Source organism: Andrena cerasifolii, chromosome 4 (genome assembly GCF_050908995.1).
Source record: "Andrena cerasifolii isolate SP2316 chromosome 4, iyAndCera1_principal, whole genome shotgun sequence".
Classification (NCBI taxonomy): Eukaryota; Metazoa; Arthropoda; class Insecta; order Hymenoptera; family Andrenidae; genus Andrena; species Andrena cerasifolii.
Window position 1 is genome coordinate 4,047,259 of NC_135121.1, and position 275,233 is coordinate 4,322,491.

The window sequence follows — 275,233 nt, forward strand, 5'->3', positions numbered from 1 at the left end:
TTAAGTAGTTAGGTGAGGGCATATCATCAACATCAATATTATTAAGTAAGGAAGGTGCTTTTGTTGTAAAATTGTCATTTTTATCGTAAAAGACTAATCTGAAATGAAATAAACCATGTAAAGTTACCATGTAAAAAAATTTGAAACTAATATATCATAATTCATTTCATGTTTGGATTTTGTAAAATAAAAACTGCTTACCTGTCAATGATATCCTTTTTCTTGCCTTTAAGCGAAGCCCCACGTTTACGTAATAAATCTTTTAGTTGAACAACATTTAAATTACCATAATACTCATCTTTTGGGTTCATTTTAATAAATAAAGCTTTTAATTTGTAGAAGAAATACACGTATGTATATTTATTATATCTAACAAAATAATTGCATTACAATGTGTCGATACAAAACCTTAGTTGCATATTTCATACATTCCACAAATTGAAAATTTGCGGGCAAACCATTCACACATGCGCACTCATGCAAAACCGCAGTACATGCGCTAGTGGCGTCCTCTGCGCCGCGCTTGCGTCATCAGAGTTGCCAGATTGGGCGGAATTCCGCCATTTGGGCTAGTTTTCAAAACCAACTGGCGCTCAAAAATTGAAATTGGCGATTGCAGCCTGAAATCAGCTACAACACCGACCAAGCTTTGGACGAAATTTCGATATTTGGGCTGCCCAAGACCAAATGGCATTACAAAATTATATAAAACAGATTATCATTGTTGTGTTAAAACGTTAATTTTTATCTTCACATCAGTTTTATTTAAATTCGTTTTTGTTGAAATAAAGTTTATTCGTTGTATCTAAAAGAAATAAAGAAAACAGTTCCAGAAAATATTAAGAAAATATTTAAACATCCTTTTCATTGAAGATATTTGAATTTTGGCGCTTTTGGGCTACTTTTCCTACGCGATCTAGCGGCTCGGCATTAAAACCATCTGGCAACCCTGTGCGTCATCTTCCCCAATCATGGACGCTAACGCTCAGCGGTGTGAAGTAGTTCGTTGTTTTTCATCGAGCATTGCATACATCCGGTGTGCGACATTTGTAAACAATCCTCCAAAATGGAAGCAGAGCTTAACATGGAGATATTTATTTGCGAAGTAAAGAACCATGCGGATGTGTGGAATACATTAATAGAAGAATACCATGATAAATTAAAGAAGCAAAGTGCGTGGATAAAAATTTGACGAAAATTGAATCCATTGTTTGAAGAATTACAAGCAAAGGAGAGAAAGACTACGGTAACTGTGAATGTAATTTTTTAATATAGCAATAATGATTAGATACAATACATACAATATATACAATAAAACTACAAAAACTTCCTTATAATTTTATACAAAATTATCTTGCCATACCAACTTCCCTATATCACTTAAAAAGTATTTTGCAAACTCCTCTCTTTTTCGATTTAATAATCGGCCTCCTTGCATAGGCGGTACCTCATTGATTGCATCACGTAAACCGATAACTGAGTAGGTACCTTCTTCTATGTATCTACCGCGGTCTCCAACGAAATTGTGAAGTACACAGCAACATTTTACTATGTCAATCGCAAATTACACATTTATATTAATCGCTTTATCAAAAACTCTCCACTTATTTAAAAGAATACCGAACGTAGATTCCACGTATCTACGAGCTCGACTCAGTCGGTAATTAAATATTCTTTTATTATGGGGCAAAAATTGTCCATCATAAGGTCTTAATACATGCTGAGAGAGCGAGAAAGCTTCATCTCCAACGAAAACATAGGTCCTTCTGTTTCAGTAAGTGCTGTTCCAGAAGGTATACCTAAGGTAGGTATCAGATATATTGGCCGGTGAGTTTCGCGAGGGGTATTCTCCCACCATACCACTTGCCCGCCTCGGTGCTCCTTTTCTAACCGTTTTCTGACTCGCTCTCGTCTTCGTAGAACTAGAGCGAGCCAGAAGTGGCGGGGATAGCGCCAAGCTCTTAACGTGAAGGGCAGATCCATGGGCATAGGAATGTAGGGACGAACTAATAGTTGCGACTTTAGGCGAGGGTAGTGAAGCAGCTTCTGGGGAGCGAAGAACACGGTCACGTGGTACTCTGGTGCCGCATTGGTTCCTTATAGCAAATAGACATGGAGGTCTCATTGAGAGCTCGAAACTGTCGCCAACATCACGCGAGAGAGAAAGACATGTGCGAGCGAGAGAAGTATAGAGTCCTAATCGACCGTAATGCGCATGCGCCGATATCGTGAAATTGCTGCAAGTGGTATGGTATGAAGTGATACGTGGTGCATGTTTTCACCATTTATTTGTTTTCACAAACGAGGCCAGAAAATGGTAGAAAATATGGAAACCGTAAGTATTACATTGTAAATAAACTATTATACAGTGTGATTGTTTCGCTATAGTCTTCAAAGGCGATGCCGCTAATAAGCCGCGCATTGCTGAGTTACGTGGATTTCGACGCTCGAGACCAGAGAGACCTTAGAATGTTTCGAAACAAGCCGGGCGAAGATGAAACTGGCAGCAGAATCTGAGGTCAGAGCTGCAGCAGTCTGTGTCCGCATTTGGCTGCGTTCTGATGTGCAGAGCCTGAGGTGCAGTGCCTGATGTCAGATGGACAGCAGATCGACAGCAGATTTCGCCGTCTGCTAGGCACAGCAACAGCGCCATCTGAACTCCAGAATTACCAAGCAATTGCCTACAGACGGCGCTGTTGCTGTGCCTAGCAGACGGCGAAATCTGCTGTCGATCTGCTGTCGATCTGCTGTCCATCTGACATCAGGCACTGCACCTCAGGCTCTGCACATCAGAACGCAGCCAAATGCGGACACAGACTGCTGCAGCTCTGACCTCAGATTCTGCTGCCAGATCTGGCTATCAGGGTATATATGTACGGGTAGAAATAGAAAATAATGAAATTTCACTCTCGGCCGCTGGGGTGGCTACCAATCAACGCCAAGATGGGAAATTATGGGAAACGAAACGATGCCAGCGCCAAGCCAAGCGAACTAGCCAAGTCAAGTGAAGCCGCGGCCAACCAGCGTGGACAACAGCTTCCCCGGCGAATTCCACTTACATCCAGATCGCCCGCCGCGGTCGCGACATATAATGGAAAATTAGGGGTTGCGGGCGATTTGGATGTAAGTGGAATTCGCCCCTTATAACCTTACATTATGGTATAAATATAACACAAAAAATATTTCCACAAAATGACGTCAAATAGTTGTTTTTTAATCGTGCCCGCCAATTTGAGAAACGGTGTTTCGAGAAAAACGCGTTTAACGTATTGTATTTTCCCTGAATAACGAGCGTAGATCGCATGATATGGTTTGCTTCTCAGCGATATAACTTCGAAAATATTTCGAATTTCTTTATGAAATTTTAACTGAACATTCTTCAGATGTTATACTGTCGATTTATATATACGTATACCTATATAAAAAATGATTTTTTGAAGCCGCAAACCCGCAAATACCCGTTAAACTCTTTGAGACCCCTGCATTTCCCAGTGCGGCAAAACTGAGAGGTGGAGGACTTGGGTACCGCGACAACCACTTAAACACCTTAACAATTGTAAAGACAAAGCATATAGAATATACTTAGCTATTTCCTACTTACAGTTCTTTCATTAAAATCCAATCATCATCTGAATTTCCACTGTGAGATAAACCCACATACATAGATACATCTTTACCGCTCGAGGTGTATCTCATTATAAAGTTACGAGGCTAAACTAACATTCCTAGTGGCTGCCGAGAATACCAGACCTCGGTTCGTCCACGGCAACGACCTCCTTATAACGGCTCTCGCGAATACCATATCCCGGTTCGTCCGCTACTAACAAACTCCAGCAAACAATTTCAAATTCTCGGCTTCGCAGCCGCCAATCTTATTGTCCTCAGCCTGGGCCCGTAACAGTCACAACTAATTTTATCGTTTAAGTCTCTTAGAACAATACTTAATGTGTCACAAAAAGATCCAGAAAGAATTTTAAAAGAAAATGGAAGTGAAATTGTTGCTGCACAGCATATCTGATCTATCCAAAATAAGGCGCATAGGGTACCCGAGTGTACTCCGCTCATTGAGCAACGGTGCAATCTTGGTCATTGACATAAGGGTTGAAAACGTTATGTCTTTTTATCTACTAGTTATTTTACAATTTAAACACTCGTGTGTCGACTTCTGCGCGCCAGTGTAAAATAATTGTTATTGTAATGTAAAGAAATCGCCGGTAACTCGGTATTCTCGTCTCCGCTACTTACCCCGCCAAGCTTAGTCCACGCGTTCAGAGATCTTTTCAAACTTGACAAGCTACGTGTAAAGTGGACAAACTAGCGTCAGGTGTCCCTCGTATGGGCATCAGTGGCTGAAAGGGTAGGTGAAATTAGCATTGTTTGTTAGTGTAAAATCTAAAAATATCTCGTTTGGTTCAAACTCATTTATTAATCGGAGCCAAGATACAGTCTGTCCTCGAGGCAGTACTTTTACAATAACATGATATTATATCTCTTGAAAAATAAGAACTGTACTAGATTAGTAATAGTATAAATCCAGAGTATTAGATATTTCGCTGCATCTAAGGACAAAATTTCATTTACAATAGTAGATTTACATATTCAGGCCACAGCGTTGAAATACAGTTAGACACAATAAACAATAAACATTTCATACAAAGGGCATAGCAAATGGGAGAGGTAGCTACCGTTCGTTTGAACATACAGAAAGCAATATGTTGTTTACGAAACGATTCTGTACGTTCACGCGAAAATAAAACTCTTTGAATACACATAACATCACATCAGTTTTAAAAATAAGTATAGAAACTTGCAAAATATCATTTCTTATTTGTCGAATGAAGTAACAACCTTTATATCGCGGCAAGGGTTTCCAAGCTAATCACTTGATAGTCGGAAAAAAAACTAATCTTGTAGGAAATCTATATTGTGTATGAAAATAATTTAACAAAAAATTTACGAAGTATTATTTTCCATTTGTCAAGTCACAGAACCAAATGCATGTAGATAAAGGTTAAATAGAAATTCCGATTAATAATTATATGTATTCATTTGTTGTATTATTCTTTTCTCGTTCCAAGTACTTCTTTTTATTACAATAAATTATTTTCAAACACATCTCAACCTGTTTGATATGATAAATAATCCGGAATCACCTAAACAGTAGTTTTTATACAAGTGTTAGAATATGTTATATTATCAAACACTTAGATAGTAATGTATTTCTTTGTTTTCTGTCTGCAACTATCGTACATTTAACTACTATCCTATTGTTAGAGCAGTAAACAACGTTTCACTTTCACAAAAGATCCGAGAAAAACATCTTTATCTCTGTTATGTATTGGCTTTCTTACTTCGCTTAGTGTTATTGACACACTTCTACGCTTATCTTAATATAATCATCGTTTAATAGTTTTTTTCACTTTTTTCATTATCTTGTCAAATTCCGCAATATTTTCATCTCCAGCGTGCAACTAAAATTTCTGGATTTTGTGGGTAAATCAGTGAGGCGATAAGACCTATCGCCCGAAACGATGCCGCTTAAGTTAAAGGAATCAAAGTAGGACCAATTCTCGGCTCTCTTGTGCAATTGTATCACGATCCCGGAATTGAATTAATCTTTCGGGCACATGCGTCCAGTTTCTCGTGGATCGCTGTGCCAACAATTAATAGTAAGTAGACAAAAAGGATACGGTGGTGGTTGAAAGTTTACGAACGAATTCTCTACCTGCGTATATTGTCCGAGGAAAATTATATCCGGAAGTCGACTCAACTCGAAGAAATTGCAATCTAATTAATTCTCTGCGAGACGCATTATAATATAGTTTTATGCAGTTGTTTAGTACCATTAACATCAACTATACAGTTATTGCTATGGAAGCAGTACGACGATTCAGAGCCTCAATAAATTCAAATGAACTTATTATACATATATATGTACATGTATGTGTTGTATGGTTAAGCATACGCTGCATTCGCATATGCACGCGCAATACACATATACATGTATATATATTATATTGTCTTTACGTAATCTAATCTACATATAATCCTTACAATTACAGTAGTTTCTCTTTATTCCCGTCGATACATATTATAAATTCAATTGAATTCATCACCGACGCTGAAATAGCGTAACTCACAACACGTTATTATACAAACAACTCTTTTTTTTCTTTTCTCGACGTAATACTTCCTACTGCTTTTATTATTTTATATACATAGCATATCTAGCGATAACTACAATTGATAACAACTAATATATGTTTTATCAACGACGTGACGCCATATTAGGATTATATGTCGAAATACAACCCCGATGGTCCTGCATCGTGGATAAATTATATATTTCACTGCGTTCAACGTTTATCCAATGCACTATTATCTCAATCAATTAATTACAATTATTGTCAATACATTCGGAATAACGTCGCTGCGCCTTCACCTCGATCAGTTTGCGTTATTTAATTTGGGTCTTCGTCGCTCGAACAGTGTTATCTGTATATATGTACGTGCACGGATCATTGTATTCCTATTTACCTTTTGTCGAAGAACAAACGAAGACAGAGCGCCGTTCCACGTGAATGTCGCTAGTCTCGCTGTTACAGGACGTCCGAATGGATTAACGAGTGCCGTCGATTAAAAGGCGAATTGTTACATAATTGTATGTATTGACTCGCGCGTAATAGAATCATTTTCTTATTCTAGCCTAAATACTTAGTTCCTTTAATCTTACACAACTATATCCGCTAATAATTTCTTTAATGTTTAATCGCAGCCGTTCCATGTTTCTTCTGTTTTAACTGCCCGATCGGTTTATACGTTTAGTGTATACCATTTACCTTAGCGGTCTATAATGTTATATATGTATATAGAGATTATTACACATTCTGAGAGATCGCGCATATATATACTTAATATTACTTGTGTTTAACGACTTGTGTAAATACGACTTTTTCTATATTCTTCGCTGAAAGATGTGCGTGTGTATTACCTGCTTGTAAAAGTATCGCATGAATATGTTTCCTTTGTGTCTGTTCCTCTCCCCTACTGTTCTCACTTTCACGTACACATTGCACGCACACGTACGCGTGCGCGCAAGTGAGTGCATACATACCCTTCTTTTTTTTTTTTTTGTTAACTCTTTTATTCCATGTAACATGTTTCCTGTGTGTGCGTGCAAGGTCCGCAATATGTCCAATTTTTTCGAGTTTTATTCTCCTTCTGCTTAATACGACAGAACTCATATGTCAAATGTGAACGCTAAATTACAATAGAATGGTGCGCCATTCCAAATTCGGATAGAAATCGAATGATATTCTCATAGTTGGTACCATTTCTTGTCCTTGTACTTAACCATCAACCCGTGTGCAGACTGTGAGAAGCCTTCCGCCTCTGACATCATGCGCGCCGTTCGGTCCTCGAGTTGCGACAGCTTGTCACCCCGCTCCAGAACCATCTGATGGGCCATGTTTACTTCCCCACAGGCGGTCGTCACGCGTTCGCGGATTGGCTCTGTGGTAGCGGTCGGGCCTGGTATGTGTTTCGCAACCGTACGAGACGCTCGTCCACTAGACTCACCAACTGTAATAATATATAATATTAAATAATATAGTACTAACGAAATAACAATATTGTTTTACGTTGCCATTGCAACGCAAAACAATTTTACGTGTAATGGTTACGACTATTGTTTAGTGATATGGTTTGTGTAAATGAATTACTAGTATGGCGCGAAACTTTGAACTCAAATTTCTCGAAAACCGAGGCCCATTTTGACAAAACCCTTTAGGGTCTTATAACACTAGGTGTGTACTACATTTTCCACCTAGTGCCACTGCAAATGCAATGGCGGAGGCTGTGCCTTCCCCTTGTAAGGGCTACCTAAAAAATGTATCAGGACCGAAAACATGAAACAAAATTTTGTATACTCTAAAGAATGTATTATCCCTTTGTTGACACACCTCTTTTTCGATCAACTTTAACATACCTAGGTGGCACACCCAGAACAATTCTTGAACGACAGCGATTCTCATCTAAAGAATCCCATCGTTATGAAAAAAGTCATGGGTCATTTTCAAGGTCTCTAGAATACCTTCCAACAGTTTTTTTATTGAAATTTTAACACAGTTTTGTGGACAAATTCTAGATTACCATATGTCGAGAAGAAACGAAGAAAATCTTCAAAAAATTGTAACTTTACTAACACAAAATATAACACATAAATAAATATACATTTAATGTCATGAACGAGAAGTATTTCATTTCGTTCGAAACCTGCTTAAATACATCGAAACGTTGTTGCTTAAATATATTTTCCACGGAATGAATATTTGCACAGGTATTGTACTAATAAATCTTGAATGCGGTCCTATCGTTACTTTCACGTTTGGTTTAAATAAGTACTTTAAGCAGAAATATTTTAAATGTAAATAAAACAGTATTTCAGTGGGACTGATTTAAACTTACATAGTTCTTCTCTGTCGAGACTTCGGGATCCTCCGCCAAAAAGGCCTTTAAAGAAACTTTCCTTAGGTGGTTCGGGCATATCGTGGCCAATAAATAAATCCCCCATCATTTCCGTTAGTTCCCCACTGAAAATATATTAAACACAAAAATCTGGTTAATATTATTTAATGTTGAAATATATGAGAGTTTCACGGTCCGTGTTGCTGTTAGTGAGGGCTTACATTTGGAAACTCTGTCCTTCAGAAATATTGTAACACTTTGAGTGGCTTTTCACGCCGAGGGATTTGCATCCTCTGTTCGGTGAGCATCGAAAGCATCGAAAGTATTGTCCGAAAGTTCCCGAATGTTTACTTTGGAAACAAAGCAAGCAAGGAGTTTACTTTCTACGTTGTATAGAAAATTTTCCCAGCAGTGATGATCGGTCGATAAGGCTTGACCAACTTAAAAGGGCATTTTTCAAAACCTTGCGCCTCTCAAAGTGTTAATTTATGAATACGTCAGCAGACCTTGATGAGGATAGCTGCAATGCTGGTGAAGTAGCATAACAATATTCCAGAAGGATATGGCTTACACACATAAAATCGACTACGTAGAACTAGTTAATATTTCTGGATAAATTGTACATTTAAAGTTATGCATTTATATACAATTCGAACGGGGGGAAAGGGAATAGAAGGGTTGTATGATGACTGCCTCCAAGTTTAGAACATTGCACTATCCAGGATGATCTAAAAAGAACCTCATACATGTGGTACTCATTAAATTAAGCAGAAAATGTCCAGTTAACATATGTAGGTCTCCAAATTAATTCTGAAAAAGATATTCCATTTTATCTGCTAAAATCGTTTTGGGATAGTTTCTTTTGATTTTTCCTTTTCCCCTATTTAATAATTGTTATCCCCATAATTCTTATTGATTGTACAGAATAGTGTTAAATAGTGTTAATATATGTATATTGATTGATAATCATTTGCGTCTGCATTTGGCTGCGTTCTGATGTGCAGAGCCTGAGGTGCAGTGCCTGATGTCAGATGGACAGCAGATCGACAGCAGATTTTGCCGTCTGCTAGGCACAGCAACAGCGCCATCTGAACTCCAGAATTACCAAGCAATTGCCTACAGATGGCGCTGTTGCTGTGCCTAGCAGACGGCAAAATCTGCTGTCGATCTGCTGTCCATCTGACATCAGGCACTGCACCTCAGGCTCTGCACATCAGAACGCAGCCAAATGCGGACACAGACTGCTGCAGTTCTGACGTCAGATTCTGCTGCCAGATCTGGCTATCAGGGTAACCTACATGCCGGAAAAGTCCAACATGGAGGAAGGTATTCCAAACGTAGCGGTACGTAACCGGTTCCAAGTCTTCGTTGATAACTACCACACCGAAAAACGACCATCATCCCCCCGCGGGCGACACAGTGCACGCTACAAAACAAATTAAGGACCAAGCCATCGATGCTTCTCAGTCGAGCGACACAGTAAACGCAGTCCAGAAACCAACCTCAAAAACAACAAGGAAATCTCCCCCAATATGCATAGTTTCATGAGGCCATAGGCAGCAAGTTTGAGGTCAAACACTTAGGTCCCCAATATAAAATCCAGCTTCAACATGTGGAAACATATCAAGATTTTCTAACATTCTCAAAAAACAACAACGTACAATATCATACCTTCTCCCTACATGAAAGCAAGTCAACAACCGCCGTCCTAAAAGGCCTCGACAAAATGAAAACGGAAGACATTTTAGCCGAGCTTCCACGATGTGGACTAAAACCATCGAATGCTCTGAGACACAGAAAAAGAGCCATTCCTTCTAACCCATCTACAAAGTCAGTTTTGAACCCGGTACGACCCTTCAAACAACCAGGAAAACGAACCACCTCTTCTACACCAAAATATACTAGAAGAAATACGAATCCAAGAGACCGTACATACCAGTGCTATAGGTGCCTGGCATTTGGACACACGTCAACCAATTGCAACAAGTCCCCTAACTGTGTAAAGTGTAGCCAAAATCACATCACAAAAGAATGCACCAAATCCCTATAGACCCCGGGCAAATGTTTTAACTGCGGCGAACCACATCCTGCAAACTACAGTCAATGCTCTTGACTATTAACATACCTGAAGAAAAGGGAGAGAGCACTCCCACAACAAGCCTTCCCAGCTCCTATCACCAAACCCATCCTGAATCCACCAAGCCATCACACATCAAGTCCCCCCCCCCCGAAAACCGACGGAGCAGTACAACACCTTTGCACAAGCCACACAAACAAACCCCCAAATTACGAAACACCCAGGTACTGACACACCTGCCACCTCACTTTAGTTTTCTAAGAGATTAACTCGATGTATAACCTTAAATTCACCCTGCACAATGCACATCGCCACGCAAATCTAAGATCAGCTTAAATTATGTAAAACCCTCCCAGAACAAATTCTGGCCATCCATAAGATAATGTCAAACCTCAATGGCTAACTTCCCCCACAACATCATCACATGGAACGTCTCTAGTATTAAACCTAAGGCGACAGAGCTTCTAATCTCTCTAGAGAGCCCTCCTGGTGGGCAAGCCAGATAATAAGCTCCCGATAAACCTGAAGCTATCCTTATACAAAAGCTGCGCCAGATCAATACTCATGTACGGGGCACCAATCTGGTCAACCCTAACAGAAACACACAAAACAAGTTCGTCAAGACTAATACTGGGAAAACCCAGGGATTATCCCATGTTTCTACTACACCAGGACGCCGGTATCTGCACCATTGCCGCACTCATTTTCCAGGCTATCCAAACACCTCTATCAACGAGACCACCTAAACCCCCTCTTTAGAGGCCCGGGGAATTACGATTTAAACAACTATCCACTCAAAATAAAATTTAAAATTCCCGAACTTGTACTAGACGCAGCAGAAGAACACACAGGACCTTGAACACATACTACAAGATACATTTCCATGCAGTAGGGTTTTTTTTAACTTTTCCCTAGATTTACTACATGCTTAAAGTATTATTTTCACCCTTCGGGCCATCAACTACAACTCAAGAAACGAGCGGGTAATAGAGATTACCACCCAGGGCAACGCAACTACTCAGAACAACCTTCTTAAAAAAAGAAAGAAAAAGAAGTTTCAACGCTCGTGTGCCCCCAGCCTAATGTGACGAAGAAGCGGCGCGAAAGTGAGGGGAACGCTTCTCGAGATAACGGCCAACCATTGATGACAAAATTGTTTATGTGTGGTCTGGATATCATAAGCAGGGATACATGATACCGAACGTTACTTTCGCTTATCATAACGCAGTCACAATTTGTATTCAACAACCAGGACGACAATTCTAATAGTTGTTTAATTAATATGTAAGTAGATTAAATATTAAAATTGTTAAAATGCCTTATCAGTAGGTACCTATCCTAACGTTAAATGTTATTGTATATTGTAACAAATTAAAAGTTAAATTTAATTTGTTAAGCATCCGCGTACCCAACAAATTTTCAAATTCGATTTCCATTGCATCTGCATTTGTCAGAACTGATAAAATCAATAATGGAAAAAATCAGAAACTAATATCCACTCAGTCTCTCACTATCTTCTCGGTTACGCATTCTCGTAATGACCGCCAAAGTGCACATACTATTTTATCTACATAATTCCTATACAAAATTTAGACAAACAAAGTTAAAAACAAAAGTGAATGGTGAGCCACTAATACACAACCATATTTCAATTATAAATAAAGAAAAAAACTTTAGAAAACAAGGAAAGTATGTTGATGATGTTCAACATGATAGTAGTAGATACATTCTGTTGTCGCGATTAGTTATAGAAATAGACGACAGAACTTTAACGAACGAACTCAAATACGTTTGTAAACTCGTGGATTTTTCGTAACTATTTTAATGTTAAAAAACAAAGAATTTCTTAAATGGTTGCCTTAAAGAAAAGATAAATAAATGCCGATGCATTGAAAACGGTGTTCCTACTGGGAAATTTCTATAGGATTAATGAATTATGCGTAATTATAATGACTATAATCTTAAATGTAATAGGATTTCAGTATTATGATTTATTTAATTTTGTAGCAAATGAGAATTCATACCAAAATTGACTGGATACGGAAAACTTCTGGATCTCAGTGGGCGATGAGAGGTACAGACCATGGCCTCGGTAGCTGAAGCAAAGTGTCTTTGCAATTCTGTAAAAAATATGTGAAAATGTTAATGCAACGTATTTGTTCAATCCGTAAAATGCGTATGAAAATATGGAGGTATCCGGATATAATATGGAAAGTTAAAGAAATGTACTTTCATGTACACATTTAATAAGCTTTATTGAATAGTAAAGATAATAATAACAGATGAAGCAAATGCTTGTATGACGTTTAAAGAACTATCATGAATAATAAAGGAGCGTACGCATGAAAATTATGTATTAGAAAGAAATTAATTGTATACAGCACCCAAGGCATTGTATATTGTATAAGATACATTTTGTGAAAGGTGTATTTTATAGATCACTTACTGATCGGTATCGCCATTAACAAAGAGTTGATGACCCCATATGGACAACATGGGGTCTACAATGCCATGTTTTGTAGTCTGAAAACTGTTAGAGATTACAGAGACAGGAGAAAAGTGAGCGTTAAGCCATACACGAGTAAAAAGAGATTTTTAGCTTGCACAGTTAGCATTAACCCTTAAAACATCGAAATTTCTTTAATTCTTATATTTTCAACAATTTTATTCGAATGAAATACATCATCTCAGTATTTTCGAGTATGTGACAGAATGTAAGTATGTGATGTAAAAAGGAAGAATAATAATGTAAAAATGTTCCCTGTAAATATAGTGAATTACAGTAAATCACGGAAATATTCATATTCTGGTTAGCAATTATCATGAATTTCAATTTCACATAATAACGTAATAAGCTACAGATTAGGAACATACATCAATTAACTTTTCAGAAAGTCTGTAATCCTGAATCTAGGTACTAGCAATTTGTAAATAATAGCAATAACAAAAAGAAAATGTAAACATGTAGCAGGAGTTAAATTTTCAATAGTGCCTATTGCATGCCTCTCTAACTAATGCTGAAGTATACCACCAAGTATAACAGTATAATGTAGTAATGTATACATTTATGATATGAAATACAGTAATATATTACAACAATATAATGTTACATATGCATGGTGTTAAAAAAAGGGTCTAGGGGTTCAGGAGGAGCTTACAGTAGAAATCATCGAGAGAAGTAGAAAATGCTTAATCAACATACTTATTACTCGGATGAGGTATTCGACTAAAGAGAATTCATTTTGACAATTAGTTCAGATAAATACTTTCTTTAAACAAATCGGACAATGCTCAACTCTGTAGAGTAGAGGTGCACAAAGAGCTGCTCGGAGCAGGATACCTCTTTGTGATTCTGGGCGCCAGGTCAGAGCTGAGCGTGGAGCTGTTACGTTGCTTAGCACAACATGGCTAGGAGAACTACAGTAGTGTGCGTGGTACGAGTCTGCACGCACATACAATCTTACAGTTACCTAACCCAGACCTAATCCAGACCCTTTGCTGTGGTTAGCAATGTAACAGCTCCACGCTCAGCTCTCACCGCAGGGAACGCCGGCTCAGAATCACAAAGAGGTGTCCGGCTCCAAGTGACTCTTTACGCACCTCTGCTGTAGAAGGAATCCATGTAGCATACAGAGGTATAGGCTGTAAGCAGGAAGTTATACATGTGAAAAAGAGCCTGGAACAGTGACACAGATGCGTTAAGACAGCTCCACACGTTCTTCGTTTGCCGAATCCCGAATAACAAACATGTGCCATTCAGCAAGTACTTAGCGATGCGGATGAATAATTCTCGGCAAATCTTCGGTATTTCTCGAACTTTAAATACTTTCCATTCATTGACAATAAACGACTGCGCATCAAAGCATAGCGCATTTGAGGAACAACGAATAAACCTTCAACGCTAGCATTTTAAGTGGCGCAAGTTTTTTAGAAATATCCGAAGCCTCGGATCTCAAAGAGGTAAAGCACTTTTCGACTTCTTCTCGAATCAGGATATTAATTGTCCCTCAATTCTGGGACACCTTGAGTATGTACTCGGTATTCGACAAACAATTTGACAAATGATTCCGAAAAAGGCGAAAACTCGTCATTTGGCGAATACCCAATGTTTGAAGCCGCCTTTAGAGACATTGTCCATCGAGACACGGTAACAGTAAGAAGCAAGTGACACGAAATGATTTATTTGTTCAAAGAAATTTGACAATTTGATTAAAAGTGGATTTCCCTCGCATATAATGGAGACTTGGCCAACGAAGTCACAATCAAAACGCGGAACAATATTCGGCATGTTGAAAGGGTGCGAGGCAAGTACTAATGGTTGATGCCATTACGGAACACAATTCGAGAATTTGATCAAGAACCCTCTTTTTAATACCTATTTACGTCTGAACAACCGAATGCGGCAAACATTGTATCGCATGAGCTCCGAGGAAAAGAACTCGGGACAACGAGCAGAAAACTAAATCTACAGGAAGATGACTGCTGAAAGAATACGATACAGTGGAGAACATGCTTTCGGAAGCTGATGCATGTTTTCAAATCTGTGGTGAACAACCTCCACTTGAAAGAATGAATAACAGAAATGGCAGAGTATGGCGACCTCTAGTTGAGGTGAGCTGTCCACCCAACACTATGCTCTAAAAGTTAGAGTCTAACCAAATTGTTCAGAATAGCATGTAAGTAGCGAAATGGTTTGCTGAAGGTAAATCGTATTTGGCGGGAACGAAAGAACCTCTTGACTACTGTATTAGGGAGGAATTCACTACTATATTAGAAAAGTGAGCAAGTAATTTCGGTAAAATTCGAAAATTTTTACAAATAAGTATAGTAAGTTCTTAGATTTCATGTTATATTGTCTCAATAATGTTTGCCAATACTCAGTAAAAGTAATTAAATGTTTATAACATCTCTGTTAGAAATGTATTTAGTCACCGATAGCTGGATGGTCCAATCGCCAAATGCGACAGCTAAGTTTAATTTTTCTTTTGTTTCTTCTGTTTCCGTTCTGTTACTTCGCTTGCAATCATAGTATGAGAAGCATCGCCTCGTGTGCACTAAGAGTTTTCTTTTCATCTCATTTATATGTACAATCAATATACTACATTCAATAGTAAGTACACTGTATATACAGAATAAACCCAACAATCTCTTGAATGAGAGAAATAAACGTTTGATTTATTTGTAAATGCAGAATGGCGAAGTGTGTTATTCTAACAAAGAAATACTGCTACAAAAGAAACTACAGGTATTTAGAAGATTTATGCTGAAGTTGTTTTATCTAAACGAGAGTGCTAAAATTTGCCTAGGACTCAGCCAGTGAACGCCGAGAAACTAAATTTGCCTGCAGCATTGAGTTACAGCGCTCTCCTCTTTCCTTACATTCTTAAGTTCAGAATAGAAGGGCTATGTTTCCCCATCAGAAACATATAATATGTGTGGTTTTTAAAGCCGGATACAGGCAGGTATAATGCAACATGAACTTACTGAATGCTGAACAAATGTTTCAAGCACCTAATTAATAAATGAAATCTATGATATGCAGTGAGTTATAACAAACATGTCGAACGAACACGCCTTTGCTATTCGAACAAGTCACACCGAATGGGTTCAAGACGTTGAACGCTATATGAATACACACAGAGATTAGGTAATTGAATAAAGTGACGGACAAGTGTTTATGTACAGAATGCATCTCAATATAAAAGTTAGAGAATGCAAATTTGTTGAAGAAGAGAACTATAGGGTGTTAAACTACAGGTGGGTATCCTTTTAGGGGGTGATTCTACAGGCCAAAATAAGGGGGAAATTAAGAATGACGAGGAATTGCAACCTGAGGCTTCGTTCCTGAGTTATTAATTGTTGAAAATACGCGTAAAAAGCGTGTGGCTTAACTGCCAGCGCGTGTTAAGGCGGGATTAAAGTAGATTGACCCCTCTTTAAAGTAGATTGACACTATCCGTCTAGCCCAGCGCCATTCAGGAGTTGCCCGACAGGGCAACTGGTCAGACAGCCCGGGGCAAATACTTGCTGGCAGCGGGCAAGACACGCGTCCCCGGGCAACACGGTACAGATGCCAGGATGAACAAGGACCGTGCCTGCCTACGTATCTACGAGCCTGTACTCCCGCCACAACCATTCCTCCCCATTCCGCTGTAACGATAGCTGACATCACTGCACGGAGCTTTGCCCACAGCGTTTGCCCTGGGCAATGGCGGCTGCCCTTGCCCTGAAAACGGTAGTCTGACCGGCGCTGGCCTAGCCGGTAGCAGTCTACCGTCCGTTGAAACATTCTCCAATGGGTTTCACATGGTGACATTCATATTGTTCCACCCGGAGACCCTCTAACGTCACCATGTAAAACCAATTGAAGAATGTTTCGACGGAGCTGGCGCCGGCTAGGCGAATAGAATGATTCTACATTTAGTCAGGCCAGGCACGGCGAGAGCAGTGTCGTAGCCACCTAGAAAGACCATTACCTCGTAGTCGAATTGATGGCATACAACGCCACGCGTCAAGTGGGTCTTTCTAGGTGGCTACAGCACTGCCCTCACCGTGCCTGACCTGGCTAAATGTCTGCGCACACATATCCGTTCCGGCGTATCAGTGGTAAGAAGATGAAGAGCGTAGAGGGTCTCTTCTTCTTACCTCTGGCACGACGGAACGGTACTGACACGGAACGGATATGTGTTCGCAGAACTTAACGCGTGTCGGCTGTAGTCTAATTGTATGTCCCCGCGTCAAACACTTCCTGCACGTATGTTCAATAATTAATAACTCGCAAACGAAGCCCCCAACGCAATTTCGTCACTCTTGATTTTCGTCTTATTTTGTCATATAGAATCACGCCTTAAAATATTCACTTTGCCACTTGTGTATTGACACTTGTTGCCGAGCACCCAGTATAACGTAAATGATAGTAATACTGTCCTTAATATAAATGAAACATTTCGCAAAATATGCCTGTAGTTGGTACCTATTGATTATGTTACTAATCAGGATATGAATATTCTTATTATTTACTATATGTATATAACACAGTAGAAATGCTACGTAGAAAAGAATAGAACTTGCAGATGCAAATTTGCTGTAATTTCAAAAAGAAGATCTGTCAATTTAATGTACAATACTGTTAACTAATATAGCTAACTATGTAAGAGTTAGAAATGGTGCAATAGAAGTGTTAAAAGTATAGAGTTCTACATAATGCATGCTATTAGTGTGTTAAGGGTTATGAAATCTGTCAATTTTAATAAATATAAGATCACATGCTGCAGAGATCAAGATTGCTTTTTATTCCTAAATATATCACTTAATTACTATTAATTATCTGGTACAGAGTATGAAAAAAGAGTTTAAAATTTTAGAAGCATATAGTACCCGTTAAAAGGAGTCTAACTTTATATTACGTAATAAATATAAATGTGCAAATCATCTATGCCATTCAGTTCAGGCCCGTGCGTAGTATTAGAATCTTATGAAGTTTGTGTAAAGTATTTATTATTGGTATCACTATTCGTGCTGCGATTATATTTATATCTAGTGCCATATGTATCTAGGAATATTAGTCGATTCTATCACTATAATCCTGAATGTTCAGTGTCAGCCAAGGAGTTGAGTGGGGGGCAGACTTCCCCTAACGAAGCAACTGGAGGAAATACTTCCAAGTTGCTTCGTTCTTCGACTCAAGAGTAGTAATACAACTTATGAAACTATATTTCGTTAAACGTTTATTCGTGCAGCCTCTTCAACATTTTATTATACAGGGTATCAGTTATTTGGCGATACAGCAGGGGTAAAAGTGATTCTTCATGGAAAAGTAAATCGAAAATGTAGAGTAAAATTTTGCAAATAAGCTTTGGTATTTGAAAAAAGCTACTACGAAAATGCAATAAGTACAAATTAGTGCAGTAAATTTAGTTACAGATTGTAACTCATGTATTTATGCTGGGTATTCCAACGCAAAGGGACGAGTCGAAAAATAAGAATTCATCATACCAAAAGAAATGGAAAAGTCCTTAGTTATTTTATAATTTGAAGCTTCGTTTATAAAATTTAAACCATTAAAAGTTAGGGGTTCAATTTCCGATACGCGCTGTATATACGCGCACTCACACACGAGACCCACGCGCATCTGTATGTTCACATACAATCAGCTAAAGCATATTACCAATAAGTGAACCAATTTCATATGCGCAGTTTCGCGCCAGTTACCCAAGTCCTACTTGATAGCAACTATATCACCAATAACGGGCTAGATACACTGTATAAAAGTTCTCCGGTATTCGAAGGTTCATAAGAATAGGGACTCTACCATAAATGACATTCCCTCGCAATTTTTTTACTGTATAAAAGGAAATGCATTTTTACCAATTATTTTTCTCACTATAATATGTGAAGAATTTTATAACCCCATTTTTGGGCCCCAATGACACTAAAGCATGTTACAAAAATTTGACATCACCATGGCAAGCACCAGAAATTGGCCTTATTGGATTACTGTACAGCAGGCCCGGCCAACTCGTGGCTCCAGGAGCCGCTCTTTTGGGAGCTCAGAGCCACGTAACTATCGGGAGCCAGAAGCCACGCCTCCGAGCCGCGGTCAGTGGTGGGGCAATCCGTAAGTGCAGAGCCAGCATTGCCCGGAGAATTCCCTATCGTGCGAACAAGTGTCGCCGCGTCGCTAAAGATACTAATAGACCGGTCAACAATCGCCGGGTACATGTATCCAGCGAGTTCTCAACATCTCTGTGGGATGCAACAATTCTCGCCTTGCACCAAACGGTCTTCTAGAAATCGTTTCATTTGGGCACGAACACCGTGCATAGCACGATTCCCACCTGGTCATTATCAGGTTGGTATTATTACCAAATTAATATGCATGTTGATTTTTCCAAAGTCGCCAAGAAACACATAGTCTGCTTCCACAGACTTAGCGATGTTTCCCATATTTCCCAACTGAAACGGGAAACCTGGATACAAACAACATCCTTTCATGTCATGCTGCTAGACACTCAGGCAATGTTGCTGTTACCGTCAACTTGTAAACAGTTCTTCGGGTACAAGAGGGCAACTTGTATCTGAGCGATTGTTGTCCAGTCTGTAAGAGGTTATAATCTGTTCCCCCTCTACTACTCCCTACTATGTCACTGAGTTCCCTATGCGGCCATTTTTTCCCTACTCCTGGGACCCCCAAAAGTGCCAGTTATTTAAGCCTACAAGTACGCGCCTGCACGCACATTACTACAGTTTTCCCCACCTGTTGTCTGCCTGCGATATCGTCGGCTCTGTGCAGAGTTGCCAGGAATTTCCCTACCGTAAAGGAGGAAGAACATGCGCGTAGTGGAGAGGGAAACCTACAGCAGTGGCGGCATATGTGTGTGTGATGACGCCGTGATACACACATACCACTACGGCTGTAGGTATTCCCCCCTCCATTACGCTAGGGAAATTCCTGGCAACCCTGATTCCGAACACGGCTGCAAGGAGCACCTCCGGCTCCCAAATCGACCAGCCAGTCGGGCCTGCTGTAAAGTAATGTACTAGAAAGGTTAATAAATTGAATCCAAATAGAAGATGTAAACTATAGTAGAATCTATAAACAAGTATTAGCTAATAAAGTACACAATGTTGTTGAAAGAATGTTTTTTACTTCCCATAATATTAATTGGAACTATAAAATATTTCCTTTTCTTATAATTTATTTTGATATAATATAAAGAAAAATAACTCGTTTCTCGCATGCTTATCGAATTCTACGGTATTATAAAATGACAAATCATTATTGTCAAATCATAAATGTGAATTTTTAGATTGGGCATTAACGCAAGAATCAACTACTATCTGTTTCTCAGATAAGATGGAAAAGATTGTATGTTTTTATGTACCTTTCGACATTGAATTTGAACGGTGTAAAAATCATTTTAGAATCAAAATTGTCCATTAGTTTAAAAACAAATGTTTAGAAAAAATGGTCGAATTACAAAATCCATAATTTCAAGTGAAAGAAATTTTAGCCCAATAATTTAATTCTTGTTGACGTTTTTAAGCCTTTTAAAAAATGATTTTTTTTCAAGATACGACAACACTTCCCAACAGCTCCTCTACTATGCTTTTGTACACAATTCATTTATGTTCACCGCAACGTAGTCATAACTTTTGACTAAAAATAGATAAACAGTAGTTAGTATTTATTAATAAGTTGCAGTATGTTCACCATGGTAACAGCTTCAAAGACGCCAGACTTATCTTTTTTGGACTTTTAAAAACGTGACCTTCGGGTAATATTTGAAAAACAAGAATTTGTATATAACTGTCATGTTGCAAAAATGATTTTTGGGCCGAAAGTAAATTTTTTCGAGAAGGGCAATCCTTTCTGTTTAAAGTGAAAAAAGAATCAACATAGTGGGACTTATAGTTTCAAAGACAACAATTAATTTACAGATCCCCGTTTGGTGAAAATTGACAGAAATTACAAACTTTGACAACCTGTATTTTTTAAAAAAATCAAGACCTGCAAAAGATGACTTGTTTTGCGGCGACAATTTCTATTATTTGTTACTTAACAACAGCAGCATCTATACTGCCATTAAACATCTTTTTTGTGTAAAGTGTAAATCCTGTTCTCTCAGAAACTGCATGTACAGTTTGTATTATTTCTCTAGCTCGTTCATATTTCACTGACTGTCTTCGCTTTGCTTTTGTCATATCGTCAATGATTTTGTATTTGTCATTTTAATTTACAATGCATATAACAAAGGACACACGGAAGTAATTATGAAATCATTCCAAGACACTAAAATGATAAGTTCGAAATTAGTCACAGTGGGACGAAAGTGAACCCAAAAAATGACAAAGTAATTTTCACAAATGATTTTTTCTCATTTTCCTTGAAATTTTTTATACCAGCCATCCCAATTTAATAGCGAATTCGGTATCCTTACACTGACTCTGTGCTGGTGCCAGAAATTATCTGATAGAGACGAAGATAGTTCTATAAGAATCAACCAATTAGAATCATATACGATAATTTCTGGCACCAGGCACAGAGTCAGTGCAAGGATGCCGAATTCGCTATAAGTAACAAGATACATACAGAAGTACAGAGAAGTATATCTTTTTTTGAGTATGTATCTTGAAAAAAAAACAAATTTATTTTGCGATAAAGCTTAATAACTCCCACCAAGATGATGCTTCCGGGCCAAACATATTTTTATTTACTGTTTGGAAGTATCGAACAAGTAAAGGTACTGATTTTACCACCGATAGTTTTCCGTGCGCTTGGTTTATCTTATAGTTTATTAGAAATCAGAACTTTAACGTTTTACTCAATTACTTAGAAAATGTCTCAACCTTCTCAAATTAAACTGAATATGCGTTGATAAGCATATTCAGTTTAATTTACAAATGGTGAATTAAATTGTATAATTTCTAACTACTGATATTCTAATTTTGACTCAAAATCAATTAGATTTATTATACACCACATTCTAACAAAAAATGTCCTACAATACGTATTCAATATTGAAATTACAACAGTCATGAAAATCAAATAGGTATTTTGTTCCTCGCATTTACCATAAAATTTTCTTCACTATATCAATATACCATAACACTTGCTAATATGCATTAAAAAACAAGTTCAAAAGGGAACATCACGAAGTGACAATCAGTGTTTTTGATGCGACTTTACTAGAAAGTAGTTCTTACAGAAATATTTGACACTGTGGCGGCACGGTCCACCGCACCTAGCACCTACACCTCGGACGGGCCACCCCCAACCAATCTCTCGGCCGTTACCCCTCCCGGGAACCCGCTGGCGACCAAAATAAATCGGCAGCAATAATAATTGTACAACAGTCCACAACTTGAATAAAGTATTTTAATAAAACTCTCGTCATATTATTGGTCACCCATCAAAACGCGTTTTTTTTTAGGCTCCAATCATCCATGTTAAAGGTGTGAAAACAACCCTCTAAGTTGGGTATGAGAACACTATTTGGTCGAATACCTTGAAAACTATTAGAGGCCAATTTGGATGCCAACGTTCTGCATTTTTCTATAAGCAATCACTTGCGCAACCAGATTTCAGAAAAATCGATTTGTTTAAATAATATATGTAAAATAACAATTTTTTTGGTCAAATGTTAATCCGTTTTCCTGTAAATTTATGCCCGAAAACTATGTACCTAAATATAAAACATGGATAAACTGGAGTTTTGATTTTCGTATTCTAAAAAAAGTGATTATATTTGAAATTTGATATTTTGATTGAATTTTATATTTGACATTTCACAAAATACGAGTAAATTTCAAATATAATCACTTTTTTGATATGCAAAAATCAAAATTACAAATTATCCGTATTTTGTATTTAAGTCTATAGTTTTCACGGTTACAGGAAAATGGATTAAGATTTGACCAGAAAAATTAAAAAAAAAAGTGCTATTTATTATAACAAATCAATTTTCGGAAATCTGGTTACGTGCGTGGATACCTTATAAAAAATACACAACTTTGCCATTCAAAACATTTTTCTAACTCCAAGAGTCGAGGTATTCGACTACATAATTTTCTCACCCTTAACTTCGAGGGCTGTTTGCACCCTTTTCACGTGGATGATGGCAGCTAAAAGAAATACGTGTCAAATATTTCTGGAAGAAACCATTTTCTACCAAAGTCGCATCAAAATCGGCGATTGTCACTTCGGAATGTTCCTGTATGTCCATATTAGAAGAAAACTGTGCATTTAGTGCAAACAGTACGATGTTTGAAACATTACTACATAATTATGCTTGTATGAAATGTCAAATGAGTATTGGTTCATAAAAAACAATAAATTTAGTTAGTTTTAAACATACACATCCGGTAACATCGAATAGTCTCTTTGCACGAAAACATTAGTGATATGTACTTTATGTTTGTTTTGTTATAAAGAAAATGTAGTTAATAAATAATGGCTCCAAAATATTTTACAATTTTCCAGATGGCGCTATTACAAATCATTTTCTATTTTCTAAAATTATTTATTTCTTTAATAAAATATTAGTAAATGCAAAGCTTGTTTGTGTTGAAACATCAACTATTTCAACTATCAACATCGTTGAAATATTTCCTTTAACAAAGCTAAATCTTCGAAGGCTTTAAGAATTCTCGCTTAAATGGCTTTAAGAAAATCATCACTTCTTTTTATATTATATTTGTAATATATTCAATTGAAAACTACCAGTCAAAGAAGTAATCATGTAAATATGAAATGACTTGTTGGCTACTTTTAGCAATATATAAAATGTTGCAGTGTTACAACGTCGCAATAGCATATAGTGCATTATTATACTGTGTGCAAGTATAATTATTATTTAGCCTCGGTAACTGCCATAAAGCTTGCTTGATAAAATAATTATTCCTCTTACCTTAAATCTATAAGGGGCAGAAAATCGACATCTATTAGTGGTCTCAGGCTTGGTAGACTATACGTAGCTATGTGCCCATTTGAAACGTAGCATACGAGACATACATTATCTAAAGAAAAATAACAATATTGCTTAACTTTTATATTAATTCCAATAATTCGTTTGCAAAACATATTGTTTCGTATTATTTTTGTCTCTAAAATACGAAATTGCATGTGAGATAAACTAACTCTTTGACTGGCACTGGCATGTTTACACGTCCTAGCGATTCCCGTACGACTGTTTAAGTACTGGAAAAGAACATGTTGAGCTTGATTCGGTTCGAATATCCAAACCGGGTAAAGTGCTTAAACCTCTTCGAGTTTTACTCCCCTCAAATTTCAAGCCGTTCGAATGTTTCGAAGAGTCCTACATATTATCCACTGTCTGCCATTGGCATGTTTTCACACTGAAATGCTGCCACAGAGGCAGACAAAGAATTGACTTGTATAACATTGAATATTTTTTTGCTGGCGATGAGTGACTTCAGGTGCCATTTGAGATCACTACTAAAATTATTGTTTAATTTCTGGAAAGCATCGATAGTATTGTGCGAGTGCCCCCAAGTGCTTGTTCAGGGCATGTTAAACAAAACTTTTTGGAGAAAAGCGATTGCTCGAAAAGACCTGACCGAGTTGAAGGGGCATTCCCCAAAACCTTGCGCCACACATAAAGAGTTAAGCTTGAAATATCATTTCCATCGTTTTGTTGCCAGTCAAAGACTTAATAACTTTTTTGGAAATTATTAACGAAAATCTATTAATGCAATTGACATTTAATTAACTTTTTGTAGACAGAATACAATTATGGTAAAAGTTATGTTGTAAGAAAAAATATGAGCATAAACAAGAAGTAAAAGTATAATGTACCTTTTATGGTCGTAATCTCTGCCTTAATTACAATATGAGTTTCAGCCAATTGTTGTCTATATAAACAGTTTTGTGATGGTAACGCTAAAACTCTTGCTTGTTTCTCAGATGCTAATACAACAAATTGACGATCCTCGAAGCCGTCACCAGTACTTGTTTGCGTGTTCATCGACGGAGATGTTCGACTATTTGTACATTTACCCTGGCTCCCTTTAAAAAGAAACAATAAACATTGTGAGTTCATCATATAAAAAAATAGTGATAAATCATGCTAATACGAAATATATTTTTTAACGATATCCTCTTAAAGGGTCTCCCCACCTTGATGGCTTGAAAAGAATGCAATACTTGGGATTTTTTTAAAGAGAAACCACTGTTTGGAGAGAGTCGGCTCCAATGATGGAGGGGGAAACACCTACAGGAGTGGCGCCTCCTGCGTCAGTCACGCAAACATAACCACCACTCCAATAATGGAGGGGGAAACACCTACAGGAGTGGCACCTCCTGCGTCAGTCACGCAAACATAACCACCACTCCAACAATGGAGGGGGAAACACCTACAGGAGTGGTGGTTATGTTGCGTGACTGACGCAGGAGGCGCCACTCCTGTAGGTGTTTCCCCTCCATCATTGGAGCCGACTCTCTCCGACCACTGAGAGAAACCCTCATATGTAGTTCAGACGGACGATAGCCACACTCAGACACACTGAACAAAGTTTTAAATTTTCTATTTGAGACAATTTAACAACTACAACAGCTGATTTTATGCTAACAATCCGCATATGATTTTTGTAAGGCGCTTGATTGGAGTAATATAACTCTGGATATAACCACTATTTCTGCATACACTTTTTTTCATATTCTCTAGAGATTAACAAATGAAGCCAAAAAACTGGAAGTGAACATATTTAATGGTTTTGTTTTACACTGCACGAATAAATTGAATTTGTTAATAAGTTCAAGAACATGGTGATAAAAACTATAGATACATTTTTAAAAAATGAAGATTATCGCTAAGTCTACCTTAACCCTCGAGCGGGCGCGCTTTGTGAACTCCGTTCACCGATCTGCGTATTTTCTTCATTAGGTCTCGGTAAGACAAACATTCTCTCCACGCGATCATGGTGTGTTTCAAGAACCCTATGATGCTTGTGCTAGTTGATTTTCATTTTTGATGTTAAAAATGTTTTACATATACTATTTTTGTGTTTTTAAATACATTTACTGCATTTTTGGATACATTGCTAATATTTTCCCATCACATTTAATTTAAGTTACCACTGTCAACAGAGAAACCGTTTCTGAAGTGTAATATATAAGGGGGCTAAAATAATTATTTTCAACTGATTAACTGAGTTCACAACGCGCCTGCTCGTGTATCTCTCGTTGGCGCGCCCGCCCGAGGGTTAAAAACCCAATCAGCAGACATTTCATTTTTCATCCTGTCAGCTCTTTGAAATTAAATGCCATAATATTCATTTTTTAATGAAGTAAATATTCGCAGGAATATTTTAAGTGATCAGGATAAAGGGGAACACCCTACATACAAGTGTGTATTATACGTATATATGCGTGCGAACATTATAACTATAATAATGACACAGATATCGAAACATACTGTTACGTTCTTTGCCATCCACACTGTCATCCCTCCAGGATTCGTAAGAGTAGGGAATGAGGGCACCGTTGCAATCTAAGAAGGACATTGATAGAATGCATCCCTTCAACTTAAAAGTAGATCCATCTGTGGAAGACAAAATACCTGTTGTTGCACATAAATTACACTCTTCTTCTATATCCGTGTATTTTATTAAGAAGAGTTAGTACTTACTGCAGGAAGACACAACAACTGCCTGAGCGTGTCGTTCTCCACGAGCAGGCGTATTAAATGTCACCGTTTGTATAGATCCCAAAGATGTACCGATCCACAGTGTTGGCACAGGAATGGTATCTTAGAGAATTAAAGAACAGTTCTTATAACAGTAGCTACTTTCGGTGAAATGCCACTTCTTGCTGATGCAAAAGTTTCATTAAATACGAGACAGCAATTGATAACGTACCACTCTTTTTCGTGTAGGAATCTGCGAATGTAAGGCAGCTGATGGTTTCCGTAGTGATATTCTCAAGCGACGACATGCTCGAGCTCCTTGACCGTTGAAACGAACTGTCGTACTTGTCTACCCGACCAGCAATCCCAACAATAAGTGGAAAATTAAATATTGAACAGACAACATTCTCCTTATAAATTAGGGCGAGCATGCAAAGTCTATCACAGTACACATCTCTGACATGTTAGCGTTCTTAGTAGAAATTAACGAGGATCGATGACAGTCGGTCAGAGTGTGAAAGAAAAAATTGATAAGGTTCCAAGTAATGACACCAATGGAAAGAACAGCAATAATCACAACAACAATAATAATAATAACAGCGACAGCAGCAACAACAACAACTATCACGACTAGTCTCTTTCTTGACAGGACATATCACAGTATAACATCTTTCATTCACTTCAACATTCAACAAGTCCATCGAATATATTCATAATGTTGTAGAATCAATTAAAACTTCTAGTAAAAGAATAAGGCTGCGGTTATACTGAAGAAGTTAAAACTATATTAAGCAAATACATGACGGGGTAGTAAGTCCCATTCTTATTCGTTTATGATGCCAAGCAGAATTTATTGTTGCATCCACACATCATCAGTCATATTAGTCTCAATACTGGTCCGAAAATATAATCAGATATATAAAGACGTATAGTATTAGTCAATAACATTTAATACGTTATAAAGAGTATAGTGTTCGAGTTTCTATATGAATGTAAAAATTTTAAATTACATTTCCTTAAAAACTTCGTAAATCGAAGAATGAATTTTTTTTCTCAAATGGTCACTGTTATCTATTCAAAATGTTGTTCAGTGATTACAATCAAAGTACTGGAAACTGAGTATCACATCTCGTAATTTTTCTTCACTCAAGTAAATCACTTTCTTTTACGTACTGCTGCATCTAATTCGTAACAAAATTACACAGAACAATCTTTCATATAATTTACATAATATTACAATACACAGTTTAGGCAGTTTAATTTCATTTTAATAACAATATTGTATTTAATCATGGATTACTTATGTAATTATTGCACGTTCAACACAATCCACACTCTCAAAGACAATTGAAAGCTCAAACGCAAAGGATGACCTGGTCTTAAAAATCAAAATGTATAGATTTAAAATGAACACAGACAACTCACACTCTATGAGAAGAAAGGAAATTTCAGTAGCAATAATATGATTATACAGTCTCCACTAAAAAAGGCATTCTTTAACACCCTTGAAATCGCTAAAAAATTTCCTACGTATTCAGTATACATACACGCACGTGCGCGCGCGCACACACAAGATTTTAATAAAAATCTAAACACATTTTCCCAAAATCGATTCTTTACACCAAAATAGTAAGCAATTTAAATTTGCTCAGTCCTTCAACATAAAACACGGCTTAAATGTACCGCTGCCAATGGATGGCTTATGCTTTACAATGTAAAACAATTAAAGGCTCCATAACGTAATTTACTCATTTAAAAAAAAGCAACACGCGATAACGCAGTGTGAGTTACATAATTACGATAGTATTACAGTAATATGAAAAATGATTGCAATCATTTATAATATAATGTTATACTATTTTCTTCGCACATATATGTAGTTGTACAATTTTAATGTATTTTTTGGTACAGAATCGAGCTTGAGAGAAATACAAGTGATCTTTATTAATACCCTATGTATTAAATGTTTCATACATTATACATTGAGCCAAGAAGTTAATTTAAGTATATCGTTAGGCCACATCTATTATAGAAAAAGCCAACTGAAAAATGAGGCAGATAGATAGGGAAATCGGAGAGAACGCGGAAGAACATCTTCTCGTCAAAGGTGCAGAGTGAGAACTAGAAGTCACGCAAGTTAGATGGTGTGCCGTTTCGTGTTCTTGGAGAAAGTGGTTTGATCAAGAGCAAGTGAAACAGATCATTGAGAAACAAAGATGCAATGCAGAGTACTAAAGTCTGCCGAAGTTATGTATCCACATTCATGTCAGCAAAGACCAGACAGTATTTATTGATCAGACACAGCGGGGAGGATACAATGACGAAGACCAATCTTGAAAACAATGACTTTTGTAAATAGAACTCCTACTGGCATCTCCAATGAATATGTATTTCAATTTTGTACAGACATATTAATAAATACGAAGCTGGAGATGAAGACAAAAGTAAAGGTACAGTATTTCTTCCGCGAAGCTTTTTGCAGTTACCATTTTCCAAAGATAATGCAGCAGTTTCTTTCTTCGACAGACAAATATGAGAAATTAAAGCTATGCAGTCGATAATTCGAAATGGATGGATAAAGATATAAGTTTAGACGTTACGATGTCCACTTTTGTAAACAAATATTCTTCGTGCAAAAATAGAGTTAATTGAAACGGAAAATTTTCGAATGTAGTTTATTTAGCACGACAATTATTCTTAGTTAAATATACACATTAGCCTTCCTTTCTTAACCCTTGGACGGCTGTACCTGGGTCTTTTTGAACCCAAGCGTAATATCACCGACTGCAATAGTAAATAGTAGTGGAGAAGATTTTAGAAATTGAAAAAATGAATTGCTGTAACGAGAAAGAAACATCGTCTAAAAAGCGTATGGTAGGGCAGTTAGTAGTTACTATGGGTCCGAACAGACCCAGGCAGCGACACCTGTGCGGTCAGCCGAACTGCCCGCCGTTCCAGGGTTAATTGTCCTTACGGTTACGGTACACGAGCTTCTCGAAAATATCCAAGATACATGCGTAAAGCATGTTCTCTGTTTAGTGTACTGTCTTTTTCAATGGCTGATTCTATACGAACGTATCCAAACACAATAACGTTGTTCAAGATATTCTGGTCTCCATCAATCGCACCGAACCTATCATAGAAGAATCGCTCTATTCACAATGAAATCAAACCAACAACGAAACGAAGAAAAAAGCAATCAGAGAAGAATAGAGTTGTCTCATTCAGTAACACAGAAAAAAAAAATCGATGGTCTACATAATTCGTATAGTAATTGCATAAAAATTATAATTCGTTTAATGATACTACCGAAGCTGTTATACTGTCTGGTGTTGGAGAGAATATTCTGGTAGTTCAAAGTTTGTGGACCAATCGGCGTATAGCTTCGCATCTCGGTGCTACGGTGGCTAGAGAATAGGGAAGCCGTTGGAAAGTTGTTCAACGACGAAGGATCCACCTCATAATGGTTGGTAGTGGTACTCAGACACTTCTGGAGTTTTCTCATACTCTGAGCACGAGACTGACGTGGCTCTACAGTTAGGGTTTTGCGTGGATTCGCATTGGACCCACTGATATCGTCATCGGCGCTATTTATATTATTGCGAAAACCCGACCGAGAGGTGCAGACACCGCTAGCACTTTCGTTATTGCAACCACCGTCACCAGTGGCGCCACAGGAGCTACAGCTATTATTATCGGCGTTGTCACCTTTCTCACCACAACCACTACCGCCAACGACCATCGTACCTCTTCGCGTAACTGGCAACATGCACATCCCGTTCATCTACAAAGTAGCGACAGATCAAATGTGGGGAGAGTAATTTATAATCTGGCTCAAATTCTGTTATACAGGCTGTCCCGCAACGATTGGCACAACTGAGAAAGTGATGATTCTACGCGTAAAAGCAAGTCAAAAATGTGGAACGAAATTGTTTTCTAGGAACCTTCGTTTCCGAGGAAATGGAGTTTCTTAAGTTGTCTGATACCTTCGCACCTAATTGTAAAATTAGCACAATGTACCAGTAAATATAATACAAATGCGGATGAAATGAATCCTTGAGTAAAACTAACAAGGGGAGGACACCATGAGGTAGATACCGATTTTGATAAGCTTTGGGGCTTCCTGGATCTATGTGGAAAATAAGTAAATAGGTGTCCGAGCGTTTCTGCCAATGGGCCTTAATAATAAAGATATTTACATGGAAATTATTTAAAATTTCATAGTGGCCGTGGGGTTCTAGTGGGTAAAAATCCCACACTACCTTGGCGTCCGCGGGAGATTCCCTTCTGGAGGCGTTGGGGTGCCTTTTGAAGATGTCTCCACGTTAAAAAAACTATACATTTTTTTTAACTTGGGGAAATCTTCAAAAGGCATCCCGACTTCTTCAGAGGGAAATCCCCGGGGGCGCCAGGGTAGTGTGGAATTTTTACCAATTAAAACCTCATGGCCACTATGAAATTTTTAATAATTTACGTGTAAATATCTTTATTCTTAAGGCCCATTGGCAGAAACGCTCTGGCACCTATTTACTTATTTTCAACATAGATCCAGCGTGCCAAGGCTCATCAAAATCGGTGTCTACCTCATGGTGTCCCCTTGTAAGTTGAAATTGTAGGTTATCTTTTTCTCGAGCAGTCCTTTATTTCTTGAGATAATACAATTTCGAATTATTTTTCATAAGGATTCATTTCATTCGTAACTGTGGCACATTTGCTACTGCATTCTGAAATTTTTTTATTTTCGAATTTGATTCTGTCGAAAATAAAGGCTCATTGAAAAATAATTATTTTATACTTTCGAGTTGCTTTTATATGTAGAATCAACTCGTTTATAGGTATGCCACTCTTTGTGGAACACACTATATAACCAAAATACGGTCAGAAGACGTTTAATTTTGTCTTCAAATTTAAGTACCTGTCAATTTTTCGGTATTCATTCTAGTAACGAATTAATTGTATAGAAAAGTCTTTCTTTTAAATTACAAGATTAAACAATAGCGTTTAAGGAAGAATACTGGAAGCGAGCCTGCTCGTATAATCCACCATGTGTTGCTGATCGTTTCAGGTAAACAAGATTTAAGTACATTCGAAAAAACAAAACAGTTACTAGTTTACTGTAAAACAACAAGGTTGAATAAGCTTGTAATCTTTGATTTGAATATTGTATAAGAAATCTGTTAATTAAAAGAATTCATTGATATGGTAACACTTTCTTAAAACATTATTCTAAGGAAATGTATTTGCATGTTGTGTGATATGATTAAAAATTTGTTAAGTTTTCCCAGGCCTTCTGACAACTTCTTGACAATATACGCAATAAAATGCCATTCAATTTTGCTAGAATGTATTTTAGTATATCGCTCATTTGCTGCAACAATGGCACAACTTCAAACATGCCGTACCAACAGTGTCATAACTTAAAATAAGGGTTGTTCTAAGGGTAAACGAAAATTTGCTGCACTGAATATGACGATATTATAATACTTCTGTCGCAATTCAATATCTTATTATACCAATTTGACATTTCAATATGATGTTCTTACACAATTATAATGATTCGAAACAGTCAAACTCATTTCCCAGAAAATCATGATTTTTTTTAGTCGTGTAACTGCTGCAGCAAATAAGCGATATGTCGAAAAGAGTTCTTCTCGTTTAAAAAAATAATTGAAAAATTAGATTTACATTGTATTAAATAATTAATATTATAACATTTGGCGAGTGTAACTGAAATGTTATACATAATTTATTACTTAATACTATAAATTCGTATATATAAAAATTTGTTGCATTAATTTCACACTCATTTGTAATCATGGTCTAGCGGTATATTATGTACTTCTAATTAAATTTGTACGAAATTTACCCCAATTTTTCAAATTAATGTATTACCTCCTACAAACATATATAATTCCAGCAAAATTATTATAGATTAGATCAAATGCAGGCAAGAAGAAACAATAATACAGTAAATCCTCGTTATAGCCCCGATTTACCACGCGTGGTACGCCCGGTGACTATATCCCCACCATTTCTTGGAATCCTTCGGTCGAGAGTGAGGGAACCCGAGAACGAGCGAGAGGGAACGAAAGAGTCGACGGCAACTTCGTGTCAACCAGTGATGCCCCAGAATCGTGGGACGCGGGACCAAATGCTTACCCCCACTATGACCTACCGTCGCCCCCCACTTTCTTCCCATCGCACTGCACATAAGCATATCCCTACCCCTGTACGTGTGCGTTGCCTGTGGGCTGTCGAGTACACGCACAGGAGTAAGGATATGCTTGTGTGCAGTGCGAAGAAAGTGGGGGACGACAGTAGGGCATAGTGGGGGTAAGCATTTGGTCCCACGTCCCACGATTCTGGGCATCACTGGTATCAACTGTTTCGTTCCCTCTCGCTCGCTCTCGTACGCCCCCCAGCATCCCCGTTCGTCGGGTTTAATACGAATGTTTACTGTATTAGAATACTGAGATGAAAAAGAGGGTCATAAAATAGATCCATTCAATTCAATCGCGGATCTGTTTGAACTGTCCTTGTTGTTTCTTGATAATTATACTATCTATGTAACTCGTAGGGTTCTTCTCACAACATAATGCTTGTACGGTTGTTACTTAAAATGCATGTACATTTGTATACGTAGAAAATAAAATTACATTTTTAAACGTAACTTTATCATTATTCTTATATGTATGATCATACTTATATTAAATGTTCTTATGTACTGTTAAGTTTTATGGAAAAATTAAATCCTATACTAGTGAGTAGTGACGATGCATTTTGAAGGGTGTAGAATTAATATAGATATATATAGCTGACAAAAAGTGACGAACGAATTATCTTAAGATAGTACTTGTGGGTGTTTATTTAAATTATTTATATTTATATGCTGAACATTTAATTATGTTTCTATTAGAATAGTCTCTTTCACTTTCTTTGAACCTATCTTTCTTAGAGATACGAAAATGTAAGAAGAGGGAGCACTGCCAAAATTTTCAACGAGATTGAAAATGCATATTGAATATTTTAATCGTACTTGTTATTCGATGAAAAATACTATGATGCAGAAACGGATTATGTACTATTGTTGTACTAGCAATTTACCTTTCGGGACTAAGATTTAAGCTTCAACAACTTAAATAAAAGTAATGTGGAAATTTGATTTAGAGCAACGACTCTTTTAGAATAGATAGACAATATATTTTATGCGCTAATAAATACAGAGTGTCACCAAACTGGTTGTACAGCCCAAAAGGGGGTGATTCTATACGAAAATATAAGTCGAAAATATAGGAAAACATTTTTTGATTTGGGGCTTCGTTTCCAAGAAAAGTGACTGAATATTTGTCAAGACAGAATGCAACGACAAATATGGTACAACTGCGAATGAAATTAATAATTGTGGAAAAATAAGTCGAAATTGTGAAATAGCTTCTTTTTCAATCGAGGTACCTATTGTTTTTGAGAAAAACGATTTTAATTCTGTTGTTAACCAAGTTCAAACTTGATTTCCTGGGAAATAAATCCTCGTTTGAAAAAAGTTACTTTACAATTTCGACTTATTTTCGCACAGGACTTCATTTCATCTTTGCATTTGCTCAATATTCACTGTTGCAGTCTAATTTTCTAGTCAGACGGAGTTTGCAGAATCGATTCTCTGGTAAACGAAGTCTCCTAAGAAAAAATGTTATTCTATATTTTCTACTTATTGTTTTCAGACAGAATCAGCCTCCTTCGCATTGCATCATCAGTTCGGTGAGGGCCTGTATTTCTTATACAGTAATCCTTTTCAAGAACCGATGATGGTGTCCGCTGCCGAGTCTAGGGGAGGTTTGGTACTCTATTTACTGACTTAATCAAACGCACTAAAAGTAAACGAGCTAGAGCATCAGCGAAAAATGTTCGATCGACGCCCGACTGCCGAAAGAAATAAATCGACGTTCGGGATATATCATCCATTAACGAAAAATGATACTTTTATAGTTTTCATTAAATCTCCGTGGAAGTATGGTCAATGCATTGGTGATACTTATCCAATGAAAATGAGTCCAAACACGATGTACTTCACTCTTCCTAATGTGTGGATTACATATTACATATAGGTAATTAGTCCGCGCCGAACGAAGCTGGGGTCTCTTTTAACCCAGACGCCTTCGTCTGTGCGGTACCGGAACCATCAGTAATTGGAATGGCAAAAACAGAGTGCAGTACGTCATGTTTGGTCCTCTTTTTCATTGGAAAAACTTCAGCAATGATTGTGCCATGAAAATTTAGTAAAAGATATAAAAATATGAATTTTACCCTTTCATTAATGAATGATTCGTCTTGTGCGTGGGAGCCAGCAGCTTGTGTAGCGTACAATACTCGCCCAGCGTGAGCACGAAAAAGTGGTAGGGGATGATTGTCGGGTACACAACGGGGGTGAAAATTGGGTTTATAGGGTATACTGTACCATTTGAAAGTAATTTGACATACATATCACACGCTGATATGTCCTTCAGAGATATACATGGGCATCCACTTAACTTGGCACCCGCGAGTGCGCGAGAACATATGAGAATGGGAACAGCGATGTGAGTATTTTCCCTACCGCACTCATACATACGTCAACGGCGAGTGGCTGGGCGACTACGGCTAAAGCCAATCGCTCCTAGAAAAGTCCTAGAAAGAAGCTGAATTTGTACACAATACTTCAAGGAATATGATCTTATTTTTTCAAAATAAGAATTTGTTTAAAATTTTCAATATTACAAACATGATCTTTCGATTTGAATAAGTATAATATTATTTATAGGCCGTTATAAATATTATTCAAATAGGCCAAACCTTCTAGATTAAAATAAAAAAAGAATGAAATCAATATAATAAATAGTTTCCGAGATAAAAATGCAAAAGTACAGCTCGGTTTCACCAACCGGGAAACTAGCAAAATGATAACTTAACCCCCCCCCCCACACACACACACTAATTTGATGTGGAGTACGTAATATTTCAATTTAGTCGAAATCCCTATTGAGTGAAAAAAGTGATCGATTTGGAGTGGAATGTTACCGTTATTTTACGATGAGGTTCGTCGCGGAAAAGTGAAGGTGGGTATCCACTTGTTAAGGTGGGTATCCACTTGTTAAGGTGGGTATCCACTTGTTAAGGTGGGTATACACTTGTTAAGGTGGCTATCCACTTGTTAAGGTGGGTATCCACTTGTTAAGATGGCTATCCACTTGTTAAGGTGGGTATCCACTTGTTAAGGTGGGTATCCACTTGTTAAGGTGGGTATCCACTTGTTAAGGTGGGTATCCACTTGTTAAGGTGGGTATCCACTTGTTAAGGTGGATATCCACTTGTTAAGGTGGATATCCACTTGTTACGTATCTTCGTATCGTATGGCTGTTGCGTGTCATCCAGTAATACGACATGGTTCAACGGTGTGTAACTTTTTCCCGTATCATCACTGATGCTGTTGCGTATCATTGCATCAAATTTTGACACGCGACGGTGCAATGCTACTCGCCCCCACTGATACGCAACGGCGATACGATACGAGGATACGTAACAAGTGGATGCTCACTAGATTGCGCCGGACGATTCTCACTGTCTTTTGTTAACTCACTCTACATAATTTCTCGACATCAAATGCGAGTCCGCAACGAGCGATTGGGCCTCACAAGGAGACCCCCTTCAGATTTTGATGAAATTTTAAGGCATGAATCTAGACGTCATATAGTGACATTCTGTAGAATATTTTATGCCAATGCGCATTTTTATAAAGAATTAATATGTACCCCTTAAATCAGCTTGTAGTTCATAAGTGGAAGGTCTTGAGTTTGAGTCCGCACAAGGCAATGAATTTGTTTAAACTTTTATTTCAAGCAATTTTAATTATTTTACTTCTATTTTGCAAATATTAAAGTTATTTTCAAGTGTTGTTTATACATATAACTAATACATTTATCTATTAAAAAATGTATCGCAATTTTTAAATTCAATACCAAACCTTTTATACAGTATAACTACACGCATAACTGTACAACTGCAAACATACTGGGTTTCCTAGAATTGAGGAAAAATCTGGAACATGCAATATCCTGATGGAAGATGTCATCGAAAAGTCCTTTACCGTTTTGGGATCCGAGGCTTCGTTCTCGAGATATTAATAGTTGAATATTAGCAGTGCAACTTCTGGGCCGCGCAGTTTAAAGCTGAGTCAGTTCAGCGCGCGGTAGCGTACGCTCGCACGGACACGCAGAAGGCGCGCATAGGTGCAGACCTACACACACAGTAGAGCCGACCGTACTGGTTCAAACCGTGAAAACGAATCTCATTGTCAGCGCGGTGGGCTCTACTGTGTGTAGATCTATATCTACGCGCGCCTCCTTCGAGTGCGTGCGAGCGTACGCTACCGCGCGCTAAGCTGACTCAGCTTTAAACCGCGCGGCCCAGAAGTACCGCTAATATTCAACTATTAATATCTCAAGAACGAAGCCTCGGATCCCAAAACGGTAAAGGACTTTTCGATGTCTTCTTCCATCAGGATATTGCATGTTCCAGGAAGTTTCTAAATTCTAGAACACCCTGTATATATTACATTAACTTTTGCAACTGATAGGATGACACATCATGTAAACGCAGGAAAAAAATAAAAATACTTTAGAATTTGCACGTCAAATAACAATTGAAAATATCTTTAATATTTGCAAAATAGAAGTGAAACAATTAAAATTGTTAAAAGTAAAAGTTGAAACAAATACTTTGCCCTGAGCAGATACGAAACTCAAAACCTCCCACTTATGAACTACACGCTCTTCGCATTCACCTACCATGTACCTCCATGATAAACTTTTAAACTTAAGATGCTTCAGGGTATAAATCAATTGGCATTGGCACAAAATATTATACAGAATGTCATCATATGACCTCTAGTTTCATCCCTTGAAACATCAAAATCTGAGGGGGATCGACTGTAGGGTCTCCTTGTCAGCTGTAGTCACCTTGTCGACATATGTATGATTGTGGTAATGAAAACACTTGTAGCACTGTTGGCATCCTCATCTGCCTCGCACGCGCGGATTCCGGATAAGTGGATGCACCGCAAGCAATTCTCAAACACCAATCGTACTCACACAGTGAAACAGCCTACCAAAGTGAACTGTGTAAATTCGCCTGTAAGCACTCCCCTAACTTGGTTGGCCCTATCGCTGTGCGAGGGCGGCTGATGTTTGAGAATTGCTTGCACTCTGTGTACACCGGGCGAAGATGAATCTCAAACAGTGAAAGAGGCACGAAGCGTGGCATTGCCATCTATGATTCGCTGTACTGTGGCGCAGATCATAGCGCCAAGCGCATGTGGCCGTTCGGACAGTATTCGACTCGTTTCAATTTCTGACTTCTGTTGTAACAAACTTTCTTCGACTTTTGCGCTGATAATAATCCTAATACAAAAATGATTCGAATGGGAATATAATACTACGAACAATATTCGTAAACTATAAATAAATAGCGCTATAGAATGCCTTTTTTCAGCACGCATTCGTTTCTTTATTGCAATAATGAAAATAGTTTTTCTAAATATCAAATACTTACAGTCATAATTTCACAAGATATGACTTCCTTATACATGTTCAATAGCGGACGTATACAAAAGCAATTTCTGTAGAATAAAATAACGAAAAAATCGTGGAAAACAATTAGTTCATTTTTAATGTATTTTCCACACTATTTTGTAAACACTTATATCGTAAAAACGATATAAGTATATATATATATATTTATATACAAATATTAATATATTTTACATTACACACTATAATAGAGACAATGCAACATATGCTGCATGCCGAAAATGGCATTCCGTAGCGCTATTTATTTGCAGTATATGAATATTGTTCGTAATATCATATTCGTCTTAGCATTATTATCGGTGTAAAAGTTTAAGAAATTTTGTTACAATAGAAGTCACAAATTCAAACAAGTCGATTATGTACTCACATCATAGCCGCCTGGCGCTCAGTGGCGATGTGGTCCGCGCCACGGGCCCTCGTGTTATACAGGGTCAGCGTTGTATCCCGCAACCCGCGCCCGCGCGAACTTATGAAATGGCAACAGCGCCTCACGGACGCATTCTACTGCAACCATGCACCGGCCCAGCGGAGAGCTGCCAGCGACCGCTGGGCAGCAGTGATGCCCGAGCTTAAGAGGGAATAATTTTTTCACATTTTTCGGCGCAAATTGCATTCCAATATCTTTTATAATTCAAAAGTTATACCTAAAAGCCCACAAATTTTTCAACCCGGGCCGGGAAATTCTGAATAGCTCTTTGCGACGTTAATTTGAAAGAGACCATCCCAAAATTCTCGAAGCTTGGGCATCACTGCTGTCCAGCGGTCGCTGGCAGCTCTCCGAACGCCGGGACGGTGCATGGTTGCAGTGGAATGCGTCCATGAGGCGCTGTTGCCATTTTACCTGTTCGCGCGAGCGCGGGTTGCAGGATAAAACGCTGACCCTGTAGATGGGAATGCCGCGCTTCGTGCCTCTTTCAATGTGTGAGTGCGAGCTGTTCGAGATTCATCAACGGCCGGTATACACGTGTATGTACGCCTAGTGTGTTAACTGAGACGGTTAAATATTTCGTAAGCGAATGAAGATACAAAAAAGTTGTTCCTACAAACATTTTTTTAGTAGAAACGGATACATTAAATGGTGTATATAATTTTTTGTAGGTACAATGGTGAGGGAGCTATCAAGGTCAGATTATATTTTTTAAATGGAATGCCATACCTTTTTATTTATAATACGATAGAGTTTTTTTAGGCGAATTCAACGAAGTGTAACATGAGGTACTTCCACTTCATAGGAGGTCGTAAATTAGCATCGCCCCATGATCTCAGCTGGACTGGCTGAACTCTCCTTGAAAGTGCAATTGACGCAAAACAGACCACACCATATTCGGTCCAATAATCGCGTTGTGAAGAAACCGACACCAACGTTTGGAAATTTAGTTACAATAGCTTGAGGACACTTGCAGTGAACGTAAAGATGGTCTTTGTAACAGTGCAGAGATAGCATTAACGGAACACAAGGATGCAGTTTTTTAATTCTTCCACAACCCCCGAGCAGACAGTATATCATTGTTGGAAAATGTTACAAGAGAATTTGTAAAAAGAATGGTGCAAAGAATACTTGGTATTCCAAATAAAATAAAATAGAAACTAGAAAGAAATCTGATTAATTTACTGAGATCCATGATTTTTCAATGGCATTTAGCTATTAAGCAATTCCTACAATTGTGTTAATTTTGCCACAGCAGGAATATTAGACCAAAAACGACTGAGCACGTCTGTTCTACGGGGTACATACCTCATATTGCACTTCGTTAAACTAATCGTAAAAGATGATATCTTAATATATAAAGCAGAAAGTTTATATGTTTGTGTGTTTGTCTTGTCGCCTAAAAACTTTTGAACGGTAAACTCTGGGATCCAGAAATGTGTTTCAGCTCATTATGCCTGGTTAATCCACAAGTATATGACTATTTTCACCAAAAAAAAAATTTTTTTTGTAAAATCAAAATCTAAATTTCGGGAGAAGCCGGATAGTAGATCTATGTAGTAGGGCGGGAGCGATACTGTATAGGCGAAAATTTAAATTTGAATTTTCAGTTGGCCTGGGTGGGGGATAGTTGTCTTTTGATTAACCAAACACAACTGTAAAAAAAATTTGGAAAAATATTCATGTCTGCAGGTTCCTTTTTCTCCTAAAAATGATTATATGATTATACAGGGTGTCCCACTAAGGAGTGGACAGCGCGATATCTCTTAAAGTATTGTCGATAAAAATATAAAAAAAATAGGGAATTGCATGGTTCGAGGGGGCCCATTTATTAGCGCGAACGAATTTTGTTTTCGATTATTATTTTAAAAGATACGATGGTCAAGTTCGGTTTTTCAAATGGAACTATTTTTTTTTGAAGACCTGAGTTGATAGTGCGTTCCAAGACAAATTCAATAAGCTTTAATGTATACACTTTATTTACACTGGTTTTTAAGATATTGCGCTTGCAAAATTACTGATTTTCACTGGAAGAAAACCCTCTGGAATGGCAAAAACCGGGGGCGGTCTTACTGGCGCCACGGGTGGCACTGCCTGTTGAAATGGATACTTACCTGCCAAAGGTCTACGCCAGAAATGGCAGGCCCAAAGGCTGGACAATTCTTTTCTTTTGACACAATCTGCTCCCTATGGTTGAAATTTAGTCTAGCAACTTTCACTCCTCCTAAGCTAACCAATCCAACTTGCATCCCTCCCAAAAGAACCGGCCATCCGAGCGTAGAAGCAAGTGCGAAATAAAAGTAACGATGCGCTTCTCGATACCGCAGATGTACCTACCTAAGTAGCATTTCTGACGGAAAAGAATTGTCCAGCTTTTGGACCTGCGAACCCTGTCGTAGACCTTTGGCAGGTAGGTATCAGTTTCAACAGGCAATGCCACCCGTAGCGCCAGTAAGACCGACCCCGGTCCTTCCTATTCCAGAGGGTTTTCTTCCAGTGAAAATCAGTAATTTTGCAAGCGCAATATCTTAAAAACCAGTGGAAATAAAGTGTATACATAAAAGCTTATTGAATTTGTCTTGGAACGCACTATGAACTCAGGTCTTCAAAAAAAATAGTTCCATTTGAAAAACCGAACTTGACCATCGTATCTTTTAAAATAATAATCGGAAACAAAATTCGTTCGCGCTAATAAATGGGCCCCCTCGAACCATGCAATTCCCTATTTTTTTTATATTTTTATCGACAATACTTTAAGAGATATCGCGCTGTCCACTCCTTAGTGGGACACCCTGTATAGTCACTTTTAGGAGAAAAAGGAACCTGCGAACATGAATATTTTTCCAAAATTTTTTTACAGTTGTGTTTGCTTAATCAAAAGACAACTATCCCGCACCCAGGCCAACTGAAAAATCAAATTTAAATTTTCCGCTCCGCCCTACTATGTAGTCATATTATAAGTACAAAAACTGTAGTATTCCTTTTACAAAAATTAAGTTGACCTTGAAATTTCCCCCACCATTGTAGCTAGAGAAAAATGATATACACCCCGCAATATCTCCCTCTGTACCAAAAAAACTTTTGTAGGAAGAATTTTTTCACATCTATACTCACTTACAAAATATTGAACTGTTCTGAGTTAACTAAAACACGCTGCATGTAGGATGTCTCTGAACACTAAAAATGAAAAGTTATTTTATCTGTCATAATTGCTCGATTTCACTGTATGAATGATGTTGCAATTATTTTAAAACTGCAGTAATAAAGAACTCCTTGATTAAGCAGATGATTAAATGTGTAATCATTCTTGTTTAGATTAACACCAAGTTAAGATTTTGTGCGATAGGAAAGAAAATCGACTTGTCAATGGCCAGAAATGTTTTTGTGCAAAAGGTGCCTATTTCCAGAATTCGCTATGTGGAATATTAACACATACTATGCAGAGTCCTTTATAGCAGTCAGTCAATATATTCTATCGACAAAGAAATTGGAGAAACGTAACTCATAAAGCGCTCTGTCAGCCATCGAAACAACGTAACCGTTTAACTGGAACAATTCCAAAAATATATGAACATCATATGTGGTTGTTTACATTGAAGAAAATAAAAGAATATACACAGAGAAGTTATTTCACGTCCTGTTGTCATTGATGATGCCGTGACCATCCGTGTTATTATTATTACTATCGCTATTGCGTGCAAATCATGAAACAAATGTCCAAAAGCTTTGTAAGCGATGTTGTACCGAGAGAAAGGTGTCAAAATAACGAATCCTATAATGCATTATCGTATTTTAAACACATATCAGACTAAAATGTAACGAGTATATATATATATATACATATACGGGAATGGGACGGCTTGTATGTTAACACTGTTTAGTATCATCTGTACTGGATCTATTGTGATTAATGAGCCACTAACACATACTTAAACGAATAGGTATGAATACGTAACGTTACCTAGGAAAGTGTGTAAAGTGTCGCAACACATATACATATATACTTTTCTCTCGGTGATAAAACAACTGTCAAAATATGAAAAACCTTGTTTTTACCTGAATCAACCTTGCTGTCGGGGAAGACCGCAAAACTGATTTGAACCTGAAAAAGCGTTAAAGTAGAATCTCTTCACATTCAATTAACAGATTGATTATGCTCAAGGATAACTTATCGGTTTATAGTCTCGTTTTTTTTTTTTTTTTTTTTTCTCGAAATTGAAGAGTGCATCGAATTTAGAATCTCTTGCTGTAGATTCGAAGGAATACTGCGACATCTCGCAAACAAGGGTGGATTAACATCACAAAGAATGGGTGGAGTTTATAAACGTTCCAATGGAATCCACACGAATGGGGGTCAAGAACAATTGTGGGTATATAGTCTTAACGTACATACACTACGCATTCCAAATATTCGTAGGTGTACCTAATATGAATATACAGATGCTGTTATAAATACATCTTCTAGTAACGTACAAGGCATGTGGGATACAAGCTGTAGATGCACCGATGAAATATCGCAATACAAGGGGACATCGCTGTGGAATACAGTACAAACAAATACATTTCAATAACACTTCCCTTGACTTTGGGCTAAAAGAGTGTGTCTTCTTTCCCATCAACTGGTTGTTGAATCTTGTATATAAAATACGTCGCTACTGAATCTCAATGAGCACAAAAATACGGGTACACGTAAATGTTGTATTATAGTTCTGCACCTTACACCAATGCTCCTTTAATGTCTAACATCGTCAAACTTCAGAAAACTCTAGTCGCTAAATTTCAGACTTTAACATTGTACAAAATGTTGGTACCCCCTGAGTACAACATGGAAGCCTATTTTTTTAAATCAGTTACTTAAAAAATGCGAGTTTGCACTCTTTCACAAACTCGAGATTTAGTTGGAGATTTTCCAATTTCCTAAATTTTCGAGCATCTTTAAACGTAATTCCATGCCGAAAATCAATAGGATAACATCCACAAAAACTGATTGACTGACTCTTATATAGGCTCTACATCATTGATTGTGAGAAAAATTCAGTGATTTATTCCACATAACATCCTATATTTACACAATAATGTCATTGTGTTATTATGAAAGTAAGTATTCTTTCCGTGGATCGTTTCATGCTTTTTATGTAACGGTTGTTGGACTGTGTAAAATAATTTAAAACATTAAGTTAAGTAACAACAGTTAGTTTAAAAAATAAAACATTTCTACAAGTCGCTAAATTAACAAATGGTTAACGAAAGTTTATATTAGAAATACTAGATATGAGGCCTCGTCAACTTTCGCAATGACATGTATTTAAAATTTTGTACGTGGTATTTAAAAAAAAATTCACCGGTTCTTTCCAATATACAGGGTGTCCCAAAATTATGGAACAATCCAAAACAATACAGTGTCCTGATGCAAAAAGGCATCGAAAAGTCCTTTACCGTTTTGAGATCCGAGGCATCGTTCTCGAGATATTAACAGTTGAATATTAGTGAAACCGTGAATATGCACCAGCGTGGTTGGCTATACTGTGTGTGGGGGTCTGTATCTACGCGTGCTTCCTGCGTGTGCGTGCGAGCGGTAACTGCTCCGCGCTCAGCTGTCTCGGCTTTAAACTGCGCGGCCCGGACGTTGGAGAACTAATAATCAACTGTTAATATCTCGCGAACGAAGCCTCGGATCCCAAAACGGTAAAGGACTTTTCGATTTCTTTTTGCATCAGGATATTGCATGTTCCCGATTGACCCACAATTTTGGGACACCTTGTATATGCCAATCCTATTTTTTTAATATCATATATTCTACCTTAATGTGTTTAAAACGATGGTGCGATCAAACACAAGTTTTTTTTTATTATTATCCATATAACCGATATTTAAAATTACAGATTCATTTCGAGGATTTACATGAATAAGAACTTTAATATATTAGTCTGTTTCAGTTTATGTTATGTACAAGATTCTGCTTAATGGGTATTATTTTAAATCAATTTTAAACCGAATGTATTTTCAACATTACCGATATTAAATTTTTAATTATTTTGAATTGTACAGAGAAGTTTAAACGACTATGTTATTGTCAACCATGAAAAAGGTAAGAATAAAGAGAAAAAAGGGCGAAGAAGATGTGATCACTTTCAAGAATTCAGTGTTAAACCCGAATGAAAATTCCTTTTACTAATTGTTTTGCTCGTACGTTGTCGCTTGTTTTCAGAAGTAGGTGGTACATGCTTCGTGAAAGGAGAAAGGGCTCTAATTTGTCCTAACATATCCGATAGCACGAAACAAAATTAGAATAACGATATTCCTACGTGGTGAAGTTTACATCAGTCATGCATAAATGGATAAATTCTTCTAGCTAATACAAAACAAAAAAGCTTGGGGTCTAACACCGCAATCGGTTTTAAACGAACATTCCACGAAGTACGGCACCGCATGACGGATCGATGCATTCGACATTTCATTAACAACAGTGCAGCAACGTACCGCAGACAGTCACTCCACTGAATGCAGTGCATGCAGCACAAATAAATCGCCCTTTCAATCCATCGTACACGCGTGTAGTGTACAGGGTGTCCCAGCTGAAGGAAGCCGCCTAAATATATCCTTTCTTTTTAGTGATGCGAGATATGTTTAAAGCACAATTTGAATGGTCTCGAACGAGGAATATAGTGAATGAAAAATTGTTTTCTAAGATCAGTTCTACCTAAGCTTTTTTCAAGGTCACCGGTATTTTTGCAGAGAAGCATATACATTTTCTGAATACACCTTGTAGCGGATAAAAAGACGCATTAGAGCAGGCCTGCCCTTTACGGTGCAAATACCTCCTGAAGTTCTGGGCGGGCAACAGCCGAGCGCGGGACTGTTACGTTGCTAACCACAGCATGGACGCACATTCATGCAGTTCTGCCGCAGCTCCCGCAACGGGTAACATTGGGACAGTCCCGCGCTCGGCTGTTGCCCGGGTCCCAGGAACTTCAGGAGGTATTTGCACCGTAAAGGGCAGGCCTGCTCTGGAGGATGATTATACATGCAAAAATAAGACGAAAATCAAAAGTGACGAAATTGTGGTAATGGCTTCGTTTTCGAGAAAATTGACTTTGAATTTCACCTAAATACGCGTGGATTGTAGGCGCTTGAGGGGGTTTACAATGCACTCGTATTTAGGTGAAATTCAAAGTCAATTCTCTCAAAAACGAAGCTATTACCGGAATTTCGTCACTTTTGATTTTCCTCTTATTTTTGCCTGTATAATCATCCCCTAGAGCAGGCCTGCCCTTTACGGTTCAAATACCTCCTGAAGTTCTGGGACCCGGGCAACAGCCGGGTGCGTAACTGTTCCAATGCTACCCGTTGCGGGAGCTGCGGCAGAACTGCATGAGTGTGCGTCCATGCTGTGGTTAGCAACGTAACAGTCCCGCGCTCGGCTGTTGCCCGGGTCCCAGAACTTCAGGAGGTATTTGCACCGTAAAGGGCAGGCCTGCATTAGAGCATGCCTGAGTTATGACCTCCAGCTGACCTTGAACACCAAAAAAGTGATTAAATTCCAAGACAGAGGTTTTAGGTGGCCTCTTTCAGCTGGGACATCCTGCATACCTACCGTATGGTGACGAGTTCCAACTGACGACAACGTACGTCATATATTTTGTCGTAACGGATTTGGACTATTTATTAGAAGGCGGCGCATTAGAAGCAAAGCAAGTTAACTTTTTGCGGCGATGCATCGCGGCACTACGTCGGTCCCCGTTATGCAGCGCCGTACTTGGTGGAGTGTTCGCTTTACTCTTGCAAGCTTTTGTATCTCGTATCTATTCTCAGATTTATGTGAGTTAATCGTCGTTAATAATTCTCAGTAACGAATTTTTTTGAATTCTCGATCTTTGTGTATGCCCGCATTTACTTTTGCTCGCATTTACGAGATGTACGAGGTTAATTTGTACCAAGCATTAGAAGGGATTGTATAACTAAACAATATAATGTGAAACGGAACTAGAAGAACAGATACAATTCGTGAGGCAAGTTTTTAAACGCGACAGGTCATTATGCAGCGTACCTTGAAAGGAAAAGTCAAAATTTTCACATAAACCTTTGATTCTGATGACGTTCATACGGCGGAAGCTTAGTTTGTATACACACTGTTATTTCATATTACCTCTAGAATTTACACGAATCTACGAGCATCCTAGGCTTTTTCCATAATGAAAAAAAAAAGTTAGAAGCACAGTCGAAATAGCCGAGCTCTTTCTATGGTTAGTCTAGTTTTTTTTTTTTTTAAACAAATATACACTCTCAGTCATCGACACAGAGACATGATCTTTAGTTGTGAAGTTGATTACCACGCAATAAACGTTGCGGTTAAGAGGAATTTTGTTAGTAAACGAATATTCACTCACACCCACACGCATGTACTCACATTCGTATGTTATGTTAAACTCTAACACGTATCACGTTTCTAAATGCACACGGGCAACACAGACTCTCCTCTACTCTAATTATAAACACTTACTGAATCTTCTCATTAGATTGCAGGTGAAGGATTCGGGGGCCGTGTTTTCTTCGCACCTTAGGTCACAAATCGTTGGGTCGGTTTTCGGCAACTTTAAATTCGGCACGGACAACAAACGACCTTCTCGTTTTGCTTGTTTCAGCTTCACGATTTTCTTCAGTCGCGGCTGTTTCAGTTCATTCTCGGATAACGTCAGGTTAATCGGCCGCACGGCGTCTGACTTTGCGATAACGTTGTCAGTTGGAGGTTGTCGTGGCAGTTTGTTATTGTCCCCTTCGGTCATCGGGCTCTTCGCTTCCTGACTAATCCTTTTCTTGTCGTCATTTAATGGACTTTCGCAGCCTGGTATCGAGCTTTCCGACGACACCGGAGATTCAGATTCGACACTTTCGACTGGAGATAACGAACTCGCGGATTCGTTGACATTACAGTAAAAAACGGAAGATTTTTGACCGCTACTATCAGTGCCTACCTGTTAACAATGGGGTACTTGCATATACTTTTTCATTTCACAGATTCATTTTTTGGTGGTCATTGTAATGTATGTACAAAGCTCAAACGATCAACTCCAAAACTACGCTCGGTGGTCGCAAATGCAATCCCGAATAAAGCGATTATTTGTTCTCTTACATTTAAATGAAACGAACGGTGAACGAAGCATATTAGAACAGCGAGAGATGAATGTACATGTTATTTAACATTAAACTCCCGGCGGACTAAATTTTATCACATTGTGCATAGAACATGGACAACTTAAAAATCTATAACAAACCAATAAAATGTGGCGTGTCATTTTCTTACTAAATTTTCGATACTAAAAAACATAAAGTTAACCCACTAATAAATAATTTTTCAAAATAAAAAGCACTGTAATATTTTCTAACATCAGAATGTAAAACAGGATTTTTTCAAGGTCATCAAAATCGGTGAGGAATACCTAAAGTAAATAATTACCGATTTTTTTTACAAGTTTCTATTCGAAAGACCATAACTTCTGAATTAGAACCTTTTTGTTTATTCTGGAAATTTTTTTCCGAAATTTGAGTTCCAAACAAAAAAGTTTATACCAACCCAGGTTCAACAATACTTTATTACGTAGTTATATAAATGAAAGATTTGTTGCTCGTTAAGCAAAGTTGTAAAATGCTGGTTAGAGGCATGTCTAGTAGAGTTGCTATGTGGTAAACAAGTAACTAACAAGGGGAGGACACCACGAGGTAGACACCGATTTTGATGAGCCTTGGCACGATGAATCTATGTCGAAAATAAGTAAATAGGTGTCCGAGCGTTTCTGCCAATGGGCCTTAACACTATTCCTACCACGACCGGTGAAATGACCGTTTCTAAAATTTCGATTAGAATTTCCTATATACAACGTAATTGAATCGCCTTTAAACTTCACTACTTTTCCTCAAATATACGTATGTACATGATATACTTACTTCTGAATAAAAGAAACTATATTTTTATACTGTCAAATTGGCTATTATCTTCATTCTATATTAAAAAATATAATTTGTGCTAAAGACCGGTCATTTGACCGGTCGCGGTAGGAATAGTGTTAATAATAGAGATAATTACATGGAAATTATTAAAATTTTCATAGTGGCCGTGGGGTTTTAATGTGTAAAAATCCCATACTACCCTGGCGCCTCCGGGAATTCCCCTCTGAAGTCGGGGTGCCTTTTGAAGATTTCCCCAAGTTAAAAAAAATTTATAAAGTTTTTTTTAACGTGGAGACATCTTCAAAAGGCACCCCAACGCCTCCAGAAGGGAATCTGCAGCGGGCGCCAGGGTAGTGTGGGATTTCTACCCACTAAATCCCCACGGCCACTATGAAATTTTTAATAATTTCAATGCAAATATCTCTATTATTAAGGCCCATTGACAGAAACGCTTGGACACCTATTTACTTATTTTCAACATAGATTCATCGTGCCAAGGCTCATAAAAATCGGTGTCTACCTCATGGTGTCCTCCCCTTGTAAGTACTGTGGCCCGATGGAATGAAGTCGGTTGAAATGTCACAGGGGCAAGAGGGGTTCTTCGCTCGCATTGGCTCTCGCCGCCCGTGTCCCGTTTGCTTACTTTGTATTCGTCGACGTTGCCGCGCCGGCCAATAGAGATACACTATTCGGACCTGATATTCGGACTCCAGAGTCTCTCGACCGACTTCTTTCCATCGGGGCACAGTAGCTTAATTGACAGTGTCTATATACGCCTTTCGTATGTATTGATGGAACTGTGGCAGCGTATATATACGCCTTTCGCAGGCAAAGTGTTAAAACTGAAAAGTAAATATCAAGTCAACTAACCCCATCATATTTGTCAACTAACCCCACAGCCAGGGTTTGTTGACTTATTCGTCTCACTACTCTAAATATAATAAAAACTACGACCTAGACTTAATTAAAACAATTTTAAAAATTAAGCCTGTATACCTAATGAAATTTGTAAACTTTTGGTGTGCAACAAGTCAACAAAATACCAATAGTCTATTTATGAAAATTAGAAATATTAAAAATTAGTCAACTAGCCCCGGTTTCCCCTACACTTCGAACATTTGCTGAATTGATAGGTACTAAAAAAGAAAACACCAGCATATTAGAAATATATGGAATTGGAAAGACAACGGCTTTTCCTTTACCTGGGGGCTTGATTAGCCTCGAACGACTATGATCGTCAAACAATTCAGCTGAATGTGGACTACATTTATGCATATTAAAAAAACACACCTTTCGGACAAAAAAATTAAATGAAGCTAAAAAGTGCGCCCACTATAACTTTGCCGAATAAAATTTTTTAATATCACCAATGTTGCTGCAAAGATTCAGTGTCATGCTTTATGTGGCTCACGCTGTGTAAGTAAACAAGTGCTGTTACTATGTGTTCTGTTTCTTATTTATAGTCAATCGGTTATTTCTTATTGAAGTGACGCATGTAGAGTTGCTATACAACATACGCAAAATGTACAAAATGAAATATGTATGTTTAACATCCTTAAAAGACGAAACAAAATTGCTGTCTGTTTCAGAACATGGGTTCATATATACTTTTTTTCATTTATTTGACCTCCAAAATACGCTGTATTAATATGATAAGGTAATTAATTAATCTCGTATGTGCAGTACGAAATGAAATAGTTTGAAATGAAAAAAATACTATGCATTAGAGCTGTTACTGCCCGACCCGCCGGGTACCCGGGTACCCGTGAGATACCCGGGTAGACAAAAATTACCCGACTACCCGGGTACCCGTGAGATACCCGGGTAGACAAAAATTACCCGACTACCCGGGTACCCATGAGATACCCGGGTAGACAAAAATTACCCGGCTACCCGGGTACCCGTGAGATACCCGGGTAGATAAAAATTACCCGGGTACCCGTGAGATACCCGGGTAGATAAAAATTACCCGGCTACCCAGGCAGACAGAACTTACCTGGCTACCCGGGTATGCATGACATACCCGAGTAAATGACTTAGTTGAGATTTCCGATTTGACAGCCGATCCTCTTTCGACTACCGATCATTTTCGGCTAACATCACTAATGAACGGAATAAACTCCAAGCAATTAAATGTGATATTGTCTGCGCGTTATGATTCTGAAATTATGACTATGATACCTAGAATGTCTTTTGATCAGAATGTGAAAATTGCGAACTGTAGACGTTCGCAAGATTCCTATTTATCCCCAACGGCGCATTTTACAACAGATAAGTGGGAGCTACAAAAATTTCACATTTTCCACGCATGATATACATAGTTATACAGGGACAACATACCGCCGAAAATGTCACAGCCGTTATAATAGGAAATAGGAATGTAGGAAAGTGGAACATTACAAATAAATTAATTGCTGTGGTACATGACAAGGCAAGTGACATGAATGCATCAGCAAATTTATTAGAGAATTTAAAATACAGCATTTAGTGTACTGCACATAATTTACAGTTACTCATAAAAGGCGCCCTTCATAATCGTAACACGCAGACAATATCACATTTAATTGCTTGAAGTTCATTACTGATGTTAGCCGAAAATGATCGAAAGTCGAAAGACGATCGGCTGTCAAATCGGAATTCTCAACTATCTCATTTACTCGGGTGTCTCACGGGTATCCGGGTAGTCGGGTAATTTTTGTCTACCCAGGTATCTCACGGGTACCCGGGTAATATTGTCTACCCGTGGGTCTCATCGGGTACCCGGGCCAAAAGAATAGCTCTACTATGCATCCAATATACAGTGAAAATAGGATATTCACTGAGTGATATACATATTTTATTCATTCTACTCGCGTGAGGTAAATGTATAATACTTATTTTGAGCGGTGTATTTAAAGCAATTACTTTGAGCTGTTCCTTTACTAGTATTTATTTAATCTAATTTTGGTTAATATTTGTACTTATTTAGCTTAGAAGTTACACCGTAGTTGAATGAACCTCTCACCTTGGCACATTTTAGAAACAGCAAATAACTGTCTTTGTAAGCAAATTAGAAATGTTACTGTTAAGCTATGATTTTAAAAAATAAGCAGAAAGAAAAAGAGGAACCTAGTAACGATAGCTACATATCGTGCAAGGGAGAGCATGTGACTTTTCCGTTTAAAATGTACCTACTTATTGTATCGATAAAGGAAATTATTCGGTGTATATCTCCCGCGTAAAATATTTTAAAGTGACAATTTACATTTGTAATTCAATAATAACAATAACGATTAGAAGATATTTTTTGTTCTTTCTTATTAGAGAGTATCAGAATTTACTTTGTCAATTAGAGTCGCCATGTGCTCTGTGCGAAACAAGACTATTTTATTTTCAATTCAATGATATTTCATGTATTGTTTATATTCTGTACACAACCTCGTTTACAAAATCTTAACCATTATCTATTGCAAATTGCTTATCGTCGTAGACCAGGGTTGACTAAAGGTAGGTTTATACAGCCACCGAGCCGAGCCTCTATGGTAAGCTTATGGAGGCGAGGAGCCGCCGAGCTTGGTGGGAACTCGGCGGCTCCTCGTTGCCCGCTGGGCCCGATGACCGCGCTCGTTGAGACGATGGGCCGGACGGGCCGAGTCCGTGCCCTGTCGAAGTGCAACGTTGCTGGATTTTATGCTCCCAACACGTAGGGTAAATCCCGGAGACGCGGTCGACAACAAGGCGGAGATGCCTCCGGTGGTCCGCGAGCCACCAGTTAGTCAACCCTGTCGTAGACCAATGCAGAAAAGACGCTTTGATAAAGAGGTACGTTGCAATACAATACGTTTGTATTATTGTATATGTTTTCAGTTAAACTTTACAGAAAATAAATTTTGATCAAAAGTTAGACAAATACATAAAAAAAAAAGTTTATTACGCCTATTCGATGGTGTTAGAATATTTCACTTTTTCGACACAAAAAAGATAAACATTTTAGGTGGTAATGTTACACCTGGCCCTATCAGTCACAAACTACAGTGCTGTCTCGAAAACAACCCGCGTCTTCTGTCTTGAAAAGAAGTCATCGCTATGTACTTCCTTTGTACATAATTTACCGCGGCGTGTGAGAGGTGGCAGAGAGGCCTATTCCGTCTTTTTTCGATGCTGCGGCAGTACCAACTATAAGTTATGGCTTGTCGCTGTCGCGTGCCCTCTCACTAATTCTCACGACCAATCCCTGTCGCTTGCTACGGCAGAGAGCAAAGTCAGGCAAACCGAATAGGCTACCCGTCTTGAAAAGAGCTCGCGCCCGGCCCCGAGGTGTGGATTCTTTTCAAGACAAAACTGTAGGTATAACGTTAACAGAACGCGTAATTTGAATGATAACAAAAAAACATACAAGTACCCCATTTTGAGACGTCACCAAAGTCGGCGTGAAAGTACTTTTTATTTTCAGATCAACCCTGCTGAGCTGCCTCTTCAGGCTAAAGCCTTTCCATCCATGGTTTTTCGCGCAGTCTTCTTCGTTTACAGGATTTACTGGTTTATTGGCTTCGACTACGGATTCCTCCGTGGTTCCTTTTTCATTACTGCTTCCAGTGTGGAACTCACCGCGAAGTAGACATTGTTGAGATTGCTGGGCATTATCAGTTACCATTGCTAAGAGGGCTTCAGATGCCACAGTAGAGTCTTGATGAGTCTGATGAATGTAACATGTTGGATTTTGCACAATAAATCAATGTACATGAAACATCAAAAGATTTAATTCTAATTCTAAAAGCAGATAATTGCACATATTATATGCATACAATATACCGCACCATTGTATATGTTGCAATATTGTTAGTAGCGCTTGTTATTAATGTATCCCACAAATATATAATAATCCATAAGATATACTGTACTATAATCTTATAAATTTAAATGTATATTATGTTATATTGAATATAATACGGTATAACCATATAGTTAGTTACAAATATAAGAATGTATTTGTAAAATGCACCCTGATTTCTATCTTCAAACGAAGAGATATCGCAAACGCATGGTCACTTGTCACTTCCCAAATAAAAGCAATTAGGAATGTTTAAGACGAAGACTGCAGACAAGGGAAGGTATGTTTGATAATTTCGGGAAACTCTGATCAATTACATATCTTAACATGAATACAAGTCACACCTAAGATGCTCATAGAAACAATATCCTAATACACTTGATACGCTTTTTTTACGCATAGAAAACCTCTAGGTATGTAAATATATATTTAAAATTAACTGCTTCTTCAGAAATTCAAGTTAATGCAGAATATTTCTATTTTTTTTTTAAACAGAATTAAATATTTAATCTTTCTTATCGTTATAATAACAATGAGATCAATTCTATTTACCATATACATGTACATAATAGTGTTGAGAAAAAATGGAAACGCCAAATATGGCAGTGTTTGAATCCTTAACAACATAATTGAGATATTTCTCGCATTTTCAGCTTGACTTCTGAATAAGCACTCGTGATCACAATACATACATATACTGTAGAGGGTGTTTACAGATTTCCTGATACCAACAGAATGCTTAAATTATGCTTACTCGATAACTTATCAATATTATAAGGAAATGAGTACTAACAAACGACAGTTTTAACCTATATCGCGATCCTTCATTTACGTGCCCAGTTTCACATTTATATGCATAATATCCAAAATGCCGAATAACTTTTGTGAAAATATCAAAATAATTCGAAGTAGCACGTTTTGACAACGACTCGCCCACTTATGTCGAAATGTACTAAATTTTAATCATGCAGGCATAGACGCTTAAAAAAAAGATTTATACTCTTCGTAGGTTACCTCATTATTCGGGTATAAGGAGACTTGAGATTACCGATTAGTCGAAACCTCTTGAACGTAACTTATTAAATAAAAGTCAATAAATATCCTTGAAAGGGGTTACTACTAAATGCTCGAATTAATTTAGTATAAACTGGTAAAACCGATTAAGTCTTTAAAGCTGATACCAGCATAAGTCAGTTTAAGAATACACTACTTTCAATTATAAAATATACCTAGCATATTCGACGTAAAAGATGAGTGCTGCAAATTGCGTAGTTACAAGCGAACATACTGGGACATTCCAAAGAATTTAAATTAACATGTTTAAGATACTATTTGACACTTGGAAAAAAAACAAATTATTAACTTCAGAATTCTCTAAAATGACTAGCCTAATTACTTTGCTGATTACGTTTATATATAAATAAAATCACCTGATATAACTGTCATGACCTGATTAATGTTGTCACTTACTGACGTGACATACATAAGTAGCTGAAACATTTCAGAAATCATTGTTACAAATATAAATCCATCTGTGATAATAAGACTAATCACTTATGAAGTATACTTGTTACTGCAATGTAGTGTAACTATGACATACCTTTTTACTTTCTTATTTCTTAATTATAAAATAAAATACTGTTGTAATGATTTGTTGATAATAATATCGGTAGACTGGATCTATGCTAATTATAACTTCTAAATACGCTTCCAATTTCTCGAAATTCTTAGGACAGAGAAACAAAAATACTTATCCTATATTGCAATTAATAAATCAGTATACGTGTATTTTTAGTATGGAAAATAATAAATTACCCGTAGTTTAAAAGTATTTATGCTCATAGCACGAACATACATATTCGAATATTCTATAGGCACACAACTATGAATAGCGGAATAATTATTTTGTACTGTTCAGTTTTACACTATCTAATTAAGAAATAATATATGAGTAATAAGCTTTCTGTAATAAATGAAACTTCAAATATTTATACTTATGTTACAGTTGATTTAAATTTCGTAAGATGCAGAACTTTTAAGAGTTTCATTACGTCCATTTAATTTCACTTTTCGTTAATTCTAAATTCAAATGAACTACACCAACGAAAACAAATTACAAAATTACGTTATTGTCTATATACGCTATAATTCGACAATCATGATATTTGTCATTAAAAACAGGGGAGAAAGAAATGAACATATTATTTATATTCGTTACACTAGTACCACTGTCAGTTGCAACACCGTTTTTGAATGAAAGTCTAGATTACAAGTAAATATTAGATATACAACGGTAATAGTATTTTATATGCATATATCTATCACGATAATCATGTTCTATTAATAACTGACTAATAAACATTTTTCTTTGTGACTGATGGGTAAAAAGAATTCAGTAACAAGGATCTGAAATCTTCAAAGAGTGTTTGGGACGATTTCATTACTTTCAAAATAATAAGAAGAAACAAATTTAAACTTAATAGCAAAAATGTCAGTAAGAAACGTATGAAATTCTATATAATTGCTTGTATTAAATATGCTATGCACATATTAATATTGAATAATTGTTTTGTATCAGGAATCAGTGCTTGCTCCTAAATATCACCATGTAAACATATGACATATAGATACGTACATACATAAGCACGGTGTAATATAAAAAACTGTTATAGTACATGGAACAAATATAACGGCATACTTGGGTTGGGACACACTCATGTTGTATGCAAAGTTATATCCATGTAAGTACGTTACGGCGAATGAGTTTCGTCACCTACTATAAGTCCCAAAAACCTAAAGACAGCTATCCACCTTGATTTGATTTTTTTTGGCCTTAAAAGAAACCTACGAGTGAAACTACCGCTCATGAAATAGAGCAGCTAAGTATAATGAGGTCTACACCTCAACGGCCCCGAGGAATAGATTAATTTTGTGTTCAATACCATGACTAAAAACTATACTGAATATATTCATAGGCGGTTTACTCCTGACATCTGAGTTCGTTATCCCCAATAATTTTGTAACGTCGCCGGATTTGTTCCACCAACTATAGGTACTTGTGTAATATCTGCTAGCAAACGTACGAGTAGAAAGTAAATGCTTGAAATTTAAATCATACAACAGCGCTGTCCAAGCCAGAGCACGCGAGCTCTGTGGGGTTCTCCCAGTGTTCGGAGGGAGTCGGCTCCAATGATGGAGGGGGAAACACCTACAGGAGTGGTGGTTATGTATGCGTGAACTGCACCTGCGTCAGTCACGCACACATAACCACCACTCCTGTAGGTGCTTCCCCCTCCATCATTGGAGCCGACTCCCTCCGAACACTGGGTTCTCCAACTCTCGTCCGCGTCGTCAGGGATACGCGCGACCCTAAAGTGGACGTTGATATTACACGTGACCAGGGTTCGTAGCGATTAATTACAGTGAATGAAGGGGAAAACACCTACAGGAGCGGTGGTTAAGGTGTGGTGCCGAGCGGCGTATGCTGACGCAGGCGCAGTTCATGCACGCATAACCACCGCTCCTGTAGGTGTTTCCCCCTCCATTCACTGCAATTAATCGCTACGAACCCTGCACATGACGTATGCATTAGTGATACACGTCGCCACAGCGAGCCAATGCTAATGCTACATATTAAGCGAATATTGTGTGGGGACACAGCGGTTGGAAGCAGTGATGCCACAATCGTGGGACGTGGGAGAAATGGTTACCCCCACTATAACCTACCGTTGTCTCCCACTATGGCCTACCGTCGTCCCTCACTTTCTTTCCATCGCACTGCACACAAGCATATCCCTACTCCTGTCCATGTGAGCTGTCTGTTGGGCTGCCGAGCACACGGGCAGGAGTAGGGATATGCTTGTGTGCAGTGCGATGGGAAGAGAGTGGGGTATGACGGTAGGCCATAGTGGGAGGCGACGGTAGGTCATTTTAGGGGTAACCGTTTCTCCCACGTCCCACGATTCTGACATCACTGGTTGGAAGGGGAGCAGGCGCGTGAGGGGCCTCACCGCTGGACAGCGCTGTCGTACAGGGTGTTGGGCAACAGGTGTCAGAAACTTTAAGGGGTGTTCTACATGCCAAAATAAGACGAAAATCAAGAATGACAAAATTCCGTTTGAGGCGACGTTTCCGAGTTATTAACTGTTGAAAATACACGTAAAAAGCGTCTGACGCGAACGACTTATTGTTAGACTTGCCGTGCCTGACCAGGGTTGCCGCGAGCACCCGGTACCGTAGGGGCGCCTGTCGTCATGGATAGCTATAGATGTAGCCGACGTCACGGAGAGCTATACTGCCCTCTTTAGTTAAAATGTCCTATCTAACATTTTGAAACAACCGAGAAAACTGAAGTTTTATCATTTACATTGTACCGTCCTTATTTCCCTTCATTCAAATTAAATCATGTTATCATTATTTCGTAACAGCCTAATATAATTTTGTTGTAACAGGTGTAGCGGTAGGTGATGTATTATTGACGTACCAATTCATTAATTGTTTTAGATAGCATATTTTAACCATTTGGAAAAAAGTTAGGTTAAATACATTAGACTGTTTATAAATCTTTACAAAGCACTTAGAGTTTTCTAATTTTACTTAAAAGGTAAAAGACGTGTGGAACTTCAAATATTTCAACATATCTCAAAAAATGAAAAAATGCCACATAGGACAGTATATATCAGCGCTGTCCAAGGTCGCTCCCGCGGGAGCTTAGGGTTCTCCCACTCCCGTCCGCGTTGTCAGGGATACCGCATGACGCTAATCCAACTAGCCCGTCATGGCAGCCTTCTTAGCGTCGCGCGGTCTCCTTGACAACGGAAGGCACGCTGTGCGAGAGAAAGATTGGAAGGGGAAGCAGGCGCGTGAGGGGCCCCTACGCTGGACAGCGCTGGTATATATATAACTAATCGACTTGTGCACACCATGCAAGGATTCCCCCCGTACTGCCCCATACTACATCACTGACAAGGAGACCGCACAGGTTATGCAATCGGTTTTGGAATGAGACTGGGTGGACATTGTAATGCACACCTAGTGTTACAAAACCGTAGAGGGTTTTTGTACAGTGGGCCTTCGTTTTCGAGAAATTACTGTATACGACTATCTCTACGGTCAGATATGACCGGAGCTCTAACTGCCGTTAAAGTCTATTCGATAGTCTGCAGCCCGCGACGTCTTCGGCATATTTTTTAAATATATAAAAGCACTCACACTTATAGACGTAGTAAATTTAATACATCATCGATAATGATAATAATATTAATATTGTTGCACTGATATTATTTGTAATTTGCGGTTTTATTATATTTATATTATATCTGCACTTGTATTATGTTTGTACTTTGTGTGCAGTATTATTGTAATAATATATATTAACATCGTTACAGCGCAAAATAATTTTAGGTGCAGCCATTGCATTACTACGGTAAGAAAAAGAAAAAAAAAAACAAGCGCGCACCAGGAATCGAACCGAAAACCTCCAGCACCGTAGCCAAACATCTTAATATCGCAGCTACGACCGTTGCTTCCTAAGAATGTTTGCACAACTGAAATACTACTGTTGCGCAAAACTTTGAACTCAAATTTCTCGAAAATGAAGGCCCACTGTACAAAAACCCTTTACGGTTTTGTAACACTAGGTGTGCACTACAATGTCCACCCAGTCTCATTCCAGAACCGATTGCATAACCTGTGCGGTCTCCTTGTTAATATCGCAGCTACGACCGTTGCTTCCTAAGAATGTTTGCACAACTGAAATACTACTGTTGCGCAAAACTTTGAACTCAAATTTCTCGAAAACGAAGGCCCACTGTACAAAAACCCTTTACGGTTTTGTAACACTAGGTGTGCACTACAATGTCCACCCAGTCTCATTCCAGAACCGATTGCATAACCTGTGCGGTCTCCTTGTTAATATCGCAGCTACGACCGTTGCTTCCTAAGAATGTTTGCACAACTGAAATACTACTGTTGCGCAAAACTTTGAACTCAAATTTCTCGAAAACGAAGGCCCACTGTACAAAAACCCTTTACGGTTTTGTAACACTAGGTGTGCACTACAATGTCCACCCAGTCTCATTCCAGAACCGATTGCATAACCTGTGCGGTCTCCTTGTTAATATCGCAGCTACGACCGTTGCTTCCTAAGAATGTTTGCACAACTGAAATACTACTGTCGCGCAAAACTTTGAACTCAAATTTCTCGAAAACGAAGGCCCACTGTACAAAAACCCTTTACGGTTTTGTAACACTAGGTGTGCACTACAATGTCCACCCAGTCTCATTCCAGAACCGATTGCATAACCTGTGCGGTCTCCTTTTCAACTTCCAACAGCTGTTCTCCCTCTACTACTCCTTACTACGTCAGCAGCCGTCAACGTGAACATTTTTCCCTACTTCTCGCAACGCTGCTCTCAGACAGTTAACGCGCCTAGCTAACGCGCCTAGCTAACGCGCCCAGCAGTACTCCACTTGTATGTATACAGGGTGTCCCAGAATTGAAGAACAATCCGGAACATACAATATCTTGATACAAGAACACATCGAAAAGTTCTTTACCGTTTTGGGTTCTTATGCTTCGTTTTCGAGATATTAACAGTTGAATATTAGCGGTGCAATTTCCAGGCCACGAGGTTCCAAGCCGAGTCTGTTGAGCGCGCGGTAGTGTACACTCGCACGCACACACAGGAGGCGCGTGTAGATACAGGTCCACACAACAGTAGAGCCGACCGTGTGGTTCAAACAGTGAAAATGGGTTAGCGCTGCTAACGCATATGCGTGCGTCTGTATCTACTTGTGCTTCCTACGTGTGCGTGCTAGGGGTCACTGCTCCGCGTCAGCTGTTTCGGCTTTGAATCTCGCGGCCCAGAAGTTGCACCGCTAATATTCAACTGTTAATATCTCGTGAACGAAGCCTCGGATCGCAAAACGGTAAAGGACTTTTCGATGTCTTCTTGCATCAGGATATTGTATGTTCCGGATTATCCCTCAATTCTGGGACACCCTGTATGTATACATAATTGTAAGTCCCTCACGCCAGGCCCTGTTTGCGCGTATTTTCACAATTAATAGCTTGGAAACGAAGTCGCAATTTCATCCTTCTTGATTTCCGTCTTATTTTTTGTATGTAGAATCACCCCTCAAAGTTTCTGACACCTGTTGCTGAACACCCTGTTTACCATATTACACGGTGAATGAAATCATTAGATTTGTTCTGTTCTGTGTACTTCATAAAAGCAACTTTAATTTCATTACATCTGTATCGACGGTATTTGTATTGCCATTAATCGCTTCATGCATTTCTTGTTTTCATACCAAAATGTGTTAATACAATGGAAAGTGCATGTTTAGACTTTGATTTACCCTCTTACATGTTTTGTATCATTATACTTTTATGATTAATCCTATGTATACTACATGCACAGATCCCATCAAACGTTTATGTGAAAATCGGCGCACACGTAAATTTTACTGACAATGAGCCATTAAGCAATACACAATCGCAACGACAGTCATTTTCTAATATTTTGAACTACTTTCTGATTGTGTTGTTTGTTTCTCGGTTCTACATGTTCAACATTGATCGAATGTCTAATAATAAGTACGAATCCAAAGCTAATAGTAAAACTGAAAAATCGTCTACCATTTACTACCTACTTTCGTCGAGTTTGTTTATATTCGTTAACAAAGTATTATCGCATGTCATAGAACGAAAACAAAAATTCTAGCTGTTTCTTTAACGAAATAAATGATTGCTCTTACTTGTTTCAACGTGGGTAGACACATAGTTAGCTAAACATTAAATGCATAATAAACGATTTTTAAAATATAATGAATACATTTACAGTGAGTATCTACACCTAACATTTATTGGATATATTAGTTATTAAATATTTCTTATTAAAAAATTTATATAATTCTGTTACAACTAAATTTTAAATCTCGGCACATGGAAAATGACAAGTTTGACCACTAGTTGCCGATAACATTCTCGTTTCTTATTTAAAATAGTTCAATTCGTTCTCACATACACATTTTTGCCTATAACGTTTCTAATTTTAAACGTTCCAAGCAGAAAATATGCATTCTTTTTGTGTACGTGTCTGTGTGTCTTGTGTGCACATTACATTTACATAAGATTGTAAAGAACAAGGTTTTTGTTTATAAAAAATTAAACAGATATACAAAATGAATTCTTCTGAAATTTTTTAATTCATATACAGATTGCAGACACAGTCCGCATAACAACTTACTTAATTTACATAGTGTTAGTCATCAACTGCCAAATTTTTATACCGCGAAACTTGTAATGAGAATGCTGTTAACGGCCTCGGGTATATATGCCTCAATTACTTTCCTACTTGCTAACCGAATTTACGGTGCTACTTGTACAGGGTGTTCGACTACTGTAGTGTTTCAGTGCGGTAGTGTTATTTTTTAATTTTTTTTACACGCCTTAGTGCAGAACTGATTTTTTTTTATTTGGGTGGTGTGATTTCTGCGCACGTGTGTCTCGGTAATACAATGTACTATAGTGGACATAATAGAAACTATGCATTCTAGCGAGTTGGCAGGTGTGGTGTAATGCAACGATACCCTTTACGTTGCCTGCTTTTAGGCAAATCTTCAAACGCTTATAACTAAGAAACAAAGCTTCAACCACAATATCGCTATTCCTGATTTTCGTCTAATTCTGATGTCTAAAATTACATCTCAAATTTGTTCCTACCTGTAGTCGAACACCCTGTATTTTTTCCACCAACTAATGTATATTTGCATATGCATGTAACAAGAAGTAATTCTATCATATTATTCATTCTTTCGAATCAATTACTTTTTTTCTTTAATATTATGGACTCTAATAATGTTCATATTGCGCATGTAATATTTTCTTGAATATTTAAGGCAACTTCCTATGTTCGGAAAAATGATAATCTCATCGACTGATTAACAATAAGAAATAAAATTGTACAAAAGCTTTTACTTGTTGAAATATTAAACAGTCTCATAAAGTATTTTTATATTTTATCTTTTTAATAAATATCTAAAAAAAAATTATAACGATGGTGTAAATACATCATTTGTATGTATGCAAATTTTCTGCTTGGAATTTATATGCTGTTATATACTTACTTAAACTATTAGATTTTATTTATCTAAACGATGAGTTAGTTAAAAGCACTTTATGAATTAAAATTAACGCGAAATAGTTATGAATACAAGGAAACAAAATGAATGAGTGAAATTAAATTTTGAAAAATAGTTTCGTATTCAATATTTAGTTTCGCGTAAGTTAAACTTGTTAGATTTTAAAGCGTTGATGTAAAGAACTTTTCAACGTCAACTAGATTATTTTTATTCGATTAAATAGTTATTGGGTTTGGCTTTGGGTGTTTAAAGTGAAGTTGATTATTGTTCTCGATAAGTGCTGTTTAAAACTGTTTATTTGTACCTTGGTAGGCAATAACGTAAAGAAAATTCACAAAGCAAAACAGCTATTTTGTTAAGTAATATAAATGTCACTTACTTTTCTGAAAAATTTAATGTTTTAACGATCTAAAAGGTTCTTATTTATATACTACAATTAATAATCCTGTGCAAAGTCAAATAAAATCGTAGCTTTTAAATAATGTTGTTGGAAAACTATTTTCGAAAATATAATTATATGACCTACGACTATTTAATGATGTCTACTTTCAGTACACGCATAGAAGCTGGCGTATCACGTTGACATTTTTCAGAACTGAAATTTTTAATATTTACAAAGGAGAACGACTTATAATTACGAATTTGGGAAGAAATTAAACACTGAAGTTATGTAATCTTTTTACATTCATGCAACAACAAAGATCATTAATTTTAATGTCTAGAAAAAGCGAAATGCATATTTCAAGACATCTTTTCAGACGAAATCGAGGAGAATGAAAAGGGTGAGAATTTTAATATTTAAGGTGATTATGATTGAGAAAGAAATACATTTTACCTGATCTGTGCTAGGACTCCTTGCTTTATCTTCGTTTTCCCGTTTTAAGTCGTCCTGACGTTTCGGACTGCGTAGTACGCGTTGATATGGATCCGTACCACCACCGATGTCCGCTGTGTTTAGCACAAGCAAAGACAATTTCTGCACGATGTCTATTATCACTACACCGGACTCATTTCCATAAGCCATCCTGAAATTAAAAAGTAACTATTCTTAGACAACTGTTGCGCCTCTTAGGGGCCGTCCTTAAATTACGTAAGGGTAATTTTGGCGAATTCTTACCCCCTCCCAGCCCCAGCATAAGAATTCGTAAGATGTGATCCAACCCCCTCCTTACGTAATATTTTTTACTCTTAATTTTTTCAGTTATTAAAATTCTTTTAAAGGTTTATATAATTCATTGAACTCGGTTTTGAGAAATTTAAACTAAAACTACTTTTCCGGAACATTAATGATAGAATTTGTATTTATTGAAAATTTGGTTAAAAAATTTTTACGTAAGACGCTACCCCCGCCCCTGTAAGAAAACGTAAGAAATTCGCGACCCCCTCCCTCCCTAAAAAGCCTTACGTAATTTAAGGATGACCATTTATCAAAATTACATAGTCTAAGAAAATTAAAAAAGGACGTGTAATTAAGTAAATTTAAATAATGAGACGCAAATGAAATACAGTGTATGTATTTTCAATGCATGTACATTTACCCATAGTTTTTGAATTAACGTGAAATACAAAGATAAACAAGTCTCATGTTTATCGAAAAAAAATTTCAATTTCTCCTAATTTCTAAAATTGCTTTTATATGAAAGCGACACAGTCGCACTCCTGGACACTATTCTGCGTGGCCAATGGCGCGAGTAAGAAAACCCAAGAGCGAGCGAGAGGAAACGAAAGAGCCTCGTCTCGGGTTCTCTCACTCTCGTACGCAGAACTGGTAGGGAATTCCTAAATAAATCCTACTCGTAGTGGAGGGGGAACACCTACAGGAGTGGCGTTAATGTGTGCGTGAAAATATCGTGACTTCAGCCAACCGACGCCAATGCGAATCCAACCACGGCCAATCAGCGTCGACAACCTATTTTCCGGCGACGCTGATTGACCGTGGTTGGCTTCGCGTTGGCGCTGGCGCCAGTTCACGCACACATTAACGCCACTCTTGTAGGTGTTCTCCCTCGACTACGTGTAGGATTTATTTAGGAATTCCAGACCAGCTCTGCTCGTCCAAAGGATTCCAATAAATGGTGGGGATAGCCGCCGGGCGCACAACGCATGGTAGAAATGGGCCTATAACGAGTGCGCACTGTATTACGACAATTGATTATCTGGAAATATGTACACCAGAACTTCAAAATACGCTTATGATTGCGGACCGGCCACAATCCTTTACAGTGATTTTAATAAAGGGCGGCCACTATCTGGTCCTTGAGTTAAGTGCCAAATTAATAATCAGATTATTATTAACTCATGGCATTGATACGGAGGCGTCAAAATGTATCACACGTGAAACAAAAGAATTTAGCGAATTTATTTCAGAATGTTCCGGGGTTTTATAATTTTGAGTGGTGCAAGATTTTGCGAAATGTCGTTTTAAGTCGGTCGGAGCTTTCCGTGCGATCACTTCTGCTGAAAAGCTTTTGCCCAGTTGTTTTTGTATTTTGAAACATTTTGCCAACACTAATAAAAATGTAAAACCCTTTATTTTTTATTAACTCTTCATGAGAGAGCTGCCAATGGATGGACAAGGATCTTCCAAGAAAAATAAGTCTAAAGACGGACTTATTGAGATGTATTTTGAATTATAAGCATTGGCGCACCCAGAGGGTAAGCCAAGATGCCCTCCTGTCACCCCGCAAAGAAAAAAGAAAAAGGAGATTAATGTATCCACGACTGAAGTAATTCAAGAGCTTTGCAAAAAGAAAATAATTGGGTTTCATTCTTTAAATAAATATTTATAATTACTTAATGAATTTTATTGAATTTGCATTAAAAATATTTTTATCCGTTCAACTCGGCTTTCTTCAAGATTAAATCCTGAGTGCGCTACTAATTATAAGTATCAGTGAAAATAATTAATCAGATTGTAGTTGAGTGTAGACTCATTTTCATCTGGACTCTGACTCGCTCTCGCCCAGAATTAGGAGCGATGGGGCCTAAGTAATGGAGGGGGAAACACCTACAGAAGCGGTGGTAATGTGTGCGCGAACTGACGCCAGCGGCTTCGCGTTGGGGCCACTTGACTGGCTTGGCGCTGACGTCAGTTCGCGCACACATTACCACCGCTCCTGTAGGTGTTTTCCCCTCCATCACTTAGGCCCCATCGCTTCTAACTCTGCCCTCGCCTTCGCCGAACAAAAATGGGCCAGCAAGTAGTGGGGATAGCGCCAAGCTTCTGATATGTAGGCCAAACCGAGTTCTTAGCGTAGAAATACATATATCAGAATAGGTGTGCGTTAAGTCCGAAAAAATTCAAGAGTTTTATTGGTCGAAAATTGATTCTTTCTCGATAGCTTCATCTCGTATTGGTCTACGCATAGCTTCGTAACGCATACAACTATTACGTTAAGAATAAACAACAGCCTCATAGCTACGTTACAGGCGGAACCAAGCAGCGTTCACGTTACCCCACCATACCCTTCGGGGGCCTTGCCACTCCAACTGACAAAATCCAGCGTTAGGAGCGATGGGGCCGCAATGATGGAGGGGGAAACACCAACAGGAGCGGTGGTAATGCGCGAACTGACACCAGCGCCAAGCCAACCAAGTGGCGCCAACGCGAAGCTATCCACGCCCAACCAGCGTCGACAATCTATTTCCCGGCGACGCTGGTTGGCCGTGGTTAAATTCGCGTTGGCGCCACTTGGCTGGCTTGGCGCTGGTGTCAGTTCGCGCACACATTACTACCGCTCCTGTAGGTGTTTCCCCCTCCATCACTGCGGCCCCATCGCTCCTAACTCTGGACAAATCCATGATCGTCAGATGACGGTGGTTGATTTCTCCTCGATCGCTGCTCACGAAAACGAACTCACTGGCCAATATATCTGGCCCCGACCTTAATATAATAAATGCTAAAGTGTGTTTGGATGTTTGTTACTCAATCACGTCGCAACTACGCAACGGATCTTTCTGAAATTTTGTATACACGTAATCTAGGACCGAGAATAACATATAGGATACTTTTTATTCCGATGTTCTTAACCGATCTAGACCAAATTTTGCATAATTACTCCCTAAACCCTGTGGAACATATAGCTACCATGCAATCTGGACATCCCTCCCCTTTCCCCTTATTTCACCCCCGTGACACTCTGTGGCAATCAAAGTTTTACCCGGGAAACGCCGGATACTTTAAGCTAGTATATAATAAACGGTATTCAACATCTTGGTTGATACCTTGAGTTGCGAATGCATTCGAATGCAATAACTACCCCATTTTATGAATGTTGTAAGTAGCAATGAACCTTACTTATGATGACAGTAATAATTTCCAGAAAGTAGATGTATTAAATATATAGAATAAAAGTAGCTGATAGTAATAAGAATAATAAGCATTATTAACAAAAATTTTAAGACTAATTTCTGCCTTAATACAAAATGTTTTAATACTTTATTCAATGGGTCATTTTTTAAACTGCCCATACCACCCAAGCCGATTCTTTCTCCGATCTAAGAACAGCTTTTTTATAAAGATAAATTATTACTCATTCTCAAATATCCTTGCGTTAAGGAGAGAATTAAATATAGTCTACATACTTACAAGCCATAGGAAGAGTTCAAACAAAGAGCTGTTATATTTTCCGGTTGTTCTCCACTAGCAGCAACCGTTAAGCAAATCAGTGTTGCTTGGAAGCCTGGAGCTCGTTTCTGTAAACCACTCTTAACTTTAACTGATTGATTTGATTCGGTGTTTTTGGCTTCGCTACTTCCTGAGGTATTACCAGCCGGAGAATCATGCTCAGGCGAACCTTCCGCTTCTTTTCCTGGATCTGCTGACAATGATACCTCCAAAGTCTACAGTAAATATAAACAAGTTTGTATTAAATTTCTATAAAAAATGCCGTGTAAAAATGGACAACTGTGAAATAGTGTTATAATATGATATTTTATTATCTCTGTAATAAATTTAAATGCGTACAAGTATAACAGTCACCTAAATGTAAGTATGCACTACATCCTACTTTTCTTTAAAGAACAGGTGACTGTGATAACGAAAATAATTAAATATGATAGAAGTTCAACTAAAATATCAAATTTATAGTTTATTAAATTTACTTTTTCACAATTCGGTGTGCCGCCTAGATTTTTATACAATACTCACTCAAAATATGATACAAAATTTTTAATCAATTTTAACAGCAAAAATGACAATAGTTGTAGCTGTCTAGTAAAGAATTAATTACTCACCACTACTTCGGACATACTTTCAACTTTTTTGAATTTAAACAAAACAACGTGTTTTCCACTTCCCGCAATCGCTAATTTCCGACTTTCGGGGCACAGGAACATGAGTTGTATTGCTAGTGGATCTTCTTCCGAGTCTATACTACGCGTTCTGCCTTTTTCAAAAAGTTTCGCCGTCTTTAATTTATAAAGAACTTGTAAAGTGCCTGCAGATGCATCCCAAAATTTTATACTACCATCAGCATGCCTACAATTAAAATAGCAAATAAGGTAGTTATTTCCTATTTTGCTTTAGCACATTTAGTAGTCAAACTTAATATGTAAAAAATAAACGGTTCAATATGTTCAAGTAATAAAAATAATTATTGATGTAGGCACTATTAATTCAGCTTTTGTAAAAAAATACATTATTGTATCAATGAATGTATTAAAACCGTTTGCAGAAAGAAATTTAGAAACTTTGCACTCTCATACAACAGTTGCTGCATTTCTTACATACACGGCTCTGTGAGTAATATACATATGTTAACAATTACATTTTATGCAACAACACTAATCATGATCATAAATTTGTAATTGCATTTTTTAAAACACATGTAATTTATTATCGAGTAACAAAAATTGTAATTTCTATATTCGCTATTAGATTTTCCCGAATTTATTAGCAACGGAATGGCAAGGCTTTATTGATGAAAATGTGTCTATACTCGACCTTATTCGGGCTACTTTTAATCACACGTGAAGGAAGGGGTTCGAATTAAGTATTATTAATAAATAAAAATATATAAAAAAATTATGTTAAACGATTTTACTAATAATGCACTAAAAACTAAAAAATAATTATTTTCTTGCACTATAATTTCGATGGTAATGTGCGACTTTAAATAAAATCATACAAACTCTGCTTATCCTTTTTCTTTACAATTGATTTGAATTCTACAGGATAATCACAGAGTTTGTATGATTTTATTTCAAATCACATATCACCACCGAAATTGTAGTAGAAGAAAATGATTATTTTTTAGTTTTTAGTGCATTTTTAGTAAAATCGTTTAACATAATAATTTTGTTATATTTTTTTATTCTCTAGTTTTTAGTGTTTGTGGGTTTTTCTACATTTATTTATATATTTTTTTTTACTTTTTTAAAAAGAAATTGTATTGTCATTCAAACTAGACACGCCTGCAAAGTTTCAAGACAATTGGATTAGAGGAAGTGGGTGAAAATTGAGTTGCTAGGTTTGAACCATATCCCAAACAAACAGGCACCAAACATAAATAGGATCAAAGCTATAGTCCAATTAACGAAAGAAGGCACCTGGGCGGCCCGTACGCCGGCGCGCGTGGCTCGGGAGAGACCCAATGCCCGCTCCGTACTTCGTGCGACGTTGCCACGTTGTGTAGCAGATCGAACGTCTCTTTCTATCTTCAAGCGCAACTGTGTCTCTCTCACTCGCTCGATAAAACAGATTTCTTCATCTACAAATCACTCCTCGCCAAATCCGATCACATTTTTAGAGACTTTGATCAGAATGCAATATGTATTTTGTGAATTACGTGAAATTATGGAAAGGTTTGAGTCATTGTTTAACAGGTTTTGAACTTGATTACAAAATACAGAATTAATGAAATTCTTCAACATAATTTTCAAAATTCCATTCTCGAAAGCAGAATATTTCGTACGTGAAATTTGCAAAATGAAACTGGTTATAATTTTCAAAATTACAAAATTAATTTTTCAATATAAAAAATTAGTATTAGAATAGCCCGCACTTTCTAGATTAAAATGAAAAAAGAATGAATTCAATACGATAAAGAGTTTCCGAGATAAAAATTCGCAAGTACAACTCGGTTTCATGAAAATAGGCAAAAATTGAACAAATTCAAAACCAGCAAAGTGATGAGTGAAACCCTTTCCTAATATTTCAGTTTGAACAAAAATTCCCGACATCGAGTGCAATAAGTGATTGTTTAATTTGGCGTGGAATGACCCAAAACAGAATAAGAATCCTATGAGCCTGTATTCCACCACTTGTCCGCCATTCATTCTGCATGGCGCGTACCGCAATAGCCAATAAGATTTGACACTCTGTCAAATCTCTGTGGGAAGGACGGTTTGCCCTCTGGAAGAGGATAGCAAAATGCACCCGACAAGGACAACGATTACTCTATAGTTGTTCCATCCTAAGAAAAACCTCGTTCGCGCAGGGATGGTTCTGAGGAGGCGCTGATTGGTCCGACTCCCCACTTAACCGCCTACGTTTTTCTCCGTCTTACCGCCTGTTACCTCTCTGTCAACCGTTCCGCAACCTGCAGTGTTGACATTGACATCGGTCACGTCCCGCCCTTGGAGAAGCAGGGAACCCGGCAGGTAAAGCGCTACAAACAATCGCCTGCGTCGGGCCCGTAAGCAGTAGTGGGGGGCTGCGCAGATCGGTCACAAAACGGTATGGACGTTAGGGTTTTTCTTAGGATGGATTCAGTATAGGCCCACAGCTAAGTAGTCGAAAGTCATTGGCCAAGGCGTAGGGAGCCGCGTAGGGGAAGCACCAATTGCAAGCCTGGAGTAGCGGCAACGTCGCAAATTGTGGCCCAGGTCCCAAGGTGCCTTCTTTCGTTAATTCGACTATAAGTAAAATCCTTTAGAAATAGCCCGAATATGGTATGATTTGGACTCATTTTCATCAAAAGAATCTAGCCTATCCATCGATCGTACTCCCATGAAAATTTAGTACACAGTATACAAGTTTAAAATTTCATTATTGCCGGCATATGTTCAGAGCAGAACAAAAGGAGTTCGGCAGAAGCGATTGCTAAGAAACGCTTAACCGAATTAAAGGGCCATTCCTCCAAACTTTCCGCCACTCAAAGAGTTAACATGGGATTACTGTATTTGTTGCACTATATTACATTAGTTGCAATAATTGCAAATACTTACCCAGTTAAAATAATTTCGTTATAACTACTTGAACTCGAACTCCATTCCCCACCAGATATCGGCCAATCCTTTTCGCTGAATCCAGTCTTTTTTTGAGACTTAGAACCGACCGAATAAAAGGCAGGTACTAAATCTGAAGGACAATCTGCAAAGTACGCGCAGCATGTTACAGGTGATTCGTGTATATCCATTGGATATGGATTTTCTAAACACGGAAATCCAGGCGTTAACAAATCTATCACAACCAAGTCATTCTGTAGTAGAACCACAACAGCATATGGATCCTGATAATCTGTGCAAATGAAAGCAGAATTATTCATTACAATTTCATATACCTGCTGTGTTATTAAAATTCAAATAGATAGACGATCAGAATTATAGACGAAATAATAAAAGTGGAATTTGAATGCGCAAGGTCGATACTTGTTACGCCAAAAATATAAGCCATGTAACACAAGAAAATACGTTTCTATAGATAATTCACTTATTTATTTAAAATCTGATAATTGTTTTATATACCACTGGTCCATGGACTTTCACATAGTGTTATGAAGTCTATCACATTGTGCTCCATTTCTAGTACAGTGGTGGTTTTCCCATGTATGACCGTTATGCTCGGAGTTCGCCCAGTTGTATCGTACGCTAAACCACCGGAAAATATAACGTATGCTTCCCTAAATTAACGAGAACAGTATAAAGTCATCCAAACCTTATGTTTCCAATTATGTAGAAAATAATAATAAAATTATCCCGCCAAATATTTACTTCCAAACTAATTCAGTTTAATTATCATTTTAATTAAACCAATTCTATGAAATTAAATCAAAAAGATTCTCCAATTCTACTTTAATAAAACATATCATGAAATCATGAAGAACATTTAGTACGGAGTAATGCTTGTATTGATCTGTGCGTCATTGTTGAAATATTACCTCTTATTAAGGAGAAACATCAACCATAGAAATAATCAAAACACGCACAGAAATGATTATATTTATTATTAAAATTATGATTATTGATACGTCAGAATTGGCTTTCGAATGGCTAGGTATTCGGGCGGGATCCCGATACTCCCAAGATTCTCTTCGAATTCTGGGCAGAAGTTTTGACAGAGATCTCGCCCGGGCCCGCCCGAATTTTTCCGCCGCGTCCCGAAGTTCGGGTTTGCGAGCCTCGAGACGATCCGCACGCCCTAGACTTATCAAGAATACTTTCAAGAAATTCTTGTTTCAAATAAGATTCGGACCGATTCGAATCTTTTCAGTATTGAATAACTTCGAATCGTTTCGAAGCTGAGATTCGAACGCCCGTCACTAACAATTAGTCGTTACCCTATTTTTATGAATATCATGACTAATGTTTCTCCTTTAAAAAAGTAAAAAATTTCAGAAAATAAGAATTTATAGTCGGATTTGCTAAAGAAGGCGCCTGGGCGACCCGTAGGCCGGAGTACGTGGCTCGGGAGAGACCCGTGGCGGTCTCTATCCCAAAATTCTCGAAGCTCGGGCATCACTGCTGTCCAGCGGTCGCTGGCAACTCTCCGAACGCCGGGACGGTGCATGGTTGAAGTGGAATGCGTCCGTGAGGCGCTGTTGCCATTTTACCTGATCGCGCGAGCGCGGGTTGCAGGATAAAACGCTGACCCTGTACTGTCGTTTCAAAAGCGATTTCCACTACCGCGATGTCCCCTTGTTAGTCCAAAAAAAATTAGAGGACACGGTGGATAAAATTAATAAATACTTTATTCAGTGGAACCTAAAAATAAACCCTAAGAAATCAGTCACAATACTTTTCCGCAAACCTAGCTAGCCCGGCTCTCCTCCAAAGCCAAAGCTAACAGTAATAAATTCAAAATATCCATCACTGTTCCTGGTACCTCAAATAGAGAAAAAATCCCTCATGCTAAAGCTGTCAAATACCAGGGAGTCACCATTGATTACCTATTACGTGGCAACCAACACCTAGATATTCAACCCGGAAAAGCACACAGAGCATTTCAGGCCCATAGCAGAATGTTCCATTGCACACAGCTAACTAACCGAGTCAAGATAATCTTATACATGCTAATAATACGTCCCATCATAACATACGCTTCACCCATTTGGTGGAATTCCAACCACACCACACTAAAGAAACTGAGGGCCTTCGAACGCAAATGCCTGCGGACCTGTCTCAGGATGTACAGATCGCAACACTCTATAAAATAATATATAGTAACGCAAAGATTCTTCGCATCGACTCCTCTTGCATCCAGTTAACACGTAATTAAAGAATACAAAGAATAACATTCCTAAATTTGCGACTAAACACGATCGGGCAACAATTGAACAGACGACCGTTGATGTCGACGGAGGATCGAAGCATCCACGCCAGACCCACGGCTAAAAGGGCGAGGCGAGAGGTGCTACGAAAATCCGCAGGTAAAATCACAGCCGCCCCAGCACCACGATCGCGAATCAAATAGGAACAAGGAGTGGGGGGGGAGGCACCGCGAACCCACGCGGGAACGCACATGCGAACCGCGACACGGGACTCAGGGTGGCGATAGGCCACAAGCTCGAAGATATTAGAGGGGGAGAAGGGAGGAGCAGTGCCTTTCTCGGGTGCTGGCCACCGGTAGCGAGCTCGATGAAACTGATATTGCCTAGCGATTTCGGGGAAGTTGGAGTCTTGTGGTCGGTTGGGATGGAACCCGGGACGAAAACCACGATGGAGCCCGATGTTTCCGATACCGAGAACTTCGGCGAAGTCGGCGGGGCCGTCTCAATAGGTACAGCATAGAAGAAGGTAGACTAAAGAATGGGAGGGGGTTAAGGGACGGGCACAAACCCAGTACAGCTTAGCAAGTATAGGAGAGGAGTGTAAGGAGGGCCATGAAGGGGTTCTCTCGATCCTCAATGAGAATCGTCAACCTGCCACGATCCTGGGCATGTGTAACTAGGGCCCGGGGAAGCAGGGGGCCCCTCCCGCAAAAGAAGAAATCGCTACCACGAGATAGGTGGGGCAGACAAGGGCACGCATCTCGGATTGAAAACTCAACGACCCGAACTCTCGATAGCAGCACGAATACAAATCAAGGACCCACGGGTAGTCGTCACCGACTAACGTCGGGGAACGACGGGCGCGCTTGCGCGCGCTTAGGATTAGTAGCACAGACTGACGCATTATGCAAGGGAACTAACTTACACCGGAATATCTGGTCATAGGTTAACGTCAACGCTTAGGACAGTCCCGCGAGATTGAGTTGGCTATAGAGCAACGACGCAGGAAACGGCTAATGACCCGTACACTCGCTTGAGAGGAGCGTGTAGGACCCTGTCCGAAGCTAGGATAGATCGGCGCATCCTCCATGACAAGCGGACTCGCGAGTAAAACCTCTCCGTCGGCATGCAGCAAACAAGTAGCCCGGGCCTACAAAAAGTCGACGTGATGTCAGAAAGCAAGGGAACCACCCCGTCGGGTTAAGGAGATGCCTTTCGGTAATGCAAGTCCGCCAGGACATGTCTCTCCCTATGAGCCTGTATTCCACCACTTGTCCGCCATTTATTCTGCATGCCGCGTGCCGTCCGCAATCGTCAATAAAATTCGACACTCTGTCAAATCTCTATGGGAAGGTCGTTGGCCTCGCTCTCTCGAAGAGGATAGTGATATACACTCGACACAGACAAAGATTACTCTAGGCCACAGCTAAGTAATCGAAAGTCATTGGCCAAGGTGACATTGGCAAGGGTGCCGCGTAGAGGAAGCACCAATCACGAGTCTGCAGTAGCGGCAACATCGCAAGTTCTGGCCCCGGTCCCAAGGCACCTTCTTTAGTAAATCAGACTATAGTTGGTTTGATTTTCGCTTTTACAGGATTATAAAAAATTTAATTAGACAAGCAATTATTTACTACGTATAATTTATCAAATTATAAAGATTTATGAACTGTAAAATTCGACATTTTGAAACGAATTACTAATTAATTAAAATGCATAGGAAAAGAAACATTAATTATACCTTACCCAGATCTAGAGAGCTTCCATTCTACTTTTTGAATTGATTTACAAGGTTCTGGTTCCCCGTCTTTTGTGGTTTTTGCTGTAAACAAAATAGAGAAATAAAATAAATATAAGATATGGCACAATGTAAAAGTTGAGGAGGCAAGATCATTCGCCAACTCTTTCGTGATGTATCTGCACATATATGCTATATCAGCATATTTTCGTAGCTATATGTATAGTGGGTCTATTGATTGTACTGAAAGGGTTTCTATAACAATCCACAGCAAGTGTAGCCATACTCATAAAGTTGTCACGTGGGATACCTTTACTCATAAGGTAATCTACATCTATATAATGTAATTAAGTGGCTACTCGCCACTCCACTAAATAACTGAACGTGTCTGAACGAGCCTCACATTCTATCTTATACCTCGTCTGTGGAGAAAATATGATGCGATGAGATCCGATATTGAATGAGCACTACATATCGCAGCAGGCCCGCACGCGGATTGAGCTCCAAGAGACAGAGCGTAGGCACATGAAAGACGAAGCGAGACAGAGTATCATACTTTCTCTCTTTCGTAGCAGACGACAACGTCTCGTCAAGTTTTTCGTTTCCACTTTCTCGCTCTTGGATTGTCTCACACGCGCCAGCCATCGGCGGCTCGGAATCGTCGACGCTATTTGTTAAGCGCTCGCCGCCAGCCCCTAGCCGCGAGCACATATCGAGAGGTTACTGTGGCGGTTAGTTTGGATTTGATACATCTTGCCGTCCGGTTTTATGTCTCGTCCTCGAAAGATGGAAGGATGAGACGTATCCGTGTCCTTGGGTATCGTCTAGGCACAGCAACAGCGCCATCTGTAGGCAATTGCTGTCCATCTGACATCAGGTACTGCACCTCAGGCTCTGCACATCAGAACGCAGCCAAATGCGAACACAGACTGCTGCAGTTCTGACGTCAGATTCTGCTGCCCAGATCTGGCTATCAGGGGGGGGTAGACCTTTTAGTCTTTTCAGATTCGTCTTCAACGCGAGGGGGGGGGGGGGCATAACGGCACGTGCCGCGGGTTCCAGGCGCCACTCAGGCTATTCGGCCAGCGAGTGTACAAACATATACCCAAGTAGTTTCTCCAGAGCATTTCCCCAGGGTCGCGGTTTATGACCGTATTGTTCCGCGAGTCGGCGGTAGAGAACGGTTTCCAACAGTTTTGAGTAATTTATAGCATAATTGGTTCCACCTCGTAGCAGACATGAACTCCCGATTCGACCGAGTCTCGGCTCGAATCGAATTTCGAGCTACTCGAATATTCGTGTACTCGAACAGCTCTAGTACGGGATACAACAGTGTTTCCCAACGTGGGGCCCACGCCCCACAGGGAGGCAATTTGATTGTTAAAGGGGGCAATTCGAATCACAGTTATTTTAAGTAACTTTGGTTCGGTTTAGACGGTTTATAATTTCCAGAAAGATATTCAAGAAACGTTCGTATGTTTTAGGTACAAGCATATCATCGAGAGGCTGTGCATTTTCCCACACGTTCCCTGCGATATTCCTACATCGCTTGTATCACACCATTATCTTACATCGATCCTACACAAGTATTTTATCATGTCTACACCACTTACACATATGTACTGTGCGTTGCTGAGAAGATAGCAAGCGAAAGGAATGCGAGTCTGATTGTTTATACCAGCGGTGGGGCACCTCACGTGCCGCTTTTCCTTCCAACCGTTCCGACCCCACACAATATCCGCGAGCAAAATGTAGTATTCTCGATACTAAATAAGAAAGAACTTGTTTCGCGCATGCGGCTGAGCTCTTGGACTGCCGCGAGGTCCCTGTTCCTCCACTTTACCACCCACCGTTCCTGATCTCTTACGGCAGAGGTGCGCAAATAGCCGCTCGGAGCCAGAGACCTCTTTGCGATACTGGAAGCCTGGTCAAAACCAAGCGTGGAGCTGTTACGTTGCTAACCACAGCAAAAGGTCGTGGTAACTGTAAGACTCTATGTGCGTGGAGACTCGCACCACACACACTACTGCAGTTGCCCTCACCCATACTGTGCTTAACAATGTAACAGCTCCACGCTCGCCTCTGGCCCACCACCCAGAATCGCAAAGAGGTCTCCGGCTCCAAGCGATTCTTTGTGCATCTCTGATATATGGGGTATTTCAAGTGTAAATCAAACTCTGTATCAACAGTTTGAAAACATCCAAACAAACACATGGTGTATCACCAAGTGACGTCACGTCAACGCTTTCGGTGTGGAATAGGTGCGCAGCCGAAGGAGCGTTGGTAGGGGTAAGTAAATAGCGACTTCTGCGGGCGCCAACGCACGCAGAACTAGTCTAAACTCGTCGGTCGGCAAGTTCATTCTTATTTGGTATCAGGTATCGTATTGGCCTCGCCGTGGCGGCGTGTGTCACAAATACACACGTCGTGTGTAGCGTCAGCGACGCGCAGGATCCCTGACGTGGCGGACGGGAGTGGGAGAATCCCAAAGAGCTTTCGAGCCCTTGGACAGCTGGGTTATCGTGCAACATTGACGAATACGAAGATAGCGAACAGAACATAGGTGGTGCAAGCGAAGTACCACTTTTGCCCCTACGCCGTCCCGTTAGACTTCTTCTCAGCAACGCACAATACGTATATACCATTTCCATATCATTTCAAAACGCTTCCCACTTCTATACAGCTGCAACAGAAGTCGAAAATCCATTTGCAACATCGTTGTAACAGTAATATTATATATTATAAGCTAATCCACACCTTTGGTACATTTTCGAGAAATACCAAAAAAAAAAACCGTTTGCAATTTCGTTGGATACTCGAGAGAAGGCGAAAATTGGATTGTGAGTTTGTTAAAAAATTCTTATTATAATACTATAGTCTGATTTCCTAAAGAAAGCACCTGGGCGGCCAGTCAGCCGGCGCGCGTGGCTCGGGAGAGACCCAATGCCCGCTCCCCCTGTACTTCGTGCGACGTTGTCACGTTGTGTAGCAGATCCGAAGTCTCTCTTTTTACCTTCAAGCGCAACTGTGTCTCTCTCGCTGGCTCGATAAAACAGATTCCTTCATCTACAAGTCACTCCACGCCACATCCGATCACATTTTTAGAGACTTTAATCAGAATGCAATATGTATTATGTGAATCACGTGAAATTATGGAAAGGTTAGAGTCATTCTTTAGTGGTTTTTGAACTTGGTTACAAAATATAGGACTTTAAATTGTGCGATTTCTGCCTACGTTCGTGGAAAGATGCTGTACTTATGAATTTCTATCTCGAAAACTATCAACAGCATTGGGTTAATTTTCTTTTACTTTAATCGAGAAGAATTAATCTTTCAGAATAAAGCTTCGAAATTTGAAGATCTATTTGAAGCAATATGGGCATATTTTTTTACACTTGGAAACAAGCGACCGTCGAGGAGAAATTTGCAAAATGAATTTTTGGTCATAATTTTATAAATTACAAAATTAATTTTTCAATCTAAAAAAATATTATTAGAATAGGCCGCGCCTTCTAGATTAAAATAAAAAAGAATGAATTCAATACGATAAAGAATTTCCGGGATAAAAATTCATAAGCACAGCTCGGTTTCATGAAAATAGGCAAAAATTAAATAAATTCAAAACCAGCAAAGTGATGACTGAAATATCTCCTAATATTTCAGTTTAAACAAAACCCCTGATATCGAGTGTGACGTCCCGGCCCCACCACGGTTTCGCGACTTAGTGTCGGCGAGCGCCACCAGAGGTCTAACCTTCTCGCAAGTTCTAATTCCCAATCTCATTTCATATGTATACAAGTTCCAAATTATGTCCTCTTGTGTCCCCGTGTGTGTCTAGGGCAGGGGCCGTCAGCTATAACCCTACTGATGAGTCTGGCTGACGGTCCCAAGATAAAACGCACCTCTTCTTTTCCTCCTTGATCCTTCAAAGCCAATCCACCTGCCCCGCACAGATACTCCATTGCGGTGTAACCGGCCGACCTTAGGGTTTAGGTTATGTTGGAGGCGACGGGACAAGAAAACTCCCTTCTCGTCCAGAACGTTCCGGCAATTCTGGACCTGACACGAGTGCAAAAAGTGATCGACTTGGCGTGGAATGACCCTAAATAGAATAAGAATCCTAAGGGCCTGTATTCCTCGACTTGTCCGCCAATTCATTCTGGCTAGGGCTTGCAAACCGGTAAATCGGTTTGAAGTTTCTTTTCACTGATAACTTAGTAGATGTCGACGGAATTATGCGCTATATATATGCGCTACATTGCTATACATACAATTTTTACCAGTAATTCGCCAAATTTTTACCGGGAATTCGATAAATTACGTATTTCTCGATATTTACCGGTAAGTTACGTATTTCTCAATATTAAGCGGTAAATTACGTATTTCTCGATATTTACCGGTAAATTACGTATTTCTCGATATTTACCGGTAAATTATGTATTTCTCGATATTTACCGGTAGATCGCGAGAAATAGTAGCGCATATATGTACCGCATAATTCCGTCGATATCTACTACGTTATCAGTGAAAAAAAGCTTCAAACCGATTTACCGGTTTGCAATCCCTAATTCTGGCGCGTGCCGTCCGCAATCGTCAATAAGATTCGACACTCTGTAAAATCCCTATGGGAAGGACGTTGGCCTCGCCTTCTCGAAAAAGATAGCGATATACACCCGACAAAGACAACGATTACTCTCTAGGCCAACACCTAAGTAGTCGAAAGTCATTGGTCAAGATGTAGGGAGCCGCGTATGGGAAACATCAATCACGAGTCTGGAGTAGCGGCAACATCGCAAGTTCTGGCCCCGGTCCCAAGGTGCCTTCTTTAGATAATCGGACTATAACAATAACGTCCATCGCCCCTTTATTTTAGATGCACAAAAAAAGATTCTCACCGTGTGGGTAGGTTACGTTCGTTGATTTCACTTGACGCACCGTCCATGTTGACAAAGAACCATCCGTGTGACTACACATAAACTGTTTACCCTCGTGATGCCATGATATCGATTTCAATGGTACATCGCTTTGGCATCTGTAATCCGCATTTCTCGTTTTTAAATCCCACAAAACTATTTGTCCCGATTCGTACCCTATCAGCATCTGCAAACAGAATTTTAATACATGAAAGCCGAGTATCTTGACGAGGAAAATAATTTATTTCCTAAATAACTGTACTAAGGAGAAATATACATATAAATATCTGTAATAAAATGTAATCTCGTAACATGATTGTATAATTCGTCGTAAATTTATAATACAAGTTACGTACAAACAAAAGGAGCAAGTATGAAAATGTGGTGCAGAATGATTCTTAAAATTAAAGAAATTATTTTAAGTGTAGTGATCGGTGTCTTTTGGAACACGTGTGTAATTATGGTTTTTAACATAAAAATCAATGAGGTTCTAATAAACTGAGGACTTCCAGAAAATGTAATAGAATATGCATATTTATTAGCAGCATGATGATGACATATGGAAATGAAATATCAAAATATTGTGGTTACTAGTTTTCAAAAACGTTACACGAATGGAACGTTTTAGCATCGGTTGTTTGAACTTTAACGTTTACTGTAATTTCCATTTTGTACGAGACAAAGAAAATAGATTGAAAACTGTGTCCCACCACAATATGTACAATGCGATATTAATTTCTGATTACAAATAATTCAATGTTAGACGATACTAAATACACGAATACAAAATTACATAGATATTACTATGATAGAAACATCAGTTTATAGTTGTTCTGAATTTTCTAGAAATTTTCCACAGTAAAATTAATATAATCAAGAAAAATAATAATGCTGTGGCATTTCCAGCCCTTGAGTACACGATACTCGCACATAGGATATGCAAGTAGCCATGTAAATGTCGTGCGCACGTGTCGCGTATACACACACATACAAGGCGTATGATAAGGAATACCATATACTAAATTGAAATTATAATTGATATCCGCCGATTGTTATACGATATTTTCATTTCAGGGAGAATCTAACTATTATATCGTTCCTACTGTTAAATTAGAAATACCATTACCAAGGATATTAATTTTAGATTCTATTCATTTCTTAATACTTACACACAAGTTAACAATTTAAATGTCATGTACTACGAAGTAGTTCCTATTATAATTCAATCATTCAACTTATGCAAAATTATTAAATATTGCATTTCAAGTGATCCCATTTATATATGTACATATGTAAAGAACATTTGACATATGAATTGTGTTTGATAAATAGATTGAAGCATTTACTTTATATGCCAGTATATTCGTTTTATCTTCAATTTTTTTTTATAACTTTTTTTACGTTTAGTAATAAAAACATTACAATTCATAGAAAATTCAACCACATATTAAAATATAATTTCTTTGTAAATTTAAACCCAAAGATGTGCATTGTAGAAATTGAATGTGATTCAATTTATAGCATCAATTTCCCATATTAATGGAACAAGAATATCTCTTGAAAATGGCAAACAAATAATTTTCCAAAGTCGGTGATAATAATTAACCCTTTAATATACAAGTTTTGTTTACTTTTCTCGGTAAACAACCATCAAATCTGTTTATATAAAATTATAGTCCATGAATACTGTAACAAGTTTGATTCATTTGCAGTGGTATAATAGTGAGGAATAATAACAACAATTCTTTGTTATGATAACCAGAGTTATTTCTTTTATCAATTAAGCCAGTATCCATCAAAACAACTGAAAAATCGACTAAAAATTTAAGTGTGTATATTTATGTGGCACATTTTGAAACAAGCCACAACATGCTATCCGAAATTTCAGTCCTTGCAAAAATACCGGATTTCATTTTTAAGTAGGAATACCAGTACAACCCCTGTAGGATGTATCATTATTTAGTGAATTATATACAAAGGAAAATATTAGCACTACACTGTATGCGTTACAGTATAAGATACCAGGAAATAAGTAATAGATTTTACCAGTAAAATGAAAGAACTGCTTGGAACGAACGTATCAAGTATTGCCTCTGATATGAGCATGTACAAATTTTGTTGTTCAGGTAGGCCTGTGTACATCACGGGCGCGTATGTTAAAGGGTTAATAACACTTGAGATTAATTCATATGTCAAATACTTCATTTTTATAAATGATACTCATACACATATCTTTGATCTATTAATTCTATATTAAAGTATAAGGTCATCTCATAAAGTGGTATTGATACATTCTTGTAATATTCAATTCTTTTCTGTACCTTTAATGTACTATATAAGGTCTAATATGTGTGCGTATAGGATATTAACCAGCGCAAGTATGCTGTATAGATAGATATTAATTAGCGGAATATGCTAGAAAGTCTCCAGTTTCTGATATGCTTGTAGAAATTTGTATGATCTGATTGATTTATACTGCATTTGTATCCTCGATTCTGAATGACAAATACCTTTGAGAACATCTTACATATGCACACATGTATATACCGTGATACCAATAAGATTACATTAAAGATGATTGTAAAAGAAATGTTATACATGGAGAACGTATAAAAAGATGAGTCATTGTAATGGTGAGATAAATTTTTGTCAAGCTCCTCATAATTTTGTGAACTAACACGACATTGCTATACACATTTATTAAACTGATATAAGAGTAGTAAGGATTACAAAAGAACGGGAACAACAAAAGATGCACTAAATATACAACAAGTAACGTTATTCCTTATGTAAAAACATTGTGGAAGTAATATGTTATACATGTACAGTATTCTCGCGCTATAAGCTCGACTTGCGCTCTACGCTATAAGCTCGTCGATATACCCACCATTTCTGGCACTTATGCAGAGCGAACCAGCGAGTTGCTGTCTTGCCGGGAACGAAAGTGAGAGAAAACAGGCCTAAAAAAAACATGTTCCCTATACACTGTAGCCACAGGCTTATAGCGAATAAATACTGTATATTACACGTTGTATAAATAACGTTATTTGTAAAATTATAAGTACAATCGTAACATCAACTACCGGACCATAAGAAAGTAAATGAAGCCAGCCACACAGTAAAAATAAAAAAAAAGGAATAAAACTTTTGCCCATTCACGAATTTATTAGATATATTTACCAGTGTTTGTCATAATTAATCCTGCGAATAACAAAGAAGTATTCTTATTTTCCGTTTGGAAGTGGAACGAATTTTATCGAATCAATGTCAATTCGACCCTTAGCGTTATGTGTTGCAATAAACAAAGTGTTACTACTTGAACTGTGAACACCATTACCAAATGTATGACATAACTTTTCATTATTCTTCCGCCCGTATGCTGAATGTGTTAGTGACAAATCGAATGATGCGATTTTATTGGAGGGAAACAACTTGATTTAGTCCTTGTATACGACAGTAATGGCATGCACGCATGCATACACACAACATGCAAACACACACTTCTGTTTCTTGTTACAATAAACACGTCAAGAGAAGTTCATAAAAGATGCCCGAATGGACACTGAAAATAGCCTAGCGTATCATGATTTTATTTAATTAAATCGACATAGTTTCCAAAGATATACGAAATGGCGTCATGTTAATGTAAGGATGGAGAACAATGCAAAATAAAACGTACTCAAAAACACGCGTACCTTGCTCAAATCTAAAGGATTATCACTCAAGTGTACTACAGCACCAGGATGGGTCTTTCTAGATCTGAAAAATATATATACATATATAATATATGTGTCTGTGTATGCGTGTATCTGATGTTGGCTGTGTGGTAATATGTGTCGTGTTTATGCACGTATATCTATATATCCATATAGATAAACATTTATAAGATACGATCTTATATCGTTCAATGTACGTAAACCAATATTCGTGCAAGCTCGTATAGCAGAACTCTGCTATAATTTAACTATACCCTGCTATATTCACATATATCTTCTGAAACAATTCACATTCAGCAAATGTTTCTCCATCGCCTGGTTCTTTCCATCATAATTCCTCGCAGTTGCACTTCAATGACTACGTAAATTAGTACAACAAATTGAAACTGAGGGGAACCAGTAACCAAACGATAATGGAACTTAAACAAGAAATCAAAACAAATACAGTAAGTACAATGAAAGCTGTGCTTGTGCGTTACACATTATTACACGTAAAACAAGTGTCATCCTGTACGATCGCGAAATAACATTTTAAAGAAGGAACCAAATAAAGTAGAGGATTTTGGAATTTCAATAGTGCCCATTTAGTTCAACAGACATTTGTTTAGAAATATAGACATGTATTAACACTTTATCGGTGGTCGTTTCACGCTTGTCCGGCCATTGGCCGCGAGAAACTTTTACAGTCTGCGTAAAAGACAATGAAATAGAGAAACGGATTATTCCGTAGGTAATGCACAGTTAACAGACATATACGGAAACGCGGAATTTTCCGTGACCCGCAAGGAAAGTCTTAAAATATACAACAATAAACACACCATCAAATAAAATTATAAAATGGATTAACTGCTGAACTTGGTATGTATTAACAAATTAGACCCTTAAACTTGTTGATCTGTTAATTTTGTATATTTCATCAATCGTTTACTGGTGTATCCAAAAAACGATTTCACAAATTTTAAGAAATTCCACAATACAGTATGCGCATATATATATATAGGGTAGTGCGTAGTTTGTGATGCAATTAAAAAAGGATTGATTTTATATCTAGGAAGAAGGCGCGAATGTGAAATAAAATATTTTTGTACGAGGGTTCGTTTTCGAAATAATCGATTTTGCAGATTCGTTTAAGGGGAGGTTCCGCTCTAAAACTCGATTTTTTTTATTTCATTTTTCGAATGTTCAACCTTTTAGGAATGCGTGTTTAAAAGGATTGGTTAAAATTCGTAAAATTGCCGAAGTTATAGGCATTTGAGTAGCGGCAAATGCATGGGGAACCCCCGGCCACTCGGCACTCATGTAAAACTTTAAACGCGTTTTTCTCGAAACAGTGTTCTCAAAACAGTGGGACCTGTATGTCCAAAAGTTATTATTCGATTCGACTGAAACTTTTTTTACTTTGAAGAATATACTTCTGGCTAGCAGGGAAACCAGAAAAAATACAAAAATTGAATATTTATCATTTTCAAAGGCGTTGAAAAGATGAAAAAAAAATTTCTAAAAAAATTGTCATTTTTTTATTTTTTTCTGGTTTCCTCCCTAGCCAGAAGTATATTCTTCAAAATAAAAAAAAGTTTCAGTCGAATCGGATAATAACTTTTGGAGATACAGGTCCCACCGATTTGTATCATTTTTTTGACGCCTTGACTTTAACGACTCCCCAGTGCCGTCTGTAATGATTAATTATAAAACAAAAAATATATTTCTGTAGCTTAAGACATCCTTAATACAATGCAAAAAGTCCCATTGAATTATATGTAGTAGTTTTCCTTTAATTAATTCCTAAAGATCACCTATTTTTGGGGGCTCTAGACCGGAACCTCCCCTTAAGGTGCGCATACGATTAGGTTGGCATGTCTGTCTATTACTCGCTACTTTCACTTATGCGCTAGTATGCATCAACACAGATGCGTTCAAATAACATCGCAAACTTTTCCAGGTTGTTAGACCTCTGTTATTCCAAAAATTGTGTCTGAACTGGTCACAGTGATGCAATAATCTTGCTTTCAAATTTGTCAGACATCACATCCTTTGATTTCTACTAACAAGGAAACATATCCAATCCTTACTCGCCGATTTCGATGAAACTGGTGAAAAGTAATTCTTAGAAAATTATTCAACACGTACTTTTTTTATTGGCAATCGGCCAAACTAAAGGGATGAAGACAGCTCTCAAAGGCAACGCAGTTTTGCATAAAAAAAATGCTATACCAATTAAAATGTGTGCTAAAATCCACTCATTAAAACTAACTTCTGAAAGACCTACATTTTCTGCTACAAACGAAACGCTGTTGGATAATCTGGTCTCTTGCATCTGTACCGACATTTTTCTATAAACAGATGTCTCTTAAACATACCTAACCCAGACCTAACCCAGACCTCATCTTCCCACCTCTTTCTTAAAATACACCTACAAATTGCTTCAGCGCACGTGTTTACCACCTAGAACCAAGGTGCGGTGACAAAATTCCGAAAGCCTAACACTTTGAGTAGCGTAAGGTTTCGAGAAATGCCCTTACAAGTTGGTCAAACCCTTTCCGGGTAATATTTTCGATGCTTTCCAGAACATATCAACGTAAAAACATGCTAAAATCATGCACAGGTTTAGATCCTTCAGCGTCTAAACACGCAGACACCACTAAAAGTGTCAATGTAGATGACTGCTATTCGTTTAGTCGTGGACAGGCAACCATCTGTTACAGCATTCTTCGATAAGGTTTGCGTGGTGATATTCACACTATCCATCACCGTCGATCAACGAAAGTGAGGGCAATGGACGACTCGCAGTCACGAACCAGGCAGATAATCAGAATCCGCATTTAGCCGTCATAAAACGTCCTCACTTCATGTTCTTGAAGGTCAACATGCACTAGCAAAATTATACTTTTTGGTTGAATTTTTCCTCATTTTAACGAATACAGCTAGAAACATGGCATAACTACCTACAAGATTTTTTGTGTTAACCAGTTGCAAAGTTTTTGTCTCCTTCTAGTAATTAAATGAAAATTACGTAGAATCACAAATGTACTTCGACGATATATATAATTGAACATTGTCAGCTCGTTTAAGTCGTAGTTATGAAAAATAAAGGACAGTTATAATGGCATCCAATAACTGTCTTTGCATCATATGCAAAAATCGTAGTGATCTTACAGTAACGAAATACGTATGTAGTATGACTATTTTCACTGTTCACTTTCTTATAATAGCAGTATCAAATTGTCGTTGCTATAATAATTTACTACGATACACACTATTTTTTGTTCCCTGTTATGTACAATTGTATACTGTTCTCCAATGCAGAACATTTTTCCCGAAAATCTTTGCAAAAAATAATTTGAAGTTGTCACGTCCTAGCTCCACCATGAGATGGCGACTGTGTTAGTGCTCGCCAGCGCCACCAGAGGTCAAATCTTCCAAACTCTTTCTCGCAAGTCCTGCGTCCCAGTCTCGTTCGTATATAATAAAAGTTCCAACTTTATTCCTTTGGGTCCCCATGCGTCTAGGACAGGGTCCATCGGCTGTAGTCCCACTTGTGATGAGTCTGGCTGACGATCCCAAGACGAATCCCGCGCCACCTCTCTTCTTCTCTTCCTCCTCGAACCTTAAAAACCGCCGATCCACCTGTCCTGCATTGCACGTTAAGAGTGGTCTTCTCGTCCAGGAACAACAGGCGGTTCCGGGACCTTACAGTTTTTTACCTCCCATTAAAATTTCGGTAATTATTTAGAATAGAGGACTCCCTCGTCGATTCCATTTACCTTGAAATACTTTTTTCTATACATATAACCGCCGCTCGGCCTTAGTTTCCGAAATATTCGCAAAAAACTTTAGTTAATCTTAGGTTATGAGTGCACTTCATTCTGACGAAAAAAACTGTGTAACCTAAATAACCAACGATTGGTCTGCTTACTAATTCAACTGAAATTTAATGATGATCAATACAATTCAAAACATATTAGCATGGGATAGGCTAGCTTCGATTACGATTGGGGGGGGGGGGGGGGGTGTCAGAGCGCAGGGTCGCTGGCTCACAAGGGAAGATACCCAACGGCGTCGCACGTGGCGTTTGAGCTTCGTTGTCTATGAAAATGTCACGGTCTCCTTTTCAACATCGCGAGGTTTCCTTGACGACAAGTCACACTGCTCGAAAGGAAGGTTGGAAGGGGAACCAGACGCGTGAGGGGCCCCTACACTGGACAGCGCTACATTGGGGGGATTGCAACATTCAAGACTAACCAAATACCGGCAGTAAGGAAAGTTTTGGGAATTTCACCATCCTCAATTCTGTACCGGACCTGTTCAGCACTGGGGTCCGCGAGGGTCCCATGTATATAAGCTCATGGTATGAGCCTTCATGGACGCACGCAAACTCTTGCAGTTATCACGCAGCCCATGGTGTGGTTAGTAACGTAACAGTTCCACGCTCGATTGTTACTCGGTATCAAGAACCGCAAAGAGGTCTCTGGCTCCGAGCGGCTCCGGGTCTGAACGGCTCCGGCTCCAGCCGGGTGTTTTTAAGTGGATTTGAGGATGACTAGCATCATGCTGTTCTGCCTTCGTGGATTTTATAACAAGGACTTAGGCTGCATGAAGTGTTGAAAGAGGGAGAATGAGGCCCAACAATCCTGGCGGTGATCGATGGCTGATGATCACATTGAGTCACCCAGCTGTCAGGTGTTGAATAATTGCTTGTTTCTATGAAGAGAGAGAAAATTTAGGGTGCGTTCAGGTCTGAGCCTAGCCCCGAGCCGAACACCACATCAGATACCATAATGCTACGTTCCTATGTGTCAAACACACATTTCTACTGCTTTTCACCAATTTAGACAGAGTCTCGTGGCTTGTGACAGCTAGAAATTAAAGGTCAGATAGTGTTTAGAGCAGGTCCGTCCAACTTCTGCTCTGGCCTTCGAAGAGCAGCCGTGGGTGGTTGCCACCGAAGGCAAGAGCGACGGCAAGAGCGACAGCCGTAAAAGAATGAAGATTGGTATAGTGTGAGTGAACTAGGTCTAGAAGGGATCGCCGGTCTCTACCTTCACAAAATTGCCCCACCATGCGACTTTTGCTCTTGGAGCCGCGAGCTGCCTAGTTCGGTGCCTTCAAGAGCGAAGGGCAACTCGCGGTTGCTCCTGCGAGCAAATACCTGAATAGGCCTGGTTGAGAGCATCGCCGTCCAGGGCTTGCAAGAGCTTTGGGGTTCTGTTACTCCCGTTCGCATCGTCAGCGATACCGCGCGGGTCGGGGGGGGGGGGCATGACAGGCAAGCGTTTCTATCGTCAGGGAAGCTTAGACGTTACACATTACGTGTGATCAGCGTGACGTGGAAAATAGCTACCAGCGTAGCTATTTTAGAGTGGGGACGGCTACCCACGTCCACGCATGCGCGCGATAACGTCGCGACCGTCGAACCAATCAACGCCAAGATGAAAATCGCTGGAAATTTCGCCGACGCCAGCGCCAAACCAAGCCAAGTGACGTGAACGCGAACTAATCAACGCCTAGATGAGAAACGAAACGACGCCAGCGCCAAGCCAAGTGAGGCCGCAGCCAACCAGCGTCGACAACCGATTCCCCGGCGACGCTGGTTGGTCGCGGCCTCACTTGGCTTACTCCACTTGGCTTGGTTTGGCGCTGACGTCGGTGAATTTTCCTGCGATTTTCATCTTGGTGTTGATTGGTTCGACGGTCGCGACGTCATCGCGCGCATGCATGGATGTGGGTAGCCGTCCCCACTCTAAAATAGCTACGCTGGTAGCTGTTTTCCACGCCACACTGCGTGTTATTAGTAACACACGTTGGCACAGCGAGACAATGCTACTATTCCCAGCGGACATTGAGTGGAGAAAGAACCGTTGGAAGGGGAAGCAGGCGTGTGAGTGGTTCTACCGGCAGACAGCGCTGGTTTAGAATAGCGCAAACCGTAGGGTTGACTGCAATGTGACCTGGGAAGCTACCACGGGTCCCTCGACAAAAGGAAGGACAGACTCGCCACGAAGCTCAGGCTGTTTCCAGCGGATGATGTCGGTAAAGGCCCGTCGCATCAAAGGAATGGCTCACCCACATAACGTGAACAACTAGTGGTACATCCCTGTCCCTTAACCATCATGAGTTGTTGCCGTCCTTGCCATTGAAGGTGACAAGTAGTTATAAGGAGCAAAACAAGTTGGTCATAAACGTAGAGTGTCGTGTAGACATTTCGAAGCGTGGGCTTGGAAATCCCGTAGAGTACCAGCGAGGTATAGATACATAAGGGGTTCATGGAAAAGTCAAAAGTATAGACCCAGATATGCAAAACTGGCAATAGGCGTGTTCCAGATGGCAAGAAGCCGGGCGCCGTATTGCTAAAGAGTAGGGACACTGTCCCTTAAGGGGGACACCTGACTGGTCAAAAAAATCGATTTTTGTTGTTGTTGTATAATTTGAAACTATGAACCTTTAAATATATGTTCCTGGCAGATTATGCAGAAATTCACGTAAATGACAAAGTTACAGAGCTTTCAAGGAAATCAGCGTTGCCGGGAAATACCCTACCAGTGACAAGATATAATGGAGGGGGAACACCTACTGCAGTGGCAGTATATATGTGCGTCAGATGTCATGATGGAAACGAACCGATGACAGCGCCAAAACAATAATGAGAGCTTCTATGCTCTCGTTTGGAAATATTCACCCAAAACATTTTCAAGCCGTGCCATTATTGTTCAAACAGCACATTTTTTTTGCTATTTGTCTGTTTAATCACGGGATGAAGATTTATTTGAACGTCATAAACGGCTTGAGGATCAAAATTGGTCCCACAATGTATAATTATTGCATGGAGGAAGATGCGAACGTCTGTCGGAAGCAATTTTTTCAAATTTTTTGTTTACGAACAAAATAAATGAACTTATAACTTTAAACGCGTTTTTCTCGAAACGATGTTTTCCAAATTGGTTGAACAATTTTCTCCGCCAATTTTGAATGAATCAATCTCCGGTTTCGCGTATTTATTCTACACAGAAATGCCTTCAGTTAAGCGTACGGAAATTAAAAAAAAAATATATTTTTACTATTTTTTTCACCCCAAAATATATTGATTTTTTCCTTAAACTGACTCGAAATTTTAGAACTTCCCCTTTTAAGCTCCGCCATTTCTACAAAAATTATTGCAAATAAGTTTCCTTATGCTTAACCATAACTATATAAATATAGATTTAAAAAAATGCTTTCCTTTTTTTCTCAGATGAACGGGACGACGTGAATAAAGTGGGAAACCATGAGATCGTGTACGACGCGACCTCTACGGCGACCTCTATAACTTGATTAAAACTGTATATTTTGTCACACAAAAATTCTAAAATACTATCCAATACATGCAGATTTAACCGCCATATCAATGACTTCCCTACGAAGTATAGGGGACAAAAAAGTTACCACTTTTTCGATTTGTTCTATTTTTGTTATTTTTTAGCATATATTTGGGACTGCGGTATGTTTAATATGCGTATTCTGATGGAGAATTTAAAGTTGTATAAAACCCAGTTAAAGTTGAATTTATTTAACTGACAAACAAAAGTGTTATATGACATTGAATGGGGTAACACATTTTTGGGGCCGACAAAGAAGTTACCACGTTTAGTAACTCTTTAGGTTGTCCTAAAAGCAAAATATTCCCCCACAAAATATTAGATTTTTTTTATTAATGTTCAAAAGTGGTAAATTTTTGTTAGCTTTAAAAGTGTGTTGTCTTGTTTAATGTGATGTAGGGTTTTTGTTTGTTAGTTAAATGAATTCAACTGTAACTGGGTTTTATACAGCTTTAACGCCATACAGTAAGTTATTGTATCTAACTGTTTAGTGGGGCAGTCTCATTGGTAGGCTCATTGACTGTTAAATGGGATGTTGAAGAAATTATCCATTATAAGTTGTTGCCTCACAGTCAACCAAGGGAAAACGTGAACGACTACTTCTATTATAAAAGATATGAGTTTGAAATTGGGACTAGAAGATAAACGATGAACGTTCGTCACAAGCGGAGAATTTTGTTTAATCACGGCGATATGGGTACGCAACGAAGCAAACGATTTCATAAATTGCTACTTCCACCATGAAATTACAAATCATTTAGCCAAATTCAGAGAATATTAGTTGGTCAGTGTATGTACATCTAGGTCTTTCTCAAAGTGTTGACAATTATTTGAATAGAGAAAAGGTAGGGCAAAGGTACCAGTAGTTGACAACTTTTCAGAAAAACGTGAAAAATAAGGTTTTTAGAAGTGCAACTATCTCTTTTCAACAGCGCACCGCGGCTCCTAATACCCACAGTTCGTCACTTCTAAAAACCTTATTTTTCACATTTTTCTGAAAAGTTGTCAACTACTGATACATGGTCAACTACTGGTACCTTTACCCTACAGGAAACATATAAATTCTGCAGACAAAATCAAAAATAGAAAACGCGGTATCAGTAAACCAAAGAAAATATATGTATGATAATAATAATTCTTTATTTCAGCTTCACAGCCATCGAATTTTGGACTTGGTTTACATTTACCTGGCTCTACAAAAACTAACTTAACCCGCTCATTCTTCTCATATCTACGTTTCCTATATTCTCATTCTTCCTCCTCATATCTACATTTTAGGTTAGTTCGTTCCTTATGATTTTACGCTTCTTCTCTATACCTAGCTCTTAGCCAGCTTATCACCGTCTCAATTTGTCCTGCCTTCCACAATTTCTTGCTCTCCTAGTTCGCTAGCATGTCTCCTATAAGAATCCTTCAATAAATGTTTTATTATACCTATTTCTAGATTACATAGGTTGCACTTTCTTTTTTCCTCGTCTACCTAATATTGGATTCCCTCCTTAACCTTTAGAGGGCCACGATTTTTCCATTAAAATTGTAATTTTTATTTACTTAAAATTTATGCATATATACCACCAAAATGGCGGCAAAGTATCCAGATTCTTAGGTGGCGCCACTATAGTGGCCAGGCCCTCTAAAGGTTAACATTTAGATGTCTCCCTTTCCTTCCATTTCCAAATCCTCTTCCTTTCCCACTGTTCTTGTACAATATTTATATTTCATATTGTATTTGGCATTCTGAATTTTATTATAAGTATTGCACCTGGCATTGCAGTTTTGCCTCTGCCAGTCAGAACTTCAACTATATCTACATTCGGTTGTCTTAGGTTCTCTACTCCTATTTAGCTGGCTATAACCATTTCTCTGTAGATATTCTTCTCTTTCCCTGCTATTTTCTGTCCTCCCAATTTCCTTTTCCTTTTCTTTCAGGCACTCTTTAACTAACCACTACTTTCTCCATTTCTAATGCTAAGAAATCATATCTCTAGTGGGCGGGCAAACAAATATAAGTCAGAATTCTCAATTTTACAGGAAGATACTTGAAATATTTAGAGTCCTATGTAAAATCAGGTGTTAAATTTTGGGCATGAATGTCGATAATATATGTCTCGTCTCACTGGATTTTCAAAATATACTACGTATTCGAAAAAAATTACAACGTTTGAATTCACTTGCAAATTGAACAAAGGAAATTTTATTTGTAACTTCGATTCGCGAGAAAGATCAAAAAAGAAACTTTTTAGCTCGAGGTGAGGTATTATTTTCTTCATCAAATTCATCGACATAATACAACTTATACTGTTTTCCCGCCATTATACCTACTGTATTTTTCACATATACTATTACGATCTCCGATAAAAAAAGCGGGGAAAATGTGACATTGACTGCTACCATAAGCAAAGGACAGCAATGTAGAAAATGTTAGCGTACTTATCTTGTTTTTACCAAAATTTAACTTACACTCATTTGCCCACCCACCAGAAATATGTACACGTCTATAATCATTAATGAAAAATTGTTTCTTCGCAGTTCGAGTATATACCGATGAAAATTATTGAATGGGCAAATAGACTGCCCACAACTTCTTCAGCAGGTTAATTTAGATGCACCTGAAAGACGAGTTCGGAGCTTCCCTCTGTTTAAAGCCAAATTCTATTCTTCCTCCTTTGGTCACACTAATCCGGTCACTAGGGTATGTAAGTTAGCTAATACCTATGCTTGCGGACTGAACTTTTCTTGATTCCCACTTACTTCTTTCAAATTGCAAGCGCGACGAGCCATGGCCACCAGCATAGCGTCTGAATAGCGTCCCATTCAATTATTTTCTGACAACACTTTGTAAACCTTTGTATATAAAAGCAGTCATCCGTATAAATGTCAAAAAAAAAAAAATAAAATAAAATAAAATAAAATAAAATAAAATAAAATAAAATAAAATAAAATAAAATAAAATAAAATAAAATAAAATAAAATAAAATAAAATAAAATAAAATAAAATAAAATAAAATAAAATAAAATAAAATAAAATAAAATAAAATAGGAATAGGAATAGGAATAGGAATAGGAATAGGAATAGGAATAGGAATAGGAATAGGAATAGGAATAGGAATAGGAATAGGAATAGGAATAGGAATAGGAATAGGAATAGGAATAGGAATAGGAATAGGAATAGGAATAGGAATAGGAATAGGAATAGGAATAGGAATAGGAATAGGAATAGGAATAGGAATAGGAATAGGAATAGGAATAGGAATAGGAATAGGAATAGGAATAGGAATAGGAATAGGAATAGGAATAGGAATAGGAATAGGAATAGGAATAGGAATAGGAATAGGAATAGGAATAGGAATAGGAATAGGAATAGGAATAGGAATAGGAATAGGAATAGGAATAGGAATAGGAATAGGAATAGGAATAGGAATAGGAATAGGAATAGGAATAGGAATAGGAATAGGAATACGAATTAGAAATTAGGAATTAGGAATAGGAATAGGAATACGAATTAGGAATTAGGAATTAGGAATAGGAATAGGAATAGGAATAGGAATAGAATAGAATAAAAAAAATTAAAAAAAAAATACACCCCTCATAGAATGTACCAATCCCTATTGTAATTATTTATGTTGTACATTTCGCTGGTGTGGGTGGTTCGCCAATTATACTATAAGAGAAATATTCCCTGCCTGGTAATATTAACATGGAGAAAACGTCAACACAGGAGTAGGTGTTTTCAATATTATTTGCACAAAGCGAACGATAACGTCGTTCCAGATGTAACGTAATACGTAATTTATAACGAATGTGAACATTTGTTTTTGTCAAAACGATATATATTATTTCGTATTATAACTTATTTCTAAAATTCCAAAACTAAAAGAAACGTACTAAAGTGATCATTTTCATTGGAATATTCTCGGAACAATAGAAGCACTTGTCAAAGACATGGAAACAGTCTATATTTCTTTAGAAAGACATAATTCCATTTTGAAACTATGTCGGCCACTCTGTTTGTTCTACATATGCGCCTATGACTCTATTCAATCGTTATAAATCATATCTATAACATATCCAATCAATATAGGTACCCGCGTACTTACATGTCAATAGCCTTGTTCCAATTAATTACATATCCAGACAGGACAAACGTCTCGATATGGAGTACGTGTATGTTTCCTCGTTCCGTGCCAACATACAGCCATTTACTTTGCAGTGGTAGGTGGATGCACGTTATTCTGTTTAAAATAAGGTGACATTTCGATTATTCTGAATATTTCATTGTAATCTTTAGAACCGCACACGATACTCTCGCCTAATGAAGATCTTCAAAAGCGATTAAGGCATCAATAAGATAAAAATATATATATACAAATTTTACAAAGCAAACAAATTCTAAAACCTTCTAAATATCTGAAATGATTAATTATTCAACTGCTTCGAGACAGTATTTCATTAAATATGTATTTAATTACAAGCGTTTTGTCTTGCTTAAATTTTATTTTAGCTTTCTTATTTTACACAATTACTAGCTATACTTAATATTTCCAAAACTGAATAATTTTTTGTATATTTGAAAAACGAACGCACTTAATTTTCAGAGTGTTATATGAAGGGCCTATAGGAGGGCGGTATAACCGAAAACGATATTGGGAAGAGTGTAGTAACATTGAAAACTGACCTTTCCCTTTGAAACTTGAGACTCTGCACGACCTGTGGTATTTTCTGCCGGAAATTCCATAGGTGTAGAGTGTCATCCGCAGTAGCGGAAACCAAAGCTCCTTCATTTATAAGGAACTGTAACTGTATCACAGCTGTACATCCCTCATGTTTTACGTGTGCATCCACACCTGATCGGCCCAAACTATCGTTTCAACAGCTTAATTAAGGAAAACACATAGCACTCGTGCATACAAAAATTATGCACACATACATATACGTTCTGTAAGTCATATCTGACGATGAAATAAATTTTTACCCCTGTAAATGCGTACTTAATGCAGTTTCAATGTCGACTTTCTAAAAAAAAACACAGTCTTGTATGAGAAAATTGTATTCTCCTTTTTCTATCTATTTCCATGCGAAAAATTAACCCCGTTCTGATAGTCATAAGTTTAGAAAGAGCTTTTATAAAGAGAATGGTAGAATCAAAAGTTCCATTATTTTTTATAAGCAATAGTGGAGCAGAAATTTGTGTTTTTTGTTTGCTGTAAATATTGCACAGTAAAGGCGATCTTAATTGTGTTTAAACTGAAAATTGAAACATCTTTTGAACCATATGAAAGAGACTGTCGAGGCGAGAATAACAGCATGCAGAGGCAGAAATGAACAAAACAATCTGGAAAATTTTTGTAACATCGTATTTAGTAGTAGGTACTTGTAGTGATTAAAGGGGGTCACACACCTAGGTATGTCAAAAAGATAAATCTTTTTACATGTTTTTTTTACATGTTTGGTACGACAAGAATGTGAGATGAAATTTGCAGACATATCAAACGTAAAGGCGTTCACTTATGGGACGTTCCACGCGAAATCGGACACTTTTTGGAGTAACATTTCGGATGTGGCTGAAATTTGAATATGTTGTAGTCTTTAGGGATATATAAACGTATCTCGAAGGATTTTTGACAATTTTGAAAAATGTCGATTTTACAGCTGTTTGAAGGTAAGTGCTAACTATTTTTCAATAAATTATAACTATGGAAGTAGTAAACGGATGGAGATGAGGTTTACGGCGATTTGTAGAAAAGACATTGAAGTTTTAAGAAAAAATTATTTCAGTTTCAGAAACAATTTTTTTTAACCATATTTGTGCAATTATTTTAAACAAATGCAGTTTTTTAACAACGGGCGCGATTTTAAAAATCTAAAAAAAGAACAGAATATAGTTCTATCCATCCCCTTCGTGGTCTAATTGTCAAAAATATGGGCATTTTAAAATTGGCCTTGTAAAATTGTCGAAAATTGACGCTGCGTCGCCCAGCACCGGCTCGACTGCGCTATATATATATATATATATATATATATATATCGCGCATAATTCCGTCTACATCTACTACGTTATCAGTGAAAAAAATCTTCAAACCGATTTACCGATTTACCGGTTTGCAATCCCTAGTTAAGATACACCCTGTACATGTAATTTCAGTGAGACGACTGAAAGGGCATTTACAGGCGCCCCAACCGGAATTGGTGACCGACAATCAGTCAGTTTCCTCTCAACCGAATTTGCTGAGAGAATTTCCCTGACAATTACGGTCAACCGAAATTCTAGAGAGATAGATATACGGCCAACCTAAATTCCTGAGAAATAGAAATACGGCCAACCAGAACTCGTGAGAGTAAAGAATACGAAATTTATGAGCAAATTTGTTACGTTCACGATTAAGACCCGTAAGTATCATAATTATTTACTAATACTTATATAACATTCTTTTTTTCATTATAAATTAACATTTTAAGATTTTAAGCCGTACCCGGTTCGGTACTCACAAGGGAAGATCCCGAACCCGAAAATTCAAAAAATTCTGAAACTGTGAATATGTAGGGAATTTCCTCCTGATTACAACGCAATTATTTTTTTGCTGCCCAAAATCGCACTAAGGGGGTGAAGTTAACCCCTGAAGATTCGGCTATTTTTCAATTTTATTTTCTAACTCGCAATCTGTAAGAGATAGAAAAGAAATTTCAAGACAAAAGTTACTTCTTTTAATTAGATCTATCAAATGGTAAAAGTTGTATCAATTGTTTAAACAATTAGAAAAAAGTTAAAAACAAAAATATTAAGTATTTTCTAAAAATCGTTGTTTCACGTGAAATCTGAACTGGATGTTTAAATAATTATGAAACACAATGTTTACGGGGTTTATTACTATTTCATTTGTTAAAGATGCTTCAATTTTATTAATGTTCATGTCCATATAACCGTTGGCTATTAACAAATAATATAAAAGAAAATACTCAAAAATATTTGTTAACACCGAAGTTATGAGATTTTTGCCGCAAATCCTATGCTACATGCCCCACAGGGCGGCGCTCCTACAGATTACTGCCCTACCTCAAAACCGGCGCTGCACAAAACTGACAGATAATGTGAATGACTCGAACAGCCGTTTATCCTGCTGACAAGGGAAGATCCCGAACTCGAAGATTCAAAGAAATCTGAAACTTTGTGAATATGTAAGAGATTTCCTCCTGATCACAACGCAATTTTTGTTTGCAGCCCAAATTCACTCTAAGGGGTTGAAATTAACCCCTGAAAATTCGACTATTTTCCGATTTTATTTTGTAACTCGCAATCTGGAAGAGATAGGAAAAAAGTTTCAAGACAAAAGTTACTTCTTTTAATTAGATCTATCATTCAGTGAAAAAATTATTTTACAGTTCGTGAGTTATAACACAAAATCGGAAAATAGCCGGAATTTAAGGGGTCAATTTCACCTCCTTAGTGTGAATTTTGGCAGCAAACAAAAATTGCGTTGTAATCAGGCGGAAATCCCCTACATATTCACAAAGTCTCAGAATCTCTTGAATTTCCGGATTCCTGATCTTTGCTTGTGAGTGGAATTCAAAACCCGACTGCTTCTCTCTTAATTTCGGCCAGATTTTTGCTGATTTCGATCGAAATTACACTCAAAATATCTCTCAGAATTTCTCTTATCTCGCGATACGGCCAGGGACTCCTAACGAAAATGCAATTGGTCAGGCATTTTGGTTATCTCTCAGATTCTTGCACTATTACGGTCCGAATTTTTCTCATCTCTCATTGCGGTCAGAGGTTATTGAGAATTCTCAACCCCCTGGAATAAAGCGACATAGAAAAATCACACTAACCATAACACCTAAAAGTATAATAAAAAAAATATATTTGAGGTACAAATTGATATGGAAAATATAAAATAAACATGCATCAAATATTCTCGTTTCTTTCGCTAAAAAGCGTTCAGAGATTTTATTGAGCAATAAAGCGCGCCGTTCAGTTGAAAGTAGTTACTTTGTAGTAACTGGCTATCCCGATAAAACCAGGAAGCTTATCCAGCTGTGATGAGCATCCACACCCTGGCAAGTCTTTAGTCAGAATAGACCAATAGATGCATCCAACGTGAAAGAACACACGGTTGACGAACCATGAACCCACTGCGCAATGTAATGAATCCAATTAAATTCAACAATTTCTCTTGCATGTATCTGCTAATTTTCGCATAAAAAATAAAACCACCCTTATATTATTCAACTGCCAAGCTAAAAGAAAAGAGTGAGAAACAGCCCCTTTTTGGGTCCCACGATTTTGGAACTGAATTTTGTGCCAAATGATAGCTTATGATGAGACATCAATCACGACAAATTTTCAAGTTGAGGTGACAATTAGCTTCTGAGGTATGAGAGGTGAAAGAAGTGAAAATTCGTTAACGCGTCAGCCCATACGCTTCGATGTATAAACTTTTATGGCATTCCGATAATTTAAACAATTATTCCCAGAGGTTTTGCTGACTGCTAATAACGAATTTGAACTTTGATTTTCAAAATTCACGAAAAGAAAAAATAAAAATCAAGAAATGTAATTGTCTGTGTAGTGTTTTCTTTTTAAATATATCGTCCACAATGTTGAATTGGCCATTTGATTTTTTTTTCGTGAATTTTGAACATCTAAGGTCAAATTCGTTATTAGCAGTCAGCAAAACCCGTGGAAATAATTGTTTAAATTATCGGAATGACATAAAAGTCTATACATCGAAGCATATGGGCTGACGCGTTAATGAATTTTCGCTTCTTTCACCTCTCATATCTCAGAAACTAATTGTCACCTCAACTTGAAAATTTATCGGGATTGATGTCTCATCATAAGCTATCATTTGGCAAAAAATTCAGTTCCAAAATCGTGGGACCAAAAAAGGGCTAAAATATTCCCGATGTTATAGGCATTTGAGTAGCGGCAAATGCATGGGTAACACCCGGTCACTCGGCACTCACGTAAAACTTTAAACGCGTTTTTCTCGAAGCAGTGTTCTCAAAACGGTGGGACCTGTATGTCCAAAAGTTATTATCCGATTCGACTGAAACCTTTTTTATTCTGAAGAATATACTTCTGGCTAGGAGGGAAACCAGAAAAAATAAACAAAATTGAAAATTTATAATTTTCAAAGGCGTTGAAATGACGAAAAATATAGGGGGAAAGTGATTTCAAACTTCAAGTGTCGTTATTTTCTTTAAAAATGTAATTTTTGTAATTTGTTCTGGTTTCCCCCCTAGTCAGAAGTATATTCTTCAAAATAAAAAAGTTTCGGTCGAATCGGATAATAACTTTTGGGGATACAGGTCCCACCGATTTGGATGAATTTTTTAACGCCTTGACTTTAACGACTCCTCAGTGCCGTCTATAATTATTAATTATAAAACAAAAAATATATTTCTATAATTTAACACATCCTTAATACAATGCAAAAAGTCCCATTAAATTATATATAGTAGTTTTCCTATAATTAATTCCTAAAGATCGCCTACTTTTGTGGGCTCTAGACCGGAACATACCCTTAAGCCGTAAATGACACCTCGATGCCTTTATTTATATGGGCATTCGTTTTCCATGCATGAGTTGTAAAATAATCCATCACTGAGGAAAAAAGCCCAAGCGAACAAACGTATTCATAGCTCATTGTCAGTAAAATAAATATCGACACGTATATCCCCTTAAAACACTGAAAAGCTTGGTAATTTCGTTTCAACGCGAAATTGCTGTAACAGTATTGTGTTGTTTGCCCTACATTTATGTACGCTTTAATCAAATACTTTCCTCTGCAATAATAAAATAGCATATCACACAGCTGAACAATTTACATATATAATTTCATATGTGTATTTCTTTTGGGAAATTGAAAAGGCTTAAACACTAGGATGATTTGAATAACTCCAATGTTGCAGTTTAAGAGAGGGAGGAATAATGCGTTATTTATCACCCAAAGAGACAATCTATAATCCCGGAAAAGGTATCACTGTTATGACAGTAAATGCACAGAATTTATATAAGCTTTCTATTTAAAAAGTGTGCATATATTTTAGTTGTGTAGTAATAGAATGGAATAATACAAGTGTTCCCTTCCACAATAATTCAAATTAAAATCTTGGGTTTCATTGATAAGGGAGAAGCGATTAAAAAAATTTAGAAAATAAAGGAGAAACAATAGAAACGAATTGACACGTAAGCCATGAATGAATTGTAAAATCAACAGACGCGGTCGCGTGTGGAAACTAATTCCCCTTCCCCCTCCACCCATAGGCACACTGACAAGGGAAGATCCCGAATCCGAAAATTAAAAAAATTCTGAAACTTTGTGGATATGTAGAGAATTTTCTCCTGATAACAACGCATTTTTTTTGCTGCCCAAAATCACTCTAAGGGGGTGAAATTAACCCCTGAAGATTCGGCTGTTTTTCGATTTTATTTTCTAACAATGGCATCCAAAATTTATTCGATTGTCGAGGAGCATATTTCCGCGATACAACAAAAGTTGAAATGGTATGGAAAAAAATATGGATTATGCTGTTTCATAGCTATTTAAACATCCAGTTCAGATTTCACGTGAAACCATGAATTTTGGAAAACATTATTAATATTTTTGTTTATAACTTTTTTCTAATTGTTTAAACAATTGATAGAACTTTTACCATTCGATAGATCTAATTAAAAGAAGTAACTTTTGTCTTGAAATTTATTTTCTATATCTTACAAATTGCGAGTTAGAAAATAAAATCGAAAAACAGCCGAATCTTCAGGGGTTCATTTCACCCCGTTGGTGTGATTTTGGGCAGCAAAAAAAATTGCGTTGTAATCAGGAGGAAATCCCCTACATATTCACAAAGTTTCAGAATTTTTTGAATTTTCGGGTTTGGGATCTTCCCTTGTGAGCGACAATGTCTCCTGCACACGAATGCTAGCGAAATGGGTACGACCCCGCAACTATTTTGGCCTTATTATCTTATCTAAGACATAGTTCCGGTGTTTGAGCATGAACAAAAATTCACAAATTATGAAAAAAGTGATGAAATACCCCCCACCCCCACCCCCTAAAAATGACTCATGTATGAAAGAAGCTAATTCCCTTTAATTCTCGAAAAAATTAATAAAGGGTAGATGTCCCATTTACTGTCAGTGTTCCTATTACTGCCACTTTATTTATTTCACTTAAAAAAAAAACGTAACGTATAAAGAATGTACTATAATAATAAGAACAATCCCAATTTTATGATAAATTCTTTTTTACGTTATTCTTTATACGTTGCGTGTTTATTAAGTAAAATAAATGAAGTGGCAGTAATAGCGACACTGGCAGTAATTGGGACATTTACCCAAGTCCAGATGCAAAGATTGTGAAATTAGCAAACTTTGCTAATTCCAATTGTATACAAATCAATTCACTGCCCTCTTTAGTTAAAATGTCCTATCTAACATTTTGAAACAACCGAGAAAACTGAAGTGTTATCATTTACTTTGTACCGTCCTTATTTTCCTTCACTCAAATTAAATCACGTTATCATTATTTCGTAACAGCCTAATATAATTTTGTTGTAACAGGTGTAGCGGTAGGTGATGTATTATCACCGTACCAATTGACTAATTGTTTTAGATAGGATATTATAACCATTTGGAAATAAGTTAGGTTAAATACATTATACTGTTTATAAACTTTTACGAAGCACGTAGAGTTTTCTAACTTTACGTAAAAGGTAAAAGACGCGTGGAACTTCAAATATTTCAACATATCTCGAAAAATGAAAAAATGCTAGATAGGACAGTTTAACTGGGGAGGGCAGTTCAGTGCTCAGATTTTCAGCTTCGGTTTTAAGTAATTAGCGGGCCGTATAAAGATGACTTTACGATTGAAGATAAGAAAAACTTGGTAGAGATTAATTTAAACAAATCAAAGTCAGCAGTGGATTAAGAGAGATGCGGATTTTTTGTCTTATAAAACGGCCCACTAGTTACTTAAAACCGTAGCTGAAAATCTGAGAGCCGAATTGATTTCTATACAATTGGAATTAGCAAAGTTGATTTCACAATCATTGCATCTGAACTTTTTTAATTTTTTTTTCTCGAGAATTAAAGGGAATTAGCTTCTTTCATACATGAGTCATATTTATGGGGAGGGGGTGGTTCAGATACTTTTAGGTTCCGCCTAAGTTAATCATTTACCATGTGCAGGTATTCACGATGTTATTAAAGGATACATCCTGAGGGATCCTGATTTAGTGCCAATAGCAAGTAGCCTCTGAACTGGATCGAATGCCACTGCCGTCGGCTGATGTGGAAAGCCATGCCTGAATGTCTGTAACACATAAAGGTACTCGTTTCATTTCATCTTTCTCGCTTAGTCAGTTGAAAGTCTATTGAATCTCACAAGGGCCACAGCAGTAACAGTATGAAGTAAAGATAGCATTGTTCCTCCGGCTTTCAATGTGGTTATATTTAGCTTATTCTATATAATAAATTCAATACTGGATAATTCCATTGTTCTGTTGTATTCTCTATTGAACATGAGATTGTAACCGAAATTAGCTTATTATTATTAATACGATAATTATCAACTATTATTATAAATTCTTTGCTATAATTACACTTGTTAACATTTTGCCAGTCACATCTAAATTTTCTCCAACTACTTGTTAATAAAAAGTGTTAATATAACGCAATCGTGCGATTACGTGGCTACTCTGACCACTGTATTTTGTAATGTCGTTCATAAACAACAATGCGTCTTTAGACTGCTTGTTGTTTCTCGTATTTATATTTGTGTAATTAAATATTGAACGTATAACGATAGATGTAGGGTAGGGTGGGGATAAAAGTCCCCAATACAAAATCTCTGTCCCTAAACAATGTACAGTGGTCCCCGGATTATCGAGGAAGATTCGGGACCTGGGAATGCTCCATAAACCGGGGCGGGGGAAGTAGTTTGCGCCTAATAAACTGGCCCTTGTCAGGACCCTCGCTCGAACCGTCTGACAAGGAGACTAAACGACGTACACCGAGAGTGAGTGAATAAGCATTGTTCCCTTAACAAAAAATAAAAATATAAGTCAGAGACTGACTTTCAACTAAAAACTATCAAAAATCTTCTCTCAACTAAAACAAAAACACTATTTAGGAAAGCATTATTTCCTTAACAAAAAATAAAAATATAAGTCAGAGACTGACTTTCAACTAAAAACTAACAAAAATCTTCTCTCAACTAAAACAAAAACACTATTTAGGAAAGCATTATTTCCTTAACAAAAAATAAAAATATAAGTCAGAGACTGACTTTCAACTAAAAACTAACAAAAATCTTTTCTCAACTAAAACAGAAACACTATTTAGGAAAGCATTATTTCCTTAACAAAAAATAAAAATATAAGTCAGAGACTGACTTTCAACTAAAAACTAACAAAAAACTTCTCTCAACTAAAACAGAAACACTATTTAGGAAAACATTGTTTCCTTAACAAAAAATAAAAATATAAGTCAGAGATATTCATATTGTATGCCGAAAAGAATTGGTTTAATAAATATTTGTTGATGTAAGAAGGGTCTTTTTTACTTATTTAGTTTTATTTTACACGAAAAGTTGGTTAGAAGATAGGGACTTTTTACCCCAAGCAATGGACTTTTCGCCCCGCGCATGGGGCAACAAACAAGTCAATTTTGAATTGACGAACATTTTGTGGTATAACTCAACAAAAAATAACAGTATCACCAAACGAACTTCGTGAATGTAAAGTCTAATAGTTATAGTTTTTATAAAATAACACCAGATATCTCTAGATTGTTAGTACTAAATTTTACATAAATTTATACGAAACACGAGACTATTAGCCCCACCCTACCCTACATTAAACCGGAATTATCGCTATTATTGTAGACAATATCTAATTTTATATAAACATTAGTAAAAAGAATCTGATATTTCTAAACATACTCTGTTTTTTGCAACAGTTAAATACTATCTCTCCTTCGCTTTTTAATTTTTTAAAATATTTTTAAGTCAACCTGTGATACTACATCATTTTATATTACTATAAGTTGTACAATTGCCTACATGGAATTTTTCCGGGTTTGAAAATAAAGCCGAATTGATTTTACATTACTTCAACTGATATGGGATCTGACATCGAGGAAATAACAAAAGTCTTTAAGTCGTAAAGAAGAGCGATGCAACTGCAAGTTTAACGAGAACGGGGTTGCATGCAATGACGTCAATCACACGCAGGATTTTGTTTCTCGGTCTAACGTTTAATCTCTCGAAGAAAAATCTGACGAATTTTCTTGAGTTATACCCACGACATTACATGCAAATCGTTTCTTGCTTAAATTGCATCACCGTGGTGGCTGAATGCCTATAAAAAATGTCGTAACAATTCTGTAGAAGTTCGAAAGGTAATTTATTTATTTATAATAAAAATAATATTTTGTAACACAACTATCATACACGAAATTCAAAGAATATTGTCATTTTTTTTTCAAATTTAAAAACACGTCACCCTCGAGGAGAATTTTGCAAAATAAAAATTTGTTTATAATTTGACGTTACATAAATAATTTTACAATTTCAAAAAAATATTATTCAAATAGGCAAAACCTTCTACATTAAAATAAAAAAAGAATGAACCTAATGCGATATACAGTTTCTGAGATAAAAATTCATAAGTACAGCTCGATTTCACGAAAATAGGGGAAAACTACGCCCTCTACCGTATTACTGTAACCCGCTCTGAGAGCGGGTTAACCGGGCAACTCTGTGCCTGGATGCCCCGCCCGGGTTACCCGGTTATGCGGGTTAGCCTACGGTACTGAGAACCGAACCGGCTTAGGGTTACGGTTACAATCTTCATTTAATTATATAATACTTTATTTCGCTTCGTCTTTCACGTGCCTTCGCTCTGTGACGTTTTGCGTTGAGCGTTTGCCGGCAACCCCGAGCGCGCGCCTATAAAATGTAAGAAGAAAATACAAAAGGAATATGATAAGTAGTAGAAAAACCCCAAGCCATATCGCGTCGATGATTTAATGGCTATCCAAAGAACTAGGTTAGGCTCAGGATTGAAATTTGATTCAAAATTTCAATTCACTTCACCTACCATCCAAATACAAATTTGGATGATGAAGGGTTACTACGAAGTAGGCGTAAAGATTTTCGACACGGTGCGTATACCGTAAGCAGAGTGAACATATCAGCCAAGTAATTAAACCACCTCTGCATCTACCTGCCCTCGACAGGCATTCGTGCCAAACTCTGGCATAAACAAAAAGTGTTTATATCTCGAAATGCGAGCGTGTACAGACCCATGTTTATATGACCTGTCTCCATCCTTAAAGCTGATCCAGCACGTAGAGGTTTACCGAGAAGTTATCTGCAGCGATACAAACCCGCAGGGGATTCGGAAGTCCAATCTCGCGTGGTAGGAGCGGCCGTATACGCGAAATTTTACGACAGAGTTGGGCGTTGTCCAAATAAACAATGATTTAAACAGGTTTTAGATAAAAGATACTCTATCTGTTGTTCGTTATTCGAAGATCGATGTAACGCGGGAATTTATCTGTAACTTATATTCGTCAGAGCTTGGTGAAGAGTTATCTGTATCCGAGAGGATCTTCATTAACAGTCGAAGGCAGCGTCATCATTTATCCGACAACCGTATCCGTCCGAACGTGATCGCTTGGTTTATCTGTCAGGGTTTATTGGAAGGACATCGGTCGTGACTTTGCAGGTTATTCGAAACCTAGATGTCGCGCGCAATTTATCCGTTATCCTTATAGCTTTATTCGTTATTTGAAGCTCGACGTAGCAAGATGCTTTTATTCATGACGCATTACTCGGAGGAATTAAAATCGCATGTTCCCTTTATTCATTGGCTTCGAATACCTATACCATCTTGATGCGATGTTGCCAGTTTGCAATATGTATAAATCTTAGAGCAGTCCAAATTTTGCACAATTTTATTGATTATTGCGTGTCGTAGGATGGGCACCGCCTAGACATGCGCCAAGTGTAGAGATTTGCCCGAATGTCAGTAATAGCGTCAATTTTCAATATTCCTCGACGTACGACACGTGAAAATGTTAGTTAAGTGTTCTGCGACACGTAGAAGTACTAATAAACAATGTCATCTTGCAATTTGTCGCTTGTATGAACTGTCAAGGAATACCATGTTGCGGCGCCATATAGTGTCCTGATCCCCAAAACAGACTTTCGAAGAGAAATCCCCATGAGTCGTTGACAAACCGAGCCAAAGCGTTGCGTAGCGAAAATCCGCCCTCTGTGTCAAACACTCACTCTAAACAAGTCACGCGTATACAAGCACGCACACCTCTGTTAGCATTTCAACACATTTCAGAGTAGTTCCTCAGTTGGACGCTGTTCATGAGCAGAGGCCACTGCATTCAGTCCTCAAATTATCGGTAATACAGTTTGGGTGGTGGCACAAACATCCATAAGGTGGTAGGTCTATTCCAGGCCTGCCCTTTACGGTGCAAATACCTCCTGAGGTTCTGGGACCCGGGCAACAGCCGAGCGCGGGACTGTTACGTTGCTAACCGCAGCATGGGCTGCGGGAGGACTGCATGAGTATGCGGCCGTCCATGCAGGCTCGTACATTTTTTGCTATTCGGACCAAGTGCATTTTTTCAAAACGACCAATCATGTCATTTAGCAAACTACTCCTTCTAGCTTATAAAAAAAACTCAAGTCGTTTGGATTAATTTTAAAAAAGTTATGCGATTTTAAAGAGTGTACGATTACGGCTGTGAGCCACTGTACATGCTCTAAGACGGGCCTGTCCTTTACGGTGCAAATGCCTCCTGAAGTTCTGGGACCCGGGCAACAGCCTAGCGCGGGACTGTTCCAATGTTACCCGTTGCGAGAGCTGCGAGAGAACTGCATGAGTGTGCGTCCATGTACGAGCCTGCATGGACGGCCGCATACTCATGCAGTTCTCTAGCAGCTCTCGCAACGGGTAACATTGGATCAGTCCCGCGCTCGGCTGTTGCCTGGGTCCCAGAACTTCAGGAGGCATTTGCACCGTAAAGGGCAGGCCTGTCTTAGTGCATATACAGTGGCTCACAGCCATAATCGTACACTCTTTAAAATCGCATAACTTTTTTAAAATTAATCCAAACGACTTGAGCTTTTTCTTAGAAGCTAGGAGTAGTTTGCTAAGTGACGTGGTTTGTCGTTTTGAAAAAAATGCACTTGGTCCGAATAGCAAAAAAAAAAATAGAAAAGTTCGTTTTTTAAACTTTTTTTATGATAACATATTTGTAGATTTAAGTAAGTTATATACGTGCCGAAAATTTCATGAAAATCGGTTAACGTTGCTGTGAGTTATAAACGCTTAAAGATCGCAGAATAAGGTCGAGAATCGCTGATTTTGGGAATTTCCGCGTTTTTTTTTAATTTTCGTTACAGGCTCATAAAAAAAAATTAAAAAACGAACTTTTCTAATTTTTGTTTTGTTATTCGGACCAAGTGCATTTTTTTTTCAAAACGACAAATCACCTCATTTAACAAACTAATCCTAGTTTCTAAAAAAAAAACTCAAGCCATTTGGACCAATTTTAAAAATGTTATGCGATTTTAAGGAGTGTACGATTATGGCTGTGAGCCACTGTAAACATGGAGGAAGCATACAATGAGCGGATATGTAGACGGCGGTAAAAAGAGAAAGATATACATTGGGGACACCCTCTCTCTTTCTAACATCAAAAGAAAAATACTGCCGCCCCTGGCGCTAGAAAAAGAGAGGGTGTCTGTCATGTATATTTTTCTCTTTTTACCGCCGTCTACATTTTCGCCCATTGCATGCTTCCTCCATGTTTATATGCTCTAAGGCAGCGCTGTCCAAGGTCGCTCCCGCGGGAGCTTGGGGTTCCCCCACTCTCGTCCGCGTTGGCATGGCAGCCTTCGTAGCGTCGCGCGGTCTCCTTGACAACGGAAGGCACGCTGCGCGGAAGAAAGATTGGAAGGGGAAGCAGGCGCGCGAGGGGCCCCTACACTGAACATCGCTGCTCTAAGGTATAAATGGAAACACAGTGCGTCGCTCAATGGAAAACAATCTAAAAATCAATATTTTTTTTCGATGATCTGTAACATGTGCGTAATCCAGACTCTTGATTTGTATACGAACACTTGAAACAAAACAAAATAAAAGTCCTCAACATTCAGAAAAGACGTTAGTATTGACAGAATCTATTAAACTTACTTCCTTCAAGTGTTTAGGTCTGTCTTATACCTGAATGCCACCTACACATTATCAAAGTTAAGCATAAATAAGAATAACTTTCAATGGATCATTCAATTGAAGGTATTAGAAACTGAATGTTTCATATCTATGTTTCTATGTTTACTACTGTCTTCTGCACCCACCGAAATATTATTTTTGTATATCACCGTGGGAAATTCATAAAAAAAAAAAAAAAAATAGAACAGCTGACAAACTCTGCGAAAGAAGAGACGTTTTAAAGGAAAATATTCATTATATGGAGAAATATTTCTCGAATAATTTCTGATTCTGTTATATCAACTACGTCAGAAATACAGATTTCCCCGCGCACCTGTTATTTTATTTCAATAAGTTAACTAAAATATAAAATTACTCAAAAATGATTTATTTTTTCAAACTCTCGGAATACAGAAATTGTTATATCTTCAAAGATCTAATCCTGTTATATATTAATACATCAAGTATACTATAGGTACTTGATAACGAATCAGTTCATCTAACTGAAGCTACCATCATGTAGGAGCAAAAATACGTACTTCTATTTAAAAAAAAAAAAAAAAAAACGTAGGTGGTGTCGTGAATTCTGTGAAGTCATGGCATTAAAAAAAATCTTTGTGACTGTTCACTCTGCGTGACAAAATAGGTGTGAAACATTTTCCGTATCGCTACAATTAAAGAAGATTACTAGGTGACCTGGTTTAGGTGGGTCATCATGTGGAAAGGCTTTTTGGTGTATCAGCTATGAAGAACCGAAATAATCTCATACGTAGAGAGTATTCCCTGGTGGAATCTAGTTGAGATATGCATATATTTCCAACTTAAAACAACTTAGAGACAATAAAATAAAATCATATGAGCTATTTGGTTTTGTTTCCAAATTATAACAAGCTTTACATTTTCGTGTCCCCTATTTGAATTTGTTTCCAAGATCAATAGGAAATGGTTTGTAGGGCAGAGCTATTTAAATCTATTGTTGCAAAATTATTGATAACAAAGAAATATTACGTACTGTTTCTAATATTCATTGTTCAAGTAACAAATTTGTTATAATGTAAAATAAAAGGGTAAAGTCGGTTTAGATGGTCAAATGTGCCCCCAAACCGAATTCAACTCGCAATGAGTCATTCGAAGGGATAAAAAAATTCTGGCAAGTTTCAATTTTGCATGTCAACTCGGGGAGGGGGTGTAGTAATGGGCAGAAATTAAAAATCAGGTTTCTGCAAAATTTCTCCTGTATTAGTGGCATAAAAAATTGCAGGACATTTTTGTTACCGTGACACATATTAGGAAATTCTTTCAGATTGTAAATCAGATTGAATCCTAATTCAGATTGAAGGTCCAATTTGTGAAAAATAAAAAACACCAAAAATTCTATAAAAAATGCCGATTGTGTATTGCAGCATTTACCGAACTATAATTATATTTTTACTGTAAGTACCTACATGTCAGTATTACTATGCCCTGAATTTTTTCAGATTTTTCAATTTGGTGCGTCGTAGCTCAGAGAATTAAACAACAACTTTTTCATCGGTTTTGAGGTGTCAGAGTAACTTATACGTGAAATATTCGCACATGCTTTATGAAATATACATATGTATAAGTGTTTTTTTAAAACTTAATCTCTCAAAAGCTCCCATCTTCTACAACGTATTCATGTGAACAGAGTTTTTCAACTCTAGTTTTAATAAAAAATGATAAGGGGTCGTGCATGAAGAGCCTTAACCAGGAACTTCGAGTTGCTCCGTCAAATATCGAGCCAAATATAAAACTATTGTGTTCATAAGAACAAGCAGAGGTATCGCATTAATTATAGTCAAACGTTATAGTTACAAGTTAATACAGCTGATATTAGTTATAGTTACAAGTTAATATAGTTGATATTAATTATAGTTACAAGTTAATATAGTTAATATAGTTAATATAGTTGATATTAGTTATAGTTACAAGTTAATATAGTTGATATTAGTTATAGTTACAAGTTAATATAGTTGATATTAGTTATAGTTACAAGTTAATATAGTTGATATTAGTTACAGATACAAGTTATTATAATTGATATTAGTTATAGTTACAAGTTAATACAGTTAATATTAATTATAGTTACAATATAATATAGTTGATATTAGTTATAGTTACAACTTAATATAGTAGATATTAGTTATAGTTACAAGTTAATATAGTTGATATTAGTTATAGTTACAAGTTAATATAGTTGATATTAGTTATAGTTACAACTTAATATAGTAGATATTAGTTATAGTTACAAGTTAATATAGTTGATATTAGTTATAGTTACAAGTTAATATAGTTAATATAAGTTACAGGTACAAGTTAATATAGTTAATATAAGTTACAGGTACAAGTTAATACAGTTAATATTAGTTAGTAAAAAAAGTTTCAGTCGAATCGGATAATAACTTTTGGAGATACAGGTCCCACCGTTTTGAGAACACTGTTTCGAGAAAAACGCGTTTAAAGTTTTACGTGAATGCCATGTGGCCGGGTGTTACCCCTGCATTTGCCGCTACTCAAATGCCTATAACTTCGGGAACATTGCGAATTTCAACAAATCCTTTTAAACAAATATTCCTAAAAGGTTGAACATTCGAAAATGAAATAAAAAAAAATCGACTTTTAAACCGGAACCTCCCCTTAATTTGAGCCAGTGAGTAACTACAAAATTGTCCTTTGCGAGCTAACCACGTGTGGTAATATATAATCCTTTATTCAGAATTCGATAACTTTATTAGCTAAAGAGCTAAAGAGCTAATAAAATTATCGAATTCTGAGTAAACGAGAAACTCGCTAATCAAAGTTTAAACAGATTTCCTCAAATACATTATCCGTAGTCTGAGTTCATTTAACTTTTCCTCTGAACGAAAAGCTGCTGGCAATCATCACTCTGTGAACTCTAATTCCTTAATCCCTCGCAATTCCCGCGAGCTTGATCCTACAATGCCACCAAAGAGGATTTGACACATATAATCTGAAGTTTTCGCGTCTCCTGTCCTCAATAGCAAGTAAACGTGTCATAACACACGGTGTTTCCGACTGGCAACATGGAAATCTGGTGTAACGGTTCTCGGTAACTGGCGTGTAAACGACAGACGTGGGGCTTGAAGGAAATTCCGTATCACTTCCAAAGTTCAGTAGCGCAGATATTGCTTCACTCCCCCCTCCAGGAAGAGCTCGCAAAGGGCACAATGGAAGGGAGGCCATGGCACCTTCTGACAAGTGAACTTGCCAGAATTCGGTTGGCGAGGCTCTTCAGGAAGCAGCAGACTACCAAAGACCAGGGTCAATCAAGTCGCACATAGTCACAGAAGCAATCAGGCTTCTCACTTTAGTTGTCGGATCGAAGCAATCTGGCTCACAGTTAACTATTTAATCAGTGTTAACCAGACCGCCTGGAACAATCTAACTCCACATCAGTTAAGAGTTAGTTACTGTTAGAAGTAATTAGGCTGCAACTAGTTAATCAGTCAGTCTTGTACCAATTAGGACACACCGGAGCTGTTTAGATCCCAGTTAATAAGAGTAATCAGGGTAACAATCGATCGATCTGGCCAGCTGTGGAGCTGAGTGCATACTAGGGTGGCTCTTATTTTCGACTTTTGAATTTCCTTCGGAGCACACTTCAGGATAGTTCCAAATAATTAAAAAAAAAAATTCGTGTGAAGTTTGAGCTCGATCGGATAACGGGGAAGGGTACCCCTGAGCCCTTAAACATTTAAATCATTTTTTAACAGCTCGCGAAGTCGATTTTATATAATATCCTCCAAGTTATTGATTACATGAAATAATATGTCAAACAAAAGTTGTAGATCCGGACAAGGAGCATCTTTTATGTTGTATTACTTTTTCTCGTGGGACAAACGGTTTTCGAAAAAAATCCGAGAAACTAAAAAAAACGTTTTTCCTCAAATTTTGAAAGTTTAAATGCTTCTAGAACACTTTTTATTTCTGAAGGTGAACAAAAAAAATGGAATTTTTATTTTCGAGGACTATTTTTTAAACATTTAAGGGGGGCATATACCGAAATATGCGAAAAAGATTTAAAAAAAAAATCTTATTTTCAGTGTTTAATATGTCATGAATGTTTCCTGAAAATTTGGGACCGAAATTCGCAAAAATATCGAAGAAATAGAGTCTCATATTTCGATATTTTTGCGAAGATATGGAGTAATTAAAACGAATTCTAGGGATCGAAATATGAATCGCTGTAAAAGACGAAACACGCTTCTAAGTGATAGAAAAAGAAAGAAAGGTGTGCACAGGTTGGAAGTGATTCAATGGGAGGAATTAATAGGTAAGTTCTCAAAGTTGAAGATGATTATTATTGAAAGGAACAAAGTGCACTTTTCCATACTTGACGAATGGAATTGTTTAATGATTAATTATAATAATTAATGATTAATCCATAAACCCCTAACAAAAATTTGTGTAAGTGCCACTTATTTACATTTCAGATACATGGTATAAAAAATAAAAAATATAAAGGACATAATTTTATTTTAAAAAATGATCAAAATTATGTCCACAGAGCGCTTTCATTTAACACGGCACACAAAGCGGATATATTCTTCCGAATGGCCCCAGCGGCCGATCGCGATGAGGTTTGGAGGGAGGAGTGGGGAGGGGGTGTGGGCCCTAAATCTAAAATTTTAGCTTCGGGTATTTGTTAGTTTCCAAAATATTAATAAAAAATTATTGTTCTTTTTTTTTTAAATTTTTTTTTAACGTGCAGCCACCCCTACCCGGCGACCCTCCCGTCCCCCCAAACTGGGCACTTGTATTTAGCTGAAATTCAAGGTCAATTTTCTCGAAAACGAAGCGCGATATTAAAAAATTGTATTTTATATTTTCGTCTTATTTTGGCCTGTAGAATCACCCCCTCGTATATTGACTATCAGTAGAATAACACCCTACATAGTAGGATGGGTCGCATTCGCAAGTTGCTGGTTCAAATCTCCAAACTCACATCGGTTCGCCACCATGCTTTACGCGCCCGCAAGCGGGCGCGCACCCCCCGCACTAATCTAGCCCCAACCAATACTAATATCCGGGACAAGGAGCAAAGTAGAATGCGTTACCGTAAACTGGGGGAACATTGACATGTTTTTGGAACATTTTGCTACATAATATAAAAATGAACATTTTTACATTTGCTTTAACCCTTAACTGGTATACTGTTTTTGGCAAACGTGACTGGTATACTGGGGTCGTGGCAGACCCCAAATAAAAAAGGACACAGAAATTTGTAAAGTCGACACTAGATCATCCTCTATGAATATTTTGTTCTTAGGTAATGTATAAAATAATAGGAACGCAGAAAGTTAAACTATTAACTATAAAATTAATTAGAAATTCGGTTGACAAGCTTAGACAACCAAAAATTTTGCAGCGAACTTTGAGTGCTTGGGGTCATGTGCGACCCAAGATACCAGTTAAGGGTTAAGAATCCTATCATAACATTGCATCTTTTGTGAATGCACTACAAGTGTCAAAATGCATAAAATTTGTGTCCTTATCCTTCTTTAATACATGTTAAATACCTGCCGATGTTACCCCGTAACCGGGTAATATTGACACATCATATATAAATAGCACTAAAAAGTTAAAGTTTAACTACATCTGAACTTACATTAATACTTAAATTTGTTTCTTTCTATGTTCAATGTACTTTATTTTTTATTTTTCTTATTTTCTTATTTTTTTATTTTTTTAATTAATATTTTTAAATTTGTTTTAGGTATCCTATTATAACATTGCATCGATTGTGATGGTAATACATAGTGTTGTATAAAGCTCGAGTCTTCAAAGCTTTAAGCCTTAACCTTAATGACTCAGCCTTTAAGGCTAATATCATATGAAGCTCGAGCTCTCGAAGTTCGAGGTTCAAGCATTGAGGCTCAAGCCTCGAAGCTGAAGGCTCTTGAGTTTAACAGTAATGAACTTAACTCCAACTCCTTGGTATTATATCTTATTTTGTGCAACCACTATTGTAAAACGTTAAAATTAAACACAGAGAGAGATGCTTTTTTATGGTTCCACCAATTGGTTGGATCCGTGTTTTAATAACACAATAAAAGTACAAAACTATGCAATAGTATTTTTTGTAAATGTAGTCATTTGTAACAAAACTCTTTGATAAAATAAAATTATGATAAAACACAAAAAGAACAACACAATCACTATAATATAAATTTCAGTATATTATCTGGTCTTCTTATAACATTTGTAGCGTTCCTGCTCACTAAATTCTTGGTTTGAACGTTTCTCAACATAAAATTAATTGTTCATTATCCTACAACACCAGTGTACCGATTTTGTTTCAATCGTCAAGGGAACCGAAGTACATTGCGCTGCCAATAACGATCAATTTCATTTAGTTCTGTGTTGAGGAACGTTTAAAAAAAGAATATAGCGAGACAAACATTATAAATGTTATAAAAAAAGCTCATAATAAACTGAAATTAATATAATAGTGGCTTCCAAAACTCGAGCTTTGTACATATTCACTTCACTACGTACAATTTATACGACTCGAGCCTTCGAGTTTGGAGACTCGAGCTTTAAAGGCTAGAGCTCTCACAGCTACAGGGTTCGAGCCTTAAGGGTTCGAGCCTTTGGAGTTTGAACCGCGACTGGAGCTCTTGAAGCTCACGGCTCGAAGCTCATTTTAACAACACTAGTAATACAAGTGTGAAAATGTATAAAATTTCTTTCCTTTTCCTTTTTAATAGATGTTAAGTAGATGCCAATGTTACCCCGTACTGGCAATGTTCCCCCAGTTTACGGTATGTCGGAATAAGTCACCAGAAATACTAAAAGTTTTTTATTAATATCTCTGAAACTAACAAATTCCCGAAGCAACAATTTTAGATCTAGAGTCCACACACCCTCCCCACCCCTTCCCCCAAACCTCGTCTCGATCGGCCACTTGGGTCATTCAGAAGTACAGCCCACAAAGCACTGTACATGAAAGGCATCGAATTTAAAAAAGCGACGTATGAATTTAAAATTAGATAGGCACTCTCTCTCGGTATAATATTGTTTTTTCTCTGCTAGACAGACTTGTAGATGTTGGTGCATCTCTGCTTCATCAAGAGGGTACGAGGTCTTTGGTCTTCAGCAGCTGAGTCTCCGTTTGCTTCCTGCATCGAGGATAACTAGCTGCTCTCATGTGATTTTGCTCCGACAACTAGGATGGGTACATGCATAGCAAGAACGTAGCGCGATGTACCTACACAAAAGCTTGCAGAGTGGAACGCGACGTTTCTTGTCAAAGATGAAGTCTTCTCCTTCCTCGGCATCTCCCTGCTCTGTTCTAACGCAGGGGACGCATAGGAGCTTGCAGTGTAACAAAGAATCAGGATTCCTAAGCCTTCGGTGGAGTAGAAAAGCTTCAGTCTCAAATCGGTGTTCGACAGTCGATGCCTTTCGAATGACCACTGATTGTGAGTTTGGCTGTTTATTAGTGATTAGGTAGTAATAAACAGCCAACTACCCACTGGCAACCCATGTCAAATTTACTTTTATATGTCCAGGAACGTTTCTTGTAAAAGGTTTGGCTAGTCGTCATCAGTCTAGGAGTTCGGCATTCCATACCGAATTTAGGCCGGCGCCACATTTGCGTTTAGTCCGCGCCTGGTCTAACGCACAGAATTTTACGGGAGCTGTCACATTAGAGCGGACGAACCGCGCAAGGAATTATTCTCCGCGGTTTGTTCGCTCCGCACGATTTGTCCACCTATAGTGTGGATCATTGTTTCATTTAAACGCGATGCGACTTTTTTTCGCGACAGACGCTTTATTACATAGTTCGCAAAATTTGACTTTTTTCGGACTTGTAACATTCAATAGCCGTTTCTTATAGGTTTTCGTGCCCTGATGACGAATCCGCAAACCGTTTGTCGCCATCACCCCCAGTTTTTGAGAAATTCAATTTTGAAAAAAAAAATGCAAATTTTCAATTTTTATTATTTGTGTCGAAACGGTAATACTTATTCGGTTGCTCGTTGCGTCAAATTAATCTATATGAACTTCTCAATTACAACAATATGTAGTAGGCAACCGGCATTTAGGCAACGGCCTATGATGTGCGATGAGGCCCATAGGTGGCGTCCATTTATGAGGAGTTCGGAAGACAGGGACCGCGGAGAGTCTGCGTAGCCGTGGTGGCAAACGCGACTGATCACCATGCGGACGGCCCGGGTTCGATTCCCGGCGCCCGTGGGTCTCTTTTTCCGACTCCTACAAATATAAGTTATTATTGCATTATGAACATTTAAATATGTTTAAATATCGATCAAAGGGAAAAGGACACCCGAAATGCACCCATTTTTGAAGACATCTTTCAATTTATTTCCAAAACTAAGGGTCTATGAGAAAATCTGACTGTTCCACGCGATTTAGCAGACATTTTTCCATCGGGAAGCATGAACAGAAGTGGTAGGTCACGTTTTGTTTTCAACACAGAAGAGAAATAGTTTGGCAAAACGTGCGGCGCCGGCAGTGGTAGTCACGCGCGTTAAGCGATTGTGTTACGCTGAGCGGCAGTGGATCGCGCGCCGCCGTTGATCTTGAAATATCTTTCTTAAATAGTTTTTGAATTGGTTGATTTATTATTAAAGAATTAATCAATTAATTTTTATGACAAACAAATTTTTTGCACCTTCTTTATGACGAGTAACCTCTTAAATGAGCAAAAATTGGGGCATTCACCTTAGTTCCCTTAAGGGAGAAACCATTTCTTTTATCCAAGTCACCCCTTTTATTTGTGCAATTATAATTCGTAAATTACAAAAGATATTGAAATATGATTTAAATAAATGTTGTACCGTTTCTGAGGATATATGTATTTGAGGATTATATATTTTGGAACTGATTATGTTACGAAATTTATGTTAGGAAAATTAAATTCCCCCCCCCTTTTTTTAGATTTTTTTATTGTTTTCCAAATGAGTAATGGCTTCTTTTTATTCTAAATCCTACAGTGTAGAAAAATATATAATTACTGTAATTACTGTGTGTAAAATTTTCGCTCCAATTTTGTGTACTCTTATCGATAACCAATTTCTGAGTTGGGTGTTCTCCAGACATAACGACCTCCATTCGAACCAAATATATTTATTAATACATTTTTAATACATTTTAAATACATTTTTAATACATTTTTAATACATTTTAAATACATTTTTAATACATTTTTAATACATTTTTAATACATTTTTAATACATTTTTAATACACTTTTTAATACATTTTTAACACATTTGTAATACATTTTTAATACATTTTTAATACATTTTTAATACATTTTTAATACATTTTTAATACATTTTAAATATATTTTTAATACATTTTTAATACATTTTTAATACATTTTTAATACATTTTTAATACATTTGGTTCGGATGGAGATCGTTATGTCTGGAGAAAACCAAACTCAGAAATGAATACTAAAAATTTACCTGCTACTGTAAAGTACTGCGGCGGTTCCGTAACGTTGTGGGGGTGTATGATTTCAAACGGCACTAGTAATCTCGTTTTTATGGATGGCATTTTACATAAGCATACATTTTCAAAATATTTTAAAAAACAATTTACAAGAAAGTACAACCAAATTGGGGTTATTGAAATTTTTTTATTTCCAGCAAGTCAATGACCGCAAGCATACGGCCAATTTATGCAAGAATGGTTATTATATAATACACCGCATGGGTTACATCAGCGCTGTCCAGCGTAGGGGCCCCTCACGCGCCTGCTTCCCCCTCCAATCTTCCTCTCGCACAGAGTGCCTTCCGTTGTCAAGCAGATGGCGCCACGCTACGAAGGCTCCCATGACGGGCTAGCCAGGCTAGCGGCTGGTCTATCATGGTCGCCTCTTTAGCGTCGCGCGGTATCCCTGACAACGCGGACGAGAGTGGGAGAACCCCAAGCTCCCGCGGGAGCGACTTTGGACAGCGCTGGGTTGCATACACCCGCATAAAGTCTGGAAATTAATCTCGTAGAATATTTGTAGGCGGAAATCGGCAGGGGATTAAAAAAGTACGACGCAACTTGAAAAGACGTATTAAAACAAAAGATTTTAGAAGTAGAGTGACCTAATATCGCCAATGTTCCTATTATCACCACTCGGTATATCTCGCAAAGTAAGCACTACAATTTATCGGTTATGCGCTGAATTAGTACCTAAACATATGTCGCAAGACTTACTGTAATTGCAGCGTCATGTGATCAACAATTACAGAAAGGGAAGTATTTTAGAGAATCTTAATAGTGTAAAAATTTATTGGATTTCCACAATTTTACATCACATTCGGAGAAGGTAAGTCTAACAATTCTGTGAATGCAAGAATATCTACTAGAAATACCTAATTAATGAAGTACTTAAGGAATGAAATCGATTCAAATAATTTTAGCAATGAAAATAGCGTTTTTCTTTTAGCAGTATGCGTGTTCTCAATGCCGCCTACCGGAGAACAATGGTTTCGATGCAATGTTTGCTACAGATGGGGTCGCGAAATGTGCGGAGCAGCCGAAATAAACTTTATTTGTCCAATATGTACATCCAAACGTAAAAAATAAAATATTTTAAAAATCCTATTTCTATATTTTTGTAATAAAAATAAAGTGAAAGATGGATAAAAAAAACATTTATAGAGCAAGAAATAATAAAAGCACATGTGAAAATGACTTTAAAAACTCATATATACATAAATTAATCAATATTTCTTCAGTAGGTGATATTAGGTACACTTTTTTCAGGAACGGATTTTTGCATGTCTTACGTTTTTTAATTCCTAATTAAAAATTTATAGGTTTCAACGATTCTAACTTATGCTACATGCAAGATGAATAATTTTCCTTTACTTTGCAACGAATTGCCTGCAAAAATATCAATTATTATTCAATTAACAGCGATTTAACTTTTGCTAGGCGATATTAGGTACGGTCACCCTATGGAATTCTGTAGAATCTAAGATAACTAAAAGAAACTAGTACGCAGCATGCGACAACGTCTGAAAAGCGTAATTGGAGTCAAAGGTGGCCTAAATAAATATTAATATAAAATAATCTGCGTAGAATTAATGCCGTTCGAATACTTTTGTGACCCTGTTTCAGTAAATCTTTGCAATAAATGTTTCATAACTTCTACAGATATTCTCCGATTCATTTCAAATTTGGTATATATAATCTCGATACATGTGTTGCTACAGTAGTAGTTACAACTAAATTACAGCATTACTTTTATTACTTTTAAATTTAGTTTTAATAACGAGCGTTCGGATACTTTCCTGGCTCACTGTATCTGCAGCCATATTCAAATTTAAATTCTATGGTTGTATTCCCTCATTTGAATTCTTTAAGAATTTAATTTACGTTTTATGAACTATCAAGCTAATAGCGTATTACGTCTTTTTATCAGTTTTCTCACTTATAAATGACATTTGCCCTGCCATTCTGTAACTAAATCCAGCTATTTTTAAAGATATTTTTCTCAGTAAATACAACATATAGTGAAATAAATCTTTTTGGCATTTATTAAGCTACTCTTATATTATACCAAAAAAAAATTAAAAAGAATATTTTTAATTTGTTTTACTTGTTTTTTACAAAGCGTCAATATGGCATCTAAACAAAAACGGTATGTTCGTGGTGCAGGTGATTTCCCGGCTTAGGCTTATCAGAAACAAAAAATTCAAAAAGATTCTTAATCTGCATGAATCTCGCTATCGCTCGTAGCTCAATTAACAATTTTTGTTGATAAATAACCGAGAGTTTTCTCGGGGAACATTCGAGAATAGACCATTTTGGGGAACTTTTCTTTCAACCCTGCGCCATCTTATTATTTCTCAACAAAAATTGTTAATTGAGCTACGGGCGATAGCGACACTCATACAGATTAAGAATCTTTTCGAATTTTTTGTTTCGGATAAGCCTAAGCCGAGAAATCACCTGCACCACGAACATACCGTTTTTGTTTAGATGCCATATTGACGCTTTGTAAAAAACAAGTAAAACAAATTAAAAATATTCTTTTTAATTTTTTTGGTATAATATAAGAGTAGCTTAATAAATGCCAAAAAGATTTATTTCATTATATGTTGTATTTACTGAAACAAAAATCTTTAAAAATAGCTTGATTTCTCGACCGTTCACAGTGGAATACCCCCTTAAATAGTTAAGTAAATTATTATTCGTGAGAATATGATTAGATAATGTTTAAACTAGTTTAAAATATTTTGTAAACACCAAAATTGGGAATTATTTACTACACATATAACTATAGTAGGTATACAAAGGATGAAATTAAAGTTCAAATAAACTTCTACCACGGTCACGTGAAAATACATATTTATAAAGTCAAATGATTCCCCTATAAAGTTTGATGATAAATTGACTCGAAGCTTCATTCCGATTTATCAGTACAAACATTTTGTCCGCATTCATACTTTTCCTGTTGTTTCGCGAATCTTCTATATTTCCCACTTTGCAAGCGTATTTATTTTACACAGAAAATTACTAACAAATTAATTCGTAGAATTACATTTCGCTTGAATCGCGAGTGCACAAACAATTTCTGACAATAAACCATAAATTCTTTAACCCTGAAGATATTTCGCACTGCGTTTAATTTATCTCATCACACTACAAAGATTTCGATAAGTTTACATCATCCTCATTCGCAGTAAGTTATCGAATATTTATTTTTAAATGCACAAAATTTCATTTCATTAACCCACCTGCAAGTGACATAACCGAAGCTAGGAATGACCCAGTCAAATCCCTGCATTTCATATTGTCATATTAAACGTAATTATGAATAAATGAATATAAAATTACATAATTCACGAGAAACCTGAGTGATTAAGTGCATTGAATTGCTAATTTGGCATAGCTTCTGTACTTGGTACGCGTCAATAAAATTAATGTACATATCTAACTCTACCAAAGTTACTCCTCAATTACAATAAATTATTGTTGTAGTATTCTAATAATTGTGTTGCTCATATATAAGTGTTATTGTATTACTGCGCACATACATGACCGATTATAAATTGCTAAATGTTGACCGACTATGTTAATGGTCTATTTTAACAATGGAGTTGCTCTTGACTTTCTGATAAGTGAGAATGCGTACAATAAGCTGCGTAATTTATTGTATTAGGTCCTGTCCGTGATGCCGCGTCGTACACGACTTAGTTTGCATCGCGCTTGTAATAATTCAAAGAAATTTTCAATAATAATTACTTCGATTCAGGTTACTAACGTGTTTATCAGATTCAATTCCAGAGCATTTTACTACCTACGTTAGAGATTTAGTTTAATTCACATTTATTTATTACACGGAAAATCCTTCTCGAAATGGAAATCTATAGGAAATTATTGAAACACCATTGTTTCAGCTAAAAAGTTGTAACAAAAAAGCATAAGTTTCTTACACATGTCGTTAATATTATGCATAAATAAAAAAAAAAGGTTAACAATGTTTAATTGAAAAGAAGCGTGTATACACCGTCCCAAAGGGATGAAGAAACAGGGAATGTAAAATGAAAGGGGGATAGGATTGATTTAACGCCTCGAAAGGCAGATACAGTTGAAATCGATTTTGATGCAGCCCTACTGCCTTCCTACTGGTCGTGAAAACTGCCCTCGTTCTATTTCAGCGTAACAGAGAAGTAGGTTAAAATACAACGACACGAAACTTATGAGCAGCGAGCAGCATCTGCTTTACACCGATACACCCGACTTCAGCTTCCCAGAGGTGGTCTCTGGTCAATTTCCAGCATTTCCGCACTGCTCCGACGTCTTGTAGATGTGTAGACGCCGAGGCCTAACATCCGGCAGTCTATCCGTATCGTCCCGACACACTGCAGAGCTGCTAGTAATGTGTCACTAGGTCAGGAAAAGAGATGTAAGGCCGGATTTCCGACTTCACACAAGGTGTTCGATAAATCCTGATACAACTGGGCAGGAAAGGTAGCCTTACGAGAAAGCAAGTAAACTGAACACAATCTACTTCTTCATCTGTCGCATAATTTCCTAGAACTATGAGTCTGAACAGGAGACTAAGATAGTGAAAGTACATGACCGTGAGGAACTCACACGTTACAAAATAGGAATACTGTGACATGGTAGCACACAGTTCCTAAAAGCATTGCAGTCCCAAAGATCATTTCTTATAAAAGCTGGTATCATCCATGTTGTTGCAAGCAAAGCTGCACGGGGAAGGGTCGCTAAACAAATCTAACCCCAACCAACTACCGATCAGAGTTTTTTGCGGATATCTCGAAAACTAAAGCCGAGCGACGGTTAGATGTATAGTTTTTCAGAATGTTAACCTTGGCGGCATATTTCAAGGTCATAGGAATCGGTGAGGAATGCCCTTTGGTACATAATTAGGTACCAATTGTAGTAATATGTTTTTGAAATCGACAGTTCCTACTGGCGCATAGTTAAAGTGACCAGACGTCCCGCATTGCGCGGGACAGTCCGGCATTTGGGCCCTTTGTCCCGCATTGAAAAGTGTCCCGCAAAGTGTCCCGGATTGGACATGTAACCTTTTACATTTTCGCAGTGGCATAAAGTTATTGCTTCCTCTACTTTTTTTGTTGTGAAAAAAGAAATATTTTTGGTAATTATTTACTTTGGCGATTCCTCGCCGATTTTGATGAAATTTGGGTATGTTGTAAAACTCCACGTTTAAAAAATATTTTTGCGAATATCTCGGAAACTAAGACCGAGTGGCGGTAACATATATAGGAAAAAATTGTTCAAAATATGGAGTTTTACAACATATCCAAATTTCATCAAAATCGGCGAGGAATCGCTAAAGTAAATAATTACCAAACGATCTCCTCAAGGATCTGTTAGCCCTTTTTTTGCTTGCTTGCTTGTCCCGCATTTGAACAGAAAATATCTGGTCACTTTAGTGTAATAAACAAACCGCATGCTACAACATTCGTCCTGGAATCGGCCAGAAGGAAATTTTTGCGGGTATAGTTGCCTCCAGTAGACATTTGTGCAGGGTAGTCTGATGCGTTTGGACGCTAATAAGCATCGTAGGTTGAAATAATAATGAATTTATGAATCGTGTACTGAAGCAGACTCAAGAAATGACAGAATGAGGCTTCAAGGATTCTCCGTCACCGGCGCTGATGGTATATTCGCGCCATGTAGTATTAAACCCGGTGGAAGTCTAAGCTAGCCGATAAATGTAGGAAAGACATAGTTGCCGATACGTATTGAGAGTCGCATCGCAAACACTATTTTGCCGTCAGGGAGGCTTGAACAGGGTGGCCAGGAAACTGGCTACCAGCGGTAGCTATTTTAGAGTGGAGCCGGCTACCCACGTCCACGCATGCGCGTGTTACATCCTATCAAAGACGTAACATTTGGAAAGACTGTGCCATTTATCTACTGGTTGCGAACGTTTATAATTCGTGACCGTGTCGGCCTGCCCAATAACAAAATTCCTTACGGTGACTCCACCGAGTCAAGACGTAGTCTTTCGGAACCCACTATGCTTTCCGCCCACCCTGTGGCCTGCACGGTGGTTTCCTAGGGAGGAATGATGCTCACTCCATCTTGCCTGGTTTATATGCTGCTTTAGAGGCGACTCTGAGGCGCGGCGCGTCAGTTGGACCTTTCTAAAACCGACACTATCTGTGCCACTTATAAAGAAGGATAAATTTGGGTTATCTAAACAAACTATTTATTAAGAGATTTAAACATTTACACTATTATATAATTTTTTTAAATAATATTTTAAACGTGGATCGGTTACGGCTATTTTAGAAATGTCTTGTATCTCCCTAGGAGGCAGGATTATAGGAGTGAGTCTATACGCCGTCGACTCAACGGAAACCCCCCAATGGAAGCTGGGTTCCTCACTTACTGTGGGGTAAAGTCCCCGGGCTAGCTTTCCTAGTACCGCCTTCCTTCCAAAACGCCTAGTTCGTTTTGGCTTTACCATCTAAAAACAAACTAATTATTAATGGGGAGAGAAAATGTAAGGATAATAAGGATGGGTTCGCTGAGCCGAGCAGGATACCAGCTTCAAGACTCCGTGTCGGAAAAGGATGTTGGGAATAATCACCTTCTTGTATTGCCAGTTTGCAATCTATATACCCTGAAGTCAATTTTAGGAATTTGACTTCTAGACTACTATGGCCTCCGTCCGGAGTGTACTTATAATACATCGTCATGTACACAGCCGCGAGAATATTATCCCCCTGGCGGCGAGGGCGGTACTAAAATAAAAGGGTTTCCAAAGAAAAAAGAAGCCCACTGAAGGTGCCGGAGCGGCCCTGAGGTCGCTTCAGGTATACAGACGTAACACGCGCGATGACGTCGCGACCGTCGAACCAATCAACGCCAAGATGAAAATTGCTGGAAAAGTCGCCGACACCAGCGCCAAGTCAAGCCAAGTGGCGTGAACGCGAACCAACCAACGCCAAGATGAGAAACGAAACGACGCTAGCGCCAAGCCAAGTGAGGCCGCAGCCAACCAGTGTCGACAACCTATTCCCCGGCGACGCTGGTTACGGCGGTGAACAAAATGGCTTCCCGGAGCACTGCGAAAAACTGGCCCACACTCCCGGGAATGACTGGATCATCAGAGAAGGAAATATAAAAAAGATATATAAACAGGAATATATTATCTATGACCTAGCGTCGCGGGAGACGTCGTGATGAGAAATCCATGTACGAATGCATTTATGTGATTGTAGTAGTAGAGCTTTTAGTCATATTAGGCGCAAAACATCAGCCTTTTCTCCTTGAGCGCCAATCTAGCGGCCGCCACAAGAACTAGGACGAGAAAGTCACATATTTCACAATCAAAGTGCTTTTAGGATCTGTATAAACGAAAATCTGACAAAGCAATACAAGGGATTTAGAAAGAATAAAGGGAGTCTGGCATACATCAGCAATTCATTTTCAGAGATTTAATTCTGGTTTAATTTTGTTTGACAATCTGCATTCGAGTGAAGCTTGGTATGAAGGACCGAAGTGCTTGTAATTAACTGAATTGTTGGAACAGAATTGCTTCATTCATATTCTACTCGACGCTTAATTACATCTTTTCCGAATAAAGAATATCCTTAGTATTGCAACCAAAATGTTTCATTACAAGACTGTCACTATAACTTTCTGATTAAAATACATAATCTATTTTTCTTCTTCATCACTGTGCTGTGAAAGAATATATTCTACTTTTAAATAGCATATTTCAGATGTTTCCTTGCATCATTTTCTTCGCTGTAAATAGAGCCACACTGTGTCGAGATTTGTTGCTAACTCTCCAATGTTTCATTTCAAATCTGATTCAATTTCAGCTGTCAAGAACTTCACATAGAATTTAATGAGATTTCCACTTTGGTCTTCATTCAAAAGGTTAAAATTACTTGCCTTATATTTCTTAAAGCAGTAGCTTTTCACAAAAGCTTTCAATTATCGTTTCTCCGTTATACTGATCAAAACTGTAAGTGGCGACGAAGAGTCTCGAGCCGGACCGATTCTCGGCGGCCGCTAGAGGGCGGCGCCGAACGCGAGTTGCTCTCCCGTTACGTAAGTAGCGATAATGAGTACTTACCCGCGCCGCCGATAGGCCGCGCTCATTTCTCGCTGCTCGAAACCGCGAGCAGCGAGTACATAAGTACTTGCCGCGGCAACAGACCGAACAGAGTAAAGCAGTCTCCACACCGTGCAGCAGAGTGACTGGGAGTTGATGGGGCTCTGCGATACTCGATTTATTTCATAACGGCACCGGAGAGCCGAGGCCTAAGCGCCTACCGATTTTTTCCCAAGCATTCTAAATAGTCATAGTGCGTGTATCGTTCGTCCTAACCAATATTCTAAAGTCGAAACTCTGTACATCTATATTTAACCTGTGAATATGTACATGACTAAACAAATAAACTAACAATAAGTTAAGACAACTCGAAGGCTCTTTCCTCCAACCCTGACACGCGTCTGATCCACGGCAAAGAGCCGACTAAAGGTCTGGGCACACATATCAGTTTCGTGTCAGTACCGTTCCGGCGTGCCAGTGGTAAGAAGAAGAGGGACATAGAGGGTCTCTTCTTCTTACCACTGGCACGCCGGAAAGGTACTGACACGGAACTGATATGTGTGTTCAGACCTTAAGGTCGTATTCAGATATATTGGCCGGTGAGTTTCGTGAGGGGGGTACTCTCCCACTGGGTACCGCTTGCCTGCCTCGGTGCTCCTTTTCTCAACGTTTTCTGACTCGCTCTAGTTCCACCTCGCTCTCGCCCTTGCAGAACAAGAGTGAGCCAGAAGTGGCGGGGATAACGCCAAGCTGCTTACAGTCCTGACGTGTAAGCTGGGTTTACATTAGTCCAGTCGCTGGATCAAGCCAGTGGTTCGACTGGAAATTGGTCGATGCCTATATTATTGTCGATGTCTCTAGTCTTATGAGCCGTCTAAACGATTCCAGTAACGCTGAAATGTTGTGTTCTCGATGGAGGGGGTACACACTGGATCAAAAAGTAGACTTTCGATCCAGTCGAAACCTGCTGGAACGACAGCAGTGTACTGGACTGAACACACTGTTTACATTATTCCAGTCCCAATCCAGTGCTGGACTGGATCACTGGACTGGACTAATATAAACCCAGCTGTAGGCCCAAACGAATTCTTAGCGTAGAAATACATACATCAGAATAGGTGTGCGTTAGCTCCGAAAAAATTCAGGAGTTTTATTGATCAGAACTATTACGCTAAGAATAAAATTTATTCTTGTTCTTTACTCTGTTATTTAATAATTCCCGTTACCCCGCCATACCCTTCGGGGGCCGCGTAACTCCAACTGACGAATCCACGATCGTGGTGGTGGCTGATTTCTCCTCGATCGCTGTTCGCGAAAACGAATCCGCCCGCCAATATATCTGAATATGACCTTAATAACGCTTCGACGGAAATGTGGTTACAATGTGTAATCGTTGTTTTGATTGTGGTCCTGGAATTTTACTATGACTAACCATTGCTTTCAACGTGTAACATTATATCTCAACCCCGACTAGAACCAAACCATTTATCATCTGCTAATAATTAACTATTGACTATCCACATGGTATTTAATGCTTATATTTACAACTTTTTTCTGAATAAATGGTACAGTAAAGTTAAATGCAATTAATGGTAAACACTCAAATTCATAATTCCAGATTTTTAATTAATTTTTATAGAATACCATTAAAGTCCACAACTCTCGATACAATGTTCATGTATCTCTCACTCACAGTCATTCCATAAGTTGTGAACAGGAGGGTCAGTTTCAGCTCGAAATGAAAAAACTTGGGTTTCTAGAACATTAACAGACCTAACCCATACCTAACCCCGGCATGCTAACATCTTTTGAAGCACTACTGACTACTGTAACATGTTTCAAGATGTGAAACGATAGGGAAGAGTAAGGTAAAAAGTAACGCTTAGCTTTGGAGGGTGATTTCATAAAATCGGAAGGAAAAAAAGATACGGGACTTCAACAGGAGTCTTAAATGAACCTTAGACTATAAGAAAATCAAAGCCTTTGTTAAGAAATATATTTGGCAACAAAGGAAAATGAGATTCACCGGAGGTATTGAAATCTTCACCTCGCTCAAGTGGTAGCAACCCGGGCCACTAACGCGTCAGCGTGGTCTAATACCGCGGCTGCACCATTGCATACGTAGATAACGGGATCGGCGCGGTCGCACTCTTAAAATGGCTACCGTTTTCTTGCCCGTCTGCTACGTCAAATTTAATATTCTCTGACGAAAGTCAAAAGCGCCCTCTACTGGCACCTAAAAGACCCTGCACTTTCATCATTGGCTCATAGATGGCGGAAGTATCGGCGCATGGTTGTAGTGGAATGCGCCCGTGAGGCGGTGTTGCCATTTTACAAGTTCGCGCCGGCGCAGGTTGCAGCTTATAACGTTAACCCTGTATTCAGTACTACTGGCTGTGCACGCGCGCCGCACGCTATCGTAACCTCAAATATTTTCTCCACTGTATTAAAAGCCAAGCTTTACTTTTGTGTATCAAAAACCCTCTGGCCAACGATTTAGATTCTTTTAAAGCATTTTATATTTCAACATACTGTGTACAAATCTTGTGAAATAAAATTCTTATAAAATCGTCCAAAACTGAAATGTAAAAATTGCTTTTTAGTATCAACAAAGCATTGATCTAAAGTACACGTTTATTGTTAATTAACAGATTATTGCATTACTTGTGTAATGTTATTCAGCAGATTTTTTATTTAATTCGAGAAAATGACATTTCCGGAACAAATCGTTACAGAATACATTACAACGAATACGGCAAATGTAACAGTGTACATCCTCTGGCAATTTGAAGTCTAGAACACTACGTTCGTGCGAATAATTGGTCACTGTTTCGAACATCTCTCACAAGATAAAAATGACAAATGACCACTTATTATACCCGCTGATTTAATCCCAATTGTACCCGCTACAAAAGGATTTGAAGGCTTCAATTTATTCCTCAAAAATGACCAACACGTATTCTAGATTAGGAGAGGCTTACTTAGTCAATTTAAAAAGTAAGAAAACATCCTATGCATCAGTTGCAATATTTCCAATTCATGCAACTTTGAGTTATACAAAAAATGGGGATCCAAAGCCTTATAGGTTATGTTCACAGATCATTCTGACCATGAGACGACCGCATCATGTAAGAAGTGCTACAGACAGAATAAATACACTATATTGAGATGTTTCCAAACACTCCTACAGTGAGGATTTATTTGTCTTTCCAGAGCTGGAACACTGCATATGTGCGTGAAGAACTAATTTTCATAGTAAGGCAAAATTCTACTATGAGAGAAGGATCATTCGTTTCTCACTTTTTAATATCAACTCTTTTTGCCATTCAACTTATTTGGAGTTATGACTCTAGAAACCCCATATATTTTACCCATCTTGGGTACAGAAACTATGGTGGATAAATTATGGAAGAAAAGTGAGAAGTGGTTCCATGAGCGCTTTGTTGAAGAAATAATTATGGCTGCAATAAGAAACTCTGGAGCTAAGGGTTACTTTGCACAGGTAAGAAAACTCTTTATGTTAGTTTTAGCTTGGCGCAGAAAAGAACAAGGTGTTAACTGGAATATTAATTCTTACTCACAAGGGAACCGTCCCAGATGGTCATCCCAGAATTTAATGCAATAAAACCCAGAGCAAACGTAACCCAGACCTTACCGATGCAGAATATATATGATTATACGCGTAGACGGTTCATACTTTTTGAGGTATTTAGTTTTAAATATTTCTGTAAGCGCCATACATTTCTGTTAAGGGGTCTACCTAGTGTAACAGCAGAAAAAGCTTAATTTTTCGGGAATTAAAAAATAAACAAAATTTGCATGGCTGTAGCTTTATTCTACCACCTTTTAGGACCATTAAAAAAAATTGTAAGTAACAATATCCATTTAGAGCGGAATAGGAGCATCGTGAAGAGAACGATATCCTTCAGGATGTCACACCTGATATCAACAACTGTAGTTATCTCAAAGCTATGAATATAGCTATAAACGTGCAGGTTTACCAAGGAAAATGTTTAATTTAAAAGGGACTTGAAAACAGCCCTCAAAGTTGAGGGTGAGAAAAATATTTGATTGAATGTCTTCGAAACTACTAGAGCTAGAACAACGATATACATGGCACAATGATGTATTTCTTAATAAAGAATTCAACTGTGCAAACAGATTCCAGAAAACTCCATTTATTTAAATAATACATTAAAAATAGCAGTTTTGTGTTCACTTCGTCTTTTCCAGCTATAACTTTTTTTATAATGCAAAAATGAAAGTATTTTGTACTTGGGTATATACTGTTCACAATCAAATTTAAACAAATGGAGTTTTGTGGAATTTGTTTACGCAGCTGGATTCTTTATTAAAAAATACATAATTTTGCCATGTATACCGTTCTTCTACATAGCTCTAGTAGGTTCGAAGATATTTGATCAACTATATTTCTCACCCTCAACTTCGAGGGCTGTTTCCATCCCTTCAACGTGAATGCCGGCCGATAAAAGAAAAACCTGTCGCATATTTTTGTGAGAACTGTGGTTTTACGAAAATTCATAAAAATCGGCGATTGTCAAGTGACCAAAGTTGGTATGTTCCCTTAGGATAGACCGGGGGTGGTAGTAACGCTTTGACTTTGGAATACGATTACACAGGAACTATTATATTTACAACAAAAACTCTTATATGAAAATGTTACTTACTTATGTGACATAATTGAGTCACAGCAGTTTCGTTATATGTCAAGTAATATCCAAGTTATTAATACAAAATGAGGAGCGGGTAAAGTGTTACAACCGTCCCTGACCCCGGGTCGGTTGTAACATTGCATGGAGTCGATAGTAGCACATATTTAACTTTACAAAATTAAAATATTTATTGATTTAAATTATAAGAATAGATGAATAAAGTAAAATCTATAAGCAATTATGTGGTACCGCAATTGTGGCAGAAATAAATAACGTTTTGGCTGCTGCATTCTTCATCTGCTCAATCCTTACATTCAGTATATTGCACCCATTTTTTTGTTTGGTTTGCTTCTGCAGTGCTATAGGATTTCATGCAAACAAGACAATACAATTATCCTTCTTTGTCACTATTCAGTCCTATTGCCAATGTTACAATCGCCCTGACCATGCTTTTGAACTTAAATTATAAATTTTGACTAACGAGACGCTTAACAGTGCTAAGTAACGATCAATACTAGTTTAAAAAAGGTCGAATTACAGTTTAAAAAATCGAACAAGCACATACTTGCAAAGGGAGTGTTTACATTACAATTTTAAGTCAGTAAGAAAAAGTTACTTAGGGTATAGAAAAGTTATTTTCTTCACTATCCATGTCTATTGCGTATCTGTACTCCTAGGCCATGGATGTGTATATTCCAAATGTCATTGTTCATCAAATATCCAAAATTCGTGTTGGATCAAAACTCGGCAACTAAGTACAAAATACCCGAATCACCCTCCAAACTCACAAGACACATATATGCCATCCTCTTATCGATAGAACGAACCACAGAAAACAACTATAAGGACACCGTAATTTTTAGTAACTCCTTAAATGCACTAGAAGCTGTGACAAAGAAAGAATCATCCAACCGAATGGTCAAGCAAATCCAAGACTTGATACATAACGCTGACAATAATAAAAAATCTATCATGCTGAACTATCTACAGCCGGAAAAATCATAGGCGAAATACCAACCCACATTCAAATATCCGACACGAATCCCCCAGTGTCTGTACCAGGATCATAAACAGTACATTAATAAAATTGCTACTGAAAAAATGGAACGACATTTGGAAAACCAAACCCTCAAGAATCCACGATTTAATCCCCAATTTTAACTACAAAATACAAGATAACACACTAAATAGGAGAGATCAAGTTGTCATGACCCGACTCACAAGGAGAGTATTTTATATGTCCGCCTCCGATCATTTTGATTTTTGGATACGTTATAGAGGACCGAAAAATAAGAAATACGTGTTTTTTTTATTTTTTCCCCGTTTTCATATTTGGGGGGTGAAAACTGCGTTCAAAGTTAGGGTTGAAAAATCATTTTTGTGGAATATCTCGAGAACTATTAGAGATAGGGGAATAGTGTCAATGAACGAATTTTGTGTCTTTGAATGCGAAATATGACTGACTCACCAGATTTTCAAAAATCCACAAAACTGATTTTTCAATCCTAACTTTGAACGCAGCTTTCACCCCCTAAAAACGATATTTATTGTGAGATAACATACAAATGAACGTAACTGCAAGAGAAGCAAAATAAAATCACCGTGGTCTTTTAGAAGAAAACAGATTGAATAAAAAAATTGAGACATGTCAAATGTCCACTGAAGAATTTAAATAAGTCCTCGTTATTCTCTAACGCGACTTAATTATTTTCGTGGACTTAACAAATTCCGAAGTATCTTAAAAATACATTAATATTATCACAAATGTAATATTTATATTAAAAATACACGTTAATAAATATGCGCATAAAATCGTAACAAATCTTTTTTTTAAGTTTTCATTTCACTTACCTTCATCGCAATTAGATAAATTTTGTTCATTATCAGGTATATATTCGGATCCACTATCAGAAAAGGAGTGACTTTCTCATAACAAAGAACGCGTTTTTCATTTCTTTCACTCATGGTGTAAGTAAGAGGGCGTACAATTATTTATTAAATAACAAACAACAAACCATAAACTTGACGCTACTTTAAAGTGACTTACACTGATTGCCCTCTGAATAATTTCGCCTAGTAAATTCCGTGGTCAATATAAGTACCGTCATCTGTTGCTTATGTATGAAAGTAGTGACTTAAGGTGTCATGCTCAGTCAGGAGGCCGAAAAAAGGGTGGTCTTTGGAAATTTTTTACTCAAAAGCTACAACACATTTCTCAAAAAATCTTTTTTCCTTTTAAGGGTTGCATCAAGTACCATGCATCGTATTTTTTTTATTTAAAAATATTTATCAATAACTAAGTTATTGTCCATCACTCAAAGGTTCTCTAAAAAAGGTTTTCTGCGGTGACCATCTAAAATAAGCCTTCGAGTAATGGATAATAACTTAGTTATTGCTAAATATTTTTAAATAAAAAAATTACGATGCACGGTACTAGATACAATCCTTCAAATGAAAAAAGATTTTTTGAGAAATGTGTTATAGTTTTTGAGTAAAAAATTTCCAAAGACCACCCTTTTTTTCGACCTCCTGACTGAGCATGACCCCTTAATTGATTTATCAACTGAAAGTTTTAACAATAAAGAGGTTTCCCAACTACGTAACTTATTTTCTGGAAAAGCTAGGTTACACTGATTGACTTCTGAACCCTCCATATAGATATTGCTAGCAAATTAGATTTTTGGTGAATTTTTAGCATGTGTTGCGCTTCGATATCTGCTTTTGGTAAAAAGTTATAAACGGCGATGTGTTTCATGAAATTCGCAGTTCGACCCCCTCTCCCTCCTGCAGCCCTGCAGCAAACTAGCACCTGGAATCGGTGTCTCACTTATATGCCTATTAATTTGCAAAATTGAAAACAAAATCCATCTCGGGTAATTTCGGTCAATTTTAAATAGGGTCCTTTCGCCGAATAGAGGGTAGCGATACTACAGTAAAACGTTTCAGAAGAATTTGATTACCGTACTCGAGTGAGCGACCAACATATTGATAAATACTATGCAGTACTGAAGAGTTTGAAAATGATATTGCACCAAAGCTATATAGGTACCTTTAATGGACAATTAGTATCACAAACTTTATCTCATTAGTCTGGCTTTTCCGTCAATAACTGAAGGATGTCAAACAGACCGTAGAGCTTTGTGTTGGAGATGAAAGGAAAATTGCTATTGATAAAATTATAACTGCACAGTTTGTATAGCTTATTTATTCGTGTCCGTAAAGCCAGTCGTAATTCAGCATAAAGATATTCATTTTACAAGCTTTTATTTAACTCCACTTGTGAGTTCGTTAATTTGTAAGTGTGAAATCTTGTATGCTAATTTTTACAATATATTTCACTAAAATGCATAAAATAATTTAGAATATTTTTTTTAGAAACTAGCTATTATTAAAATTTACTAAAAAGGAAAAAAATAATTTTGATACATAAATGACTGCCTGGAAAGAATTCCCTCATATGACTAAAAATAAAAGCGTGGGGCGTAAATATTGAATATTAAAAGTTACACAAAAAGTAATTACTGAAAGGCATGATTTTGTCTTGGCCTTTAATCTGGTTAGATCTCAGGACAGACTTTGAATTGAGGAATTAAGCTCTAGCGGAATGCGAAAACTAATGTATCACAATACGTAGAGCATTATAAATATTTATATAAAAAGGATATTTCAATATTTACGCCCCACGCTTTTATTTTTAGTCATACGAGAGAATTCTTCTAAAACAGTCATTTAGGCCAATTTCAAAATTATTATTTTCCTTTTTAGGACATTTAAAAAAAAATGTTTGTACTATAAATTATTTGTTATAAAATAATTATTTAAATAAGCACGAATATTAGCGTAATAACTGTCTGCCTCGTAGCTGAGATCGATGGGGGTGAAAACTGTTGCTCGAAACGTGCAGCCAATTAAATGATTGTATTCTCCGAACTGATTTTGATATCCGCAATTCACCGGACATTGCATACATATGTATGCACTAGATACGAGAGAGTGACGTGTATTTAAGTTGGACACAATTCGCATTTCTACAAAGCTTGATTAACATTTATATATAATTAGCTTTGCTACTCTCGGCCTCGCCCGAAATTTAGATTCTAATTTTATAAAAAAAAAAATTTATTTATTTATTTTTTTGTGAAAATAGTCATATTCATTTGGATTAGCTAGGCATAATGAGCTGAGGCACATTTCGTGATCCCAGAGTTTATCGTTCGAAACTGTTTAGGCGACAGACAAACACACACAAACATATAGAAGCATTCTGCTTTAAGGTAAATGACCCAATACCTGGACACGTCCCAGTACCTGGACACTAGTGTAAATAATACTGATTATTACATTTAATATTCGCTTTATCCATAAAAGAACTATTTTATTCAATTATTCAAATATTTAATAAAATATATTCATGTACATATTTTTTTTAATAAACCTGTAACACTCGTAGTATAAATAAATTTTCTTGACCTCTCCAGTTTACACCATTTTAGTATTGCTCTTATCTGATTTGCTAGACAGTCTCTACTTTTTCTTAAGCGAATATTATTAATAATGTTTAGTATATTGGTACAACTAATACATTTTTGAAAAATGGTACCTTGTGGTATTATTTACTGATTGGAAGATTAAAATTAAAGTTCTCATTAGTGTTTTATTCGCGTGACTGTCTACTGGTACAGTGAAATCCCAGAAGGGCCCTACCTGACCATGTGTGCAAATTGTGAAATAAGTACGAGTTATTGTTGACACAATATTAAAATCATTATTTAACAACTTAGCAATTATTACTTTGTATTCTTGTTATCTTGTTTTAATGATAATATTCAATTCAGTATTCATGCATAAAATTCGGGTGTCACACACGAACACAGATAACCTTAAAATTAGTCGTTCAATAATAAATTGTTTCTACTCAAGTTTGTTTACTGATTTGAATAAATTACTTATACAGAAAAAATATGCCAATAGGAAAAACTATTGTGTTGTTTTTTTTTATTTAATTTTCCTAGAAAACATCCAAATTGCTGATGTTTCATCATGTGTCCAGGTAATGGGACAGTAAAATCGGGACACCGGGACCAGTTAAGCTATCCAGGTATTGGGCCATTGTAAGGACTATGAATTTTCAATATTTTACAAATTTATTGAACCCAATAACATGTTGTTGATTTTTTAATGATAAAGTACACGCAGTGCCCCGTGTAATTGCAACATTGTTTTTATATAAATCGAATTGTAAAACTGCAAAATTCTCAATCGCGTTTCCGCCGTACCTTAAATGTCCAGATATTGGGCCACGAAATATTAGCGCGACTGATTCATAATCTGTAATCTGTAAACTCGAGAGCCATCAGCCACTTATTCCCGCCGCGGTGCTATTTCGCAAGCGAGAAGCGCTCGCCCGGTCGCCGCCTAGCGGTGGCGTCCCGAACTACTATTATTTAAAAATCAGTATTTTAAAAAAATAAAAACATCAGAACCTTCCTCTCGCCAAGACGAACAAAGTGATGTAACACACTTGTGGGTACAGTTCATATTTACTGAGAAACCGCATTTCAAAGTATGCAACTTCAATTTTACATAATAGTATAGATTAAGATTTAATTCAGACGTTTAAGATACATATAAATTCAACATAAAAATTCAATATTTAAGACACAATTGACTGTTTGGTTAAAAGTAAAATTGCAACTATTTCGCTTAGTGTATATAATACATAGTCTCTGTTTAATTGTATTACAGAAAATGGGGGATAAGTTTGGTCCAAGTGTAAATGCAAATTGATTGCAAGATATTTGGCGATTGTGACGCTACGAGAAGGTTTACGTATGTAGATTATTTGTCCTGCAAATATTTTCAGCTTGGACGGGGCGACGATTACTCTATTTGATTGGCTGAGATAAGTATCTCCGTTTCGTTAAAATAAGTGACCGCTCCCTGCCTAATGAGTCACTCTCGAGTATACATAGAAGCAATCCTTTGGGTGACGGGTACAAACATTCCGCATGCTTTTTTACAAACAATCCCACAACTTGCACACTGATCAACCACATGAATCTGAAAAACTTACAGGTAAAGTAAGAAAATAATCATTCGAAAAATCAGTTAATAAACAGGAACTTGTTACAAACGTTCCTATAGCCCAGTGGTTCCCAACCTGTAGGTCGCGACCCCCAAGCGGGTCACGAAGTGTTTTCTGGGGCATCGCCATGGTTCTTTGGATTTTTTTTTTATATTATTATTTATTTTTTAATATTACCGTAAACTATGGTGACAATGCCCACTTTACGGAAAAACTTCATTTTATTTTATTGTGAAGTAATTAGAACATATGGTGTTCTGTAATCGATAGCAATAATTTCTCCAAGGTCAAACGGAAAAAACAACAGCGAATTCAACCCTATGGTAATTTTTCAGTCAGAGTAAAAAATTGCACAAACAAATTTTTTTTTTAAGTGAATTTTGTGATCTCCGAACTTTGTGCTGTTGAGAGAAAATAAACCTTAAAATTTAGTACAGAATTGTTACACAATGCTGGGACAGGGCAGGGAAAAATATTGTTAAATTCGATAACAATACACCCCGCCAGGACTGGTACATGGGCTTCATGCGAAGACACAAAACGGAACTGACCGACAGATGTCAAAAAGGGGGTTGTGAAATATTTTGACCACTTAGAGAAAACGTTGGAAGGCGTCCCGAAAGCGAACATACTTAATTACGACGAGACGAATCTTAGCGATGATCCGGGAACGAGAAAAGTGTGTTTTCGGCGTGGGGTGAAATACCCAGAGCTCATTTTAAGGCTTTTTTAAATAATTTTTTTTTAAAACATATGTTTTGATAATACTAGTCTTATGTGTCTATTAGAATAAGAACGATTGCACAATCATAACTCAATAATGAGTTTCAGGCATGTTTTTATTGAAAAATTTGACGTGGGCAAAGACACCCTAACTGACAAGGGAACATCCCGAACCCGGAAATACAAAAAAATTCTGAACCTTTGTGAATATGTTGGGAATTTCCTCCTGATTACGACGCAATTTTTGTTTGCTGCCCAAATTCACTCTAATGGGGTGTAATTGCCCCCTGAAAATTCGGTTATTTTTCAATTTTGTGTGATAACTCGTGAACTGTAATATATTTTTTTACCAAATGCTAGATCTAATTAAAAGAAGTAACTTTTGTCTTGAAACTTGTTTCCTATCTCTTACATTTCGCGAGTTATACCACAAAATCGGAAAATAGCCGAATTTTCGGGGGTCAATTTCACCCCCTTCGAGTGAATTTGGGCAGCAAACAAAAATTGCGTTGTAATCAGGAGGAAAACCCCTACATATTCACAATGTTACAGAATTTTTTGAATTTTCGGCTTCGGGGTCTACCCTTGTGATATATATAAATATATATATATGTGTGTGTGTACTATTTATAACTCGAAATGCAATAGAAATTCACTCGAAGGGGGTGAAATGAACCCCCGAAAATTCGGCTATTTTCCAATTTTGTGTTATAACTCGCCAAATGTAAGAGATAGAAAAAAAGTTCAAGACAAAAATTACTTCTTTTAATTAGATCTATCATTTGGTAAAAAAATTATTTTACAGTTCATGAGTTATAACAAAAAATCGGAAAATAACCGGATTTTCAGGGGTTAATTTCACCCCCATCGAGTGAATTCGGGCAGCAAACAAAAATTGCGTTGTAATCAGAAGGAAAACCCCTACATATTCACAATGTTTCAGAATTTTTTGAATATCCGGGTTCGGGATGTTCCCTTGTGAGCGGGTAACTTTGCCCACTTTGTATAATAGTATTTTTCAAAAAGAAAATTTATTTAGTTATTTGAAGTTCAAAAGTGGGCAAAGTCATCCCAGTTTACGGTATTACCTTATATGGGTGGGTTGCGGGTTATTTGAATATTATAAAGGAGGATCGCGACTCAAAAAAGCTTGGAAGACACTGCTACAACCAATGTGGCTGTGTTTCATTCTAAATCCTCTGTCTTGCGTGATATTCTCTACAATATGGTGTGGTCAAAAAGGTCGTGGAAGGTGTTTGTTCCTCTCCTATTGATAACAACGCCAAGAAGTCTGCAAGGACACCGCAAAGCACCATAGTTGTCATTCCCTTACCCCAAATGGCGAAGTTCTATTGCTTATCGCAGATTTATTTTCTTCTAGCACTGACAGAACAGAGAATCAGTATAAAGGCCCCTATTAAACTTGCTAAGAAAGGCCGAAGGTTTGTAAATGCTGCGTTCATATGATGCATGTACCATCAAATATGCAGCAGTATACAAGTGGACAAAAACATTCCCTAGTGGGAGGAGGAAACGTGAATGACGAAGCAGGCGAAGGCCGTCCATCCAACTGAATTTTTCCTCACGAATTTCTTCCTCAAGGTCGAACACTTAGTTCTGCACTTTACACGAATATCCTGAAGAGACTGAGGAGGAAAGTGCGACGCGGCTGATGCCAGATTCGTGGAGGGGAAAATAGTGGATGTTACTTCACAGCACAACAATGCCTACACGCGTCGGTCCCTCTAAAGGAGCATCGATTAGAACGTTTTACAGAATCGCTCTATCATCTTCCTTATTTCTCGAAATTCACCCAGTCAAACTTCTTCTTCTTTCAAAGTCGTGGGAGCCATATGGACCCGCGATAATGACGTGCAAGTGATTAAAACAGAATTGACTCGAGTACTGAAAAGCGTAACCACCGGTGCAGGCTAATTGTAAGTGCATAAGTAGCAAAGTGGCTTATCGTAATTATCAGCAGGGGTAAACAATGCTCGAGCAACATACATCCTACAATTAATCCTTTCGACGTAAATCTACTTTTGTGTCGACCAGCATTTGGTAATGTAAGCGAGAGTGTTAACAGAAGAATTAGTTTGAAAGCACATTAGCTCAAGATGCTATGACAATAGAAGACTATTTATAACATTAACAATGAATACTTGATAGAGGCAAACCTTACACAAGTCTTTACTACTTGTGTTTAAGCGTAGCACGGTGAGTATTATCACTTCGTTATCAATGTCGACCTATTATTCTAATGTAGGAATGGCGGGCGTGCATTCTACGCATGATCTGGCCAGTGAGAATATTTCTGCAGTCCATTATCTTTACGTTAATATCCCAAGTTCACTATTTCGTCTCCTCTTCTCCCTTGCCCATGTGAAAACAAACTCCTTGTGTTTTACAGTGAAAGGATTGATTTTAGAACATATGTTGATCAAGCATTTTTTACTCCCCTCAGCGACTATAATAAGTACCTAAAGTCTTAGAGCCAATGTTTATCACCCGGCTTCTATTTGTTTAATATAGTACTGTATGATCTGATTATATAATCTTAGTTTGGAAACAAGCTACTTATTCGGGCGATATAGATACACGAGGTAATTTATTTTCAGACGTAAATTAATCAGACGATTAATGCGCGATACGCACTACTTAAATCCTTCAGTTCACTGTGGCGGTTTGAGAAGTTAAGCTATTTTTAAAGATTTTTTTTCTCCGTAGATACAACGTGTAATGCAATAAATCTTTTTGGTATTTATTAAGCTACTCTTATATTGTACGAAAAAAAATTAAAAGAATTTTTTTAATTTGTTTTAATACTTAAAACGCAATTATCTCAAAACAACATTTTTTTAACTGGTGCAGGTGATTGCAAAAGGACTGTTTGACTAATCAGTCTGTAATTTTTACACGTTATTCAGCAGATCAGTGGTTACGGCCGGGACCACGGAAATCTTTTTTGATTAACCATTTCATACTTTTTACAAGGCGAAATGATTGAAAAGTTCACCGTATTTCGACAGTTAAACTTCAAACCTCCGCCATTTTGTTAATTTTTTATCAGTAAAAATAATCCTAGTTCCGGCGATAACCACACTCATAATGATTACAACACACTTTGGATTGTTTGTTTCAAATGCGTCGTTCTCCCGGAATCACCTGCAACAGCACTGCATCGCTTTGTCAAGGCGCTCACATCAGTGCGATATATATTTAAAAAAAAAAACTATTAAAAATTTAAAATAATTTTTTTTATACTGTCAATAAGTGTATTAATAAGTAGACAAAATATTATTTACGTTGGACAATCCGTTTACTAAAAAATAAATCTTAAAAAATGACAATTTTTCACCACTTCACAGTGGACTGACTCATTAATAAAAACAACTTTATGTTAGACTACCCCGTAGTGTTCATTACACCCGCTTGATCACCGCCTAGCTTTTCAAATATAAAACAGGAAAAACTGTATCCATCGTGAATTTTTATAAATATTGGTAAAATGCTGAAAATCACAAACACTGGAATGGTATTTTGTGAAACGATATAACCAGATTAAATCTATTGAGCTGCAAAACATTCATAATTTACATTCATTTTTCCTCGGTTAGGCTGTTAAAACATCACCCCCCACCAGAGTTGGGCAAAATGTAATCTAATTACAAATTACAAAGTACGATTAAACTGTAATTGTGTAATTGATTAGACATTATTTTCAGTAATCGTTGATTTAGATAGTTGGTAAAAACAAATGGTCAACTACCTAAATTAAGAATTACAGAAAATAATGTGTAATTAAAATGCAATCTATTTAAAAATTACAAATTACGATTAAACTGTAATTGTGTAATTGATTACACATTATTTTCAGTAATCGTTGATTTAGATAGTTGGCAAAAACAAATGGTCAACTACCTAAATTAACAATTACAGAAAATAATGTGTAATTAAAATGCAATCTATTTACAAATTACAAATTACGATTAAACTGTAATTGTGTAAATTACAGTTTAATCGTAATTTGTAATTTGTAAATAGATTGCATTTTGCCCAACTCTGCCCCCCACTACCATTTCTTATTTACTCAACCCGGCGGGAATCGCACCCCATGCTGTAACACAGGTTGTCGCTACCGAGTCAAAAATACCCAAAATTGAAACGTAAAAAACCACGGTTTCAGAATATTTTTTTTTAACTTTGTAATTTTTCTGTTAAAGTACAGTGTTTTAAGAATCAAAGAAAAATTATGAAATATCTTAAAATCTTTATTAAAGTTCTTTAAAAAATTGTAACAAAAACTCAATCTTCATATTTTCGCAACTAGGTAGCGCCTCTGTGGTAAATTTTACCCAGTAGCGCCTCCTGCCGAGTTAGTTCGTGGGAATCCCGCAACAGAGCGCTCGACGCCTGCGAACAATGGGGCCATAAAAGACAAGGATAGCAATAGCCATTAAAAGAGGAAGAATGTCAAGTTCCGCATTTCACAGAATCTTCACGAAAACGGCACCATTCCATTCCTTGTGTTTTCCCGATTTAAAAAACTCCAAAAAACACGTAAATCGGACTATAAATAACGAAATTATATATATAAAAAGTTAATTTGCAGAATTTAAAGTCAACTACGTTAAAAATCACTTTAACACGTTGAATGCCACGCTAATTTTACACGGATTGCTTGTGGCGCCAACATGAATTTTTTATTGTGTGATAGATACATATTCTGTTGAAATATTATCTACAACAGATTAAGTTGAGGTGTGCAATCATGTTTAATGAATTTATTTTACTGGGGGTCGCCGCACAGTGGTACATAATGACATTTTTTGTAGAAACCACCCTACAGGTCGTAATTTTTCAGAAAACTTGACGATTCTTTTTTTAAATTCTTCGCAATTAAATTCTCTATCGATCTGTCAGGTCGGAATTTTGAATTTCGTTGCTGATTTTTTTATATTTAGCGAATTATACAGCACTTTTCGAAGATCAGAATCTGTGGGCTTTTTTGGTCGACTGTTCCGAATTTAAAGTCAGATTTTCGAAATTGAAGGTGGTGAATCCAACATGTTGAAGCAAAATTTTAGAAAATGGGCTTATTCGGAAGAAACATAGTGCGTCTAGATTTTCGGGGACGCTGATTACGAATACCTATGAGGTAATTATTATAAAGATCAAATTTTTTATTTGTACAACAAATCTAATACTGTAGATCAAATTGTAAAATTTAAAATGGCGGATGGACATTCGTATTTTGACAAATTTTTACGCATCTCATAATGTGTACGTGATTTTGCATATTTAAGCCTATTCGTCTGTGTTCAAACGCGTTCTTATAGTTGACTTTTCGGATTCAATATTGACGAGCAAGATTTTTAATGTTTGATATTTTTAGATGGCCTAATTCACTTAACGTTTCATCCCAGTTGCCTTTAGAAATCCGATTTTATTATGTGCAATCTTATTTGAGGAGCAGGATTTGTGCTTCTGGAATCAAATCTCTGATTTTTTGTTTATGTACGTGTTTAAATATATCAAACATTAAAAATCCTGCTCATCAATATTGAGTGAGAAAAGTCAACTATATTCGGCATATTGGATTCACCACCTTCAATTTCGAAAATCTGACTTTAAATTCGGAACAGTCGGCCAAAAAAGCCCACAGATTCTGATCTTCCAAAAGTGCTGTATAATTCGTTAAATATAAAAAAAAATCAGCAACGAAATTCAAAATTTCGGCCGGACAGATCGATAGAGAATTTAATTGCGAAGAATTTAAAAAAAAATCGTCAAGTTTCCTGAAAAATTACGACTTGTAGGGTGATTTGAACAAAAAATGTCATTATGTACCACTGTGCGCTGGTCACCGGTGGTTTCTTGACATGATCAACAAAAATAAAGAACTTTATTTCTTGATTTAAATGCCCGAGCGATCCTAGGCACACGTGCGACTACTCGACGTCACATCAGCGCTCGGCAAAGGCCAAAAAACGCCGCGTCGCGCCTAGGGTCGGGCATTGAAATAAAAAAATGAAATACTTTATTTTTCTTCACCGTATCGATACAAAAGTGGCAGTATTGGATTCTTGGCATTGCCCCGATTAAAACGCACCATATTCCATGTAAATCGGACTATTTTTAACGAAGTTGACTATAAATTCCGCAAATTAACTTTTTATATAATTACGTTAATTATAGTCCGATTTGCATGGTTCTTCGGTGCCATTTAATCGGGAAAACACGAGGAATCGGTTGGTGTCATTCTCACGAAGATCCGATAAAAAATGCGAAAATTGACATTCATCCCTTCTGGCTAGTGCTATCCCTTGCCTTCCCGGTTTCCCATACTCGAGCGCCGGAAGCAGTAAAACTCAGTCAAGCCTGAAATCGGGGATGTAAAATTCGCCTACCACCCCGAATACGAGATACTATCCTGAACCTGAAATTATCAGCTTCACCAAGATCAGCTGTACAAGTTACGAGGAATTTACTATTTAGATAAAAAGACAATAACGAGATATATTAACATTTCGATAAATATGACGCTTCCCTATAGCTAAGGAAGCGTATGACTGATATGAATAGAACAGTTTTTGCAATGATTATTTGTATGTTTACATATTTTACTCGACTTACATTTTTTGTTTTATCATTACAAGCGGATTAAATTGTCATGAATTGAAGTATCAGTAAAAACGAAATGCGGCTGCACTTCCGAAAGGCCCCAGTAGCCGATCGACACGAGTTTCGAGGGGAGGGGTGAGGAGGGTGTGTGGACTCTAAATCTAAAATTGTTGCTTCGGGAATTTATTAGTTTCCGAGATATTAATAAAAAACTTTTAGTATTTTTGTTGACTTATTCTGACGTAACGCATGCGACTTTCCAATTTGTTCTGGATATTAGTATTGGTTGGGGCTAGATTAGTGCGGGGGGCGCGAAAAGCATGGTAGCGAGAACTGATGTAAGTTTGGAAATTTGAACCAGAAACTTGGAGATGCGATCCATCTTATTATGCAGGGTGGACACCTATTACACTATTGATAGTGAATACTTTTTTTTTGGGGGGGGGGGGGATTCTACAGGCCAAAATATGGCGAAAATATAGAATACAATTTTTTAATTTCGCGTTTCGTTTTCGAGAAAATTGGCTTTGAATTTCAGCTAAATGCCTTTTAGGCGCCTGAGGAGCACGCGGAGGTAAGGGGAAGGCGTCCAGCTGTCCGTAGAACAAATTTGAGGGGGGGCAGGATGAACCCCCGTTAGTGTATGCAGTTAAAAAAAATAATTTGTAAAAAAAATTTAAAATATTTTTTTATTAATATTTCGGAAACTAATAAATACCCGAAGCTACAATTTTAGATTTAAGGTCCACACCCCCTCCCCACCCGGCCCCTCAAACCTCGTGTCAATCAGCCACTGGGGCCATTCAGAAGTATATCCCGAAATGATATACTATTGTTCTACGCGTATGCATGAGTACAATATTTTGCGGTAAAATAAGTCATCCACTCCAATGAATAAATTCTTTTTTAAACACCGACAATTTTCTTAGAAGTTTCATCACTGAGAAAAGGGTAATATAAGTCATTAAACGCAACTTATTTTGTCACTTCCGATTGTCAACCGACTATTTCGATTACCTTGCGTAAACAAACTTGTCAATGCAATGTATCATAACACTCCACCTGTTGTCTATGGAGGAATTTATTCTGTTCGACATACAATCGATACCGCGAACTTGACGCTATCAATCTGTCAATTTTCTGTGAATTTCAAAAAAATCCCCCAACATACAAATTTTTCTAATATTTATATAAACTCATTTAATTATCGTTCCAATTAACTCTTTTTTTATATCAGGGTGTATTTAGCAATTTCTTTTTAATATAGTTGCCTACTAAACATATATATAGATACAAATTATGTACAAAATTTTAATGCACCTAAAGTGCAAAATTATTTTATAATAATTTACTAGAGTAAATATTTGGAACAAATTTAACACATTTATGACTTAAATTTATTTCTGCACACATTTGAAATTCTGTGAAATATCAGGTAAAATCGTGATTAAATTAAATTACACTGAATAAAAGGGATATACTTCCGAATGGCCCCAGTGGCCGATCGACACGAGGCTTGAGGGGATGGAGGGGGTGCGGACCCTAAATCTAAAATTGTAGCTTCGGGAATTTATTAGTTTCCGAAATATTAATAAAAAATTACTGTTAATTTTTTTTACAAATTATTTTTTTGAACTGCATACACGTAGCCCTAACGGGGGTTCATCCTGCCCCCCCCCCCAATTTGTTCTACAGAAAGCTGGACGCGTTCCCCTTACCTCGGCGTGCCCCTCAAGCGCCTAAATGGCAAGTATATTTAGCTGAAATTCAAAGCCAATTTTCACAAAAACGATGCGCGATATTAAAAAATTGCATTCTATATTTTCGTCTTATTTTGACCTGTAGAATCACCCCCCTAGAGTATTGCCTATCAATAAAGTAATAGGTATCCACCCTGTATAATAAGATGGATCGCATCCGCAAATTTCTGGTTCAAATCTCCAAACTTACATCGCTTTGCGCTCCCCCCCCCCCCCCGCACTAATCTAGCCTCAACCAATACTAATATCCAAAACAAGTTGGAAAGTGGAATGCATAATGTCGAAATAAGTCAACAGAAATACTAAAAGTTTTTTATTAATATCTCGTAAACTAATAAATTCCCGAAGCAACAATTTTAGATTTAGAGTCCAAACACCCCCCCCCCCCCCACAAATCTCGCGTCGATCGGCCACTGGGGCCATTCGGAAGTATAGCCAATAAAAGTATCTTTTAAATTTGTAAGTTGTATACTTTAATTATCCTCAGGTCAGTATAAAACTAGTTTTATTAATTTGGTAAGATTTCCTTTCACATACAAGTTTGTTTTTCCCCAATTTAATTGTAGCAAGTAAAATATATTTAATATAAAAGAATACGCTGCTTACTGAAAATTCCTAACGTCTAAAAATGCCAATGCTATTTTTCTGAACATTAAGGGCAAGTAAAAAGCAGTGTGCAGCACCTTCTTACAGAACTGTAATAACATTCATAGATAAATGAACTTCTTTATACATTTAATAAGTTGGAGTAGTTAGATAGTTTGTTGCAGTCAAGTAGTTTCTACTTCTGCACATATCTTGCACCAAAAACTATGTAACAATGCATATCCTATTGGCCCTCAAATCAATATTCCAACGTGACATTGGTATCGTATTCAAAAAATAATGTTGGTACAGGACTCGCAAATATTACTTGGATAACATATTACATTTATTTGTATTTTCATAATGTTCATAGTGTGCATAATTTTTAGCCAACTTTATAGTCAAGAAAAAAAGGATACTTTTAGAAATTCTGTTTATTAATATTTCACACCTGTTAACCTATATTTTAAAATTTATTTCCATTTGCTATTTTCTAAGCCCAGTGAAGAAAAGCATTTAAGCAAATATTTAAAACCACATGTGGAAATTGCCTCCACTAATGAGATATAATATTTAGTGTTTTTCACTAGTAAATACATTTATGGACAATTCAATTCTTTTGCATAATCAACCATTATTATATGTTCTTTCTATTGCTTCTAACAACATTAGAAAGGGAGAACAATAAGTTTAATCTCATTCTTTTGCGATATGCTGAGTACATATATATATTACTAGAATTAAAATAATGACATCATAATACCACATACTATGACAACATGAGTAAGAACTTTACCAACACACGATCTTCGTATAAACGCGATTGTAAAACTACGAATAAAGCAGACACGTTGTATAACTAATGTACATTAATCTGTCCCACGTAAAAATCGCAAATAAAAACTAATTTTTTTTTTAAAGTTTTTTTTAACTTTTTCTAAATTTCTGCACATCCCGACGAACGTGCTTTGCAGTAAGTACTTACGTATCTTTTTTTCTGTAGCTAAAAATTGGCACACGTAATGTAAAACGAATGGATAGTACATTGTTATCACTGACCTTCTTTACTTGAAAGTGTTCCGGCCGTAAGTTTTCGACGATTTCTTGATCGGGTTTGACGGGTTGGGGTACCGACGATCGGAACCCGTCGAGCACACCTTTAATTGTAAACTTCTTCATTACGGACCGAAGATAACACCTGGAGGATCACATGTGCAGCAGCGACACAATTCAAGTCTTCCTAAAGTCCGGAGTCAATATACGAAGTTTTTAAACGATTCAATCGACAGGATAAACGGAAATTTCGCAATGGCAAGGAGTTATGTTACGTTCTATCTACGTGTTTCTTGTCTCGCGGAAAACTACCGATGACATATTTGCGTATCAATGGCAAATGTCACTCATCGATATTTCAGTCTTACGGGACCTCTTCTACATTTTGACAGAATAATGATGACGTCGAAGAGGCACAGCACATTTCGATTTCGCAGTACTTTGAATAAATAGATTCGCACACGTTACCGTGATCTTTTGTCGGCGCGTTTTTGCAAAAGCTGCGTGACCAGAATTGTTTTCGTAGTTGACAGCAATGCAGTGTTGTTTGACCGTGTTAGGATCAATAACTGGCAACAGGCTCATGTGGACTCTCGCACAACCACAAACGTGGTTTGTGCGCAATCGTGGACAAAACCTTATGGCAAGTTTTTATGCCAGATTCGTATGGCTGGTGGGAGTTAGAGGATTAAAGATAGTCATTCTAGGGACATTTCTTTTTTTGTATTTGAAGCCACAATCTAGGGTAGTGTTGGCTAGAACTATGATTTGTGAATCACGAGTGATCCGATCACGTTCGTTTAGAGCACTAAAGAGGTGAGTATGCGCATCCGCCATATTGGGTCCTCTAGAGAGAGAAGATTATTGAGTACCCGCCTTTTTGAGTATTGTCAGATTCACTTTATGCGTTATTGATATTGATGCATGGTAGTACGACACATTATTAAGGTATTTTATTACATTTTAGTTTATATTTGGTTCATAAAGCGAATTTGACAGCACTGAAAAGGGCGAGTATTCAATAATCTTCTCTCTCCAGAGGATCCAATATGGCGGATGCGCATACTCACCTCTTTAGTGCTCTAGTTCGTTCCCAATCACGGTGATTTTTCACAGTGATCCGTGATTTTCGTGATCGCTTCTGATTGGTGGAAAGCATAACTGCTTTTTGCACGCGCCACATACCTAACCCCTATTTCTACTTTCTCTCGAAACATTTTCAAGTCCTCACTATTCTTATAAAATCTCAGTTGTATACTTAGAACCAATGTAATCGTTCTTGATCTATTTAAATTGACGAATATTTATTCACTTTAGTTAAAAAGTATAATGTATATATGAATACATTACCCAATCAAATCAGTGCGTGCATACATTATATTTAACTTCAATCACGACCGTGATCCATCCCTAGTTCCTGCAGTTCCTGCGCGCCTCATGCACCGCAAGTCCGAGAAATTCTAGGGAATCGTACGATGCCACCAATTTCATGCGCTCAATGCGCGAATCGGAACGCACCCCTAGTGTATTACATTCAGTGCGGTTTAATTTAGAACTATAACCCTTAGAGCATATAAAATTGTTTATATGCTCTAAGCTATAACCAGATTTCTTAACAACAATGACTTGCATACCTTCGTGTATTCCGAAAGTATACATGTATGTATGTCATACACCGCGCGAAGATGAATTTCGATCTGCTCGCACTCACACATAGCGAATTCGGTACCTCGCAGTAACCCTGCACTCGTGCCAGAAAACGACTTAAATTGGTTGTTTCCGATAGAAAGGAAGATAGCTCTATAAGAAACAACCAATCCAAGTCACTTTTTTTCGCTGACAGTGAAAGCGGTACGAAACGCGGCATTCCCATCTATGATATGATATTTTGTGGCGCGGATCACAGCGCCAGGCGCATGTGATGTGACCGTTCGGCTGAATATTTCGTTTGAATTTCTAACTTCTCTTGTAACAAAATTTCTGTGATTTTTACCCTGATAATAATACTAATGCGAAAATTATACTAATGCAAATAAAATATTATGAACTGCTGCGCGATCTCGTGAGGATTTCTAATAAAAGGCCGGTTGTTGGTTCGTGCCCTGAAGCACTCAGTTCACGAGTTTGCGCGGGGATTTTCAAAGGATCTGACAAGACTGACTTTGGATTCGGTGCGTTTATGACAAGACAGTAACTGTCATAGCGAATTCGGCAGACACGCACTGGCACTGTACTAGTGCAGCTCCAGCACCATGCCAGTGCAGCACCAGAACCATGATGTAAGGACATAAGGTGTACCAATACGACATTTGCATTAAAATCTGGTAACGTAACAGTACTGACTGGGTTTTCTTCCTAAAAAAATAAAAATATTTTTGTTTGTTTCATATAGATTTCCGTTGACAACCGATTCCCCGGCGACGCTGGTTGGCTGCGGCCTCACTTGACTTGGCTAGTTGACTTGGCTTGGCGCTGGCGTCGTTTCGTTTCCTATCATTTCCCATCTTGGCGTTGATTGGTTGGACGACACGCGTCATCGCGCGCATACGTTCCGCCTCCCTTCCCGTATTTTCCTCCAACACTGAATGTAATATAAGTAATTAATATAATTACTTAACACTGTAACGCTTGAGCAAACTGTTAAACTGAATATAAGGAACATTTTTCAAAGAAAAATCTGAGCCACTCACTAATCCTTACCTCTACTTGTATTTTTCACAATTAAGTATCTTATACAAAATGTAGGGTAAGAGATACATTTGTTGGCATTATCCAAATTTTCTTAACGTGTCAACAAATGTATTTCTTATTCTACATATTACAGTACGCAGAATCTGAGGGCGGTATTCTCAGTCGCTACTTATTCTTAAGGAAATGCTTAAGCATTCGGAATCCTTTACTAGCTACTAGGTTAGTAGAGGATGCCGCATGCTTAAGCATTTACTTAAGAATAAGTAGCGACTGAGAATACCGCCCTGAGTGTACTTAATGGGGAAGATGCCGCAAAGTGCGGCGCAGAAGGCGCCACTAGCGCATGTACTGCGGTTTTGCATGAGTGCGCATGTATGAATGGTTTGGGCGTGAATTTTTCATTTGTGGATTGTATGAAGTTGGTAGTTCTATATTAATGTTTTATAACACACTAAAAGACAAGTGGCACGTGCGCTGGTGGCGTCACGGGTGGGGAAAAGTTGCAGTCATCTTCCCCATTTTTCCGGCATTAGCCGGCCATATTGAATTTTAGTTCAAACAGAATCTGTCATAGCTTAGAGGGCGCGCAAATACTGATCCAAAAGTTTTCCTGGAGTTTTCATCCCGTTCGCTCACTCTACACTAACACTGTACAGTTGACATAGTTGACAGTGTTGTGATAATGACATAAATAAATATACGTATGTGCGTAAACATTCTGATAGGTTCGTCGAATTCCTGGTGATTTGCACAGATTTCATTTGGCATGTCGATTGATCATCACAGTGGAAAGGGTTACACACCTTTGCCACAGAGCATAAGCAACACCGATACCGAGGATGAAGAGGATTGCTTGGAAACTCAACAAAATGAAGCCCCAAAAAGGCACGCTGAAAATGCACCAGCGGTGAGTTAAAATTCGGAGGAACTCATCCCTTTTCAACACTATGGGATGTGTAATAAAACATAAATGAGGGAAAGAGAATGTTTTTAGTTTCTTTAGTACATATACCTTCTGTTCCTTAGTAGTTATAATCCTATCAGTATTAATGAACAGTGTATGTGTATTAGCTAAAGAAAAGTATTGGATAATAAATTTTGATGAAAATCAATTGGGAAGTAAAAGCTATGTTACAGATATAAATATTACAGGAATTGACTACAATCCATGAAAATGGGATCTATTATCCATTGGACGAAACAAAGAAGTTGGGAAATCGCATGAAAAATGGGCAGAATACGCTTAAATATTATAGAGACGATATACCTATAATGGTGGTTGAAGGAAATGATCAGAATGATTTGTGGAAACGGCGAGATATGTCCCCTCTTCGACGACTGTGTTTGATCGCTTCTATATTGTTATGCATCGTAACAATAGTTGTGTTTCTATATGTTTTACCTTGTGATAATGCAGTGGTTTGTCCCTCGGTTGTTGAACCCCAGTCATCTATATCTTGGGACAAGACATTGCAAAGAGTAGGTAAGTTTGAGAAAATGTGTGAATGTATCAGTTGTGTTTTAGGGACATTCCATGCGAACTTGGACGGATTTCGGGGTAAGTTTTCGTAGATTGTTGAAATTTGAATATGTTGTAGTCTTCAGTGGTATTTAAATGTACCTCAAAGGATTTTTCAAAATTTTGAAAAATGTCGATTTTACAGCTGTTTGAAGTTAAGTGCTAACTTTCATTCAATACATTATAGCTATGGAAGTAGTAAAAGGATGGAAATGAGCTTTACAGTGCTTATAGAAAAGACATTGAAGTTTTAAAAAAAATTATTTCAGTTTAAAAAAAAATTTAACCATTTTTGTGCAATTATTTTAAACAAATGCAGATTTTTAACATCGGGCGCGATTTTAAAAATCTGAAAAAAGGAGAATATTGTTCTATCCTTCCTCTTGATAAACACGTTTTCAAAAATATGGACATTTTAAAATTGGCCCTGTAAAAATTGCCGAAAGTTGACGCTGCGTCGTCCAGCGCCGGCTCGACTAGTCGGTATTCTTATTCAGGATTCTCGAAAATGGTAAGTATTTGAAAAAAACTGAAGGAGGAAAACTCTGGAATGCTATTAGGAACCCAAGAATTTTGATACGCCAACTAGTGACAGAAAATGGAACTACTGAGAGTAGGCCGAAATCCGTTGAAGTCCATACGATTATCGGTGTTTGTATAGACATGTTGTGAAAAACGAGTGCTTTTAAATTTTTTTAAACACTAAATTTTTACTTATTCGATTAATAAATACTTATTCGGAATGTTTGGGGGGATCCGAGCCCACTTTCAATAGTTTGCCAAGTTACCACCACAGCGCTGAAATCTAAGCCACGCCTCCACTTGCTTTCCCAATATATTTGATTACCCAATATGAAAGCAACTGTCAAGACAAATTCAACCATATGGTATACTATGACCTTCAAGGCCACACAAGATCATAGTATACCATATAATTAAATTTGTCTTGACAGTCGCTTTCATATTGGGTAATTAAATATATAGCATTCCATTTAAAATACTAAAAATCACCCTCGTTTCAAGGAAAATATTACGAACACCAAAAATTGAAATACAGTATTATGTTGGATATAAAAAAGAGTAAGAGTTTTCCTCCTTCAGTTTTTATTTAAATACTTACCATTTTCGAGAATCCTGTATAAGAATATCAGGTATAGCCGCTTGGCCGCTGCGAGTACCGCACGGCCCGACCAGTCGAGCCGGCGCTGGGCGACGCAGCGTCAACTTTCGGCAATTTTTACAGGGCCAATTTTAAAATGTCCATATTTTTGAAAATGTGTCCACAAAGGGGAAGGATAGAACTATATTCTCCTTTTTCAGATTTTTAAAATCGCGCCCGATGTTAAAAACCTGCATTTGTTTAAAACAATTGCACAAAAATGGTTAAATTTTTTTTTTAAACTGAAATAATTTTTTCTTAAAACTTCAATGTCTTTTCTATAAGCACTATAAAGCTCATCTCCATCCGTTTACTACTTCCATAGCTATAATGTATTGAATGAAAGTTAGCACTTAACTTCAAACAGCTGTAAAATCGACATTTTTCTAAATTTTGAAAAATCCTTTGAGGTACATTTAAACATCAATAAAGACTACAACATATTCAAATTTCAGCAATCTACGAAAACTTACTCCGAAATCTGTCCGAGTTCGCCTAGAATGACACTTTATTAAGTTACATGTGATATTGAATAACATTATAGATATAGTTCATACTATGCCTCTTTAATCCTTGCAGACTAAAACCGAGTCTTTTCAAACACAACATTATCAAGACTTCTTATATTGTCAGGAAATTTATTATATCTTTCAAATACATATTATGAGATTTCTAATGCCTTTTAATTTCTCACAACATAATTGAATAAAATGTAGTTTTTCATACGAATCACAGACAATCTAGCCCTACTCATCCACAGGACCATTATTCGATGTTTAAGTAGAGATAAAGAAAATTGGTATACAGGCAGATTTAAGGGTCTATTTTTCTTTGGCACTATTTTGTTTTAGAGAGAACTTAAGAAAAAAAGAAAATATTTAGTACAAGTTAAATAACCAATTGATAGTGGCAGAATGTTATCTGTTATACTTTTTACAAGGCAAAATGATTGACAAATTCACCATATTTTTACACTTAAACTTCAAATCTCCGCCATTTCGTTAATTTTTTATCAGTTAAAGTAATTGCACTTTCAATGATAACCACACTCATAATGATTACAATATTACAATACACTATGAATTTTTTTTTAATATGCATCGTTTTCCCAGAGTCACCTGCACCAGCACTACATTGCTTTTTCAAGCCGCTCACGTTCGAGTGATTTATATTTAAAAAAAACTGTTAAAAGTTTAAAACAGATTTTTTTTACACTGTCAATAAGTGTATTAATAAGTAGATAAAACATTATTTACGTTGGACATTCCGTTTACTAAAAAATAAATCCTAAAAAGTGACAATTTTTCACGACCTCACAGTGGAATGACCCCTTAAGGGCTTAGTACCTAGCATATTTGTGATTTTTTTTTGAAGAAGCGGAAGCATATATTTTTACAAAACTTTTTGCGCTTGAAAGAGCAACATTTAAAGAACATTTGGTAATTTTTGCGTAGAAAAATATTTACGAATGGTAGTGCTCACCGCAAAACCAAATTTTTAAGAATGGTTTTTGGATGTCGGTTGTTACTTTATTATAAACGTAAACATTTTTCTACGAAAAAATTACTAAATATTCTTTAAATGTTGCTCTTTTAAGCGCAAAAAGTTTTGTAAAAATATATGCTTCCGTTTCTTAAAAAAAAATTCACAAATATTCGCCTCTTTTCGGCCGCCTGACTAAGTAGGTATAACCTCTTAAATTAGAGGCCCGTAAAGGTATTTCCTTCTGCAGTAGTTATTTTCATAAATATTTATAGTTGGTTCGTATATTTTAAAAATGAATCTATTCTTTTACATGATTTCAGAATTATGCGGTCCTATCTCCATTATACGTGCAAATCCATCGAATCTTGTATTTCTTGTTCGCGGGCAGCGGTACCAAGATAACGATACAAACGGTGGTCAAGGACAAATATCGGCAGATGGCGGAGGAATTATGTCAATGCAAGCAAATAGTGGTTTACCATTATGGCTGGTTTCTTTGAAAAGGCCACCTACTGAAATTGATTGTGTCTCGGTTGACACTGATCGCTCTGGAAAACCAGATTGCATAGTTGCCGGTGATCAAGGCCTCTTGGCTAGTATTGAACCTATTGCCGGCACTATACATTGGAGTTCAAAAATCCATACGTTTGAAAAGCTACCTGTGATTTTACCAGATATTGACTCAGATGGTGTTGATGATCTTTTAAGCATAGAAATAGCAACGAAAAATATGCCTAATCTTGTCATTTTATCTGGAGGAACTGGCCATCTCTTAGGACGATACTCGCCTGGAAATTGTTCGTTGATTGATATATATAATCTTGTTTTTAATGATACTATATCCTACGTCTGCTACGACAATAGTAAAAGAAGTAAGTACCAAATAGGTTTTAATTATAAATTATAAAGTAATTTCTCTTCCACGGCGCGTAGTTCCGCGAGACGGCGAACTACGCGCCGTGGAATTTCACCTTAAGGGGACCTTCCGGTCTAGAGCCCCCAAAAATAGGTGATATTTAGGAATTAATTAAAAGAAAACTACTATATATAACTTAATGGGACTTTTTGCATTGTATTAAGGATGTCTTAAATTATAGAAATATATTCTTTGTTTTATAATTAATCATTGCACACGGCACTGGGGAGTCGTTAAAGTCAAGGCGTCAAAAAATTGATCCAAATCGGTGGGACCTGTATCTCCAAAAGTTATTATTCCATTCGACTGAAACTTTTTTTATTTGGAAGAATATACTTCTGGCTAGGGGGAGGGGGAGGGGGCAGGAAAAAATACAAAAATGACATTTTTCTAGAAAATAACGACACTTGAAATTTGAAATCACTTTTTCCCTATAGTTTACATCCTTTCAGCGCCTTTGAAAATTGTAAATTTTCAATTTTTTGTATTGTTTTCTGGCATCCCCCTAGCCAGAAGTATCGGACCGCCCACCTGGACTTCGCTGGCTTAGGCAAAGAATAGAAACATTCTGTGTTTTGTTCCATTGCAGAGTGGCCATTTCCTGTTTTTAACCAGTATACCGTATCTTTAACGTTATCTCGCGAGGACGTTTGAGCTTTACAACCCTTTGTGATTCGACAGTTCTGTCGTCCCAGTTGCCAAATTAAGAAAAATGGACATTCTGTTTTTACCCCTTAATTACGTTTTACGCGGTAGTCGCCGAAAGAGTTTTAACACGAGCCAGCATACTTTGTAGCGTACTACAAATATATTGACACATAAGACCCGTTTTCATGAAACATCATTTTACTTCCTTACAGGCGTGACTAGGACTATAACTTTCGCAGGATTACTCCATGCTATGAAATTATCAGAAGCAAATAAGCAGTCCGTACCGAAACCGAAGACAGCATTTCGCATGTTTGAAACGTTGAAGCTTGACAATGAAAAATACAATTGGAAGCCTACACCATATCACTATTTATCTATAGAAAACGAAGGATCATGTCCGGGAGAATATTGCAGAGCTAGTGTAAACTTGACGCTGCAAAAGCCTGGCAACCCGCCAGTAACAATTTGGGATCACGTTAGCCCGAATTCATTTGCGTCGAAACCAACTTTCTTAGTCATGTCTGGGAAACCATACACTTCTGGGTTCGCCATTAAATTTTGGCACTGGATTGACTCAGTCTCTGAACATACAAAGAAAGTATCTATTATTACCGAGAGAAGGCTAATAGAAAGAGTACTGATAGTATTTGTGAATTCTACAGATTTACAAGTTATGAACGTAAGTCAAAGTGATATAACCCAATTGTGTCGTGGTGCAGATTGTCAACCAAATTTGAATTCGCGAGCTCGATTTAGTTCGATCAAAATTGACTACATTAGCGAAGACGGATATCCAGAATTAATAACATATTGGTCTTCGTACGATATAGAACCATTAAAGGTACTAACGTCCAAGGTGCAAGTTGTAAAATTAGATTCCATTGTAACTAGTTTGCCACGCATAAATGTTTAATGTTTTATACGTTTAGTTAGCACCTAGGGGTAGAGGAGCCAATTACTGTGGGGTACCAAATTACCGTGCCTCTAGATTATTTTTAAGCATAATTAGCTTTATATTTATCGAATAAGAGGTATTCAATTTTTTTACTGAAATTTAATTAATTATTTATATACAAAAATTATTTCAATTTTTTGATAATGCTTAACAAGCTTAAGAAACAAATTTGGAAGTAGTGTCATTTACTGTGCACAATAACTAGACTGATTTTCGCTCGTTGGGTTAGTTGCTGTGTTGTTTACACTGACGTTTTCCATGTGTTAAACAGAATCTTAAGCACATCTCCGTCATATGTTTAAAGGAAGGAAGTGTAAATATGAAAATGTATTCACATTTATTTCTTTTAATTAAATTATTTTTCATATTATCGCTATTAAAATTTATTAAAGTATGCTCATTATTGAGGCACACTATTCAAGAAAAGAGCACAGTATTCGAGGAGGAAGCATGCAGTAATTGGAACATTAAGGGGACCTTTCGGTCTAAATGTCGACTTTTTTTTTATTTCGTTTTTCGAATGTTCAACCTTTTGGGAATATGCGTTTAAAAGGATTTTTTGAAATTCGTAAAATTCCCGAAGTTATAGGCATCTGAGTAGCGGCAAATGCATGGGTAACACCCGGCCACACACCAGGTGGGACCTGTATTTCCAAAAGTTATTGTCCGATTCGACTGAAACTTTTTTTACTTTGAAGAATATACGTCTGGCTAGGGGGATACCAGAAAAAAACCAGGCTTCCCCCTTAACTGATATTTGGAGATTATAGGTACACAGTAACTGGCTCCAGAACTTTTATTTTATGTTTAAAATAATCAAAGAAGATTTGTTTCATGGGAAAATTTATATCGGTAAAAGAAACTTTGAAATTTATCTTTTAGTTCTTAAGAAAGGTCAACTACATTACTAAAGTTATTTTTACTAGCGAAAACCCCGGAAGTCCCGAAACAGGGCACATTAATTGGCTCCTCTACCCTACATTTGTTTGTAGAGAAGCTGATTGCCCAGTTTCACCACCTAAAATGAAATGAAGAATGATGAGTGTTCTCACAACGAAACGAAACGAGAAAATATGCTCGTTTCGTGAATATATTTCAGTACTATCTATTATTAACGGTGACTGGTCAGAAATCTCTTAGAACTAGTCAGCACGTTAGAAGTAATACAGCAATGATTTTCATAGTTGCCTAATTTATCATAAATTAACTTTTGAAAGATAAGTTTCATACTACGCTGTCATTGTTAATGTCTACATATTTTGAACAAACTCTCAAGGGTGCCTTGCAAAAGCTATATAGAAGAATGTCGAGCAAATGTATAAAATTTAAATTTGCAAAACTACTTGCATGATATTAGAAAGAACATGTTGCAAATTTTACATGTTTAACAAAGTTCCTTTTCTAATATTACTTAATGGTGTGTGGCGGATTTTTTACATAATTCATTCAACATTCTGACTGAATTATTTACCACAAAGTATAGAGCTTATTGCACACGAACGCTAGTGCAATACCATAGAAGTTGAATAGTAAATAAAAATCATACTCTAGTCATATTTGTATTATTGTTCTTTTGTTCAATTGGAAAGTTAAAGTTTATACAATACTATAAATTAACAAATTATTCTTCCAAAATGCAAGTATTATTCTCCTGATTTATTTCTTACATAATGCTTCATTTAAAGAAGAAAAATATACCAATTTTGAAGCGAGGTACTAATCTCAACCGGATACTATTTCAACTTATTTCTATATACTTTCTTAGGATAAGCGAATTTTGCTTACTTTCCCAACATGTATAATTTTTTGTTTCAATAAAACATTTACCACGAAAGTAATCACATAGAATATAATAAAAATGTTACATAGATATACCTATTTGAAAGCGAAATTCTTTTAGTCTAAGATAACAAAATAATCGCTGCTTTTATAAATAATATAAATTTAATTCAAAATGCAGTAAAAGATAAATATTCCATTAGCAACTACTATATATTCGCTAAGAGCGCGGTTAGGCTACACGTTAAGAGCTCTACGCTATGCCCACCACTTCTGGCTCACTCCTGTCCTTGTCCTGCGAAGGCGAGAACGAGATGGAATGAGAGCGAATTAGAGGGATTGAAAACGAGCGAGGAACAGTACGAGGTATGTATGTACGAGCAGACGACGCATTGATTCTTCGTCTCACTCCGTCTTTCGGATGCCTGATACTCCGCCTTCGCTAGTGCTGCAGATTTATCGATAGTCGTAACTATGAAAAAGTATGAGCAACTAGGTACCAACAATTCATACGCATTCGGAGTAATTGGTACGAAGGACGTCGAGTTCGGCTTTCCTTTTTTCCAGAAAATTTCACAGATTACAATGGTACAAATATGTAGGTAGATGAAAATAAAATAGAAAATAGAAAAATTTAATTTTTCAATATATAGATCAGGGTTGACCGTGGTTAGCTTCGCGTTGGCTGGTTTGGCGCTGGCGTCAGTTCGCGCACACATTACCACCGCTCCTGTAAGTGTTTACCCCTCCATCACTCGACAAGGACAGACATAAACTAGGGAAATCACTAGACAACCAATTTAAATGCCCATTCGGCAATAATCGGTAAACCACGGTAAACTTCGGCAATAATCAGCAAATTGTGGTAAGGTACATTTAGTCGATTTGAATATCCCGCTCGAATAGACAACCAATTTAAATGTCAAGGTCAAGTAAGGACTTCAAAGGTTCCGCCCGGAGTGACGCCTCTTATCATATCTCCTCTTTGGTCAGAGTCTGGTAGTGATGGAGGGGGGTGTCGTTCAACGTATCAGCAAGGCGGAGGTGCCCCCGGTGGCCCGCGAGCCACCAGTTAGTCGACCCTGGTATAGATGATTTTGTCTAACACGCGTTACTTCCTTCGGTTGCATATAGGTAGGTACTGTACGTAAATGTACGGAGCCGTTTTCGTATGCACAAGCACAAGCGCTCGCGCCCGTCGCGCCTGCAAAGAACGGAGGATCAGCCGTTCGAAAGGCAGAGCGGAACAAAGTATCAACGTGTCGCGACACAGTGCGGCATGTAATGGACAAAAATCGTAATAATCAATGCTTAATTTTTATGTGGTTATCCTATGTAACCATTATTCCGTAAATAAGGAATACGAATGTAAAATATAATATCCCAATAAACCAAATAGAGTCTCAATAATTATCATATGTTTCTTACAACTTAAAAACTAAAAAAAGTAGCGTCTTCGTGCATTATTCGTTCTTGTTTGTGATTTTTTTTTTAAATAGTGTTTGTTATATCTTAAATATGGATAATTTGAATAGAGGTACATATGTTTAATTTGGTAATTATTTAAACGTTGGCCCTCCTCACCGATTTTGATGACCTTGGAATATGTTGTTGGGGGCTCGATTCTGAACAACTTTTTTCTATACATGTTGCAGCCGCTCGGCTTTAGTTTTCGAGATATTCGCAAAAAACTGTGATCGGTAGTAGGTTTGGATTAAACGGTTTAGCGGCCCCCCGTTAAGTCCATTTTTTTTACCCATACAGTTTTCACTTTACTATTAAAAATTAAAATAAATATGGCTAAAAATTAGAGTTAAAAACTATGAATTTCATCACAGTTCTAATAAAAGTAAAATTTTGAGGTTATCAGTGGAATAAGAATATACAATTTGAATGAAATACAAATATACAAGTAATTAAATGAGATGAAGGTAAAACACACTTAAGAAATTAATTAATGGGGATATAGCTTGCAGTACAGGCAAATCGATACTTCTCAACAGAATCCTGGCAAAATTTATATCTTGCTCAAACACGATATAATTTTGATTGCAAATTAGGAGGCTAAATATTTTCTTACGCAGTAATTTATGCGAATTTTCTTTCCTTTCTGATAAAAGCAGTACTTGTTTACAAATGAGTACGTTTTCGCGCGTATCTGGCATCGTACGAATTATACGACGAAGTCCAAATGTAAATGTTTCCAATTAATATCCCGTAGTAGTGGGGATGCTTGAGGAGTGGATGACAAAGCAAAGCAGTGTATGGTCGCGACCGCACGGTGGTACTATTTTGAGTAACGGGTATCCTACGCGGTGCATGCGCCAGCTGATATCCTAACCAGCTGATCCACGGACGTAGTAAGTACGTACACAACAGAATCCTTAGTGGACACACATGAAAGAAACAACGATACAGGTTGCGCGAAGCTAACCTCGGTCGTACAAAGGGGACTCGCCTGACATGTGGCTACGTAACATATACCCGACCTGCTTATAACGTACGTACGATAACCTCTGCGTTGGTTACACGATGGCTACGGGGAAACGAAGAGGTGTGTATACAATGGCCGGCAATTCCGCGACGTTTGGCTCGGCCACCAATAATCTGAGGTCGAGTCGCATGAATTTCCGACCGAACTCGAGTCAGGAAGACAGAGGCGGGACTCGGCCCACCGCTGCACCCAGCTCCATTGGCCTAATCCTAGTAACGATGTTTTTACATGTTTGCAAGAAATCGTTACTGTTCGACACGAGGCTAAAGGTCGCCATATATTGCGGCGCGATATTCGTGGTGTCGATCATAGCGGACTTTGTTGCGATGCCGAGAACGTATTTCTCGCGTTCAGATAACGCGCTGAACCAATACTTCGTGAAGTGGGGATGGGGATGGCTACTGACCATAATCGTCCCATGGGTCGTGCTGACGGCACACACGCTCGGCTGCGGCCGTCGGTCGATCTTGCTGAGACATTTGGCGCGATTGGTCCTAGCCACAGTCGCATGGCTGCTGTGGATCAAGTTCTTCAACTACATTGAGACCAACTACGGTCGATGCCTCAGCACGAGGGACGTGCAGCTGCAAACGAAAGCGAAATGCCTGCAGTCTGGCAGATTCTGGAGCGGTCTCGATATATCCGGCCACACGTTTCTCCTGATATATTCCAGCCTGATTCTGGCGGAAGAGGGCTCCTCGTTAGTCGGATGGGAGGGTATAAAAGATCTGATCATGCGGGAAGAACACGCGCGAATGACTCCGAGCGAGCCTAGCACTGGCCCGCTGCGGAATCTGTCCAATTCGGATTTGGAGTTTCTGAAGAAGGCGCACAAAGCACTCACCCCTTATCTGAGGGGTCTGTTCATCGCGATGACGTTACTGCAACTGCTTTGGGACATTATGTTGGTATCCACGATGCTCTATTATCATATCATGATAGAGAAGTTTCTGGGAGGTATAGCGGCCGTTCTGACGTGGTACGTCACGTATCAGTGGTGGTACAAGTCGATGAAAAATTCGTTACCTCCGCCTGGCGACGGGTTGTTTAAATATAACGAGGTGAAGGTACACGATAACGCCTCGGCCAGGTCGAGACGCACCACTCTAAATGGTACAAATAGATTTATGGGATTTCCTATACGCACCAGCCAGGAAAATACCGACACCAGCGGTATTAATAGGCAGCCAGACTTTGACATAACTGCTTCTAGAATATTGTAACCATAAACTACACTTTAGTTTTTTTATTGGTTGGATTGGTCGAAACTTCTGTCTGTAAATGGCTTCCTTAATTACACCTATATTAAGACACATAACTGTAAGGTATCTCGAGATTACAACGTTTCCCTATGATTCTTTGGAAAGGTATCCTATCAGTGGCTATACTTTCTAAGACATGTAATTATTTCTAGAAAGCAAAACTCGGCGAAACGAACACTAATGGATTCTGGGAAATGGTATACGTCTCGGGGTGTCCGTGTAAGCAACGTTACAGATACGTACCTACTACGAATTCTCATTAAATTATACGAATCATCGGTGCTGTTTAGAAAGAAAACACAACGCCTTCCCTCGAAATACAGATTTCTACATGAAAGTTGATTACGCGAGTGTTTGCGATGCATTGTACTTAAATCTCGAACGATTATAAACTATACAGTACAGTTAAGCGAAGCACGTGTTCTTTTTTCTACCTCTACATGGATTGTTCAACCGATCTAACTATAGCTGTGCAGTACAATCGTTGTTATGGATAAACACTTCGTGACTTTGTTTTGTAATTTGTATTTAATAAACTCCGTTGTTAACAAAAGTGTTTGTCCCATAAGTTGGTGAAGTGCTTGTAATTAAGTATCTAATATAACTTGTTGAAGGTACAAAATACATTTTCCAGGGTGTTCATTTTGTTATATGAAGTTATCGGATTCTTTATATTCCACTACCGCAGTGTTTACGATTAACTCGCGCTACCTCTATAAAAAAATTGTATAAAAGAATACATTTCCTTTCGAGAATCTTTCGCGTCGGTACGTTTGTCCAGCAAGATTCATTATCTTAAATGATGGCAACTACTGTTCTAAGAATAATGTACAACATTCGATAGTAGCCACTCGCTTTACGTTTTCTAATGGAAAAGTGTTATCATTTCGAATTTCCCTGTGTAACTTAAAAGGTAGCAGTATAAGACGCGTACATTTCGTAGTAATATATTTATTTTTTTTTGCATTGAATTCAAACTCTTCCCTTAGATAGAAGTGTTCCGTTGCGGGATTATTAATGAAGTACTTCCATTAACTGTCATCCTAATTAATATCTAATTGTAAATGTTTCCACTTTTTCGTGGCCAATCAATTCTAAATTCACAATGCGAAGAATATAAACTTAATTCGTTGGCAAAATAAAAAAAAAAGAGGAGAGATTATAGAATATTTGTACAGGCGCGACATTTTATTGTCGTTGAATGTCACCAAACTCGCTTGGATCGTGTTAAATTTATGAGCACGGATATTTTGTGTATTTCAACAAAATTCCCTTCGTTCATACATAAATAAATTACACGTGTGTCTTTATTTACGTGCTTGGCATTTTTCTCGTAACATGACGCTGTCTTGTAATTTCTATTTACCCTATCTCTACAGATCAATGTGATAGTTCGATCCTTAAAAAGCCTTCAATGCTCGAAATTTCTTCTGCATTTACATGTAATATGTATATACGCGTGTGTATGTGAAAAAACGCACATGGCTCTTATCTTCGATGATGAAGAAACTGTACAGTATGATATTGGCTCAACATTGTATGCGTTTGTATATCGACGAAGGAAAGAAATTAAAAGAAAAGCAAGGAAAACGAAACGTTTGATATCGCAATCGGAGAAATCTCTTTAAATGAGTAACGCATCCATTTCTAATGCGCATCCCTTTCTCTCGTATCACACGTTATTTTATAGCAGCTAATTACATAATACGGCTAAGAAATATTCATGTTTGTACGTATTTACCTCCAAGGGTGAGAAAAACACTGCCTTATTAAACCTTTGATCTCTTACGAGCGATCGCGTCTTCTACTGCTTTCAACTGTTTCAGTAATTCTTCACGTCGCGAGCTCGCCTTCTTAGCAGCCTTGGCTGCGGCCGCAGCAACGCTTGCTTTGCTGTCGATCAAAGACGGCGATTCTAATCCTCTCTTCTTCCCAGCCATTAAAGCAGACCGGTCAACCTTTTTTACAGTCGTAGTATTGCTGGTTGGCTTCAACGTGAGCTTGATTTGTTGTTTGGTACCGCTCAGTTTCAAAGCGTCGATGCCCTTGGAGTCTTTTCGCGTTATCGGTGGAGTGGAACCCTTCCTTCGGCGAGTCTCGCTGGAAGAAGACGAGTAACTCGACTCACTGGAATCACTGCTGCTCCCACTGCTCTCTGATCCTGAGCTACTGTGTGAAGACCTAAAAACAAACTCCATTGTACCTTACGCATATATGTTTACTTCTTTACAGATATACCGTTTGAAATCGTTCAATTTTATCGCAGTTTTTATAGATACGAATACCGAAATATTTAGGCGTAGAAAATATATAGCGAAGTACTAGCGGTACACTGAAGTAAAGTGTACACTAGGCTGAAAAATATCGCTCCAACCAGGGCCGTTCCTGGGTTTTGGCCGCCCAGGTGCAAAAACAATATTGCCGCCCTTATTAATTTAATATTTTTTAATTAAGAATTTGATATGCAGTGTTTACTTTTAGAATTGGCCCAGACGACATGAGTGTTTTAGAAGGATTAGAAGGATTAGTTTGCTAAGTGACGTGTTTCGTCGTTTTGAAAAAAATGCATTTTGTCGGAATAGCAACAAAAGTAGTAAAGGTTGTTTTTTAAACTTTTTTTTTAAGCCTGTAATGAAAATTCAAAAAATCCGTTTGTAGATTGAAATGAGTTGTATGCATGCCTAAAATTTCATTAAAATCGGTTAACGTTGCTCTGAGCTACAAACCTTTAATGATCGCAGAATAAGGTCGAAAATCGCTGATTTCGGGAATTTCCGCAATTCTCCGCAGCGCACATTATGACGAAGAGTATACAGGAAACGGATTTATGAATTTGATAGAAAAAGATTTTTGTTTACCCTTCAATATGTACATATTGACTATACTAACAAGGGAACATCCCAAACCCGGAAATTCGAAAAATTCTGAAAGTTTGTGAATTTGTAGGGCATTTCCTCCTCATTACAACGCATTTTTTGTTTGTTGCCCAACTTCACTCTAAGGGGGTATAATTGACCACTGAAAATCCGGTTATTTTCCGATTTTGTGTTATAACTGGCGAACTGTAAAATAATTTTTTCACCGAATAATAGATCTAATTAAAAGAAGTAACTTTTGTCTTGAAACTTTTTTCCTATCTCTTACAGATTGCGAGTTACAAAATAAAATCGGAGAATAGCCGAATTTTCAGGGGTTAATTCCACCCGCTTAGAGTGAATTCGGGCAGCAAACAAAAATTGCGTTGTAATCAGAAGGAAATCCCCTATGTATTCACAAAGTTTCAGAGTTTTTGGAATTTTCGGTTTCGGGATCTTCCCTTGTAAGCAATACATCCATTTGCTTGCGTTGTTTGGTTGGAAAAAATTCCCGAAAACACTCTTACTTTTCAGACTATTACTAGTAGTCTGCTGCCACATTGGTGCGACGTTCACCGGGTACAGAGACTGCATTGTTTGAGTTATTAACTCTCGGTACTTCATCTTCCACTTATCATCTTCAGCCTCTACTGCTTTTACAACTTCGCTATACATCTTCTACCCATTATACACCGTTTGCATTTCTTTTTACCTGGATCTTGACCGACTTTTGATAACTTTCGCTACTGCAGCCGCTGCTATCGCTGCTTTATCTCTGGTCTTCTCGTGGTGACGTTGATGAGAGGACAGTGGACTCGGTGCAGGTGGGTTGAGCCCAGCACGTCGATGAAGCGTACCAGTTGTAGGAGAAATGGAGCCTTTGGGTGGACGGGGAGAGGGAGCGGGTGGATTCATCAGCATCACGCCGCGTTGGGGTGCAGCAGCTGCGACCGCTGGAGGATTCGGAGGCGGCGATGTCACGACTGCTTTCCCTTTGCCAGTACCACGGGCTCTAGAGGGAGGGGATGGTGAACGGGACCTGGATAGGGAGTCGTAAGAACTGTAGCTAGAGCGGCTCGAGCTACGGCTAGAACTAAAAAGAGGATACAGTACACTTGTACGTTTTTGTGCGTAATAAACATTTAAAGGAAAGAAAAAAGAAGAAAAAAAAAATCTAAACACGAACTTCTTATTCATGTATATTTGAAAGTCGAATTATTATGAATGGTAATACTGGTCATTACAAAGCAATCTCTCCAAGTTTCGAAACACAGATTTTCTAAACACTCTGGAAGAGTGATAGGTAAACAGTTATATTAAAAGATCGCTCAAAGTCTAGTACAATCTGTTTATAGTCGACTCCTATATTTCGAGTCCTCGTCGAAATAGCGCTTGGAGCGCTTGAATGGAAAGAAGATAATCATAATAATGGTTATCATAAAGATCATACCTTGTCGATGAATACGAAGAGCCTGAAGAATACGATTGCCTTCGTGATCGTCGAGAGGATGTATTCCGTCGCACGGTGCTGGGAGATTTCCTCCGCATCCAAGGATCAGCCCATTCGTCTCCTCTGCCTCTTTCTACTGGTGGCGGTTCCTCTTCGCGCCAAGGTTTCGTTGGTGGGATACGTTCTACTATAACTTCCCTTGACGGACGCTTATGCTTCTTCTCGTATTTCTCGTAATACTCTCGTTCCCTATCGCGTTCACGCTCCCTTTCCCTTTCTCTTTCTCTTGTGTGCGGTTGCGGAGAAACAGAATGGGGCGTAGTACGAGGCACAGCATGATAATCGACGCGTTCTCGGTATTCGGCGGTGGTTCGAGTCTCTGCTTTATAATGCACCCTCCTATAAAAAGTAAGTAGCATATAAACGTGTGTTCCTTGACCCGCCGGCGGGCGCGCGTCGTGTACTCAGTACACGGAGGTCAGTTTTTGGCTGAAAAAGCTGTTTTACCGTGATCTATTCTACCCAGCACCCCTATGTATTCTTCCAGCGGACATTTTTGCATAATGCTACGTACTTGTCAGGTTCAAATTTAGTTTGGAAGTATCTCTGATTGAATGAAAACGAAAATATGCCGCGTATCCTGCCGGTGAGCGCACCCGTGTACTCCCAAAGTTTCCTAGGTGTCCGCCTCCGATTACTTTGGTTTTTGGATATGTTTTAGAGGACCGAAAAATAAGAATCAGGTGTCTTATTATTTTCGCCTGTTTGCAAGTTTGGGGTGAAACCACCCCTCAAAGGTTTTCAGGTAGTCGTCTCCGATTGCTTTAGTTTTTTAAATTCTTATGAAATGTGAGGAGTGGTTTCACCTCCTAAACATGCAAGCGGGCCAAAATAAAGACGCCTGTTTCTTATTTTTCGGTCCTCTGAAAAACATATCCAAAAACCAAAGCAATCGGAGGCGGACACCTGAGAAACTTGTGAGTACACGGGCGCGCTCGCCGGCAGGATATGCGGCATACTTTCGTTTTCATTCAGAGACACTTCCAAACTGAATTTGAACCTGACAAGTACGTAGCATGATGCAAAAATATCCGCTGGAAGAATACACAGGGGTGCTGGGTAGAAAACATCACGGTAAAACGGTTTTTCAGCCAAAACAGACCCCCGTGTACGGAGTACACGACGCGCCCGCTCGTGTAAAACTTTTAGGCGCGACTGCCGGCGGGTTAAAGAAGAAAACGATACAATACGCGAAACAAAATATCTGCTTTACAGGTGACAGGTATTACCTATAATACTCTGGCGGTGCTGCCGGCGGTGCGTAGTAAGGATCAGGTTCTTCGACGTATCTTTCTGGTGTAATCCTCGGCGGTAGTACTCTTCGAGGTGCCTCCCTTGGTGGCCATCTTTCGACAGGTGGTTCTGGGCTGGCTGCTCTAACGTAGTATCCTGCTTCTCTGTCTAATTCGTCTTGTCCTAAGCTTAAATTCATTTTCTTTTCTTCAAAGTCCATGTCCGATTCCTTGCGTTTGTTTGCCTTGCGCATCATCTGCGTTGGGACGCGGGTAAATATTGATAAACGTGACTCTTCTTAAAATACAATGCTAACGATACTTACTTCCTTGGCATGTCGTAGTCCGCGTTCCCATGCGGATTCTGTGGGAAGTTCTTCTATTTTTGGCGTATGTGGTGGCGCCCCGTAACCAGGTAAAGGTCTCACCATATTTGGCCTATCAATATGCGGTCTGTAATCGTGCGAGGCAGCTGCGTGCGGTGGATACGCCATTGGCCTCACCATATCAAACATGGTGTAATTACCCTTATCGGTTACACCTGGGTGCAAAAATCTACAACTGACTCCCCATGTACATTGGCCCCGGTTGTAAAAACGACAAACAGGCCTTGGTTCTGTTTCCTCTGGCCGGGCATCATCGCCATCGCTGAGCTCGCCTTCTTCTAACTCAGATTCTACTTTTTCACCATCTTCTTCTCCTTCTTCTTTGTCAATTACTTCACCCCCTTCTTTCGATTTAACTTTATCTTTATCCTTGTCCTTTCCCTCTTTTTCGTCCTTATTCTCTTTGATGATTGGCCCTTCTGTTTCTCCTAAAAATTCCATGTTCAATTACACTCATTTCAAATGTAAATAATATTCAAGTGTCATTAGATTCATAGAAATTCATAGTTTAACAAATTTTAAAAGAATTCCCGACGGTGGGAACTGAGTATGGTGGGGAAAAGACTACAAAGTCTTAATAGATTCCCTTAACTCGGCGGGAGGCGCTACTGGGTAAAATTTACCACAGAGGCACAAGTTGCGAAAATATATTTTCGGCGGGGGAATAACCGACCAAGTGCAATAAAAGACCAAAACCTTTCACTAACACTATGTAAACTGATGATTTTAACAAGGGAACATCCCGAACCCGGAAATTCAAAAAATTCTGAAACTGTGAATATGTAGGGAATTTCCCCCTGATTACAACACAGTTTTTGTTCGCTGTCCAAATTCACTCTAAGGGGGTGTAATTGACCCCTGGAAATCCGGGTATTTTCCGATTTTCTATTATAACTCGTGAACTGTAAAATATTTTTTTACCAAATGATAGATCTAATTAAAAGAAGTAACTTTTGTCTTGCAATTTTTTTTCTATCTCTTACATTTCGCGAGTTATAATACAAAGTCTGAAAATAGCCGAATTTTCGGAGGATAACTTCACCCCCTTCGAGTGAATTTGGACAAAAAGGTGTTATGAATTGTTTTCTTTGCGTTCGTTGATAAGTTCATAGCATCTACTTTTGATATCGACCTCAATTTGATATTGTTACTAAAGAAAGAAGACTAATTTCTGTTATTCGATTTTATAACCAAGTAAAAAAAAGACTGAGACTGAGTTTTTGTTACAATTTTTTAAAGAACTTTAATAAAGATTTTGAGATATTTCTTAAATTTTATTTGCTTCTTAAAACACCGTACTTTAATATGAAAATAAGAAAGTTAGAAGAAATATTCTGAAACTGTGGCTTTCAATTTTGGGTATTTTTGATCCGGTAGGGACAACGTGTTGCATATTGAGGTGCGAGTCCCGCCGAGTTAAAAGTGTATCACGTTGTATATATATAGTGTTTCCTGATGATGTTGGAAAATTACTTCATCACGCTACAGGATTCTCTTCAAACTCGTTAGTCTGTATTTTTAACTTAGAGTAATTTCAGAGGCGGATTTAACGGCAGGCGCACCGGGCGCGCGCCCGGGGCCCCGACTTCTGAGGGGCCCCACAAAAACCAACTTTCCACTTTTTTTAAATGACACCAAATTTGATTTTACATTGTAAGCGGATCGTAAAATTGTAAGCGAGAAAAGTATAAGACTGTAAAAAGTCATAATGTTTTAATTTCAATAAAATTAGAATAAAGTATATGTATAATATACTTTATTCAAATTTTATTGAAATTAAAACATTGTGAGTACATAATCTGTTTATGTGTTTAAAAATGTGGTTAACGTGATTTTATTTTTCCTGTCTTTCCCTTTTTTGTAAGGGGCCCAATATTTTCTTTTGGGCCCGGGGCCTCAACCGACCTTAATCCGCCTCTGAGTAATTTGTAAGATATTTACCTTCGTCTCGCTCATCTTTCCACTGACCATCAGCTTCGAAGTCCAATTGTTCATTTTCTTCTGTTAATCCAACGGGGGCACTTTTATCTTCTTTTTCTATTTTAACATCATTGTTTACCATACGTTTCTCCTCGTTCTGTTGATTTTTCTGGAGTTCTAATTCATGCTCTGCCGCGCCATCAACGCCATCCATACTTTCTAGATCAGAGACATCTGATAAATCTTCACCGTGTGTAATTTGAGCAGGCTTTGACTTAGTTATCGATTCAGGTTCATCTTCGATGTCCCCGTCCGAAATTTGTTCGCCATCCAACTCATTGAACGAACCGCTTTTCGTTGGTGGGGAATGTGGCAGTGAGTGCTTATCGGATTCCTGATCGTCCATAGGGGATGCTGGATCTGATTTTGGAGAACTTCTTCCAGACATTAATGACTTTGCAGAGCTACGTCCAGACCTCGGAGATTTTGGCGAGCTTTGCCTGGACTCGCTGTTCTTATAAGAATATGATTTAGGAGTATTGTCTCCAGACCTTTCTGTGTCGACCTCCAGTTCAAATTGTTTGGGTTCCGTGTCTTCGAGGTGTAACGATTTAGAATCGTTAGGGGTAGACGGACATGATCTCTCATCTTGCATGGGAGAACGAGACAAGCTGCGGTCGCTTCTCAGCGAATCCAAAGAGTTATTTCTTGAGTGATACGACTTTGGTGTGGTAGGTGGTGACTTGGATAAACTGCGAATGGATCTTGGAGAACCCTCTTCGCTGGGGGATGCTACTCTAGATCTCTGAGATTTCGGCGATATCGGCGTGTATCTCGGAGACTTTGAGTCTCTTTCAGACGTTACGGACATAGGTGACTTCCCCCTCGAAGAAACAGAGCTTGCTCTAGATTTATGGCCCGACATGGATGAATGCTGGGAGTAGCTTGGCGACGCCACATTTTCGGCAGACGGAGCTCGGTTTCTCCTTCCAACATAATCCTCAGAAAAGGAACTTTCAGAACCAGAGTCTGACATGGTGAATTATTCTAGCCTGTAAACAAGTGATTTTCTTACAATATGTATAGTCACATTTGTCAAAAAAAAATAGGGGCCACTGCTGAAACGACTCATTAAATTCCTCTTACTTGAGAAGTGAATTTTTTTTAGCCATACCGACCAAATGTAGCACTGAAAAATCTGCATCAGTAGCATCGCAGGGCTTACCTGTGTCAATAAGAGCCTGTGCAGTACTCGCTCTTGAAGGCACAACGCGCGCGATCCATACAATGTCGAACATACTTTTTATATCACGTCGGGAACTTTTTTCCTTTACTAACAACTTTTATACTGTATACTTAAACTGAACTTTCTTCACATATATAATACATACTGTTATTTTTCAAGACTTTTTTTACCCGGAACTTTTTCGTTTATGTTTTAAACTTTCAACTCGAACACAACACAAACTAAGAAAGGCCGGTAAACCACAAACCGTTTTGTACTGCACTAGAAACTATAACGAACGGACTTTTTCAACCTGTAAGAATGTATTTTGGGTGTATGGAGAAACAAAGAGCAAAGGGGAGGGGAAATCTCAGGGGGAAATAATCTAAAGTATTGCTTTTACCATCGTACGTGAGTAAAGCTACACAGAAATAATATATCAGTTGTAATACTTCCAACTGGTGCTTCTACATCACAAATGAACAATAAAGAATAACCATAAGAGTCTGGTAGGAGGTATTAGTGACAATAAAGTAAACATCAATTTATTCTGATGAGAATAATATAAAACATATTAAAAAGAAACTGTTAGAAAATGAAATTATATATTCGGGTAAATTTTTTAAGTAGAAAACACTTTGCTGTATAAATCAGGTAAAATAGAAATATTCAATATTTAATAATATAAGAAATAAGATTATGTTGTTGACCCAATAGTATATGCATATCACAGGACTATTACACATAGATCAGATTGCAGTAATATTTGACAACTCACAATCAAATAGGACATACTACGATATGACCCAACCAGCATAATAAACTGAAATTTTGGGGAGGTGGGAGGGAGGGGGAGAGGCCCCTTATTATAAAATTGTAGCTTCGGATATTTGTTAGTTTCTGAAATATTAATAAAAAATTATTGTTCATTTTTTTGGACGTTGGTGCAAGCCTCTCTACCTGGGAGCCATCCTCCATTTTTTATTTTTGAAATTTTGTAACCACAGCCTCATTTTTAGCATCGCCAAGCTCGTGTCGGTTCGCTATCAGGCTTTACGCACCCGCAAGCACCTCCCGCGCTAACATAGCCCCAACTAATACCGTCGGATGAGAAAAAGTCGACGGCGACGAGATGGTTGTGATAGTACCCAAGTTTTTTTTATTAATATCTCAGAAACTAACAAATATCCGAAACTAAAATTTTATATTAAAACTCCCCTCCCCCTCCTGCCCAGCCCCTCGAAATTTCGGTTCATTACGATGGGTCACATCGTAGTACAGCCATCACATAATTTATTGATCGAAACCAATGTTACAGTCTCGCAAATCACGATCGTGACAAATACTAATAAACTGGTAATCAATGCATTCTTGCACAAATTCAATTAGTGCGGTTTTATATCATGTTGCATCATCAAAATTACACAAACACAATATATTCATCTGGAAAATTTTAGTACTGTTAGAAGCCAAATAATGAATACAGGTGCAGTGTTACATAAATACGTGTATTAATCAGAAAATTTCAGAATTATTTTAAGATAGCAAACAAAGGGAGATCGCAACAGCGAGGCGCAGATTTTAACCAATTCTTTCTCTGGTAAATTTAAAGCTGAAATGAGTAGATGTATCGGAGTATCTATGCAGATGAAAATTACTTACAAAGATATACAGCAGGCTTGGGAATTAAAGGGTCTTATACCTTTCTCTAAAACGTGGTCAATGTTTGCGAGTGATTCAGGGATAAACTATTAATCCGATTGGTTTAATTCTTTTTGTGTTTTATAGGTATATGTTTATATACCTATGGTTATACAGGGCCATCCGTTAAAACTGCAACCTACGCGCGCGCGAACAAACGAAATGGCAACACCGCCTCACGGACGCATTCCACTACAACCATTCACCGGCCCGGCGTTCGGAGGGCTGCCAGTGACTCTGGACAGCTGTGATGCCCGAGCTTCGAAAATTTTAGGATGGTCTCTTTCAAATTAACGTCGCAAAGAGCTATTTGAAATTTTCCGGCCCGGGTTTCAATTTGGGGCCTTTTTCGTACAACTTTTGAACTATAAAAGATATTCGAATGCAATTTGCGCCGAAAAATTAGGAAAAATTATTCCTTCTTAATGATGGATAATTGAAAATATTTTACGTTTACTTAATTTTTCTTTTATCAACTTTTTAACCATAATTGTTGTGAAAAGCTTTTGCAAATCGTTTATTTGATACTGTATTTAATGCTCTTTTTAAAATTCATGGTGTCGATAAACAATAGGCTAGTCGTTTCTGTATCATTACTTTCAGAAATTGAGAATTTAAATTTTTATTCAATTATGTGTTAGTTTTGCAAACCTCAGAATCTATTGTTCTGGTTTCCTTTTTTATAATTTTATCCTTAATGCAGTGCATGCATAAATCGGACGTCACGAGTAACGAATAGGACGTGTTTTTGATTGTAGCGGTGTTTGAATTTTTGGTAATTATTTAGAAGTTTTCCATCCTCATCGATTTCAATGAGTTTTGGATATGTTATCAAGATCAAGATTCTGAACAACTTTTTCCTACACATGTTACCGCCGCACGACCTTCGTTTTCGAGATATTTGCGAAAAACTTCTGTTGATTTATTCCTACTCAACGCATTCCACTTTCCAAGTTGTCCCCAGTATTAATATTGGTTGGGGCTAGATTAGTGCGGGGGCACGTAAAGCATGATAGCGAATTGATGTGAGTTTAGAGATTTGAACCAGAAACTTGCGGATGCCCGTCAACACCCCCACTCATATCGGTTGGCCATCATGCTTTACGCGCCCGCGAGCGGGCGCGCGCTACCCGCGCTAATCTAGCCCCAACCAATACTAGTACCCGGGTCAAGTTGGAAAGTGGAACGCGTTGCGTCGGAATAAGTCAAAAGAAGTTTTTCGCAAATATCTCGGAAACGAAAGTCGAGCGGCCTCAAAAAAGTGTCCCCGACATTATATCCAAAAATCATTGACATCGCCGAGGACGGAAAACTTCTAAATAATTACCTAATTTTTTTCTATAATTTTTGTGTCTGAATGTTTTAACCTTTTAGTTACTCAACGCCACGCCTATACCGGTTTCCGTTAATGTCATTTTTTGGAACGATGCGCCATTATTGTGGCTTTTACAAGCAGGTGGCGAAAAATCTCTCCGTACAGGGGTATAGCGCCGCAGTCAACCCTGTCGTAGCTAAAATTTGTGAAATTAAGACGAGTACGAAACCAGTCGACATTGTTTTCAAACTTCATTACAGTGATCTGGGGTGCGAGTGGCAAACCGATCATAAAAGCGAAGCGCGTGGCTCGCTTACCTGGGCCGGGAATTTTCGCACAGCTCTTTTCGACGTTAATTTGAAAGAGACCATCCTAAAATTTTCGAAGCTCGGGCATCACTGCTGTCCAGCGGTCGCTGGCAGCCCTCCGAGCGCCGGGCCCTGAATGGTTGTAGTGGAATGCGTCCGTGAGGCGGTGTTGCCATTTTCGTCTGTTCGCACGCGCGTAGGTTGCAGTTTTAACGGATGACCCTGTATAGTGCCTATACGTGCTATAGTGATTCAAGTGTGAAGTCACTCAGCGGGATCTTAATCGACACCCTGCTGGGTACTGGCCGCCAAAAGTGCCCTCCCTACTACCTCTTGCAGGACTGTGTTTAGGGAAGACCAGGACAAAACTGGGGCCCTAAAGATTAACAGAAAATAAAACAGAAATTGAAGATACGTTTATCATTATTAAAATACATCAATTAAGCTTTGCTACTGGCTATTAAAAGTTGTCTCATTGTCAGCACATATTAAATACAAATCTATTTTAGTAAGGTATATGTACTGTGGCGCGATGGAAAGAAGCAGCTTGAAATGTCACAGGGGCAAGAGGGGTTCTTCGCTCGCATTGGCTCCCGCCGCCCGTGCCCCGTTTGCTTACTTTGTATCCGTCGACGTTGTCGCGCCGGCCAATAGGGATATACTATTCGGACTTGATATTCGGCCCCTAGAGTTTCTCGACCGCCTTCTTTCCATCGGGGGACAGTACCTACTGCATTAGAACAGTAGTAATACAAATTATTTTATATTAATAACTTATTTGAAATTAAAATCACTGCATGTCTTTAAGTAATTTTGGAGGTTTTACCCTTTAGGGCCCCGAGTTTGTCCTGATCTTCCCTAAATACAGTCCTGCAAGATGTAGTAGGGTGGCATGTTTGGCAGCCTGTACCCAGCAGGGTATCGGTTAAAACCCCGCTGAGTGACTTCACACCTAAGTCACTATAGCTCGTATAGGCACTATATACCTCAGGTATGAGAATTGGAAAATTTTAAAAAATGTGGCTTTTTCTCGAAACATCGATTTCCAAGACGGTGGGCATAACTGCCTCACCGTTCGTCCGATTAACTTCATTATTTATACACATATTCTACATAAGATTCGTTATCTGGTAACGTTGAGCTTTTTTAATTAAATTGAACTATTATTTAATAACAAGCAAAAACGTACGACTTTCATAGCGAAAATCAGGAAAATTCGAAAAAATGGCAACGTCACCAGATAACTACAATCCCAAAAATTGTTAAAAAAATCTGAGATTTTTTATTCAGACCACTCGTATAGGCTGAATCATGCCCTCTGTTTGGGACAGCGCCAGAAAACATGTTCTACACCACCGCACGCGGACGCCACATTTCTAAAAATTTTCAAATTCTCATACCTGTTTTATAATTTATAATCATATACCTATAAAACACAAAAAGAATTAAACCAATCGGGTTAATAGTTTATCCCTGAATCACTCGCAAACATTGACCACATTCTAGCACCGAGAAACGTACATGACCCCTTAAGTCAGGGGTGTCGAACTACCGGCTCGCGAGCCGCAGTGGCTCTTTCTCCTCTTCGCCTGCTCCATAGAGCCATAGGAGAGCGGCCCCCTCCACACCTACTTCACTCTGATGAATTTCTCCTCCAGGTGCCGCACTCTCTCCCTGCCGAGTCTCGTGCAACGCCTGGAGAAAAATAAGTGGGGGAGCCGGCTGTCCGGGCCCCGACTCGTGCGGCTCTTGGAGTTAGAAAGTTCGACACTCCTGCCTAAAGTGAACTTGGCGGCTGATTTTCAGAGGCAACGCCACCTTTCTCTCTCCGCGCGTTTTAGCCCCCGTGGCGGCCTACGTGCTTGAAGCGCCTCAGGCCCGTACCACGTGAACCGCGCGTGGCACGTTGACAAAACAAAAACGCATCGTAAAACGTGCTCTCTGGGACGATGTGGAAACCTATTGATACAATGTCGCCCCGATGCGCCACGAGCAGCTCGTATTGTACGGGCCTGAGGCACTCCAAGCAACTGGGCCGCCGCACGGGCCAAGACGCACGGCAGGAGAAAGGAGGCGTTGCCTCTGAAAATCAGCCACCAAGTTCACATAATTCCCAAGCCTGATGTACAGGATGATCTGAAAAAAGTTCAAGAATCTACAGGTACGTAGCATTCAAAATATGACAAAAAATAGACCAGTTAACACAGGTGTGCAAAATAACCTGAATCAACTTAAAAGAAGGTAAAGATAGGTCTCACTAAAAGTCAAATTTTTATGATTGGTTTCTATGAAGTACAGTGTATGTATGCATAAATCTTCTATTTCAATATATATATATATATGACATACTTGTAGCAGAAACTTAAACTTAAGAAATTCTTAAAAATTCTCTATATCTTCAATTACAAAACCTTTCTGTTCTCAATTTGATCTTTGAATTCTCAATTTGCAATTCGAACAGTTCACCTTAAATTTACCAAGAAGGAAAAGTTCGAAATTAGCGAGCTCCCTGCTCTGACTACTCCCGAAGTGTTTGAAATAATTTTTACCTAAGTTCTGAACCACTCTCTCAGTGGTACATTCCGAGAATGTAATTAAGTATCCGTAACTCGTGATCGAATTTCCGAGCGTATTAGTGCAGCATCACACCAGAAGGCATATACAATTATGTATACTTTGTGAATACTACAGATTATAGAATCCAAAGAAACACGAAAAATAGGAACTACTTAATACGATCGTAAAATGAAAAAGAAAAACGTTTATTAACACCTTGATTAGTAATTACGACATTTTCTTAATGCACGTTAATCATTACACTGAATACAAGTTTATTCAAGTATTTTCGTAGGTGTATTGAGGTTAATGCTGCAGCCATTCGAGATATTACTGCAAATCAACCTGCGAAATTCTGAACGGTGGGTGTTGCGATATTTTGTATATCGTTTGGAAGAGATAGAATTATTTGTAAGCTCGGCCGAGAATGCGTCGTGGGATTCTTACCTTGGTCGCGCGTATGCCTGTGGGCCTTTGAAGATTTCAAGGCTCCGAGGCTTAAGGCGGCCGGCGTCACCCAGATATTACGGATTAGATTTCTCGCCTCCGTCCCCGTTTTATCGTTTTTTCAAGTTAATTCTACCCCAAGTTGAAACGTTGCTAACACCCCAACTAATCGGCCACCGCAGGATCGGTCCTTAGTGGTCCTTAGAGAGGACAAAGCACACACGAAAAATTCGTAGAACGCAGGAACCGAAAGTCCTTCATTACCATTACTGCAAACCATAGGTTACCCATGACATAGACGATATGGGTCGAAATCGGCCGTGTCCTTTGTTTCCGTACATATGTCGTAGAATTCAATACACACGTTCTCAATAGTTCTCATGTGAACGCATCTTTTACATTTCGACTCATGTAAACTACGCATAATGAATGCAATACAGCGCACCTGCTGGCCACCGCTGGTATCACACATTTTAAATTCCCTCAATTCCAACTGTAACGAATAATTTGGTGATAGTTCCAGGTTCCAGGGAACAATGTGAATAATACACGCATTTGGAAAAATATCAGCATATATAAGTATTTCTTCGTGTTTGGTAAATAGGTTAAATGTCCCGATTACCGTGCCCTGTCCCTATTACCGTGCCTTTATGCTTAAAGAATCAAAGCATGTTAATTCAGCGAATTACTGTGACGAATCACGGTTAGTGATTTTGCACTCCATCCCTTGACTTAGCTTAACATTTCGAAAATTTCAAATTTAAATCCAGCAACGTGCGCGTTAACCGTTCGCGAGTTTTTCTGCCTCTGACGAGTATACATTCAAGTCAGGCGACGATTGTTCGTCGAGAGGTCGACTGGGTCGAGAAACCAAGAATCGGCGGGCTCAAGCTACGCTAATGGAGGGGGAAACACCTACAGGAGCGGTGGTAATGTGTGCGTGAGACACCGCGATGGGAGACGCACCGACACCACAAGCAACCAGCGTTACCGGGAAATGTGTTGTCAATGCTGGTTGGCCACGGCGTCACTCACTTGGCGCTAGCGTCGGTTCGTCTCCAATCGTGACGTCTCACACTATTACCACCGCTTCTGTAGGTGTTCCCCCTCCATCACTGTGGCTGGACTGCGATGAATTATGGCAGTAATATTCAAGAATATAAGGTCCTTTACGTCCCTGTTTCTAATAAAATGAATTGAAATATATGTAAGACTGGTGGCAGGTAACAGAAAACACAAAATAATAATGAAAACATTATGTATTTATGCACTAATAATGGTAAATTAAAGGAATGTATCCTATTATAATGTACTATACGTGTAAGGTGATAAAACTTATTTCTGTATTTTGTATATACAAAATATACATAAAGTATACAGAAATTATGTTACAAAATATATACATAAAATATAAAACTTAAAGTGCTAAACTTAATATTACAGGTAATAATGTAATGTACATATAAACAGGAATTATTAACAACTCTAATATATACCCTGATAGCCAGATCTGGACAGCAGAATCTGACGTCAGAACTGCAGCAGTCTGTGTCCGCATTTGGCTGCGTTCTGATGTGCAGAGCCTGAGGTGCAGTGCCTGATGTCAGATGGACAGCAGATCGACAGCAGATTTCGCCGTCTGCTAGGCAATTGCTTGGTAATTCTGGACCTCAGATGGCGCTGTTGCTGTGCCTAGCAGACGGCGAAATCTGCTGTCGATCTGCTGTCCATCTGATATCAGGCACTGCACCTCAGGCTCTGCACATCAGAACCAGGGGGGCCAAGCTTCCCTCTTACGAAAGTTGAAGCAGAGTTTGTAGCGCCTCCTACCAATGAGGTGCGTACTAAACTGTGAATGTGTGAATTGGTGTGAATCGGGACGTATGTGTATGTGTATACGTGTAATGCACCGTTTACTTTAAAACCTGTCCACGGATCGTCGCGTCAGTGACGCGTATGCAGCAGATAGAAGGATATACAAAGAAATTGAATATATTTTCTTTTCCTAAGAAAAGAAGAAATATTCAATTTCAATGTTTATCCTTCTATCTGCTGCATACGCGTCACTGACGCGACGATCCGTGGACAGGTTTTAAAGTAAACGGTGCATTACACGTATACACATACACATACGTCCCGATTCACACCAATTCACACATTCACAGTTTAGTACGCACCTCATTGGTAGGAGGCGCTACAAACTCTGCTTCAACTTTCGTAAGAGGGAAGCTTGGCCCCCCTGAGCCAAATGCGGACACAGACTGCTGCAGTTCTGCCGTCAGATTCTGCTGCCCAGATCTGGCTATCAGGGTACATTTCTGAATACAATATTTTCTAATGGCTATCGGTAATGCTTTCATTCGCCTAATCCGCCAATATAGTTCCTAATAGCTAAATTTGATTTTGTTGCTGCAATATATTGGCAACAAAATGTACATTTTCCCTTGTATGGGTCGTCCTGTACTTGTTGCAGTCACGTTTGAAAGGCTGGGTCCTGCAGCCAACATTGTCGAAATGTTTGCCTCCTTCCTTTTTTTTTTGTAGCGGGGACGACGATGATGTTATCACTGCCTATTCATAAATACTAATTTTATTCACACGTACAATATTAAAAAGCAATTTCAAGAAAATAATCATTGAACAAAGAAACTACGTTCTGTTTATAATTCTATGATTTCAGACACTAATAAATTAAAGATGTATCTTACTTGAATCAGTCTCTACATCTGAGTTTATAAAAGCTCGACTAGGTCCAGCAATACTGACATCACTGCCTATCAGTGAACGACGGAAAATACAGGAATGATCAAACTATTTCGAAGTGGGGGAATAACCAATCAACGCCAAGGTGGGAAACGTACGGCGCCACCGTCGAGCCAAACCAAGCTAGCCAAGCGGGGAAGCTGTTCTCGACGCTGGTTGGCTGCGGCCTCATTTTCCTTGGCTAGCTTGGTTTCGCGGTGATGACGCCATGATGGAAAACGAAACGCCGCCACCGTCAAGCCAAGGCAAGTGACGCCACGCTTTCGATTCCCATCATGGCGTCATCACCGCGAAACCAAGCTAGCCAAGGGAAATAAGGCCGCAGCCAACCAGTGTCGACAATAGCTTCCCCGCTTGGCTAGCTTGGTTTGGCTCGACGGTGGCGCCGTTCGTTTCCCACCTTGGCTTGATTGGTTATTCCGCCACTTCGAAATAGTTTGATCATTTCTGTATTTTCCGCCGTTCACTGCTTCCGTTGTCAAGGAGACTGCGCAACGCTACGAAGGCTGCCATGACGGGCTAGCCGGGCTAGTGTCTTCGCGGGGTATCCCTCACAACGTATGACTATCGATACCGTTACACTGTCCAACAGCCATTTTGGTCTGTAACATTCAATAGCCGATTCTTATAGATTTTTGTGCGCTGAATCCGCAAACTGTTTGTCGCCATCACCCTCAGTTTTTGAGAAATTCGATTTTGAAAAAAAAACTGCAAATTTTCAACATTGAAAATCTTTTGTGTCGAAACGATAATACTTATTCGGTTGCTCGTTGCGTCAAATTATAGTTGCAACAAAAACCAAGAAAAAATGAAATTTTAGTGTTTTCACGCAATTGTCTCTAGCTTCGGTGTTTATCCACGGATTTTCTTCAGTAGCAGCTTGTTTTCTTCGCAAAAGTGCAGACTCGACGTAAGAGACAAGAAGCTCGGCCCATTTTCGCGATTTCGATTTTTCCCAGATGATTAAATGAATTGTCGATCTCAATTTCGGTCGAAAAAATGACTTTTCACATTTTTCCATCGATTTCACCCGAACTACTGAACCGATTTGAAATTTTTTTTGACTCTGGGTCAGGGACGGTTGTAACACTTTCTCCCTTTCTCATTATTTATTAATAACCTGGATATTATTTGACATGCAGCGAAACAGTTGTGTTCTCAATAATGTCAGATAAGTAAGTAACACAGTGGCCGTAGCCGTGATGGAAAACACCGGTTCTCGTTAGATCACCGAAGTTAAGCATCACGGGGCGGTGTACTGGGGAACGATGGGAGACCACCACCTTTCTCCCGGTGCACTGCTGCTGCTGGGACCCGAAGGAGAGAGAGGAGGGGAAAAAAAATGGGACTTATAGTTTGTTGGGCAATATAAGCAAAAATAAGCTTAAAACGCCATTCTGCTTAAAACACAGGAACACAATAAAAACAAACAACAAACAAACAAGAGTAAGTAACATTTTCGTATAAGAACTTTTTTTCTAACTGTGATAGTTCTTGCGTAATCGTATTCCAAAGTCAAAGTGTTACTACCACCCCCGGTCTACCCTCTATCTACTTTCTGCTTATAGAGATATACGTACAACATACGGGAGAATATTCTGTAATGTAATGTTTAAATTAAACTTAACGAAAATTATCATTACGATTGAAATGATTATTGCATTTACATACTGTGCACATCGTACAGAACTTATTTGTCCGTTACATCAGAGTCACTACTTTATCCAATAAGGGAGCACATGAGTAATTCTTTCAGTGAGTGAGTCAAACTATATTATATGTATATTGAAATTCCTTTTTAAATATTTTTAATACATTTATTATTTAGCTTACATGATTAAGTAACGCATAGAACAAAATTTATTTTGAATTACAATTTACTTTATCGCTAATGTAGGATGCGTGGTGGTTACATGCCCTCTACCAATCGTGGCTTAGAATGTCAAATATTTTGATAATCAAGAATGGTGTAGTTGAATATAACATTTCTAGTTTTGAAAATCGGCTGTACATACAAACACAATTGCAGGGGACGAGAAATTAGTGTATTAAGAACAGTAACATGATCGTTTAAATATCGCAGGTTGATCAAACTGTAATGTAGAACCAGAAATTGTGTACATCACTCGATCGTCAGATAGGAGATTTAATATAACCAGGTTCTCTCTGAATTGGAACTTTCCATTATTGACGTCCAATCGACGCTTCCGTCCATCAGTAGCCGCGTTAATTTCGCAGCGAAAGTAGGGTTAGTTTTCATTTGCTGGAGTAGCCACTCCACGGGTATTCTAAAATCAAGAGATTTTATGTGTTACGGAATGGAACGTTCATAGAATTTTTAACTATGATTACATTCCCTTTTGGTGTGTACAGATGTCATAGTATTAGTAAGAAAGTAGAAAAAAAAATTGATACAGTGGAACATCGATTATCCGAAATCATTCGGAGATGAAACATTTTTGATAAACGAAATTTTAACTAATAGATCTAAAATACTAAAGCAGGGATGCACAGACTCCTCCGTATTTTAATTTTAACAAGTCACAATATATGCTAAATATAAATAAAACAAATAATATATGATAGGTAACATTCATGTTTTTTTCCTCCCATAAGTCACAGTGAATCTATGTGGCCCGTGGTCTTAATAAGTCTGTGCATCCCTGAACTTAACGCACGAAATCTGCCACACGAGAATAGGGAAAGCAGTTAATTTGAACAGTATTAGCTGTGTCATTTAAGAAGGAACCTGTTTCGCGCAGGTAGAAAGAGCTCATTGGCTCCGAAAAAGCGTTGGTGGGGGTACAGCCAATAGTGGCTTTTCCCGGCACCATTGTTATGTTTTTCCCGTTACTTTATATTTTCCGTTTTATTTTATTTTTTCTGTTTATGTTACGTTATTTTATATATATTTATTGTACTGAATTGTTCATGCTTTGTGTACTAAAGGGTTCTCTCGTCGAAATAATAATAATAATAATAATAATAATATATATATAAAATAATAATAATATATATATATATATTATTATATATATATATTATTATTATTATTATTATTATTATTATATATATATACGTACCCCTGTGGAAAATATCGTAAAAGCATGGATAAAATTCGTTCGTGTTTATTCATCTTCGGAGCATCAGCAACACTTTGCCTTTTTCCAAAACCGATCGCCGTGGAGATGTGAGCAGGTTTATATCCGCGAATTACTCGCGGTCTTGCATGATACTTTACAAAGTGAGAGTAATTATGATTTTTAGATGTCGCTACAACAATTACGGCTGCGAAAACCAGAACGATGATTATGCTCACCCGCATGATTCTCTATAATGTATAAACACGGTATTAAGGTACATTATATCAGTCAGAATCGCGGAATCCTCACTTATGCGTACAAAGTATAATTTCTCTTCATCTATAGGTATTTGCAGAAGAGACAAATGGATTCGATAAAAATACAATGGAACTATGCGGACATCACTGCAGTGACGATATGAACCAGGCATATCTACTTAGTTTCTAACAATTTATGTTGCTTACTTTGTATCTTAACAATCATGAGAATATCCATGTTCCCTTCTGACTTTATTTACATTATATTACGGTATTAGAAATTTATAGAGACGAAACAGTAATTACGCCTAATGAAGTATAATATATATATATGTAACGTTTAAAAAAATATACACACTTGTAACAGTATTTTAGCAAATTTTGAGAACGTGTGAATATTATAATATCCGTATAATTTCGTCTCTATTTTGTACGAATAAAATTATCATATATTTAATGCTATTACGAGTACGATGAACTTCTTATAAGATAGCAGCCTGAAAAGTTACATTTACATCCACAATTTACACATACAATGGCAGCAAACAACGAATTATAAATAACACGTGATAATTACTTACGTTGTAGTCGAATCTACTACAAGATGTACTCTAACTTAACAATACTCACGCACACAGAAGAATCGATATTTCTAGCTTCCTTACGTAAAAACATTTAATATCATCCCCCAGTATTGATGCATACATGTATATGCATACGTATATCTTCTAAGCAAAATGAAAGTGAGAGAGATTAGTTGACGATCCGTTTGCAAAATTTAAAAACGTAATCTACACTTCTGATGCGCATAGTCGTGCCAGGATATTATTTAATATTAAAAAGCGAGTGCAACAAATTCTACGGAACTATGACGACACTGTAGCGTTATATCTGCACGTATGGGCGAGGTGGACTGAGCTGGCATTTTATCGCAGTCCCTTTTGTATGAGGCCGCTAGCACCGCCGTTTTGGCCGCCGTGCCGATGCGTGTTAGCCGCCTTTGTAGCCGCCAACCACCCTCCGTCATATTAATTTAAGTTAGCGCATAAAGTTTAAAGTATCTCTTCGAATAACGGCATAAAAATATATATTTTTTTTCTCTTTCTAGTTGCGCCAACAACGTCGCTACAGTACATCGCTAACTGTTTAGAATATCGTCTCCCAATAGCCTGTACGTGCGGGGAGCGGCCGCCGGCGCCTTGCACGTCTTGTGGCGGCCGTCCTAGCCGACGACAACGCCTACGATAATTATCTTGCTTTGCTGGATGAAACGCAGAATGTAACGAAATTAAAAGCATACTGTACAGTTAACGTAGACGCGAGACTGCTCGTAGGCGGTTCGTGAATGTCATTTCGATGTAATTCGAAACGACGACGATGTAAGAAACATTATAAGGGCGGCGCATCGCCGCCGATTGCGGCGTACAGCGCGTCTAGCCGCCAATGCGTATATAATATTCCACTGCAGATACTGATGACGAGGTCCCATACTTTCCTAATTGCATTTTTAGGTATGGGTCTGGTGCGATCGTGGCAAATCGCCGAGTATCGTTTGTAAACGTTAGTTTAATATTTCTGAGATTGAGTAGGCCGATTTGTTTAAATTTATGGATTCGGGATAATGCATTTCTAGAGAATAATGATTTTATTTATTAAAATCCTTCGTTATGGACTTTAGTTTTGTTTTCCTGTTTCACTTGGAAAATAGTTGCAATCAATCGAAATGGTCGCATTCAAATAAGACTGAAACATATGTAAACCCAGATAGCACACGACGTCTTAGAGACGTGCATTTTACGTCTGTTTTTGATCTGAGCGTCTGAGGACCTTATTAAGACGTCTTTAAGACGTCGGTGTCGAGACGTTTCTAAGATGTCTGTCTTAGGCGTCTTTAAGACGTCTGTGCGAAGACGTCTTTTTACGACCTTTTTAAGACGTCTGTTGCCGAGACGTCTTTTTACGATCTTTTTAAGACGTCTTTGAGACGTCACTGTCAAGACGTTTCTAAGGCGTCTTTAAGTCGTCTTCGAGACGTCTGTGCCAAGGTTTCTGAGACGTCTGTCCTAAAACGCGTTTAGGACGTCTTCGAGACGTCTGTGCCAAGACGTCTTCTAGATGACTGTGTTAAGACGTCTTTAAGACGTCTGTGCCTAGGTGTTTGTGAGACGTCTGTCTGCAGACGTCTTTAAGTCGTCTTTCAGACCTCTATGCCAAGTCGTCTTTCAGACCTCTATGCCAAGACGTCTTTTAAACGACTGTGTTGAGACGTGTTTAAGACGTCTGTGTGGAGACGTCTTTTAGAGGATTGTGTTAAAACGCCTTTAAGACGTCTGTCCTGAGATGTTTCGAAGACGTCTGTCCGAGTAAGAGTTTAGGACATCTCTAAGACGTCCATGCCAAGACGTTTTTTAAACGACTGTGTTTAGATGTCTTAAAGACGCATATGTACATAAACAAGTCATGATTAGGCCGACTCGCGATGAATAGTACGCGACCGCAAGGTGGCGACCGGGCCGAGCGCTTCTCGCAGGTGCAATACAGCAGTCTTGCCTATAAGAGAGCCGGGCAGATAATATACCGTCATTCTCGAGTACCGGCATTTTTTGACGAAGGAATTTTATATTTTCAACTTGAATTTGAATATACCAACAAATGTTTCGATCATTCGCTATTACAAAGACGTTCTTCTTTTTTATGAAGAAAAGAAAATATTGCTCAGCATGCAAATAGACTTTCTCAAATGAGAACAAGCAAGAGCAAGCTATACTCGACGGGTTTCTTTTTTCAAAATACATAATTTTATTAAAAGAGATATTAATTCTAATAAGCACGAATTAAGTAAGTCACGCCACGCTTCATATCTCTAATATCTCTTTGAAGAGCTCTGCAGTAGGCCTAATCAAGTCGTTACGAAGTCATCTCTGAGGCGTCGTGAAAGTCTGAAACAGACGTCTTTAAGACGTCTGTGTGCTATCTGGGAAGTGACCAGATATTTTCTGTTCCAATGCGGAACAAGCAAGCAGGCAAGCAAAAAAAAGGATTAACAAATCCGTGAGGAAATAATATATAATATATTTAAAAATACATACTTGTGATTACAAAGTGATACATTGAAACGAAATTAAAAATATTTCTTTTTTCACAACAAAAAAAGTGGAGGAAACGGTAACTTTATGCCACTGCGAATATGTAAAAGGTTACATGTCCAATCCGGGACACTTTGCGGGACACTTTTCAATGCGGGACAAAGAGCTCAAATGCGGGACTGACCCGCGCAATGCGGTACGTCTGGTCACTTTAAACGTATGGAACTTCGCTAAACAGGATATCCGCTTCAGCAATTAACATAAGACTTTTATATTAATAATAGAATTTTATTTCTTACATTTAACAATAACTCACAATCAATGCGTATATTGTGATACACGTATGTACAACATACAAATTTATACGTGAGCGCACCTATGTACAAAATAGAGAATAGCCACTCTTGTTTTTACTCAAGAAATTATTTTACACTTGATGTTTATAATTATTTAGCAGTCTTCACTTGGAAATAATCCATGATAATTGTAGGGATTTCTTTGAGTATAAGTGATCTTGGTATGCCGGAGTATTTTGTAAATAACTCCAGAAAGTATAGGATGCTTGTTCCATCAGATTCTCCGTCAGTTGCCGTTTTGGCGCTGCAGTTACGACACTAATGTAAATGCCCGTTACAGTGAGATTGTGCGAGTAGAATTTATATGTTTATACCTGTCTGGTGCGACGCAGGAAAGAACGTATGCACAAAGATATTTAACATAGCGAGTCATCGCAGAGAAAGTATACTGACGTAAAACAGTTTGTACTCCGATCGCGAGTAATACAGCATCAAGGGGGTCTTGAGGCTTTTTACTCAAAAGGCTTCCTACAAAAAATGTCGGCTTATTATTACACTGTCAGGTATTGAGACATTTATTCGCGCATGAAACCAATACCTGTGTTTCTACAGTAGTGAAGTTTTGGTATTTGTGATACAGTGAGCAAAAATATAATGAGCGCAATGTTACTTATATTTGGTGGTTTAATATAAACGTTATTATGAGGATTACTTATACCAGCCCAATCTAATCTCACACTAAGCTCGCGCAGTAATTCATTTCTTTCGACCTCATTTTGCTCATTATTGCTGCTTTTACTAATTTCGAATAAAACAGCCCTGTAAATCGTAAAAATGAACGAAATAAGAACATTCATATACTAGCATCAACGAAGGGCTTATCAAAGTATTTACACGTACGTGTTTAAAGTTTGAAGTGCTGCTTCCATATGTTTAGCTTCGAATTTACATGCAGTGTTTAATTCGTACGCTATTTTCTTTTTAAGAAGTTGATAATGTCCAATTTTTAGTACCCATTCCAGTAGTTGGGGACAAAATTTATTAGTGTGAGTATTAATGGTAGTATGTAGTTTTGATGCATTACCTAGGTATATTAAATAAAATAGATTCACACAATTTATAACAAGCACTAGTAGCGAATTGTACGGAAATACCTTTGGACATGTCCGCAGAATTCAATATTATATCAAGCTGGTCGAGTGTAGATGTCCACGTTTTATTGCGAATGTTCTTTTCTATATGACGCACCGTACTATCTAATTCAGTAACAATATAAAACGAAATAAGTTTATCGAGTCCTGTTAGGCCGGGCGTACCTATTGCTTCTAATATTTTTGAGAAGATTTTGTAATTTAACACTTCTACTTGCGTCTTAAGATCGTACCAGGCAAGAGAATGTTCAATATAGACAGTTGTCCTATAAATGTACATATATACACACAAACAATAATAACAATAGTATAACATTAGTATGTCTATTATATGTACAAGAGACGAAAGTACTCATTTAAATAAAATTTTGTATGTAAAGGATTTATTATGACTCGACATTAGGGCTCGGACTATTTGTCGAATTTTTCGGTATTCGAATACTTCAGTTGCTCAATTATTTGGCGAATATAATTCGAATATACAAGTATTCGAATACTGATGTATTCGAATAGTATGATTGGAATTATAAATCCAGTTCTTTAGGTTCATTTGTCAGGGTGAAATCTTGTAAGCTAATTTTGACCCACTTCACACCATACTATTCGAATAGTATTCGAATAATAAAATTCGAATACATCAGTATTCGAATAATAAAATTCGAATACATCAGTATTCGAATAATAAAATTCGAATACATCAGTATTCGAATAATAAAATTCGAATACATCAGTATTCGAATAATAAAATTCGAATACATCAGTATTCGAATAATAAAATTCGAATAGCATTCGAATATTAAAATTCGAATAGTATTAGAATAATAAAATTCGAATACATCAGTATTCGAATAGTATTCGAAAAATAACATTTGAATATTCAAATATTCGAAATTTATTCGTAGCATTCGAATACTTCGAAAATATTCGAATATTAAATTATTCGAATAGTCCCAGCCCTACTCGACATACATAGTACCAAACATCTTTTGCCGAAAGAAAGAAACTTTACCTGTGGTCTGTGATACGAATAAGTTCACGGGCAAGTCTACCAATGAAAGTTACGGAATTATTATCTGCTACGGACACGGGTTTCTCTTCTTGAAAGTATCTCCACGATCGTCCGGGAGTCCAGGAAGAACCTGTACATTCTTCTTCCACTGCGTTATTTATAATATATGTTATCTAGAAACACGTGATTAAATACTTCTACTGGTATAAATAATAATAGAAATCTGGTACTAAATATATCTGAATTCACTTACTTCTTCGTGCCATATTTTTAAGCTATTAATATTTATATAATCTTGAATATATTGGAACGATTTACGATAACCATCCATAATTGCAGCTAAATTATCAAGTTTCTGCAGCAACGACATCTAAAATAATACCAGTTTTTAGTAAAACATTTTAAGATATTGATAAATTCAATTTAACCTTTAGAGGGCCGTGATTTTTCATTGAAATTGTAAATTTTATTTACTTAAAATTTAGACATTTACACCACCAAAATGACCGGCAAAGTATCCAAATTCTTATGTGGCCACTACAATGGCCAGTAGTGATGGGACTTCGAAACGGTTCCAAGCGCTTCGAATCGGTCTTGAATGTCAGGCGACTACTTCGAAGCGCTTTGAACATGATTCAAAGCTTAAAACTCTTGAAAAAGCTTGGGCGGCGTCCAAGTCTCGAAACTCTTGGTTCGAAAGGTTGGTAGGTTTCGGATCCATATGTACAGAATGCCGCTTGGTACCCCGTGGTGAGGACAACGCTCCCCAGTGCCTCACCAAATTTAATGGCTTTCAACCCTCGAAGGGGTTTGAATACCACTAGAAAGTGAGAAATGTCTAGGATTTCCGAATTTCTCATCAGATCTTTGCGAAAACGACGCCAATGGATTCCTTATGTTTCGCCGATGAAACTAACACCAAGAACGACGTAATTCGGATCATAATGAAGGAAATACATCTTGTCACTCTTACATATCTCCGTCTTCCGCTCATGTATATTTTATCTTTTACCAAAGGGTGCCTACCCGTATATAATAATAATAAATAAATAAATAATTCGATTTTTCATGGAATTTCATTTTTTTTTTCATTTAGAAAGACAAGAAGTATGAATAAACAGATAAAAAACGCAACATAGAGATATACATTCATTATTCATTATGCAGCTCGCATAATAAATAGTAAAATCAGAAAACTAAAAAAACAAATCCAAAAATAGCACAAAAAACCCCAAAACAAAAATAGAGCTACAAAACTTTATACGTCCACGTCGTTAGCTCTGGGCAACGCCAAAGGAAAGAATAATATATGACTGTTGCTGTTATTCATTTAGGCTTGTTTAGGTTGGCAACACTGTTTCTGCGTAAAATTTCGTTACTCTGACCTTAGAATCGCGATCAGCGATATCAAAAACCCGTAGAAACATTAGTCCAAATTTTAAATTTTTCAATAGCCACCATAGTGGCCAGCCCGGCCCTCTAAAGGTTAAAGCTTACCTTCGACTTTGGTTCAAATACAAGACCATTGTCTAAAGCCAGCGTAACTTTTTTTACAAGCTCTTGTCGGATACCGTCTTCTAGAAGGCGGTGAGAGTCAACTCTCAACACTCCTAATGGGACACTTCTCAAGGATAATACACCTTTCGTAAACACTGACACAGCATATGTCAATTTAGCCATCTGAAATAATTTTTATGCAATAAAGAAAAGTGGATATGTCCACTTTAATACCCTGTGACTTATGTTTTTTAAAGAAAAAAAGTTGAAAATAGATATGTACCTGTAACCTTTCATCTAATTGTGCATAGTCTTTCAATTTATCTTTGGGTAATTTAGTAGGAATCTCCTTGAAAGCATTGGTTTCGAGATGTACTATCTGAGCGAGTAAACCAAATACAGTTTCAGGGATTATTTGTAAAACACGCCTCGCATATTTTTCTAATTCCCTACTGTAGTACTGTGACACTGAAGACAAATCTGCACTGCGCGCTTGATTCACTCTTAGTAAAGGGGTTTCTAAGGCTGATGCCATCTGAAAACAAATATATATTATTACGAGTATTTGGGCAGTAAGGGTCATTCCACGCCAACTCGATCATTTCTTTCCCTCGATGCCTCGGATTTTTTTTAAACTTGCATATGTTGTAGTCCTCGTGGAATTAGGGGAGGTTTAAGTCATCATTTTGTCGATTTCGAGTTTGTTTAAAAAATACAGGGCTTTGAATTTTGCGATTTTTGCCTATTGCCAGTCGACCGTAATAGCAGAACGTCCGCGCGACGCCCGGTCCGCTTACCTGATTCGGCGCGAACCGCCGTATTTACCACCCCACTGCGACGTTAATAGGAGCCGCACCACCCTAGGGATAGGCTTATCTTGTAGAAAAAACTTCAAGGAATATGGTATTTTTTCGGATTTTTAAAATCGCGACCTCCAGCCCGAATTTGCAAAACAAAAATTTGTTTCTAATTTTCAATGTTGCAAAATTAATTCCTCGAGGACTATACCATATTCAAGTTTAAAAAAAATCCGAGACATCGAGGAAAAAAATGATCGAGTTGCCGTGGAATTTATGATTTACTAAGCGATAAGTAATAAAGGTTAATACAGTTTGTGAAAAAATGATATACTGTAGAGATGTACAAGTAGAAAGTGTGGATGAAAGTCACACTTACTTTTAAAAGCAGGGCTTTCAATTTCATTACAGTAGGGGGACTTTCTTTTATGCTCGCTTGCATTGTATCAATAAATGATTCCATTATATTCCACGCATAGCAACAATCTGTTACTATGTTTAAACTTATCATAGTGTCTTCTGTTATATTTCCAGTGCGCAACATATTGTGTAATATTTCGCGTGTATCGGCTAAATACTGAGATATATGCAAATTATTTTCCAGCTGGTGGAATTCTGCAATAATTGGGCAAAACATGCATTAATATAGCAATGTAAAGTGTAACTATAATTTATTTATTATTCCTTGTATCATAGCTACCTTGCACTTCTTCTAATGCTTGTAACAACTGTACTATTTTCCTTCCATCTTCTTGTTGCAATGAATCGATGTGCTTGCTTATCTCCATAAACCATGTGTGTAGATTTTGATTTTTTTCTATACCATCCAGAGATTTATTACCACCAAATATTTGGGCAAGATCTGTTATGCGTTCGACGCATATTCCTTTATCCCTGAGCCACTTAGTTTCTTTACCAAACAACAACTAAAACCGAACAATAGAATTAAAGAAACATGTTTCATTAATTTTGCAAATGAGTTATTCCACGTCAAAACGGCGCTCAAATACGGCGAATATCGTATAAAAAATTCATACATCTTTGTACAATTGTTTGACGTCCTGTTCAATTTCAGCGGTACTTAGTAACAACTGTAGACAACCGGTTGTCGTATACTTGCTCTCATTCACTACCAATTGTCTGAGCATACGTGATCGCTTTGAATCTTCTAATAATATAGTCGACATTGCTGTGTGTAAAAGTATCCAATGTAACGTCACGTTACATTCTCTTACTAATTTTACCAATGTTCCTATTGTAGTCTCGTCCAAAGTACCTGCTAATTGTACCTCTTCTGTTTCGGACATTAATTTCTGAAACAAATACTTAATACAGCAAATAATATGTGTACATTAGTAAAAAAAGTAGGCAATAAGCATTACGCAAATTGGAACATCTGGAATACATTTGGTGGAAATTAATTAGATTAGTAACTAAAGTCCATTTCATATATATTGGCCGTTGAGTTCAGTTTCACAAGCAGCGCGCGAGGAGAAATCAGCCACCACCACCTGACGATCATGAATTGGCAGTTGAAGGGGTAACGGGAACGCTGCTCGGCTCCGCCTGAACGAAGCCGTGTGGCTGTTGTTTATTCTTAGCGTAGAAGTTTTGTGCGTTACGAAGCTGTGCGTAGACCAATACGAGTTGAAACTATCGAGAAAGAATCAATGTTCTGACCAATAAAACTCCTGAATTTTTTCGGACCTCACGCACACCTATTCTGATGTATATATCTCTACGCTAAGAACTCGGTTTGGCCTACACGTCAGGAGCTCGGCGCTATCCCCACCACATCTGACTCGCTCTTGTTCTGCGAAGGCGAGAGCGAGATGGAACGAGAGCGTGTCAGAGGCACTGAAAGCAAGCGAGGAACGGTACGAGACAGATGACGCGTTGATACATACTTTGTCTCGCTCCGTTTTTCATACACCTGATACTCCGTCCTTTGCGTGCGCGCCGGGCATGAGCGTGTTTAGACTCGCTTTCATTCCATTTCGCTCTCGCCTTCGGCAAGAAAGAAGCGGGAAACGACCCCTCGGAATCGTGTCCCGTCTATGTAGTTAAAGTGGTGGGGATGATTCGCTGCATGTGTGCGTACCTCACGGGCACCGAATCCCCACCGCGCGACGAGCAGGCGTAGCGCGAGAGAGAGTGAAAACGTAGAGAAAGGAGCACCGAGACAGGCAACAAGCGGTGTGGTAGGAGAATACCCCTCACGAAATTCACCGGCCAATATATATATGAAATGGACTTTAATTTGATATAAGTCTGTGTTTAAAAGATAAAGGCATGTTTACCTTCATTCTTTGACCATATTTTTGCGCGTTTACTTTTACGTTCGATGACTCAAGTGTATTATTCAGCGCTGTTCTTGCAGCCTTATATGGCAACCACCAATCACATAAATTTATTACTATCCCCATATAAATGCTGATCACCCAGTTGTCAGGGAAAAATCTATCTACTATTTCTCTCATAATAGCTGTATGTGTATGCAGCATGGATGGCTTAAATGATAAAATTATAACTAACATTGACGCTTGAGTGGAAAGAGCAGTACTGCGATGTTCTGGATGCGGAAAAGCAAGACTCTGATTATAGATCTCATCCGAGCGTAAACGGCCAATAATATGTTCTATCAAGGAATCGCTTAATGTTATCCTCCTACAAAATTAAATTTTTGTAAAAGAAGATATTCAAAATATTACAAAATCGATGATTTTCAAGAGACCCACCTGAAGTATTCTTCAGGATAATTCGCAGGGCGCTTGCTGGATGTTTTGGAAAATCCTGTTGAGCGGAGCAACATGCATATATCGTCAACCCTTGTAGAAGATGAACGTTGAGCATTATACCGATAGTAAGATACAAGTAATCTTTCCCTTACACATCCTTCAAAATGATAATCCACCAAGAGTAACATAACTCCATATAAATACACTGCCTCGCACTGTTAATATAAGTCGTAATGTAATTACTGCCCTAACATATCTCAGTCTTAACCAGACTTAGAACATGTTCTCCCCATACTTATAGTATTTTTCCAGAAATACTTGCGTTTAAAATTATATTCGATCAATAACAAATAATTTATTAACCATCAGATTTTTTGAAATTACACATTAAAATACTCAATTTTTATTCATAATCTGCTTAAAACTGTGTGAACAACCAAACTATACTATGTATCATAAAGAATTAATAAAAAAAACTCACAATCACTCATGTTGAATTGTCTGTAATATTAAATAAAACTCTAAGTATCCCATTTTTTGGCTGTACTTCGGAAAGCGACTGGTGGCCGATCGAGATGAAACTTGGTGGGTACTACGAGGGGTGCGGAAAAACCCCAAATATAAAATTTTAGCTTCAGCAATTAATGCGTTCAAAAGATGCAGGGGTAATTGTGCATAAAAGGGTACACCTTAGGGGCCGTCCTTAAATTACGTAAGGGTAATTTTGGCGATTTCTTACCCCCTCCCACACCCAGTATAAAAATTCGTAAGATTTTATATTCCCCCCCCCCCCACCGTCCTTACGTAATATTTTTACATTGCATTTTTTCAGTTATTAAAATTCTTTTAAAGGTTTATATAATTCCTTTAACTCGGTTTCGGGTGTGCGATGAAACATTGTTTTTTGAGCCACTCATATTGAAAATTAAAGGAAAAAATATTACATAACACGCTACCTGACTCCCCCCATCTAAGAAAACGTAAGAAATTCACGCCCCCTAATATAGCAGTATAATCACGAAGTGAGAAGCAGGCAATTGATTACTATTCAAATCAGCTGAAATGCGCGAAAAAAGTGTACCTATAAATAATAAAGAATCGGAACATGATTTCTGTTCCCCGAGGATCGATTCCATAGGATCGATCTGTACTGAAAAATCGATCAAAAAAATCGAAAATTACGAGACAAAAGATCGATCTTTCGATTAATCGATCTCAGTTCGGCAACCCTAATAAATACCCGAAGCTACAATTTTAGATTTAGGGTCCACACCCCCTCCCTAGCCCTCCCCCTAAACCTCATCTCGATCGGCTACCGGTCCCTTTCGGAATAATATCCCATTTTTCAATATAATTTAACATTCAATTTAAAACTGGTGAAATAAAAGTATTTAATGGAAATCCTAATGAATCTATCTCTATCATAAATCATAAACCAAGTGTGTGTATAAACTATAAAGGTACCATTAATTGTCTTCCTTCTTCATTGAGCATTATCGAATCTATCGACTGGTGAATATATATTCCATCTCCTAGCTCATCCACATAAAGGTTTAAATCAGTAACATACTTGTGTATACTTTCGAAAGCCAAGTAAAATCGTGAAATTATATCAGAGAAGCTATTTCGCAGCTCTTCGTCCGTCTCTTGAAGAACCTACATACATAAGCATAATCATCAGTTGTGGAGATTAAAGTCATTTTGGTAATTATTTAGAAGTTTTCCATCCTCACCGATTTCAATGATTTTTGGATATGTTATCAAGATCAAGATGCTGAACAACTTTTTCCTATACATGTTACCGCCGCTCGACCTTCGTTTCCGAGATATTTGCGAAAAACTTCTGTTGATTTATTCCGGCGCAACGTATTCCACTTTCCAACTTGTTCCGAGCTGTGATGCCAGATCGGGGACGGGTTCCCTCGAGAATTTCCCCCACCTCGCGCACACTACGCCGGAGCTGCGTGTCCGTGTGTTGGACTCCGAAGCACCGAGCTCATGGACACGCTGCTCCGGCGTAGTATGCGCGAGGTGGGGGAAATTCTCGAGGGAACCCGTCCCCGATCTGGCATCACAGGTCCCGGGTATTAGTATTGACAGGGCCGGTTTTAGGGGGGGGGGGAGGGGCGACCGTCCGGGGCGTTAAATCTGTAGGGGCGTCGCTGTATGCGTTTATTCATTTATATCCGTTCTAATTGATTTTCGTGCCCTTGGAGGGGCGCCATGATAATCTTGCCCGGGGTGCCAAGTATGTTAAAGCCGCCCCTGAGTATTAGTTGCGGCTAGATTAGTGCAGGGGGCGCGTAAAGCATGATAGCGAACTCACGTGAGTTTAGAGATTTGAACCAGAAACTTGCGGATGTCCGTCAATACTAAGGATGGGACCAAGTTTAATATGTACTCATGAATCCGAGTCAATTCCAATACAAAAAATTCACTTCATGAGATTCGAATACTACTCCTAAGAGCTGGCGTTTCATTCTATATGTTTCAAAAGTACTTGGGTTATAGAAGCCGGTTTCGAACCTCAGAAAAAGTACTGGAAGAGTTTGAGAATGTACTTCTAAGTTCCTCGACGTTTGAAAGAATCGAATCTCGTAAAAGTAGTATTCGAACCCTGGAAGACAAAATCTACATAGCTGAGAATTACCAATATCGTACCACTTAATACATTTTTCATGGTATTTCGTATTTGGTACCAGATTGAACGCAAGTTAATATTGGATATTGTAGCTTGATGTTTTAGGTATAGTTTTTAGTTAAAAGGTTCGAATCTATAAATAGTCAAGGTTCGATTATATTTGCAAGTACCGCTGACATTTCTCAAAGTTCTTATAGAGAGTTCAAATGTTTCTCGTCAAGGTTCGAGTCTACTTGAAAGTAGTTTTTTTTCTGAAGTACTTGTGAACTGTTCAAAAATCTACCCTGACAAATATCGGTTCGTTATCATGCTATACACACCTCCCGCACTAATCTAGCCTCAACCAATACTAATACCCGGGGCAAGTTGGAAAGTGGAATGCGTTGCGTCGGAATAACTCAACAGAAGTTTTTCGCAAATATCTCAGGAACGAGCGGCGGTAACATGTATAAGAAGAAGTTGTTCAGAATTTTGATCCTTGATAACATATCCAAAAATCATTGAAATCGGTGAGGATGGAAAACTTCTAAATAATTATCATTATTTTATGAGAAACCTGCATTTCATATAATGAAAAATAATTACTTTTCGAATTATTTATAAAACTACTGCTTTTTACAAGCTTTATTACAAGTGAAAGAAAAAATGAAAGAAATGAATTAATTATATATATTTGTATACATACTTATTAGTGTTTATCTACTTACAGGATCATTTTCTATTTTCTGCTCGTAAGCACTAACCGATTTAAAATATGCAAAATCAATTATAATTAATCCATACTTCTGCACTATCTGCTTTGAATCCAAACTGTAAAATGAGGGAGAATTTCTGTTATTCTCGTAATTAATGTAAAGGTAAAGATACAGTAACTTTTGTAATGATTTTTCTTTTGTTGATAAAACGTGTGATATTTATGGATGTACGTAACCTAAACACCGGCGGCACATAATCCTTTAATCTCATCAATTCTGCTATAATAGCGTTTCCACGGGACACCAAGCGTAATAAATTCTGCCCACAGATATTGTTAGATGCCAAGAAATCACCCATCTTAACAGATTATTTATTTTAACAAATGCAACTGACAACTCATTGACACGATAGTGACAAACGTCAACGAGCCACGCAGATCCAGAGTTAGGAGCGATGGGGCCGCAGTGATGGAGGGGGAAACACCTATAGGAGCGGTGGTAATGTATGCGCGAACTGACGCCAGCGCCAAGCCAACCAAGTGCCGCCAACGCGAAGCTAGCTACGGCTAACCAGCATCGTCGAGAAATAGATTGTCGACGCTGGTTGGCCGTGGTTAGCTTCGCGTTGGGGCCACTCGGCTGGCTTAGCACTGGCGTCAGTTCGCGCACACATTACCACCGCTCCTGTAGGTGTTTCCCCCTCCATTACTGCGGCCCCATCGCTCCTAACTCTGTGCAGATCCACGATGGATACCTATTGGGAGTAAAACATTAGTATGCGACACTAGCGGTCGGTACGCGAACTAGTAGTAATTTTCACAGTATCGATGAACTGTATGCAGAAATAAATGTTGTATAACAAATTGTAACGCTACAATTAACAATGATCTCAATTTAAGTTTTCATAAAAGTGCCAAAAAGTGGAGCAACTAAAATTGTTCACATTACATACTTTTACATATTCCAAAATTGTGTCTAAATGTATTGTCAACATTTTTAATGAACGCAGCCAATGTCGCCCTAATGCGCCACGCGCGTTTCACGTGGAACGGGTCTGAAGCGCTCCAAGCAGCTTGATCGCCGCGGGAGTTAAAACGCGCGGCGAGAGAAAGAGGGCGTTGCTTCTGAAACTCGGCCGAAAAGATCACTTAATTCTTAATTCCCAAGCCTGAAATAGATCATCATTGTTGCGTTAAAACGTTAATTTTAATTTTCACATCAGTTTTATTTAAATTCGTTTTTGTTCAAATAAAGTTTATACATGTCTAAGGTGAGTATGCGCATTCGTCATATTGGGTCCTCTAGAGAGAGAAGATTATTGAGTACCCGCCTTTTTGAGTATTGTCAGATTCACTTTATGAACAAAATATGCGTTAGTGATATTGATGTATGGTAGCACGACACATTATTAGGGTATTTTATTACATTTTAGTTTATATTTGGTTTATAAAGCGAATTTGACAGCACGCAAAAGGGTGAGTACTCAATAATCTTCTCTCTCCAGAGGACCCAATATGGCGGATGCGCATACTCACCTCTTTAGTGTTCTAGTGGGGATAGAGTCGGTCCACCTACCTTTCTTACACCGTGGTAGAAACATAACCCAACCGGTGTGGCTGTCCGTGAGTTTAATAAATGTTTATTTATATAATTAATGAAAATTAAAAGTGATTAATGGAAAAAATATAGCGTAGTGCAATAGATTGTGCAATATAGCACAGATTTGTTACTTATTTTATTAATTACGATGATTACAATTTCTTCTATTTGTGTGTGGCAGTGTAGTACAGTTCTTTAGCAGAGGCTAAGTTTCGTCTTTTTCAATTCAGTTTTTTACAGTAAGATTTTCTAAATTAACACTGCCACGACGTAGCTGTGTTCCTGGTTGCAAGGGAAATTATGACAGCACTTTAAAATCAGACAATTGTAGATATCGCGTAAGAAGACTTGCCTTGAACTTGTTGGACGCCATGAGGACAGCTGTTAAATGTCCATGAGTTTTCTTTCCACAAATCTGGTCTTTTTCGACGAATTTGCTCTCTCAAACGCCGCATAACGCTCAGATAATATTCTTTATTTACTGTCTTAACTTGCGGCAAGAATTCCGAGTGCACAACACCGCGGTAATCGAAAAAAAACTGTCAACATCACCTTCACTTTTGATCGACTTTGATGTGCTTTTTTCGGTTTCGACTCAATTGGAAGGCGCCATTCCGAAGCTTGTTGACTGGTTTGCATGTCAAACTCGTAAACCCATGTCTCATCACCAGTTACAATGCGTTTTATGAATGTGGGGTCGGAATTGACTCGTTCTAACATGTCTTCAGCAACCTTAACGCGATTGAGTTTTTGCAGAAAATTCAGGTCTTTCGGCACTAGTCGAGCGGCAACTCGTTTCATGCCCAAACAATCGTTTAAAATGGTACGAATTGATTCGTAACATACAGAAATTTCGGTGGCTATCTTTCTCAGACTTAAACGACGATTTCCTGCCACCATTTCCTTTACTTTAGCGATGTGAAGTTCAGTTGAAGACGTTGATGGCCGACCAGAGCGTGGCAAATCTTCCACCACATCTCGACCGCTTTTGAAGGCACTGTACCATTCATACGCACGTGTTTTTGATAAAGTCGATTCACCGTAAGCCTTATGTAACATTTTCAGCGCTTCGGCTGACGAAATTCCATGTGCAATGCAAAATTTCAGACAGATTCTTTGTTCGATATTTTTATCCATTGTAAAAATCGCAAAACACACTTGAGATGAACTGACACAATGGCGCACTGTAAACAAACTAAATGACAAGTGACGCTGAAACTCCGCGTGAGTATAGAGGACAGTTGTGCCAACTTAGCGACAAAAAGAATTTCAATGATCCCTTTAAGCGAGCTTTTTAAATGATCGATTCCCGGTACTTTTTTGCCAGAATGTATTTCTTGTATTTCCATCTCAGATCATCCAGTCAGTCCCGGGAGTGTGGGACATTTTTGTTGCACTGCTCCGGGAAACCATTTTTCGGAATTCTGCAAAAAAAGAAAAACAATTCTTAGCAAAATAAGGATTGCTTTCAATCTATATAAAAGCTCTATACTTTTATTTATATAAACCAAAAATCCTTAACTGTATCTGTTGTTAGTGGCTTCAGGGTGGCTTCGCACCTTAAAAGGTGATGGGATTGTAATACGTCCATTTTTTAAATATCAAGGGCTATCCACTGTTCCCCTACGTCTGGCTTACGTCCATTTCTTTATTGGCCCTACGTGCAATGCGCAATTTACATTGTGAAAGCCATTTTGAGGCCGCATCTACAATGTCCGCATCACAACAGTATATATTTCTGGATGCATATGCATCGTGTACAGCACCTGGAATAATACGCATTAATTTATTTTAAAATTTTTAGTGCTCAAAGGAGAGAAATAATAAAGTTACTTACTCAGTAATAATTTCTTGATATGAACAAACTTCGAAAACGCTGGTTTCTGCTTCTTTCCATGCCAACTATAATTTGTAGCGACACTCTATGTCACCAGTTTATCCAAAATTACAGATGTCGTCAGGGCAACGTTCTTTCCACTGGTCCTCTTCAGCATTTCAATCTATAAGAAGTCATTAATAAATTATTCCAGTCATGAAATAACGCCAATCACAGGGTGCATTGAATCAATGAAAAGTAACAATCACCATTAAGTACTTTATAATAATTTAACGGAAAGTGAAATTAATGTTATATAGTATATGCATATACACAAAAAAAACTGTATGAAAAGTAAAAACTTGTCGCGCAGCCAGCAAACAAGTAGAAGGTGCCCTATAAAATTACGGGACTTCTTGAAACATGCAATATCCTGTCTTTTTGCATCGGGATATCACATGTTCCGGGAAGTCTGCAATATTCATGTTCTGCAATTTTATGGAACACCCTGTACATGCAAGAAAATTAGAGGTGTGCGGGTACCCGACTTTTCGGGCTCGGGTCGGGTCGGGTAAAGTCGGGCGGGCTCGGACGGGGGCCCGGGACAGATGGGTCTACGGGTAGTCCGACTGTGTCGTGTAGCCCGATTACTTCGGGTAGCGCGATCGTATCGGGTAGCTCGATTATTTCGGGTAATGCGGTGTTTGATAAGTTGATATACGTATTCAGCTTCTTTAAACAACCAAGTACTCGACAAGCATGTACAAAATCTTTACCTATATGAAACTTCAGAATAAGATAATTTTCACGTGAAAAAATAATCCAAGTTAGGAGCCAATTTTCGATTTCTGCGAAAGAAGTGAACCGCTGACCTGCCCTAATCGTGCTGCATCCGTCGGAACAACCAATAATCTGAAGGAGCAATGTCCGGCGAATACGGCGGGTGCGGTAAAATATCCCACTTGACCGTTTCCAAATAAGTTTTTACGACTTTTGCGACATGAGGCCGAGCGTTGTCATGCAAAAGAATAACTTTCTCATGTCTTTGCTCGTATTCCGGCCGTTTTTCTCGTAATGCACGGCGCAAACGAAGCAATTGTAGCCTATACCGCTGGCCCGTAATGGAATCGCCAGGTTGTAGCAGCTCATTGTATATAACACCCTTTTGGTCCCACCAGATACACAGCATGACCTTCGAACCATGAATATTCCGCTTTGGTGTTGATGTTGAGGTCGATGACACCGATTGACCGGCCATAGCGTAATATTTTTTCTTCTTGGGGTTATCGTAGAATATCCATTTCTCATCCCCAGTTACAATGCGATGTAAAACCCCCTTTTTTTGTTGCCTTTGAATCAGCTGCTCGCAAGTGTGAAATCGCCTTTCAATGTCTCTCTCTTTCAGTTCATAAGGCACCCAATTTCCTTTCTTGTGAATCATTCCCATGGATTTCAATTGTACGCAAACTGCTTGTTGCGTAACTCCCAATGATTCTGCAAGCTCCTCCTGTGTTTGACTCGGATCTTCATCGAGTAATGCCTCCAATTCTGTGTCTTCGAATTTTGTTGGCTGTCCAGAGCGAGGCTTGTCTTCAACGCTGAAATCACCATTCTTGAAACGTCGAAACCATTCCCTACATGATTTATCAGTTGGAGCATTATCACCATAAACTTCTACAAGCATACGATGCGCTTCAGCTGCACTTTTCTTCCAATTAAAGCAAAAAACTAAAACCTCCCGCAAATGCTGCTTAGTTAACACAAAATTTGACATATGCGACACAGTAAAAAACAGACGTTTTGTATGGAACTCAAAGCGATATAATCTAAATATTATTGGTAGATATCAAACCACTCTAAAACAATCGAAATCAGCTGTCATTATGAAACATTCATAACAGCCAAAGTCATATTTTGAAAACGGACCGAACTAATTTGTACTCCCAATATTTTTGAAATTTTTAAAGGGGTCTAACCCCTTAAATGAGCAGAAATTGGGACATTCAATTTATTACAATTCCCCCGTGAAAGACATTTTCGAAAATCCCTCGTTACGACCACCATGGACGCACGTGGCCTGCTTTTGTTCACGTTCTTGTGGACGAGCGGTACTACTAATATCATCGACGGGGATTACCAAATATCGCGGTTAAACCACAACGCGGGCTTGTACTACGAAAAGATCTGACCTCTTCGAGTCTTCCATACTCAATGGAGACTAGTCACGGGTATATGAGTCGCGGAAGTATTATCCTCGCGACTACAGACTCAACTCCAGATTGACCACATGAAAATAATATGTAAGACATATAACTGGACGTCTTACCCGGCCGACGCCCTTAACGCGGCCCTACAACAAAAACTCCTCCACGGTGCACGTTACGAGATATTGCTACTCAGCATACTGAGAAAACCACCGCTCTAGCGTAGCAAGCGATCGGTGTCATTGGGAATTCATCGGATCGCTGAATAAGGCCCTTTTCGGAACACTGAACAACGACGACGCGCAGTATTATAATGAGGAAATAGATAAACTCTACAAAGATCAAAATCATCTCGCCGAATTGTTAGGAAATCAAACCCATGTTATAAAATCGGAATTCCAGGATATACACGACACGCTAAAAGCTGTAACGGGTTCCGTGCGAAACATGGACGATAGAATTAAGGAAATAGCGTTGGGTACCTTTCAATTAGACGAGCGCGAAACGAAAGTAGAATTAGAATTAGTTTTTTCGACGTGCACGTTTCATATGACCAGACACGCGGACGAATATGTAACCGCGTTGAACGTAATTACGGACGCGCTTACGTTCGCGAAACTCGATATCTTACATCCGGCCGTTCTTTCCCCTAGTCAGCTAGCGCAGACCTGCGAAGGAATCCGCGAAAACACGCCATACGAATTCCTGCTGACTACGGAAGAATTAAATTGCGAACAGCTACAAGGGGTGATCAAATTAAAAGTAGCTTATTCACAGGGCCGAATCATCTTGTCACTCGACATCCCTTTATTGGACCAAATTCCCTTCGACCTCTATTACCTACAACCGTGCCCTTCGTTCCAGACTATATCAACCAATGTCTCTACCCCTATATTCATAAAACCAAGAACACAATATTTAGCGACCAGCCAAATCAGCTCTCAATACTTCAGGACCGACGAGAACTACATCACAGGATGCAGGAAACACCCTGGGATGTACATGTGCGAACTCAGCGTGCCACTCCAGGACTTGGAAAAGGCACCCAGCTGCGAGACGGATGCCTTACTAAAGCCACAAAACTTCAAGTGGCCTAGCTGCAACATCCAAGCCCTCCCCGGAAGCCGAACCTTCCTCAAGAAGATGGTCGCACCCAACACCTGGTTATATTCCATTAGGGACATCCTGGCACTGCAGGTACAATACAACAAGCACGCGGCCGGATATGAAGTGCTCCAGAGTGCAGAAATATTACCACTGAGGAGAGATTGTCAGGCTAAAATCGGGACCGATCAGATCTGGGCATCCGGAGTCGACACCAAAGCATTGACAACCATATGCAAACCATCGATTGACATCATTATTTCGGAAATCCTGCCAACTCTCACGGAACATCACGTAAAAATTTTGACCGACCATCAAGGAAAGGAACCTCCGGGGACCCTTCAAGATGTCCATGCGAAAGCAAACGCAATCGCACTGGAAGACATAGATAGACGGGCAAGGGAGCTGGCCACCTATCATCGAACCGAAATCTATCGACTTATGTTACCTATGGAATGCGAGTACTGGGAGGAATTTTGGTCATCCTCCTTATTGTCTGGATTGGATACCGTTTGTGGAGGGCACGCCAGACACAACATCGCGAGCCCTTAAGGAAAGAGACAAAGGTCAATATAGAAATGGTACCACACCGCCCCCTCCTCAACTAATTTCCAGACCCCATCCTCTCGCTATTACATCCTTTCCTCCCGACCCGTTATACCGTCCACGAGGACAAGAGAGAGAACCCACGTGGAACGAGCGAGAAGTTTCGCGGGTACCGAGCCATACTTCGAAATATTTTAGGGCGTGGTTTTACTAATAACAGCAAAAACCCCTGCGCGTTATCCTTAGAACCGACTCCCGCGATGCGCTCTGCTGCGAAAATTAGGTGGTAGGTACAATAGCATATAAGACATCAATCAAGCGAGCGGGTGCCAGTCGTTACGAAACTTTTATGAACCACCGACAAGTTTATGTTATAAAAAAAAAAATGGATAGCCTGCGATATAACGATACCAAGTATCGAAGATCCTACTTGGTCGAGGTGGTTCTCCCCCGGTACCTCCACGCGCCCTTCAACAGAAGACTGTGCGTGAGACCGAAGCGGAACGTCATCGGAGTGGGCTAGGTGTGGTCGCACGGGGTCCATAAGAGGCAAACATTATGCGACGCCTGTGCATGATTAAGTCTCCCGGAGGACTTCGGCGAGTACAGGAAAGTCCGAATTCATTGGCTTGCGGAAGAGGTGAGGGCCGTCGCCCTCACGAAATGTGTACAGTGCAAGAGCCGCCACTTAAAATGGGACACACCGGAGAATTCCACGGGCTGCATACGGGCGATGCTCGAGGTCAACCAACCCACTATACCTGCCGGCTTTTCCTGTGTTGGAGGCGCCCAGGCTTCTAGAGCCCCCACAGGAGCGGGACGTGCCCTGGATTGTGCCCGCCGGGGCAGAGTGAGGACCCACCACACATTGCCTTCGGTAACTACACATTCTACCGTAACCGTCTCGGACTCATTCACCAAAATTATAACCGTTTTCGCTTCATACAAATTCGCAGCAGAGCGTTGAAGGCAACCGAGAGCTCCCCTCCAGCCTTTCTTTTATTGTATAATCTAATCTTTTTATCATATATTATATAGTCTCGGCATCTTTTATCATACCAATATTGTAACAATATATAGTTTCTTTTTTTCCCCGCTTAATTCGAACTCATCCCCTTTCGACCCTTTAGATTTAATAGCGTTAATCGTAGTTTTAAGCCGCCTAACGAAAGTGTACGCGCGGACAGCTTCGCACGTGTTTACGACGAAAGGGCCTCACGAGACCGTTTCGTGTCTAAGTGGGGAGGTGTTACATGGACCCTTCCGGTCCATCCCGTGCTTGTTGTCCTCGCGTCGCTTTCCTTTGCATCGGCGATTCAGCGGAATCGCACCGCGCGTGGCAGTCACGTCGCCGAACCGAGGAAGTTATCGTATAAGCGCAACGTGACCGTTGACGGCCCAGGCCTGGATGTTTCCTAATAAGGAGCGATCGACAGGTATCGACGGGGCGATTTTCCCCCGTCGATTTCGGGAGCTCGAGGCGCGGCCGGCCCTCAGCCGCGAGTCTTGGAAGCGACAGTCGTGTTTTAGAAATCGATCTATGGCGTAACGACGAGCAGGTGTGCCGTCCAGAAATCGCGATCTCGTCTTCGCGTCTATCTCGCGAACCGCACTCGGCCGATCTGGTTAGGCGAAGTGTGCCTCCATCCGATAAACCGAGAAACGGCCCCGCCGGGAGTGCCCGTACGCGCCGATACGGACCACCGCGACCGCCAATACGTGCGATACAGCGAGCGAGCGAAACGAGAGACATCAGGTTGATCGACTTCCGTGCGTTACCCGAGAGTAACGCGAGCGCTCACGGCCTACGACAGGTTTAGCGACACGCGAGCGTCAGCAGAGACGGAGCACCGTCTCTAGGGTATGAAGTTTGTAATTCACGTTTTGTCAGAATATACATCGCACTTTATTGTTATTCCTATAATTTCCATGGTACAACTTTATTCAACATCCTTTTCTCTTCCCTCTTCCTGGTAACTATAATCAAGGCGTGCTTTAGCACCTTAATAGAGCAAGGACCCAGTAGTTCATTCCAACCGCTCGGAGTGATCAACGGAAAGGTCCCTTAAGGACATAACAAGAGATAGAAAAAAATGTTTTCAGACAAAAGTTACTTATTTTAAAATTAGGGCTATCATTTAGTAACTTATAGATCTTACAATTCACGAATTGTAACCAAAAATTAAAATAAAACCGTGTTGCATCCCCGCCTAAGACGCCTCTGATTTTAACTGCCGGGGAACGTGGGCTTTTCCCAAAGACGTAAATGGTGGCTAACAATAAGTGCCACGGTTAATTTTGAAACGTTATATCTCGCAAATATAAGCAGATGTAGGAGAAAACAAATATTAATATTTGTATCCCAATGGTTCCATATGAACTGAAAGTATAATAATATTATACTGGCATTGGAATCTCGGTAACTTCGTGTCCACTCTTTCATCCCCTCTCGCTCGCTCTTCGGTTCTGTCACTCGCGCGCCATTAGCGGCTCGGAATCGTCGACGCTACGTCACTTCCGTTACACTAACATGTTCTATGTTAAAACTTACATTAAATTGTGAGTGGTAATTTTTCTTTAATCAATTCATAAACATTGCCTACTTTTGCGACCTCTAAACAGAAACATCCCCTTAATAGGCTTCTGTATTCGTGTCGCCGCGTCCTTACACACACATACAGGGTTATCCGTTAAAACTGCAACCTACGCTCGCGCGAACAGGTAAAATGGCAACAGCGCCTCACGGACGCATTCCACTACAACCATGCACCGGCCCCGCGTTCGGAGAGCTGCCAACAGGGAACGGCGGAAATCCCGTACGCTCGTACCTCTAAAAGCGGTGGGGGGAACTCACGCATGCGCGCGATGGGCGCCGCGACGTCGAACCAATCAACGCTAAGATGGGAAACGATGGGAAACGAAACGACACCAAGCCAACTAGCTAAGTCAAGTCAGGCCGCAGCCAACCAGCGTCTACAACCGATTCCCCGGCGACGCTGGTTGGCCGCGGCCTCACTTGACTTGGTAGATGATTTGGCTTGGCGCTGGCGTCGTTTCGTGAATTCGGCGTACAGTAGAATTCTGGCTCAAAAGAAATGACTCGTGGTTTTGGGAGGTAGAAATAATGAAAATATATATTTTATCGTTTTCAAACTACTACTCAAGACGCTACACGTGGCGTTTCTTTTATGTCTATATAGCGTTCTCTAGAATCTTCTTCTTCCATGGTCAACCTCGTCTATCTAGATGTCAAACCTGACGTGGCGACGGCGTACTTCGCACGTCGCTAGGCTGGGCGCCACAAAATAATTTCATCAGCGCCATCTGTTACCAAATTCTTTCATCTATATTGATCCCAGCGCCTCCGGTGGATTGTACCCTTAACTAAAGTTTGCCAACAGAATGATAAGAGGAGTGTATTATATATATTCGTATATCAATGGGCATAATTCATTTGGCAGAAATTTACGCATGCGCGTTCGCATTTACTTATCATTCGCATATCCAAGCAAAATACAATGCTTAATAGTTGTGTTACAAATGATGGTTTCAGACGTCAGGTGTGCATTTCCAAATAAAATGAAAATTGTATAAAAAAGGATAGTTCCGCAGTCGTACCGAGAGACGATTCTCGAAATGTACTCGACAAAAACACCGTCCTTGAGGATCGATGAAGCTGATCTTAAGTGCAAAAATGGTTGTGGATTTTATGGAAATGCCGAATGGGAGGGTTATTGTAGCAAATGTCATCGAGAGTATTTACAAAAACGAAGATCGCAAACAGAACATAATGTTCATGGACATGATGCGTATGTCTACTGATTAATATGTATTAAATGACGAAAAGCGTTTAAGAGATAAAATTTTTTTATTTTTTAATAAATTGAATCTATAAACGCGTTTAAAAAAAAAATACTCCGCAGATTCTGCATTTCTTTGTAACAAATTCGAAATTCATTTCATATTTGTTTTTCGATATTATTTTAACGTATACATATGCAGTCTATGATTATAACGTTAAATTTATTTCTCTTAAAAATTAAAAATAGAAGATATAGTTTTCAATTGAAAAAAGATAAATGTATATATGATTTGCGATTTCAAAATGTTTCATCAATGGAGATAATTTTTCGGCATTCAAGTTACATAAAATGTTTAAAACTTTTTCAATATCTTTAACGTCATATGTAATAATGTTTTTAGAAACTCCTCCAACAGAAGCACAGTTGGTGCTCAACAAAAATACGAGGAGAAGAAAGTACAACAGGAGAAAAAGTATAAGTTATTAAATATATCTTTTCGTAAGCCAGCTGCGAAAGGTATGTAATATTCAATATAAATTGAATCAGCAAGTAGTTTTTAAACCATGATAAATAGTTTGAATGTTTTGAAGTGTTTATTACAAGGTTTCTTGAAAGATATAATTTCTTATGAACAGCTCAAGGGTATCAAGAGTTACTTTACGAGCTAACAAAAGACAATCCAGATTTGGAGAAGATAAAAGCGGAGAATCGTGACCTAATAGTTATGATAGCTAAAACACCGGTGGAGAGAGACATCAGAAAATGCATGCATTCCTTTATAATCGATATACTTCAAAACAAAGATGTTAAAAGGATAGAGGAGCTTTCAGAGATCACACAGAACTTTTACCAAGTGTTTGCTAAACGCTTAGAAAACAGTACGAAGTATGCAGGTATTGTAAAAAGAAGTGGAAAGCGAAATTAATTTAAGTTGAAATTGGCTCGTTCCACGCAAAATTGGACACTTTTCGGAGTAACATTTCGGATTTTGGTGCAACTTGGATATGTTGTAGCCTTTAGGGATATATAAGCATATCTCGAAGGATTTTTCGAAATGTCAAAAATTGTGGATCTTACAGCTCTTTGAAATATAGTGTTTACTTTTTTCCAAAAATTATAAAAATGACCTTTTGGGTGCTTACAGTGGAGATATAAGAGTACCTAATAAAAATTATTTCACTTAATAAAAACGAATATTTGACCATTTATTTAGCAATTGTTCTTAACAAATGTAATTTTATAATTGAAGGCCCCTTTTTAAATATTTGGAAAAATAGGAGGATATAGCCCTGTTTGTCCTCTTTACGGACACGTTTTCGAAAACATGGGCACTTTAAAATTGGCCAAATGAAAATTAATTTAATGTAACGCTGCGTCGCCGGGCACCGACTCGACTGGTCGGTATACCTGATAGTCTTATACAGGATTCTCGAAAATGGTAAGCATTTGAAAAAAAAACTGAAGTAGGAAAACTCTTACTGTTTTTACATTCAATTAATTTTCATTTGGCCAATTTTAAAATGTCCACGTTTTTGAAAACGTGTCCGTAAAGAGGACAAACAGGGCTATATCCTCCTATTTTTCTAAATGTTTAAAAAGAGGCCTTCAATTATAAAATTGCATTTGTTAAGAACAATTGCTAAATAAATGGTCAAATATTCGTTTTTATTAAGTGAAATAATTTTTATTAGGTACTCTTATATCTCCACTGTAAGCACCCAAAAGGTCATTTTTATAATTTTTGGAAAAAAGTAAACACTATATTTCAAAGAGCTGTAAGATCCACAATTTTTGACATTTCGAAAAATCCTTCGAGATATGCTTATATATCCCTAAAGGCTACAACATATCCAAGTTGCACCAAAATCCGAAATGTTACTCCGAAAAGTGTCCAATTTTGCGTGGGATGACCCAATCGTTGATTCGTAAGAGATTCATTTAATGTAAACATATTAATGATTTTAATATTATTTTAGATTTAACACCCAAAGTTAAGGAGAAATTATTAGATTACATAGAAAGGTATACAATGACGTTACTCTACAGAATTCTCTTCTGTCCTCCTTTCACAAGCGACGAAGAAAAGGATTTGGCAATACAGAAACGGTTTGTTTTCTCTGTAAAACAAAATAAATGAGTTTGCGCGTAATAAAATGAAAGCTAAGTTTTAGATTAAAACGAAATATCTTTATAGAATCCGACAATTGAATTGGGTCAGTGGAAAGAATTTAGAGTGCCAAATACATGAAACTAGTTCTGAAGTTAGAGAACTCGTCTACAATTCCATAACAGGTTTGAGCTTAACGCATGTAACGTATACTTTAGTTCACCATCTTTACGATTATCCAATTTAATTGGCTAATATGTTACAGATTTGTTGAACATGGATTCTGCGAAAGCTCCGCAGGAAAAACTTTCGTGTGTTATTTATTGCTGTAGAAATATATTTTTAATGTTACAACAGTCCGTCGGCGGACCTGCGTCTGCCGATGAATTTCTTCCTGCTTTAATTTTCATTGTCTTAAAAGCCAATCCTGCTCGCCTGAAGAGCAACATTAATTTTATCACCAGATTCTGTAACGCGAGCAGACTGATGACTGGGGAAGGTGGATATTACTTCACGAATCTGGTAAAATTTCTGTGATATTTATTAAGAACAATATCTTTCTCGAATTACAATAAATCGAGAGAAAGAGACCCTTCCAATAAATTCCAACTAACACAGACAAACATAAATTCGTAGTGCTGCGCTGTATCTTTCATTGAGAACTTAACGGCAGAGTCGTTGAATATGGATGAGAAGGAGTTCAATGCTTACATGTCCGGGGAGCGCGTACCTGCCAATACCTGGGAATCTGCTCTAATGATATGCGAAGTACGTATGTAATGTTTTAATTTTAGTGTTAAACCAAGAGCGTCTTTTATATAACTTCCCCCAATTGTCTTGCACAGAGTTTGCACTTAATGTGCGAAGACATAACGCTTCTTGATGAAATGAAAGCCGAGGCCACGGAGATAATGAACGAGGCATTGGGCTTGAAGGAAAAGATGCTACAATTTCAGGAGGAAGTCGAATCGGAAATAAATACAGTTTTGGAAAGGACTCCGTTGTTGATCATGCACAGTCAAAGGTTGCCTACCAATTTGGACTGCGAAGATATTGAAAGTTACCAATTACCACCCCCTATTGTACCACAAGTAAATTATTTTCTGGAAATAATAATTCTCAACTAGTTTTTAAGACATGTCTACTATAAGCGGTTAATTCTGACGATCGATTATAGGTTTGCTCCGCTATAGTTAATAATTCCACGCAGCAAAGCGACGCGAGAACTTCGTTAATAGAAGATTGCGTTACACCGTCTCCTACCTTTGATTTCCCTTCGTTCATGGGTGACGACAGCTACGATGTTAGCAAAGCAGAGGATGAAACTAGCCTCATAAGTTTGGACACGCAATGTGACTTTGATACCCAGCAAGATAAATCTGCGAACGAATTGCTGACGGCTGCTCACTTAAATTTATCCTCTGCAACAGAATCAGAAAAAGAAGATTACCATGGATTTACTATTCAAGGTTCGAATATACCGACAATTCCGTGTAACACTGGAGATTCGTCTCTTAATTCCGCAGAAGTAGACTGTGAAAATTATACAAGTTATTTTCACAATGTATAATAAAAACACTTCGTTTCAATCATATATGAACCCTATGAAAAATGTTGCTTAATCTTCACGAATAAATCATATGATGTTATCAATGAAACGTATTCAATAATAATGTAAATAATTTAAGTTGTAATGATGCTACGAATGTTTGAATTGAATTTTAGTAAATAATTTTTTTTTATTAATTTCCATGTTAACGAGACTAAGTATTTATGTGTACATAAACTTAAATGAACATTGTATAACATTGTTGATGTACTAACATTAAAAGTTGTAATTTAATTTAGTAACATCGAATAATACACTACTTATGTATTTCATTTTCATTTATTTTGCACAAAGTAGGAAAAATGCTTTTAACCCTCGGAAGACGAATGGTGGATATGGCCGCGTAAAGGTGGAATCAGACGGCGCGTGAATCGACGAGCTTGCACGGCTCCCCCAGGTTCAGCAAGTCGGCTTGCCGAGCTTCAGTCGGCGAGCCATAAGCGATCTCACGGCGCGTGAATCGGCGATTTGCGCGCAAAGATCGCCGATTCACGCGCCATCTGATTCCACCTTAAGGGGACCTTCCGGTGTAGAGCCCAAAAAAATAGGTGATCTTTAGGAATTAATTAAATAAAAACTACTATATATAATTTAATGGGACTTTTTGCATTGTATTAAGGATGTTTTACATTATAGAAATATATTTTTTGCTTTATAATTAATCACTGCAGACGGCACTGGGGAGATGTTAAAGTCAAGGCGTCAAAAAATTGATCCAAATCGGTGGGACCTATATCTCCAAAAGTTATTATCCGATTCGACTGAAACTTTTTTTATTTTGAAGAATATACTTCTGGATAGGGTACTGGATCATAAATATTATACAATAGTTTAACTTATAATTCATTTCTTAAATATCATGCATATACACAGCGAGTCTAAATGTCATTTCCAAATGCATTTTAGTGCATCCATTTTCGCCAATACAAGCGTAGGGGAAGTAAGCTATTTCTCCTCTGTAATCTTGAGTCGAAGATATTAAAGTCTGCTTTCCTTAATTCGTTCAGGTAATTTTCCAAACAAACTATCGGTAAAAAAATCAAACCCACTTCTTTCTTCACCTTATTCTTCAGAGAAATTGCCTAAAAACAAAATCTTCATGAATTACTATATCATCCTTTCTCCTTTGTTTCCTCCTTCTAATTATCTAATTCGATTACAATCTCAATTCTAACAAGGGAACACCGCGAACCCGTACTCACCGATTGGAACGCAACTTTGTGGGTTTTTAGAGTGACTCAAAACAAGAACAACGGTGTCTTTCATTTGGGCCCTATCGCCCTTTAAGGGGGTGAAAACTAACCTCAAAGTCAAATTGGCACTTCCACTTTTTTCGCGTATAACTCTCAAAGTACAACAGACCGAAAAAAATGTTCCAAACAAAAGTTTAATGGTGCAATAAGCGCTACAAACTTGCGTTAACAAAATTTTGAAAAGAGTTTTTTTCGTCAGTTATATATTTTTTTTTTAACTCTTCGCAAGGGTTCCCTTGTAAGAAATACTCACTGCATCTAAATGCACTTTCCCACAAGAAGCAACATCATATATCGCATCTTGCAAATCTTTACTCGCTTCTCTCTGAAATACAGCCTCTGTAGAGACACCGTATTTCAATAAAATATCTTGCGGCAACATGTTCACTCTTCGCTTGGCGTTATATGGAATCGATCGAATTAAATTAACGATTCCATGTGCTTTGCCCATATGACTCGCAGCATGATCAGCATCAATGTTGGTTACGCCATGAGCTTCCAATATTAAGTAATAAACGGACGAAGTACTGTACTCTGCGTATTTCTCAATCGCACTTGTATCAGAGAACAAACAATTGTTAAGTCTTTCTAGACGGACGTCGATTAGACGTTTAAAATAATGCTTAGAAAGAGAGTGTTTCGGCAGAATCTATAAATCATCTTGTTATAAGCACATCATTATTTTTAATTTTCATAAAGCTCGTGATACTACAAAACTAATAAAAATACCCCATCGTACCCTATGCAATTCCAATGTAACAGGACTCCTCGGAGGATTTCCCTTATATACATTGTTTATTGCGTCCGTCCAAAATCTTAATCTCATCTCTCCTATTTTTTGTTCGTGCACTTGATCCTGTATTTGAGCAACCTCCACATTAAATGCACGAATCGCAAATGCAGCTGTTCGAGTTTCACGTGGTAACAATAATGTGCATAAAAAATTTTCGTAATCATGTTTCCTGGGAAATATTAATAGTAAAATATTGATAAGGTATTAAAATTTGTTCATTGTGTGAAAAGCATTCCAATTCAACTTTTCTGGAAATTTTCTGTAAATTGCAGGCAAACATCATCTATCATAGAATAGAACAAGATTTCACCTTCAACGACAATTAAAACAACTACAGTTTTAAAATATTTCATTCATAATTATTACGATCAACCGCGACATAACTACCTAACTAGGTCCAAACAATACTCAGCCGGTGTTTGCTTCGCAGCTGCACTTGAATACCTCGCAATTTGTAAGAACACATTTCGTTCGAGAAACAATAAACTTCCGTTCATAATGATTGTTTTATTAACAATGTAAATGTAAACCCAACCACGTTCGGGACAGATAAATTTAGCATCTCAGATAAATTGACTGTGATAATGTAGTATACTTTCTTCAAAAATACTCTGTTTCATTGTGGTATTTTCTAACGTAACACTGAATTTAATATTTTCTATAACTTCGAAATGTACGCATTAGAATTATAACATTCGTTGCAGTGAATTGTGGTAAGGTTAACATAAATACTCTATTACTTGAGATTTGTTTGCAACTGAAAATTCAATCGCACAGGCAGTAATGTTGTACGTATACAAAGTTCACTGGTGGATTTTAGAACGAAGTGTAGCAAAAATGTACGTAATAATTTAGAGACTTGTTGGTCGTGGTAGAAAATCTGTTAAGGTAAAGATAGTCTATCATTTACTTTAGAAGCTATCGAGTAATTATTTAAAGGAATAAAAAACGTTCGATATTTAATAGGGTCACCTCCACTATATTAAATAGTAGTAGGTAGTAATTAGATTTATTTTTTGCCTTTTGGCTTCAAAATGGGGTTAGGTACATGTGTTGCGTGTGTGTTTCTCGGGACGAATTTACGGAAGCCACCTTCATGCACAATCGTGCAATGCCGTGCCTGGCCAATTCAAGCCGTTTCTGACGCCAGCGCCACCGCTTGGCTAGGTTGGTTTGGCTCGACGGTGGCGCCGTTCGTTTCCCACCTTGGCGTTGATTGGTTATTCTCCCTCCGCGAAATAGTTTGATCATTCCTGTATTTTCCGCCGTTTTCTACTCACGGGTAATTTTTGTCTACCCGGGTACCCAGCGGGTCGGGTAGTAACAGCTCTATATAGTTCCTATAATTACCTCAGTTTTCTTAATCGGTGGCGACCTCCCTACTTTCCTCGCTTTTAAGAATTCTTCTATTTCCTTTTCGGCCCTTAACCTCTCCTGCTCCTCCTTGCCCTCCCGTTTCCTCTTGCCGTTCACCTTATGTATTTCTCCTGTATTTTCTCTACTTTTCCTGTTTTTTTTCCCGCAATTTCTATCGCATACACAAGCTCTATCCGAAATACTTTTGTATCAATTTATCAGTGAGTTTTCTATGAATGAAAAATATATATTTGCCTATTTTCCTTCAGTCATTCGCTTTAAACTTTTCTTATTCTCGATAGAATATGAACGAATCTGAATTTACTATGAACTTTAAATACGATCCACGCCAACTCTATGTAAGATCATTACTCCAATAAAGTATAAGTACATGTGTCAAAGACCATAATTTTTTTACCACTTTCCTCTTATAAAGCATTGTTATAGATTTATCTCTGCGTTTTGAAGTTGATAAAAGATTTTGAATTTTATGTTATTCCTTTGATCTTCTTCATACTTGTAAGAGAATAACTAATGGTCACTGAGAGGCGGTATTGGGTGATTATGGAAGGGATTACTTAAGGGGGTATTCGGGTCTGACGAGGCGTTTCCGTCGCGTCATTTCGGAATTTTTTTACAAAGAACCCATCAATTTTATTATTATTTAGTTTATTGCTACATGTTTATTGATGTTTGAACTATCTTTACAAATTTTGTCAATAGAAAAAAAATTAAAATCAAACTCAGTTGCCTGCTTTAAAGTAATGGTGAAAAAAAAACATGGTGTCACGGTGCCCATGATTGGGCTCGTTCTACTGATCTATAACAAAAAATGAAAAGAGATTCTTTATCCATATGCCTGTGGCTATCGTCCCTACCAGAATGATAAAAAATATTGAAAATTAAGCAAATGGCGGCGGTTTGAAAATTAAGTTTTGATTTTCGCACAATTTTTCAACTTTAAAGGTCTGTGAAAGTTTAAAAACAAAATATTTTATCATAATTCTGGTAGGGACGATAGCCACATGTGTGCTGATAATATATGCAAAACTTGGACTGAGTTAAAAATATTTAAAATATTTATATACATAAAGTAGGAATGTCTTAAGCCGGGAATCCACCAGTAAGCTAAGCTAAGCTAAGCTAAGCTAAGCTAAGCTAAGCTAAGCTATGCGATGCTATGCTATGCTATGCTATGCTATGCTATGGTACGTTTTAAAAAAATTAACTTTAACACATTCTTATGGAACCGTTTCCACCAAAAGCTACGTTAAAACATAGCATCGCATAGCATAGCTTAGCTTAGCTTCCCGGTGGATTTGTGGCTTTAGGCCCGGTGTTGACAAGCGGCTTGCGTAAGTTTGCCGCCACGGCAACCTTCCGCGCGCGTTTTAGCGGAACATAAATTTATATGAAGCAGTTCGCACGGGACGCTAAGTTTTGCGGCTACTAGACTGTATGTTTGCGTTCGTTTTGGCGAACGCACGTATTACTTCACCGCAATTGAATGCAGCGACAAACTACCGCAAACCGCTCGTCTGCTCCGGGCCTTAGACTGCTTATATCGATAGAATCTTAATTCGAATCACAATTTAACAACAAAGTTTAGTTGTATATATCCCATAAGGCAATATATCCATCTTTTGCACCAGTAGCCATCAAACATTTATTATCATATGTTTTCACTCTCTGCGAGGAATAAGCAATGTCTTGGACTATATCTCTATGTTGGTCTAAAACAGCCAGTGGCTTTAAACTTTTCCCAGAAAATATTCTAACTTTGCTATCCCAGCCTCCCACGGCCACAATTTTTGCATCAGGCCTTATCGTGATCACAGAAGTGCCAGAATTCTTCAGGGTAACTATCTTTTCATCGTGTAGCGAGTGATTTTCTGATAAACTAAACACCTATAAGTAACGAATTTATGATTAAGCTTTGTAATTTTAATTATTTCTCAGATTTTGAATGTTAATCGTAATGATATAACAAACAATTAATAATTATATTTTATATCATAGTAAACCAAGGATAGAAACGGTTCCGAAAATAACTGTTTCAAACAGTTGTGTATCGGTTCTAACCAGGGTTTTAAACCCCTGTAATAAATTATTAATGCTTATTTAATAAATATAAGTAAGTACTTTCTTAATCGATCTTTTTTGCTTTATCGTAAAATTTAATTAATATCAAATGTTGTACCTGTAATTGATTAGAAGGGCCACCAATGATTCCTTTCATCGACGTAGTATCAAAATCCAAAGCTATTGGGCATGCCTCTACTGTCAAAGAACTCAAACTGCTTTTTTGCCTAACGTCCCATAAAATCAATTTGCCTCCTTCGTAACCAACCAAAATTAATTTCTCATCTTTCAATGGCTTAATTACCATTACATCCCCCAGCTTTTCGAAATCCGATGGATTCAATTTCAGATTTACATTAAATGTACTTTTCGATAACAGCCCAACATTAGATTCCTCAAGTGGTACAACTATTTCGTTTTCAGAAAACGCTTGAATCCTGCCACAGTTAGTTCAGGTTGATTGTACTAAAAAACTTATTACTCATGTTTATAAAAATTAATAAAAAATAAGATGTTTTGTATTATAATTGTACTTTTCTCGGTAATAAGTAATATGTATTAAAGAGTTATAACGATGATGCCTCCTATTGTACAATATGATTTTCTATATATGCCCATTACCAGTTAAAAAAAATTTCATGCATCTTATTAGAATATCTTCGATTCCGTGTACTTTTAATTCAGAAACGGATAAACGAATAGCAATGAGTGTAAAGGAAGAATAAATAAGAAATAGAACTTATTTTAAGAACTAGGGTGTAAATAATTGTCTGTAAAAATAGAATATTTCGTAAAACACTTATATACAAAATACTCTATGGTGGCAGTGTGCAAATCTCGAACTAAGTTACTGCAGCTGGAATGGAATGTTTATTTGAGGTTTACTGATACTATTGTGTTCCGAAATATTTATTTACATAATATTAAAGAATGCATACTATACCTACTGCAAAAAATTTAAGCCTCAGGGAGTTTTGATAAAATAATAATTTCAAGTGTACAGTTAAGGGAAGAAGAGAAATTTCGTTTGTTTAATAAAAGATAATATACGAAACAACAGAGAAGCGAAATCTAAAATATTAATCAAATATAAACTTTTTCAATATTCATAAACGAATTCCATTAAGAAGTATAGAGACATTTTGGACCAAGTGTGCGCAGACTATGTTATTTCTATATGTATACATATGTAGAATACCTGCAATAATGATAATTGTTTATGTTAACATTTCTGTATGCAATCCATTCAGTCTCTGCTTTTTTATATGCCCTTATCAAACCAGACTTATGGTGTATAAATAAATGGTCATCCTTTAAAGTCTGCAGACTCAAACAAGAATCGTTCCCAGATTTGATCCGACCAAATTCTCTATGTGTCTTAAACATACAGAACAATTATGTTACGTATGCAAAACTTTATTTTACCTGGAGAATTTTATAAAATCAACCATAACGTTTCCATGTGTAATTTAATTTCCTGCATTACAGATATCTCATGGAAACTTAGAAAAATTCTAAAAAGCCCACAGATTAAACATGGATTAATTTCATTGAAATAGAAAAACAAGTATATCCAAATGTTTTATTTACTTTTAAATCCCAAATATGAACGTTGCCTGTATCGGTTCCTGCATAAAGATGCTCTGTAACAGAGTTCATTTGAAACAGGACACAATAGACGCAGCCCATATCACCACGGAAAATATATCTTGGATCTGGGGGTGGTCTTGCCATTGAAACAAATTTTTTGCAATGTCACTATTGTGACCTCTACCAGATACAAAAGTTTTTTATCCGCTTTTAGGGAATTTTTAAAATAAATGCTTTAGTACAGGTGTTTGATATAATCTACAGGAGAAGTATTTAGTATCATATGCAGTTTTTTAATTATTCAAATCGACGAGTAATTTAATATTCATTTTTTAACTAAATTTTAAGTGAAAAGTAGGTTATAAACCCGGTAAGTTAAGTACTTTATGTACGTTGAGAAATTTATTTCAAATAGTTTACAGAAAATTATTTTAAGTCAGTCTTCGTTGTATTTGGAAATAAATAGAATATAAATGAGAGTCTAATCATGAGACTACCCCCTGCCTCTGGATCACTCAATGCTTCAGGCGTGCAAACTAACCTTTCTTTCCGTGTATCTAATATCTATTATTCTTATTACAGGCTTTATAAGTATGCTGCATACATTGCTTAAAGTACCCAGCATTGCCCGGGTAAAACTTAAATTATCACAAAGGGTAAGGGGATAAAATCGGAGGGGAGGGTTCGCCGTTGGGGAGCCCGGGTCAGTGGTGGGTTCGTATTTTACTTAACGTAGAAAAGTGAATTTTCTACGTGTAGAATAAGACGTAGTAAATAGCTTAAATTTATTACGTTCATGTACTTTACTGAATGAAATAATATTGTTTGAAAAAACCGTTGACATAACCTGCATAGACATATTGTATTCAGAATTGACTCCCCTCTAGGAAGTGATCGGTATAACCCACGACGTAAGAAAGATAGGTGGACCGACTACGCTACCCCCACCACAAAACTGCTGTGATCTTAAAGAAAAAGTTACTTGTCCCTCCTGCAGAGGGTATTAGTGTAACATGTGAATAATATCACGTTTACTTCCTTATGTTTCTTTTACACCGTGCCATAACCACGTATTAATACCAAGTGGGTTTCAAAATTTGTAATGACTTCATGCACCTCCAATAAAAAGTTTTATAAAGTAAAATATTTTAACTTTTAAAATTAATTAAACTGAGATAATGAGAGTCGGTTAACGACCAAATATTTATCCTTATGTAAAATGCTTATTTTATGAGGATAAATTATACTTAGGATAATATTATAATAAACACACATTAAAACGTTGTTTCAATTATACAAATATTTATTTATTTGTTGTACGTACAGTTTCAGTACCTTTTACATCGCATATATTAAAATGTTCTTCGCAAATATAAGAATTTGGCGTTATTTTTTAATTAAGGAGCTCCGACCACTTATTTAAACTGTCAGCACACTTTGGTGCCTTGAAATGGGTGATATTCACAGCACTTGATTGTTTATTGTAACGACCTTTTACACAACACTGCCATCCCATATTACCAATGTTCGTTTTCCCTTGTAAAAGAAACATAAGGAAGTAAACGTGATATTGTTCACATGTTACACTAATACCCTCTGCAGGAGGGACAATTAACTTTTCCTATAAGATCACAGGAGTAGACCTCCAAAAAGTTGGCCCCTCATTGGGGAATAAATCAATTTCTTGTTTACGCAATCGTTTGTACATCATTGTTCATTAATTTATATTATTTGTTCATCAATTACCGATTTATATTAAATTAAACAAATTTGGCTGAAACCTTTTTAAACGATTTGGGATTTTAAACGAACTTTTTAAAGTTGGGCATTATTATAACACGTCCGTGCTTTTACAACTACGGTGATGAATTGAGAGGCAAAGAAACAGGCTTCTTCGTACGTTTGTTCCTCTTTCTAAATTAATGCATTGTTTTCCAAGCGATAAAGAAGGAGGCGAAGACAAATTTCTAATGTAATAAATTTCATCCTTAACTCTTTAAAGTTCGAACTTCGTGCTTAAACAGCTTGCGCTAAACGCCGCTAGGGCGAGGATCTCAACAAGAATAAACTGCATTCGCCCTCTGAAGGACGCCCGAGGCACTATGTTTCTCGATTCACATGTATGCTTATTCCACGCTATCGGACGCCCTTACTTGCACTTACTTGCTATCAGCTACATCGGTGCAAGGGGAGTTAATTCATTTTGCGTGCAACGAAATAACGAACGATGTTTTGTAACACTCTTGCGACTTGTGTTAAATTGTGTTTCACAGAGTAGAGAAAAAATGCATAGGTGTGTAATTTGCAAAAGGGAAAAGCGTACAACAGGATTCTCCTTTCATAAGTAAGTACGAGTTAATATCAATATAAGTGCATACATACAGTTTTATGCATGTTAAGATTTCTAACTGTATAATACATTGTTTAGATTTCCAAAAGATTTGAAGCAGTTGCATCTGTGGCTTATAAATATCGGCAAAGAAAATTACACTCCTAAGCCTAACTCTGTAGTCTGTTCGGAGCATTTTGCTCCAGAGTGTTTAGAGCAGAAATTCAATCTTGTTAGATTGAAGAAGGGTAGCGTTCCGACTATTTGTATAGAGAAGAATCATGCACCTATTGTACATAAACCATTATCAGGTAATACCAACAAAACATTATTGAAACTACGACTGGGTTTATATTTAATCGTACTAAAACGTGGTCAACATAATTTTATGATAATTAATTTTTACTTTCGATTATTATAGATGAAAATATGACCATAGAAGATGAGCATAAACCCACACTTACAGCTGAAGCATCAATTGAATCTCATGGCTCCTATACAGAAGGTATATATACAATACAGATTGTATTCAACATCGATTTCAATATTTGGCTATACTTCCGAATGACCCCAGTGGCCGATCGACATGAGGTTTGAGGGAAAGGGTGGGGAGGGTGTTTGGACCCTAAATCTAAAATTGTTGCTTCGGGAATTTATTAGTTTCCAAGATATTAATAAAAAAACTTAGTATGTCTGTTAACTTAATCCGACATAACGCATTCCATTTTCCAACTTGTCCCGGGTATTAGTATTGGTTGGGGCTAGACTAGTGCGGGGGGCGCGCTCCCGCTCGCGGGCGAGTAAAGCGTGATAGCGAACCGATATGATTCGGGGTGTTGATGGGCATCCGCAAGTTTCTGGTTCAAATCTCTAAACTCACATCAGTTCGCTATCATGTTTTACGCGCCCCCGGCACTAATCTAGCCCCAACCAATACTAATATCTGGGATAAGTTGGAAAGTGGAATGCGTTGCGTCGGAATAAATCAACAGAAGTTTTTCGCAAATATCTCGGAAACGAAGGTCGTGCGACCGGTTCTATCGGCGCACCGGTTCGGTCTATTTTTAAGAGATTAAATAAAAGCTATTGTGCAAATTTTAAGATTAAATTTCCAACGTTTCGGTTAGTATTGCGACCATTATCAAGGAAAGAATTAAATCAGAAAGAAAACTGCGTCTGCTTTTATAAATTTGGCTCGTGTTAAACGTGCGAACGTACGAGTCGGTTGGAGAGTGACCGACTCGTACGTTCGCACGTTTAACAACTGACCGAAACGTTGGAAATTTAATCTTAAAATTTGCACAATAGCTTTTATTTAATCTCTTAAAAATAGACCGAACCGATGCGCCGATAGCATTTACTTTTAAGTTTTAAAAATTCTTTACGGTCGGAATTCTAAATCATTTTATTACCGATATTATCTTAAAATTCATAGGTCCTGAAATACATGCACTAGAAAGAAATGCAACTAGCGGGAAGCAGACAACCCCTCGTACACAGTCTAGGAAACTAGTAGAAAATGATCATCCTTATACTTACACGCCTGGGAGTTACAGAATAAAGTTAAATAGTATGTATAAAAGTCTACACGTAGCTCGTAATTCAAACCGAGTTTTAAAACAAAAAGTAAAGCGACTACAAACAACAGTTTCCTCGTTAAAAGAATTGGTACGGAGACTAAAAGATCACATGAAGAACGGCAGGTCAATGACCAGTGGCACATAGGTATGTAAGGCCACGCAGTCACCGTTCAGAAACGACAAATTTTCAAGCATTAATAACTAAGAAACGAAGCCTTCACCGCACTTTTGTTAATACTTTCATTTTCGTCTTATTTTGTCGTATAGGTTTATCATCCATTTCGTTTTCTACTATCTGTTGCCGAACACTGCATAACAATTAGCCGTAATGATACCGAATTACAACCGTTTGCCTTATTTGCTTTTTATTCCTCATTTTACATTTTTCTGTAGATCGGCGCTATGAATCTGAATGTATACAAGTCATTTATGTACCAACCAAATGACTTGTACAAAAAGAGAGAGTGACCTACGATCATTGATCTCTATAGAACAGTGCCTATCAGTATTACAAAATTCGTAAGTGTATCCTACACCTCAAAGCTAATAAAAAACATTTTGATAGACATAAATCTTAAAAATTTTGTAATTGTATTTATGTATTATTGTACAGGGTGTAAACAAATCATTTGTCGCAGCTTTCACAAGTGATTCTACACGTTGGGATCGGTGGAGTACTATTGAAAAAATTTGTCGCAAAATTGACCCCGACTCCCTAATTCAGGGTTAATTTTTTTATTGTATTGCGTGTTTGACTCACTGAAAGGATGGAAAGTGTCAAAGGAATTATGTTCAAAAGAATATCTTATCAATGAACAAAAAATAATTTATGATGTAACAGGAGACAGAAGGGTGATAAGCTTTTCCGTCTCCATGTCTTAATAGTTGGCTCTTGAGCTGATCGCGTCCGATTTTTGCCGAGCTGACCCGAATTCGCAAACGCATTGTTTTCTCAAACAAATGAAAAATGTTTTCATCAAATACATGGATCACTTCATCTATGCCAAAAATTTATCAATAATTTTTTTTAGAAAACGGTGCGTTTGCAACAAGTGGTTCCTTTTAGACATTTTTTCCTTTCGGCGAGCAGAATATGTTGATATAAAAAAAATTGACATTAATTTTCAGTGGTATAAACGATTTTGCAGCAAGTTTTTTTTACAAATCTTTACCTATCCAGATGTGTAGATTCACCCCTGAAAGCACTGACCATCACTTTTTTAACAACCTGTGCATATATGTACTTTAAATTGTATTTCTACATATATTTTATACATATGTTCAATATTTATACGAAATATATATTTAAATTTATAAGTTAAATCAGTTGAATAAATTATATATACTACATGTATTTTTTATGCAACATTATACTTATATGTATAGTGTATGTATAGTGTATTATATACTATTTATATACTATATCTCAGTGCTTTCCTCGTCAAAATTTCGGATTGATTTATAGTTTACGCTTTCTGTTTTCCGTAAGAGATACAGATTTTACAATTTTCGTTACAAATTGTGCGAGTAATAAGCATACATGTGAATCCAGAAAGGTGGCATGGGGTCGTTTTTAAATTATGTAAGGCTTTTTGAGGGGAGGGGTCACGGATTACTTACGTGTTCTTACAAAGGGAAGGAGAGGGAGTCAGGCAACGTCTTACGTAATATGTTTTTAACCTAATTTTCAATACCAGTAGCCTGAAAAACGATGCTTCATTGCACACACGAAACCGAGTTAAATTAATTATATAAACGTTTAATAGAATTTTAATAACTGAAGAAATGCAATGTAAAAAATATTACGTAAGGAAGGGAGGATGTTGAAATAAAAAGTTTTACACATTCTTATACTGAGTGTGGGGGGGGGTAAGAAATCGCAAAAATTACCCTTACGTAATTTAACGACAGTCCCTATGTAGGTACATGCACCCACAATCCAAATTCGAAGTTAATCTTGAAGACAAAACGAATTATGACAAAACTTTATTTTATATTTTTTACTCATTTTTTTCATGTAGAATCACCACCCCACCGCTTGATGTACCACCGTTTACGAAACACTCTGTATAGTTAAAGTTAAATTCATTTTCAGTAATAAGAATTCAAAATTGCTTACTGTCGAGGAAAATATTAACAAACTATAATCCTAGATTATAAAAATATGATTTAAAACGTATGTACAGTGTAATTTACTATACAAGTATGTACACATTAAACGCAGTTATAATACTTACTTTTGTCATTTATTTCTTGTCTGAGAACGTAAATATATTTTTATAGAAACATATAAGTAAATCGCTCCCTTCGATTTATTCAAAAATATAAAAATTTATTTATACGATATCATAGAACAGAGTTGCACACGGTGACGCTTTTACAGTGGCGGATTTAACAGGGCGGCTGATGAGCAGTTGCCGCCTTGGTCCCAGCCCAGGAGGCCCCCAGAAAAAAATATGATTAGGTATATGTACTATTATACTTGGCCTGTTTTTAATAAACTACTTCTTCATTTTCCCGAAAAAATGGGCCCCTCAGAACGTTTGCCACCTGGGTCCTTTTTCTTAAATCCGCCACTGCGCTTTTACCTCCTTGCGATTCTGGGCGCCGGATCACGAGCCGAGAGAGGAGTTATTACGTTGCACAACTCCACGGTCGGCTCTAACTCGGCGCCCAGAATCATGAGGAGGTAAACGCGACTCTGTGTGCACCTCTGATCCAGAAGAATTTCACGTCAAAATGTTGGGGGATGAGATCTCCCACTGTTCAATTTGTCAGGTGACAATTCTAGAGAGGGGGTGGACACAGTCCCTATAAAAAGAGGGCCCACCACCCGCCGGAGCTCAGTAAGACTATTAGTAACAGTTTTTAAAAAATTAATTAACTAGTGGCACAGCCTTTTAAAGTTTTACCTACATGTTATAAGTACCAGTGTAAGCACAAACTTTAAAGTGACAATAAAAATGTTGAAAGTTTAATCGATCAGTTGTTGGAGGTACGTATACGACCCAGCCCAACCTAGCCACCGACCAGCCAAGCTCCACCCTAACATATTGGGGCATTACCATCGCTGCGGGCACTAGTAATAACAGGGGCCACACGGGCTAACCCTGAGCAACCAGAAGCCGAGAAAATCTTAGAGTATAACATGCTCTAAGGAGGAAATCCAGGGTACATATCTCGAACAGGGTTGTCAGCAGGATTGCCGCATGCCATATGTATATACAGAATTAATGGCGGCGTACAGATCACATGACGTATTACGGAGTAGGAGAAGGGGAACACCTACAGTAATAACGATATATTTACATTGGTGATGTCGTGACGTCATGCCAAGCGAAACCAACGCCAAGCCAAACAAGCCAAGTGACGCCACGCGATACGCTTGTGAAATGTGCTGATTTTTATAGTTACCCATCGTTTTGTTAAAGTTCCAATGAGTAAGGAATCAGGTAAGACAAATATTGAATATTTTGAAGTAATTTTTTGAAAAATTTAAGTATCTTTTTTAACAAGGATATGCTGAACATTATGTTCATTAGTTTCTTCTTCAAATATTTATTCTTTTGAATTTTGTTAGTATGTATTATTTCGATATTAGAAATTACTAATAATGGACATTTTATACATAGGCGTTGATTCCAACATTGCTAGATCTAACACAGCTTTTACAAGCTCAGCTATAGAGAATGAATCAAGTAAGATATATCTTTAATTTAAGAGGTTTTTGAATTATAGATTTATAAGCTGAACATAGTTTCTGTTTTCAATGATTATTTTCTTGAAATTCTTTTTTAATAGTTTATGAATAAATAATTAGTATTTCATGAATAGGCAGTGATAGCAGCTTGCTCTCCCCCCCTGCAAGGAAAACATGTAGGAGGAGGCAAGCATTCCGCCAAGCTTGGCTGGAGGATCCAGAATTTAAATCTTGGCTTCAACAGTGTGACGATCCATACAAAGCAAAATGCATAGTTTGCTCGAAAATTTTTGTGGGGAGCAAAAGTGATTTACAAAAACATAAAAAAACTATAATACATAACATAAAGATGCAAAATAGGGAACTAGAAGAAAGGCAAGAAAGAGAAGAGGTTCATTAACATGAATCAGTTGAACCATTAAGAAATTTTGAATATGTTTTGAGTAGACAATATTGGAGCATAATAGAAACGATAGCTGCACTAACTTGAATTAAATTAGACTTAAACATTAAAAATGAGAGCTTCTTCGATTACGAAGTTACAGAGAAGATGCTAAATTTATTTTATAACAGCATGTATAGATAAAGATCTGTACCGGAAGAACCGGCTGGAATTTTATTGTCGAATGAGCCACATGAGCCAGATGAAAGTGATAGCGAGTATATCATGTTTATAGTATACTGGTATCTCCTGTCTCGGCTTCGCCCGAAATATTAGCGTAACTGATTCATAATCTGTAATCTGCAATCTGTAAACTCGAGAGCCCTTGGCCACTTATTCCCGCCGCGGTGCTGTTTCGCAAGCGAGAAACGCTCGCCCAGTCGCCGCCTAGCGGTGGCGTCCCGAACTACTATTTAAAAATCAGTATTTAAAAAAAATAGAAACGTTAGAACCTTCCTCTCGTCAAGACGAACAAAGTGATGTAACACCCTTGTGCGTACAGTTCATATTTACTGAGAAACCGCATTTCAAAGTATGCAACTTCAATTTTATATAATAGTATCAACAGACGCGGTCGCGTCTGGAAGCTAATTCCCCCTTCCCCTCTCCCATAGGCACACTGAGCGACCATGTCTCTATACACGAAAGATAGCGAAAGTGACAGGTCGTCGGAGCTATTTTAGCCTTATTATCTTATTTTATGTCAAAGTGCCGGTGTTTTTACATGATTAAGCGAATCATTTTTTTTTTTTCGAACCCATATGTCGTTTTACTTAATGTATTAAGCTATTTGTCTAAAAGATATAAGATTTATTCTGAATTAATACCCTGATAACCATTTGTTTCCAATCTGACATCAGATTGGGAGCAGGGTCTGGCACGAGAGTGCAGAATCTGACGTCAGAACTGCAGCAGTCTGTGTCCGCATTTGGTTGCGTTCTGATGTGCAGAGCCTGAAGTGCAGTGCCTGATGTCAGATGGACAGCAGATCGACCAAGATCGACAGCAGATTTCGCCGTCTTCTAGGCACAGCAACAGCGCCATCTGAGGTCCAGAATTACTAAGCAATTGCCTACAGATGGCGCTGTTGCTATGCCTAGGAGAGGGCGAAATCTGCTGTCAATCTGCTGCCAGATCTGGCTATCAGGGTAGTTGTAAAAAATTGACAATGCTAGTAAAGGTGCAAAAAACGATTTTTATTATAAGATAACATACAAATGAACTTAACTGCAAGGGAAACAGAAGGTGTTCCAGGATCCAGAAGTGTAGATTTAACCCTGAAAGCAGTGACCATTACTTTTTTAGCCCCCTGTAGATATATACATATGTACATAATTATTCGACTTTTAGCGCGCCGTTTTTACACATTAGTTACGAGTGTAACGTGATAATGTTTGTATATTCATTAGGGTGGTTCTCATTTACTTTTGGTGAAATTTTGTTCAAGATTTTCTTCGCGGCACCCCAGAATAGTTTCAAATAATAAAAAAAATCTGTGTAAAGTTTGAGCCCGATCGGATAAGGGGAAAAGGTGCCCCCGGGCCCTTGAACATTTAAATAATTATTCTCAGCTCACAAAATCGATTTTATATAATTATCCTGCAAGTTATTGATTGCATAAAAAAATGACAAACAAAATTTGTAAATCCAGACAAGGTGGATAATTTATGTTCTCTAACTTTTTCTCGTGTGACAAATGGTTTTCGAAAAAAGTTCGAAAAACTGAAAATAATTTTTTTTTTTTTAAATTTTGTAAGTTTCAATCCTTCAAGAACACTTGTTATTTGTGAAGGCGAAAAAAATGTAATTTTTATTTTCGAGGACTATTTTTTAAACATTTAAGGGGGGGGGGCATATACCAAGATGTTCCAAAAAATCGATGTTTTTTTACATATTTTCAGTGTTTGACACGTCATGAATGTTTCCTGAAAATTTGGGACCGTATTTCGCAAAAATATCGAAGATATAGACATCATGATATCGAGAAAAATGCATTTGAATACCTCACTTCTATATCTTCGATATTTTTGCGCATTTCGGTCCCAAATTTACAGGAAACATTCGTGACATATCAAACACTGAAAATAAGATTTTTTTATATATTTTTCACATATTTCGGTATATGCTCCCCCCTTAAATGTTTAAATAATAGTCTTCGAAAATAAAAATTAGAATTTTTCGCCTTTATAAATAAAAAGTGTTCGAGAAGAATTTAAACTTTCAAAATTTGAAAAAAAAGTTTTTTTATCAGTTTTTCGGACTTTTTTCGAAAACCTTGGGCCTTACGATAAGAGGAAAGTAATTGGAAATGTTTTCAATATGAAGAAAAATGTTAAGGGAATATTACAGATTAATATATTGTTAAATAATTATCCGCCATTTGTATATTACCAAAATGTATGCAAAACTGTATTAAGTTCGACAAAAGTATGGTTATATACTCTCGTTACAATAATTATGAATATTTAAAAAATACATAAGAAACGGATTTATCTTACATTAGTTCTTTTCAATTCTTCGATGACGATTTAACATATATTAGTACTTATTGCACAAGCTTAAAATATTCGTTACAATTGTTTGTAGCATTTAGTCTTTGGTAAAGATACGGTGACTGTTATTGTCATATTTAATTATACCGCGTCCCACGTTGGAATCACTGTGGAACATGTCGTCTCTTTTGAAAATGTGAAAGCAATCACCGTCGTTTCTTTGATCCAAGAAACTAAACTAAGTTGAAGTGTTTTAACAATTAGTTGAAAAATCTGAGATATATACAGCGAAAGCATGCATTGTGCAAGAATGTTAACACTCCGAAAGGTGCGTCTTTATGCGGAGCACAAATCCACAACATAACCTAACAGTCACACACCATCGCGAATTTGATTTTTTGTTTCATAAATTACAAATGATATCAATTCGTCACTAATTAACGCAGTACTTTTACATACAGACGATCTTTTGCATACGATTAAAATTTGTGACATTGTACACACATTATTAAATATTTATTAATCTTCGGATTGCACAGTAACAATTTTTATGCGTAATCGCGTGTATCGCAATTTCATTACATAATTTAATACAGTTATACGTTTATATCGCAATATTCCGTGTCTTATAACATGCTGATATCTTTCGAAACATAGATTCATTTATCAGTTCAAAGAAATAATTATAATTCCGACGAAATTCCAACAATTCGATCCAACTGAACAAATTTCTTTCTCTTTGTAATGGATAATATTTATGACGTATTTACTATGAAAGGTGCCATTGTCTTCGACTTTGAAATATGTGCTAGAGCGCCAATGTACTACCAATAGGGCCATACATTTTTCAACAACACCCGATCTTCATCAATTATCTGAAAATGCACGCGTGAAAGCTTTACCTAAAAATCTAACTAAAATAAGAAATAATGAGGGATTATTTCTCAGAGCATTACGTAAAATTGGTATTCATAAAGAAAAGTATGTAAGTATACTTATGTACTATTTTTTTTAACCATACAAGAATATCATCTAGAAGTACATAAATTTATTTACGTTTCAGCAACTAATGTCAGTAGGCTATTTCGCTTACGAAGACATAGTTGATGACGTTGATTATTCAGCATTTTACAAAGGTATGTTACTAATTTCTATTCCTGAGATTGGTATCAGATATGTTGGCCGGTGGGTTTGTTTTTGCGAGTAGCGATCGAGGAGAAATCAGCCACCACCATCTGACGATCGTGGATTTGTCAGTTGGAGTTGCGTGGTCCCCGAAGTATATGGTGGAGTAACGGGAACGCTGCTTGGCTCTGCATGAACGAAGCCGTATGGCTGTTATTTATTCTTAGCGTATTAGTTTTGTGCGTTATGAAGCTATGCGTAAACCAATACGAGATGAAGCTATGGAGAAAGAGTCAATCTTCTGACCAATAGAACACCTGAATTTTTTCGGACCTAACGCACACCTATTCTGGTCCAGTTTGGCCTACATAGCAGAAGCTTGGTGCTATCCCCTAGTGATGAGCGTGATACCAGTCTTTCTCATGAGTTTCAAGTAGTTTGATACCCAAAATACTCGTTTGGAAGGTTTGATACGTATCGAAATTGTAAGTACTTGGTATCGGCATTTGATACAAGCAGGAGCTAAAATGAGTGCTGAGTGGAATTGGTATCGATACTATTCGAACCGGAATCAAGCATGCATAGGTATCGAAACCGTAATGAGTACTTTAGGTATCGAATAGAATCGATTCCCAAATGATACCTAGAAAAGTATCGGGCTTTTAAGGCCCCCATACACGAGCGAGCCGCTCGCGAGCTGCAGGCTCGTGGATCCCAAACATCAGCGAGCAAGCGAGCCGAGCCTGCATTTTAATCGCTCGTCGATCCCGCACACCAGCGAGCATGCGAGCCGAACCTGCAGTTCGCGAGCGGCTCGCTCCTGTATGGGGGCCTTTAAACTCGACTGCGTTGGGGTCCGACGTTGAGCATATAGTGCCTATACGAGCTACAGTAATCGCCCGTTATGAGTCCGTCGAACGGGGCTGGCGGCGGACTCATAGTAGCTTGCGGACATGGTTTCGCGCAGCCAGTGACACGAGTGAGAGGACACGAAAGCATCGACACGAAGTTGTCGTCTGGTACGAAAGAGAGAAAGCATGATACTTTGTCTCGCTCCGTCTTTCAGCTCGAGCTTGTATCATGCATTCTCTCTTTCGTACCCGACGGCAACTTCGTGCCGACGCTTTCGTGTCCTCTCGCTCGTTGTCCGCTTCTCTCACTCTCGTCCGCAGGCTTCCAAGAAAAGGTGGGGATAGTCGCCGGACTCTCAACGGGCGGAAAAAACGGACTCATAACGGGCGATTACTGTATAGTGACTTAGGTGTGAAGTCACTCAGCGGGGTCTTAACCGATACCCTGCTGGGTACGGGCCGCCAAACGTGCCTTCCTACTACATCTTGCAAGACTGTGTTTAGGGAAGATCAGGACAAACCCGGGGCCCTAAAGGGTAAAACCTCCAAAATTACTTCAAGACATGCGGTGATTTTAATTTTAAATAAGTTAGTAATATAAAATAATTTATATTACTACTGTTCTAATACAGTACATATACCTTACTTAAATGGATTTGTATTTAATATGTGCTGACAATGAGACAACTTTTAATAGCCAGTAGCAAAGCTTAATTGATGTCTTTTAATAATGATAAACCGTATCTTCAATTTCTGTTTTATTTTCTGTTAATCTTTAGGGCCCCGGTTTTGTCCTGGTCTTCTCTAAATATAGTCCTGCAAAAGGTAGTAGGGGGGGCACGTTTAGCGGCCAGTACCCAGCAGGGTGTCGGTTAAGACCCCGCTGAGTGACTTCACACCTAAGTCACTATAGCTCGTACAGGCACTGTACAAAGTCTCGCAATAAGGGACCCGTGAATAGGTGGACAAGGAAAGAGAATGAATATAACGGGAGAAAGCGAAATAGACGTACTGGGTGATCCTCTCGCGACGCTAGTCAAAGAAAGTGGTGCCCGGCACCACGTGCCGAAAACAAGACCCCTCGTTGTGGTTAGTATACCTTCTCATTAAAAAGTGAGAAATCTTTCAGTTCCGCATTTCTCATCAGATCTCTGCGAAAACGATGCCAATCGATACCTTATGTTTCTCCGATGAAAATAACACCAATAACGACGTAATTCGGACCATAATAAAGAGAATCATTTGAAAAATTGATTTCCATAATCTCCACTTAACTTCGTTAAAAATATTCCGATTTACATGATATTTGGTATAATTTTCATTGGAACAAGATAAGGAATCCATAGGTATCATTTCCATATCGATACGATGAAGAATAAAGAATTTCTTAATGCGCTGAAATTAATATTTCACCCTCGACTGCGGGGCGTCAACCTCGCGTCGCTGCGGTCGACCGAGGATTCATATCTGTTTAAGAAAAACTGCATTCTTTATTCTTTATCGTATCGATATGGAAGTAATAGCGATGGATTTCTTATGTTTTTCCAATGAAAATTATACCAAATTTCATGTAAATCAGACTATTTTTAACGAACTCAGTGCGAAATTATATAAATCAATTTTTCATTTAAGTTCCTTCATTATGCTCCGAATTACGTCATTCTTGGTGTTTGTTTCATCGGCGAAACATAAGGAATCGATTGGCGTCGTTTCCGCAAAGACCTGATGAGAAATGCGGAACTGAAAGATTTCTCACTTCTTAATGCGTATTGTAACTGTCGATGGGGACTTTTAACATATTGTTTAAAACAACCAAATAAAGGCCCATACCAAAATTTAGCTTGCTGGGATTTATTCCGTAGTTTGGGCAGATTTCCGTCTAATTTCACTGACTATATCTGATACCGATCTTAGGTAGCATTAACGTAATTTGAATTATCTTATGTAAGCTGATTTGCATTATATCATTCGGCCTTCTTTTAAAGCACTATTTCGTTTCTCAGATTTCAGTATGCCAGACACATTTTTCTCTTGGTTTCTCGTCACAGAGTTACACGTCTGGATGTTAATGGCACGCTACATGGCTGAAGGAAAAGATGGTAAAACAGTCAGAAATAATCTGGTCGAGGCTATGTGGAACGATGTTGATAATAGAATAAATAAGCTCGGCGTAAGTATCAATAATTTCCGTATTAGATATATTCTATGCAAGTAAACTCACTGTGATCCCTTTTTCATTTTTGTATCATTCGTTTCATTCCTATTTTATTAAGCTTAATTTAGATTTAATTCTCATTACATTTCAATTTCTATCATGCGATGTAGTTTTAATTCTCTGTATCAGCCAATTCACCCAAAGATAAAAAGGCAACAATTGCTTGAGATATCGTCTCAATTTAACGCCGCTTTAATTGATTACGACGAAGGGATTCTGTCAGAGGACAAAGTATTAGCTGGTGCACTCTGGAGGATATTCTTTCGTTCAGAATGCAACAACCCAGAACATGTTGAAAAGCTGTTAATTTATGTAAGAAAACAGGTAAGAAAACTTTTCGATATTATTCCGAAAGGGACCGGTGGCCGATCGAGATGAGGTTTGGGGAGACGAGTGGGGAGGGGGTGTGGACCCCAAATCTAAAATTGTAGCTTCGGGTATTTATTAGTTTCCAAAATATTAATAAAAAGTTGTTAATTTTTTTTTTGAATTTTTTTTTTGAAATTTTGTAACCTCAGTCTGATTTTTAGCATCGCCAAACTCACATCGGTTCGCTACCATGCTTTACACGCCCCCGCACTAATCTATCCCCAACCAATACTAATACCCGGAACAAGTTGGAAAGTGGAATGCGTTGTGTCGGTACAAGTCAACAGAAATTATGTAACCTCTTGCCATACCATTTAAATTCCGACGGCCGGCGCAAAATCAACACCAGAGGTAAATCACGCGTCGAGCCATTTCACGATACGGCTCAGCGTCCGAAGTTGTCAATCGCACACGTCTTACAAGGGGACCTTCAGGACTTGCAAACTCAGAAAGTGTTTATACTCAGTGTACGTGAAGGTCTTATGATGTGTAAATACATGTGTATGCGGCCAGGAATAACTGAGATGAAAAGACATGGGCGAAGAGTTGAGTCGTGGTATCTACTAACCACGAGTCTGACCTTTGTTGTTTACATATCGCCCGATCGGCGTACCACGGGTCTCAATTGTGCGTTCCATCTTTGGCCCGATCGAGGTACTACAGGCCTCACACGATGTTGCATGCCAACGGGTTAAGAGGGGGGCCGTGGTAAAGTGATTAAAAAAAATCGGTAAGGTGTACCCTTTTATGCACAATTACCCCTGTATCTTTTGAACGCATTAATTGCCGAAGCTAAAACTTTATATTTGGGGTCTTTCCACACCCCTCGTAATACCCACCAAGTTTCATCTCGATCGGCCACCGGTCCCTTTCGGAAGTACAGCCAAACTTTTCTCTCTTTGTTATAAAATTTTATGTAATAATTAATGATAATTCAGTTCTCTTACTCTTACTTTTAGATGAATGTATTCGATAAAATTCCATCGAAAGAAATTCTTGTTAGGAGAAAAATACGGTGGGTAGATTTGAGAAGCCCTAGGTAAAGTTTATTATTATTATAATTGAATTTGTAAATATTAATTAGGTAAACTTCGTATGACAAATAAATTCAATTTATATAGTAGAATTTTATTTTTTAATTGAATTATGTGGACTAAGATTTCTGTGAACAATGATTTTAACCAGAGAATGAAACTCTTGTAGGTATAAATGTTTCATACTGTTAAATAAAGATTCTTGGTGATTGGGGAAACTTTTACAAAGAATCGAAATAATTCCATAACTCTTATGGATGAGGAAGGTTCTCCTATGTATCGATTTTATCTACCCTGATAGCCAGATCTGGGCAGCAGAATCTGACATCAGAACCGTAGTCGTCTGTGTCCGCAGATGGCTGCGTTCTGAGGTGCAGAGCCTGATGTCAGATCGGCAGCAGATCTGCAGCAGATTCTGTGCTCTCATGCCAGAGTCAGACCCTGCTACCAATCTGATGTCAGACTGGAGACAGATGGTTATCAGGGAAACAATAAGTGGTAGTCTACACATACGAGAACTGTTTTCATCCATAACAATTATGAGACAATTTATTTTCATTCTTTATAATTGTTCCAAGAACCGGAATCGATGTTACAAGTGTTTCTACATCCTGGTGTTAATTTCTTAAAATGTTATTACAGAGTTCGCTTGCATCTCCTATGTGTGCAATCGTGCGACATAGATATTGTTTCTGACAGTTTAAGTCACAATTTCCTTTCAGTGACGGATCCGCGCGTTTGAAAAAATTCCTACGATAAAAAATGAATGGTTACATAACGAGTAATAATATTCAATAATCCAAGCCTTAATATAAGTCTGTCATACCTGTAATATCTGTTTAATAGCGTGTCATTATGCGCTGCTGCAATAAGCCAATCGTTTAGAGATTGAGCAGAGAGATCGGAGAGACCATATTCTGCTTTAAAGGAATATGATTTATACCAATGTGGTCTTGTGTGGCTATTCTTGTTGGCAGAACCAAGATTATACATCCAATTTTGGTAATCAGTCACTGCCTATGAGAAAATTTGTCAAAAATATATTTCACCTTCAAGTTAAATATATAATAAGATTCAGTTAAATTAGTAAGAATTTTCTTTACTACTGTTTGCATTCTAAATTACAAGAAACTTTTCATTATGCTCTTACTCCTTTTTCATCTATTCTATTTCTTTATTACGTCATAAATTAATGAAACCGACTCACATAATTGCTGCCATTCACCGCATAAACTTTATAATTTGGATTTAGCCTTGAGAAGGTAGTTATACTACCACCATTCCAGGCAATATTTTTTGCTACACCATCCGCATTATAAAATATTGCTATTTCGTCGTTATGAGTATGCCCGTTGAACTCGGCTTTGATCAAATGACTGTACCTATTAATTATTCTTAGGTATTCTCGTTTCCACGTATTTAAACAGGCATTGCTATTAGCGGGAATATGAGACAATATATGTACAAATTCATTATTCTTTTCTGCATTAGAAAGAGTGTTTGCAAGCCATTGTAGCTGACCATCCGGGTCTGTTGGATCGTACAAGAGCCACCTAAATGCAAAAAATAATTGAGAATCAACAAGTGCAGTAATTGTTTCATAAAATAAAACTATGGTAACCCATCTTAAATGGGAAACAAATTTGTATCATATTCCTTCGTGTACATGGGCGTCCGGAAGGAGGGGCAGTTGCCCCCCCCCCTGGCTTTTGAGAAAAAAATCGCTTATTTTTCAAAACTGATCTTTATTATGTTTGTACTGAAAAAGGGACTATTTTTAAATTTCGGTTTTAAATTTCTGATTAAATTAGCGCTATAAAATGGGTTAAAAAAGCAAGAGGGGTATATTTTTCTTTACCATCATCCTAAATCCCCCCCCGAAAAAAATCTCTGGACGCCCCTGTTCGTGTAACGTAAAAATGTTTTGTAAGTTATATCAAATTTCATTAATTTTTACATACCAATTATAAGTGTAGCAAACATTACTATTTAGAGCTATAATTCTGAATCCGTTTTTTGGAGTAACTGTATAATATCCTCCTTGATGTATGGTAGACCGAGTGGATTCTGGTAACCAACCAAAGTTAATCCATAGATCTGCTATCAATTTATAGAGCCCATTTGTAGTTAAATTGTCTTCTGTTATACTGTTTGGCGCAAATCTGTACATAATTTAGAAAATCATTATTAATATTAATTATAATTCGCATATATTAAAAAAAATATGAAAAAATAAACTAATGCTATTAAAGTATATTTTCACTGTACATGTTATAGCACATTTGTTCGTAAAGTTTTTGGTGCACTCACTGATTCAAAGGGTGAGGTTCATGATTTCCCAGAATCGGATACACTGTAATATTTTTAAACATTTCATGCATTTTATTATAAACTTTTTCCAGACTCTCTTTGTTTCCTTCGTTTGAAGTCTCCCATACTCCGTGGTCGATTACATCGCCAGTAAAATATATGTAATCTATATTCTAGAAATTAAAGGGAATTTGATGCAGATTTAATTTTTTCAAGACTGATATTAAACAGAAATTAGTTCTTTAGTTGTATTTAGGGGGCCATTCTGGTAATCACGTCGCAAAATTCGGCAACATTCAGGCTTTTTTTCTCAGTGAATGCAATGAATAACAATGTCAACCTTTTTTCTTAATTTATTAAGCTACTTGTAATGTATACGGAACAATTTTTTAAATACACTTTTAATTGTGTTTTTTCAATGTTATCTGGAGTTAAAAATCGTGCCTTTGAAAAGACTGTAGGAGTGATTTCAGCTCACAGACTCATCTGAAACAAAAAAACCAAGCTGATTCTTAATCATTATGAGTACCGCTATCGCAGGTGCCAGAATTAGCCACGTAAGTCAAAATATAACAAAATTGCGCGCATTCTTACTTGAAATTTGAATTCATAGTGATTAAGAATCAGTTTTTTTTTTGTTTCAGGTGAGTCTGTGAGCAGAAATAACATTGAAAAAACACAATTAAAAGTGTATTTAAACAATTGATCCGTAAGGTGAATGTCCCAATATCTGCTCATTTAAGAGGTAACTCGTCATAAAGAGGGTGTAAAAAAATTGTTTGTGATAAAAATTTGCAGAGTAATTGATTAATTCTTTAATAATAAATCAACCAATTCAAAAACTATTTAAGAAAGATATTTCAAGATGTTGAACTATTAGTAATTTGTAATTAAATAGATAATGCTCTAAAAGTCCATATTTCTGCTCATGAAAAATAGCGATGTATGTATTGCCCCAAGCTCACGCAACACTCGCGTAAATGTTTAAATAATTTAGAATTATTTTGTTGCAGCTATAGTACAAACGTAACGCATATAATAATAAGAAAAATACGAAATGAGCAGAAATGGGGACATGAGCAGAAATTAGGACATTCACCTTATACATTACAAGTAGCTTAATAAATGAAAAAAAGTTTAACATTGTTATTCAATGTATTCACTGACAAGGGAACACCCCGAACCCGGAAATTCAAAAAATTCTGAAACTTTATGAATATGTAGGGAATTTCCTCCTGATTATAACGCAATTTTTGTTTGCTGCCCAAATTCACTCTAACAGAGTGTAATTGACCTCTGAAAATCCGGTTATTTTCCGATTTTGTGTTATAATTCGTGAACTGTAAAATAATTTTTGTTTGCCAAATGATAGACCTAATTAAAAGAAGTAACTTTTGTCTTGAAACTTTTTTTCTAGCTCTTACAGTTCCCGAGTTATAACACAAAATCGGAAAATAGACGATTTTTCGGGGGCTAATTTCACCCCCTTAGAATGAATTTGGGCAGCAAACAAAAATTGCGTTGTAACCAGGATGAAATCCCCTACATACTCACAAAGTTTCAGAATTTTTTTGAATTTTCGGGTTTGGGATCTTCCTTTGTGAGAAAAAAAGCCTGAATATTGCCGAATTTTGCGGCGTTACCAGAATGACCTCTTAAATTTCATGCAAAGTTGTTTGGAAGTGCATTAGTTTTATGATTCATATAATTCTCGTATCAAATGAAAAAAATTATTGCCCTATTTACAAGAGAACTCTTAAATGAAAGTCTACGGACATGCCAACAGAATAGAGAAATAGCTACGAGACAAGCGTTAAGAGAAAATTGTTTCAGATGCTTTTTTCTAGCGATCTTATATAATTAATTATAATTTAAGGTTCCTGGATTCATCTTTCTCAAAATCCTTTAAACTATTAGTACCTGATGTGTATCCTTGACATGGGTTAAAACATCAGTAATGCTGTGCCAAGGAGTATCGCAAGACTCATAGTCTCCCCAAAATCCAGCCAATGAATTTGCATCAGTTTTATTTTGATTTCTTCGGCAACAAAGAGGTTCTCCACAATTTGGATTACCATTCGGCTCATACAAAGGATCATAGTGAAAATCTGTTAGTTGCAAAATGTTTACTTGTTCGTTTGTACCATTTTCAGTGATTAACACATCAGTGTGGTTGTCGATGTCAATACTCCAATCGTATTCGGAATCCGTCAATGGGCAGGCTTTTGATTCTAGAACAACGCCACAAACTGTGCTAGCAGTCAATTTCGGTTTAGAATCTACTATATACGCAATGATGGGCTAGAAATTTATTCAGGGTTAGAGCAGTTTATAGACATGCGGTGCAAAGTATCTTAATAGATTTGAATTACATCTATATTACCAAATTCAACTCAATAACTCCTTTACAGACTCTTTCTTTTTGAATGTTCATTCGCACACATAACTTGGTTATTGTCTTTCCTATATCTTCTACAGACATTCCTCTGCGTCTCATTGTCATGACTGTTTTCACAGTTCCTTGGCATATTGTACAAATTGCAGTATCTATTTCTGCCTCAAAAGTTCTCCAGTCAGAGTTCTGGTGTTCTGTAGGAATTTTCAGGAGCCTTGTCATGTTCTTAAACAATTCCGTTTCATAATCCAGCGTTGCCCAAAGTTCAAGTTCATTTGTAAATGATGATACACTGATATCTGTTAACGCATAAGATTATTGATCTTTATATCTCTGTTTAGACAAAAATTTAACTTCGACTTTTGGGCTGTTATCCGGAGTGGATCACCTGATATTATCATCTTAATATCGTCAATAGTATTATCTAAAGAGAAAAATGCGTGAATGTAAAGGATGCATGGCTTCGAGGGGGACATAAGATGGATCGAACGAGATTTTTGCAGATGGAGACAATTCGGGGACTTGAAGCTGACCTTTGATTTATTAAATGGGAACATATGTTTTTTTTTATAGCAGGATTGTAGTACATTTTCTTTTAATACAATCATCTTAGGTCTTACTGGTCAAGCTCTGCTAGTTGTTTGTAGGAAGAACAAAATTATGAGATGAAGAAACCATCACTAAAACCATCTTAAAAAGGTCAATGTAACGACTATTTACATCCAGAGGCGGATTTAACGGCGGGCGCACCGGGCGCGCGCCCGGGGCCCCGACTTCTGACGGGCCCCACAAAAACCAACTTTCCACTTTTTCTTAATGACACCAAATTTGATTTCATATTGTAAGCGAGAAAAGTATAAGACTGTGCAACGCTGCTCAATTTTGAAGTAATTTTAGAGTTTTTTTCGTTTTTACATTGTGTGAGGAAGAAAAGAAAAAATACATTAATAGTTTAATAGAAATGTATACAGATGACAATTGATTCAAGTAATTTTAAAGATGAGTTGGAACAATTTTTATTCTTTTTAGGCGAAGAAGACAAGCAATCAATTAATAATATATATAAGGAAGCATTAGATATGAAAGGAACTTTTCCAAATGTGGAAATTATTTTGAAAATTTTGTTAACAATGCCAATTTCAAACGCATCGGGGGAACGCTCTTTTTCTTGTCTAAAAAGAATAAAAAATTATCTAAGAAACTCAATGTCGGAGGAAAGATTAAATAATATGGCTATTTTATATATAGAGGGCGAGTTACTTAAAATTATTGATCTTGACGAGATAGTTAATAAGTTTGCAAAACAAAAAGCAAGAAAAAAACTTATTTAAATTCTTCACTTTAGTAATTTTAATTTTAAGTAAAGTTCTATAATTTTTGTTGTTTAAATGTCTAATTATTAGTTTATTATACGTATAGTATCATTAATTATAACCATACTTTTTCGTATGTTCAACTATTAGTTCAAAACTTTGTGATTATAATTGTATTATTAATTATATTATACATATACTTTATTCAAATTTTATTGAAATTAAAACATTATGAGTACATAATTTGTTTATGTGTTTAAAAATATGGTTAACGTGATTATATTTTTCCTGTCTTTCCCTTTTTTTGTAAGGGGCCCAATATTTTCTTTTGCGCCCGGGGCCTCAACCGACCTTAATCCGCCTCTGTTTACATCATAACATTTTCGAAGTTGACAAAATAACGATTATGTTACGTTGTGTTATGTATCGAGCGATTTTTTGCCGCATTTAGCGATGATACACTCCTTCCTTGTAATCGGAGCTTCTACGAGCTTGACCATTAAGACCCGAGATAGTTGTATTTAAAAAAAAGTACTACAATGATGCTATAAAAAAAATTTCCCGTTTAAAAAATCAAAGGTCACCTTCAACTCCCCGTATTGTCTCCATCTAGAAAAATATCGTTAGATTCATCTTATGCCACCCTTGACATCATGCAACTTTAATCTATTTTTCTTTACAGGTAATAATATTGAAGTAAACCAAGCTGATAAAGTATACCCTGTATAATTAATGCGCACTAAGATTTGACTTATCTAACCATCTTATTTCATATATATGCCAATTATTTAATTAGTCAGTAGAATTGAATAGTTCTGGCAGTTTGATTTTTAATAATGTACAATGCACTTAAAAAGGAAGTCACTATTTATTTTCTAGAAGAAGTTATCTAACAATAAATTTCCTTTTATTTAACAGTTATAAATTGATCTTTCTCAGATTGCACATAACAGTTACTTTGACGTCATTTCTAATCACCCCTTGGGGTCCAAGAAAAAATTAACACCACATAAGTATTGACGATTCCACACATAGATCTACAAACCCCAGAAACCTTCTCGTATCGCTCAAAATTTATTTTTGCTATTTAAAATTAATTATTTGGATTATTTCAACTTACCCTCTATCTTTTGAATGGATCCATTGGCTTGTAAAAATAGCGCTAGAACGATCAATTTGTCAAGCCACATTTCTGATTCGTTTCCTACTTACACTGTAACTTGCACTGCAGCTTAACGTGAACTACCGTTTATCCATTTCTTTATCTGGTCTTATACTTTCTTCTACTGATAACTTTTATATTTGATATGACATTGGAAAGATTAATTTTCAGAGATTTTGTAAACACAGCTACCGAGTCAGCCAGGAGGCATTTAAACGTTCCGCGCGTTCGATTTGAACAAAATTACTATTATAAACTAATGAATATATAAAAAAAAAGAAGTAATTATAGTTATGGTCGATTTAATTGCGTTTTGACCAATTTAATTTGGTATTTTCATTATTTCGATTTCTATTACTGTTTCTAGCTAAAATTACTGTACTAATATTTTGGAATTACGGCGAAAAACAATAAAATTGTATACATTTGCTAATTACAATTTTTAATAGTATATCTTCATTGTAGATATTGTTTATCGTCTACATTTGCGCGTGCAAAAATAATGAAACTTAGTATTGCTATTCAAGACAACTTTAGTTAATAAGTTTCATTATTTTCATTAAACAATTTACTGAAGTAAATTTTTTTAAGTTACAGAAAAATTAAGGTAAATAAATATTTATAGAGTCACTGGCAATGGGTATATTCAATTTATTATAGATGCAATGATTACAATGAGTGGCATCAGTTAATATTTAACCCTTAGTGGTCACACGGGGTGTATTGTACCCCAAGAATAATTTTCAAGTTAAAATGTCGCGTTTTTACGACTACCAAAGGGGATTTATCGCAAGAAAAAAATATAAAAAAAAAATTAAAAAATCAGTTTTAATCACAGAACCGTGGAAAATCGCTCATTTTCAACTACAAATTTTATCATATCAAAATTTACATTTCTAGAAAAAGACTATTAGACCATGATTGTATAAGTATTACGAATTATCACTGAAAAGTTAAAGGATTCAAAAATACGAAAACGGTAACTCAAAAAATGACGCTGGGGTACAGTGAACCCCGTGTGACCAACTTGTGATTATAAGAAGGTGTGACCAAGAAGGGTTAATTGAATTATGAAAGTGCTTTTGTTACTTTTGGGTAATTGCGTATACTTGTTAAGTACCTTCTACACCAAGGATTTAAATTTCAAAACGAATTAATCCCTATGTGATGAAAGTTTAATTCAACTTAATCGAACACATTCGATCAACGTTTATAAATAATACTGCTATCAGTTATTGCAATTTAAAATGTTCGCTGATAAGAAAGAAGAAAAACAATTAAAACTCTATAAAATGAAATTAATAAAACGATATCAATCTTATTTTACAAAAACAATGGACTGCAATCTGTAACGCAGATATCACACTGACGGTAACGGTTACGTGGCTTCGGAGTCTTTTAACGCCATGGAATTTCTACCCTGCGGGCAAGAGTACAATGTGGTTTAATGAGGAAATTTTTTAGAATGCATCAAAAGTATTATCTCAGACTTTTTAAGTGTTTACATTAAAGACCAACTGAGCCAATGAGTTTGCTTGTATGTATAGTACGGCACGGAGATGCATTGGACTCGTAGAATCCTGAAGGAGTTCAAGTGTACACGTTTGAGGTGTCGAAACGAACCGCTTGACAAATATATCTTGGAGATAAGGATTTGGGTCTCCTACCAAAGAAATAAGGTGATCGCTATCCTCTCAACTTTTTCTATTGTTGCCGCGACGAATGAGACAGGCTGCAAATGAGCGAAAGAGATTGATTGCCATCATACAGTGCTGTCTTGAAAAGTGATCATCGCTGTCCCTATTTCTTCTTTTGCAGTTGTCACGGCGAGTGAGAGGGACTGATTACAAGAATGACTGCGATGTCTTACTGCACTCTATATTCGAACCCTGCTGCTTCCTCTGATTCCGCACAACCCTCACTGAGTTGCCACCTCCTTCGAGCTAACAACACCCTCCTCAAACCCTAGACTCAAAAAATCTTCCACCTTATACACTTCCTTCTGCTCAAACAACATTTCCATCCTTCTAATGAAAATAGAAAATCGTCCACCCTGAGTGCAGGCAACCACGTTGCTTAGCTGCAACCTGCAGAACCGGATGAAAGTCGGCACAGCACAGTGCTCGAATGCGCGGTAATGAAAATCCAAGGTTCAAACAAAACAATAATAGCAACAACAATAAGAGCACACAGGGAAACAAGGATCGATGAACGATAATAAATAGCAAAGATTGACCGCACACAACAAATCCAAAGCGTTCAAGAATGGGAATCCAGATACTCCCTACCAAGCACCTCTCGAAGATAAGCCAACGGCACCAGGCCAAAACCCAATTCAACCTCCCCTTCCTCCTCCACCACCTGCTCCTCACACTCCTCCCGTATTTCCGTTACCCCTTCATGCCCCCTCCGCCTCTGTTACTCCTTCCCTGCGCTGTGTAAGCGCTTCCTCAAAGCTATCCTCTACATTCTCCTCGGAATTCTGACTTAGAACCTCCTCCACCTAAATTCCAATCTCCTCATCGTAAAAGCCTGCCATCCCTCTGATGATAATCTAGCAAATCCCAAAGCAGAATCCCAATTCAGGCAATCAGCGTTGCTCCGCTGCAAACTGCTGGCCCGGATGGCGGTAAATAATTAGCACAGCACAAACTGAAAGTAAAAAGCTTAACGTTTATATAACAATGTTCCAAAACAATAACAGCAACAATAAGATATAACAATCGCGTTAACAATCCGGATAATAATAAACAGCAACTAACAAACGATTGATCGCCTAAGCAAATCAAGTCAGTATCAGTGGGCTCAGTTCGAAACCAGGAATACGAATCCAGATACTTTACCAAACATGACCTTAAATCGTTTACTCTTGGCTGTAAAAAACATTTGTATTAATTAGCCCTTACTGTCAAAAGTAAAATGAACTATCATACAGCTTTAAAAACTGTAACTTATCTTCTGTTGGATTGCTGACAAGGCTGTCTTTTGGGAGGAAGGCTTGTATCTATCATGGCACAGGTGGGCAGGCTCTTCTTCTGTAAGAAAGATTAACATTAATTAGTCCTTATCGTCAAATGTAATGCAGACCATCATACATCTTTAAAATGTATAACTTATCTTTTTTCGAACTGCTGACGGGGCTGTGGTTTTCTGTAAAAAAATTTGGCATTAAGTTTCACTGCTAGAGGTACAGGAAACTAGAGCTGTTACTTTTTAACCCGTCGGGTACTCGGCTATCCGAAACAACTTCAAGCAATTGAATGTTTTATTGTCTGTGGTATTATTTGATGTTAGCCAAAAATTCGGTGTAATAGATAATACCACATTCAATGGCTTGAAGTCATTCCGGGTAGCCGGGTCCCCAACCGGTCAAAAAGTAACAGCTCTACAGGAAACTGCTGCACATTTTTTAAGGGGTCATTCTGGTAATCACGCCGCAAAATTCGGCAACATTCAGGCTTTTTTTCTCAGTGAATACAATGAATAACAATGTCAAACTTTTTTTTTCATTTATTCAGCTACTTGTAATGTATACGGAACAATTTTTTACATACACTTTTAATTGTGTTTTTTCAATGTTATCTGGAGTTAAAAATCACGCCTTTGAAAAGACGGTGGGAGTGATTTCAGCTCACAGACTCATCTCAAACAAAAAAACCAAACTGATTCTTAATCATTACGAGTACCGCTATCGCAGGTGCCAGAATTAGCCATGTAAGTCAAAATTTTACAAAATTGCGCGTATTCAAACTTCAAGTTTCGAAAATTTCCATTCTTACTTGAAGTTTGAATACACCCAATTTTGTTAAATTTTGACTTACATGGCTAATTCTGGCACCTGCGATAGCGGTACTCGTAATGATTAAGAATCAGTTTGGTTTTTTTGTTTCAGATGAGTCTGTGAGCTGAAATCACTCCCACCGTCTTTTCAAAGGCGCGATTTTGAACTCCAGATAACATTGAAAAAACACAATTAAATGTGTATTTAAACAATTGTTCCGTATACGTTATAAGTAGATTAATAAATGAACAAAAAGTTTGACATTGTTATTCATTGTATTCACTGAGAAAGAAAGCCTGAATGTTGCCGATTTTTGCGGCGTGATTACCAGAATGACCCCTTAAATGCATACCATACCCTTTCTGATCTTTGCAAGGCTGTTTTCTTTGGAAGAACACTTGCATGTTACTTGGTAGTCATGGAATAGTGGGACTTGCTGTAGATAGTTGGCATTAATTTTCATTGCCACAGGTACAAAGGACTACTGCACATTTTTTAAGTGTGTACCTTACTTTTTTCTGATTGTTAAAAGGACCACTTCTCTTTATCCCTCTGGTGTTTTTTTCTCCTCCAGTATTTGTTTCAACAGTTGCCCCATTAATATCAGTGATCTATCATTATCTGCATAGGTTTTTATAATTTCTTCGAAGGTGTTTAAATCTCTCTTTTTTTTGTCTACCATACTTAGTCTCGGTTCTTGTGGTTCTTCTTCGCCTGCTTCTTCTATTTCTTCTTCCTCCTTTTCTTCCTTTATTTCTTCTACCTCTCTTTTTTCTCCTATTTTTTCCTCCCCTCTTTTTTCTCCTATTTCTTCTTCCTCTCTTTTTTCTTCTATTTCTTCCTCCTCTCTTCCTTCTATTCCTTCTTTGTCCCTTTTTTCTTCTGTTCCTTCTTGTATTTCCATATTTTCTTCAGGGTACTCGTCTACTTCAGTATCTCCTGCCTGCGCTTCTTCATCTTCTTCAGATACATAATCATCGTAAATATTTTCAGCCACTTCCAATCGTGACAAGAACTTCTCTGCACCTTCCCTGGCTGTGCTTCCTGTTTCTCCGTAAGTACGAATTAAGCGAATATTATGACGTTCCTTAAATTTCGTCAGCCAGCCCCTACTTGCCGTAAACGATGATGGTGCTCCAAAGTCAATACAAATTTCCCTGGCCTTCTTTTGTAATAAGACATCGGTAAGTCGATCTCCCAACGCTCCCCGTTCCAAAAACCACTCGTACAAGCGATTATCAATATCTGCGTACGTCGGTTTCCTTCGGTTCCTGCGCTTTAACATATGGGTCCCTTGGTTGCCAAAATTTTCCAAAACCCTTCCTTCTCTGCGAATGCGGCGAATGGTGGTAGAAGAAACTTTGTACTTGCTGGATAAAGTTTTCACGCTTGCTCCGCTCTCTAGTTTTTTAAAGATATCTATCTTCTGTTTCACTGACAAGAAGGTCTTTAACTTAGTACTCTCATTTGTTGACATGATTAAATAAAACTCATATAACCAGTTGTAAACTGTTGCGCTGCGGTACGCATATGTAGAAGCCTCTTCAAGAAATTGGAAATGGTAAAAAATAATGTTGACCTTCTTCCTGTATCCGTCGCAGCAGTGATGCCAGAATATAAAATGTTTGTATGTATTTAGCTTTCGCTGATACCACAGTATAATTGTGATGCCAGAATCGTGGGACAAATGCTTACCCCCACTATGGCCTACCGTCGTCTCCCACTATGGCCTACCGTCGTCCCCCACTTTCTTCCCATCGCACTGCACAAGCATATCCCTACTCCTGTCCGTGTGCTCGGCAGCCTAACAGCAGCTCACACGGACAGGAGTAGGGATATACTTGTGTGCAGTGCGATGGGAAGAAAGTGGGAGACGACGGTAGGCCATAGTGGGGGTAAGCATTTGGCATCCCTACGTCGCAGTTTCAAGTATGAATCTTCAGGGGTTTCAACCCTATTGGTTGATTTTCGACGAGGATGGAGGAAACGATTCCTCCCTTAAAGTGTTAATAAAGGAGGAAAGTTCTCCAACCGCCATATATATACTAAATATAAAAAAGGCGACACTTCGGGTGGGTGCGAGATCTTTAAAGTCTTTTGACCTTGTCCCTTTAAATTGTCTGTGTTGTGCGCTTTCATGGGAAATTAACCAATTAAAGGTGCGATTTCATGCTGACGCTCGACGCTCGTTTTGAGCCAGGGATCGGCGGGCTTAAGCTACGCTGATGGAGGGGGAAACACCTACAGGAGTGGTGGTAATGTGTGCGTGAAGTGACTCCAGCCCATGCCAGCCAAGTGGCGCCAACGCGAAGCTAACCACGGCCAATCAGCGTCGACAATCTATTTCCCGACGACACTGATTGGCCGTGGTTAGCTTCGCGTTAGCGCCACTTGGCTGGCTTGGCGCTGGCCTCAGTTCACGCTTCATTACCACCGCTCCTATAGGTGTTTCCCCTTCCATCAACGGTAGCTTAAGCCCGCCGATCCCTGTTTTGAGCGTCAAAATCATTCACGTGACCGACGCTCAACCAACGAACGAACGTGTCAGAGCTCAAACAAACTGAGTTTGGCTTTTCCGCTAGACGCTCAAACAAACTGAGTTTAGCTTTTCCGCTAGACGCTCGTTCTCTCTGACTTGCTCTGACTCGCTCGTTCGTTGGTCGAGCGTTGGTCACGTGACTGGTTTTGACGCTCAAAACGAGCGTCAGCATGAAATCACACTTTTACATTGTAAGGTGGTTCCTAGTGATCCTCTAGGGAGTGATCGGAACAACGTGTATCTTCGCTGATTGGTTGCCACGATTTTAGAGCAAAAGTGGATGTAGATAGAGAAAGAAACTGTAAAAAAGGAAGCGGCAGAAATAATGATAGAAAGAGACAGAAATACTGATAGAAAGAGAGAGAGAGAAATACTGATAGAAAGAGATAGATATGTTTATTTCCGGTTTTGCTCCAAGATGGCTGCGGTTATACCGATCACTCCCTAGAGGATCACTAGGTGGTTCATGCACGTGGAGCGCTGAAGCACTCTATTCGCGACTGCGCGGGTGATTTTAAATAAAATAAGAGATAGGGTAAATCCGGGAGACACGGTCGGGCCGGAGAGTTGGTCGAGTCGCTATCTTCAGACTCTATAATATCTGTGTATATAAAAAGTGTGTTAAGGTTCAGAAAAATTAATTCTCTAGGAATCGACTGTTTCGACCAACTACATATTATTAGGAGGTATACGTGCGAAAGGTTTCGGGCAGAGCTCGAAAACAGGAAGAGTAAAGTGGAAACCAATTAGCAGACTCCGAGACGAATCGCGAGTTTTGGTTTCAGTCACGAATCTCTTAAGATGGTCCTTGCATTTATCATTTGTTAGGAGTGTTAGATCACTCCGAACAGAATTTGTCGAGGAAATTATAAATTTCCTTCAAGGGTAGCTTTCACGATCCTCAGAGCAGAGCCCACTTTCTCTTGCCCACGGTTCGAATCAGTCTCAGAAATAAACACAAAGTTAAACCTAGTAATAGTATTTCATTTCGAAACCTCCGTGCATTAACATATCGAGCAGAGCGTTTCAGCGACTCCACGGGTAACGCCAGTTTAGGCAACAACATCAGCTTCGAAAAAATGTACAAAGTTAGAGAACATCATATTCCTTTTATTTTCACAAACAATAAAAATCAGCGAAGTTATATATTAAATAAATACTTGGTTGTTGAACGTAAAAATAAATTGCTTCTATGACATACTTTTCTTCAAACAAATCGGAGCTAACTTTCTCAGTCCAGGTTTAAGGTTTTCTATATCATATTCAAGCAAATGTTTTTGTTGCATTTGACTGCGAACGATACTTTCAAGCATAGCTATATCAGCCTTATGCTCAAGATCTATTTGTAACATGGTTTCCTGTAATTAAAAAGAGATAGTATCAAATTTTGTAACATTTAAGTCAGGCTTAGGAAATAAGTCTTGGCCTCCGCGGCGGCTTAGGTGATTGAAGCGTCTCAGGCCCGTACCACGTGAACCACGCGTTGACAAAACAAACACGCATCGAAAATCGTGCTCTCTGGGACGATGTAGAAACCACATGGTGTAGTAGACAGGTGTTCCGACTCCACAAGGGAACATCCCGAACCCGGAAATTCAAAAAATTCTGAAACTTTATGAATATGTAGGGAATTTCCTCCTGATTATAACGCAATTTTTGTTTGCTGCCCAAATCCACTCTAAGGGAGTGTAATTGACCCCTGAAAATCCGGTTATTTTCCGATTTTGTGTTATAATTCGTGAACTGTAAAATATTTTTTTTTGCCAAATGATAGATCTAATTAAAAGAAGTAACTTTTATCTTGAAACTTTTTTTCTAGCTCTTACAGTTCCCGAGTTATAACACAAAATCGGAAAATAGACGATTTTTCAGGGGTTAATTTCACCCCCTTCGAATGAATTTGGGCAGCAAACAAAAATTGCGTTGTAATCAAGAGGAAATCCCCAACATATTCACAAGGTTTCGGAATTTTTTGAATTTTTGGGTTCGGGATCTTCCCTTGTCAGCACCTTTACCCCAGCGATTTTGTGTGCCGATTTCTGTTTGATTCTTCTGGTCGTCGCGAGAGGCATCGTGATGAGAAATCCATGTACGCATGCGTTTATGTGATTGTAGTAGTAAGCTTTTAGTAGTATTATTCGCAAAAAGTCAGCCTTTTCTACTTGAGCGCCAATCTAGTGGCCGCCAGAAGAACTAGGACGAAAAAGTCACACATTCTGAAAAGGAGCCGGAACACCTGTCTATTAGACCGTGGTGGAAACCTACTGATACAATGTCGCCCCAACGCCACGCGCGGTTCAAATGGTACGGGCCTGAGGCGTTCCACGCACCCTCTGAAAATCGACCGTTTAATTCTCAAGCCTGATTTAAGTAATAATAAGTAACTATATTATAATTATAATATAATAGAAAGTTGTATTTACCTTTGAAGATGAAACTTGTTTCAACATTTTACTGAGCTTAAACTTTTCCTTTTCTAGCACTGTTAACAGACTTACTTTTTCAGTATTACTGTGAATCAAATTTTCTAAAACAGCTAGCCCCTCATTGCAGTTCCGTTTTACAGCTACAAAAAAAAAACCATAGCAAACAGACTTAGAGCATGCCTTTACCCAAACATGTTTAATTCTATAAAGTATTAACTTACATTTTATTTCGTCAGTAAAATTTTTCATAATTTTGCCCACATCGGTTTTGGTGTCGTAAATCAATCTTTGCAAAACAGTTTCGTAAAGGCTAATCAAAGATAGTTTTCGACCAAATTTTTGTATCATTTTCGTTTCAATCTCCTCTTCTAACTTCTTATTTTGAGTCTCCATGTATTTCAAATCCAATTTTATTCTTTTAAGATGCGCCTCATCGTTTCTACGAGATAAGAGATAAATATTTGTTCTAATAAATTAGTTTATATTACCTTTAACTTACTTGCGTTTTTCTTTTAAGTCGCGTGTTTCTGCTTGTAGTTCTCCCACCCTTGCATATAAATTTGATAATTTCTTTTTGTTAAATACAACGCAGTTCGGAATTTCGGCGGTGCATCCAGAATCTAATATATGTTGCAACTGATGAATCTTCAATATAACTGTTACATCAACGTTATTTAATTTTTTTTGCTTTTCTACCTATTAAAAAGCAAATAGAGTGAAAGAAATAACTCATTTTGTACAGGGCTACGTAAAATATCTTGAAATACCATAAAAGCTTCTAGATCTTCCTGATTTTTCCCTAAGACACTTTCGATAATTCTCAAACTTTTTGTATCCAACTCTAGTTCCTTCTGCAACAACTCTATCTGCTTCTGTTCCTCCCTGATTTGAAATTCGTACGTGTATCGTTTTTCCCTCGTCGAAAATGCCATATTATACAAATTGTGATCACACCCTGGCGGGCATATGTTTTCGTCGAATAAAATGTGTTCAGCTTCCGAATCGTCAGTGCTACCCGTTTCATCAGAACTAGTTTCTGATGATTGTGTAATTGAATCCAGGGAGCCTAGAATTTTAATGGAATTCCTTAAAGTTAATATGGACAGAAATTAAGCGACGAAAGTATATACGTAATTACGAAGGTAAGAGTATTTTTAACACCATTTCTTTCTCTCGTGGCTGTGTATTTCTTTCTACATATTTTCTGAAGGAAATCATGAAATTTATTATCAGCTATAGCTTTGCCATATTCAGCAGCGACGTCTTTAATTTTGATATGCAATTTTCGAATTTCTTCTTCTCGCGTGGCAATCTTAATATTTGTGGCTTGTATCTGTTAAAACAGCATTCTATACATATCGATACAAATTAATTGTTATGTAAAATATTATAATGATAATAACTTTTAACGTCATTGTGGCACTTTCGTTTGATTTCTGATTAACTTTCTCCTCAAGTGCGCGTTCTGCTGCTTCGCATTTTCTTAGAATAATAAATTCTTCGTAAAGCGTTAACATATTCAGATTCATGTAAGCACTCTGGTATACAACGTCAATTCTATACTCCTCCAATTCGTCTAATTCTTTCTCCAAATTTTTGTAACTGGAATCGATATATCGCAGAATACAATCCTGCTCGTATATTTTTCGCCATATACGAGAGCTTTTCATTTCGCGTTCCCACGCTGTTTGAACAGAGTCGCTTGTATTTAGAGCTCGAATTAAATCACTCTGCACTGGTAAAAGATCTCTTATCTTCATCTTCGACGACGAAACGAGAGTAGAGAGGCTTCCCATTTCCTCTCCAAGATCAGTTTTGTCGTCGCAAAGTAATACTTCATATTCTAAATCAAACGAATCTAATGGTTTGTCTATGATTACTGATTGCCTTCGTCGTTTCACTTCCTGCACTTTTTGTGACATTGACGTATATTTCTCTATCTGTACGAATAATGTTGCCAAAAAAATTAGTTTTTTCTTGTAATTACATTCGAATTATTTTAAAATCATTTTTTAACTGACCTCGAGATTATGTTCAGGAAATTCGATATCCAAATTCAACTGCGGTGGCTCTGGTATAGGTTTTATATTCTTTACTGGAATTTCCGTGTGAATTCTTTTAAGAGTTTCCGTCAACCCAATGACTTCTTTCTGTAATCTTTGTTTTTCGTATCTAACAGCAGCCAATTTCAGATTAAAAGTCTCTCGTAGGTGATGAAGCTGTAAAATATAATTTATTTTCAGAGGCAACTATGTATCACAACAAGAGTTATAAAACAGCTAGTTTTACTACTCGGCTTCGCCCGAAATTTAGATTCTGATTTTATAAACAAAAAATTTTGTTTTTAGTTTTTTTTTCGTGAAAATAGTCACATCTGTCTGGATTAGTCATGCATAGTGAGTTGAGGCACATTTCGTGATTCCAGAGTTTATCGTTCGAAAGTTTTTAGGCGACAGACAAACACACAAACATATAGAAGCTTTCTGCTTTATATATTAAGATTGTACCTTGCTTCTACAATCTAACAGTTCTTTATATTTTGATATGGCGGTTATCTTTTTCGTTGTTAAATTGAACCCTGTACTCATCTTTAAATTAAATTCACCAATGGTTTTTTTCGTGTTCTCAAGGAAAGCCGTATCTTCTAAGCGAGTTTTAGCTAAGTTTGGCTTCCTATCATGAATTGCTTTCCACTGAAAAAGTATAATGTGATAGAGCTGTTCGAGTAGCTCGAAATTCGAGTCGAGCCGCGACTCGGTTTCAGCAGGGCCTTCCCAAGTAGGGGAAAACCACTCCTGAAACACATGTTTCGGTTCTCCCTCCAATTCTACGCCTTCTGCTATGGTGGGACGATTCTTACTACCCTTTCTCCGAGGAGACAGTAACGCCGCTAGGAAGCATGTTGGGGCGCTTTAGGGTGAAAGTACCAAATGTGTCAAGTTTTTATAGGAAATTTCATAATGACTTAAAAATAGTAGGAAAAAGGAAAATTTAAACTAGCATTTGAGCAAAATGACGTAAAAAGAATTACAAAAATGTATTACATACAACGATACAGTAATAATTGCATCGTTGTATGTAATATTTTTTTTTAATTTAATTAATTTTTTCTACTATTTTTAAGTCGTTATGAAATTTCCTATAAAAACTTGACACATTTGGTACTTTCACCCTAAAGCGCCTCAACATGCTTCCTAGCGGCGTTACTGTTTCCTCAGAGAAAGGGTAGTAGGAATCGTCCCACCTTAGCTGAAGGCGTAGCGTTGGAGGGAGAACCGAAACATATGTTTCAGGAGTGGTTTTCCCCTACTTGGGAAGGCCTGGCATAGAGGCTCGGCACGGCACGGACGGCCCGGCTCGGTGGCTGTATAAAGGTCTGCGCACACATATCCGAACGAATATTCGAGCCGAGTTACATATATCCCGGCTCGCTTTTTCCGAGTACTCGAACAGCTCTACAGGGTGTCCCACTAAGGAGTGGACAGCGCGATATCTCTTAAAGTATTGTCGATAAAAATATAAAAAAAATAGGGAATTGCATGGTTCGAGGGGGCCCATTTATTAGCGCGAACGAATTTTGTTTTCGATTATTATTTTAAAAGATACGATGGTCAAGTTCGGTTTTTCAAATGGAACTATTTTTTTTGAAGACCTGAGTTGATAGTGCGTTCCAAGACAAATTCAATAAGCTTTAATGTATACACTTTATTTCCACTGGTTTTTAAGATATTGCGCTTGCAAAATTACTGATTTTCACTGGAAGAAAACCCTCTGGAATAGGAAGGACCGGGGTCGGTCTTACTGGCGCTACGGGTGGCATTGCCTGTTGAAACTGATACCTACCTGCCAAAGGTCTACGACAGGGTTCGCAGGCCCAAAAGCTGGACAATTCTTTTCCGTCAGAAATGCTACTTAGGTAGGTACATCTGCGGTATCCAGAAGCGCATCGTTACTTTTATTTCGCACTTGCTTCTACGCTCGGATGGCCGGTTCTTTTGGGAGGGATGCAAGTTGGATTGGTTAGGTTAGGAGGAGTGAAAGTTGCTAGACTAAATTTCAACCATAGGGAGCAGATTGTATCAGAACCAATCCAACTTGCATCCCTCCCAAAAGAACCGGCCATCCAAGCGTAGATGCAAGTGCGAAATAAAAGTAACGATGCGCTTCTCGATACCGCAGATGTACCTACCTAAGTAGCATTTCCGACGAAAAAGAATTGTCCAGCCTTTGGGCCTGCCATTTCTGGCGTAGACCTTTGGCAGGTAAGTATCCATTTCAACAGGCAGTGCAACCCGTGGCGTCAGTAAGACCGCCCCCGGTTTTTGCCATTTCAGAGGGGTTTCTTGCAGTGAAAATCAGTAAATTTGCAAGCGCAATATCTTAAAAACCAGTGGAAATAAAGTGTATACATTAAAGCTTATTGAATTTGTCTTGGAACGCACTATCAACTCAGGTCTTCAAAAAAAATAGTTCCATTTGAAAAACCGAACTTGACCATCGTATCTTTTAAAATAATAATCGGAAACAAAATTCGTTCGCGCTAATAAATGGGCCCCCTCGAACCATGCAATTCCCTATTTTTTTTATATTTTTATCGACAATACTTTAAGAGATATCGCGCTGTCCACTCCTTAGTGGGACACCCTGTATAATGTGATATGATATTCAATACTTTCATGAAAATCAAATCTGTTTCTATTATGAGTCATTTACTTCTTTTTTACGTTCTATCAATCTTGTTTTCTGCTCTTTGTACTTTGATAACATCTGCTTAATTTGCAATCCCAAACCAGACGACAGATCGCTATAATCTTCAGCTAAAAGACCTTCGAAATATTCCATTTCTACTTCTTCTGTTTCTTCTTTCTCTTCTTCAATTTTTTCCACTACTACCCTGCAATTGAACAGTGGTTCGTACACAAAGACAGTATAAACTAATTATAATTAAAGTAAAGTCATTTCCCCTATACAAAAAGTTCACGAAAGCGTTAGTAATGGAAGGAACATACAAAGCCGCCATATCCAATAAATGATCGTCGCTCGATTTTCGCTGCAATTCCATTTCTTCGGAGGCAATTTAAAATTACAGGATGTAATAAAAATATGTGTAAAAGAAGAAATAGAAATACCTGCCTGTTTTTCGTTGTTCTTCAAGATGCCTGATCATCGTTATGTGTTTCGATATGTTATCCAGATTCAGTTGTAATTCTCTTACTGAATGAACTCCTCTATCTTGATTTCTAGTTTCAAAGATAATGCTTCAGTAGACACAGCTTTCGAATATAATTTCGAGTAATAAAGTGCTTACAATATACCGTAAATCGTAAATGGTAAGCATGTAATTGGTGCAATAAAATGCTCCATAAGCTTCTGCAATTCTAATTTACTTTTCTCTACTTGAAATTCCAACTTTTCCTGCATCGAGTCTATCTGTGATTTCAAGTATTGCTCCAAGTCCTCCACGATCCTGGGATCCAACACAAACTGTGATATTTGTTGCGATGGTAGAAGATTGTTGTTCCTAATTTAACGAAAAAAATATATATAATCATAAAGAAGTTTTCATTTAAAAAAAAAACGTACGGAGTCAGTGACAAACCTATTCATAATTTTAACGTATTCCACTGCCAAGATACGTATATCTTTTAAAATCTCTCTCTTTTTCTTCTCTGCGGCTGAAACGATCCGATCTTGTTCCTTTCTCGTAATTACTTCTTCTAAGCTTGGATAGTCAGCATCCTCGATGTCTTCGATATTTTTAGGCTACATTTATAGAAATATTTTAAGCTCGGAAATATTTCAGCTAAGATAGTTAGCTCGAAGATATCAATTAAAATATTAGCTCACCAAAGGTAAAGGATCCTTTGCTTCCGGTATACGTATGCTTTCATACGATGCATCATCGTTAATCGTGAAAGAAAATATGTTCCCATCATGACCGCACGTCAGCAATATCTTTTGATCGTAACTTAATAAAATTTTCGATATATGTCCATTATAATAATCGTGTATAGGCAAGATCCAGTAATCCGAGAAGTCTAAGGGGTCTTCGTGCTTCATCTTACAAACATAAAGTTCTCCATACTGCGTTGTCAAAAATAAATACATCTTGTTTTTGCTAACAAAAATAGGTAGCATGTTATTTTCATGTATATTATTCCCTTTTCAAAATTATATTCAGTTAGGTCATTCCACGCCAAATCGATCACTTTTCTCCCTCGATGTCTCGGAGTTTTTTTAAACTTGAATACATATGTTGTAGTCCTCGTGGAATTAGGGAGGGTTTAAGTCATCATTTTGTCGATTTCGAGCCTGTTTAAAAAATACAGGGCCTTGAATTTTGCGATTTTTGCCTACTTTCGTGAAAATGGGTTGTACTTGTGAATTTTTATCTCGGAAACTATTTGTCGGATTTAGTTGATTCTTACGGCATTTTAATGTGAAAGGATCGGCCTTTCTAGATACAATTTTTCCAGATCGAAAAATTAATTTTGCAATATTGAAAATTATAAACAAATTTTTATTTTGCAAATTCGGGCTCGAGGTCGCGATTTTAAAAATCGGAAAAAAGTACTATCATATTCCTTGAAGTTTTTTCTACAAAATAAGCCTATCTCCAGGGTGGTGCGGCTCCTATTAACATCGCAGTGGGGTGGTAAATACGGCGGTTCGCGCCGAATCAGGTAAGCGGACCAGAAAACAGACTCGAAATCGACAAAATGATGACTTAAACCCTCCCTAATTCCACGAGGACTACAACATATTCAAGTTAAAAAAAAATCCGAGACATCGAGAGAGAAAATTGATCGATTTGGCGTGGAATGACCCAGTTCCATACTTGAAAAGACAATTTTGAATCTCTGTATCCTGTGCAGCTTCAATTATTCTACTCCTAACTGGTTTATTATCCTTAATTTTTCCAGATAGTGGACGTGGATACTCATAAATATATCCCGCATCGAAACCAGCTACTAATAGCCATATATTTCCGTTGGTACCATACCGTGCCACCAAAATCTCATTCGGAATTTCCGGAATGTAGATGTCCGGAAGGATTACGTCCTCCTCTTCGAAAGCCACTAAAAAGATAAAAATCACGATACTAAATCTTAAATGTCCACCAAACTACTCGCAAGCAATTAAAAACATGGTATTACTGAGGTACGTTTCTTCGTCAATTAGAAGGTGAGGATTGTCCGCTTTCAGTTGTTCCATTTCTTTCTTTCGTTCCTCGAGTCTTTCGCCTTTCTCTTTCTCATATTTCTTTTCTACAATTTCTCTCTGTATAGACGACTTCACCGATTCAAATTTAAATGCCACAGGATCACACTTGGCAAGCTCGTAAGATGTTGTTGTGTACGATTGCGGCACCGTGGGTAAACGTACTTCTACGCAATCTCCTTTCGAACACCCAATTAGCAAAGTTGCCTCCTGTTTAAATTAAATCGAAATAGTTGCTTCTGCCATGTATCGTTAAAACAGTACTGCATGTAACGCGTGTATTTACTTCCTCCGGATTCCATGTCATACAAGTAACAGGCGACGGAACTCTCACAAAACCAATAGGCACAATGTTAGGATAGGTATTTGTAGAGTGAACGTGAAATGCGAAAATAGTACCATCTTTGCTACCCGTGATCAATAATCTGAAAACAAATTAAGTTTATTAATAACAACGCGATTATTCAAACCCACGCCAACCGTACCTGGAAGGAACATTCAAGCACATTACGGTAATTGCCGCGGTATGAGGTTTCAATACTTGAATCAGCCTCGTATAATTCCCCAGAATATTATTTTCCGCACTGGCCGTCTTTACAACTATTGTTATCATTCGGATAATACCGCTCTCAAAGGCACACACGAGTGTCGAGCCCGTTTCCTCAATCTAAACATCCTTACTTTGTAATATGTCTTCCGATTACTCAAAAAGACGGAGAGAATTATTCACCTTGCATGGAATCCAAATCACCTGGCTTCCGACATCGTGAAACTTGTGAACGACAATTAATTTCTTCGCAATGTAATCGTAAACATGCAATCGGCCACTTTTATCTAGCGTCGCGACAAAAGGTCCCCACACGGCTGCATCCATATCAACTATTGGACCAGCGTGGCATGTAAAAAATTTTTTATGTTGCGGTTCTCTTTTATTAGTACAGAGATCGAGTAACCACAGTCCTCCATTTCCATCCTGCATTCCATTCCGTCCTAAGTATGTCTTCAAACCGTTGTATTATATTTTTAAGATACGTTGCGTTTACCTGGGCATACCAAATTGTTTTGTCCGCGTCATTCGGCTCTTGTTTCTGGATACACATAAGCATCGCAGTTTCCTTAGAATCCCCCTCTCCCTCTGTAATGTGAAACTCATAAATTGGTTGTATCTCTAGGAATTGTTCTTCGCTAGAAAGATCGGCCTGATCTATCGTCTCGTGGAACCAAAACCGTACCCATCCGTCCGATCCTACAACATCAACAACGCGACGTTACGCAAATTTATTCTGGATTTTCTTTCCGCTGTTATCGATCGTATCTTTACCAACTGATATAAGCTCCTCGGTGTAATATTCGAATTGAGTGATATAACCGGCGTGCATCGCTTGTCTACCTTTCCTACACGCTTCAAGTTTGATTAAACTTTCATCCCATAAAAGTATATTCCCCCATTCGCAGCCAGAAACCACCTAAATTATAAACACAGAAATTGTACGAAATTTCACCCTCTTGCGGATAGAATATCATGTCTCCTTACCGTTTCATTCGGCATAGGGCGAATCGCTATAATATCAGAGATCTCCGTATTCCCGAATTTACCGATTTCACCTTGCAGCTTCAATCCGGTGAAAGTATCGGACATTTTCCAAAATTTAATATGCCCCAGTCCACTGGACGTTAATTGCCCAGGAAGATGTTTAGAAAAAGTTACATTATGCACATCGTGAACGTGGGACTGGCATTGCAAAATGATGTTCGACTTTTTCCAGTTCCAAAGAGAGATGTAATAATCAGGTTCACCACCCTGCGACGCCAGTAACAAACCGTCAGGGCTATAATTAAGAAAGATAATTTTATTTTCAGGGTATAGAGCAGCGAAGCCCAGGTGGGTGGTCCGGGGACGCTAGCATCCATAGTCTTCTGCGTGCTGCGTGTAAGGTGGTGCTCGAAGCCAACGAAGCGGCGGACATGCAACGGATAGGGAAAACTCTAGTAATGTGGGTGTAGGCTCGTACCCTTAAGGGGGGATTGCGCCTTGTTGAGCCGAAAAATAGGTAATTCTTTATGAATTTTTTGTACGAAAACGGTTCGACAAATTAATTTGAAGTTTGGCAGGCTGTTTTATTGTATCTTAAACTATTGTTCTGAATTTTTGTGTGACAGTGAAAAAAAAAACATCGCAGATACAAAAAGAGCGTTGTAAAATAATCGGAAGGTCTTGGCGTTGACGAAAAGTACTGTAAGGGTTATCCGAAACACAAAAAGAAAAAGAGATTCTTAATCTATATGAATGTGGCTATCGGTGGTAGTAGATGCATTAAGAAAAATAAAAAAATGTTAAAATGGCAGCCTTTTGAAGAAGATGAAGCGCCCTGATTTGAGTCTCAGAAAGGTTTTGCCTCAAGATCGGGAAAACTTCTTTAAATAAAAAAGGAACGGTAACAGATACGGCAATAAATCTACTACCACCGATATCCACATTCATATAGATTAAGAATCTCTTTTCTTCTTTGTGTTTCGGATAAACCTTACAGTACTTTTCGTCCACGCCAGGACCACCCGATTATTTTTCAACGCTCTTTTTGTATCTGCCGTGTTTTTTTCTTCACTGTCACACAAAAATTCAGAACGATAGTTCAAGATACAGTAAAGCAGCCTGCCAAACCTCAAATCAATTTGTTGGCCCGTTTTGGTACGAAAAATTCACAAATAGTTACCTATTTTTCGGCTCAACAAGGCGCAACCCACCCTTAACTCGGCGGGAGACGCTACTGGGTAAAATTTACCACAGAGGCGCTAGTTACGAAAATATGAAGACTGTTTGAGTTTTTGTTACAATTTTTTAAAGAACTTTAATAAAGATTTTAAGATATTTCATAAATTTTCTTTGATTCTTAAAACACTGTACTTTAACAGAAAAATTGCAAAGTTAAAAAAAAAATATTCTGAAACCGTGTTTTTTTACCCGGTAGCGACAACCTGTGTTACAGCATGGGGTGCGCCTCCCGCCAGGTTAAGGTGAAGTTGCACGGCGCGTGGCTCACTGACTCGGGCTTGCCAAGCCGTCTCGCAAAAGCTGGGCGAGCCAAGCCGACGAGCCACGCGCCATGGCACTTCACCTTTAGGGCCTAAGGGTATGCTACTAGAATTTTCCCTATCCGTTGCATGTCCGCTGCTTCATTCGCTTTGAGCAGCCCCTTCCACGCAGCACGTAGAAGACGCTATGGATGCTAGCCTCCTCGGACCACCCACCGGGGCTTCGCTGGTATAGAACGTTGATAATTATTTATTATAAATCTGTTTACCTATACGTTAGATGGGAATAGCGTTTAGTTGTCCCTCCTTTCAAAATAGTCGTAATTCTCATATAGGGCCATTTATAAATAATTATTCGGGGTTCTACTCCATTCTCTCCAACAGCGATTTGGTTGGCGGCAGGGTTTTTCTGCAAAGGAATTATTGCGGACTTAATTTTTGTTATATAAAAATGTTTTGTTAAATGTGATTCATCATGCATCTATTTATATTAATTTAAGAATACGTGTACACACAGATATGTGGCCAATGCCACCACCCCTAGAGCCTCTTTTGAACCAAATCTTATCTTCCGCTACATTCAGGCAGTGAATTAAATTACCCGAAGCAAAGACAACGGTGTCCGCATCAACTACGCAGAGATTGAAATATCTTTGACAATCGTACGCGTAAGAGTGGCTGTGAAACAACGTTAAGAAATTATACGGCATAAAGCGGGCAGAGGCACAGAATTATTTTCCCTTTTACGAAGGATACAAAAATTCCAAAATATTTTGAGATATAGTTCCATCGTCTGGTTTCCTAGCTATAGAAGAATATTCTGTACTGTATTCCCAATCCAATTCCTGCGTCTCGCTTATTTCGGAATCATCTTCACCTTCATATTCGTACGATTCTTCGTCAGATTCGAATTCAATTTTACCACCGTCGGCCATTTTGTTTCCCTGAATCAATTCGCAAGTGTCAAAACCAAGGTTCATAGCTGTTCACAGCATGGACAAAGAGGAGATATAATAAGAGGCGTCATTCGACAAGGACAGACCAGGGGGACCAAGCCGTCTTTGTTTGGCTGAAGTTTTCCCGTTTAGTTAGCACCGTATTGGTAGGAGGCGCTAGGTACATCACACACACATACCTACGTGTATCAGTGAGCACGACACACAACCTTTCGACGTTGGTGAAATGTTACCATGACGACCGTCGTCATTTAGAAATGTTTGGCGCAGACACGAGGAAGTGTCCTCACTTTCCCTGGTTTACCCTTTCTAAGGCCGTCTGACCATGGATTGTCGCGTCAGTGACGCGTATGCAGCAGATAGAAGGATATACAAAGCAATTGAATATATTTTCTTTTCCTAAGAAAAGAAGAAATATTCAATTTCAATGTTTATCCTTCTATCTGCTGCATACGTGTCGCTGGCGCGACGATCCGTGGACAGGTTTTAAAGTAAACGGTACATTACACGTATACACATACACATACGTCCCGATTCACACCAATTCACACATTCACAGTTTAGTACGCACCTCATTGGTAGGAGGCGCTACAAACTCTGCTTCAACTTTCGTAAGAGGGAAGCTTGGCCCCCCTGGTGCCACCTCTGAAGTAACAACTTCGTGAAAGGACTGTGACTTGTGTTGCGCACTGTATGTTTAAAAACGGTAACTCTGAGAACCATATTCCACCGATTCATACAGGTCGGTAAAGTTAATAGACATGAAAAATAACTGCCCCTGCTAAGAAAAATGAAAACACTGCAAATGAAGAATTGCATACTAAATTACTTTTCAATTACTAAATAAACGAAATCGATCCAAATACGATCGCATTCTTTATCCTTATCACCGACCCACGGTAAAAAGTATCTCTTACCTCGCCATAATTGGTTTCAACACAGACGAGGTACAGCATAGACCTATCACCTTATAGATGTTCGTGTCGCCACCCAAACTGTATTACCGACCCATAATTTGAGGTCTGAATGTAGTGGCATCTGCGCATGAACAGCGTTCAACTCAGCAACTACTCTGACATGTGTTGAAAGGCTGAAAGGTGTTTGCGTACTTGTATACGTGTGACTCGTTTAGAGAGAGAGTTTGGCACAGGTAGGCTTTTGCTACGCTATGCTTTGGCTCGGTTTGTCAACGACTCACGCGGATTTTTCTCCGAAAATCCATTTCAGGGATCAAGACACTATGAAGCACAAAAATGGTATTTCTTCAAAGCCCATGCAAGCTATAAGTTGCAAGATGACATTGTTTATTAGTACTTTGCGTGTAGTAGAACCTTTTCACGTATCGTACGCCGAAAAGTATTAAAAATTCACGCTGTTACTGACATTCCCGCAAGATTCTAATGCACTTTTGAAGTAATAATAATTGGATATTACTGGCTACGAGTATTAGTTTATGGCCAACACTAAAATTTACAGTAAAATCTAATTCTTAAAAGACTCGCAGAAGGTTGCATGATGCACGAGTGTCGTGGTGTGCATGGATGCAACTGCAAGTCGAGTTACTTTTGAAACCCGCATTGGGAAATAAAATTTTGTCTAGCGCTGAGAAATTCATCGGTTCAGTGAAGTGTGTGCACGTCATAGTTCATATTGTCTCGTGATTTCTCAATTCGCGCATAAATTTCATCGATTACTGGACCATGTGGGAGGCCTTTTAACAGGATTCCATTTAGATATACCCGTTACCTAGAAGACTTTTTCAGAAACTGAAGGACGTTTAAAAACAGGAAGTGCTTCTGTAATCGTGTGCAATGCGATTGTAGAGTCAGTGCCTGTGCCTGCCAAAAAGTGTTTCATAGAGTACCGTGGTTCTATCGTATACTTCGTCGATCTTAGTAACTAAGGGGGAGAAACAAGTATGTCACTCATATTTCTCCAAATATTCCTGCAACTATTCATTTACACCAAGTTCCACTAAAATGTATTTATTCATTATAAATAATACTAGATGATATGTATAAGCATTAACATTAATGTATCGAACAATTAAACATTGAGAATAAAAGAGAATTCATTCGGCGTAGAAAATCATTTGCAAATTCAAGATCAAATGTTACTAATTGCTTGATATCTCAAGTTCTATCGATCAAAGTTAATAATAATTTCTACTGGGCGGTTAGGGTAAATGTTGTTAACATTATTTGTCATAGCAATAGCCAATGGAACGTATATTTTAGCAGAAAATCCATTTTTGCCGAAGAATTCGTTGGATTTCGCAATTGTAATTAACCGTCGACCTTGTTTTGATCGGGAGACATCGTTCCTCGAAGTCCAGATAAGGAGCTCACAGAGCTTCATGTACTCAGTCGTCGTCGGTCTTCCGGGCCTGGAGGACCTCCGGGGACCCTGCAGTTGCCGAGCTACCTGGACCTACTGGACTTCCTGGACTTCCTGGACTTGCTGAGGACCTGGTCAGGGTTTCAACTCGGGTCCATCCCCCTCCCCCCGATGTAGCCGAGCCACCTGGAGAGGTGGATTCAGGAGCCTTTCTTGGAGGGGGCGAAATATGTAAAAGTACATAAGTACATTTTTTAACCCTCTTTCACAAGATTTAAAATTTGCTTGTAACTTATGTTTTAATATCTCAATCTGATACTGTAACCTAAATAATTAAATTCACATTAATTATAATTCTGTATAAATAATTAAATTCACATTAATTATAATTCTGTATAAATAATTAAATTCACATTAATTATAATTCTGTATAAATAATTAAATTCACATTAATTATTTATACAGAATTATACACAATGTCATAATATTTTCTATTTTATTACTCTTGGGGGGGGGGGGGCGATCTGCAGAGATAGCAGTGCAACTTTTCAACTCGTTCAATCTTTCTACATGCTACCGAATAAAACGATTATATATATATATATATATATATATATATGTATTAAATTCTAGATAAAAGTTTTAGTATCGCGTTTTAAACATTCTAAACAATTTTTCTTTAATTTCACAATCATTCGAGATGCTTAATGTTTTGCATGCAAGTTACGCTTCTCAAGTTTAAATATTTCATATGAGTTTTATGAATCTTCTCTTATTAATAGTTATTACATTCGAGTCATTAGATTTTCTGAATAAAACATAAATAGGCAGTCTCTCTACGGGCCTCGAAACGCTGCGACCTCCTCGTAGCGAGACCTGGTAATTGGTGAGAACAGAGCCGATGCGATTGCTGCGATTGTCAAATATCCTAAATAAGTAGATAGATACAAGAATTTCTTTAAATAGTAATACTTTGATATAATGTAAAAATAAATGTAACTCGAAATGTTTGAATAAATCATTCCTTCCCTTCCTTCCACATGTATAAATATATAAAATAAAGTAATGTGGAATTCTCAAGATATGTGAAATAATGGAGTTCAATAACGACGTTCACCAAAGTCGGAGGACGGATCGGACGGATGAACATTTAAAATGCCATGGTATACCTATCTTAATGTATTATTTCCATCGATTACTGGAATATGTGGGAGGTCGATCGTCCAGATTCTACTGCAATACACTAAAAATAAGTATCTGGAAGACTTTTTTGAAAACACTGTACTCGAGTCCGATCACATCTCCTCAACTTTGAAAGACATATATGTATACATAGAAAGAGCAGGGTGCATGGCTGCAGCTGCGAAAAGTACATATTTCGCAATGGACATTGCGATATAGAATTATTTCCGGCCTTTGTGAAATTTCAACTTCCATGGGAAACAGTTGAGGTCGACAGCAACCTCTACCAATGTGACAACATTCACGAAAGGTGTAAGCTGACAGTTCGACTTCAACCGCGGCAGCGATCGGATCAGTGAATGTACCTGCATATTATTTCGTGATTTCTCGATTCGTGCATCAATTTCATCGATTACTGGACTATGTATGAGGCCGTTTAACAAGATTCTGCTGCATTACACTCAATACCAAGATGCCTTTATGGAAACATTTTACGCGAGCCCGAACACTACTTCCCACTGCTGAGAGATGTTTAGAAATGTGATGTGCTTTTGTGACCGCGTGCAATGCGATTTTAGAGTCAGTACATATTTCGCGATAAAGTATTTCATAGAGCACTGTGTGGACGCGAGTGCAGAGTCAATGTTTTGCGCATACAGAACTATTTAAGTGAAAGCACCGGTGCTCTAAGTGATTTTTCATCGTGGAATTACTGTGTCTACATAAAATTATTTCTGGCCTTGACGAATTTCCAGTTAGCTGGGAGTCGGTCGAGCGCCATAACACCGCCAACAACCCCTACGTCACAACATTGCCAAGCGGTGTCACCTCTGTCAGTTCGACTTTACTCGCGACGGTGATCGCATCAGTGAGTGCGTGTACATATTATTTCGTGATTTCTCGATTCCTGCATAAATTTCATCGATAACTGGACTATGTGGGAGATCGTTCAACGAGATTCCACTACATTACACTCAGTACCTAGAGGACTATTTTGGAAACGCTTTACTCGAGTCCGAACACATCTTTCCACTGTTGAGATATGTTTAAAAACATGAACTGCTTTTGTAATCGTGTGCAATGCGATTGTAGAATCAGTGCTTATTTCGCGATAAAGTATTCGATAGTGCACAGTGGCCCTGCGTATTAGTAATGTGAACGCGAACGTAAAGTCAGTGTTTTAACGCATCTAGAATTAATTCAGAGCACCAGTGCTCCTATTGCTTTTTCATCGCGAAAGTAATGTGACATATTTGGAAGTGTGACACATTCTATGGGGTACTGACCCTGCAACTGCTGGACATTCGCCTGCAGATCGAATAGCTACTGCTAAAAGGGGATGCTTGTCAGTGAGACTATTTTCAACGAACGGTGAGTGATACTTTTTCATTCTTTGAATTTTTCTGTATGCTATCGAACATAATGATTACTGTAGCGAGCATAGTGACCACGAATACGTACTTAGTACTCGCGAATAGTAAAATTTAATGCGTGTACTTCCAAATGTTTAAGACACGTAGAAAAATACAATGAATAAATTTTAAATTCGCGATAGGAGTTTTAATATCGCGTTTCAAACATTCTAAACTTCTTTTCTTTAATTTCACAATCATTCCGGATGCTTAATGTATCGAATACGAGTTACATTTCTGAAGTTGAACTCTTTCGTGTGAGTTCTTTCAAATCTTCTCTCTTAACAGTAATTACATTCGAGTCATTAGATTCTCTTAATAAACAATGACAGTCATTGTTGGTACTACTTGGTTATTATGCTCGCTAGTTTTGCTTGCCCGTTGCATGTGCTAAATATTAAGACACACTGGTAGTAATATTACGAGAAATCAAAAATTGCCACTCTTACCACCTGATATCTCGACCTCAAATGGTCCCTTTATAAAATAACAGTATAATAATAAATGACTGCCGCCAAAGTGGCTGCTATATGAACTTAAATTTCTTTCTCCCTTGCATAAAAATAACTTTAAGCCACTAAACCTACAAATTTTATACATCGCGGAAGAACTTGCACATGTGCTTAGTTTTAACTAGCCATAGTCCTAGAGTCCATTAAGTTTTAATTTAAGAACTTTAGTCGTAAGAATTTTTCCAAATTTTCAAAAATGCATTGGTCGAATATGGACCAGAAATATTTCGTAGAAATGGGTCACTTTCGTAGGTACCTCCGCGTTGGTGTGCCTGGACTTGGTAACGTTTTCCAATGCATTGCGACTTGCAAAACGTTATCAAGCTGAAGCCTACGATCTAGTTTAAGGGTCCAGATCAAGCCAAACTTACATTCGGTGAGTTTGGTTCGGTCTGGACATCTATTCAGAAATGCACTTGCGTACTTCGAGCGATAAGCTTTTGTTCCGCCTCGTTCTTTTTAAATATAAGAGTGCCAAACACACCCTTCTAGAAATACAATTCGCCTTCGATCACTGATTTCTATTTCGCGCATGGTGTTCTCGCCCTTCATAGGCCGGCTGTGCTGGGTACAACTTATTACGGCTTTACACAGAGGACCATTGTTAGACGAAGATGTGCGACAGTTCTCGTTCTCGGTCACGCTCGCCATGGCTGTGTAAAGTCGTGATAGGGAGCATGCCATGTAGAAACGAAATTTCGGTGGATCGAGGGTGAATGTTCGCGTCGCGCCGCGCCTTTCGGTCCTTTAGTCGTTTAGTCTCTTTTGCAATCTCAATCGGGAGATTCTTAGCTTTCGCATATCCCTCGAAAGTTACGCAAGTGCATATTTGCAATAGATTATGCCACTAGGGCTCATTGTAAAGAGTGCGATAGGCTAGATTTAAGGGTAGAGGTACGCTTGCTTGTTGAGAGTGACGCCTTTTACCTTTGCTTTTGCTTACAATTAGCTTCACCGTGCACCGTGTCGTTTCGCATTTAGTATACTTTTACAGACTTGTCATAGTGTATTTTCTATTTCCTACTTTCAATTCTCTTTTCTTTTTTTCCGGTAATATAATTCGCTCTCGGGAGAGATCTTGAATTAGCACAAGATGCTCGGGCACGATACACTCGCCTGTGCAAATTGTCGGCTTTGTGATGGGAGCGCGTATTGCAGCTGCATGTGATTTAATTGTGAGGCGGGCTGCTGTGAGTCTGACCCCTCAGGCGCGGCCCCTAGTGGGGAACTCCCGTTAATGGGGGGCTGGATGAATGGTGGTCGCGTATTAGCGTTTTGTCTGTGCAACTGCAATGCGTGAGTGTATCGAGCAGCTCGAGATCTCTCACGACGGCGAATCCGTGTCCGTTTTTCAATTCTTTTTCTATCTCTGCAATGAGATACTTAGCGTCTATTTGTCACTTGAAACCAGTGCAAGTGTGCCTCTAAAATATGCGAAAGAAATTGTAATGGCATATGTGTAGAAAGATCGACGAGAACCTCTCGTCTATCTTTCTTACGCGCGCATGCTAACCCTTTGGACTTTAAAGTAAAGTCTTTGGAAATAATTTTAGTAGTTTTTTACCTTATACCGCAATCACAGTCCAAAGGGTTAGTATAACGAAGTATAGTGTATATGTGTGCTGCGAAACTTAGAAAATTTAGCCAGGCAAGTCCAGTTTTAAACGCATCATCGAAACATTCGCCGAGGGATTCGCCGAGGTTTTCTCTGGTGAATTCTTTAATAAAGAATTCACTAAGAGATTCGTTGCTAGTTTCAGGGAAGAATTAGATCTGGGTTAGGGTTTACTAACACTTTAGAGTAGAATTGGAATTTTTCTGGCATTCCATGCCATTAGCGCCTGATGAGGCTGCTTCTATTTCCTTTTACAATTCGGAATTATCATGCGCCTAAACAGGCTGCTGTATTTTTTAATTAACATTAAAAAGGATGAGACCTAATGATGGTACATTAGAATTAAAAAGCATTAGGCGCCCAAAAAGGCTACTCCTTCCATACATTAAGATTGAAAAACCTTAAACGCCCGAAGAGGCCACTCCTTTTTTCTATCAGACAGAATCAGAATTCATTGAGCGCCCAATGTGGCTGCTGGAAATTTTTCTCAAAGTCTGAATTGCGTGACACCTTGCAATTTAAAGGAAATTTTTTCGAACTTGTTTAAATACAAATTGTCTGTTTCAGTTATAGTGTTTGTGATCGCCCGTAATGCGATCGTAGAGTCAGTGTTTTTGCGCAAGTAAAGCTAGTCGAGAGCACCGGTGCTCTAATAACTTTTTCACCGCGAAAGTAGAGTCATGCACGAGTCCAACTGCAGCTGCAACGTTGAGAGCTAAGCTGGGGCTGAGTTGAAGGGTGCTCGTCTGAGAGCTGCTGGTCAGAGGGATGCTGGTCAGATGGGTGATGATCAGAGGGGAGCTGGTCTCAGGGATGCTGGTCAGAGGGTTACGAGTTTGCAGAGATGCAGTACCGATGATGACAGCGAACGGTGAGTCATTTTATAATTCTTTGAATGGGGGTGCATGTAGTACAGCTACTTAGCTCTTTCGATTCTGGCCGTTCCAACACAAATGCACGACATGCAGAGGCCCTTTTCACATGGTCGGTATTCGTTTGGGGAACTCTTATGCAATATTTCGCGAATATGGTCTAGGGCGTCTAGGCAGTAGCCTTATGGCGTGGTCCTTTTCTAAACCATATTCACGAAATATCGTAGAAATGTTCCCGAAACTAATGCCAATTATATAAGATGCGCCACTAAACGTTATGCATGTGTGTTCGAAAGAGCAGCATCGATTGAGCTGACCATACAAGGTACTCGTAGATAGTGACATGCATGTGTCTGTCTCAAAATAAAAAATAAAATAAATCAATACAATTGTTGCTCGCGATTCTTATAATTTTATATCGATTAATAATAATTCGTAAAATAATCGGATCGATCGAGTCAAGTAGAGTCACCGCGAAATTTTTTGAAATGGGTCTCAATGAAACTAGTCTTCCTAACAATCTTGCATTCTAGCAAGATCTTTTATGGTCGCCGGTAATGCGATCGTAGAGTCCACGCTTTTTTCGCGTCCATATATTTTCAAGAGCGCCGCGGCTCTTATGTAGAGTTCTATTACCGCGAATTTACAGTCAAATTTTTGCGGATCTATGATTTATACAGAGCACGGGAGCTCGTGTTGATTTTTCGTCGCGAAAGTAAAGTCAACCTTTTGCGTATCGGAAATTTGTCCACAGCACCGGTGCTCTAATTGCTTTTTCATCGCGAAAGTAAAGTAAAATTTTCGATTAGCTTCAATTTTCAGCTGCTTGGTATTCTAGGTCCTAGAAAGGACCTAGCTTGTGGGCCCTAGAGAGGGCCCAGAACAGGGGCCCTAGAGAGGGCCTTCGGCATAGGCCCTAGAGAGGGTCCTAGTCATGGGCCCTAGAGAGGGCCTAGCTCGTGGGCCCTAGAGAGGGTCCTAATCATGGGCCCTAGAGAGGGTCCTAGTCATGGGCCCTAGAGAGGGCCTTCGGCATAGGCCCTAGAGAGGGTCCTAGTCATGGGCCCTAGAGAGGGCCTAGCTCGTGGGCCCTAGAGAGGGCCTAGAATTATGCTAGCTTGGTAGCTAGCTAAGATGTTCTTGCATGCATGCTGTAGAATGTAGAATACGAGTACCTTGTATAAGTGCAGAGAGATCGACGATAATCGTCAGTCTATCTCTCTTTCGATTTCGCTTTCGCGTTCGCGGTTGTCACTAATAGTAGAGTCAAATCATCGTTTCCCTCATTGCAAGCAATGACGGACGCGATGAGTTTATTGAAATGGAGGGTGGATGGGATCGGTGTTTGTTTCGGGATGGGTCACTTTCGTAGGTACCTCCGCGTTGGTGTGCCCGGTTCCTTGGTAACGTTTCTCAAGCATTGCGACTTGCAAAACGATATCAAGCTAAAGCCTACGATCTAGTTTAGGGTCCAGATCGAGCGAAACTTACATTCAGTGAGTTTGGTTCGGTCTAGACATCTAATCAGAATTTTATTCTCTTTCAGGTAGGTATTTCTTCGATGGTTTTACATGATTTATTCTATTTCATGCATTTCTTCGATGGTTTTGCGTGATTTATTTCATTTCGTCGATTTCTTCGATGATTTTGAACTCATGAACACATGTCTTCCACAAATAATGTTGTTGTTTATATAAATTTTTATGTTAAATAAATTTGTTTGGCGTTAAATAAACCTGAATAGAATAGCAAGGTTAAAAGGCGTATGTGTTCTTGTTTTGTTGCGATCCTTCTTTCTCGGTCGTTGCACGGAATACGTTTATAAAACGATCTTTAAATTGTTACTCTAACAGAATCATTTGTAAATCGCGGGTTTCGACTGACTTCTTGAATTCTAATTCCTACCACACGTAGCGTTACAATCTATTTCGAGGCTTCATCGGTAACGTTGCATGCGACACAAAAATGGTAAGGTGGTTCTAGGACTCCCCCAAACCGGTGACAGAAAAATGCATTGGTTGATAGGTCTATCCTATACCTCGTCTGTGCTCCCGTAAACGATTCTGTATCGATAAAGTTGAATGCGACCACGGACGAGGTATTCTCGGTTAAATTTATTAAATTTTTTTATTTCACACCTGCACAATCCTTATACATAATTACTTTATAACAAGTATAATTGGAATTATCGACATCAGTACAAGATGTTGAATACATCAACTTCCTTCTCAACATTATTTTATTCTTTTCACATTTCCTTGCATTATTTTAAGGAACTTTTGTTTATTGTATCTTCTTTCCTATTTCTTTAAACGTAATAATAAAATAAACGATTCGAATCTTAATACTCGTTTTCACAACGTCGAAACGATAAGCGATGTGACAGGTAAAAGTGGTGTGCTAGACTGCTTTTAAATACACAGCTTGTCAATTCGATATGTTAGTGGTGATTCTTCATGAGCAAATTTGGGCTATACTTCCGAAAACCGGTCAAACCCGATTGGGCTGAAATTTTGCAAATAGCTTCATTTTGCATAAAAATAACGTTTGCGAGAAGGATTTTTGGCGACTCGAAAATTTTTTTTTTACCATTTCAATGTCATTCTCTATCTTACCGACAGAGCGGAGAATCGGATTCAACAGTTATTCAGTGCATTCTCCTTATTAATCTCCTAAAATCTATAAAACAGAGATCAACTTAGAAAGAGATATCAGCTTGATACTGGGTATTAGTATTGGTTTTGGGTTAGTTTGGGGCGGGGGGCGCGCGCCCGCTCGCGGGCGCGTAAAGCATGGTAGCGAACCGATGTGAGTTTACACGGGGCCAAGGGAGCATATACCCAAACCATTGAAGCGTCGTGGCGGGCTTTGCGGGCTCGTTTGAGTAGAGGCGGAATTAAGGATGACACCATGATTGATCACATCTGTGAATATTTATGGCGGTATGAAGTGAAGAAGTCAGGCAGAGACCCATTCGAAACATTATTGAACGATATTAAATATGTATATACAGGAGAATAATAAAGAGAATGTTTGAATAACTGTTGTATCCTATTCTCGACTCTGTCGGTAAGGTAGGGAACGGCATTGAAATGGTAAAAAAAAAATTCGAGTCGCCAAAAATCCTTCTCGCAAACGTTATTTTTATGCAAAATGAAGCTATTTGCAAAATTTCAGCCCAATCGGGTTTGACCGGTTTTCGGAAGTTTCGCCCAAATTTGTTGGTTCGGTTTGTGGTTATCAAAAATTGGGAAAATGGACAGTCTGACTACCGCGTCACGTTCATACCGGCCCTAGAGGTGTTATGCGTCATTCTTACAGTCTTTCCGTAGCAGGGGACCAAATTCTTCTTTTACCAAAAAGAAGATATAGATTTAGACAAAGCGTAGGTAAGATAGGCCTACATTTTAAGGAAGGTTCTGTGCCACCCAGGGGGACCAAGCCGTCTTTGTTTGGCTGAAGTTTTCCCGTTTAGTTAGCACCGTATTGGTAGGAGGCGCTAGGTACATCACACACACATACCTACGTGTATCAGTGAGCACGACACACAACCTTTCGACGTTGGTGAATTGTTACCATGACGACCGTCGTCATTTAGAAATGTTTGGCGCAGACACGAGGAAGTGTCCTCACTTTCCCTGGTTTACCCTTTCTAAGGCCGTCTGACCATGGATTGTCGCGT

General features: G+C 38.0%; 15 protein-coding genes and 2 long non-coding RNA genes across 32 annotated transcripts; 7 read left to right on the forward strand and 10 right to left on the reverse strand.

The window, feature by feature from the left end:
- Positions 1-4,406: 4,406 nt before the first annotated feature.
- Tomosyn (syntaxin-binding protein tomosyn) lies at positions 4,407-148,740 on the reverse strand. 11 transcript variants are annotated; one of them, XM_076810335.1, is made up of 24 exons: positions 148,571-148,738; positions 148,114-148,290; positions 102,995-103,092; positions 95,454-95,636; positions 94,876-95,010; positions 83,409-83,472; positions 79,696-79,900; positions 74,809-74,884; positions 71,324-71,478; positions 70,805-71,096; positions 67,871-68,114; positions 67,224-67,477; positions 63,471-63,660; positions 53,054-53,353; positions 47,232-47,705; positions 26,921-27,044; positions 26,692-26,811; positions 26,479-26,622; positions 24,861-25,070; positions 23,953-24,061; positions 12,990-13,073; positions 12,568-12,663; positions 8,467-8,591; positions 4,407-7,581 (listed from the first exon to the last, which is right to left on the reverse strand). In XM_076810335.1, the coding sequence occupies exons 2-24, from the start codon at positions 148,231-148,233 to the stop codon at positions 7,319-7,321; spliced, it is 4,065 nt and encodes a 1,354-aa protein (XP_076666450.1). In that variant the 5' UTR covers positions 148,234-148,290; positions 148,571-148,738; the 3' UTR covers positions 4,407-7,318. The 11 variants fall into 11 exon arrangements, with proteins under 11 accessions (XP_076666450.1, XP_076666449.1, XP_076666453.1 ...); XM_076810334.1 differs by having other exon boundaries at positions 148,114-148,294; positions 148,576-148,737; XM_076810338.1 differs by lacking the exon at positions 47,232-47,705 and adding an exon at positions 29,998-30,472 and having other exon boundaries at positions 26,921-27,037; positions 148,114-148,740.
- LOC143368413 (uncharacterized) lies at positions 129,032-130,344 on the forward strand. Its single transcript, XR_013085230.1, has 3 exons — positions 129,032-129,732; positions 129,818-130,106; positions 130,189-130,344. It is a non-coding gene; the product is annotated as an uncharacterized LOC143368413 (long non-coding RNA).
- A 2,676-nt stretch (positions 148,741-151,416) lies between the features above and the next one.
- Positions 151,417-159,321, forward strand: LOC143368042 (uncharacterized). The gene is made up of 4 exons (XM_076810396.1): positions 151,417-151,705; positions 151,951-152,281; positions 155,282-155,833; positions 156,738-159,321. The coding sequence occupies exons 1-4, from the start codon at positions 151,565-151,567 to the stop codon at positions 157,439-157,441; spliced, it is 1,728 nt and encodes a 575-aa protein (XP_076666511.1). The 5' UTR covers positions 151,417-151,564; the 3' UTR covers positions 157,442-159,321.
- A 2,473-nt stretch (positions 159,322-161,794) lies between these two features.
- Fitm (acyl-coenzyme A diphosphatase Fitm) lies at positions 161,795-163,668 on the forward strand. Its single transcript, XM_076810425.1, has one exon. It carries the CDS (start codon positions 161,795-161,797, stop codon positions 162,977-162,979), a length of 1,185 nt encoding a protein of 394 aa, XP_076666540.1. The 3' UTR covers positions 162,980-163,668.
- Positions 163,669-164,641: 973 nt separating this feature from the next.
- Positions 164,642-178,729, reverse strand: LOC143368032 (uncharacterized). The gene is made up of 7 exons (XM_076810372.1): positions 178,474-178,729; positions 170,943-171,973; positions 168,942-169,429; positions 168,613-168,872; positions 167,324-167,722; positions 166,586-166,966; positions 164,642-165,199 (listed from the first exon to the last, which is right to left on the reverse strand). The coding sequence occupies exons 2-7, from the start codon at positions 171,955-171,957 to the stop codon at positions 164,788-164,790; spliced, it is 2,955 nt and encodes a 984-aa protein (XP_076666487.1). The 5' UTR covers positions 171,958-171,973; positions 178,474-178,729; the 3' UTR covers positions 164,642-164,787.
- Positions 178,730-183,050: 4,321 nt separating this feature from the next.
- On the reverse strand, positions 183,051-185,660 carry LOC143368601 (allatotropin). Its single transcript, XM_076811499.1, has 2 exons — positions 184,320-185,660; positions 183,051-183,524 (listed from the first exon to the last, which is right to left on the reverse strand). Exons 1-2 carry the CDS (start codon positions 184,559-184,561, stop codon positions 183,383-183,385), a joined length of 384 nt encoding a protein of 127 aa, XP_076667614.1. The 5' UTR covers positions 184,562-185,660; the 3' UTR covers positions 183,051-183,382.
- A 2,289-nt stretch (positions 185,661-187,949) lies between these two features.
- Positions 187,950-198,914, reverse strand: Strump (WASH complex subunit strump). Its single transcript, XM_076810362.1, has 17 exons — positions 198,723-198,914; positions 198,499-198,601; positions 196,615-196,806; positions 195,151-195,365; positions 194,713-195,079; positions 193,450-193,725; positions 193,113-193,338; positions 192,792-193,027; positions 191,899-192,150; positions 191,616-191,798; positions 190,372-190,488; positions 190,119-190,291; positions 189,113-189,375; positions 188,859-189,042; positions 188,557-188,777; positions 188,333-188,486; positions 187,950-188,262 (listed from the first exon to the last, which is right to left on the reverse strand). Exons 1-17 carry the CDS (start codon positions 198,842-198,844, stop codon positions 188,109-188,111), a joined length of 3,438 nt encoding a protein of 1,145 aa, XP_076666477.1. The 5' UTR covers positions 198,845-198,914; the 3' UTR covers positions 187,950-188,108.
- Positions 198,915-209,284: 10,370 nt separating this feature from the next.
- Positions 209,285-213,546, forward strand: Rabex-5 (Rabaptin-5-associated exchange factor for Rab5). Its single transcript, XM_076810384.1, has 9 exons — positions 209,285-209,564; positions 209,959-210,074; positions 210,194-210,451; positions 211,535-211,664; positions 211,753-211,850; positions 211,931-212,187; positions 212,302-212,433; positions 212,511-212,756; positions 212,843-213,546. The coding sequence occupies exons 1-9, from the start codon at positions 209,392-209,394 to the stop codon at positions 213,233-213,235; spliced, it is 1,803 nt and encodes a 600-aa protein (XP_076666499.1). The 5' UTR covers positions 209,285-209,391; the 3' UTR covers positions 213,236-213,546.
- LOC143368084 (uncharacterized) lies at positions 212,189-213,069 on the reverse strand. Its single transcript, XR_013085137.1, has 2 exons — positions 212,929-213,069; positions 212,189-212,768 (listed from the first exon to the last, which is right to left on the reverse strand). It is a non-coding gene; the product is annotated as an uncharacterized LOC143368084 (long non-coding RNA).
- Positions 213,547-214,030: 484 nt separating the features above from the next.
- Sicily (NADH dehydrogenase (ubiquinone) complex I, assembly factor 6 homolog sicily) lies at positions 214,031-216,098 on the reverse strand. The gene is made up of 4 exons (XM_076810436.1): positions 215,708-216,098; positions 215,267-215,489; positions 214,781-215,176; positions 214,031-214,356 (listed from the first exon to the last, which is right to left on the reverse strand). Exons 1-4 carry the CDS (start codon positions 215,815-215,817, stop codon positions 214,177-214,179), a joined length of 909 nt encoding a protein of 302 aa, XP_076666551.1. The 5' UTR covers positions 215,818-216,098; the 3' UTR covers positions 214,031-214,176.
- A 1,659-nt stretch (positions 216,099-217,757) lies between these two features.
- Positions 217,758-221,197, reverse strand: LOC143368060 (guanine nucleotide-binding protein subunit beta-like protein 1). The gene is made up of 5 exons (XM_076810430.1): positions 220,349-221,197; positions 219,957-220,135; positions 218,877-219,195; positions 218,226-218,584; positions 217,758-217,779 (listed from the first exon to the last, which is right to left on the reverse strand). The coding sequence occupies exons 1-4, from the start codon at positions 220,490-220,492 to the stop codon at positions 218,282-218,284; spliced, it is 945 nt and encodes a 314-aa protein (XP_076666545.1). The 5' UTR covers positions 220,493-221,197; the 3' UTR covers positions 217,758-217,779; positions 218,226-218,281.
- A 1,300-nt stretch (positions 221,198-222,497) lies between these two features.
- On the forward strand, positions 222,498-226,493 carry LOC143367681 (THAP domain-containing protein 3-like). The gene is made up of 5 exons (XM_076809754.1): positions 222,498-222,692; positions 222,777-222,988; positions 223,099-223,182; positions 224,113-224,402; positions 224,651-226,493. The coding sequence occupies exons 1-4, from the start codon at positions 222,634-222,636 to the stop codon at positions 224,400-224,402; spliced, it is 645 nt and encodes a 214-aa protein (XP_076665869.1). The 5' UTR covers positions 222,498-222,633; the 3' UTR covers positions 224,651-226,493.
- Positions 226,494-226,961: 468 nt separating this feature from the next.
- On the forward strand, positions 226,962-228,842 carry LOC143368073 (uncharacterized). Its single transcript, XM_076810448.1, has 3 exons — positions 226,962-227,709; positions 227,890-227,955; positions 228,092-228,842. The coding sequence occupies exons 1-3, from the start codon at positions 227,694-227,696 to the stop codon at positions 228,355-228,357; spliced, it is 348 nt and encodes a 115-aa protein (XP_076666563.1). The 5' UTR covers positions 226,962-227,693; the 3' UTR covers positions 228,358-228,842.
- A 2,180-nt stretch (positions 228,843-231,022) lies between these two features.
- Positions 231,023-236,577, forward strand: Uqcc1 (Ubiquinol-cytochrome c reductase complex assembly factor 1). The gene is made up of 6 exons (XM_076810440.1): positions 231,023-231,219; positions 231,670-231,876; positions 231,955-232,027; positions 234,871-235,037; positions 235,212-235,406; positions 236,411-236,577. Exons 1-6 carry the CDS (start codon positions 231,187-231,189, stop codon positions 236,492-236,494), a joined length of 759 nt encoding a protein of 252 aa, XP_076666555.1. The 5' UTR covers positions 231,023-231,186; the 3' UTR covers positions 236,495-236,577.
- LOC143368038 (sphingomyelin phosphodiesterase) lies at positions 236,559-243,785 on the reverse strand. Its single transcript, XM_076810383.1, has 9 exons — positions 243,624-243,785; positions 241,179-241,489; positions 240,716-241,096; positions 238,796-238,968; positions 238,447-238,647; positions 237,693-238,038; positions 237,312-237,502; positions 236,976-237,235; positions 236,559-236,779 (listed from the first exon to the last, which is right to left on the reverse strand). Exons 1-8 carry the CDS (start codon positions 243,691-243,693, stop codon positions 237,103-237,105), a joined length of 1,806 nt encoding a protein of 601 aa, XP_076666498.1. The 5' UTR covers positions 243,694-243,785; the 3' UTR covers positions 236,559-236,779; positions 236,976-237,102.
- Positions 243,786-247,803: 4,018 nt separating this feature from the next.
- LOC143368061 (uncharacterized) lies at positions 247,804-249,081 on the reverse strand. Its single transcript, XM_076810431.1, has 2 exons — positions 247,959-249,081; positions 247,804-247,882 (listed from the first exon to the last, which is right to left on the reverse strand). The coding sequence occupies exon 1, from the start codon at positions 248,921-248,923 to the stop codon at positions 247,991-247,993; it is 933 nt and encodes a 310-aa protein (XP_076666546.1). The 5' UTR covers positions 248,924-249,081; the 3' UTR covers positions 247,804-247,882; positions 247,959-247,990.
- A 1,993-nt stretch (positions 249,082-251,074) lies between these two features.
- LOC143368021 (cilia- and flagella-associated protein 44) lies at positions 251,075-264,254 on the reverse strand. Of its 6 annotated transcripts, none has more exons than XM_076810330.1 (27): positions 263,801-264,254; positions 263,422-263,609; positions 263,181-263,343; positions 262,935-263,074; positions 261,167-261,461; positions 260,954-261,098; positions 260,676-260,878; positions 260,363-260,605; positions 260,118-260,299; positions 259,919-260,057; positions 259,569-259,842; positions 259,250-259,490; positions 258,259-258,529; positions 258,011-258,174; positions 257,720-257,932; positions 257,545-257,651; positions 257,421-257,475; positions 257,125-257,305; positions 254,919-255,104; positions 254,433-254,630; positions 253,815-254,351; positions 253,573-253,744; positions 253,179-253,477; positions 252,911-253,107; positions 252,633-252,850; positions 252,409-252,551; positions 251,075-251,343 (listed from the first exon to the last, which is right to left on the reverse strand). In XM_076810330.1, exons 2-27 carry the CDS (start codon positions 263,598-263,600, stop codon positions 251,176-251,178), a joined length of 5,313 nt encoding a protein of 1,770 aa, XP_076666445.1. In that variant the 5' UTR covers positions 263,601-263,609; positions 263,801-264,254; the 3' UTR covers positions 251,075-251,175. The 6 variants fall into 6 exon arrangements, 5 of the variants coding, with proteins under 5 accessions (XP_076666445.1, XP_076666444.1, XP_076666447.1 ...); XM_076810329.1 differs by having other exon boundaries at positions 263,708-264,254; XM_076810332.1 differs by lacking the exon at positions 254,919-255,104 and having other exon boundaries at positions 263,708-264,254.
- Between the last annotated feature and the right edge of the window lie 10,979 nt (positions 264,255-275,233).

What these genes read in the sequence shown, in the direction of transcription:
- Tomosyn (XM_076810335.1), bottom strand. Translation starts at nt 148,233, where the DNA reads ATGAAGAAGTTTACAATTAAAGGTGTGCTCGACGGGTTCCGATCGTCG. An exon ending in GGAGTCCTAGCACAGATCAG is followed by an intron (nt 53,354 to 63,470) that starts GTAAAATGTATT and finishes TACATTCATCAG; the next exon opens with ACTCATCAAGACTCTACTGT. An exon ending in GTTAATGGCGATACCGATCA is followed by an intron (nt 12,664 to 12,989) that starts GTAAGTGATCTA and finishes TATTTTTTACAG; the next exon opens with AATTGCAAAGACACTTTGCT.
- LOC143368042 (XM_076810396.1), top strand. Translation starts at nt 151,565, where the DNA reads ATGTCGATTGATCATCACAGTGGAAAGGGTTACACACCTTTGCCACAG. An exon ending in ACGCTGAAAATGCACCAGCG is followed by an intron (nt 151,706 to 151,950) that starts GTGAGTTAAAAT and finishes TAAATATTACAG; the next exon opens with GAATTGACTACAATCCATGA. An exon ending in CAAGACATTGCAAAGAGTAG is followed by an intron (nt 152,282 to 155,281) that starts GTAAGTTTGAGA and finishes ACATGATTTCAG; the next exon opens with AATTATGCGGTCCTATCTCC.
- Fitm (XM_076810425.1), top strand. Translation starts at nt 161,795, where the DNA reads ATGGCTACGGGGAAACGAAGAGGTGTGTATACAATGGCCGGCAATTCC.
- LOC143368032 (XM_076810372.1), bottom strand. Translation starts at nt 171,957, where the DNA reads ATGTCAGACTCTGGTTCTGAAAGTTCCTTTTCTGAGGATTATGTTGGA. An exon ending in GAAAGATGAGCGAGACGAAG is followed by an intron (nt 169,430 to 170,942) that starts GTAAATATCTTA and finishes TGGAATTTTTAG; the next exon opens with GAGAAACAGAAGGGCCAATC. An exon ending in TCTTCGTATTCATCGACAAG is followed by an intron (nt 166,967 to 167,323) that starts GTATGATCTTTA and finishes TCCTCTTTTTAG; the next exon opens with TTCTAGCCGTAGCTCGAGCC.
- LOC143368601 (XM_076811499.1), bottom strand. Translation starts at nt 184,561, where the DNA reads ATGCGGGTGAGCATAATCATCGTTCTGGTTTTCGCAGCCGTAATTGTT. An exon ending in TTACGATATTTTCCACAGGG is followed by an intron (nt 183,525 to 184,319) that starts GTACGTATATAT and finishes TCTTGATTTTAG; the next exon opens with AATACCCGTGGAGTGGCTAC.
- Strump (XM_076810362.1), bottom strand. Translation starts at nt 198,844, where the DNA reads ATGGGTGATTTCTTGGCATCTAACAATATCTGTGGGCAGAATTTATTA. An exon ending in AGAAAATAGAAAATGATCCT is followed by an intron (nt 196,807 to 198,498) that starts GTAAGTAGATAA and finishes TTATGTATGTAG; the next exon opens with GTTCTTCAAGAGACGGACGA. An exon ending in TCCTGCGTCGCACCAGACAG is followed by an intron (nt 188,263 to 188,332) that starts GTATAAACATAT and finishes TCGTAACTGCAG; the next exon opens with CGCCAAAACGGCAACTGACG.
- Rabex-5 (XM_076810384.1), top strand. Translation starts at nt 209,392, where the DNA reads ATGTACTCGACAAAAACACCGTCCTTGAGGATCGATGAAGCTGATCTT. An exon ending in TCGTAAGCCAGCTGCGAAAG is followed by an intron (nt 210,075 to 210,193) that starts GTATGTAATATT and finishes TCTTATGAACAG; the next exon opens with CTCAAGGGTATCAAGAGTTA. An exon ending in CACCCCCTATTGTACCACAA is followed by an intron (nt 212,757 to 212,842) that starts GTAAATTATTTT and finishes GATCGATTATAG; the next exon opens with GTTTGCTCCGCTATAGTTAA.
- Sicily (XM_076810436.1), bottom strand. Translation starts at nt 215,817, where the DNA reads ATGAACGGAAGTTTATTGTTTCTCGAACGAAATGTGTTCTTACAAATT. An exon ending in TATTGTTTGGACCTAGTTAG is followed by an intron (nt 215,490 to 215,707) that starts GTAGTTATGTCG and finishes AATATTTCCCAG; the next exon opens with GAAACATGATTACGAAAATT. An exon ending in GGAAAGTGCATTTAGATGCA is followed by an intron (nt 214,357 to 214,780) that starts GTGAGTATTTCT and finishes TTTTGTTTTTAG; the next exon opens with GCAATTTCTCTGAAGAATAA.
- LOC143368060 (XM_076810430.1), bottom strand. Translation starts at nt 220,492, where the DNA reads ATGGCAAGACCACCCCCAGATCCAAGATATATTTTCCGTGGTGATATG. An exon ending in TTCATATTTGGGATTTAAAA is followed by an intron (nt 220,136 to 220,348) that starts GTAAATAAAACA and finishes TGTATGTTTAAG; the next exon opens with ACACATAGAGAATTTGGTCG. An exon ending in AACAATTATCATTATTGCAG is followed by an intron (nt 219,196 to 219,956) that starts GTATTCTACATA and finishes TAACTGTGGCAG; the next exon opens with GATTCAAGCGTTTTCTGAAA.
- LOC143367681 (XM_076809754.1), top strand. Translation starts at nt 222,634, where the DNA reads ATGCATAGGTGTGTAATTTGCAAAAGGGAAAAGCGTACAACAGGATTC. An exon ending in ACAGGATTCTCCTTTCATAA is followed by an intron (nt 222,693 to 222,776) that starts GTAAGTACGAGT and finishes TACATTGTTTAG; the next exon opens with ATTTCCAAAAGATTTGAAGC. An exon ending in TGTACATAAACCATTATCAG is followed by an intron (nt 222,989 to 223,098) that starts GTAATACCAACA and finishes CGATTATTATAG; the next exon opens with ATGAAAATATGACCATAGAA.
- LOC143368073 (XM_076810448.1), top strand. An exon ending in AGCTATAGAGAATGAATCAA is followed by an intron (nt 227,956 to 228,091) that starts GTAAGATATATC and finishes TTTCATGAATAG; the next exon opens with GCAGTGATAGCAGCTTGCTC.
- Uqcc1 (XM_076810440.1), top strand. Translation starts at nt 231,187, where the DNA reads ATGCATTGTGCAAGAATGTTAACACTCCGAAAG. An exon ending in TTATTCAGCATTTTACAAAG is followed by an intron (nt 232,028 to 234,870) that starts GTATGTTACTAA and finishes TTCGTTTCTCAG; the next exon opens with ATTTCAGTATGCCAGACACA. An exon ending in TAATTTATGTAAGAAAACAG is followed by an intron (nt 235,407 to 236,410) that starts GTAAGAAAACTT and finishes TCTTACTTTTAG; the next exon opens with ATGAATGTATTCGATAAAAT.
- LOC143368038 (XM_076810383.1), bottom strand. Translation starts at nt 243,693, where the DNA reads ATGTGGCTTGACAAATTGATCGTTCTAGCGCTATTTTTACAAGCCAAT. An exon ending in GAACCTCACCCTTTGAATCA is followed by an intron (nt 238,648 to 238,795) that starts GTGAGTGCACCA and finishes AATTATGTACAG; the next exon opens with ATTTGCGCCAAACAGTATAA. An exon ending in GTTTGCTACACTTATAATTG is followed by an intron (nt 238,039 to 238,446) that starts GTATGTAAAAAT and finishes TTTTGCATTTAG; the next exon opens with GTGGCTCTTGTACGATCCAA.
- LOC143368061 (XM_076810431.1), bottom strand. Translation starts at nt 248,923, where the DNA reads ATGTCAACAAATGAGAGTACTAAGTTAAAGACCTTCTTGTCAGTGAAA.
- LOC143368021 (XM_076810330.1), bottom strand. Translation starts at nt 263,600, where the DNA reads ATGGCCGACGGTGGTAAAATTGAATTCGAATCTGACGAAGAATCGTAC. An exon ending in TGATAGAACGTAAAAAAGAA is followed by an intron (nt 255,105 to 257,124) that starts GTAAATGACTCA and finishes ATACTTTTTCAG; the next exon opens with TGGAAAGCAATTCATGATAG. An exon ending in TTTTACTGACGAAATAAAAT is followed by an intron (nt 252,552 to 252,632) that starts GTAAGTTAATAC and finishes TTTTTTTTGTAG; the next exon opens with CTGTAAAACGGAACTGCAAT.